The following is a 288358-nucleotide window of genomic DNA, read 5'->3' on the forward strand; positions in this document are numbered from 1 at the left end:
CACAGTGTTGTTTATGATCATACTATACTCCAGAGGAAAAAATTGTTTTGCTTTTATCTTCTCTTTTAACTCTAAAAGATAATGTGTTGGAAGTGCCCCAAATGCCCATCAGTAGATGAGTGGGTAAAAAAGCTGTGGCACATTTACACAATAAAAAAGAGGGAAAGCTGACCTTTTGTGACAGCATGGATGGGCCTGGAGAATATTATGCTAAGTGAAATAAGCCAGTCAGAGAAAGACAAGACCATATGATTTCACTTATATGTGGAATCTAATGAACAAAATAAACTAACAAACAAAATAGAAACAGACTTAAGGATACAGACAGCAGATTGACAACTGTCACAGGAGAGGAAAATTGAGGGCTGGGTGAAAAAGTGAAGGGATTAATCAAACAAAAGTGTGATGATTATAGGAGAGAAAAAGAGGTAGGGGGAGATACAAGAGGGTAAAGGGGGAGTAATTGGTAATGAAAGGAGACTTGGCTTTGAATGGTGGCTACACAATAGAATATACAGATGATCTTTTATAGAATTGCACGCTTGAAACCTATATAATCTTATTAACCAATGTTACCCCAATAAATTCAATGATTTTTAAAAAAAACTAATGTGTTACACAAAAATAACTAACATGATGTGCCTTTAATCTACTTTTCAACCTTGGAAAGTAATTAATAATTTCAAAATTGAAGATGTTTTCTCTTTGCCTTTTCTGTGTAACCTTTCTCTGTTCTGCTCTGGGTTGTTGCTGAGGTAACAATAACATATTAATTAATTGATTTATAGTTCTGAATTAAAATGTGAAGTTCCTGAGTAAAATATGTTGAAATCTCTTCCTGAGGATAAGCTGTTTGATAAAATGTAAAAAGAAAGTAGACTTCCTTTGTAATATTTTGATTTAAAACTTTTCTTGTTTCTCTCAAGGGCAGGTTTTGTCTTTAGACTATGTGACTTGTATTGAATATGAGAGCTGTCATAATTGCATAAACCTTTAATTGTAGATTTTGGATAGCTCTCACAAGGAAGAAAAATGTCCCGTTAATTATCTTTGGCTAATTATCTCTGCATTGATGGCCTGACTGCTTCTATTCATCATATGGGTAGCATAAACAGAGGGTAACAGCTGAGAATGGTCCTAGACAAGGTCTTTCCTCACCACTGTCTAAGAGATTCATTGTTCCTGTTATGGGTCCTGAAAGGCCCAATAATTCTTAGGAGTTTGGACAGGACTTCTGACTCTCCATTATATATAGTGATTGTTTTAGTTATGGTTATTTTATTTATAAGTGGAAGATACCCACTCCAACTGTCTTAAGGGCGGAAAAAAGAAATTTATTGGTTTACATGATGGAAAAGTCCAGTGATAGAAAATGCTTTAGATATTGCTCAATACAGGAACTCTAAGTCTTCAGGAGTCATTCTCTATCTCTTGGCTCCTCTTTTTTTTCTCTCTGTTGGCTTCACTGAGGTGATCTCTTCTCACAAAGAAAAAAAGGGTCTTAGCAACTCTTATCCTCTGTTACCCCATCAAAAGATCATTTCCCTTTCTGGAAATCCCAATAGTAGTCCCAGTTTAATTTCAGACTTATTTGGACCATATGCCTTTTATAAACTAATTAATGAGGCCAGAACAAAACCTATTGATTCCATGGGATTACATCAGATTCCCTCTTCTAGATCTCATCCCACACCAAACAAGGATTGAGAGAAGCAAAGAACTGAATGCTCTGAAAAATCAGAGTGCTATTCCTGTAAAAAGAGGGTATGGCTATGTGGTTGACAAAAAAAATAAGAAGGTGCCTTAGTCATACAGTTGTCAAACATGTGATAGTGTATCCAACCTCAAGTAATGAACAAAGGTCTATAAGGTGAACAAATGGTTGTAGGAGGTAAAGGAGTGGGCATTGGAGGAAAAAGTGCAGACAGACATGGGGAATGTAAAAGAGTATCATAGTTCAGAGAAATGGGTGTAGGTTGTTGTGGCTGCACTCATATTAACATCACTTCTGGCAGGGGCAGGGCACTAAAGACACTGGGCATTCCAAGTATAACACATTTAATAATTATAGTGTGGAATAGAAAAGTTAATGTCCAATAGTAACTGAGGATGGCTTGATCATTACTTCAAAATGGTTTATAAGGTGCCTATCAAGTGTGAGGCCTTGGAGAGTATAGAAAAACTAAGCAACAAACAATTTAGGCTGTCAAGGAACTATTAGCAGGACACTATAAAACATGTAAACTAATTATTATATACAGGGAAGGAAATACAGAGCTTGATTCTTATCCCACACACTTCCACCTATATGGTTCAAGAGAGCCCCAGAATTGTTTGTGCTCCTGGCAAGAGCTCTGCATCTCTCTAAACCCAGCACTCATCCTCACCACCTTTTTCTTCCTGGAATTGGCTCAAATCTTACTATGCTATGTCCCTGTTTGCATTAGTTATAAGCACAAAACACCTATGACTCCCTGGTAATCCCAACAGAATTAAGCTTTCCTTCTCATGGGTATCTTTATATCCCCTCTTTGACTGGATCCAATCTCCCATTCATTTTTCCTCTGGGGTCAATCATAAAAATTTCATCATAGATGACACCTGAACCCAAGGATCCCAGAACACTTCCATCTCCTGCATTACAATGCAAACATGGTTCTTGCCTATTGCTTATCTCATTCCCTTCCCCTCTCCACCCAGTACACCACTTTCACCAAGCCCTCTGGAACTCACAGTCAGTTCTCAGCAGAATTTCTGATATTCTCTATCACTTCTCTTTTTACTCTGATGAAAGCTGATTTGCTCCTGAAGATACTTTTTCTTCTCTATCCTTCTCACGTAGTCGCTGTTTTATATCCATTCCCCTTATAAAACCCACCTGGCAGTTATATACATGTCCTCCTTCCTCTTTGTTGCTACTTCTGGACCATTATCCTTCCCTCCTTTATAGATTCTTCCAGCTTTAAATTCCATGTATACTACCCTGAATGCAACCATACACCAATTCCTGATCTCTCCCCCTCATTTTGTGATTTTGACACCTGGCTCACTGTCACTCCCTCAAGAGTATTGCCTTACTTTGTGTTGACTCAAAAAAAAAATTCACATGAAGTATATTTCCAATACTTTAACCACTCAATTTCTTGATGTCCTCCTCTCCAGGTGTCTTATCTTTAATCTATCCACTTCCTCCATTATCTTGCCTTTAATGTTATGAGACTGAATAATTTTAATTTCTTCATAATCTCAATTTCAATCACTTACTCTCTGTCTGTCATCTCCTACCTATCTAACCTACTTGATCTACTACCCTTATTTTAACAATATTTTGACCTTTCCAAGGTTTCCAATCTTTTGCTCCTACAACTTTACATTATTCATAAACTTCCTCATGTCCTTACTTCACTCCTTATGTGGTTTATATTTCACAGTCAATCAACATGATCATATCTTTACAGGCATTCTTTTTTTATTTATCTTTATTGTTGAAAGTATTGCAGATGTCCCCTTGTTTCCCATTGACCCCTCCTAGTCCACTCCTGCCCTCCCACCCCCACTTCCACCTAGGCCTTCACCAGACTATTGTCTGTGTCCATGCATATCCTATGCATAACCAATTTTTCCAACACCATTTATTAAAGAGACTATCTTGACTCCATTGTATGCCTTTGCCTCCTTTGTCACATATTAATTGAGTGTAATGGGTTGGGTTGATGTCTGGGGTCTCTGTTCTGTTCCATTGATCTATATGCCTGTTCTTGTGCCAGTACCAGGCATTCCTAATCCCCATCCTAGTTAAACCCATCTCTCCACCTATTTACCACCTGAATACATGCAGCCAAATGTGGTAAACACACACACACACACACACACATGCTGGCTGACCTCATAGCAATTTCATGACTGTTGTCCTTAAATAGACTCTTATTGCTCCCCAGAAATAATGTTACTTTGTCCAGGACCATTTACTTTTTTCCTATGTGATTATTTCATATCTGGCCGTTTTGTTTCAAATATCTATTATCCAACTCCTCTCCTCCCATTCTCATTCTAGATTGATTAGCTTGATTATTTTTTCCATTTAGAAAGCAATAGAAGAGAACCAGAAAGATAGTCCTCAAATTCCCAGCACTATGTCTACTCACCTACCAACTTCATTCCTGTTGCTCTGGAGTCTGTGCTATTTAAGGAAACCCTTACACCTATGCACTGGATTCAAGTCACACAAAGACATTCTTCCAGCGATTTTCTTCTTCTGTCCTGCAGCTTTAATTTTTCCTCTCTATCTGTCTATCTGCCCATATGCATCCAAATATGAGTGATGGAAAACATACATGAATGCTAACATTAAAAAAAAACACCTAAATCTTTATTCTTCCCCCTTCATTAAAACTGCTACTACTCCATTTTTCCACTTGCTTGGGCCAAAACTATGAATTTATCTTTAGCTCTTCCCATACTGTTATATTCTTATCTAATATGTCAGAAAATCGTGCCAGCTCAACTTTTTAAAATGCGTGGTGTGCAACCCCTTCTTACCACTCTTTTGCTAATGTGCTGATTCACATCTCCATCACCTCTCATTTAATTTACTGAAGTAGCCTCTCACTGCATTTTGTTCCCTTATATTTTACTAGAGGCCCGGTGCACGAATCCATGCACAGGTTGGGGAGGCCAAGATGCAATCAGCCCTCAGGGTGGGCAGTGGGATGCCCTTGCTGGCCCCAGATCTGGATCTGTCCCGCTGACATTCATGCAGGTTGTTGGGAGCCACCTGGCGGCCACTTTTATATTGTTTCCTCCTTGCAGAGTGTCTAGGCTAGGGAGGCGAAGCAGCCGCAGTGCCTGGGGCCAACTTCCAATAGGCCAGCAGCGCTGTCTGGATTGTGCCAGCAGCGCGGATACATTGGTGCTGGCCGGTTCTCTAGAGATTGGACCTGCAGGACTACTGAGGGAGTGAGTGGCCAACCTCTGGACTGGTGGGCCACTGGGATGGGTCGGTCAGCTGAGTTGAATGGGAATGTTGAGTGCATACATAGGAGCAGAAAATATTAAGTTGCTGAAACTCGGGTCAGTACGGAAATTAGAGTGCCTCAAATTCAGGGTAAAACAAACCAAACCAAATTTTATCTTGTAGGAATTGAGATGCCACAGAGTCTCTGAGAAATATTGATTTGGTGCTGGTGTACACAAGAGTTTGGAGAGGGGAGAATGGAGTCATTGAGGACAACTCAAAAGCTGTTATGAGAGGTAATGAGTCCTGAACCACAGTAGTGGTGACAGCATGGAGAGGAAGGCTGTAAGATGTATTGTCTTGTAAGAGTTTTATTGACCCATAGAGGAAAATATATATATATATATATATATATATATATATATATATATATATATATAATGCAGGGCATGTGAAAGAACTTTTCTCTTTTCTCTCTCTTTTTAAAAAATTTTCCATTTATTTTTGGCTAAGGTCAATGTCATTTTTTCAATATGAAAAAACACACAAACCAGCAAGTTCAATACCAAACAGAAATTGGAAGTGTAGGCTAGGACAAAACCAGTGGTAGAGGGAAAGGCAATAGCAAAAGAATAGGTGATATGTAGCCAAAAGAAAGAGGGTGTCCTGTCCTCTCTCCTATGGGGAATGACTCCAATATTTAGGTGACAGTACATACCTTTTCATACATTAGTTAGAGATTGATGGGCATAAAGAGAATGAGGTCTAGGTCTTTCTTCTGCTTCTGTAAGGTAAGTGTTGGGTGTTTCTTTACTGAAACTCACAGCTGCTTTCAGTCACACTCCATACAGATACTCCTGGTTTCTTTCTTTTGGGGGGCTTAGGATGGTGTTTCTAGCACACAGTCCCTAAATGGGATCTGGATGAGATTCAGCTTCTTGGAGAATTATCTTGTAAACAGAGAAGACAATATTAACTGGACAGATGAGAGGAATGGGCACCAGAAGGAAATACAAGGTTACCCCAAATGGCAGAAATAAGATTTCCCAGAGCGGAAAGAGAGAGATGACATTCAACAAACAATGAATATTTATTGAGTGCCTATTTTGTGCCAGGCACAGTTATAGAACACCCCTAAAAGAAAACAAGGACAGGCAGAGATGAAAATTCTGAGGGGGGTGGGACTGGCAGTGGAGAAAGAAGATTGAAGGAACTGGGAAACCTGGGTGACAGAGTATGGCCTCAGGCCTCCTCTTTAGACTCCTCACTGCCTCCTTTTCTGGGGTGGCATCCTAGTAACTCTGGTACTCAGAGATAAGGCTGTTCATGTTGCTCTCAGCGTCATGTGGACTCCATCACGTCCATGTACCAGTGGAGGAAGTCCTTCTGATGGAACACAACAGCCAGCTATTCTGAGATGCGCTTGAACACCTCCTGGAAAGCTGTGCTGTTGCTGGTGAAGGTGACTGCCATCTTCAGCAATAAGGTGGGATGTCACAGACAGCTGTCTTGACATTGTTGAGGATCCATTCCACCAAATAGCTGCTATCCTTATTTTGCACACTGAGCATCTGCTCTTCCACCTCCTTCACGAACATCTGCCCATGGAATACAGCAGCCATGGTGAGGTATCGGCCTTGGTGGGGTCACAGCCAGCTATAATGTTTTCGGCATCAAATACCTGCTGGGTGAGTTTGGGTACAGTGAGGGCCAGGTACTGCTGGCTTTCATGTCTAGTTAGACAGGAAAAGCAAGGCATGAAGAAGTGGAGGCATGGGAAGAGCACCATGTTGACTGGCAACTTGTGGAGGTCAGTATTGAGCTGGGCAGGGAAGCTAAGGCAGGTGGTGACACCACTCATGGTGGCTGAGAGAAGGTGGTTCAGATTCCCATGGGTTGGCATGGTCATCTTGAGGGTGCGGAAGCAGATGTCGTAAAGGGCCTCATTATCAATGCAGTAGGTATCATCAGAATTCTCTACCAATTGATGGACAGATTGGGTGGTGGTGTAGAGCTCACCCACAGTGTCAGACACTTGGGGTGAAGGTACCACACTGAAGGTGTTGATGATGAAGTCAGGATATTCTTCACAAATCTTGCTGATGAGCAAGGTGCCCATTCCAGAGCCTGTGCTCGTGGGTCAGCTGGAAGCCCTGCATGCAGTCACAGCTGTCAGCCTCCTTCTGCACCACATCCAGGACTGAGTCAAACAGCTAAACGCTCTCTGAATAGCAAATAGAGTCCATGGTCCTGGGTCCTAGATCCACCAAGATGACAGGAGGAGCATAGTTCCCACCTGTGGCTTCATTGTAATATACGGAGCTGCAATCCAGCTGCAGGTTTCTCTCCCCATGGTAGATGCTGGTGAGGTCCATGCCATGTTCATACTGATCACCTCCCAGAACTTGGTTGCCACACTCGTCCTGGACCTGCACCATTTTCCTCATGGTTCAAATTAAAGCATTTTGCTCAACTCAAAGTGTGTATGGGCAAGAAAATAGGTAATATTTTTCTCTGCTGCTGATCACAGGCTTCTAGAGTGGGACATGCTCCCGAAGCTAGAGCAGTGAGGTCTGAGTGCAGGGCAGGAAGGTTCTGAGAGGGAGAAAGGGGAGGGCTGAGCGAGGCATGGAGGGAAGGCAGGCAGAGTGGGGTGTGTGTGTGTGTGTGTGTGTGTGTGTGTGTGTGTGTGCCAGCTGGGGGTGGGAGAAGGGCCTGCACCAAGCTCTGGCAACTTGAAAGAACTTATCTCTCTCTGTGTGTCTCTCTGTGTCCTTGTCTCTCTCTGTGTGTCTCTGTCTCTCTCTCTTTCTATTTTTTCATTCTTTTTTTCTTTATTTTAATTTATGTTTTAAAATCACCATTTAACCCCCTATATTCTCTTCTACCTCCATACCCACCCCCTCCACCACTACCCCAATTCCCTTCCCAATCACTACACTGTTGTTGGTGTCCATGAGTTTTTTCTCTCTCCCTCTCTCTTTTTTTCTCAATCCTCCACCTCCATGATCAACCTCCCAAACACAGAACTGCCAGCCTGCTCTCTCTGAATCTGTCTCTGTTTGGTTTGTTAGTTCAGTCTGTTCATTGAATTCCACATATGAGTGAAATCATATGGTACTTGTCTTTGTCTGACTGGCTTATTTCACTTAACATAATGCACTCCAGATCCATCCATGCTGTCACAAAGGGTAAAGTTGTATTATTATTATTTTTTTTTACAGCAGAGTAGTATTCCATTCTATAAGTATATCATAGCTGTTTTATCCACTCATCTACTGATGGACACTTGAGCTGCTTCCAAATCTTGGCTATTGTAAATAATACTGCAATGAAAGAACTGATCTTTTAATTACCAACTGACCCTGATTCAGTACAGTACTTTATTTTTTCAATATCATTTGGATTTTGAAACAATAAACAGGTTTCCTTTTTTTCAGAACTCCTTAGCCCAAAATACTCTGTGGTACACTACAGGTAGAGAATGTTTATCACTGTTATTTTGTGTCTATTTAATAGCAAGCTCACAAACAGAACATCTGCCCATGAGCATGATGCTGATTCCAGCATCAGCTGTTATTGCAAATTGAGTGGAGCAGAAATGGGAGTGCTTAGTGTGAGGGTGGCAACTAGGCCAGGCATGGCACAGCTGGGGCTCTTTTCGCCCCTACTTAGTCATGGATCATCTGTCCTCAAGCAATGCCAAAGGCTAAATTTAGTGGTGCTGGGTGTGGTATTGGGAGCCCCAGGATTCAGTATTGGAATTCATTTTATGCAGTGTTGAGCAAGTTTAAAATGATGCTTTAAAATTATTGCATCTATAATGAAGGGGGGATGGAAGAAAGAAGCAAAGCTCTATTACTTTGTTCACATGCCATGATAATTTATTTAAGGGAGCATTAATAAAAAAAACAGTTGTGCGCTGGCCATAGTGCCAAGTGCTCAAATTAGAGATTCAATATATAGTTATCTGTCCATGGAAGCTTACAGAATATCAGGTATAAGAGATCTATAGAAATTTATAATTAAAAACAACAACCAGAAGTATAGTGACAAATACAAGTACATAGGAAGGAGTATCCAACTCTGCATGGGAAAGCTCCATAGCTTGAAAACATTTGAGCTGAATGTGAAGCATTGAAAGAGTTCTTAGGTTCTTAGGTGGAGGGGAAGAAGAGCAGGCATTCTAAGCATAAGTAACATTAGCAAAGGCATATAAGGCATAAAAGTATAGGGCATGTTCAGAAAATAGAGTGCTTATTGTTTATGTAGATTGAATTCTTGGAATTCTTAAGGACTTTGAAAGACATTTTGGAAGTAAGATCCATAACACTTGGCAAGCAATTGACTTAGAATGAGTGGGAGGAGAGATCTCTTAGATTTTTTTAAAATTTTGTGCAATTCCACCAGCATCTTATACAGTTATGAAGGATCAAATTCCCTAGACATCTGACTTTGGATTACTTCGAAGGGATCCTGAGTAGTACCTTGAAAAACACAGGAAAGTCTTGCTTTATTATTATTATACCAACTCCAAGAATGTAAGGAAAGAACATAGTGATTCTTAAATTGTATTGATGGGGAAGCTGTGGTACAATTAGTGCTTTACTCAAGGTCTCATAACAAAAGAATTAGAGTTTGGATTAGAACTCAGATATCTTAACTCCAGAGATTTTGTATGTAATTCCAAAACCAGGCTCCATTACTTATTTATTTACTTGGCATGATGAAATACATGGGTATCTATTACAATAGGAAGGTTGCTTGGGATTTGTATGGATAAAATATAAAGGCATAAAACCTAAGAAGGTAAGTGTAATATACAAAATAGTGAGCTTGGAAATTGAGACTCAAATTGGTTTAGAGAAAATAAAGGCACCAGAGTTCAACTATGAACAAGCTTTGTGTAAGCTTAATGCATCTTCTCACAGCTACTGGCCCCTGACAGTGACAGAAAACAGATACGGGAGAACAGAAGTTAGCTGTTAGCTCTAGAAGTGAGAAATGCATGTTACAAGAACTAGGTATAAACAAACAAAAGCATCGCTTATGAGTCCGGAGTAGAAGTATTGCACCTTTTAGAAGTTCTTCCTATGTTCCTAGAATCTGGATGTTGGTGTGTATCTGAGTGGAAGGGCAAAAATGAACCAAAGAGGAATAGAATTATAATAAATAGAATTATAACATCTTACAGAATTTTTAGTTCAACTCTATCCATTTTGAGGTCTCAGAAGTCTGAGATGTCCAGGAGAAATGACTTGATGATTAAATTATAACCACTAGAGGCTCGGTGCACAAAATTTGTGACTCCAGAGAAAGCAGTTGCCTATTCATCCTTTCTCTCACAGTAGCAATTTTTTGAAATTAAACAGACACTTCCAATCTCTTTATAGGTGAGCCCAGAATAAAAGTTCTATTTCAATATTCAACCCCCAGAACAGAAGTGTGGCTGTCCAGCTCGATTTATCCCATCCATTTGCAGTTTTCAGACCTGTTTGCCCCATTTGCTCAGTATAACAGGATGAGGGGAGCAGGGAGTAGGAGGGGAATTAAAAGAGAAACAGACACAGACAGAGAGATTCTAGGATTGTGGATGATGTAATACTTTGTAATTCTATAATCTTTCACCAGGAAGAAGACATTTCTAGCCAAAACAAGACAGTTAGCTCTCCTTTGAGTTGTGGTGCCACTGTAGCAAGTTAGCTTACCAGGTTAGAGATGAAGTTAGGAAGGTTAAGAACCACTTACTTTCTTTTCTGGACCTCAGTTTATTCAACTAAAAAATACAGTTGTCCCTCTGTATCCGAGGGAGATAAGTTCCAGAACCCCTGCAGATAATGAAATCCACAGATGCTCAAGTCCCTTATATAAAATGGTGTAGTATTTGCATATAAACTATGCACATCTTCCTGTATACTTTAAATCATTTCTGGACTTCTTATATTATCTAATACAATGTAAATGCTATGTAAATAGTTGTTATACTGTATTGTTTATGGAATAATGACAGGGAAATAAATCTGTACATGATCAATACAGACATAACCATCATAGGCCTAACTGCATAGTACACATCATCAATGCAGCTTTACTTTCCTCTGAATGTTTTCTATGACAGTTGATTGAATCTGTGGATGAAGAACCTGCAGATATGGAGGGCCTACTGTAACTGGCTGTCTATGTTACAGTGCTGGCTTTAAAGGGTGTCCACAAATTATTTGCTACTTCTCCATTCAAAATATAGAGCCAACCATCCAATAGAATATTGCACAAGTAATGATATGTGACTTTGGAGACTAGGCTATAGAGGGCATGGAGGCTTCCATTTCTCTCTCTCTCTCTCTCTCTCTCCTGCTCTTGGAAGAGACAACTAATATATTATGAGATACTCAAGTAGCCCTATTGATAGATCTATACGAAAAGGGATTGAGAGTTCCTACCAACCGCCAGGTGCCTGCACATGGAATGGATCCTATAGGCCCAGTCAAGCCTTCAGATAACTGTAGCCCTGGCCAACAGTTTGATAGCAACCCCAAGAGTAACTCTAAACCAGAACTACCCAACTAAGTCTCTTCCAAATTTCTGATTCACAGAAAATGTGAAGTATTCAGTGCTTGTTTTAAGCTGCTATGGGGTAATTTGTTATATGGCAATACAAAACAAAAACAGTTATTTTTCTACTTTTTACTCTTTCAGAATATATGATTTTATTTTAATCTTTAGCCTTTGGAGTCATATGAAATTGTATTGTTTATTTCTTAATGTTTAGGTTATAAAAAATTGCAGTTAGATCAGATGATCTAGAAATTATTACCTCATTAAGCTAAGGTATTTCTCTTGGTCCTCATCTTTCCCCTCTGGCTTTCTTTGATAAAATAAAAATAATATTAATGATACCACTGCCAAACATTTAATTTACAGATTTTATAGTTTCACATTTATTATATAATTTTACCCTTATAACAAACCAATGAGGTAGATATTATATTATTCCTATTTTATAGATGAAGAAATTGAGAACTTGAGAGCAAAAATGTCTGATTGAAAGTTACACAGTAAATAAAAGAACTGATACTCCAATTCAGGTCTTCTGGCCCTAATATAATATTTTCTCACTATATTAAGAGTCTTTATAATAGAAAGAATCATACTATTTTATTCCCAAACTCTGGCACTCACCCACATTTTAGCTGTACAGTCTAATATTTGAGAATTTTTACACGCCTTCTTTCTCTTTTACATTACTGAGGTTTGTAAATTAGTAAATGGGCTTTTTTTATTCTCCTTTTTTTTTCTTTTGGATCTTCTAAAAAATCATCTAATTGTCTTTGTGTACAGCCAAATTGTTATACCTTTAACACTTTATCCTATTTTAAATGACTGATAACATGGATATAATAAATACTATGGTTGTAGTATCCTTTGGCTAGCCAACTGAGTAACTACATTATTTTTATAATATTACTATCTGTATTTTGTTTTTATCATATACTAGAGGCCCGCTGTATAAAATTTATGCATGGGGAGGGGTTTCCCTCAGCCTGGCCTACACCCTCTTGCAATCCGCGAACCCTTGGGCAGGCAGGCAGGCAAAGTGTTAGGGGCGATCAAGCAGGCAGGCTCCTTCCTCCCAACAGTGGATTCTGTGAGGAATAGGGCTCCCTCTTCCCTCTTGTCATGGTCCAGTTTGAAGGCTGGCCACACCCCCGAAAGCGCGAGACCCAAGGTTCTGCAGCACCCTGGCGGCCCGGGACCCACAGGCCCTTCTTGCCACTACACCCCAGCGGCCCAGAGCCCACAGATCTCTCCCGCTGCCACGCATCAAAGGCCCAGAGCCCACAGACCCTTCCCACCTGCATGCCTCAGTGGCCCGAGGTTAAAGACCCTTCTCGCCGCAGCCGCTGCCACCACCACCACCACCACCACCACCACCACCACCACCACCACCACACCTCAAACGCCCAGAGCCCACAAACCCTTTCCGCCTGCATGCCTTGGCGGCCAGGGGCCCACTGTTCGGTAGTCCGTCCTGGTCATGACAGCCCTAAGCTATTATTTGTATAGATTAAATAATTTTATAATAAGATGTAAAAATAAAGAACTCAAATCCCAGTATTTGACAATGAGTTTTAAGTTTTTCACTTTATAAGAAAAGTCTAGAACTTGTTTTTACTTTTTCCCTCCAAATTTACAATGTCATCTTTGATTTTTCATTGAAGCATTTGCAAATATTATAAGGGTACTTAAGGCAGTTATTCTTTACAAGATTACACATCTGAATCATTTGGGGAGATTTAATAATCTGGAGTGTGCCCCAAATATGTACATTTTAAAAGATGATGTCCAATTCTGGTTAAGAACAACTTGTGAAAGATGTTTCAAAACATGGTACTAAATTATAAATTAATTGCAAGTATGTGGCACAGTTTTTGGCAATAGAAAATCAATAAGTTGTTATGAATATCTTTGTGTCTTAAACGAAAAATAAATAAACACATATCATACTTGATTTTGTTGTTTTTTCTTCCAATAAAACAATGGAATATTGAAATTCCTATCACCTTTAACAGATAAAAGTAGCTCACTATCTGAGTTCAGTTTATCTGTAATCTTCCTGATTTTTTACCAGTAGTCCATTTCAAAGAGTTGGTCTTCCCATTTAAATATTTTTCAATGTTTTGAGTGGCTGAAGGTAAAAACTTTGTAAATTAGTCTCTAGAGAATTTTGAGTGTGTTAATTATCTCATCGCTACATTAGGAATAACATTTTTTCTTTGTTTAGCATTAAAACTTATTAACATAGATCATGGTTCCGTAAGCACCGATCTTCACCAACCCAAAGAGAGTTTTTCTTCATGATCAAATTATACTGCACAACATTTAAGAAGTCATACAAAAACTCAAATCTTTAATATAAACATAGAATTCAAATAATAAAGAGAGCAGATGCATAGATAGCAGTGGACTTCATAATACCCACACCAGCACTCGTCTTGTTCTTCATCTGACTTTTAGCATGTTCAGGTTGAGTTTCCTATTTAGCTCTTCAGATAAATGGATCAAGTGATACTTTCTAATGAGTGTGTTACATGCTCTGCTGTGTTCTAAATGTCTATAATTCTTCTGAGGCTCCCTGGATATTCAAAAATAAAATGGCTCATTGGCAGATAGTTTGAGCATCACTTTTCTTAGAGAACTAACTACAGTAACTGATTGGAAATGAACTGAATATAGAAACATTCTAATTTTTAAAAATGCTTCCTCTTAACCAGAAACTGTTATTATTAGTATGCATTTTTTTCAACAACTTTTCTTTAGGGAATATTTATATACAAGGTCTACTCTTCTCTGTACACTCTTTTTATTCTTCTTCCTCAACTATATAATTTGAGACTTTTGGCAAACTTTTGGGTTGTTGGCAGCAAAGTTCTTCTATATCTTTATTATCAAAGTAGAGGCCCAGTGCACGAAATTCGTGCATGGGGCTGGGAGTGTGTGTCCCTCAGCCCATCCTGCACCCTCTCCAATCTGGGACCCCTTGAGGGATGTCCAACTGCCCAGTGGAATCTGGCCTAAACAGGCAGTAAGATATCCTTCTCACAATCCAGGATAGCTGGCTCCCAACTGCTCGCCTGCCTGCCTGCCTGATCACCCCTAAATGCTTCTGCCTGCCATCCTGATCACCCCCTAACTACTCCCCTGCCAGCCTGATTGACACCTAACTGCTCCCCTGCCGACCCAATTGCCCCTAACTGCCCTCCCTTACCAGCCTCTTCTCCCCTAACTGCACTCCCCTGCAGGCCTGGTTGCCCCCAACTGCCCTCCCCTGTAGTCCTGATTGCCCACAACTGCCCTCTCCTGCTGGCCATCTTGTGGCGGCCATCTTTAACCACATGGGGGTGGCCATCTTGTGTGTTGGAGTGATGGTCAATTTGCATATTACCTCTTTATTATATAGGATATGTGACATATCTCTGTTTGAATGTCTCTTGCCACTTTAGGAAATCTTAATATATTATTCTTAGAAAAAGACAATTCTGTGTATTGCAAGTTCTAGTTCAATTTTCTCTTCCTAGCAGCATAGGAAAGCTGCATTTTCCAGCTTTCTCTATGACTAGATTAGTACTCATAGATGGTTTTGGGCAATGAATTAATTGCAAGTGAGACTAATAAGTGTAATATTTAGGTTGAAGCAAAGAATAGCAGGAAGCCACACATTTCAGATGGCAAAGCTACAGAAAAGTAATCCCCATATGCTGGACATGTAGCATAAAAACAAATGTTTTGTTATATGTAGCTACTGAAATATTGGGGTTCTTTGTTAGTATAAGATAGCTTATCTGATTCTGAGTAATACATATGATGATTATAATTCTACCAGGTTCCAGAATTCAGTGTTTGATGTTCCATATATTAAAAATACACTCTATTAAGCACTCTTTATCCAACTGTCTCCTTGTGCTGAAGCAATTCCAAGGGCTACATATGCCCTACATTTTCATCTATTGCCTGTAAAAACCTTGTTAAAGGGATGATTCGTAGTCCTCCTTGGCTGGAGAAAATCAGAGCCTACAAGGGTAAAAGAGGAGTTAAAGAGAAATAAAAATTAATGGTTCTTACACTTTTTATGCATTAGAATCACCTGGGAAGTTAATTTCTAGTGCAAATCTGCCCCACTCTAGAGATTATCATTTAGTTAATCTTTCATGGAGTGAATAAATATGCATTTCAGTATAAGCCCAAAATGGATATGATGTGGATGCATAATGGAATACACTTTAAGAAGCCTTGGACCAGACTCAAATAAAGCATTTATTCTCTTATAATGTGAATAATAATATTTTAAAAAGGGAGAAAAGTTTGAAAGACTTCTCAGAAGTAGAAGTGTGACCCATGGAATACCTTATCTAAATTATCAAGCACATAATATTAAATTCGGACTTCTAGACAATCTCCAGTAACTAATAAATCAGCCCTTCTGAGAGAGAGGCTTGCCCTGGGGTCTTCATTGTAAGATACCCCCAAATGATTCTTAGACACATGAAAGTTTGAAACCATTGCCAAAGGGATTATTTGTCCTTCTGTGCATAGTTTTATGATTAGTCCAATTTATTATTCCTGAGTTTGGCATGAACATTAGTTCAGGAACATTAGTTTTATCAACTTCTTCAACTCTTCACACTGGAAAAGGATATATTATTACTATAATTTTTACTAGTTGTAAGAGAAGATAACTGAAACTCACAGGGTAAATCACAGTTGCTAAAATATTAAATTTGCTTTTCAAGGAAAATGGTGAACATATTTTTATTTTCCCTTAAGAGAAATACAAATTATTTATTTTGGGATAAAAGTGATATAGCATGATCATAGATCCCAGAAGATACACACACAAAAAAATAACTCTACTTTTAAATTGTTTAAACAAATGTTACAATCTTTAAAAATTGAATTATAGAAAACCTAATATGACAGGGCCAGATAACACATCAGAAAATTAATATGACATTTTGTGTGTGGGTTTACATTAACTGCCATTTTAATCTGAATGCATAATAGTTCGGATTAACTAGTTCTAATTAGGTGACTTTGTAATAGAAATACTTCCATTTGAATCTTACAGGAATAATTCTAGAATTAGCACCAGATGAGGTGTAATATGCTTAGATTAGAAGACCAACCCTGTCACTTATTGGCTGTCATTAGAAAAATCACTTAACTTGGATAATAAGTTCCTGTTTTGTACTGATTTTGTGCATTTTGTTAGAGTAAAAGAATAGTGATGCATGTAAAATTAATTTTTAAGCCATAAATTATCATGCAAAGGTAAGTTTATGCAGCCATGAAGGTGTTTTTACTAGGGGTATAGGCCAATACTTACTGAGCAATTACAATGTGCCAGGTAATGTGCTAAGCACTTACATGCATTATATTTTAATGCCCACAAATCCCAGTAAGGTTAACAATATTATCTTCTTTTTAACTAGCAGGAGATTAAGGTCCAGATAGCCCATGGTCAAACTGTTAGGAGAGAAGCAGAACTCACATTCATCTCTACTTGACTGAAAACTTGTGCTCCTAAATAGGTAATATTTCTATGTAAATAATATCCATTTAATTTACAATCTTATTTCAATTATGAATATACATGACCAATGAGGAAATTTTATTTTATTACCATTTGCCTCACTGAAATATATGGCACTGAATATTCCACTCAATTGTAGAATGTTGGGTCAGGTACTAATAACATAACCTTCTGGCCTTTGTTTATGCAATAAAAGTATGGTCTATTATCTTTTTGATCCCTGTATAGTTAATGCCAAAAAGCATGACTTTATACTGCTTACACTGTACTTATACTGAGAACACCACAATTATCTCACTACTTGGTCATAAGAGCTCATGTTTCATTTTCATACCTCTGTCAAGAGTCCTTTCATTTATTTTTCTTCACTAAAAAATAATCCTATATAATAAAAGCATAGTATGCAATTTGTCCCTATGACCAGAAGTTCATCCAGGAGTTCAACCAGGGGTCAGGGCCAGCCGGGGGAAGGGAGGAAGGCCCCGGCCTGCAGCTGGCAGATGTTAAGGACGCTACCAGTGCACAAATTTCGTGTACTGGGTCTCTAGTTCAGGAATAAGACTGATTATGGATAAAACATTCTCTTCCTTCTTAGGATATGGAGTGACTTTCATTACCCACTATTACCAGATTTGGAGAGAAACTGCTGCCTTCCAAGTGAAGATCCTTGAACACACATCAAAGATGGATTAATCTCTTCAAGAAGGAATACAACATGGGATGTGCTTCAGTCATTTCCTGCTGGGTATTTAGGTAGAGTGACCTGTCATTTTTCATTAGAAGTTCCATGATTAGTAACATTTACTCTGGAGGGTCCTTATTATTTCATCTTTTTTGTTTGTTTGTTTGTTTTAACAGGAAAAGGACCTAACAGTTTTTTGTTTCATCAGAGAAGGGATATGCTTTTCTCTCTAAGAGAAGTATGGAGATAAAACTTGCGGGGTTTTTCTCCACCCCTCATTCACAATAAGAGATTGGGAAGGCCTGACACTTATTGGGCCATAGCTCACTAGTAGCTTAGACTAATATATTGATGACTCCTGTGTGGTATAGTTTTAGCTCTTTCTAGTCTGTTTCTGTTCTGGAGGGGTAGATTGTGCTTCTAATTTCCTTACGGTAGACCCACCAGACAGGAAACCTCTACAGGGTAAATGGAAGGCACACTATTTTCAGAGGACTGTTAGGTTGGATCAGTCCTATTGTGAGGTTTCAGATATTTTCAATTTAGAAAGGGAATAAACACCTCTTATTATTTGCTTCTCTTTTCTCTTATCTAGGATTACCAGGGACATTTGAATCTGCATTTGGACTTACATTCTTTGGGTAGTTATTGTAGTTCTAAACGTACAAGCTAGTGGACCTCAGGCTGAATATATGTTTGTGTATTTTTGCTTTCTTTCTTTTTCTTTTTTTTTAAGTTTAAACCATCTAATAAATAAAAAATTATATAAAATCTGAATTTTTAGATTTTTCTTCCAGTCCATTTTTTTTAAAATATATTTTATTGATTTTTTACAGAGAGGAAAGGAGAGAGATAGAGAGTCAGAAACATCTTTGAGAGAGAAACATCGATCAGCTGCCTCCTGCACATCTCCCACTGGGGATGTGCCCGCAACCCAGGTACATGCCCTTGACCGGAATCGAACCTGGGACCTTCCAGTCCGCAGGCCGACGCTCTATCCACTGAGCCAAACCGGTTTCGGCAGATTTTTCTTAATAACAACTATGTGCCAACAATGTGGCTAAATCAATGATAAAATGAAGATGGAGCTTAGTAGAGGCCACTTCCTTTTTAAAGAAACAAATACTCTTCAATTACCTATATACCCAATAATCTATATTACCTCCCTGACTGGCAGGTCAACTACTATATACCTCCTACAATTGTTTTAAAGTGTTTAGAGTGAATAAGCACCTAACTGTATTTATGTTTCTCTATATATGGGCCCTTCCTGGAGAGTATGTATATTATGCTTATATATGGCCCCCTTTTTTCTTTTTCTTACCTTCTGATTCTTGTAGGCACTTAAGTTGATGATCCCTTCTCAGAATCCTGAATGGGAAGAAGGGATTCATGCACAAAACTCTACACTAAACCCCTAACAATACTGAATTTTTCTGCTATCAGTTCTAAAAATACAATGAGATTTTTGTGTAAACTTCTATTTCATTTGAAACATTTTCTCACTTTATTTTGGTCCTTTCTCAGATATCTCCTAATATATACTAGAAAGAAACTGAAGATATATCTCAGCTTTCCTAACATCTAAACCAAAGCTTGATTTCCTGAAATGGAATAAATACTCTTCACATATGAATTCGAAAGCCATAAAAAGTAGAGAAGAGAGAAAGAAGGGTAAAAATTTCTTAGTACAAATGAAATCACATAAAAATATAACTTTATTGATGCTAACAACTTTAGGCAGTTTAGAGAACACTAGTTTACAGTGAGACAGAGAACACCATGCATCCCTGTGTGGGTATGTTTGGTTCTCCCAGGGAAAATGTGTTGTAGGTTTTCTGTTGCCCTTAGTCCTACAGCTTCCACTAGAATAAACTCCTTTCCATAATGTTCCTTTGGATATATAGACCTTGTAAGTGCCATGGCCCACGTACACCTGACTGACTCATAACATGAGAGGTTGATCAACAAGCTCAAAGAAAACATTTAAATTCTTTGCTCATTTTTAAACCATTGGGGAAGACAGGGGTGACTTTAGGTGACTTGCATATACTGACCTTCTAGGGGCCAAGAAGAGTGTGCTCTTCTGAGGCCATTAGAGGCAATAATTCTGGACGCAGGTTCTTCAGGTCTTTTGTCTCCTAGAAATAAATAGTTTATAAAATCAATAAAGGGGGAAGACAATCTGCTTGTCCATTAATTGATAAAAATGTCAATTATTCCCATGGTTTCATGATACAAAAAGAGCTGGTAGAGGCAACAGCTACCACCCACCACATCGTAATTATAAGATATAAAAGTCATTGTTATTAGACAAATCCGTGAATTGGTGAAGAGCAAGGGCTGAGATCTGGGGAACAGGGGTTTCCAATCTGGTACCATTTCGTATCCATTGAGTTTCTGACTCTTGGGGAGCAGGCTTACAGAGGTGTGTCTCCCATTGTGGCTGTGTGTGGATCTCTGCCCGGCTCTTGCTCCTAAGTTGACTCTCTCCTTCACAGTAGGTGACACAGCAGCGACAGGCTGCAGAAGGTTTTCCTCTGTGTTTAGACATTGTGCCCGAAGCAGGAGCAGCACCTGCAGCCCTCCCTGAGCTCTGGAGTTCTGGGGGCTCTTTCAAACGACTTCTCCGCCTTTGAACATGGTCCAGACTGATGTCAGACTGAGAAGAACAGCTCTCATTCCAGCCAGAGCTGGCACTCAGACTTCTCAGGGGAAGAGCTAACCGCAATGCCTTCCAGAATTTAGAGCCAGAATGTTTGGATTTTTCTCCTTTCCAGCTCACAAAAGACACAGACTCCTTCAGCTGTAGGATGCCTGGGTGTGGATGCTCAAGGGGACGATACTCAACCACAATGAGCTTGGTGGCAATGGAGTTCTGGCACATGACACCCAGTTTAAATTCCAGCATGCTGATGCTCTTTTCTGTGACATAGTCTGGGCTCAGGACAACAATCATCCTTCGGCTCCTCTGAATGAAGTCAAAGACTGCTTCCACCGTATCTACAGGGAAATGGAAGGATAGGACAATGCCTAGTGAAAACATATACAGATTTCAGCTCATCGTTGTCTCTCCTACAAAGGACAGGCAACGAATAAATCTTCAAACATGAGAAATTAACCACTTCTGAAACTAGCAACTCATTTCAGCTCTGTTTGTAAAATATTTCCTGGTTTGAAATATTCTTCTCTATCACTTTTATCTGGTGGCACTAGCTCAACATCCTTAAATATTTGAAATATTGCAACTATTGTGATCTCACTGTATTTTATTCTCATATCTAGGTTAAATAACTTCAGGATTTTTACCTTATTACTCATTCGACATGGTAGCAAGTCTGATCCCTACTTTTAGCATTTGCCTGTGTATAATATTCAGTTTATGTATGTGTTTCTTAAGAATAGTATCTTGAACAGGACTGAGCACAATGCTCCAGACATAGTCTGATCCTTAAAGAGCAAAGGGATTTACCATCTTCTAAGATCCACACAGTTATATATCTCAATACTTAATATTTTTTGGATACAACATCAGAGAGTTTATAGTACTGACCTTGTTGTCAACCCAAATTCCTTTTTTAAAATTTGTGTGTGTGTGTGTGTGGTTTAACAATAACTTAAACGGGCAAGAGCATTGAAAATAGGCAAGAATCAGTCAGTTAATTAAGACTTCTGGCAAAGCATTCAATTCTATTAGTTACTGAGGTGGATTTGAACAGATCCCAATAGGAAAGTTCTCAAGATAAAAGCAGTGCTTAACTCGCTGTTAGATTTAACAGCTTAAACAATGTTATTTTCTGAAGGAAAAGAATTCCAAATGTATAAATCACAGCCATTGAAACTCTGAAAACAGGTACTACAGACATACCATGAGGTTGAGTGCATATGCTTTATGGGCCAGTGGTGAAACAGTCATCGAGAGACATTTTAGCTTGTTAGGACAAATCGAAAGTTTGCAGTGAAATTGATCATGATGAATTTGACAGGAATGAAGGAACTATGTTCCTTACCAGACCAGTTCTTTTCAATTAGTGAATTTAACGTGATTTTGAAGGGAAATTGGAAGAGCAATTTTTAAGAACTTTGAACTGGATTTATCAAGAGAGCAGTGTTTTGAGAATTCTTGTTTCAATCTTGTGAGAAAAATCTATCACTTATCTTCAAAGGCCATGTGCACGTGCAAGCATGTTTTGTAAATTCTTTTGTTCTGTCGAGTTCTGCTCAGAATCTTATGTAGCCCGCCTTTCATAAACCTGAGACTGTGAGAATAGGATGTCTACTGCTTCTTCCATCTCTTGATAAATACGATATACCCTTAAAACAACACGGATAGTTTTTCATCACAAAGAACTTGTGATGTGTGTGTGTGTGTGTGTGTGTGTGTGTGTTACACTTCAAAGTAGCCCCTGGAAATCCAACTGTTGAAAACAAAACAGTATCATAAATCCTCTAAAAAAGAGAGAATGTAGCTTTTAAAAAAAATTATTAGTATTAATTGAAAAGTGTTGGGTTTCCATTTGAAAGAGGGAAATGCTAAAGAAATAGATACGTATGGTTAAATTCCAGACTTTGATGAGTGGATGTAGGAGATGCTTCTCAGGTGTGTGGGGGGGTATCTGTACCTAGGCGTCTCACAAGGTACTCCCAAAGAAGCTATATCCTTTATGGCATATTTTAAAATCTTACAGATTGTCAATACTTCCCATCTGAGGATGCAAATTATTTTGATTTTAATGCTGAACATTATTGGAGAGGAAGTTGCAAATTAGGTCTTTATCCCGTTTGGATCAAAAAATGAGGTGTGGCTGTAGGATGATGAGATTGGCTTTTTGTGTAATAGTAAATTGGTTTTCAAATCATTTTTCTGGACTAGAATTCTTCAAGGAAGAAGATTCTTGTTGTTAAAATTTATAGCCTCTCTGAAATTCCCCTACAATTAAACTAGGCCTGCAATTTTGTTCTTTGGCTAGGTTATTGGTGTATGAAACAGTAAGAAGCTTCTCTCTCTCTCTCTCTCTCTCTCTCTCTTTATTAAAACTTGAAGTGTAATGAAATATGGGGGGCCACCTAATTTGGAAGATAGATCTGAATTTAAATATTGATCTCTCCAATTATCTGTTTTTATCTTAATATCTTTAATTATGAATTTATCCATCTATAAAATATATAAAGTATGTCCAAATTTGGAAGGTTGTTAAACAAATTAGAGATACCTAAAGGTAAATGTCTAGCAAAAACAATCATCTTAGTATGTGAATTTATGAATTATAAGTTTTAAAAATTCTTCCTTTCAGTTCAAAATACATGTGGATAAAGAATGTTATTGAAACACTTAGTCTCCTAGACCCGTGGTCGGCAAACTACAGCTCTCGAGCCACATGTGGCTCTTTGGCCCCTTGAGTGTGGCTCTTCCTAAGCCTTAGGAGTTCCCTAATTAAGCTAATAACAATGTACCTACTTATATAGTTTAAGTTTAAAAAATTTGGCTCTCAAAAGAAATTTAAATCATTGTACTGTTGATATTTGGCTCTGTTGACTAATGAGTTTGCCGACCACTGTGACCTAGACCATTGTTAAAAATACTTTTTATCTCTTGGGTAGAAATAGAGAAATAAGACAAGCTAGTTGTTGAATAGTATCATATCGTGACTTTACTTGTGTCAAAGACCTAGTGACATCAGTGAATAACTGAAGAAAATACTTGAGTGTTTTTAACAAGGTCAGGAATAGCTAGGTAGCCACAATAACCAAATTACTGATACAGACACTGTTGTTATTGAAACTAAATAGTCACCACAATGTTCTAGGAGGTCATTTAATATGTCCACGGTTGGAAGAAACTTCAGACCCGTCATCACTTATCTAATGAGGAAAGCCCATTTGCAAAATCTTAATATGATTCATTAAGTCTCTGCTTGTACATCTCTAGTAATGGGGCCCCAGCATCTCCAAAGATAATGAAATACATTATTGTTCAAGTCTGCTGTTTAGTCATTTCCTAATTGAGAAGAAGTCTGTTTCCATATAATCCCCATCCATTGATCCTAAGTCTACTCTTTGGAGATAGCCTTGAAAGTGAAAACTTTTTCAGTAGGAAAATTTTTACTCATCTAACCAGTTTAGTTATAAGAACTTAATAAATATCCTTAGAGTAAGTGAATAGGAAAAGAATTTTAAGCAAGAAGGCTTCCTTGTTTTTATGAATTTAATATTATTAACTCAAAAGAAAATCATTTCCAAATATTTATCTGATTTACTTGAAATGTGATATAAATGAATTTTTGATTCATTCATGCAAATTATACTCTATTAACTAAAAGCATAATATTAATTAACTTATTTCATTTCAAAACAACTGCCCTGGGGTTGCAATAAAGCCTATAAAATGTAAGATATTTCTATAAACTACCCAAGTTCCAAGTTGAACAAAAAATAACAGACTGTGTTTTTGTTTTGAAAGAACTTCTCTCTCCCTCCTGCCTCTCCCTCTCTTGCCTCTTTCTCCCTGTCTCTCTGGCTATCTAAACACACACATACACACACACACACACACACACACACACACACATACACACACACCTAGAATGTTAGAGTCATGAATTTTACTTAAATGACTCCTTTACTCACATGTAAAAAATTTTTCTTGAGATGAAGTTCCCATTTTTTTCAGATTTCTCAAAAGAGAAACCTAATTAGTGCAATTTATATTTTTTACATGTATCATTATTTTTATTCTTATTTATTATGCCCAAACATGAAAATAAAGACATAAAACACATGCACAAAATAAAATTCAAAGCTGAAAATAAATGGTTTATTTTTAAAATAAACAAATTTACAAATCAAATAAAAAATGGAAAATACAAAAGTTTATGAATAAAATAAAAAGATAATCTTAAATATTAAAACCTATGAAAAGAAAATGTATAATTAACAAGTGGAGTGATGCTTTGTTCCCCAACACAATGAAATGCTTGTTTATTAGAATCCTGGAGAATCATCTAAGTTATAATACAGAAAAAAATTAAATAAATTTTATATTATTGTGTAATTAGACATTCTATATCATGGTCCTTTGTTAACTTGGGTGCAGAAGGTCTTTATATCCCATATCTGAAACCTTTAAGGTTTTTTTTAACCTTAGAGACGTGTTTTTTTGTTTTGTTTTTAACATGAGAAAGAAAATTCTTCCTGCTTTCTAAATTATGTTTCCCCATCTCCTTCAAATATTCAGTATTAGGCATCTTCTGGGACATAAAAAACAAACAGAAAGTCTTGAAAAATTATCTTAGAATGAGACACACCATGGAAATTTGAGATGCTTTTGATTTTAGCATTTAGAAAAGCTCAGTACCAAAGACAAGGATATAAATAGGGGGAAAATGTCAAGATGTTTCTAGGGGCACAGAACAGCCTTTAGGATAAATAGTAAATTCAAAAGTGCAAAAGGAATGCAGTATTGGCAAGAAAATGGACCCTTGGTGATGGGACGCTCCCCCCCCCCCCCCCCATTTACCTAAAGCTAATGGAAGAATTTGAAATACAAAGCTAATCTGGAGTCAAGTCTCTCCTGGTCTTGTGAATGAAGGATTGATAGGAGGAGTAATTGTGGTTTGTAGCAAGGAAAAGCATTAATCAGGCTAAAAATGTTAGGTTCCAGAATGACTTCTAGAACAGTTTTATAGTCATGCTTTTATTACTAAAATAAGCAATAACTCCTCTATAAAAAAGTCTGCTGAAGGACTTTTAACTGTAAAAGATAGTTTTAGAAGTGCTTAACAACATTCATACTACTGAATAAGGATTTCCTAAAATTATGAATAACGGTGTTTCATAGGATACTCAGGCTCATTTATAGACTTTTTCTCTTCTTTTTTATTACTCAATAGTCCAAATAGAGATTTATTTCTCCAGTAGTTGAGCACTGAGATTCACATAGCTTAGTTGTTAAGTATATGTGCCTCAAACATAGATGATCAAATAATGCCAGAGGACTGGCTATGCTTAGCAGTGACTATGGAAGATCTGTGCACAACAGATTCCACTGAACCCAGATCAGCTCTAGCAGTAGTAAATTATTCACACTAATTTAGGAAAGGCAAGAACTAACAACAGCTACCACTATGACCTGTGAAATCACAAATAATGTTAATGTGTAGAAAACACTAACACAAAAGCATTACAGTAAAGACAATCTAAAGATTGGACAAGAGTTCCAGTGGCTTGTAGTACTGTGCTAATGACTAAAGTAATATGCATATATATGTATATATGTGTATATTGTATATATGTATGCATACATGCAAATATAATTCATGTATGTATATATGTGTGTATGTATGTATATAATTCATGTGTATCTATATGCAATTTAGATACACATATGTATATAATTTTGTGTGTATATATAAATATATACACATGTATATGTATTTATATTTCACTCTGTAAACTCTAGACTAAGTTTTCACTTTTCCAAGTCTTAGGAACAGTGAAACTTTACTAAAAAACAAACTAAAACAAGTTACATTGACAGTGACCTTTCAGCTGACTTGTGTGGAGTGAGTAAATAAAATAGGGACAATACTAGGGGTTCAGTTAATCCTTTTGGAGTATTAATGCTAAAAGCAGCTCTCAAGGTCACTGAGTTTAACTTCCACACTTTAAAATGAGAAGAGAGAAACAAGCGAAGAGAAATCGTTTTCCTAATATTCACATTAATGAGGCTGAGATTAAAAGACAAATGGCCAAACACTCTGCTCTGCTCTTTCATCACAAGCCAGAAAATACCCTCAAAGAAATTTGCCATTATCTCACTCTATTAGCACCATTAGGATAAACTTCCTATCAGACTGAACCAAGTGTGGAGCCACGTGTAAACTCCGAGTGGCTGACATAAGTAAGTTACAATAGAGAGGGAAGATGGAATGATAAACATGGGCTGACCTACAGATAGTCAGAAGTTTACTAGAATAAAAAATTGTATATTTCAAGTTGAAAAATATGCCATCATTTACCTGAGATAGACGGCACATGGGGATATAATAGGAGAAAATTCAGGCAATTATAAGAATCTTTAAATCAATTATTATAAGAATAATTTTTAGTAATACTGCTTTGAATTGTCCAAGGGGGTGTCAATCTTACTGTGATGGCTTGTGATACAGCAGAATGGGCAAAAGAGCTCCTTATCCAGCTAAAGTATATTCAGACCCTGATTATCTTTTTAATAGATGAGTAATAATAAAAGAAGAAGAAAACTATACTTGGAAACTCATAATGACCCTATTAACAGATGACTTATCTTTACAGGGTCTTTCAAACCATAGGCAAAGGCAGCCCTATAATGTTAACAAGAGAGAAGAAAGAGAGAAAGAGAGAGAGAGAGAGAGAGAGAGAGAGAGAGAAAGAGAGAGAGAGAGAAATATGTAAGAACAGTAATAGAGAAGATGCAGAAGAAAAAATTCACATCATCCAAGTCTTTACCTGCAAAGAACATAGTGACATTGAACACTGGTAACAGACTGGTGGCATGATCATTCTAAATCTTAGTATTGCCTGAGGAAACACAACCAGTCACCCTGAATTTAACCCTATGGGGAGGCTTCCATAGAATTGTTTTCTGTCCATGAAACAATACATTGGGTATCAAGAAGGTTTCTTCCTTCCTGGGGTACCCAGGGCTCTGTTTACCCCTTTCATTGTCCCTTTCATACATTTTTCAAAGATGAGTAGGAGAGACCCTGCTCTCCACTTCTAGACCACCTGGAACTTTTCTTCACTGGCATGGCCACCTGCAGCTGCTTCCAGAACCTGCCCTGTGGATACTTGGATTTTTCCCCTTTCCATTTAATGACCGTGAGCACCGTCTTAGCCCTCTTCAGCTCTTTCACCTTCGTCTCCTTTACAGCTTTGTACTGTACTAAAATGACGTTGATGTTTCCCCGAGAGGCCATGTTTTCTAGGCCAGCCTTGAGCTCCAGGAGGGCTTGGGTTCCCTGGAGCACGTAGTTGGGGCTTAGAACAACCAGGAGGCGTCTGCTTTTCTGAATGAAGCTCAAGGTCTCATCTGTGACAACTGGGAAAGAAAACACCATGGGGATTAGTGTTGGCCAAGATCTCCCCAAAAAGCATGGGGACTGAGGAGCAAGTGTTGGAAACTTAGGGCATCAGCCTGAGAGTTGAGGTGCAACTTCTGACCAAGAACACTTTGAACAACCTCATCCTTAGATCCCTTCACACTTCTCACTAAATGCCACTCTCCTCAGGAAGAATAGAAACTATATGCACACATTCCAACCCAAAAAGAATTCCACACAGAACTGAAGCCAAACATGCTTCCATGACATTGGTCTTTAAAAGCGTGAGTTGGGACATCAAGGAATATAAGGGTGTTACTGAAATATTTTTTTTTTCAAACCATGTGGCATGTTGGGTCCCATCCAAAGAGGCTCCTGAGCCTTCTTCTCCCCACAGATACCCATGTATCAACTCCTCAGGACCCATGAGCATTTAGTAATATATATACCAGAGAGTAAAAAATCATAGAAATTCATTTTCACAGATACAGAACAGCAAGAGAAAGAATCTTCATTTTTTTTCAAGTCCTTCTCTATTACCAAACATGCCCCAACTAGAATGTCATTTGAATAAGAACTTTAAAAAACATCTAGCCAATGTAATGGCATTTTGGCTGGCATCACATCCTCAGCTCAGCTTTCTATTCTACTCTCTGCTCAGGGACTAAATTAATCCCTGGATTTTTCTGTTTAAACTCCTATCATTAAGAGGAAGCCATGTGTTTCAGCAGCTGCTGGCTGATCTGTCTGCCTTCACTATCAGGCAAATGCTTTCTTCAGGTCAGAAAAGAAGGGAGAGCAAGAAAATGGAAATGCACCTTTAATTTTATTTTGTTGTCAGGGACTTTGAGTAGTTCCTGCCACTACATTCTTGGGAATAATCCATCTTGAGCTTGCTTACCAAGGATGGTATAACTCTTTACCTGGGGTTTAGATAGGAGTCAACTCCAGGGAAGGCACTAGTGTTGTGGAAAACTATTTCATGACTTACCATACTTTCCTAAGCCATCATTTTATATCTTAATCTTCATAGAAAGAGGCAGTGGGGGGAAACTTTCTATTAAAATAGCATGAGCAGCCTGGGAGGTGAATCCAGGAATAAGAAATTGTCTACTCCAAGTAGTGTTTCTGGAGGCTGACCATGTGTAGGCATGGAAAGAGACCCACAGGCAAAGAGGTCTCAATAACAAGAGCAGGGAAAACATGAATGATCACAAGGATCAACCATCAAAGCAGGATGCAAGAGTAATTATGTAGAACTTGAATTCTTCAAAGAATTATCAACCCCTGTTGGAGGGTCTTACATTGTTGTTATACTGTTAATCTTTATATAATTTTTTTACACAATAGATCAATATTTGTTGAACAGCTGTATAAATGAACAAATGGATGAGTAAATGATTTAGAATTTCAAGTCTTAAAATGAGTGGAATTTATCCTGTAACTATATAATCAAGCCCTCATTTCCTGGGAAAATTATACTAGAAGAGATGTCCACTGCAGAACACAAGCAAGATGGATTTTTGGATGATGACTGGGGAGATAAGTGATCCAGCTATTTCAACATGAGAATAAACCAGTGTATTCTGTAGGAGGCTTAAATTGAGACTATTCACAATTATTCATATGACATTTAAGAAAAAAAACAACATGTGATGTGATTAGTGATTAATGTAAACAGTATTTTAGGGGGAGAAAATTAGTTTGTTGTGCTGAAGGTTAGAGACACTGCATACATTTTAACAGTACAAAGATTAATAGTGGGCTTATGGATACTATTATGTATTTATAAAACAGACTCAATGTTACTGGATGGACCTGAAAATTAGAGATGTACTTTTATGTTAAAACATTCAGCAATTGAAGTTTCTTTCTTTTTAACCTACTAGAATACATCAGACTTTTGTAAAATTTTAAACTATATCTGAGACATGTAAGCTGATGAAAAGGAAGAAACTGACCCAAGGGAAAGGAGAATTTGAGTGGCTTTGATTTGCTGGAAAACAAAAGTGAGGAGAGGGAAATTAGCAAATGCCAAAGGGAAATATTCTAATTATTATCAGTGAGGAATATAAAGAAAAATTCCACACACTCTATTCTGCAACTCATTTTTTGTAAAATTGGGTAAACCTCAGTCTTTGTAAAATTGTTTAAACTCAATCTTTGTAGAAACATTCTGGGAAAATTTGATGCAGATTAGCTAAAACTTCTAAAAATCTAAATGTGAGTAAAAAGGATGTTTAAATCTATGACATTTTATAGAGCTCTAATCCACTGTGCATCCAAACTTTTCTGAAATTAAGTTTTTAAAACTTAGAAGAGGGAATATTGTATACCATAAACTGCATTTGAATAGTCTACACCTTACGATGAAGTTAATTCCTAGAGATTCTCTGTCTATTGTATGACACGATTGGACATTAAAAGTCCAAACTGCCAACATAGAGTTCATAATGGCAAAATTCTCATCCAGACTATATAGCTAATGATCCCCTTTGCCTTGCAGGGTAGCATCACTTGTACTCATCTGAATACCTACTTCCCCCAGGCAGACTGTCTCTGTCAAAGATGCACAGCTTATATCCAAATTCATTCTCCAAAACTCCACGGAGGGTCAGCAATACAAATTCTTCTTCTTCAGCATTCCTTGCATAGGATACATAAATATCATATTCCTTCCCATCTAGAAAAAAGAACATGGATCCAATAAAAATTAGGAAAGTTTTCTTAAATCAAACTTTTTCAAATTAGACATTCTCATTTTTTACAAGTACAAATTATCTGACAGATTTTAGTGTGATTTTTCCAGGTAAAATGGCTATTTTAAGGTGTAATTACAAGTTTGATCTGATGTGTCTTCTACTCTCCTCTTACCGAGTTCAGTTTCTATGGTGGGCAATCAATGAGGCTTGGCTCATTCAATTATGAGTTAACAGAACCAGGAAGTAAATAGTCAATCACAGGTGCTGACAATTAATACCATGCAGAATATGTCTACTGTACTATTATGTCACTCACTAATATGTTAGAATTATAAATTCAGCAAACCTTTTAGAAATGGTCTAATTATACCTGAAAATAACTATAATTAAAAATATATGTAGATTCAGTAAACCCTTTCCCAATGTTGCCTAATTATAAAAATCATCTCTCATTAAAAACATAGGTTCTGTGACCCCGCCACAAACCTACTGTCACCAGAAAATTACACACTAGAACAGTACTGCTTGAACTTCAACGAGTGCATGAACAACTTAGGAATATTATTAAAATATAGATTCTAATTCAGAGTAAGGGTTTGGTTTAAGATACTGCTTTCAATAAGTTCTCATGTGATTCTGATGCTTCTGGTGCATGAATCAACCCTGAGTACAGAGTGTGGACCTGCACTATCCAGGACAGTAGCCACAGCCAAAGCAGATATTGAGCACTTGAAATGAAGCTGGTCTGAACTGAGATACACTGTAAGGGTAAGATTCAATACATACTGAAGTTTGAAGATTTTTAGTACCTAAAACATCTCTATTAACTTAATTACAAGCTAAAATGTTAATATTTTGAACACCTTAAATTAAAAAGATACATTATTAAAATCTTCACTTTCCCTTTCCTAATATGACAACTAAATAATTTCAATGACATTTGTGACTTGAATTATAGTTCTCTGTGGACAGTGCCAATCTAGACTATGTTCCATATTGAAAAACTAATATGTATTCAAAAGATTTTCAAAAGGTAGTCTGATTTAATGTTCCAGGAAAATCTAGATTTTATCGAGCCAACATGTTTTGTAAAGATGACACTAGAAGAGATTTACATCAAACTCCCATTACTCACCTAAAATGGTTTCATCTGTTCCAAAGTGAGCTCGGTAAAACAGGACCATCTCCAGCCAGTAAACATGGTAAACAACAATGAGAATCACCACGAGCAGGACTGTGACTCCAAAACCACAGGCCAGTTCCACTGTGTATCTTGGAGCAATCACTGGAGTAAACAACAAAGAAACAATTGATGTCCACGTGGTGATCAGAGCAACCCAACATCCTGCAAATAGTTGGATAAGCCAAGCAGCTGAGCCAGGCACCTGATCTGTGTGTGTGTGTGACAAGCAGAGATAATATGGTAGGGGTCAGCCACTATGTTTTAATGCTAGATGTGTAATATTTCTTTTTGTTTCCAGTTAATTGGCATAGAATGCATTTTTTAACCATTAGATGATTCCAATAGAATGATGATATACAAATTAAAACAGAATCTTTGCATTGGGAAGGATGTAGAAGGTCATCTGATTCAATTTACAATTGGATGCCTGACTGTGTTTTTATTTATTTTTAGAGAGAGAGAGGAAGGGAGAGTGGCAGAGAGATAGCAACATCTATGAGAGAGAAACATCCATAGGCTGCCTCCTACACATCCCCTATTGGGGATCGAGCCCACAACAAGGAATTTGAACTAGTGACCTCTTGGTTCATGAGTCAATGCTAAACCACTGGGCCACACCAGCCAGACTCAAAAATATTTTTGAAAAGTGCAATTCCATCCTCTGCTTTTTCCTTCTCTTGGGTTAAAAATATTTATTATTACCTGGATCAGCCCATGATACTGGTAGAGTTTTAATTGTTGGAGCAGTTAAATGGAACAAAATCTTCTTGTGTTTCCTCCATTTGTCTTAATTTTATCTTCTTGTCCAATGGCATATGGAAGAAATTTAATTCCCTCTCCTTTATATTTGGAAATAGGCCTCAAAAATTTAATTTTCATTGGGCAGAAACAGAGGCTATCCACCAAATGCTCAGTCAGTGTGTTTGGCTCTGAAAGTATCTCTTAGGTCTACAGTTCTAGGATACACAGTCCAAAGACTGACTTGCAATATTGAGATATGGGCAGATTTTTTTAAAATATATTTTTTATTGACTTCAGAGAGGGAGAGGGAGAGAGAGAGAGAGATAGAAACATCAATGATGAGAGCGAATCATTGATTGGCTGCCTCCTGCATGCCCCCTACTGGAGATCAAGCCTGCAACTGGGCATGTGCCCTTGACTGGAATTGAACCTGGGACCCTTCAGTACACAGGCCAATGCTCTATGCACTGAGCCAAGCCAGCTAGGACAGGACAGATTTCATTATATTGCAATTTGTGTACAAGCTTGCTTTTCTACTCTCTCCCAGTCCCCACTAAACTACCTATTTACAGTCATCTAGTTACAACTTCACAATAGTATTGTACAAAGATCTCTGGAATTTGCAGTCAAGTAGCCTCAATACTTCCAGCTGTGAACAAAATTCTATTATATCTTGTCTCAGCAAACACCACTTATAATGTTTAATTGCTCAAAGATGACTGATCTTACCATCCTGCTTAATAATCCTCTCCTTCACAGCTGGACTTACTGAGGCTCCCTGACTTCAAATTCCAGAGATCTTTGCACAACACTACTTGAAGTTCAATTAGTGGTCATACACTAGTGGAAAGGTCTCTTTTAAAATAGGTATCTTATCTTAAGGGGAAATGAAAAGCAGCCTGCAGCTCAGCCTAAAGTTCTCTAATTAAAGGGCAAATCATAGTTTTAAGTTCATTATCCTAAACTCAGCATACTAATCTTGTGGCAGATATAGCTTGGGACTCAGCAAGTGCAGAATTATTATGGAGTACGTTTGTATGCATTCCATGAATAATGGTGCTTTAAAGTAAGAAAACTCCATTATAAATGCCAGACGCTATGTCAGTGCAGTTGTTGAGAATTTACTAAGTTCAATTTGGATAGCTGGCATGAAAATTGCTGTGTCCTAGGTATTTCTGAGTACATGTTATGTTAACAGCACACCGGGGTAATTCCCACTGTCATCTTCATTATTTGCTCAGTTATTTTGGCTGCCACTGGGCCGACATTTTATAATAGGAAGAAGAAAAAAAAGGGGTCAGTGGATGTAGTTACCTGAAATGGGTTTTTTCAAACATTAATAGATATCGACCCTGGCTGGGTAGCTCAGTTGGTTAGAGTGTTGTCTAGATATTCCAAGGTTGAGGGTTCAATACCAGGTCAGGGTCCATACAAGAATTAACCAATGAATACACAAACAAGTGGAAAAACAAATCCATGTTTCTCTTTCTCTTCCTCCTCTCTCTCTCTCTCTCAAATCAATCAATAATTTAAAAAAAATTAAATGTCAATAGATACCTTGCTTAATGATCAAGAGTTCAAGTACCCTCAGACATTTCCCTCTGCTATCTTCACTTTGTTACTGCCTATTTTATTTCTAGTAGGGCCTTTTAATTTTACTTTGTACCATATAATTACATGTGCTGTATGTACAGATTGTATTTTGTAGGGTCATTTGATGATATTAGGAAGTTCTTAATGCTATTTTACTAACTGGATTCTTAAAATAAATAATCCACAGCCTAAATTACTAAGTGGATTAAATCACATGCAGAAAGTGTTCTAAAAAAGTTTCCCCTAAAGCTTTGCTGGCTTGCAGGGATGGGTGATCCTCAGCCCACATTTCCTGTCTGCCCCAGATGTACTGTTTGATGCTTTGGCATAAAGATTTTACTCTGATGTAATCCCAGACTAAAGGGTTTCCAATTAGGAAGGGGTGATGCATTTTGATCAGATTGGGCTCTGAAACTGCCTCTCTCTTTGGTCTCACTCATAATCCGGTTCAAGATGTCACCAAATTTAGCCACTTGCTCTGCTGTTACTCCCTGGATCAGCATTCCCTCCATCCCTTTTGCATTTCTACAGTAAAAACTAGCTCCAAAGCCTAAATTTTTAGCTAACTACCCTTGATGAAACCAGTCCAACATAATAACTCTAGTCTTTTTTCCTGTTCCAAGTTATTGGTCTACACGCTTGTTTCTCCTTGGAAACCTAGGCTACTCTCATCATCTTCATTATCGTAGTTGGGACCATGTTGTCCCCTTGAGTCTCCCAACCAAAATGCCAGCTGCTTGGACTACCTAGTATTCCCTCTCTATTCTTTACTAAATTGCTTGGACTTCTCAATACTTTTGGAGCTGCAGCGATGATCATTTTACCGAATTACAAAGAGAATGCTTTATTTAAATGATAGTAACCAGAAACCTATGACTGAATGGCCCTGCAGACCTGATTTGTTCACTACCATAGTGCATTACAACTTGCACATTCTGGACCTCTTCTTATCTTAGAGGAGTAAGTGGTACTGGAGTAGCCTTCTCTCCATTAAATCCAAAATAACTGGTAGAACATGAGTGTGATCTGCGAGAGAAAGGGCACACAAAGGGTGAGCCCCACACTCACCCTGGCTAAATACCTCAAGGCACTTTTTGGACTGCGGCACAGAAGGGGGAAAACAAAAGTACATTAGTCATGCTGAGCTGAGGCGACCGGAAGTAGAGTTTAGGATGTTGAACATGTAGGCCTGGGTCCTGAAGGTAAGAAAACTGTGTAGAAACGGAGCTTTAGAAATCCATAAGCTCTTGGAAAAATACAAAGTTTTGCATATTAAGGGTGACTCCTTCCCAAGGTCAGACAAAGAATAGCTACCAGTGAAGGGAAAATGATCAGGGAAGATACAGCCATAGAGAGATGGGAACTGAACAATTCTAGGAGCACATGCAGGGGTGGGACACATTTGAGTTAAGATCACTCAAGTATTAAGTAGAAATATCAGTTAGGTTAATAGGTCCAATCCTGCCTCAGAGAAAAGGCTATTTTAGACCTACTCTAGCAATGATAAGCAAGATGCTTCAGAAAATAAGCACGCTATTATATAAGTAAATTAAACAACTACTAGAACAAAACACAAATTCAGACATTCAATAATGTAATATGTATAATGTCAAACATACATTTAAAAATAATGTAGGCAGAATAAAAAGCAAAAAAAGAAAAAAGACCCATAATTAGAAAAAAAAATAGCCAATATAAACAGAACCAGAGTTGATAAAGCTGATGGAACTAGCAGATAAATGCTTCAAGATTAGTATTGTAACAAGAGAGGTGATGAGCACAGAGGGAGTTATTGCAGCCTCCCCACCCCTCCTAAAAGGCTAGACCCCGGGGTCCCCCTGGCTTGCCTGCCTGCCATGGCCAACAAGAAAGCAACCTTTGATAACACAGTGGAAGAACATGTCAATAAAATGTACAAAATATGGAAAAAGAACACTATTTGGTGAAGACCCATGCCTGGAGTGGCCCAGCCTAACTGCATAGTGGCTTCCAGATGTAACCAGACCAGAAGGGAAAAATTTCAGCATTCAGTAACTTGTCTAGGGACACACAGGTTGGATAAACAAAACCACCTTGTGATAGTCAATGTGCAGCTCCCTAACGATGATGCTCAGTTTGATGCTTCAACCTATAACAGCAAGAAAGGAGAACTTGGAGGTTTGGGCTCTATAAGAGTAAAAGTTGAAATAGAAATCAAGATCAACCATGAAGGAGAAATAAAAGGGCATGTTATAGGCCCCAGAAATCTTGCATCATTGCAACAAAGACTCCATCCAATGATGTTCTTGTTTTCACTATACAAAATAGCCTTTTAAACCAGTTCCTTCTGGAGAGTGCAACTCAGACATGTGTCTCCATGGACATGAGAAGGAAGGCTATGGCTTTCTTGAAATGCAAATTTCAGTGGGCACTCACTTAGCTGACCACAGCACTTGCCTGTGGGACATCAGTGCTGTACCAAAGGAAGGAAAAGTCGTGGATGTGAAGACCACCTTTACAGGTTATGCAGCAGTAGATGTTTCCTGGCATCTGCTCCATGAGTCTCTGTTGGGGTCAGTTGCTGATGATCAGAAACTTATGATCTGGGATATTTGACCAAACAATACTTTCAAATCAAGCCACTCAGTTGATGCTCACATTGCTGAAGTGAACTGCCTTTCTTTCAGTCCGTATAGTGAGTTCATTCTTGCCACCAGGATCATCTGATAAGACCATTGCCTTGTGGGATCTGATAAATCTGAAACTTCAGTTGTATTTTTTTGAACCACATAAGGATGAAATATTCCAGGTTCAGTGGTCACCTCACAAGGAGACTATTTTGGCTTCCGGAGATACTGATTGTAGACTGAATGCCTGGGATTTAAATAAAATTGGAGAGGAACATACTCCAGAAGATGCAGAAGAGAAGATGGGCCACTGGAGTTGTTGTTTACATGGTGGTCACACTGCTGAGATATCTGATTTCTCCTAGAATGCCAATGAACTTTGGGTGATTGTTTTGTCAGAAGCCACTGTCATGCAAGTGCAGCAAATAGCAGAGAACACTTATAATGATGAGGACCCTCAAGGACGCGTGGATCTAGGACAGTGGTCTTAGATACATCTGCCTTTCTTGTGATTTTAGTCCCCCCCCCCCCCCTTTTTTTTTTTTTCTCAATCCTGAGATTGATTTAGCATTGGTTTTGAGACACAGGCTTTGGTCAGCTATCCCTCTATAATAGTTACCATCAATAATGCTATTAGCCCAAACTGAGGGTGTTTTCTAAATATTAACTTGAAACAGCAAAGCCACAGACTTATATATAAATTTTCCTGAGGAATTTTCTAGTAACAAAGATCTAAAGTAGCCACCAAAAAGGGAATATTGTGTGTGATTTTTTTTCTTATCCTATAACCCCAAGTTTTTCAGACTTATTTAAGTAAAGCTTAGAAGTGAGTGAGGAATAAAAAGAAGTGAGGCAGGTGTCTGAGCCATGAAATACAAGTACTGAAAGATGTTGTTTTTATTCAGAAACTATGGGAGATTAAAGTCATATAAATTTGGACTCTGAAATCTTCACACTTGTATTTCCAGGATGCACATGTTCCTGTGTAGACCACTCTCCTCTCAGTTTTGTGAGTTAAATCAAAACTGCCTGATTATTTTTCCCCACACATTTTGGTTGTTAGTGTACTTCTTGAGCTACTTTAATGTTATTTGTTTCCTTTCTATAAAATTAAAAAAAAAAACTTGGGACCACCAAGTTGTAAAGATATATGTTCTCACTTGACAGGAACACTATCCAATTCTGTTTGTTTGTTTTTGTTTTGTTTTGTTTTCAGCAGTTAGTCCTTGACCACTAGTTTGATACCATCATATCTGTTTTGGGTGCACCACATGATCTCACTCATTCATGGATAATAAAGACCATTACAAACTTTTGATCAATAATAGATACAGAGGCAGAGCTGCCTCAAACTGATTGTCAAACTGCAGTGGGAAGGCCAGGGAGGGTTGGGGGACAGGAGGGAGGGGAGTAAGAGATCAACCAAAGGACTTGTATGCATCTATATAAGCATAACTAATGGACATAAGACACTGGGGGGTATGGGAGGGCAGGGGTTTGTCAAGGGTGGGGGGTATAAAAAGGGCATTTATGTAATACCCTTTGTAATACTTTTAGCAAAAATAAAAAAAAAATAAAAAAATAAAAAAACCATTTACCCTTTGTGACAACATGGATAGACCTGGAGAACATTATGCTAAGTGTAATAAGCCAGTTAGAGAAAGACAAGTAACATATGATTTCACTTATATGTGGAATTTAATTAACAAACTAAATAAGTAGGCTAACATATTTGGTGTGTGTGTGCTGGGGGGGAGGGGGGGAGTGGAAAGGGTATTCCGGAGGTGGAGGGATTGAGCAAAAAGAAAAAAAAAAAGGAGAGAAAGAACTCATGAACATGGTGCTTGTGGGAGGAGGAGAGTGGGTGGAGGTGGAAGAGGGTATGTGGGGATAAGTGGTGATGGGAAGGGAAATAAATAAATTAAAATAAAGGGAAAAAAGAAAACAGCTAACTTCTTTTCAAATTAAATTAAAAAATGTACTCACTAAACCAGGAAATTTAAAGAACCCTAAGTAAGATACATACAAATAGAAATTCCTCAGGGATATAATAATGTGATTTTGAAAATCAATGACGAATAGAAAATCTGTTCTATTGGATGCAGTTATCACTTCACATGCCTGAGGCCATTCATACTAAACCATCTAGCACACGCTTCTGTGAAAGGGGAGCTACTCAACTAGCTCTGCTGGATAGACTTCTGCATAACTCCTAGACTCAATATTATTTTAATTGACCGCATTGATCTTATCCAGCTGACAATACATTATTAATTTATGCCAACCTCCATAATTGTTTCTCAAAACACATGCCTCTGAAGACAAGTCCCACAAAATGTTCCATGCTTAGGGAATCTGGAGTCAAATATATTTGAAAATAAATCCTTCCTACTATTTCCAACCCCCTGCAGATATTCATACCAAATGGTAGTATGCTAAAGATGCTAAGGAGCCCTGAACTAAAGTAATTTGATCAATTTTGTTTAACCTATACTTTAATGATACTGACTTGACTATGTAAGCCTTTGTCCAATAACACCTATGAAAATCTGTGGAAATAATAAGAGCTAACATTTATTATGAATTTAATGTATGTGTATATATGCCAGTAACTGTGCTCAGTACTTAAAAGCAACCTTATGAGGTAGTGGTATTATTTTGCCTACTCTAAATATAAAGACATGGAAGCTCAGAGAGGTGAAGTGTCCCTTCCAAAGTCACAGAGTTGGGATGCATAATAACCACTCTCTGAACATAGGCCATCTGAGTCTAGAGTCTTAGGACTGTTCTTAGGAAGAAACTTTGGGAAATACTGTCCTGAACATATGGTAGACTATTTTCTCTTTACATTGACATCTGAGTAACAGAGGCAATTAATTAACCAGAACCGACCTACTAAAACTCCTTAAGAGGCATATACACTTTCAACCTTCGCTCTTTAATTTCAAAATTGTAATAAAACTGTTACAGTGAAACTTTTTTTTCCACCAGCTTTAAAAAAGGTCTAAAATGTAACAATTTTGAATTAACTTTTTTTAAACTTTTGATATAAATGTTATGGGCACTAACAAGGGGATCCGAAATAATTCTGAATGACTTGGTTGCAGGTGTGATAAATCATCATTATCTGCCTCCAGATTATTGAAAAAACATTCTTGAAGGTATTAATTGTCTGTTATTATGAAAGAACCAAAAATATTTTAAACATGTTCTGTTTCAGGAGCAACAGCTCACACAAGAAAGCTTCATAATTTTCATTTATTGTAGAAAAATATAGTATATCAACATAGAAATCATTTTACATCATTTTAAGTCATAGTTTAAATAATTTTGTGTTAGCAATTGTGGCTAATGGTATATTATAAACTCACTTGAATACTGATATATAGTGTTTAAAGTGATTATTTTAAAATTATATTTCCAATTATAAATATTTTACATTTCACTTTACTTGCATAAAATTAGTAGTAGATGGTTGCTACTTATGTTTCATTATTATAGCTAATGCTAAGAATATTGATTGGGGCCATAATTTTTTGTGTTATTTATTCATGAAAAATTCCAAAAATATTAAGTCATAGAATATGATCATTTTTATGACTCTTGAACTCTGCCAGCAATGATTTCTAAAAGGGTTTTTACAATTCACTAACAACATGTGACTCTTTTATTATATCTTTGGTAGCCTTGAATATTTCCTTTATTTTTCATTTTCATAATTATATAGATAGGAAATCATGCCTCATTATCATAAGCATAGATTTTTTTTAGCCACATTCAGGCATTAATTACTAAAATTATTTTGAATATATTTGCATAGATGGAAATTTCCCTCAAGATTTTTCATTCAACTTTGATTCATGACTATGTGGTAGATATGTGGTAAGTGCTGGTGCCCAGGTTTTCAATTTCTTCTCCTTTCCTTTGTCACCATAACGTTACGTCAGAGTTCCCAGATTCCTCCACTGAGGCCATGCATCCGTTACCTTTCTGTTTCACCTTAGCTGGCTGCTCAACCTCCCCTTTGCCATTTCTAGCATGACAAACATAGTTGCGTTTGAGATCTTCAGCACTAACTTTCTTGATGCTCAGAGTCACAAGTCTTGTTTCATCGTCCAGATCAGCCACATACACCCTGAAAAGACGGGAAAGAAAATTAGAACATTAGTGAGACTCAAGGGCCTTGTGCTGTGTGTAAATCAGTCAAGCAGACAACAGAGAGCCACTAGGTGAGGGCAGATAGAATGGCCATAAACTGCATTGCCTTGGAATCCAGTGGATGCAAAAGCTTCTGGATTACAGTACTAATCCTTACCATCTATACTAGACACAATCCCAACACCTAGATCAACTCCCAGTGTTGGCATCACACTACAGATGTAGCTCTAACTCTTTCAAAGCAAAATGTCTCCTTCCCTAAAACTTCCAAGGCAGAATGCTATCTATATTGACTTAGAGTTTCTGATGCTAGACCCATTTGGGTTTTGATCCAGGCTTTGCCACTTATTGGCTGAATCCATTTGGCAGAGTAACTACAGTGGGGCCTTGACTTACAAGTGTCCCTACTAACGAGTTTTTCGAGATACGAGCCATCTCTCGGCCGATGTTTTGCTTTGAGTTGCGAGCTAAAATTGGGGTTATGAGCCAGCTTCAGACACCCCACCACTAGTTGGCCAAGCTAACGTCACAGTGAATGCCACAACATTAGCCCAGCACCACGTGTCTCACTCGTTCACTTTTTGATTTGACATACAAGTAATTTGAGTTATGAGCTCTGTCATGGAATGAATTAAACTCGTAAGTCAAGGCCCCACTGTAATTTCTCCACGTTTTGAGATGGTCATTTGTAAAAGAGGAAAGTGGCAATGCATACAAAGTGCATTAGATTCATTAAGTTAAGAAATCTGAGGGTTGAGTATATTAATGTGCAAGTATTAGAACAATACTTAATAAATATTCATATTATTCATATAGGCTATTATGATCCCTCAGTAATAACTTACACATTTCATTGATCACCAAAGCTTTGATTTTTAATCCAAGCAGACTATTACAGTCAAAATGCCAAAATCTCCTGGTTAAATCATCTATACTAATAAAAGGGTAATATGCTAATTAGACTGGATAGACTGGACGTCTTCCATACGTCATTCTGGACGTTCTTCCTGACAAAGCCAGGCCTGGGTGGCACCGCCCAGGGTTCTGGGTGCCTGAGGCTGACTGGAGGAGGGAAGCCTGGGTCCTGGGTGCAGGAGCCAAGACAGAGATGGTTATGGGCAATCAGACAGGCAGGCAAGCAGTTAGGGGCATCAGCCAGGCCGGCAGAGTGGTTAGGGGCGATCAGCCAGGCAGAGGGGTTAGGGGCAGTCAGCAGGCAGGCGAGTGGTTAGGAGCCAGCAGTCCCGGATTGCGAGAGGGATGTCCGACTGCCAGTTTAGGACCAATCCCGCAGGGGCAGTCGGGCATCCCCGAGGGATCCTGGATTGCGAGGGGGTGAAGGCTGGGCTAGGGACACCCCCCCGCCACCATGCCAAATTTCATGCTCCAGGAGAGGCCTGGAGCATGAAATTTGTGCATGGTGGGGGAGGGGGGTGTCCCTCAGCCCAGCCTTCACCCTATTCAATCTGGGACATCCCTCTCACAACCCAGGACTGCTGGCTCCCAACCACTCATCTGCCTGCCTGCTTGATTGCCCCTAACTGCTTCTGCCTGCTAGCCTAACCACCACCTAACCACTCCCCTGCCAGCCTGATAGATGCCTAACTGCTCCCCTGCCAGCCCGATTGCCCCCAACTGCCCTCCCCTGCCAGCCTGGTTGCCCCTAAACTGCCTTCCCCTGCTGGCCCAATTGCTTCTAACTGCCCTCCCCTGCAAGCCTGGTCACCCCCAACTGTCCTCCGCTGCAGGCCTAGTCACCCCTAACTGTCCTCAGCTGCCAGCCATCTTGTGGTGGCTATCTTTAACCACATGGGGGTGGTCATCTTGTGTGTTGGAGTGATGGTCAATTTGCCTATTACCTCTTTATTATATAGGATATATATATGAAACTACTGAGTAAGTAAACCTTGTGAGCATAAATATATCTAAATCTAAGCAAGTCAGAGATCAAGTACTTTGGGTCTAAGACCAAGATTTAAAATCCCTTTGAACTACTTTTTCAAAAAGGAAAAAAAAAAAAGCTATTAAAGCTGACCAACAGCCAGGTTCTCCTTCTGAAAATGTTTAGTGTCAGTCATGGGAACTTGGTTAAAAACTATAGTGGGTTTAGCCCAAGTTTAATGCACTGCTCAACTGTAAACAGTGAGCTGTGTTTTAATAGCAGCAAGGAGGAACGCCATGACTTTCATTATTATTCAATCATTATGACAAAAGCACAATCCTCAGAATTCCTCATGTGATCAGTAATTCTCCCTCTATACTTCTAGCCATGTTTTTCACCCATTCCTTCTGCCAACACTGCTCCCATCTCAGCAAGCTCCTTCAGCACCTTTAAATGTGTTCTGCTGCTCTCACCACCAGGTATTTGCACATGATGTTCCTTTTACCAGGAACATTCTTTAGATGTCTTTATCTAGTTTATTTCTACTCATTTTTCAAGTATTTTTTTCGGTACGGTGAGATCTGAGAAGCATTACCTAATCCCTCAAAATAGATTGGACTCCCCAACTCAATCCTCCCATACCATGTAATACCTCCCAGCCACTGCATGTATCAGATTAAAGTATTGAACTTTCTGCTCTATCATTGTTACTCCTATAGAATCTACTCAGGTACCTGAGGCAATGAAAGCATTTTATAATATCTGTACAAAGTCTAAGTTTACTAGTAGGAAAAAAATATTTTGAATTCTAGAAGTTTTAGTAGCCTAAGATGTAGTTACACATTGATGATAAGGCTTATGGTCTTAGAACTACTTTGTCTTGTAGTTGGTTTGCTACTAGTTTTTATTCAGTGTTGCAGTGAACCAATTGCTCTCTTGTAGTTGTATACTTCATTATGGGGGGATACTTTGTCTTCAAAGACCCTTATTTTCCTCCTTGCCAACCCAGCTCCCTTTTTAAAAAGTCCTTTTATTTTGAAACAAAGTGACCCAGCATGTTATTTTAAGAGTGAAGTATATATTGCCACCCCATCTACTTTAAAAATAAAATCTAGAGATCATGAATGTATTGAGTCAATATGAAAAAAATCACTATCAATGATAAATTGACATATGTGTTATGTGAATTAAGAAAGAGAACAAGAAAGAGAGAAATACATGCTTACTGCAAGACTAGAAATGAACACAATGATCTCAGGCACAAATGCTTACAGGCCCAAACTCCAGACTTTGAGAAAGAGAACAGGGCCACAATGACAGGATTCTATCTATAATCTTATATTGTGACCTTTTCACTCATATAGGATATGCATTCTAGCTACTTTCAAGTAGGTATCATAAATGTGTGATCATCAGATGGCACCTGGGCTTCCAATTACAAGTTGAGGAATCCTGCCTTGTGATGCAGTCAAAATCTTGCTGATTTTTGTTAGTGAGAGGCAAAAATTAAAATTTTTATTCTCATTGATTAGTACACAGCAGAGCGCATTAGATTGAGGGACAGCGTTAGTCACCCCCTTGCCTCCACCAGTGATACCTTTCTTCAACAGTTACGTCAATAGTGGTGTCGTCTGTCTTTTTCCCATCAATGGTCCACCAAACCTCATTGCGAGAGTCTTTCAGGTAAGTGAAATAGACTTTACAGGGAATGAGCAGCTTCTCTCCTAAAACAAACAAACAAGTAAACCCTTTAGTTTGTAACCTTCACATAGCTATACTGGTTCTACTCTGACTAATCAGAAGCTACAAATGTTACATGTATCTATAACCCTACTTCTCACTAATTCTCTAGTGGCTACCATAAGGTGATGTACCATACTTCACTGTAAAACAAACAAACCAAGAAAAGAAGCAAAGCAGCTTTTATAAAATTATGAGAATGGCCATCTTTTAATACAATCTAAATATGTTTTAAAATGTATTTGTTCAAAAGGCTCTGACAACATTCTTTTTAGCCCCAACTCTCTATGGGCTACTCTCCTTTGTTAAATCACTCAGAAGCAAAGGATGACTAAGAAAAGGTTCTCCAGCCCTAACCGGTTTGGCTCAGTGGATAGAGCGTCGGCCTGCGGACTGAAGGGTCCCAGGTTCGATTCCGGTCAAGGGCATGTACCCTGGTTGTGGGCACATCCTCAGTAGGGAGTGTGCAGGAGGCGGCTGATCGATGTTTCTCTCTCATCGATGTTTCTAACTCTCTATCCCTCTCCCTTCCTCTCTGTAAAAAAATCAATAAAATATATTTTAAAAAAGAGAAAAAAAAGAAAAGGTTCTCCAGATCTTTGGTCCTTGGCCCAGAGGCGATGGGATGGTGCCGAGGCTGAGAGGACTGTCTGGACAGGTCTCACCGGGACATGCTTCAGTTATCTGGGTGCAGCCAATAAGTCTGAAGACAATTTACATGTAGAAATTCTACATTATCCTTCTGAGGTGGAATATGAGGTTGGGGGATTTCTAGGCAGAAATGGTAGTAGAAGTAATAATAATAAAAATAATAATAAGCAGCACACTCACTGAGAATTTTTTATAATTTACTAGGCTAAATAGTTTTACTTATTAATGTTATCATTTAATTTTAACAAACTACTAGGAGGCATTTTTTATTTATTTTAATTAATTAATTAATTAATTTTCCAGAAGGCAGCATACACTATTTTTAACTATCAACCAGGCCCCCTCAGGGACCAATTCCCAGAGCTCCAGGCCCCCACCCACTTCCTGAGCAGATGGGCCTTAGTGTTGGAGTTGGCCTGGAAAAATGGACAGGGGATGCTTCTTGAATTCTCTCAGGCCTCCCCCACTTGGCACCCAGGTGATCTCCTAGAGGTAGGCAACCTTCAGGTGAGTCAATGGCAGCCTGAGACCAAGCCCTTTGCTCTCTCAGGTTTTTAGAGATACCCAGGTAGCTGTAGCCACTGTGGGTGGGGTTGGGTCCCAGACTGCAGGAGGCCCCTAGCAGGCAGCAAACTTGCACTGGATGCACTTGTACCAAAGCAATTCCTGCTCACTGACGGAGGGCTCCAGGCAGGCAGGCAGCGGCCTGCAGCACGTCCTCCAAGGTGAGCAGCAGTGCTGAGCTCCTGGGCTCCAGCCCTTTAGGAGGCATTTTTAAAATGCATGTTTTACGGATGTGAAAACTGAAGCTTCAACATGTCAAATGCCATGCCTCAATCAAATTGTTAATAAGTAGCAGACCGGAATTTGACCTAGAATGACCTTCTATTCCTAGATGCCCAGGATAGGTCTGCTGTATGCTTGCTTTCCTAGTTAATAATATCAACTGCTTTCACTATCAGAAGGTGTCCAGGTTGAAATGATAAATTATATTATCATCCTGATTTGAACCCAGGTTTGTCTCCCTTAGTGCTCATACTCCGTCCTCTCTTCCAATGTGTGGTTTTATGCCTTCCTCTCCAGTTTTCTATATCAATATAGTATAGAAGATAGTCACATTGGATTCAGGCATGCTTTTGCAACCATAACGTGATGAGTATATGGAATATATCTAGATAATTAATAAGTGTTTACCCCGATTGCAGGAAAAATGTTTATATTACTACATAAAGCTAGTACTAAATCAAGAAAATTTGGTCCATTTGGGGCTATGTTCTTTGTGTTTTTCCAAGGCACACCGCTATTTGAAACCTTATCTTTATATTGGGGGGTACTGTGTTCTCTACTTATGTTGGTCACTGCCTCTATTAACTTTAGTATGTTTTAAACAAATGTTCTTTTATAGCTCTCACTGGGTGTTTGTTTTGAATTTTCGTAAAAGATAGAATTCAGAAAATGTTAAAAATTTTCTGCAGTTTCCAGCTTACCTGTGGGAGGCTCTGAGTCAGACGAGTAATAAATAAATCATACCTTATTTGATCAGTTACAAGTGATATTTTCCTGGAATGAAAAAAAATCTGAAAACTAAAAAGAGACCCAGATGACCATAGCAAATATTCCGTAGTGTTCTGAATCAGGACTTATTGGTTGTATCAGATGTTACCTATTATATTCACAGTCCTGACTCCAAGCTTTAACCCTGCCCCTTTGTAGTGGAACAGAAGCTTGTGCTCATGCTGCAGGCATGGCAAACCAAAACCCTATGCAAACTCCAGTTTGCATCAAAGAGAAATCCCTCCTCAGGCGGGGAAACCTGCCTGCAGAGAAGAAGACAGCAGCAGCTGCTGAGAGAGAAGCAGAGAATCCCTGAGCTCCTCATGAGATCCAGGAGGTAGCTAATGCTCAGAACTACCATGGTTTCTGACAACATCAATTTCAGTGCCTGCGGTTTTTTGTTTGTTTGTTTGTTGTTGTTTTTTGTTTTGTTTTTTTTTACAATAGCCCTCTCTTCTCTTGTGTTAACTTCTGTGGCATTTTATTCCTTATAATTAAGATAATCTAATTGAAATTCAGAGTCCACAGCTGTAATTACCTGGTTCTTTCTCATAGACCACAAGATCATTGGGAGAGTGGATCTGGGGGGGCATTGCAGAGTTTGGAGAACCTGTAAGAGAGCAAAGAACAATGGGAGATGGTGTTAAATCATGAAGTCTTTATCCCTGTTAACCCATTTCAAAAATATTATCTTCTGTGAAGCCTTGCCCAATCTTCTGGCGTGGTTTGTCAATTCTTCTTGAGAAGAATTGCAGTCAGTAAGTATGAAGCCAATTTACACGTAGAAATTCTACATTATGCATCTGAGATGGAATATATTCACTATAGAGTGGATTATAACATTTTAGTCATACAAAACAAGCAAAGAAACAAACATAATATGTTGATTATCCTCCATATTCAGAATAGAATGCTTAACCAGTGTTTTCACTTTCCAAAGCTTACATGAGATATAGTTTTGTCAGACTACATCATAATTAATTGCTCTCCTGTTTTTGCTCAATTGTTTCTTTTCTACATATTTCTCTTCAACATTCCCAGAGTGTCTAGTATAAGACCTAATTAAATAAGTATTAATGAATGAATGAGTATATGGAAAATCCAAAATCACAATGATGAGTCCAGCCCCTAAATGTACCTGATGTCCAGTTATCAGTTAAAGGTTCATTCATAGGATCAATGTTCTTTATAACATTCAGTATTCCTAAATTGAATGAAAAATATCCTGAAGGAGATTTATATTGTATTATTTAAGAGTAGAGGTTTCAAAGATTTGATGACCAATAGGTGTTCTAATCCCAACTTGGTCATTTACTAACCACATGACCATTTTTTAATAAATCTTTGAAAAGCTAATTTTCCTCCTCTCTAAAATGAGAGTAATTAAACTCATTTTAAAGGTTCATTATAAGAATTAAATTAAGTTAAATTATCTTAATTTGGGGGGTATTGTTGTGCTGCATATTAATTAAGTGATGCATATTAAAGCACCCACTGCATTTAAATATATATATTAGGAACAACTGCCAACATGAATATAAGGTTAGATTATTCATTTGACTTTTAAAGTCCATTCTTGTTAGGCTCTAAATTTAGTCTGATTTTTCTTCTGAATTAGTTCCCAACTCAGCACTATTCAGAAAGTAAGCAGAGAAAGAAAGTGGTTACAAAAGTGTTTTATTTGAATTTTATTTGCACTATGTTAAATTTGTTTTAAAGAAATACATAAGCTGAATCTGGTGTCAGACTGGTAGAAAAAGCCTTAAACAAAAAGTAAAAAAACCTGGGCTTTAGAATCACTTCTTCTACCAATGCACTGAACATCCCTAACTAAGCAGGTTGCTTTCTGTTGTTGGGCCTCAATGTTTCCATCTATTAAAAGATAGGATTTTCATCCCCTGCCCCCCAAAAATGTGCAAATACCTTATACCAATGATTTACAGAAATTTAAAAAAGATAATAAATTGCCTTTTTCTTTAAAAAAATGGGGTTTCGCCGAAACTGGTTTGGCTCAGTGGATGGAGCATCGGCCTGCGGACTGAAGGGTCCCGGGTTCGATTCTGGTCAGGGGCATGTACCTGGGTTGCGGGCACATCCCCAGTGGGAGATGTGCGGGAGGCAGCTGATCGATGTTTCTCTCTCATCGATGTTTCTAACTCTCTATCTCTCTCCCTTCCACTCTGTGAAAAATCAATAAAATATATTTAAAAAAAAAATGGGGTTTCATAAAATCTCACTCTGATATTCTCTAATTTTAATACAGTGGGCACAATGGTATTTAGGGTTCTGCTGTAAATACCACATATCCTGACACTGGTTCTCTTGGTTTGTGTTTCACAAGAGTCTGTAGACATTGTCCGGTCACTTCCCCAGTTTCCCATCCCCTCTTCTTTCAGTTTCAACCAGTGGTTGAACACTGCATGCAAATACCTTGAGCATTAACTACAACAGCAGTACATAGAAATTCATAGTTTAATTAATTCTATTAAAAACAGATTGTGGACAATAATATCCATTACTATTCATTACTATTCAGCCTCCACTGTTTGCCTGTATATTATGTCTAATATTCTCAGCTATCCTGAATGTTAGGTAATCTAAGTCCCAAAATACAGATGAGGAGACTGAGACTTTGAGCAAAATCATATTGCTCTTCAATGGCAGTAGCCTAGTTTGGGCACAGATCTGTCTGGTATTCCTTTCACTGCCTTTACTTCACTTATTCACATAGTCACTCAATAGACCAATAGTTACCAAATGCCCACTATGTATGTGGAAATGCTAGAGGTTCTGGGGAGAGTGCAATAAACAAACAAGAAAAAAAATAAGCTCTTTTTTTCTCAGATTTTACACGCTTGTTTTTAATAAACTATTAACAGAAAAAAAAAACACAAGATGATTTCATTTTTATCCTGTACACATAATACAAATCATGCTTACCTACCACCTTTACAGCCAGAGTCCTGGTGAGATTGAATGCCCGTCCATTTTCTGGATATGTAACAACGCATGTGTAATTTCCATTATTTGAAAACAAGGCTAAGAGAAAACTCAAGTTCATGCCTTCAGGTACCACATTATGAAAGTCCTGTACTTTATGACATCCCTGTAAGAAGTAAAAGAAAAGATGTTTTCTATTTAGATACATGCATAGAAAACATACAAGCACATGCACATAGGTAATTTTGCACAAAATATACAAATATCTTTGCTGGCTGCACTTTTTACTAAGCTGTTCTGCTCAACTATTTGACAATGTCTCTACAAAGATTAAGTTCCGTTATCTTTTCTGCAAAAGAAAATTAAAGTTCTGAACTGAGATATAAATTCAAGAGCACCAGCTTCCTGTCTCAGCATCCAGTATTGGGATTCTGGGAATCTCATATTAACAGTGAAGCAAGGTTAAAGTATTGAAAAACAATGAAGGTAACTTAACTGCTTGCTCTACTATTTAAAAGAACACACAATTATTTTTCATTTTTTCTACATTTCTTCACTGTTTATAGTAACTCAGGAATCCAGTCACTCTGCTTGAAAACTAGGCTTAATTTAGATGTCTGATTTTGGCATTCTTGATCACTCTGTTGCAGCACTATATTGGTCATGTACAAAAATTTTGGTATTTTTCTTCTATTTTTCCTATGTGCTGAAATTGGATATTACAGACTCCAGATCTAAAAACAAAATGTATTTTTTATGAGTCTTACCGATAATTCAGCCCAACCGGCATGGCTCAGTGCTTGAGCATTGACCTATGAACCAGGAGATCATGTTTCGATTCCCTGATCAGGGTACATGCTGGGATTGCGGGCTCCATCCCCAGTGTGGGACATGCAGCCGATCAATAATTCTCTCTCATTATTGATTGTTTCTATCTCTCTCTCCCTCTCCCTTCCTCTCTGAAATCAATAAAAATATATATTAAAAATAATTCAAATATGACAAAAAGGATTAAATATCTCTAAGTTCCCTTAGATCTTTAAAATTATGTGAGTCTGTTACTGGCTTGTACTCTCAACTTCCTATATTCACATACTTAACTTTAATTCTCGTATACATAAGGTTTTCTTGCTTCAATTCCTGGAGCATGTGTTTTGAAATATGACAGTTACACAAAGAGGTACATTTTGTAATTCTTTGTAACAGGAAATATGTCTTTTAAGAATAGCACTAAAAAGATGATTCATGTGGGTTATCATCACAAGGAAGCTGATATATGCTCAGTTAAGTGATTTTCTAAATACAATTTATCCTGTTTTGATAAAAGTGCTTCTAGACACTTGTCACATCAGCCAATGGTTTCAATACTCTTAGGTTATCACAAAGTATAAGGCCACAAGGACTGTATTCATAATGAATTTATGTCAGATTTGGTTTAAATCAAGTTTAGACTATCTTTAGAATTCTATTTGAGTTTTGTGATACCTTCTATTTAAACAGTTCAAAGCTATTTCTCTCATTTGTTAGCTTTTCTTAAATCCTTGTTAAGTAGACAAATCAGACTAAATATGTAATAGTTTTACAAGTAGAAAAAAATGAGATAGAAAAATAAAGAGATATTCCAGATAACACAGTGCAGAGCTAAAACTCAGTTTTTTAGATAGCTCAGTAAAGGTCTTTAACTAACTTCTTATTTTTTTATTATTATTACTAGAGGCCTGGTGCATGAAAATTCTGCCCTGGGGTAGGGGGGGTCCCACTGCAGGCTCGATCCCAAGTAGGGGTTGGGCTGGAGGGTAGCTGATCAATGATTCTCTCATTGATGTTTCCATCTCTCTATTCTTTTCCCTTCCACGCTGAAATCAATAAAAAATATATTAAAAAAATAAAAAATAATCCTATATAATCTATATAATAGAGAGCCAGGGTCATAACGACTGTTACCACCGAAGGCTCAACCAGACCGGAAGTCAGTGCTGGGTTGCTGTGGTGACCCAGCACTGACTGGGGCCGCTGCAGGCACCCCGACCCAGCATGTGCCCTTGGCCAGAATTGAACCTGGGACCTTTCAGTCCACAGACTGATGTTCTATCCATTGAGCCAAAGCTTTAACTAGCTTCTTAATTAAGAATAAACACCTCTGCTCAGCAGTTAGTTGAGGCTGGAAAAATTATATGAGACATACAGTTACACATACCACATCATCTCGTCTGGCGTGACCTTTATTAATAAGATCATATAGCTTTGAAGTGTACATTTCCATGATATATGATCTGTACATTGAGTTGTATATCCACCACCCAAAGTCAAGTCATCTTTAATCACCAAATATTTGGCCCCCATAACTAGTTTTAACCAAAAGAAATTAAAAAGTCTATTTCAAAGCTATCAGACCTATATAGCATACAAGAAAAGGAAATGAAGAAAATATTTTACATTCTGAGCTTTGTGGTGGGGTGGCTTTAGGGCACTGCTGAACCATTAACTTTGGCCTGTAGTGTGTGATGAGCTCTCTCTGTTTCTTATAAGCAGATATATCTCTAGGCCCTTCAGCACATAGACCTGAGACATATGGAATATTTTAAACATAATAAACTATTCCTGAAAATGAAGCCTGAACATTTTCTTATAATTTCAACATCATTTCTTTGGAATCCAGAAAAAATTGGAACAAAGATCTGGATACCAAAAGAATAAAAAAAAATATTTCCAAATGCAAGAAATCACTTAGCAGTAAGTGGATTTCCACTATGAAGCACACACTTGTCTGACTAGAAGACAAATTATCCACTTAGTTGATCTATCAGTTCCTCATTCTGAATTCAAAAGAGAGAAGTTAAGCAGGAGAGCAACGTTTCAATGGCATAATGGTAGTCATGGCAACCTATCATGACATATAGGTAAAGAGCGAGAGGAAATACATCATGTGGTGAGATGTGGGGTGTGATTGGGGGGATGTCTTGACTAACTAAGGATGAGTATGTCCATCCCATACCAGTGGTCGGCAAACTCATTACTCAACAGAGTCAAATATCAACAGTACAATGATTCAAATTTCTTTTGAGAGCCAAATTTTTTAAACTTAAACTATATAGATAGGTACATTGTTATTAACTTAATTAGGGTACTCCTAAGGCTTAGGAAGAGCCACACTCAAGGGGCCAAAGAGCCGCATGTGGCTCGCGAGCTGCAGTTTGCCGACCATGGCCATACACCATTCAAGAACTGTGTGAGGGCACGGAAAATGGAAAGGACACAACTCCTAATCTATAGGTGTGTACAGTCTCCTGGTGAATTGCAACAAATACTATGAAAGGCATATCAGGGCCAGGGAAGATCAAATGGGGGAAGATCAAACAGAAAACATTCATAAAAACTTCACAGAGAAGAAAGATTTGAGCACAATCTTAAAGGATAAGTAGAAATATTAACAGATTTTTAGCTAGGAGGGGAGACAGTGGGGAGCGGCACTTGAGGCACAGGAAAAAGTTGTAACTTTCCTGAACTCTAATAGCATTTTGCTTTCTGTGTCAGAACTTAACTAACTTTATATTATTTTTATGTTGTAGATTTTTTTCAATTGCAGTTTATATTCAATATTATTTCTGTTAGTTTCAGGTGCACAGCCTAGTGATGAGACCATCAAATACTTTACAAAGTGCTCCCCCCGCCCCCAGTATTTTCAGCACCCACCTCGCACCATACATAGTTATTACAATACAGTGGGGCCTTGACTTACGAGTGTCCCTACTAACAAGTTTTTCAAGATAAGAGCCGTCTCTCAGCCGATTTTTTGCTTTGAGTTGCGAGCTAAAATTTGGGTTATGAGCCAGCTTCAGATACCCCACCGCTAGTTGGCGAAGCGAACGTCACAGTGCATGCCACAACATCAGCCCAGCATCACGTGTCTCACTCGTTCACTTTTTGATTTGACATACGAATAATTTGAGTTACGAGCTCCATCACGGAATGAATTAAACTCGTAAGTCAAGGCCCCACTGTATTATTAACTATATTTCCTATGCTGTACTTTATACTTAACTAACTTTATTATAATAAACTTTTCTCATGTTTGTCTCTTCCTCTAGAAAATTTACACCTGTGAGGGCAAGAGGTGAGGGTGAATGAGTACTGTACTTCATGGCCGGCAGCTGGCAAAATACTTGACACATGGTAAATGCCCTGTGCATTTGTGCTGCCTGATCAAAAATATGAATGAGAGAAGCAAAGACAGAAGACAGAGTTGACAGCTCATGCAGTATGATAACAAGAAGATGACTATTCAAAATATAAGATGTGATATATGAGTGAGTTGTAGGATGGAGGGAAGAGTGAGAGTAAGGATATAAAAAGTTTAATGGAGATATAAGGTTAGAACAGTTAGGAATATCTATTGAAACTTTTGCACCAAAGATTATGTTAGCATAAAATAATCATACTTATTTACAAAGTCTCTTAAGAACTCTTACCAGTCACTTTTGATGCACAAAACTAAAGGCATTTCAATGTTTAAGCAACTAATATTTACAAAATCTCTTCTACATGGCAGGCACTGTGTTAGGGGCTTGGCATAGAGCAGGCATTAAACACAGAAATGGCCCTATTCCCATGGAATTTTCCAGTCCAGTCCAATTCATTCAATTATTTAATCAATTCCTAAATACAAAGTTCATTGGCTTAGCTTTATGCTGTGTGCTTGGTATTCAAGGGAAAGAAAAAAGAGAGGTCACTATCTAGTACAGAAGAAAGAAGTGCAATCATTATAGTAACAAAAATGAGAGATAAGTTAAGTGCTATCAAAATAGAGAGTGGATGACTCATTCAGCCTAACTAAGGCTTGAGGCCTCACAGACATTTGAACTGGGTTTAAGTTTAGAGGATGGATCTTGGGTCCTCAGAAGCCCTGAAACTATATGTCAAATCATGATGATAAATAGATAGATAGATAGATAGATAGATAGATAGATAGATAAATATACTAGAGGCCCAGTGCATGAAATTTGTGCATGGGAGGTGGGGGTCCCTCAGCCTGGCCTGCATCCTCTTCAATCTGGGATCGCTGGCTCCTAACTGCTCACCTGCCTGCCTGCCTGATCACCCCTAACCCCTCTGCCTGCCTGCCTGATCACCTCTAACTGCTCTCCCCTGCTAGCCTGATCTACCCTAACTGCCTTCTCCTGCCAGCCTGATCGCCCCCTAACTGCACTGCTGGCCTGATTGCCCCTAACTGCCCTCCCCTGCTGGCCTGATTGCCCCTAACTGCCCTCCCCTGATGGCTTGATCGCCCCTAACTGCCTCTGCCTCAGCCCCTGCCACTATGGCTTTGTCCAGAAGGAAGGCAGGATGACCAGAAGATGTCCGGTCGACCCAGTCTAATTAGCATATTATCTTTTTATTAGTATAGATATGGAATTCAATGTGTATAGTTTGAAAGAATATATGGTATATATTTCCTTCCTACCAGAGATGAAAAATCATGATAGAGAAACTATAGGGAAAGGAAAGAGATAAAGGAGCAACCAAACAGTTGGGCTCAAACTAAAAGAAGCACTTTGAAAATAAAGTCTATTACGTAGACCTTGGACTAACTTGTCTACAATACTAGTATGTGCTATGCCGGTAAACACCAAGCCTGGCAGTCAGAAATGTGCTTTCCTGGTGGCACTTTGTCAGAAAAAAGCAAAGTTTCCCATTTTCTGAGAGAGATTTATAAACAGTATCTGACCAATTCTGATTAACTTTACAATGAAATTTAGAGGTGAAGGTAATTTTAATGATTATACTAAGTATAAGGACAACCAGCTTTTCACAGATTGGTCTCCAGAATGATATCCATTCTCCTAAATATCATTTAGGGCTTTCAGCAGCTGGTATAAATGTAATATTCAAAACACCTAATAAAACTGTTCCTCTGATCCTCAGTAAAAAAGAAAAAAGGGGGGGGATAATTTCCTTTGTTTTTATAAGTATCTCGATATGGAAAAATCAAATACCCAATTACAATGAAGAGGAAGATAAATAATCCAGTAATATGAAAGTTGGGATGGCTTGCTATAATTTAAAGCCCACATCTCTAAGTAAATGTAATAATAATAATAGTAAAAACAATAACAAAATTACACCTGTGTCTTTACTGCTATCTATTCCCATATTCCTACGTGAATAAACAGGCAACCTCCAATTTATACACATGTCATTTCCAATTTATACATGTGGCTATTTGATATTCAGTAAATGACAAACCATGGTGTGCTCTCCAGGCTTGTTACAAAACCTGGCTCATTCAACAAAAATTTACTGAACATCAATTTAACTCACATGATTGTTGAATTAGAGCACTATGAATTCTGGGTCCTGAATGAGGAAGAGCCTGCCATGCAAATGAGAGGAGGAAAGACAGAAGACATGCCAAGGAGGAAAATGCAATCCTGCCCCATTTCCCTTGCAGTTCTGGAACAATTTTTTTTTTTTTTAAATTTCTGTTCCTTCTAATCTGAGTTTGTCTAAGCCCCCTCTGATTTCCCAGGGCCCTCCATCCATGGGCTTCCTTGTGTTCCACAGTTCAGCTTACAACCCAACCTGTGTTCAAAGACTACCCCACCCTTCCAAGTGTCTTAAGCTTCAGAAGTAAAGACTGACCACCCTCTCAGTGTCATTTCTGAAGAGTATAACCTTGAAACCAAAACAGAACTAGCCTGAAATCCCAGATTCTCCACTATCAGCTAGATTGCTTTTGAGTAAGTGATATACCACAGTGTAAAAGTATGGACTCGATATAAGGTTGAATCTTGGCTCTTAGCTCTGTGACCTTAAGCAAATATCTCAGTTGCTCTATCTTAACTACAAAATGGAGAGCACAAGATAACTTACCTCATGTTAAGAAAATTAAGTTAATAATCTTGTGCTCTATTATTTGCCTCTCTGAGACTTGGCTTCATAATCTGTGAAAGGATGACATCTACCTTGAAGGATGGTGATGAGTATTACACATAACATATAAAGTACCTAGCATAATGTATTTTACAAGCAAAATGCAAGAACTGTTAGTTTCCTTTTCTGTCTTTCAATTTATCAGTTTTCATCATTCGGCTAAGAGGAAGAAAATTGCTGAAAAAAATTAATGTGTCTTTTAACTCTCACACGGTTATGTGTATTAGAAAAAGAGACTGTTTTTACAAAGTCAAGGCAGAGAATTCAGTTTATAATAATTGAAAGAGTCTACTCTATGAGGTCCAAGGGAGTTTCTCTAGAAGGTAGAAAATAGAAAGCAACATCATCATTGCTATACAGTGATAGGAGAATCCAACTACCAAGAACTCAGATTTTGTACCCAGGATGGCAGAACTCTTAGGATTTATGATTTCAGTCAAATACCCAAGTATAGAGAAATAAAAGAGGTATGCCACAGATCAAGAGTGACTTCTTATAGACTAGAAAAGATGGCTGGTCACCTTCTTCTTAGCCACCTGAACATTGTTGGTTATCTGCCATGGAGATGGTTTGACCACTATGACTTTTTTTCTCATTCTTCTTTCCAGGCTTTCTGTTTTCATTCACCCCAGGAACATTCTCTGTGGATTTTGATCTTAGTCTTTAAGGGCTCCAACTATCATATAGACGCATCCAATTCTCTGACTCCAACTTTGACATTTGTTCTAAGCTCCAGATTCACACATATGTGCCACTACCTACTGGCCACTGCTACCTAGATGTCTCACAGACACCTCTAACTCAATATGACATTATCTAAATCTTTCACTTGCTCCCCAAACCTGCTCCTCCTCTGCTATTTCATATCTTGGTTAATATCGCTGACATCCTTCCAACCAGGAAAAAAAAAAGAAATCTGGGAATCATTGAAAATACAGAGATAAGTATGGCATAATTTTGCCCTCAAGAAAAAGTCAATTTCATAAAGTCGATGCATGTAAATTTCTCCCTGTTTTTAAAACAAACAATAAATTCTCTTTGGAACTTATAATTCTGCTTTTCAATAAGAATGCAAATTATTCTTATTTATAAACTTGTCAATTAAATTGTGAGATCCTTTGGTAAGAAAATAAGATTAATTTTTTTCAGACTATTGAGTATTCAAAATATAAAAAAGTGAATAGAACTAGAGATAAGAGACCTTGATAACTAGATGAACACATTTAAAAAAATTGAAGGTATTCTTATTGATGTAAAGTCTTTATATATAAAAGCCTGAATGACCGAATGACCAGTTGACCGGTTGCTATGACATGCACTGACCACCAGAGGGCAGACGCTCAATGCAGGAGCTACCCCCTGGTGGTCAGTGCACTCCCACAGCCAACCTCCTGCAGCTGGCCAACCTCCCCTGGCTGCTGACTGACCTCCCATGGTCCCTCCCCTCAGCTGGCCAACCTCCCTCGGCTCCTTCCCCCAGCTGGCTGACCCCCTCCCATCGGCCCACTCACCGGCCAGGCTGAGGGACCCCACCTATGCACGAATTCATGCCCTGGGCCTCTAGGTGTTAATATTACTCTTTAAATTATTTTTACAATGAAAAATGACAATCATGGAAAAAAATACACAATGATCCCCTGGACCCAAACCTAGTCTCAAAAGTAGCAATTTAGGCTATGTCTTATTTCATCTACACCCACTCACTGCAGCCCAAGATATTTTAAAGCAAATCACAGATATTGCATAATTTCATTTGTAAGTATTTCTATGTATCTCTAAATGACAAGACTCCTTCTGCAAGCATAACTATAGTGCTGTTATCACAGTTTAAAACAGTAATAATAATTCATTGCTATCATTAATATTCTGTTCAGATTTTCCTGATTTTCTCATAACTTGTTTTATAGTTTATTTGAACAAAGCATGATCTAAGGTTCTTATACTGCAATTGATCTTAAATCTCTCTTGCTCATTTTCTTTGTTTCCTTCTTTCTCTCTCTTTTTCTTAGCTGTTTTATTATAAAATACAATACACAAAAACTTGAAACTTATGAGTTAATGAATTATTATAAAGCAAACACCACTCAGGTTCAGGAGTAGAATGTGGCCAGTTATTTTCCAAATGTCCTATGTCAATCCCAGCTCTTTTGCAACCTCCTGAAGTAGCACTACCTATATATTTTTATAGTAAAATCACTTCCTTGTTTTCTTCTTTAATTGTATCTTCTATAGTACATCCTTAGACACTGTAGACACATCCATTTTCAAATTTTCATATATGTTTCTTTTTAATCAATATGTTCCCACAATATGCTTTTGTTTTTTCTTGCAGAATTTCTGTTGAATAACCCAAGGCATTTGGCATATAGTTTTCCACAGTCCGGATTTTGACTACAAACTCAAGGTACAGATCAATATATTCTTCTGTTCTCTATATTTCCAGCAAAATGGCAGCAGTATCCAAAATCCACTTGGCACAATTATAGTTAATACTGTTCTTTCATCAGAAGGAATATGCCTGGTTGTTACCTCTCTTGTGATGGTAGCTGTCATTGATGCTTAATGCTTAGATTTATTGTCATTGTGGTTTCAAACTGATTATACAATTTTATAAAAACATACTTCTATGCACCATTTCATAACTAAATGTACATTTCTTACGGGAAAGGCAGAATAAATACTTGACTTTCCCCCTTTATTTACTAGTCTACTTTATATGATTTTGGTATGTACATTTTACCCTTCTTATTTTTATTCAGCATTTAAGTGTGATTTAATATTTTTCTCCAAATTTCTGTTAATCTGAAGGCATTATCTAGTGTATTCATTTGGTGTTATGTTCCCCTTAGTTTAGCTTCATTTCTAAAATGACTTTCTTCTAAGCTGTTACTGAGTTTTATAACTTCTGAACTTTTATAATTCAAATTTATTTGTTATTCTTCTCATCTTGTAGCATTTCTTAATTTTTTGGCTCATTTTTTAAATAGTGGGTTACAATATGTCCTTCTGGTATGCTGTTTTTTTTTTTGTTTTTTTTTTAGAATGTTATTCTGCTTCTTATTCTCCTTTTCTTATAATTTTGAATGGGAGCTTTACCTTATTGTTCATTTTCATGGGAAACTAGTTTGTTTTGTTTTTCCTGAGTTTTACAATCTGGCAGGATTTTCTAACTTCAGAGAGATTCCTCTTCAAAAGTATGGTCTTGAGATTTCCTGACTGTTCTGCTCCCATTCTTCTCTTCCCTTCATCTCTACAGGATGGGCAAAAGTAGGTGTACAATTGTTCATATGAAAAATAATGCAATATTTAAGAAATAAGAATACAAGAATAAACTCTGTGTTTCCCATACTCACAACTGTACACTTACTTTTGCCCCTGCATTATCCTGATGTTGTCTACTTATGATTCTACTTCCAGCCATTTCTCCTCACTGTGAGTAGTTGTTTTGCAGAGTTCCAAGGCGCTAAAACAATTCCAAACCCTTCAGAATTTCCTACTATAGGCATCTTGGACCCACCCTTTCCAATTTCAGCTGATGTTCCTAAGTTGGCTCACCATACTTTCCAGTGAGTATCCATGGGCTTTTGACCCCTCAAGTCTGCCCCGTACCACCCTACTTCCACCTACTCCTTTTCCCTATAGACACTAATTTTACATAAGATTGTGGCTTGACTCACTTGTTTTATTGAAAGTGATTCTTATGGATAACTTAATATTGAGTTTTGTTTTAAATGTTGTTCAGGAGTTTGGCTTTGGCTTATGGGGATATTTGAAGAGGTTAAAAAATTAGGCAGCTAGCCCAGCTGGCATGGCTCAGTGATTGAGCATCAACCTATGAACCAGGAGTTCACGGTTCAATTCCCAGTCAGGGCACATGCCCATGTTGCAGGCTCAAACCCTAGTAGGGGTATGCAGGAGGCAGTGGATCAATGGTTTCCTCTCATCATTGATGTTTCTATCTCTCTCCCTCTCCCTTTCTCTCTGAAATCAATAAAAATGTATTTTTAAAAAAACAATAACTATGTAGCTTTTGTCACACATGCCACCTTCTAACACTATAATTTTTTATTAAACACTTCCCAAATCCCTGAGATGTGAAAGAGACCACAGGTGGACTGTGTCTATAAAGGAGGGCAAACATGAAATACATACAAGCAACAAAATGCTGACTAGTTTAGGAGTTGAAATTCACCAGATGAATTAGCAGCTCCCAACCTCACTGAGCAGAGTGGAAGTCGGCAACATTTCTCAAATTGTATTTCAGAGGAAGTTAATAGGACCAAGGTAGTTATAGCAGTCCAGTGAACATAATTTAAGGAATGCTGGCTTGAGGCAATGTGTCCTCCAGCACTTCCTTTAAAATGTCATAAAGTGAGGAAGCAGTGAAAAAATTGTCAAGGGTGGGGGGGAAAAAAGGACACATATGTAATACCCTTTGTAATGCTTTAAGCAATAAAAAAAATAAAAAATAAAAAATAAATTGTATAAAGTCACTAAAGAATACATTGAAAATCTGATTAGAAAATTTTCAGTTTCTACATTAACTCAACAAATAATTGTTGCCATTTAGAGAGGGTAAAGTGCCCTCCAGTTTGCTTACCATATACCAAGTGATGGCTGGTTTGACACTGGAAGGAAAGTATCCATCTATATCTGGACAAGTGATCTTCTGAACACCATATTCTATATACAGTCTATGCACTGGGATTTTCATGGGAGAATTGAAGCAGCTAGTTTTTTGGACAACTTCCAGAGGAAATGCAACTTTGCTGCAATATGTGGTATTCCTGAAAAGAGAAATATGCAATAAATGGGCAGACTCATTTGCATTTGTTTTAATGCAGTAAATACACTAAAGTAAGCTAAGTGAACTAATACTATGTATTGAGACTTTATATGTGCAAGTTCATGTAAGAATTAAATATGTGTGGAAGTATTTCTATATAAATTGACATCATAGAACAAAAATAGACACAGTTAATTACTATTGATATATTAAAATAGTTATATTTTAGATATGTTTCTAAACATGTTATGTGTTTGTATGTACATATATATGTATGTATATGTATATTTAACTTTACCCTTAAAACATTATTAATAATATTCTGTGCTGGTAAGGCAAAGGTGAGTATACCATTAACTCATGGCTGATAATCATATAAACAACCTTTAGAAAATAAATATGGTTCTAAAACTATTCTTAAAAAGGCCTTAGTTTTTGCCCTAGTAATGTTATTTCTGGGACATTTTTCACATGGTAGAATTATGGAAAATGGTTATAGAGAGAGCACATGATCAAAAATGGCCATCCAGTGCTATATCAGCAAAGAAAACATTGGTATATATAGAAAAATCTTCTTTTTTTGAAAAGTGCAATGAAATTATGGTACAACCATTCAAAGTTCTTTTACATAGCTATAAAAATGTCAAGCATGAAGAAAAAAGTAACAAACACATAAAGCTTCCGACTCTTGTTATCCCATCACCTCATTTTTCATAAAGAGGTATTATATGTGACCCTCTATGCACCGCAAATTAGCTCTCTAATTCTCTGAGCATGTCGGACATTTCCTTGTGTTCATTTGCTATTAAGTTCCTCTTAGTTTATCATAGTTCAAACAAGGGTACGACCATGAATATTTTCTTATAGTCTCTAGTACAGTGTCTAAACTTTCAGTAAATGCTGAATACATATTTATTAAAATGAATGAGACAGAGCCCTAGCCATTTTGGCTCAATGTTTAGAGCATCATCCTGTGGACTGAAGGGTCCCAGGTTCCATTCAGGTCAAAAGCCCAGGTTGCGGGCTCTATCCCCAGTAGGGGGAGTGCAGAAGGCAGCTGATCAATGATTCTCTCTCATCATTGATGTTTCTATCTCTCTCTCCCTCTCTCTCCCTTCCTCTCTGAAATCAATAAAAAATATATTTTGAAAAATTAAAGAGATAGATATAAAACTTGTGTGTGTATACAGGAAAGCAATAGTGAAGCATTAATAATAAAAATAACTGATTTTTTTAAGGTGATGACTAAATGGGCCCACACTTTTAATAATTTCTATTTAAGGTTTCAAACACATATTAGATCCTCAATGACTCATGAATTAAGTCTAAATACAATGGAAGGTGTGGAGGTATTCATTCCCCTCACCAACATGAAAGGAGATATTGTTTAAAGATAACTTGTAACAAAGGTAATATGGTGAAAAAGGAGAGTGGCAGGCATAATCTCTATCAAAAATAACAAATTGTCTACCAGATAAAAGTATTCTATGGGTGGAAATTATAAAAGGTAAATTTTAGTTTAATTAGATACATTTTCTGATTTTTTAAAAAAGGTGATGAACAGTGATTGGGCTGACTTTTATAGCTCCAAAAGTCAAATCTCGATGTCATCTTAATAAGGTATTAAAGAAAGAATAGGAGACAGAAGATGGTGGCTGACGGGACGCAGGCTACAAGATAGTGTGTGAGTGAGAGAGTGAAAGGAGAGCATGCAGGGAGTGTCTGTATTTTTGAGTGAGGGACATCTATATTCCACAGGACTTTTGGAGACTGACTGGCCTCCCCTGGCCAGGCAGCCTCTACTACTGCTGAAATCTCTCTCGGAGTGGCTGGGTCTGCTGCAGAGACTGCACCATTTTGAAGGGGAGAGCAACTGTTATCAGAAGCTCACCCTTACCTTCAACTGGGGAGACCTCGGATATCTCCCGGGATCCTACAACCACAATGCCCAGGGACCAGCTGCCTCAGCTGCAAACCCATTAACACCGAGACTCCAGCCTCCCTGGCCACAGGTGCCTAAAAAGTTTGTCCAGGGGGAAAACAAAGTAGTGGCAAATACAGGTGGGCCCTGTGCCTTCTCACAGAGGAGATAGAAGGAACAGCTGACTTCAATAACATCCACCTGAAATTGGCAAATTAAACACAGCTGGTGAGGCAACCTGTGGACAGAAAGGTCAAAGATTGCCAGGAGAAAGTCAACGCAGGAGAGAGAGAGCTACATACCAGACACCCGGAGAGGAGCGAACATGGGGAGACAAAGAAACAGCCCCCCTAGGAAAGAAAAGCAGTAATCACAGGATAAGGAAGTAAATGAAATGGAGGCAAGCAATATGTCAGAGAAAGAATTCAGAGCAATGGTCATAAGGACATTGAAAAGGATGGAAGACAAATTCAATAATATGTGTAAGAACCAAAAAGAAATGAAAAATGAAATCACTGCAATAAAGAACACAATATAAAGCATCAACAGTACACTACAAGAAGCGGAGGACCACATCATGAACAAGAAGACAAGGTAGGAAAAAACACCCAAGCTGAGCAGCAACTGGAAAAAAAATCTTAAAAAACAGGAGGAGAGCCTAAGGGAACTGTGGGACAACATGAAACGAAACAACATCTGCATAATATGGGTCCCAGAAGGAGAGGAAATTGAGCAAGGAATAGAAAACCTATTTGAAGAAATAATGACAGAAAAATTCCCTGATATTGGGAAGAAGAAAACACATAAGTCCAAGAAGCTCACAGAGTCTCAAACAAGATGAACCCAAAAAGACCGATACCAAGACACATTATAATTAAATTAGCAAACACCAATGACAAAGTAAGAATCTTAAAGGCTGCCAGAGAGAGACATAAAGTTACCTACAAGGGATCTCCTATCAGACTATTGACTGAATTCTTGACAGAAACACAGCAGGCCAGAAGGGAATGGAATGAAATACACAAAGTCATGCAAAGGAAGGGTCTGAATCCAAGAATACGGTACCCAGCAAGGCTATCAATCAAATTTGAGGGTGAGATTAGGAGTTTCACAGATGAAAAAGGACTAATGGAATTTATTACCAACAAACCAGCAATGCAAGAAATGCTAAAGGGACTGTTGTAAAAATAAGAAATAGGAAGGGAAGACGGAATACAGGCATAAAGAACAAAAATGGCAACAAACAAGTGCCTATCAATAATAACTTTAAATGTAAATGGTTTACCTGCTCCAATCAAAAGACATAGGGTAGCTGAGTGGATAAGAAAACATGACCTACATCTCTACTGTCTACAGGAGACCCACCTCAGAACAAAGGACTCACACAGACTGATGGTGAAGGGATAGCAAAAGGTTTTTCAGGTGAATGGAAAAGAAAAAAAAGCTGGGGTAGCAATACTTCTATCTGACAAATTAGACGTCAAAGTGAAGGCCATAACAAGAGAACAGGAAGGCCACTTCATAATACTAAAGGGAGAAATTCAACAAGAAGATATAACTCTGGTAAACATATATGCACCCAACACAGGAACACCCAAATATATATATAAAAAAAAAAAACTTCTGGAGGATATCAAGGGACAGATCAACAACAATACAGTCATAGTAGGGGACTTTAACACCCAACTAACAACACTGGATACAACCTCTAAACAAAAAATCATCAAAGAAACATCAATCCTAATTGACTCACTAGATCAGATGGAATTAATGGACATCTTCAGAACATTTCACCCCAAAGCCACAGAATATATATTCTTCTCAAGCGCACAGGGGTCATTTTCAAAGATAGACCACATATTCGGACACAAGCAAAGTCTCTTCAAATTCAAGAAGATAGAAATCATATCAAGCATCTTCTCAGATCACAATGGTATAAAATTAGAAATCAACTACAATAAAAACAATGAAAAAATCAAACACCTGGCGGCTAAATAGCATGCTATTAAACAATGATTGGGTTACCAAAGAGATCAAAGAAGAAATAAAAAGCATCATGGCAACAATTGACAATGAAAACACAACAATCTAAAATCTATGGGACGCACTGAAAGCAGTCTTGAGAGGGAAGTTCATAGTTCTACAGGCCTGCCTCTAAAAACAAGAAAAAATGGTAATAAATTATCTAATTCTCCAACTCAAAGAGTTAGAAAGAGAGCAACAAGAAAAGCCAAGAGTAAGCAGAAGCAATGAATGATAAAGATCAGAGTGGAAATAAATGACAAAGAAACCAAAAAAAAAAAAAAACAATACAAAAGATCAACAAAACCAAGAGCTGGTTCTTTGAAAGGATAAATAAGATTGATGAACCTCTAGTCAGGATCACTAAGAAGCAAAGTGAGAGGACCGAAATAAAATCAGAAATGAAAGAGTTGAAGTAACAACTGATCCTACAGAAACACAAAGGATTATAAAAAAAAAATACTATGAACAACTCCATTCCAACAAAATGGACAAGCTAGATGAAATGGACCTATTCTTAGAAAAAATAAGCTCCCAAAACTCAATCAGGAAGATAATAAAACCTGAATAGGCTGACAAGTACCAGAGAAATTGAAGCAGCAATCAAAAATCTTCCAGTAATCAAAAGCCCTGGTCTGACGGCTTTACAGGGGAGTTCTACCAAGCATTCAAAGAAGAACTAAAACCTATCCTCCTCAGACTAGTCCAAAAAATTTAAGAGGTAGGCATACTTGCAAGCTCTTCCTATAAAGACAGCATTACCCTAATACCAAAACCAGATAAAGACACCACGAAAAAAGAGAATTACAGGCCAATATCTTTGATGAACATAGATGCTAAAATCCTCAACAAAATTCTAGCAAATTGGATCCAGCATTACATTAGAAAGATCATATACCATGACCAAGTGGGATTTATTCTGGGGATGCAAGGATGGTACAATATCCGCAAATCAATAAATGTGACACATCACATAAACAAATTGAGAGACAAAAATCACATAATCATATCAATCAATGCAGAAAAAGCATTTGACAAAATCCAACACCATTTCTTGATAAAAACTCTCAATAAAGTGGGAATAGAGGGGTCCTACCTCAACATAATAAAAGCCTTATATGACAAACCTACAGCCAACATCATACTCAATGGGAGAAACTAAACTCGTTTTCCCTGAGAATGGGAATAAGACAGAGATGCCCACTTTCACCACTCCTGTTCGATATAGTACTGGAAGTGCTAGTCATAGTGATAGAACAAGAAGAATAAATAAAAGGTATCCAAATTGGAAAAAAAGAAGTAAAACTGTCCTTATTCACAGATGACATGAGACTATACATAGAAAACCCCAAATACTCCATCAAAAAACTACTAGACCTAATAAATGAATTTGGCAATGTAGCAGGATACAAAATTAACACCCAGAATTCTATGGCATTTTTATACACCAATAATAAACTCACAGAAAGAGAAACAAGAAACAAACAAAAAAAACAATCCCATTTATCATTGCACCAAAAAAATTAAGATACTTAGGAATAAACTTAACTAAGGAGGTAAAAGACTTGTACTCGAAAAACTATAGGACATTGAAAAAAAGAGATAGAGGAAGACATAAACAAATGGAAGAACATACCATGTTCATAGATTGGTAGAATCAACATCATTAAAATGTCCATACTACCCAAAGCAATCTACAGATTCAATGCAATCCCCATTAAAATACCAACAGCATACTTCAAAGATAGAAAACAAACACTTCAAAAATGTTTCTGGAATAAAAAAAAGATGCTGAATAGCCACAGTAATCCTGAGAAAGAAGAAAAAAATTGGAGGGATCACAATACCAGATATTAAGCTATCTTACCAAGCCATAGTTCTCAAAACTGCCTGGTACTGGCACAAGAATGGACATATAGATCAATGGAACAGAACAGAGAACCCAGAAATCGATCCAAGCCATTATGCTCAATTAATATTTGACAAAGGAAGCAAGAAAATACAATGGAGTCAAGACAGTCTCTTCAATAAACGGTGCTGGGAAATTTAGTTAGGTACATATGCAGAAATGAAACTAGATAACCAACTTACACCATACACAAAAACAAACTCAAAATGGCTAAAGAACTTTAACGAAGATGAGGAACCATAAAAATCCTACAAGACTCTATAGGCAACAAAATAACAGACATATTTCATAGCAATATCTTTACAGACACAGCTCCTAGGGCAATGGAGACTAAGGAGAAAATAAACAAATGGGACTACATCAAAATAAAAAGTTCTGCACAGCAAAAGAAACCATCAACAAAACAATAAGAAAGCCCACTGCATGGGAGAACATATTTGCCAATGCTATTTCAGATAAGGGTTTAATCTTCAAAATTTACAGAGAACTCATACAACTTAACAAAAGGAAGATAAACAATCCAATCAAAAAATGGGCAAAAGATCTAAATAGACACTTTTCAAAATAGGACATACAGAAGACAAAGAGACATATGAAAACATGCTCAATGTCACTAATCATCTGAGAAATGCAAATCAAAACAACAATGAGATACCATGTCACACCTGTCAGAACGGCTATCATCAACAAATCAACCTAAGACAAGTGCTGGAGAGGATGCGGAGAAAAAGGAACCCTTGTGCACTACTGGTGGGAATGCAGACTGGTGCAGCCACTGTGAAAGATAGTATGGCGTTTCCTCAAAATTTAAAAATGGAACTCCCATTTGACCCAGTAATCCCACTTCTAGGACTATATCCCAAGAAACCAGAAACACCAATCAGAAAGGATATATGCACCCTTATTTTCATAGCAGAACAATTTACAATAGGTAAGATTTGGAAGCAGCCTAAGTGCCCATCATCAGATGAGTGGATTAAAAAACAGTGATGCATCTACACAATGGAATACTAGGCCGCTATAAAAAAGAAGGAATTCTTACCATTTGAACAGCATGGATGGAACTGGAGAGCATTATACTAAGCAAAATAAGCCAGTCGGAGAAAGATAAATATCACATGATCTCACTCATATGTGGGATATAATGATCAACATAATTTCATGAACAAGAATAGATCCAGAGACAAATGGCAGGGGAGGTGAGGGTGGGGGGAGTTAGAGAGCAACCAAAGGACTTGTATGCATGCATATTAGCACAACCAGTGGAAACAAGCACTGGGGCTGTGGTGGCTTGCCAGGGGTGGGAATGGCTGGGGGGTGAGGGTCAAGTGAGGAAAAAGGAGACATGTGTAAAACTTTAGACCATAAATAAATACAATTAAATTTAAAAAGAAAAAATAAAACCTGGCTCGTGTGGCTCAATGTTTGAGCATCGACCTATGAATCAGGAGGTCAGGGTTTGATTCCCAGTTAGGGCATATGCCTGGCTGGGATGTGCAAGAGGCGGACGATCAATGATTCTCTCTCATCATTGATGTTTCTCTCTCTCTGTCTCTCTCTCCCTTCTTCTCCCTCCCTCTCCCTTCCTGTCTGAAATCAATAATAGTTTTTTAAGAGAAACTATACAAGCAGTAGAATCCTATAAATTGAATCTTATCCTGATGGCCTAAAGACATCAGGCTATGATTTCAGTGGTTTAGTTTGTCATTCTCAGTTTAGGAATCACCTTAGGACAATGAGAAGCTTCTGGTGCCACCACCAGGCAAGTATAATTTTATATTTTTCTTTAGAGACATAGAAAATAGACATGTAAACTAAAGAGACAATCTGAAAATGAATACATAACATTAAAGGTATACTTAGGCCTTAACTGCCATGTATCTCTGCTCATATAATGTCAGGGAAGGCTAGAAAAGTTTGGGGACGAGCTCTAGCCCATGGTTGGCAAAATGTGGCTTGTGAGCCACATGAGGCTCTTTGGCCCCTTGAATTTGGCTCTTTCTAAGCCTTAGGAGTACCCTAATTAAGTTAATAACAATGTACCTACCTATATAGTTTAAGTTTAAAAAATCTGGCTCTCAAAAGAAATTTCAATCATTGTACTGTTGATATTTGGCTCTGTTGACTAATGAGTTTGCCGACCACTGCTCTAGACCATTAGAAGGTTGATTAGGAAAAAGAAATAGATACTGAAGCACTAGAATGTATTGTATAGTAGAAACCAAGGTCACTCAGAAAGTGATTGATGACCCCTTCCCAGGTAATTGCTAATGTCCATGTGGGAATATTAACGATTAACAATTGTCAAAAATGGAAAGGAGCTCAAAGAGCAGTTAGGCTGACTTTCTTCTGCAAATATCAGACATGTATTGACTTGGTTATGGTCACCAGCTAAGTAGTGGCAGAGCTGGGATGGTAATCTAGGTTTCTGTCTTCTCATTTAGTACTCTTTCCACTAATAACTTTTCTAACCTTTCCTACAAAGTACTAGGATATAATGTACGCATGACTATTTGAGTCTCCTTGAAGCCCATGCACCAGTTTAGAGTCCATTCCAATAAAATTAAACAGTCGTGTGAAAGCCTCAGAAAGTCCTTCAGCGTTTCTAGGGACTCCCAAGGCCCCAGTGATTAAAATGTGTTTCTGTGATAGAAATTAGGTCCTTCTTCACTTAATCATTACACGCTTTAAATCTATCCAACACAGTCCTAGTTATCTATCAGAGAACAGTTAACACCTCTGAGTGACAGGGGGCATCAGAAGAAGGTCTGGGGTTACCTATTGTTATGTTATTCTAAATTGTTCCATTGTTATAGGCCCTGAATAGTGTCCTCCCAAAATTCATATGAGGAAGACCTAACTCCCAGTACCTCATAATATGACTGTATTTGGAGATAACTTTTGAAAAGGATAATTAAGGTCAAATGAGGTCATATAGGTAGACCCTAATCCAATATGATTAATGTTTTTAGAAGAGATTAGGACACAGAAGACACGGGGGCGGGGGGGAGGGGGGAGGATGAGGGGGGTAGGCAGAGGGGACCATGTGAAGACATGGAGAGAATATAGTCATCTACAAATCAAGAAGAGATGAAATGAAACCAACCCTGTCAACATCTTGATCTTGGAATTCTAGTCTCCAGAACTGTGAGAAAATAAAATTTTTATTGTTTAAACCACTCAGTCCATGGTATTTTGTTATGGCAGCCCTAGAAAACCAATGCACTCATTAAATAGTAGGAAACAATGTAAAAAAGTAATTCCATAACACAGATGGGAGTTTAAAAGACAAAGTAAAGCCTGGAAGCCAAAAGGAACTTTGGGGAAAAAAGTAGCCAAAGAACTAAGTTTTAAAATGATTATTCTTTAGAGAGGCCTCAGTTTAACTTTTCCCCCTCAGAGCAAAAACATTAATTAGTAGTAAAAGAAATATAGGTATATTGTGGAGTAACATGCAAATTTACATGAACTTCCAAGAAAAAAGTGAATCTGAAAGAAATTTTGCATACTGATAGAGTGCTTTGCATTATATTCTTAGATCCCCAGGGATATGGTGCCCATTTGCTTCTTAGGGGAATTTTGGTAGGAAAATTGAAAAGCACTGTTCTAAATATATCTGATGCCTCCCAGATAGTCTTCCTTCTATAAAAGGCATCTCCATGTTTTATTCCATGCGAAGCACTTTGAAAGATGACAATAGCAGATACAAATAGGTTCTACTCCCTGCCCTGCTTATTGTCTAGTGCAGTGGTTCTCAACCTTCCTAATGCCGTGACCCTTCAGTACAGCTCCTCATGTTGTGGTGAACCCCAACCATAAAATTACTTTTGTTGCTACTTCATAACTGTAATTTTGCCACTGTTATGAATCATATTGTAAATATCTAATATGCAGGATGTATTTTCATTGTTACAAATTGAACATAATTAAAACATAGTGATTAATCACAAAAACAATATGTAATTATATATGTGTTTTCTGATGGTCTTAGGTGACCCCTGTGAAAGGGTCGTTTGACCCCCAAAGGGGTCGCGACTCACAGGTTGAGAACCGCTGGTCTAGAGGAATTGATGCTTCCAGGTGGGACAGAAGTGTAGGCAGCTTCCAATGTCAGGGAAAGGGGACAAATAAACAAGGCTCTCCCTTTAGACAACCTTAACTTGATATATGTCAGGGTTTGAAAAGGAACCACCTACGAAGAATGTTCTCAGGAGCACAACCATTTTCTCCTCACACATCTTTTAGCCAAACTTAGCTGAGCCACTGAGGTGAAGTGTTAAATGCTTCCTTCCCTCTCCAGATTCATGGCACATGCATCATCTGGATAAAGGCCTGGGGACTAAATGCAAAAGAGCATGTCACCACCAAAAGTCAGACTACCTTAGCATGCAGGTATAGTTGCCCGTGTCATTGAGGTGGGTGGGCCGGAACCAGAGCACATCTTTCTCCTTACTAATGCGGTTCTCCGGGAGGCGGAAGTTAATCGGTTCCTCAAGGTCCCGGTCCTGCCTAGTCCAATACCAGATCAGAGTAAGGCCAGCTGAATGGGCTGTGCTGTAGTTAAATTTCATGATCTTATCCAAGAGTGGGCACTTGATGCGAACTGGCTCATCTTCAAACACTTGGATCTGCCTCATGGTATCTAGTCCCCAGTCATCGCAGCGTTCTGGAACAATCAAAAAGAAAAGGCAGATGAGTCACCTCACACTTTCTCTCCAGATACCCAATCTTTCCCAGGAACTTCCTTCTCTAGTCATCTTCATTCACCTCTCTTTAATAACTGCATATAACAGGCCCCTGTGAAGTGAAGAAATGACTTTCCTTTTATTCCTTTACCATTTTATGATTATCTCTTGGCTAACAATTGGATTTAATAGTTTGATCCCACTGAACTCTGAAAGATATGGGGGAGAATCTCACCTGAAAAATAAGTCATGTAGGGATCTCATGGGGCAGGGATCTCAGCTGTTACATCACACTCCCTTCTCTTTTGGAAATTGAGACATGACATTGTATACAAGAAGGATCATTTATTCTTTAATTGAGGGTTTAATAAATGTCTACCATGTCCCCCTTAGCTTAGTTAAGCCTGTAAGTACAATAGTGAGCAAAAGCAGACATGGTTCCTGACCTTGTTGGACTTACAGTCTAGTGAGTAAGTACTTAGGTAAGTACTACTTTACAACTGTGATAAGTGCTAAGAAGTGCATGGTGTTATGAGAGCATATATTTTGTAATAATTGGAAATTTGTGCTGGTGTTGCTCAGCCATGAAATAAGTAAAATGTTACACAAATGGTAAAAAGCTCTCCATTGGCAATAAAACCTGAGCCACATTTGTAATTTCAGATATCCTAGTTGCCACATTAAAACGTTTTAAAAAGCAGGTAAAATTATTTTTGCATATTTTGTTAAACTCGATATATCCCAAACACTCTTAATACACTAATGAGCTGTTTTATATTTGCATTCTTTTTTTGGTACTAAGTCTTCAGAATCCGATGTGCTTAACACCTACAGTGCATCTCATTTTTAGCTAGTCCTGTGTGTCTACTGGACACCAGGTTAGAGAGCAGACCTTAAGAAGTCAAGAGGTTTCAGTGACACTCATTAGGGAACAAAGGTGCTATAATTTCAATGACTCATAGTCAAATACATCCATAATGACTTTTATAATTTATTTTTATAATGAAAAGTAATCACTTGTACATACTGGAAAATGATAATAAATGACCTTTTTTATGATATATGGATGGAGAGTTTTAGATCTCATCATATGGAGACAAGAACAGAGAAGCCAGGGGTGATAGAGTATTAAAAGGCCCAAAGCAATCACCTTAAAACAGTTTTCTTTTTTCCTCACAACACTTACATACTTACATACATTCACATGCATGTGCGTATGTGTGTATGCATTTTTAACTATGTAATATTCCCGACATTTCAGCTGACATTAAAACTTTTCATCCTAAGTATAAACATTAAAAATAATATACCCTAATGTTATATTTTAAGTAATGATCTTTTAAAATAGTTACACCACTTTTTAAATTACAGTCAATCAAATAGTGATTTGCACCCTAACCGGTTTGGCTCAGTGGATAGAGCGTTGGCCTGTGGATTGAAGGTTCCCAGGTTCGATTCCAGTCAAGGGCATGTACCTTGGTTGCGGGCACATACCCAGTAGGGAGTGTGCAGGAGGCAGCTGAATCGATGTTTCTCTCTCATCAATGTTTCTAACTCTCTATCCCTCTCCCTTCCTCTCTGCAAAAAAATCAATAAAATATATTTTAAAAAAAACAAATAGTGATTTGCCATACACCAATATCCACCTAAAATATGTAAATAAGCTTTATTTTAACCATTGGTAATTCTATTCTGTTCCTTTTTCTCCTTGATCTTATATTAATTCCACTATCTTCATACATTATCTTATTTTAATAAAATAGATTTCTGGTGTTTCTTTTTACGTTTTATTTCTTTACTTTTCTGTGCAATATATAATGCTCTTTGTTGAAAAGTTAAATTTTATTATGATTATAATATATACAACTTAAATAATATATAGTATTTTCAACTTTATAAGTATTTAGTAAATATAAAATTATATTGGAAATCATCTCTTGATAATAATCAGGATGGGCTACTTTTGAATGAAAGGGGTTAGGCATTACTTGAAAATGTTTTATGTATATGTAAGCATTGAGAAAAACTGTCCATAGCCAAGAACAAAAGGAGTTTACTTCTAGCAAGGTTATTCAGTCTTTAAACTCCTTTGGAGTTTTATGCCCCATTTATACTTTTATCATAACAAATTATTTTAATGACCTATCACTTGACATCTCTGGAAGATAAAGTTTGAGTAAACAGACCTAATTCACATTCCTTCCTATATCCACATCCTCCGCTCTCCTCTTCCTCTCTCTCTCTCTCTCTCTCTCTATATCTCTCTCTTTCTCTCTCCCACGTGAGGACAAAGTGAGAAGGAAGCCCTTTGCAAACTGGGGGAAAAGTTCTCACCAGACAACTAATCTGTCAGTGCCTTGATCTTGGAATTCTCAGCCTCCTGAGCTGTAATACATGTGTGTTGTTTAAACCACCAATCTGTGGTATTCTTTTACAGCAGCCAGAATTGACTAAGATACCCAGGAAAACCTGAATGAGAGACCACCAGCACCTTCACCAGCACACTGTCTGGCCTTTCATGGCTGACCAGAGATGCAAGAGCAAGCCACGCTTCTGTTAGCAGAACTGCCCAGGCAGCCTACAGATCCTGAGAAAAATATATGTGTAACACACAAAATGAAGTTTGTCACTAAAATTTATGGTTGTTAGGCAATATTTTGGGGAGGGCAGATAATGGATAGAACAACTAAATTAGTGGCTACTTTAAGTTTGATAAAAGCAAAGGATTTGAAGCTTTACGACTTGCAAAGGGATTTGTAAGTAATAAATCTCTAAGTAAATATTATATCTGGAAAGTTTAACAAACTGACTTTTCTAAGACTCAACAAATTGCTTCTACTTATAATTGCTTTCATTTAGAAACACCTTTTGAAAGCCAATATACAGAGAAAGAATTGTGAGATCAAAATGATGTTCACATCAATACAAACTTGATACTAAAATATTTTATAAAACATCTACCTTATCGCATTCTTTAAATTATTTTCAGTAAAACTGCAAAATTGCAGAATTAGCTCATTCAATTTATAGAAAAAGATAACCATAGTTTTTTTTTTTAGGTAGCTATGTCAGACTATATACATGCATCCAATTTCATTCCTTTCTTGAAACTCCACAAAAACTAAAATTACTTTTCAAGACATAACCCCAAGTAACAGCAAGGATGGGAGAAAAGGTAACAGCAACATCAAAATGAACAAGTGGTAACAAGCTTAGCCTATTTAGAATGAAAAACCCTGCCAGCAGAGAAAAACTGGAGAACAAACCAATCAGCAATGCACAATACAGAAAAGACCCAGGAGGAGCTATCAGTAGCAACATAAAAAACCATCAGTGCTGTTCACCAGTATTCCTGGGTTTGCTTCTACACATAGTGTAAGATTACTAGTATACTTGCATTCCCTCTAAAGTAAGGGCCAGCCACTTAAAGGGCCATGCTTCCTTTCCTGCTGGGTTGGCAAATATGAAAGTACGGAGAATGAGACTCTCTTAGCTTAGATCCCTTGATATGGATTATATATAGCAGAGCTTTGTTATGCTAAGTCATAGAAAATATAGACTTGCTTTTTACCAATATGAATAATCTATTCTATCCTGGCAAATGCAATCAGTTACCTCAAAACTGAGGACACAGCAGAGGGTGGTGAAATGGGGACAATCAGATAAAAGCTATGCCAAACGTGACAGCCTTTGTTCTAACCCCACTCTCCTAGCACTCAGTAACCTTTCCCACTCCGCTCCAAGGAGGAAGTGGCGATACCTTTACCCACCAGGCAAAAGAATGAATGAATCTTCTACGGAAAATGTGGCTAGCTTCAGAAAAAAAATGTAGCACTCTTAACCTCAGTGGTTCATTAACAAATTGCACTGCCACACCATCCAACAGAAAAGCTCAAGGTTAACAAGCCTCACATTCATATTTAAAATTTTTTAAATTTAATTTTTCAATTACATTTATATTCAATATTATTTTGTATTAGTTTTGTGGACAGCACACAGTTGTTCGATGATTGTGTAATTTACAGAATGGTCCCCTAGCTATTTCAAGTATCCACCTGGCACCATACATAGTTATGACAATATTAATGACTATATTCCCTAGGCTGTACTTTACATCCCCATGACTGTTTTGTAACTATCAATGTGTAGTTCTTAATTCCTTAGCCTTTTTCAGCCACCTCTCCAACCCCTTCACATATGGCAACCATCATTTTGTTCTCGTTATCTATGAGTGTGTTTTTATTTTTTGTTCATTTATTTTGTTCTTTAGATTCCATATATAAGTGAAATTATATGGCATTTGTCTTTTTTTTTGTCTGACTTATTTCACTTAGCTTAATACTCTCTAGGTTCTCCATACTGTTACAAATGGTAAAATTTCATACTTTATTACAGACTAGTAATATTCCATTGTATAAATCACTACTTATTTTTTATCTATTTGTCTACTGATGGGCTCTTGGGTTGCTTCCATATCTTGAATATCATAAATAAAGTTGCAGTGAACAAAGGGATGCATATATTCTTTTGAATTAGTGTTTTGGGTTTTTTCAGATACATTCCCAAAAGCAAATCCCTATTTTCTGTGACTTAGTATAACAAAGCTCTGCTATATATCACGCATATCAAAGGATCTAAGCTAAAGGAATCTCATTCTCTGTACTTTCATATTTGCCAACGCAGAAGGAAAGGGAACATGGTGAAATTGCTGGGTCATATGGCAGTTCCATTATAATCTTTTTAGGAAACTCCATACTATTTTTCATAGTGGCTGTAATAATTTATAATCCCACCAATACTACATGAAGGTTCCCTTTTCTCCACATCCTCGCAAACACTTGTTGTTTGATTTATTACAGCCATTCTGACAGGTATGAGGTGGTAATTTGTGGTTTTAATTTGCATTTCTCTGATGGTTAGTGACTTTAAGCATCCTTTCATATGTTGACTGGCCATCCTTAAGTCTTTGGAGAAATGTCTCTTCAGGTCTTTCACCCACTTTTTAATTGGATTGTTTTTTGTTTTTGTTTTTTGGCATTGTGTTGTATGAGTTATTTATAAATTTTGGATATTAACCCCTTATCAGATGTATCATTGGTGAATAGCTTCCACCATTCTGTAGGATGTCTTTTTCTTTTGTTGATGGTTTAATTGCTGGGCAAACAGTTTTTAGTTAGATGTAGCTCCATTTGTTTATTTTTCTTTTTCCCTTGTCCAAGATGATATATCAGAAAAAAATCTTGCTAAGAGAAATGTTAGAGTATATTGTTTATGTTTTCTTGTAGGAGTTTTATAGTTTTGTGTCTTATATTTAAGTATTTAATTCATTTTTTAGTTTATTCTTGTATATGGTATAAGAAGGTGATCTAGTTTAAATTTTTGCATGTATCTGTCCATTTTTTTTCCAACATAATTTTTAAAAGTTCTTCCATTTATTTATTTAGTTAGTTATTTATGTGCTTATTTATTTATTTATGTTTAAATATTTTAAAGTGTGTTTCTTATTGGCTGCATTTGTTTGGGTCTTGCTTTTTAAAATCAATTTGAAAATTTCTACCTTTTAATCAGTGTGCTTAATACACTTACATTCAAAGTGATTATTGACATGGTCAGTTTTAAATTTGTCATCTTTAATTTTTTTATTATTTTTTTTCTCATCACCATTTATCCCCCTTATGCCCTCTTCCACCTCCACCCACCACTTTCCTCCCAGCAATCACCATACTGTTGTCCATGTCCATGAGTTCTTTCTGTCCCCCGCCCCCCCCTCCCCCCGGCCCACATTTTTGCTCAATCCCACCCTCCCTGCAACCAGAGCTGAACAGTCTGCCTGCTCTCTATCTATGAGTCTGTCTCTATTTTTATTTTTTTGGTTAATACTCACCTGAAGATTTTTTTTAAATATACTTTTATTGATTTCAGAGATAAAGGAGATAAAGGGAGAGAGGGAGAGAGGAGAGTGCGAGAGAGAAACATTAATGATGAGAGAGAATCATTGATAGTCTGCCTCCTATATGCCCCCTATTGGGGATTGAGCCCACAACCTGAACATGAGCCCTAACCAGGAATCAAAACATGACCTCCTGGTTCATAGATTGACACTCAATCACTGAGCCACACCAGCTTGGCATGAGTATATTTTTTTGTTTGATTTTTAGAGAGAGTGGAAGGGAGGGGGAGAGATATAGAGAGAGAAACATTGATGTGAGAGAGACACAATGATTGGTTGCCTCTCACACAGACCCCAACCTGGGTGGGGATTGAGCCTACAGACGAAATATGTGCCCTTGACCAGAATGAAACCCTTGACCTTTCAGACTCTGGGCCAATACTCTATCCAGTGAGCCAAACAGGCTAGGGTTATTTTTTAAAATATATTTTTTGAAATTGAATTTTAGAGAGAAAGGGAGAAGGAAAGAGAGAGGGAGAGAGAAACATTGATGTGAGAGTGAAACATTGGTAGGCTGCCTCCTGCACACCCCTCCCTCCAGGGATCCAGCCTGCAATCTGGGCATGTGCCCTGACTGGGAATTGAACTGGCAACCTTTCAGTGCACAGGGCAATGCCCAACCAGTTGAGCAACACCAGCCAAGGTAAATAGACTGTCTTTACCCCATTGTATGTGGTTGCCTTCTCTGTCATCTATTAATTGCCCATATAGGGGTAGGTGTGTAGCCTTAATTCTATTCCATTGATCTATGTATCTGTTTTTATGCCAGTACCATGCTGTTTTTAGTACTATAGCCTTGTAGTATAGTTTGATATCAAGTGGCCTTATACCACTAACTTTGTTCTTCTTTCTCAATATTACTGTGGCTATCCCAGTCTTTTGTGATTCCATATAAATTTTTTGGATTATTAGTTCTAGTTCTATGAAAAATGCCATTGGTATTTTAATAGGAATTGTATTGAATCCATAGATTGCTTTGGGTAGATGGACATTTTAATTATGTTAATTCTTCCTAACCAAGAGCACAATAATATTTCCATTTATTTGTATCTTCTGCAAACTCTTTATACATTGTCTTATAATTTTCTAAATACAGTTTTTTACTTCATTGACTAAATTTATTCTTGGTATTTTTGATGCAATTGTAAATAGAAGTTTTTTTATTTCTTTTTCTGATAATTTATTATTGGTATATAAAAATGCAACCAATTTCTGAATATTTATTTGGTATCCTGATAAATTTATGAATTCATTGATCATTTCTAGCAATTTTTGGTGGTTCTATATATCTTTAGGGTTCTCTATAATCTTTAGTGTTCTCTAGAATTTTTAGGCTCTCTATATTTAGTATCATGTCATCTGTAAATAATGACAGTTTTACTTCTGCCTTTTTAATTGAGATGGGGTATAAAATGATCATATAGCATTTTCAAATGGGATTTATTCTTCGGATGCAAGTTTGGTTCAATAATCATATATTAATTAATATAAAACACTGCATATACAAAATGAAGGATAAAAATCATATGACTATGTCAATAAATGTAGAAAAAGTGTTTGACAAAGTCCAGCATTATTTATGATAAAAACTTACAGCAAAGTGGAAATAGAAGGAACTGTATGATAATTTTAATGTATCGTTACATTTGGTTTGCTAATATTTTTGTTAAGAATTTTTGCATCTATGTTCAATAAGAATATTAGCCTATAATTTTCTTTCTTTGTAATGTCTTTATCTGGTTTTGAAATCAGAGAATGCTGACCTTGTAAAGTGCTTAGGAGTTTTCCCTCCTCTTGAAATTTTTGGAATAGCTTGAGAAGGATAGGTGTTAGTTCTTTTTTGAATGTTTAGTAAAATTCATTGTGGATTTTTTAATTGGGAATTTTTTTTATTATTGCTTTGATTTCATTGGTTGTAATCTGTCTGTCCAGGTTTTCTGTTTCTTCTTGATTCATTCTTGGAAAATCACATTTAGAATTATTAGTCAGCTTTTTAATCACTTCTCATAAATGAACAGATAGCCCCAGAACACATCCGAGACAAATCTTGACCAGAAAGGTAACATCCAAATGAACAATGTAAAAGAAACTTTGAGAAAGCCAAAATTATTCAAAGAAAAAAATCTTTAGAAAGCAACCATCACTAACATCCTCTAAAAAATAAGGGAACTGCTACATTAATGAAGCAAGAACAGGATGTTATAACAAAGAAATATTCAGAGAAAAGCAAAGCTCATTAAAATTAAAAATATGATTGCAGACTGTTAAAAAGTAATAAATGGGTTGTTTGAAAGTTCAAGTTGAGAATTTCTTAAAAAGAAGAGCAAAAATAAAAAAGACAAGAAAATAAGAAAACCAGTCCAGGAGTCTCATCATCTCAATGATAGGAAACCCAAAGGAAAATAAATCTAAAAAAAAGAAAACTCTCAATTAACTAATTCAAATTAATTCCAGAACTAAAATATATAACCTTCCAAGATAAGAGGACCTGTCATTCCCATTGCACAGTAGATAAAAACAGACTTACACCACAAAAATATTTTTAAACTAGATAAAAGTTATACAATCCACCAGATAGAAAGAGGTGGAAAATGGTTATATACAAAAGACCACATATCAGAACAGCTTTGGAACATCACAAACAAGACTGGACAGAAATGAAGCAATTCACCTAAAAGAAAATTATTTCTGATCTCCACCTAAACCCAACAAAACCATCAAGTGTGAAGGTAACATTTTCAGACACATAAAGACCAAGTAATTTGATAGTTCATGTGCTCTTTATCAGGAAGCTTCTGGGGGATGTATACCACCAAAACGAGATAAAAAATGAAGAAAGAGGAAACAGTATGATCATGGAATAGGGATCTAATTCAAGAGAGAGAAGAAGGACCCCTGAAGAATAGTGAAGGAGAACCCAGGATAACAGCTATGCAGCAGGGCTTGGTGATAGATCGGTGTAAGTAGGAAGAAATGGAAAGGTCCAAAAAAAGAATAATTTGTAAATGATAGATTGCCTAGTTAGATTAGCAATGTGGAAAATTATGCTGAAAGACAATTGAAAATTATGAAAACTATTACTAAAATATACAAATTAAAGCAAGCATATGAAATCAAGGCCATTAATGACTTCAAAACCAAAGTTAACAGTTCATTAATATATGAAGACATATTAATTAAATAATTATTAATTCAACCAAATATTGTTATGCTATTATAGAGAGAGGGATGAGGAGGGAAAATAGAAGGAATGGCAGTGTAAGAGAGAGAATTATACATATTGTGTAATTCAAAAAGTGAAGAAATAATGCTGAAATTAAAAATAAAAATTTACACAAATTGGTTCGTAAAATATAGATCAGAATCATTAGATGAAATATATAAAATAATAAAAAAGTGGTTGCCTCTGAGGAAGACAACTAATGGGAGAAAAATGTCAAAGTATGAAGAATACAATTATATTGTTTTTTAAATATATTAGCTTTAAAAAACATCTCTGTGTATGATTTGCTTTAAAAATAATTAAAATGTTAATAAAGAAAGGAAAGGATGAAAGAAAGAAGAAAGGAAGAGAGGGAATATCCAGTATGTCATACAATTGGCAAAGCCATTCTCTGTGTCAAACCATCCTAAGTATACCTACTTTCTGTTAGAAAAAAAAAAATGTCAATTTCATTTTTAATTCCAAAATTGTATTAGTACGTGTTGGTATGACAGTCATTCACTTTTGAATTATTGTGTACTAAAGACCCGGCACACAAAATTCTTGTACTGGTAGGGTCCCTAGGCCTGGCCTGTGATCAGGGCTGATCTTCCCCAGCTGCTGGCAGCTAGCCCCGCTCCCCCCCCACCCCCCGGTTCCCCATTCCCCATTGGGCAATCAAAGCCTGCCGACTGGGGGGAGGGACTGAGAGATTGGACATTCCTGCCGTTCACCAGCCCTGCCCTATGCCGCTGGTTGCCCTCTGTGTGAGGGCGACCAGCTGGGTGATTGGGGCCCGCTCACTCACACTCACCTTGGCCTGCACTGCCTGCATCCACTGCCACCCCCCCCACCCCCCCACCCCCCCCCACCCCCCCCACCCCCGTTCCCGTTCCCCATCAGGCGATTGGAGCCTGCTGGCGGGGGGGAGGGACCTAGAGGTTGGTCAGCAGGCCCCAATCTGGTGATGGAGGACTACGGGCTGGGGGCAGCTCCTGCATTGAGCGTCTGCACCCTGGTGGTCAGTGTGCATCATAGCAACCAGTCGTTCAGCCGTCCGGTTGATTTGCATATTTACACTTTTATATATATAGAAAATTTAAAAGAGAGAGAGATACACAATTGGACAGCTGATAGATTTGGAACTTCACCATATTAAGTTTGTTTTCTGGGTGTAATAAGATACTACTGCCTTCTATATTTCATAAAATATATTCTTTATGTAGTTCCTAAAGGCATCTCTCTCAAGAGCTCTATAGTATTTGTTCAAATTTGGATGATGATAGAGGCAACCCCACTCTGCAATATCTCTCAGTTCAGATCACCCCAACTGACAGTTCTGATTTCATGACTCATTCTTCTTCTTCATTTTTTTTTTTTGTTTTTTTGTTAATCCTCACCCAAGAATATTTTTCCATTGATTTTTTTTAGAGATAGAGGGAGAGGGAGAGACAGAGAGAGAAACATCAATGTGAGAGAGACACATACATTGGTTGCTTCCCACACAGGCCCCAACCAAGGCCATGGATTGAGCCTGCAACCAAGATATATGCCCTTGACTGGAATCGAACCCAGTACCCTTCAGTCTGCAGTCTAATAGGGCACATGACTCATTCTTAAAGGGAACACTGGTAAATTGGAGAGGAAGAGGAAGCCATTCTGGAGGTTAATGGTATCATAATTAATGGAGACTTTCTGACACTAATATTACAAATTGTCACTTTGTTTGGTCTTGGAGGTCTTTATAGCACTGGACAATAATTAAGGGTAAGATAGATGATAAGTGATAAGTGAATTTTGTTTTTTTGTAAAGTAGGAGAATGCTGATTATAAAATGAAAGATGGAAAATGAGAGACCTAGTACAATATTTCAACCACAATTATATACTCAGACTAATTTAGGAAGAAGTATGAAATGGGATTTTGGTGATCACTAGGGCAGACTGTGGCAGAGACTGGCTAAATGTACATTAATCCTGTTTTCTCTTTCTTGGCCCTTATGAAAACTACATATCCTTAGCAATTGGGTTGGGGCCTTGTGATTTAGTTCTAGCCAATGGGTGTGGCAAGAAATTCTATACCACCTCTAACTCCAAGCATAATCTTTGCTGATTTCTCTTTCCTTTACATGAGACCTTGAAGGCTGAAATTTCTGAAAAGGATAGCACCAAAAGATGGAAGGAGCCTGGATCCCTGCCATTTCTCAAAGCAGAGATATTCAGGAATGTCATCTCACTTTCAAAGGGTTGCAATTGAGTGAAAAATAAATCTCTATAGTGTTAAGCCACTGTGATTTGGGGGGATATTTGTTACAGCAGCTAGTAGTGCCTATATCTTGACTAATGCAGTACTTTTATTTCAATAAAATAATTTCATATATCAAAAGCAGACACGTTTTCAAATGGCATTTGTAAAAGGCCTCTGCAAACTTAAATACTGATCAGTAACCAAGATTTTTGGCCAATACCAAAGGCTTAATATCTTTTCAACCAAATTAAATGTAATATGGTTTAAAGGAGAAAAGAAATTACATTCTAGATATCTCCTTTTTGGAATGTTTCATGGACCAAATGAATACATCTATAAAGTGAGCCAGACACCTTTACAGCAGGGACTAAAAACACATGTATTAGTATTCATAAATGTTAGCAAAAATGGTATTATTATTGAGCTTCCTCTTCAGGGTATTTTCCCATTTGAAATTAGTTCTGTGAGCTTTTAAGTTTCTCTAGCCAGCCACCTGAGGGCATTGTGTCAGAGCTTTTTAAATTATTCAATATACAAATAAATATAAAATTAATGGCATCAAGTTAGAGTGTCATGTAATTCCAAATTAATTATATGATTCTCTGCAGGCACCAGCAGAAACAAAGACTGTAGACGGGCTGTTATGCAAACACATTTGCCGCCAATAACAGCAAAGGGGTAATGAATTATTGGCACAGTGAATTACTTTTTGGTTTAGAATGTCCCTTCTTATCCAGTCTACTCCCCGGTAGAAGGCCTCTCTGAATTGGCCCCTGAAAATGGGGAACTACAGTGTCATCGTTTCCCTCAGCCAAAGGATTTCTTAAGGCGGAGGCTTGATAGCACAGAGGACTAATGGAAATGTGCAAAGCCTTGCAAAGCCAAGTCACTGGAAAATCCAACCCACGCTCCTGACAGCAATTAGCATTTATATAACAGGGTATACATTTTAACTAATTAATCTCACAACACCCTCTTGAGCTTTCATGCCCATTCCCACATTACATGCCAGAAAACAGAGACAGAGAGATTAATTGACTTACTTTTGCCTGAGTGGTGGCACAAATAAAAGCTGCCTGAATATAGATCTAGGATGCTTGTCCTCCATCTATGTTCACACATTCCAATCAAGATGTTTCCCACAGAAAAGCCATTCATATATTTTTATTTATTAAATATTTACTGAGAACCTGCTGTGAGCAAGGCATTGTGCTGGATGCTGAGGCAGATATAAAAAATCAGGAAGCTCGGGTACAGAAAAAAGAAAAAGTTTAAATATCAGAAGACCTCATGTGGAATTAATTTCTATATGTAATTATTTGCCCTGTGCTATATACTTGTCATGTCATCCTGGGCAAAATACTTCCTCTCTCAGACTCAGGTTCTGCATGTATAACATGCCTATTTTATAGTGTTGTATACGAATTCAAAGACCTGGCATATGAAAGAAGCTCCGTACATATTAGTTGTATCTACCTGATAAATCTGAATGGGTCCTTGACCACCAAGAAGTTAATTCTATATAATAAAGGGTAATATGCAAATTGACCTTCACTCCATCATGCCATCACAAGATGGCTGCACCCACAGCGGAGGTAGGGTTCCTGTAACATAAGATGGCTGCAACCACAGTGGAGGTGGGGTTCCCATAATCAGCCATAACAAACGATCAGCAGGCCTGAGGCTGCATGGTGTCAGGCCAGGGCGGGGGACCGGAGGCTGCGCCCCCCACCTACTGAGGCTTGACGGAGGACCTCAGACCACAACCCCCACCCTGGCGTTAGGCCAGGGGACCTCAGGCCATACCCCCTGACCTGGTGCCAGGCCAGGGTACCTGAGGCCATGACCTTGGCCCAGCAGGCCTTGACAAGGGACCGCAGGCCATGCCCCCAGCCCGGCAGGAATTAACGGGGGACTCTGGCTGAGCCCCCCACCCTGTGGGGCTTGACGGAGGATGTCAGGCCACACCCCTTGCCCTGGCACCAGTCCAGGGTACCTGAGGCTGTGCCCCCGCCCAGCGGGGCTTGATGGGGAACCTGAGGCTGCATCCCTGCCCAGTGCCAGTCCGGGGGACCTGAGGCTGCACCCCCCGCCTGGTGGGGCTTGACGGAGGTGGGGCTGGATGGGTCTGGATCTTGCCCAATGCGGGTGGGGCTGGCCGGGTCTGGGTATCGTGGGATTTCAAGGTGCATGCGGTCGGCAGGGACTTGACTCTGGGTGCCACTGCGTGCCCCAGACTCTGACAGGAGGAAGATTTTCATATACATTTTATCAATTTTCTTTCATCTCTGACACTTCTATTATATAAAAAGGAAAAATAGCAATATTAAAATATTTCCTCTAATTCCCTTTTAATGTGCACGAATTTTGTGCACTGGGCCACTAATCCTATCTAATAAAAGAGTAATATGCAAATTAACCATCACTTCGCAATAAAGATGGCGGCGCCCACAGCCAATAAGAAGGGAATATTCTGCCAAAACCGGTTTGGCTCAGTGGATAGAGCGTCGGCTTGTGGACTGAAAGGTCCCAGGTTCGATTCCGGTCAAGGGCATGTACCTGGGTTGCGGGCACATCCCCAGTAGGAGATGTGCAGGAGGCAGCTGATCGATGTTTCTCTCTCATCGATGTTTCTAACTATCTCTCTCCCTTCCTCTCTGTAAAAAATCAATAATATATATATTTTTTTTAAAAAAAGAAGGGAATATTCAAATTTATGTGACAAAGTTGGCAGTGCCAGCTGGAGCCACGGACCCGGCCAGAGAGCTGGGTTGCCCCAGCTACCCAGGAATGGGGCTAGGAGCGATCAGTCCAGGAGGGGAGGGCAGTTGGGGGTGATCAGACTGGTGGTGGAGGAAGTTGGGGGCGAGCAGGCTGGCGGGGGGCGGGGGGCAGTTGGGAGCAATCAGGCTGCCAGGGAGGGCAGTTGGGGTGAGCAGGCCAGCAGGAGGGTGTCATTTGGGGCCAAGCAAGCTGCGGGGGCAGTAAGGGGTGAGCAGGGGGGGCCAGTTGGAGGCGAGCAGGCCAGCAGTGTGGGGCAGTTGGAGGCAAGCAGGTCGGTGGGGGGGGGGGGGCAGTTGGGGCTGAGCAGGTTGGAGGGGGGGATTAGGGGGTGAGCAGGCCAGCAGGGAGGGCAGTAGGCAGCAAACACGCCAGGGAGGGCAGTTGGAGGCGAACAGGCCAGCAGGGGGGTACAGTTGGGGGCGAACAGGCCAACAGAGGGGCAGTTGGGGGCGAGCAGGCTGGTGTGGGGGGCAGTTGGGGTGATCAGGCTGGCAGGCAAAGTGGTTAGGGGTGATCAGGCAGGCAGGCAGGTGAGCGGTAAGGATACAGCAGTTCCGGATTGCGAGAAGGATGTCCGACTGCCGGTTTAGACATCAGACATCCCCCAAGGGGTCCCAGATTGGATAGGGTGCAGGCCGGGCTGAGGGACACCTTTCCCCCCCGCCCCGTGCACGAATTTCGTGCACCATGCCACTAGTAATCTTATAAAAAAAGAAGAGATAGACACAAAATTAAATAAATGAAAATATCTGGTGGAATGATCCAATGGTTAGAATGGGATTTTAGTCAGGACCATAGTAACTATCTTACCTAATAATAGACAAACATGTAAATTGACTGTACCTTCGCTACACTAACCAGCCAATCAGGAGAGTATGCAAATTAACCCAACAAACATGGCAGTTAATTTGCATATGTAAGCTCCAAGCAGCGGAGTGAAGCCTGACAGTCCCGGGGCCAGAACAGCAAAGCCTGATGGCCCCGGGGTCAGGGCAGCAAAGCCTGATGGCTCCAGGGACGGCTCCGTCCGGAGCCCCACTAGAGCGAAGGCCTGGGTCCCAGGTGCTGGAGGAAATCCGGTGTCAGCAGCCAGGGGAAGGAAAGGACTATTGCACGAATCTCTTCGTGCAACGGGCCTCTAGTATAATATAATAATATAATATAACTAGAGGCCCAGTGCACAAAAATTTGTGCATTAGGCGGGTGGTCCCTCAGCCCAGCCTGTGCCCTCTCTCAGTCTGAGACCCCGCTGGGATGGGGTCAGTAGTGGACCTGCTGGCTGAGGCCTGCTCCCCGGGGGATTGGGCCTAAGATGGCAATCAGACATCCCTCTGGCAGCCTGGCAGCCCTGGGGGGATGTCCACTTTCCAGCGGGGAGCAGACCTAAGCTGCAGTCGGACATCCTTAGCGCTGCTGAGGAGGCAGGAGAGGCTCCCACCACCACCGCTGTACTGGCAGCCATCAGCCTGGCTTGTGGCTGAGCAGACCTCCCCCTGTGGGAGCGCACTGACCACGAGGGGGCAGCTCCTGCATTGAGCGTCTGCTCCCTGGTGGTCAGTGTGTGTCATAGTGATCAGTCATTCCCAGTCGCTCTGCTGTTAGGGTCATTTTTCATATTACCCTTTTACTATATAGGATAGAAGCCTCTTGCACGAGTGGGGGCAGGCTGGTTTGCCCTGAAGGGTGTCCCAGATCAGGGTGGGGGTCCCGCTGGGGTGCCTGGCCAGCCTGGGTGAGGGGCTGATGGCTGTTTGCATATAGTTGCAACCCCTTCAGGGTGGGGGTCCCCACTGGGGTGCCTGGCCAGTCTGGGTGAGGGGCTGAGTGCCGTTTTCAGGCTAGCGGGTGACTGAAGCTCCCAACCTCTCCTTTTTTTCTTTTTTTTTTTTTATTCTGGGGTTTATTTACCTTTTATAGCTGTCACTGGAACTGAGAGCCGGCTTTAGCTCGGGGGCTCGGCTCCAGCTCTGAGACCTCGGCTGCTGAAAGCAGGTATCTGGGTTTGTTTGGCTTCTATAATTGAAACACTGTTGCAGCTCCAGCTCCGAGGCCGGCTGGCTGAAAGCAGGTTTCTGGGGTTTGTGTAGCTTCTATAATTGCAACATTGTTTCTTACTTAGAGTGCAGCTCAGAGGCCAGCAGCAGCAGGCGGGGAACCTTGGCTTCCTCCATCACTGGAGCAAGCAAGCCTCCTGTTTGCTTCAGCTGCCTGGCTGCCGGCTGCCAACTTGGTTGGCAGTTAATTTGCATATCTCGCTGATTAGCCAATGGGAAGGGTAGCGAAGTTATGGTTAATTACCATGTTTGTCTATTATTAGATAGGAGAGTACTAGAGGCCCATTGCATGAAGAGATTCGTGCAATAGTCCTTCCCTTCTCTGGCTGCTGGCACCGGTTTTCCTCTGGCACCCGGGACCCAGGCCTTCTCTCTGGCCGGAGCCTTCAGTCTTCGCTCCGCCGCTTAGCCCCTATGTATGCAAATTAACCACCATCTTTGTTGGGTTAATTTGCATACTCTCCTGATAGGCTGGTGAGAGAAGCGGAGCAACAGTCAGTTTACGCGTTTCTCTATTATTAGGTAAGACTAGAGGCCCAGTGCACAAAATTCATGCAGGGGGTTCTCTCAGCCCAGCCTTCACCCTCTCCAATCTGGGACCCCTCAGCGGATGTCCGACTGCCTCTCAAAATCCAGGACTGCTGGCTTCTAACTGCTCGCCTGCCTGTCTGCCTGTTCAGCCCTAACCCCTCTGCCTGCCTGCCTGATCTCCCCTAACCACCTCTGCCTGCCTGGTTCCCCCTAACCACCTCTGCTTGCCTGCCTAATTGCCCCTAACTGCTCCCCTGCTGGCCTAATCACCCCTAATCACCTCTGCCTCACCCCACACCCGGGACCCAGGATTCCCTCCTCTGGCTGGTCACAAGCACCTGGGACTCAGGCTTCCCTCCTTCTGGCCGGCTGCAGGCACCCAGAACTCAGGCCGGCCACAGCCGCAGAGGACTGGGCAGGTGGCTTTGCCTGGGCCACAGCCACAGGCACCTGGGACTGCAGGGTGGGCAGCTTTTCTCTCTCCCGGGCCACAGCCTGGCTGGTCCCCATTCCTCTCTCACAAGCTCATTTGTGCCTGGCTGTTCCCCATTCCTCTCTCCCCAGTGTTGAGTGTCTGAGACTTTAATGTGTGATGGTGTGACGGTGTGATGGCGTGATGGCATGATGACCATTTGCATATTAGCTCTTTATTATATAGGATTATACTAGGGTCCCTAGCAGCTGCTGGCTGCCAGCCAGGGCTTCCCTTCCCCTGGCTGCCTGCCACTACCACCACCTGGTGGTCAGCACACGTCTAATTTCTGGTTGGTTGAACTCCCACCCATGGGGACAATTTGCATATTAGCCTTTTATTATATAGAATTATATTATATTATATATATATTAATTATATTAATTACATTAATTACTTATATTATATTATATCATATTATATTATATTAATTATTATATTATTTCAGGGTGGGGGTGGAGATAGAGGTCCTTAGATTGGTTTGAGAACAGAACCAGTCCCTTTTAATGTTGCACACTGAAACCCCATGTGAATGAGGCCACTTTAAAAACTGTCCTTTCATTCTAGTTGCCCTATCTAAGCCTGAAGGCAGAGACTAAGTCTAATAGAAGTGAAGGTTTTATATCCATCCTTGTAGTTTTGATTAATTTTGTTTTTCTAGCAGTACACAGGGCTCCTTAGGAAATGTTAGCCTGGCACTGTGCTTCAGAAAGAATCCAAGATGTGAGCAAACTGGTTAGGCTGGCAATTTTGAATGAGTGGCATGAAAACAATAAATCAACACATTAAGTGTAGGCAAGTTTCTGAGGAAAAATTTTAAAGTGCCAGACACTAAGCCTTAGGGATGGAGATAACAGGCATAATTAAAAGAAGCTTTGACATGCCCTGGCTTTATTAATTCATTTAAAAAGTATGTACTGAACGACTTATCATGTGTCAACTACTAAAGTTGGTGCTCTGGACACATTTGTGAGCAAAACACAAGTCTCATGGAGCTCACCTTCTAACACAGGGAGACTGACAATAAACAGTCAAAATGCTAAATAAGAAAAGTATAGAGCCTATTGGAATGTGGTAAGTCAATGGCACAAAGCAAAACATAGAACCTGTTAACAGGGTTCGGGAAAAAGGGATTGGGGGAGAGAGGGGAGCGTCTGGAGTATGCTATTTTAATAAAGGTAGTCAGGGTATGTCCCTCAACTATTATAAATCTCCATTTCCACATTCAAAAAATGAAGCTTGTACTAATACAGAGCAGTAGTGAAAACAGAATATGCCTAGGATATAAAGTACCATCGAAACTGAAGTTCTATGCACATATTAGTAACAAGTAAATTATGAACTGCCATATCTATGGGAAAATTATTTCCTCTCCCCAGGTCTACAGTAGAGACTGCTAGCCATTGCCCATTTATGATGTCCCTATACTCCCCTTTTTCTAGACTATGGGAATTTTCAGTTGGGCACATGGCCATTCAGGATAAAGGCCGCCTTTCCCAGCTTTCCTCTCACTTGTAGGTGGTCAGCTAAGTTCTAGCCAACCCATGTTTGAAATCATAATGTGATCGATTCCAGAAACCTTCCCTAAAAGACACTGGCATGTTCCTGTGTTTTCTAGGCTCCTGCTCCATCTCATTTCTTCCATCTTGCTACTACACACATGGATATGACAGTGGGAGTTGCACTGTGGATCATAAGAATGAGGGACACAACCCTAAAGATTGTGGAATATGAAAGTGAATAAAGAATGGAGCTGCCTTACCAACCCTGAACTTTCTGCCTGTAGGTTTTACATGAGAAATAACTTTTTTTTTATCTCCTTACTACTCAAAGGGTAGCCCATGGGCCTTTATCATCATTATCATCATCATCATCCCCTGGGAGCTTGTCAGAATTATAGACTTTCAGGCCCCACCTAAACCTTCTGAATCAGAATCTACCGTTTAACAAAATGCACAGGTGATTTCTATGAATAGTCACATTGGAGAAATATTAGTTTAAAACCATGATTTTGAGTCTTCTTATCCAAAGCTGATCATCATCCTTACTGATAAAAATATCCTATTTCATCTGTTATAAGTGAGTTGTTGAATTATTTCTGACATTTTATCCACCCCAAGAGTCTATGTCTTTTTGGTTATTATTTACATTTTAAAATATATTTCTTTTTGTTCCTCAGTAGGAAAAAAAGTATTTAAAATATCTTAATATTTTTAAAGCAGTGTCTTAATAATAAATCACCAGTTTTCAAAAACATCTACAAACCACATCTCCTAGAGTATGATTTAATATGGAAATAATATTCAGAGGAGAGCTACTCAAACAAAGGTTTAGAAAATGTTGCTGAAATTTGATAGTTGTCAACTAAGTCATCAAAATGAGAGAAGTTAGGGGTGAGTGAGGGAAGCTGGATTAGACATTCTCATGTTGCTTGTACTGTTCAACAACACTGAGTTAATAACTCAACAGATGGACCAGATAATTAGACATACCTTACTCCCACCAAAAAAAGGGAGTTTTCTTGATTGAGTAATTTGAAGAAAATAAGAAACCCTGAGTGGTTGATAGGATTTGCTAGATATGGAAAAAAATATCAAATTCAGAAAACAGGCTGGGGAAGGGGGAATCCAGAGCTACAGCTTCTGTTCTGCAGGGGTTGTCAGTGTTTGTTCCTAAAACACTTTTTATTCCCAATAGTGTTCTCCTCCCTCCTTCAACTCAGAGCATGTATCTTTACATCATCCTAAAGCAGTGATGGCGAACCTTTTGAGCTTGGCGTGTCAGCATTTAAAAAAACCCTAACTTAACTCTGGTGCCGTGTCACATATAGAAATTTTTTGATATTTGCAACCACAGTAAAACAAAGACTTATATTTTTGATATTTATTTTATATATTTAAATGCCATTTAACAAAGAAAAATCAACCAAAAACATGAGTTCGCGTGTCACCTCTGACACGCGTATCATAGGTTCGCCATCACTGTCCTAAAGACTGCTATTTTATATCAATTAAAAATTATATGCCTGGCTAGTTAAAAAAAAATAAAAATAATGTAGAGAAAGTCATTACCAGGCAAATGTGAAAACAAAAAAAATAAAAAGAAAGAGGTGGAAAAGAAAAATTAATCCTAACATGAAAACAACCTCACCTACAAAGTTTGAATTCAGAACATATACTATAGTGGGTAATACATAAAGTTATAAAGTCAAATTATCCAGAGGATGACTTAGAGTTGGGGTCTTTCAGAACCTAATTACAGGACCTAATTACAGGACCAGGACTCTAGGATTTCGGAACAATTTTGTTTTCATTCAATACCTGCCATGTGGAGTTCCTCTCTTAGCTTGTGAACATGAATGTCACTTTCTTTTTTAAAAATATGTTTTTATTGATTTCAGAGAGGAAGGGAGAGGGAGATAGAAACATCAATGATGAGAGAGAAGCATTGATCGGTTGCCTCCTGCATGCCCCACACTGAGGATCAAGCCTGCAACTTAGGCATGTGCCCTGACCGGGAATGGAACTGTGACCTTCGTGGTTCATAGGTCGACTCTCAACCACTGAGCCACACCAGGCATGAGTGTCACTTTCTACAAAGTTTCCCTTGTGGCAGAGGAGTTGAGAAAAATCAATGAGCTCTCTAGAGAATTTTACAGTTCCCAGGTCGAGAGGGGTTTCTGAAGTTCTGCAGGCTCTTTCTTGGTCCCCATCAAACCATTTCACAATGGGTTACTGGAGATCCAATAAAAAGACCTATAATCATCATGCATTAACGTCCAAGAAGGGTCCAACAGAAACCTTCCCACTGCTGTGCATAATATGAAAGAACATGGAATAGCATCATCTAGTAGCCGCCTAGAACAAACTCTGCGTTTCTCATCCTAGTGGCAGTGGGGGTTAGCAGGCTGCAGAATGGATGCTGGATGTGCTGCCTCTGTACCAGGGTTTCATTATTTTATTTTTTTAAAAAATCACTATAATGAACTTCCTGGCACAGCTGAAGGGAGTGATTTTCTTTGCAGGATTGTTGTGACAATAAATAATTGGGCTTGTGTCCAGTGGGGCACAGTACATTGGAGAAACTACGCAGCTATTAGCTGCTTTTTATGAGTTTTTTTTTTCTTTTCCCCAACCAATGTTTTCTAATCCATGGTTGAGATGTAAAGATCTATACTATTCTCATATAATAATCAGTAGCTATTGCTCTCTCTATTAATAAATACATAAATTTATTCAGGGTCCTATGAATACTAGGAGCTACACATAACACACAGACAAAAACCTGTTCTCCATTTTGAGTTTCCACTCAAGAGACAGATTTTCAGTGTTGAAGATAAAGGTATTTGCCACATTGGCATAGGTATAGGTAGATCTGGTTGCAACCTCTAGCTCCAGTATGATAGCTCCATTCCACAGATGAGGGGAATGAAGCTAAGAAAGGATAAAAGGGAGGTCTGAGAGATGGGCCAACAATACAGGGTTGGACAAAAGTAGGTTAAATTATCAGCCATCATACCCTAAAAGATAAATCATAAGTAAGTATATGAAATAATAACTGACAATAAGAAAAATACAATATAAATAAAATAATACAATAATTAATTAATAATAATACAAGAATAAGCTCGGTATTTCATATACTGTAAAACCTACTTTTGCCTCACTCCTGTATATGATCGAGATGGGAGAGTCCAAACCAAGCCTTTTATCCTGAAATCCCTTTCCCTAAGGAGTACACAGTAGCTAGTGTCTGGAGTCTGACAATCCAAGTTCAAGACTTCATTCTGACACCTTTTAGCCATGTAAGTATGTGCAAATGAATTAAATATTCCTGTATCTCAGAGAAGACTGGTTTGAAAATTAAAGAAGACAACACTTCAAAAGTGTTTAGAAGAAAGCTGTTCAGTAGTTTTCACTATTATTATTACACTAGAGGCCTGATGCACGAAATTTGTGCAAGGGGCTCGGCCTCTGCCCCCTCTGCCTCATCTGCCTCGGCTCCCACCCACCATGGCTTCGTCCAGAGGACGTCTGGTCTAATTAGCATATTATGCTTTTATTATTATAGATTGATCTCTTTCTTAATTCCAAACTAGGTATGGACAATTTCAAAACTGAACATGAGCCAACACATGTTGATAACATTTAACCCATGGGGACTCACCTCGAACAAAATGTTTGAGAGTGTTAGGCTACAAGCAAGTTTTGAAAACATTTAGAGCAACCATCTCATTTTACACATGAGGTAACTAAGTCCATAGAGGTAACATGATGGATGACTCAGAGCTCACAAATGGCAAGCGCAGAATCACTTCTTTTCAATCCAAATGTCTACTACATCATCCAGTAAAATATATATGTTCTAAATACATATCTGCACAAACATTCCCTGTTATTTTGGAAATGGAAATAGTGCAATAGTATATATATTCCTTTTCAAAGCATAGGCTGAAATAGGCAAAAAACAAACATATTCAGGAAGATTGGAACAGATAACATTAATAATGGGCAATAGGAGATAACTTTGCATGCATTCAATGTGAAGAAGCCATGCAATTACTCTTTCCTCTCTCTGATTTTATAGGCCAAGAAGCTGCTATGGGTCTTGTCCTTGAGACTAAAAATAAAGTAGGTGGTGATGCTGTCCATAGTGTGGCATCTGGAAAAGAAGGATCTTAGACTTTAGTGTTCTCATTGGTAACAGTACATAAAGCCAAATACGAAGCTAATAAAAGTACCTATCCCATAAAACTGTAGAAAGTGGTAAAAAAAAAAAAAATCATACACAAAAATACCACATGCTCATCCTAGCTGGTTTGGCTCAGTGAATAAAGTGTTGGCCTGTGGACTGAAGGGTCCCAGGTTTGATTCCAGTCAAGGGCACGTGCCCAGGTTGCTGGCTCGATCCCCAGTGTGGGGCATGCAGGAGGCAGCCAATCAATGATTCTCTCTCATCATTGATGTTTCTATCTCCTTTTCCTTCTCCCTTCCTCTCTAAAATAATAAAAATATATTTTAAAAAAACACCACATGCTTGGTACCATAGTAAGAACTTAATAAATTTTAGCTATAATAATTATGTTGATTTTTACAGATGAGGAAATGAAGACATAGAAAGATTGCAGGGGAGGTGAATTATTGTATAAATTTGTTTTTGGTGTGTGGTTTTATTGTTGTTGTTGTTGTTTGTTTTGTTTTGTTTTGTTTTTGCATTTTACCAGAGCCAAGGGCAGAAAATCCAAAATTAAGATTTGAGTCCTAAAATGTAGAAAGCAGACTAGGTGTGAACTGACTCTATCAGCAAAGGTAGTTCAAGCAATTGCTTTCCTTTCAATAGCATGAAGGGGATTTAAAAGCCCCCCAGGTACTCAGTGGTTCTTTATACCCTGCATCCCCACATCTCATTTCCCAATTGGAGGGTCAGGGAGGTTAGTTCAGTGACAGTACATCAGAGGCTTTCAACTTTCAGTTAGGAGTTCTGTGCTGTGATTGCCCCAAATCAGAATTTTAGCCATCTTCTATGCACAACTACAAAGTCAAAAGAGCATCTTGTGAGCCCTGCCAGCAACCTCCCCAGCAATTCTCAGGAAATTACCTGGAGTGAAAGGGTGTCTGAGATCTTCATCACCTGCCAGAGAAAGAGATGAAGGCTACACTCCTGCCACTGCATTTAAGAGAGGCATCGCCTGTGATATGCCAGCACAGTCTCGTTCAATTTTAATAATGTGTCAAGCATGTAGATTTTTCTTGAAGGCTAGTAATGACAAGCAGGAAACAAAAGACTCCAAGAGAAAATTGGGTGAAGCAAGCATCAAAAGCTGAGAGCATGAGAAATGGGCTTTGGGGGAATGTCTGGCAGTGAATGCAGAAAGGGGCCTTACAACAAATCACCAAGTTCCATGGCACTTTATACAGATAAGGCTCTGAGACCAGGAGGCTGAAGGAAGGCTTGAGTGAAAGACTGGGTTAGTAGCAGAGGCAGAATGAAACCTTCCAGATTCTTGATAATTTGTTCCGTATCACACACAACTTCTGCCTATGAAGCCAACTACAAAAGAGAGTTTACACTACACTGACGTCAGGCTTTGGTTTTCTTTTCTCCTGGTTCATCAGAGGTTGGATTTTTAGACCTATATTTACATTCATCATCTTGACTCCCTATAGTCTTGAGGTTGAGAACATCTGCCTCTTACATATCTATTGCTGAAGAGAAATCAGAAGCATGGAGCCCACTTTTCTGAACTCCAGAGCTCTAAAATATAGGAAGCAAAACAGGAGAAGGAACTTTCCACATATGAACCACCATTATTATTATTATAACTACCACCACCACTATTGCATACTTTCCATATGCCAGATATTAAGTGTTCTACATTTAATATCTCTTTTAACTCTCAGAACAACTTTTTCATATGGTTTTATTATTGTCCCCATTTAAGAAATGAGAAACAGGAACCATTGATAAGTTAAAGATTACCCACACAATCACACGATGCTAAATTAACTGAACAAGGAGCCCATTAGACTGAGGTAGGTCTAATAAATAAGCAGCCTACCTAAGCATACCAAAACCTAAGCCTATATGTAAAGCCTCAAGGTCAAGAAATGGAAACCCAAGAAAACAATCACAAACAGCCAACTAGGCAAACACTTAAGCTATAGCCAATCAAGTAATTTCCTTGCTTTGCTTCCCCTTGTTTATAAAAGTGTTGCCCTGAATTACTGTCAGTGGAGCACTCCACACCACTTCCAGTTTGGTGCTTCCCAATTAGAATCAATCTGTGCTCAAATACACTCTTAAATTTGTAAGACACCTCAGTTTCTCTTTTAACAACAGCAAGTAAGTGGGAGAGAAGGATTCTAAGGCAGACCTGCCTCATTTCAAAGTCTGACATTTAAAACTGACTGTGGCTGAGTAACTTCCTTTTTTTTAGATTCAGTTTTCTCATATATAAGAAGATAAAACCAGATGATCTCTAACCCCTTCCATCCCTATACTATGATGGGTTTATAACCAATGCTGATGTCACGAGTATTTTTCTAGTCTGAATCGTCAAAATGTAAAATCAAGCCAGTTCTACGGGACAAAGAGTGGGGGTGGTTTGGGTGAGGGATAGATAATAGAAACGGGAAGAAACTGAGTGAGTCTCTTTAATGAGGAGCATAACACCCTTGCTTAGCGGTTCCAAGCATCAGAAGGCACATGTGACAGCCAAGAAGCAGCGGGGCAGATCACATCTGTCTAAATTAGAGAGTGTCATTATCTAGTCTTGTTTCCAATGGAGACTCTGAAGCTTTCTTCATGCTCAACGTTCCCTCACAACACCCACTTTTAAAAAGCAGAGGAGTCAGAAATGTCAGCTTGTCCTCAAAGGCAGCTCCCCCCAGGTATTAGCTGCCTCTGTCTTATTAAGTATAGTCAGGCATGACTCAGCTCCTCCATCAACTGTCTGGGAAGGAGAACATTTCATGCTGGTAGAAAATCACCTTAAGCAGAACAATGGAAGGCATTTAAGGTAGACAGTTAGAGCTGGGTTGCTTACTCCAAATCAAATCACCCTTTGCCTATCTTAGACAGAAGAGTATAATCACAGCCAATAGGGAAACAAGGCTGCATATGTTTAGAACACATCAGATCACCCTGTCACCTCCAGTAACAACTATCAGCCTCTCAGACACCTCTTCTGTCTGGGTCACAAAGCAAGGTGAACTGTGGGTTATGTCATATCCTTCAATCAATAAACCTTCAGTGTGAACTACTGCATGCAACAGTTTATAACAGGCTCCATTGCAGAAGAATAAAGATACAAGGAAGGCATGAACTCTGCTTTCAAAGATCTTACTATCTAGAAAACATGGACAGACAGACAAACAATCACAATGCAAAGCAAAATAAAGTAAATGCTATCAAGAAGAAGCATGTCATACGAGGCAAAAGGAACTCGATTCTGTGAGGGAAATGTGTATATATATTGGGGGAGAGGAGTTTCAATGAAGCCTTCACAAAAGAGATGGCATCTGATTTAAGCCTGAAAAAATGAATAGAGTGTGAAATGACAGATACAAGGGAAGGAGTCCAGGCTGATGGAGCATTGTAAGTAAAGGCAGAAAGGGTGAGGGAGTTGTGCCCAGTCCATCAATCAGCTGGGGCTGGATTACAGGGTGTGCTGTGATTTATTAGAGCATGAGAATGGGAGAATAAGGTTCTACAGGGTAAGAAATTCATATTTTATCTTGGTAGAAACCAAGAGTCACTGATGTACTTGAAGAATGAAATGATGCATGGCAATGATAACTATGGAAGAAATAAAGACTGGATTGGGAAATGTGATTGGGCCCTGAGGATGTCTGATGGATCACACATACCTGCAACTCCACACTGTTAAGAATGGCATATTTTATCCATTTGTCATGTCTGCTTTTACTTACATACTAGTACAGTATTCCCTAGCCATCTTAGTTCTAGGTACTTACCCAAGAGAAATGAGAACTCATGTTCAGGCAAATGCCTATACACAGATGTTTAGTGCAGCCTTAATTATAAATGCCAGAACCCTGAAGCAACCAAAATGAACTTCAACTAGTGAATGAACAAACAAACTGTGCTTTATCTGTATGGTGGAAACTTCTTGGCATTAGGAATAAACTTTTAATACACTTGACAATATGGTTGTATCTCAAATGCATTATGCTAAATGAAAGAAGCACTTAGTTCCATATGATTCCATCTATGTAACATTCTGGAAAAGACAGCATTATAGGAACAGAAAAGAGATTAGTAATTGCTAGGGATTTGGGGTGAAAAAAAGGTTGACTGAACAGCTGCAGCATGAATTACATCTGAGTGGTGATTGGGGGGGGGGGGGTGTTAATGTAATTTCTCACCATCCTATAGTGGTTGCTACATGGCTTGCAGCTGCCAAAATTCACAGACTCAGTATACCAAAAACAATTTTACTACATGCAAATAAGAGTTAATAAAAAATAAATTTTAAAAGGTCAAAGGTTGTACAAATTAAAAATCAAGACAAGTAATTCCAACCTCTTATATAGGTATTTGTGTCTAGTTGTAGCCACTGGCAAGGAGCAAGCTTTCAGTTCTGGAACCACTCTGCAATGCCCTTTTCCACCCACCTCCACAGGGTCAAATTTGCACAAATCCTCCAAGACATACCTTGGATACTAGTCTTCTAGATATAGCAGGCTGCTCTCAGTTTAAAACAATTTCCCTCACTTCTAAACCATGACAGCAGTTTCTCTGGACTCCCTGTGACACTAACCACTTTCCTTGCATCATTATTAGATCCCCTGCCAGATTCTGAGCCCAAAGAGAAGGCTTGGGTCCTGGTCACCCCGCACAGTGCCTAGCACATACAGTTTGGTGGATATTTGTTCCTATGGGGTAGAATGAGGTAGCTCACTGCACAAACAGATCAATAACTGCATAAACATAAAAAGTCTTTGCTTCAGAACTCCCTATATATACTCTATGCTCTCCATGCAAAATAATCTCATAGCTTGTGCAAAGAATGAAATTTTAGACATTTATTATATCTATTTATTCATAAGTTCAAAGCCTCCTGCTAGGCACTGAAGATTCAGAGGTGTGTGTTTTTCCATGGAATTTTCATTCCAGAGAAGGTGACAAATATTATATAACTAGATAACTAGGTAATTAAATAAGTAATTACATAATTAATAACTAAGCCGCTATTGGAATAAGTACCATGAAAAAGAAGTACAGGGTAACATAAAAGTACATATAACAGAGATCATATTGAGCCTGAGTGCTTGGAGGTGTGGGGGCGATATTCCCTGAAGAACTGGTTTTCAAGCCCAGTGCTGTAGAATAAGGGTATGAGGGGCAAAGGTGAGAGGAGAGTGTGTGAAGGCCTTAGATTAGAAAATAAAACAAACAAAAAAAAACTGTATGTGAATGTCTGAAAGGATCTCAGGGAGCTGAATTGGCAGAATCAAGAAAGAGGAATACAAAGAGGCTAAAGCAATAGGTAGAAACCCGAACATAGGGCAATATAGGCCAGGGCGAGAAATTGAAATTTTATTCTAAGAATAATGGGAAATACTTTCAGAATTTTTATCAAAGGAGATACAAAATTTAATTTACCACTTTAAATAGATAATGCTGGTTGCCATGTGAAGAATGGGTTGGAGAGAAGAAGAGTGGAGGCGGAATAGCCAGCTATGCAGGTACTAAAGAAAAGCCCAAGAGTGAGATGGTGTGTCTTGGAAAGGTGGTAGTTAATATGGAGAGCAGGGACAGTGCCACATGCAAAACTGATATAAAGTGCAAAGGAAAAGAAAGGCAACTTGGTTCAGAGGCTCTTGAACCTCAGACTTACAACTGCAATTAAGGAATCCTCCAGGGCTAGAATCAGAAAGAAGTAAACAGTTTTACAGATGAGAAAACAGATTTGGAAAGGTTAAGTAGCTTGCTCACAGTCACCCAGCATATTAGCAACAGAGTTGAACCCACTGTATCAAGATCTTTTATGTTCTTTGTGTTATTTCTCATTTATAGTTTTTAGAGCCTAAATTTGACCTCTATTCTTCATATTTAAAGCAAATAAAATAATGGTTCCATCCACTGGTGATGGTGAATCACAGGGACCTCAAAACATTTACAGAAAAAGCACAGGAGGTGGTAAGTAGCATAAAGATAGAAACAGGACCTCTTTTGTTCATCATTGTATTCCAAAGCCCAGCTCATTAAAATATCTCAATAAATCACTGCTCAATGAAGGAATCTATTTTCTTTTGCAATTATATTGAAATATAATACAAATCTCAATTAATTTAGAGAATCAAAGCCAAAGTATGTGTCAGAGAATCATGAGACCACAGACGGGTTTCCAAGCAACTGGTTTTGAAGAATATATGAAATCTGCCTTTGAATTCTTAGAAAGTCGAGAAGTAAATAAACATCTGCAGTAAATAAAAACCCTTCTGGGCAAGGGCTTGATTGCATTTGGAAATGTGGATTCTTGTGTGTTAACACCCACCTTTGGAAGAAAAAAATCTCAATCGTAATCTCACAGAGAACCAGTTGGTCCACATGCCAAGTACTAGGTGTCAGTTTTCAGTCTCATTCCACAGCATCTGCTTCCTTACTTGCTTTGCTGGTTACAGAAAAACTTCAAAATTTATTATTTGGTTTCCATAACAACTTTGTGAGGTATGTAGGGCCACTATTATCATCTTCATTTTATAGATAAGGACAGAGTCACATGGAATCAAGATTTGACTTGAGTCCAGGGTTTGGTTTGGTTTTTGTCTCTACATTATACATGTATTGTGAATTATTGGGGACATTTTCTGACCCAGGACCTTTTCTGAACTCCCATGTCACTGAGATTTAAATGTGTCACACTAACACAAAGAAAATGCTCAAATGTTCCTCTCCTGAATCAGAGATTAAGGGGCTGAGTCCTGGTAAGACCTCTGAATTCACCATGATTACTTCTTTTTTTGATGCAGTATGTTTTGCCTTAAAAAACCATTCTGGAATGTGGCTGTGGTATTGTACCCAACCTGAGACTCATCTGCTTTACAATACTTCGAAACTACTTCTACAGTGGTGCAGCCACTTTAGAAGAGAATTTAGCAGTTTTTTACAATGCTAAACAGTTACCATATGACCCAGAAATTCCACTTATAGGTCAATACCCAAGGAAAATAAAAACATGTTCACACAAAAACTTGTACACAAATATTTACAGCATCATTATTCATGATAGACAAAAAGTGAAAAAAAATCTAAATGTCCAAGAATGATTAATGGATAAACAATGGAATATTACTGATTAATAAAAGATAATGAAGTACAGATATTTACATGCTACAACATGAATGCACCTTAAAAGTGATAAATGAAAACATTATGCTGAACCAGTTGCAAAAAGCCACATATAATATGATTCCATTCCTATGAACAACATCCAGAATAGGCAAATCTATAGAGACAGAGAGTAGATTCCTGGTTTCCAGGGGCTAAGGGAATTGGGGAGAGGGAATCTGTATCGGCAGCTAATTAATACAGAGTTTCTTTTTCCAGTGATGTATATGTTCTTAACTTGGTTTGTAACATGACTGGTTTCTATTGCTTTCAACACATGGACCCTTTAGAAAAAACAAAACAAAACATAAAATAAATGATGTCCTTAGTAGTGAAAGAGTTGGGATAAGTAGGTCTACCAGGAAAAAAGAACAATGGGTTGGGGACTAGAAGACAAAGATTTTAGTCCTGATTCTTCCGTTTATTATCTTCATGATTATGGCTAAGTCACCCAACCTCTCCAAGTTTCTGCTTCCTGATCTGTGAAATGGGAATAATAATATAAATTTACTAATGGCCTGGTGCACGAAATTTGTGCACGGGGCGGGGGGAGGGAGTTCCCTCAGCCCAGCCTGCACCCTCTCCAATCAGGGACCACTTGGGAGATGTCCAACTGCAAGTTTGGGCCCAATCCCACAGGGACATCCCTCTCACAATCTGGGACCACTGGCTCCTAACCGCTCACCTGCCTGCCTGCCTGCCCGATCACCCCTAACTGCCTCTGCCTGCCTGATTGCCCCTAACTCCTCTGCCTGCCTGCCTGCCTGATCGCCCCTAACTGCCTCTGCCTGCCTGCCTAATTGCCCCTAACTGCCCTCCCCTTCTGGCCTGATCTCGCCCCAACAGCCCTCCCCTGCAGACCTGATCTCACCCCCAACATCCCTCTCTGTCTCAGCCCCCACCACCTTGGCTTTGTCCAAAAGGAAGTTAGATGTCTGGAAGATGGCCGGTCAACCTGGTCTAATTAGCATATAACCCTTTTAGTAGTATAGATAGATTATATAGGATGGGATTGCTTAAATGGGGGGGGGGGGGGAGGCATTTTTCAGCAGGAGGAGATGCTCTTGGCAGACAAAAACACATAATACCTATATCTGGACTGATAGCCAGCCATCTTCTTATGCCATACACAAGAATAAACTCAAAATGGATTAAATACTTAAATATTAGGTTCAAAACCATAAAAATCCTAGAAGACAATATAAGCAGTAAAAACTAGGACATTTCTCATGCAAGTATCTTTTTCTGATATAATTCCTCAGGGAAGGGAAAGAAAAGAAAAAATAAACAAATGGAAATATATCAAACTAAAAAGTTTTTTGCATAGCAAAGAAAATCATCAACAAAATGAAAAGACAACCCACTGAATGGGAGAACATATTTGCCAATGATACATCTGATAAGGGATTAATATCCAAAATTTATAAAGAACTTATATAACTCAACACCAAAAACACAATCCAATTAAAAAATGGGGAAAGGATCTGAATAGACATTTCTCTAAGGAGGGTATCCTATATAATAAAAGGCTAATATGCAAATTGTCCCCTTGGGAGTTTGATGACCAGAATTTGACTGCTCGCTATGACATGTGCTGACCACCAGGGAACAAAGGAAGGCCCTGGCTGGCAGCCAGCAGCTGGGGGAAGGAAGGCCCAGATTGGCCTGGGGCGCCAGCCAGGCCTAGGGACCCTACCTGTGAAGGAATTTTGTGCACTGAGCCTCTAGTATGTGTGTGTGTGTGTGTGTGTGTGTGTGTGTGTGTGTATACTAGAGGCCCGGTGCACAAAAATTTGTGCACTCGGGGGGGAAGGGGAGGCCCCTCAGCCCAGCCTGTGCCCTCTCGCAGTCTGGGACCCCTCGGGAGATAATGACATGCTGGCTTAGGCCTGCTCCTGGGTGGCAGAGGGCAGGCCCAATCCCTAGGTGCAGCCCCTGGTCGGGCTCAGAGCAGGGCTGATTGGGGAGTTGGGGCACCGCCCCCTGTCATGCACAGAGCAGGGCGGATTGGGAGGTTGTGATGCCACCCTCAGTCACGCTCAGGGTAGGGCTGATTGGGGGGTTGAGGCACCGCCCCCTATCACACTCAAGGCAGGGTCAATGGGGAGGTTGCGGCACCACCCCCTGTCACGCACAGAGCAGGGCCAATCAGGGGGTTGGGGCGCTGTGCCCTGTCACTCACAGAGCAGGGCCAATCAGGGGGTTGGAGCACTACCCCCCCCCCCCCCCCCCCGTCACGCACAGAGCAGGGCCCATCAGGGGGTTGGGGGAGCTCCCCCCTCTCATGCACAGAGCAGGGCCCATCAGGGGGTTGGGGAGCTCCCCCGTCACGCACAGAGTAGGGCCGATAGTGGAGTTAGGGCACCGCCTCCTGTCACACACAGAGCAGGGCGGATCAGGGGGTTGGGGCGCCACCACTGTCACACTCAGGGCAGGGCCAATGGGGAGGTTATGGCTCTACCCTGTCACACACAGAGCAGGGCCCGTGGTGGGGGGGGTTGGGGTGCCGCCCTCTATCACCCACAGAGCAGGGCCAATCAGGGGCTTGGGGCACTGCACCCTGTCACACACAGAGCCGCAGGGCGATCAGGGGGTTTGGGCGCTGCACCCTGTCATGCTGATCCGGTGCCAGGAGGCCTTGCGGCTCTGCTGATCCCGGTGCTGGGAGGCATATTACCCTTTTACTATATAGGATAGAGGCCTGGGGGCCGGCTGGTTTGCCCTGAAGGGTGTCCTGGATCAGGGTGGGGGTCCCCACTGGGGTGCCTGGCCAGCCTGGGTGAGGGGATGATGGCTGTTTGCAGCTGGTCACACCCCCTTCAGGGTGGGGGTCCCCACTGGGGTGCCTGGTCAGTCTGGGTGAGGGGCTGAGGGCTGCTTTCAGGCTGACTGAAGCTCCCAACCGCTCCTTTTTTTCTTTTTCTTTTTTTTCTTCTGGGCCAGCTTTAGCTCTGGCTCTAGCTCTGAGGCTTCCGCTGCTGGTTTGTTTCGGTTCTATAATCGAAACAATGTATAACTTCAGCTCTGAGATCCCGGCCTTCTATATTTGTTAGAATGTTTCAAACTGCCAGCTCAGAGGTCGGCAAGTCAAGTCAGGCGGGGAACGTTGCAGTCTGCAGTCCCTGGAGCAAGCAAGCCTCATGCTCGCTTCCAGCTGCATGGCTGCCGGCCGCCATCTTGGCTGACAGTTAATTTGCATAAGGATACGCTGATTAGCCAATGGGAAGGGTAGCGGTCGTACGCCAATTACCATTTTTCTCTTTTATTAGTGTAGATATATATATATATATATATATATATATATATATAATCAAGTTATGAAAAGATGCTCAAAGTCACAGAACATCAGAGAAATGGAAATTTAACCACAATGAGATACCACCTAACACCTTGTCAGAATGGCTACCTATATATATACTAGAGGCCCAATGCATGAAATTCGTGCAAGGGGGGCTCAGTCCCCACCTGCAGTGGTAGCTGCAGGCCTCTGCCTTTGTCCCTGCCCACCTTGGCTTCGTCCAGAAGGAAGGATGTCCAGTCTAATTAGCATATTATATTTTTATTATTATAGATAAGCTAAGTGACCAGAACAACAGAACAACCAGAATGAGTGAAACAACTGGTTGCTATGACATGCACTGTGGCGGTTGCCTGATTGGGGCCCCGATTGGCCCTCTCCAACCTCCCGCAACTCCTCCCCCCTGCCGACCCAGCCCTGATCGGTCCCCATGGGGTATGCTGGCCGGAACCCACCTGTGCACAAATTCATGCACCGGACCTCTAGTCATCAATAAGTCAACAAACAACAAGTGTTGATGAAGACATGGAGAAAAGGGAAATATTGTATACTGTTGGTGTGATTGTAGATTGGTGCAGCCATGGTGGAAAATAATGTGGAGTTACCTCAAAAAATTAAAAATGGAAATGCCATATGACCCAGCAATTAAACATCTGGGAATATACCTGAAGAAACCTGAAACACTAACTCAAACTTCTTTAATGATGCCTACCTCTGATGATATATCTGGAAAGACCTTCTCCATCCAAACATTACAGTAGTGTGTACATATATTTTCTTCTAGTACTTTTAGGTTTATTTTTTTACATTAAAAAATTTAATTAAATCAAGAATTGTTTGGGGGTAAGACATAAGATAAAATATTATTTTATTTGTAAAGAAATTATCCCTGTCTTGTTCCTGTTCTTAAAAGAAATGAAGTTAGTGTTTGCCAATGAGAATGATGTTGGCTGTAGGTTTGTCATATATGGCCTTTATTATGTTGCGGTATGACCCTCCTATTCCCTCTTTGCTGAGAGTTTTTATCAAAAATTGATGTTGGGTTTTTGAATGCTTTTTCTGAATCTATTGATATGATCATGTGATTTATGTCTTACACTTTGTTTATGTGATATATCATGTTTATTGATTTACGAATATTGTACCAGCCTTACATCCCTGGAATAAATTCCACTTGATCATGGTGTATGATCTTTATAATATATTGCTGGATCTGATTTGTTAATATTTTGTTGAGGTTTTTAGCATCTATGTTCATCAGGGATATTGCCCTGTAATTCTTTCTTTGTAGTGTCTTTATCTGGTTTTGGAATTAGGATATTCCTGGCCTCAAAAAAAAGCTTAGAAGTATTCTTTCCTCTTGGATATTTTGGAGTAATTTGAGGAGGATCGCTGTTAGTTCTTTGAAAGTTTTGTAAAATTCCCCTGAGAAGCCATCCAGATGGGGGCTTTTGCCTAAGAATAGGAACAAGGCAGGGATGTCCGCTTTCACAACTCTTATTCAACATAGTACTGTAAGTCTTAGCCACAGTGATCAGAGAAGAAGAAAACATATAAGGCATCTAAATTGGAAAGGAGGAAGTAAAACTGTCATTATTCATGGATGACATGATATTGTACATAGAAAACCCTAAAGAATCCACCAAAAAACTACTAGATTTAAAAAAATGATTTCGGCAATGTAGCAGAATACAAAATTAACACCCAGAAATTTATGGCATTATTATACACCAATAATGAATTCTCAGAAAGAGAAATTTAAGAAGCAATCCTATTTACCATGCAACAACAAAAAAAAATTAAGATACTTAGGCATAAATTTAACCAAGGAGGTAAAATACCTGTACTCAGAAAACTATAAGACATTGACAAAAGAGATAGAGGAAGATATAAACAAGTAGAAGAATATACCATATTCATAGATAGGTAGAAGTAACATCATTAAAATGTCCATACTACCCAAAGCAATCTAGAGATGTGATGCAATCCCTATTAAAATAGCAAGAGCATATATCACAAATCTAGAACAAATACTCCAAAAATTTATATGGAACCAAAAAAGACCCTAAATAGCCACAGTAATCTTGAGAAAGAAGAACAAAGTTGGAGGGATGACAATACCAGATATCAAGTTATGCTACAAAGCCACTGTACTCAAAACAGCCTGGTAATGACACAAGAACAGGCATACAAATCAATGGAACAGAACAGAGACTCCGGAAATAGACCCAAACCATTATGCTCAATTTACATTTGAGTAAGGAGGCAAGAGCATACAATGGAGAAAAGGTAATCTCTTCCATAAATGGTGTTGGGCACAGTTGGCGTGTCTCAGTGGTTGAGCTTGGACCTATGGTCAAGGCATATGTCTTGGTGGTGGGCTCAATCCCCAGTGTGAGGCTTGCAGGAGGCAGCTGACCAATGATTCTCTCTCATCATTGATGTTTCTATCTCTCCCTCTCCCTTCCTCTCTGAAATCAATAAAAATATATATGAAAAAAAATAAATGATTTTGGGATAATTGGATAGGTAAATGCAAAAAAAAATAATGAAACTAGATTAACAACTTACACAATACACAAGAATAAACTCAAATAAATAAAAGACTTACATGTAAGTCCTGAAACCATAAAAATCCCAGAAAAAAACATAGCCAGCAAAATCTCAGACATCTCTCATAGCAATATGTTTGCCTATATATCTCCTAGGGCAAAGGAGACAGAGGATGAAATAAACAAATGGGACTACATCAAAATAAAAAGCTTCTCACAGCAAAAGAAACCATCAACAAAAGAAAAAGGGAGCCCACTGTATGGGAGAACATATTTGCCAATGTTACATATGATAAAGGGTTAATATCCAAAATATATAAGAAAATCATACAACCTAACAAAAGGAAAATAAAAATCCAATTGAAAATGGAAAAAGGACCTAAATAGATACTTCTCCAAAGTGCACATACAGATTGGCCAAGAGACATATGGAAAAATGCTCAAAGTCAATAATCATCAGAGAGATGCAAATTAAAATGACATTGAAGTATCACCTCTCACCTGTGATAATGGCTACCATCAATAAATGAACAAATGACAAGTGCTGGCAAGGATGTGGAGAAAAGAGAACCCTGGTACACTTCTGGGGGGAATGTAGACTGGTGTAGCCACTGTGAAAAACAGTATGGAGTTTCCTCAAAAAATTAAATATGGAACTGCCATTTGATCCAGTAATCCCATTTCTAGGAATATATCAGAAGAAACCTGAAACACCAATCAGAAAGAGTATATGAATCCCTGCATTCATAGTAGCTCAATTTGCAATAGCTAAAATCTGGAAATAGCCCAAGTGCTCATCAGCAGGAGAGTGGACAAAAAAGCTGTGGAATACTATGCAGCTATAAAAAAAGAAGGATCTCTTACCCTTTGAGACAGCATGGAGGAACCTGGAGAGTATTATGCTAAGTGAAATAAGCCAGTCGGAGAAAGACAAGTATCACATGATCGCACTCATATGTGGATTCTAAAGAACAAAATGGATCCAGAGACACAGAAACATGGAACAGTCTGATGAATCATAGAGGGAAGGCGGGGGTGGATGGGAAGGAAGAGATTAACCAAAAAACGTATATATGTGTGTGTGTGTGTGTGTGTATATATATATATATATACACACACACACACATACACATACATACATAACTTATGGACACAGACAATAGTATGGTAAAGGCCTGGGGCAGGGAGTGAGTGTGGGCTAGAAAGGGTCAATCGGGAAAAAATGGGACATCTGTAATATTTCAACAATAAAGATAAATAAAAAAAGAAATTATCCAAATGTCCTAGCATTTAAAAACATCTTTTCCCACTGACTCTGGATGCTACCTTGGGCAGCTGCCAACTACAGAGCTGGCTTATTTTCTTTTTTGAATTCCAGTTTTACTTCAATTTGATTCTCTAAGGATTTCTTACCAACACAGCAATTCATTTTAAATGACATTTATTTTTAAATTCATCATTTCTAGCTGCTTTACAGCAAAAGGGTCATTTAAGAGACCTTGTCCACCATACTGAGAGAAACTGAAATCTTCTCCAATCTATTTCCCACATGGGAACTAGTAGGAACATTTAATAAAGAGATAATGTCAGGGTCCTGGATCAATCCTTTCAATGACTTTTTGTCGCAGTGAAGATCAATGTAACACCCTTAATAGGCACTGGACCCTGCCCACCTCTCCCTTTTCATCTCCCCTCCCCCATTTCTTGCAGGTCCAGCAACATTGGCAGCGTGGTCATTATACCTCACACATACCATCCCATTGCCTTCTGTCTACTTTGAATATAGATGGCTCTTTTTCATCCTTCAATGGGATATATTGTCTAATTGCTTTCCATCAAAATAATGTCCCATAACCTTCACTTCTTAAAACTTTTAAGAATCTGCTTATGTGCTTCTTTTATTCTGTCCTGAAGCTTCCATAATGTTACAATTTCCATAAGGGGAGAGATCATTTCTGTCTTATTTACCAATAGGTATAGGCAAGCACAGTGTCTCTAGCATATATCCTATAAATGAATGAATGAATGAATGCAAAGTAGCTTACTCCTTTTTACATTCCTGTAGTACAAAGATTTGTACATACAGGTGCCCAGAAAACATCTGCTGAGCTCGATTTCAGGTCTCATCATAAATAACCAGATTCCACACATGTGGAAGTTTTATAGATCTTTGACCTGTTTCTTCTCAATCATAAAGGTGCATCCTCAAATTACAGGAAAATATCATCCTTCTGTGATAAAAATGATTCATGCCTTAAAATGGATAATCGTCTATGAAAACACTGATTTACCTGGGACTGAAAGGGATTTGTGCATTAATCCTGAACCAATGTTCAGGTTTTCAATTCTGGAGAGTCTACAGTGAGTGAAGTAACATACCTATCTATGCACGGAGTGGTGGCAATGCCCCAGCTCTATCCTACGTGCAGTTGCTGAATGTACATGACAGTTTTTCTAGTTGTTCTGTTGCCACACACATACACAAATGTGACAGCTTCTGTGAAAGAGAAAACATTCCAGCTCTATCCAGAACAAAATGGAACTTGGAGTGAAACCACCATCAAATTTCAAAATATATACTCAATCACTCCCAAAGTCTAGCAGAGAAAAAACTGGTATCTTTAAACTGAAAATAATTTTTTAGAGCTATACACTAAAAAACAACAACAAATAAACAAACAAAAAATCTGAACCACATGAAAGCATCATTTACTAATAAAGTCTGTAAACACTTAGGAGGAGGACTAAGAGGAGGAACTGAGCCTGCTATACCTTGGTAAGAATGAAAGATGTGAAGTTACAGTTAGCATCTCTGAGTTAGCCACAGGGGAAGCCAAATAACAAATGCCAAAACAACCTTGCAGCATACTAAAGTTAATAGCTTCTTACTCCACTCAAACATACTGTTTCTGTACTGAACCATCTTTGCTTTATCCATCTGTCATCTTATATAGAACTGTTTCCCTTTAGGAAATTGTGTATGACCTTGGAAAAATGTATACCACCTGAATAGATACAAGTGAAGTGCACTGTATATGTTTCAGGAAGCGTGGAGTAAATCAACTAGAAGTAGTATTTGCAACATGAAAAATCACATCCTATGTTCTGTTGTTTTGGGGTTTTTTTTTCTAAATTGGTTGAATGTTTCCTTTCAATTGTATGTGTTCATATAATCAATAATTGACAGACAGCTTGGTCTGACATATTTAAAATGTGGAATGTTTTAATTATAAGAATTCACTGGCAACATGATATAGTGCTGGTAGCATGCATTTTATAGTCAAACAGGTATACAAGTTTTACCACTTCATACTTATAGTAAACTATTAAGTTAATTTAAGTTTTTAATTCAGTTTTCTGAATCTTGACTTTCTTGCTGGTAAAGACAGACTAATATCTATTTCTATCTTATAGGACTGTTCAGAAATGTCCCCCCAAAATATATACACACTTTAACAGCTGATTGCTCAATTGATATTTCTTTCTGTTCAGATTTAACCCATTGGAATTAATAATTATTCAAAGTATGTATACATTTTGGGGGGACACACCTGAAAGGGCTGTGGCCAGCCTGCAAACAGCCATCAGCCCCTCACCCAGGCTGGCCACACCCTCATGGGGTAAAAGTCCCCTCTGGGTGGCTTGGCCAGCCTGCAAACAGCCATCAGCCTCTCACCCAGGCTGGCCAGGCACCTCAGTGGGTGGCCAGGCACCTCTCACCCAGGCTGGCCAGGCACCCAGGGAGTGGGCCTAAGTCAGCAGGTGGTCATCTTCCAAGTGGTCCCAGACTGCAAGAGGACACAGACCGGGCTGAGGGACCCTCCCGAGTGCACAAATTTTTGTGCACTGGGCCTCTAGTCCTATATAATAAAAGTCTAATGTGCAAATTGACCGAGCAGTAAAATGATTGGTCACTATGACGTGCACTGGCCACCAGGGGGCAGATGCTCAATGCAGGAGCTGCCCCCTAGTGGTCAGTGTGCTGCCACAGCGGTAGCGCCGCTCAGCCAGAAGCCAGGCTCACAACTGGTGAGTGCAGTGGCAGTGGCAGGTGGTAAGGAGCAAGGGGTCCCAGATTGCGAGAGGGCACAGGCCGGTCTGGGGGACACCCCCCCACGCGTGCATGAATTTCGTGCACTGGGCCTCTAGTATATAATAGTTCAATTAATGTTATTTCCCTCACATCCTTTATCTTCTATTACACACTCACTAAATAATTATTACCAATTTACAGAGAATTAGAGTAAAAGAGATTTAAAGCCATGCTTAGCTTAGCATGATCTTCCTTTAGTAATTAAAAAAAGAGTCAATACTGCATAATGCTTCATGGCTATTATTGCAGTCATCAATTATCTCCACATTGTAGATGAGAGGAAGGACCTTTTTAGTAACAGAATATTTATAGCAATAAAGGTGAGATCACCGAAGAGTTTTCTCTAACAAAGAAAGCAGGAACAGCTCGACCAGCATGGCTTAGTGGTTGAGCATCAACCTATGAACCAGGTCACAGTTTAATTCTGGTCAGGGTTGCAGGCTCAATCCCCAGTGTGGGGTGTGCAGGAGACAGCCATTCAATGGTTCTCTCTCATCATTGATGTTTCTCTCTCTCCCTCTCCTTTCATCTCTGAAATCAATAAAAATATATTTTAACAAAAGAAAGCAGGAACAGCCCTGGACAGTGTTATCCACAGTGGTTGGAGCACCAACCCAAGGATCAAAGGGTCATGGGTTCAATTTCCAGTCAAGGGCATATACTTCGGTTTTGGGTTTGATCCCCAGCCCTGGTCCAGGCACAGTTGGGGACCCTGTAAGAGGCAACCAATGGATCTCTCTCTATATATCTCTCCCCCTCCTCCCTCTCGTCTACTCTCTCTAAAAATCAATGGGAAAATGTCCTCAGGTGAGGATTAACAGAAAAAGAAGAAGAAACCAGGAACAAACACCTTATCTCATTTTCTTCCTGAAATCCTCCTTAGCGTCTCACCAAGAACATTGAAAGTAGTGGGAGAGACATTTTCATTGACTAATTGCTCTAGTCACATTTCCATGATTTCATTTTTTCTCCAGACAAGCATACACTCTCTTTCTAGACCTGAATACAAGCTGGGTTTCTACTGAGCCTCAAGACTACTTTGCTACTGAGTTATAAATATAACTCAGTGTCAATTACAAACAATAGCAGATTGTTTCTACCTTAGACTTTATGAATGCAAAGTGCTAAAGGAGATTCAGAGTCCTATCTTCTTGCTAGCTCCTCTTCCTTCATTATCATGAAGGCCATGCACAACTCTTTGCCTCCACCACCTGTGTCTTACACTTCCTTCAGAATATAAGTATTCAGGTTGACAAAGCCATATCCTTGGAGAAGCTGCTGGCTCTCATGGCTGGAGGTGCATTAGACTTAAGAAAACCTCTATAATATTCAAGGATTCTATTTGCTTTTATCATTTTAATATACCAGGAAGGAGGTAAAGAATCAGAATATCAAAAATACTAGAAAAAATGAACTGTTCAATAAGGATACCGTCCACTGAAAAGCTCAGAAAAATGGGGAACCACTTAAGTTTAGTACTTTAAAAAAAGTTATTTTGTGATCTGAAACAGTATATAGCTGGGTTTGCATCAAATTCAACAAGCCCCTCTGTGAAAACAGTAATAGAGTCTTATATTTCAACTATAGTTCTACTGAAAGTTTAAGTAATTAGGAATCAAATAAGACCCATGACATTTATTAATAAAGAGCTGTACTGATGTAGAGAAACCACTAGTGACTGATGGATGTGCTCTCTTTCTGTGCTTTTTTTCTTCTTCTTTTGAGTGTCTACACTTATGATGTAGATGATACTGATTCCAATGAGGAAACAATAGTTGGCAAATACTCCTCACTTGGTCCATCTCATTGGTATGGCAAGCCCAAAATTTAAAGGGAACACAATGGTCTCTTAAATAAGTGAACAAAAAGTGCAAACATCAGTACCTCAGTATACATATAAAAATGCACCCTCCTGCCTATCTCAAGAGACACTTCAAAAAATATGAAAGTATCTCAGAAGGAAAAACAAAAATCAATGGGCTGCCCTGGCTGGTGTAGCTCAGTTGTTTGGCGTAGTCTCATGCGCAAAAAGGTTGCTGGTTTGATTCCCAGTCAGGGCACATGCCCAGGTTGCAGACTCGATCCCCAGGATGGGGTTGTAGGAGGCAGCCCATTAATGATTCACTCTCATTGATATTTGTCTCTCCCTCTCCCTTCCTTTCTCTCTAAAAATCAATACAATTATTTTTAAATGGACTGACTGACTAGCAGAGAGCTTTAAACTATTATTTGAGAACCTGCAAACACTGTAGGAAAGTGATATTTATTCCCCAATAATGTACAGCCATAACAAGAGTTTTGATTCAGATGGCAGAAGGAGAAATGAAATTCATGAAAACAACAGAACTCAGCCAAGTCTAGGTTACTGAGGGTGGGATTATTTTATTGCTTTTCTCTCATTTTCTCAGCATCTTGTATTTTCATTGTTTCTACTTGACTCTAAAATAAGAAAGGACAAAAGAAGGCATTCTGTGTATTAGCTTTTATGTTTTTGGATGACCAGTCCTTGAAGTTGTTGACTGAGGTTCCCAGATTATTTGTAAAAGGCATCCATTTTTTTTCTCTGTCCCTCAAAAATAAATGAGTAGCAGCACCAAGAGGATTTTAAAATAAAAGAATCATTGCATTGTTATGTTGAGGGTGGATATACACTTTATTTTCTAAACACATTATCAGCAAAATAGGCAAAAAAATTAAAAACAGTGAAATGAAAATGGGTGATAACTGGCTTGGTGTGATTCATTGTTAATCAAGATGGTGATTGGATCTCAAGATAGCAGAGACAAATGTTCTGTGGGGAGTGGGGGTGGGGATGCAGAGACAAAGGTGATGTAAAGGGCAGAATAAATTCCTATAAATCAGACATTGCCACCTATAGTCATATACAACCATTTATTACCTATAAAAATATTGGTTTCTCTTAACAGCCACGTAACGGATGGGTCAAGTCATTTTTCTAAACAAAGAACTAACCCTGTGGAAGCAAAAAGCTGTTCTGAAGCAAAAAGCTGTTTTATATTTGCAAAGTCAGCATCAGGCCAATAAACTGTGTTGCATAGATCTCTTTTCTATCAGGCTCCTGACCCTCAGGAAGTATAAGTAACTTAAAAATAAACATCAGTATGTTTCAAAATACAAATGCAGCTAAAAAAAAAGGAAAAAATAAAAGAGAAAAGATACCTGCTCCCAAGATGCAGTATTTAAAATACAAGAGGGTGTGTTATATTTCTGATGACCTTTAGGTCTAAGAAAAAAAAATGAAATGGTATTCTTCAAACATTCCTCAAACGTTTGGACTAAATTGCATAGAAAGGAAGAGTGTTCAGGATGACCAGCCATGAGCACCAGACAGACTGAATGTCACAGGTACATCCAAGTATGGAGGTTTTCAAAAAACACATTCAAGTAATATGAGGCCGCTGGGCCTGGCAATAAATGGAATCCTCTTCAAAGCTGAAAGAACCATTACATAGCATTGAAGATATTAGATGTCCTCACAAAAGTAAGACACAATTAAAAATAAAAACGAACTAACCAACTCTACCTAGAATACATTCAACACAAATATTCTCTTTCCCTGAAGGGATTCCTGTCATCCACAATCTGTTCCCAACCTACCTTTCCAGCTTGGCTTCTAAATTGCCTTCACACCATCCCTTTATTGCACTGCACTGTTCTGTTCCCAAATAACAGATGTATTTTTTTCTTGACAAGAACAATTGTTCTTTGATTGAGAAGTCTTCCCTGATAGGTTCCTACAGAACTAGTAACATTATTGGCTCTCTCAGGGTATTTTATTGGGTGTTTCATTTTGCTTCTTTCTTTTAGACTTTACTGTAAGATGCTTACAGTAAGAACCTTCTCGTATGCGCCCTAGACTCTTTAATATCAAATGATCAAACACATGATCTTTAGAATAAGGTGAAATCTGTAAGATAAACACTTGTCATTAGAAACCACCTAAATGGGAAGAGCATACACTGTGTTGTGTGCATGATGTAAAATAACAGCCCTTATCCTCTTTAATACAAAAGCAAGAAGGCAGCATTGGTTGGGGCTTTGCTGTTGTTGGTTGGTTGGTTGGTTTGGTTGATTGATAAGGATGCCATGACACGAAGTGATTAAAAGACATCTTCCTGTCATTAAAAACTCACAAAATCAAACAGTCAGAACTTAAACCAAAGTCTCTTGACTCCTGGTGAAACAGTGTTTTTTAGGTATTTGTTTATTTTGCATTGTGTAACTCACTCTCAAGCCAAAAGATTATTTCCACTCTCTGCAAATTTCTTACACAGAACAGAAAAGAAATCCGGGGATTTTACCTGCATTAGCAGAGCAACGTCCTGAAGGAAGGGAATGTGATATAAAGGAAAGAGCTCTGCCTTTGAGTAGCAGCAGCCTTCAAGGTCAGCTCTAGTAGGTGCCCCATGAGCACTGTTTCCTTAGGCCACCTCCCTGGTTCTTCATTTCCTAAACTGTAAAATGGGCGTGGGATTTTCCAGCTCCACACCTCCACAGTGTTTTCTGCGGCATTAGTGATAATGTGTGTGAAATCTAGCCCTGCACCTGGCACATAGTCAACTGTTTGCTCACTTTTAAATAAAAAGCTAGGTTCAAATGTGTGTGTGTGTGTGTGTGTGTGTGTGTGTAGAAGAAGATGCACTGCTAACATTTTTGGAGAAGAAAGTGCATCGCTATCATTTTTAGGTGGTCTGTGCAGCAAATAATTTTGATATGGCAATATTTTTAAAATTCGCCATACTATCTGGGGTGCTGTTTTCACTATCTTTCCAACTTGAAATCACAAGTTCCAAATATTTATTTCTACTCTGAAGACAGCTTTTATACTTTGACTTTCTAACATGCTGCCAATGAAACGCCAAAAGAGAAATGTGTGACAAGTCAAAGTTTGCTTGCTTTTGGAATTGTTGCAAAGGAGAACTTCTTAGAGTTTAATATTGGAAATGCTTAATATGGTAATAAGTAAAAAATGGGAATACTGAGTTTTGAGCATATATTACAGTGATTTTCATCCTTAAAAATAATATATTAAATAATAATAATGATATATTAAGGAGGTCTGGGGTGAGATACTCCTTATCTAAAGAGCACCGAAACCTATGACTGAGTGGTTCTTTAACAGTGAGCAAAACCTGTGACACCTCAGAACATAATCTTCTTCCTAAACTGTATGCTAGTGGAGTCTAAGGGGAGTATATTTAGTAAGAAAAGCATGCATCTTGGGAACTGAGGAACTCGTTAAAATCACAGTTTTGCTAAGTATTAGCTGTGGGACTTTACGTAATTCACTTACCCACTGTGATCTTTTTTTCTTATAAATAAATGGAGTTTGACTATCCTATCCTGCTTTAGTTTTCTCATAACACTCATTATATCTTAACATTGCCTGACTATTCCATGGTCTGGGTGTGAGAGTCAAATGGCATAGAATATGTAAAATGCAAAGTGCTTTTTTAGCAAAAGGAGTTCATTATCACTGTACCTAACTACCACATCATAATTACATTATCACTATTATAATTATCCACACTTTAGTTCCTTAAAAGAAAGTAAATGCTTTTGATTATTTGCTTTTATCACCACCTGAAATGAAGATGATGCTCCCATGTTTCTGAGCAAATAAGGAAATCCCACACAGAACTGCTAACAGAAAGACCATGTTCTAAAGTCAGAATCATGTGGCTTAAAGTCCAACTCACTGCTCTTGAAACACATTGCATGGAACTCAGGTTCTGATGTTCTTATAATTCATTTTTATAAATATGAGGCTTCCCTAAAGAGGAGGAGCCACATGGAAGGGTCCAGAACAACAAGATAAAACTCTTACTAATATCATATACATTTACAGTACTCTAGGGTTTTCAGTCTATCTTTCCTCTGTTACATACATATTTTGTTGCTCCATTCAAAGGGGTACCTGACACAGAAAGAGCTGCATTGTAATTGGGCGACCTGCAGAGACGACCACCAGGGACTCAGATCAAAATTTAGGAGCCTTTATTAAGCTGGCCAGCGACTGCAGTTCAGCCTCTGCTTCGGCAGGGTGCTGTAATTGTAGTCGCTGGCCAGCTTAATAAAGGCTCCTAAATTTTTATCTGAGTCCCTGGTGGTCGTCTCTGCAGGTCGCCCCATTACAGCATGAAAGACCAACAAGTCTGCTGACATATATATCATCATAAGAGGTGGCACCTTGCCCTAACTGTTTTGGCTCAGTGGATAGAATGTCGGCCTGAGGTCTGAAGGGTCCCAAGTTTGATTCTGGTCAAGGGCATGTACCTCGGTTGCAGGCACATCCCAAGTAGGGAGTGTGCAGGAGGCAGCTGATCAATGTTTCTAACTCTGTATCCCTCTCCCTGTATCTCTGTAAAAAATAAATAAAATATATTTAAAAAAAGAGGTGGCACCTTGATGCGTGAGAGGTTTGTTGATCCCCCATTCTGTGCAGTAATTCCCCCACCCCCATAGCCCAGAGCCAGTTTCCTCTTTTATTTTTGTCAACAACACTTTCTTTTTGTTCCTCTCCTCCAACTAGGAAGTACATCACTGACACAGACACAATATACCTTTTCATAAGGAAGCAAATGAATATGTGCCAGATGGGCTGAGGGGATTACAACATGTTTCCTGCTCCCATGGTGACTCAATGGAGCTTGTATGAGAACTTATCTCATTTGAGAAGTCAGCCTCCCCAGCAGAATTATGAGTCACAGTTTCTGGGTAGAAAGCTCACTTTCCAAAGGAATTTGGGGTGGGGGAGCTCTTTGGAAGAATTACAGTAAAGGTCATTCAGATAAGCAACACTGCCAAGACCACTGGGGAAGCACCAGCACCCACCAACTTCTGGGACTTCACTGTTCTCCCAGCAGAAATAATACAGTCACTTCTCTCTTTCCCTTCAAGGTGAGGCAGCATATCAAGCCACATTGATGGATTGCTGGTATGAATCCAAACAAGAAGTTCCATTATAAAATTGGCCAATTTGCCTAAAAACTAGATGTCAACAGAATGTATATAAGAGAGAGAGAGGGAGAGAGGAAGAAGAAAGAAGGAAGAAGAAGAAGAAAAAGAAGAAGAAGAAGAAGAAGAAGGAGGAGGAGGAGGAGGAGGAGGAGGAGGAGGAAAAGGAGGAGGGGAAGAGGAAGGAAGGAAGGAAGGAAGGAAGGAAGGAAGGAAGGAAGGAAGGAAGGAAGTAGGATGGAGATTGGGGGAAGAAAAAAGAGAAGTAGGAAAAGGAGAGGGAGTAGGAGAGAACAGAATGAGTTAATACATCAATGAGTTATGAGAAAACTAAAGTAGGATAGGATAGATAGTGATTGGCAGGGCTATTTTAGTGAAGATGGTTAAGGAAGGCCTCTGTAAGCATAGAATTAAATCAAATAAGAACAAACTATGATCAGGGTTTATATTCAGCATATTTAAAAATCAGGACATCGTGACACTGACCATCAAATGGAGCACTCACTAAAGCGGGATATATGCCAGTCTAAAAAGCTAGTAGAGCTATATAGTCATGTATCCCACCTGAATATCAGCCCTGTATAATATACACTTTCATCTGTGAAGACCCCAGGGGCCAACGAGATTGAAAGTTATCTCTCCTTCTCTCAGCTTTGAGCTATACTCTGTCCTAGTTATACCTCTCCTTTAGTGTTTTTGTTTTCTAATAAAATGCTTTAAGTGTCATAGCAAAACTAAAAAACACCCAGAAAATATCATCAGGATGGTAGGAGGACTCAAATCTATGTCATGTGAAGAACATCTGAAGGCATTTATTAGAGAGCATGGTCATGATTATATGATCACTGTTGTAACATTTGTGGAGGTTTTTCACATAAAAGAGGACATAAAAAATGGTATTCAAAGTATGGCCAAGATTTTTAGGGGAATTATACATTAAAAGCTTTTTAAAATTAAGATATCTAGGTTCCTTGCATTAAAATTAGAAAACCATTGGATTATGCATTTTCTATTTAAATCAATAAGTTGAACCAAAGAAATGTATGGAAATGACATATAGACAAATTTCAGTTATATGTACTAAAATCTAAAATTTTATCAGTCCAAAGATATAACTGGTTAAAATTAGTTAATCACTACTTAGAGATACCAGAAAATAGTTCTGAATAGTAATTCTGGAGAAGAGAGGAGACCTGAAAAGATAAACTTTCAAGTCCCTTGTAAGTCTGATTTCATTTGATCCAGGTCCATGATGGTTGAGTTCGGTAATTCAAACTCAATAAAGGCTTTGGATGGCTCCTCTTATGGAGCAACACCCAAAGAAAGATTGAGCCTGACTGGTCTTTCTTTCCTATATAGAAGCAGCATGACAGAAACCTGTCATTATTTATTTGTTTTTATAACGTCTCAATTGACTATTACCACCAAGGCCTTCTCCACCACTGGCTCAAGTTTGAAAAACAATGCTACTATCACTGTCATTTCTTTTCCCATAGGACCTGATGTAAGGAAAAGAAGCAGGCTTCTAGTTGGTTTGGAACTGAAGGTGATGGAAAAGTCCCACATTTTTACACACCAGATCACTAACCTAATTGCACTGTGTACTGTGAAGACTAGAGATGTCAATGGTTCCTCCTACCATCAAAATTCTCTGATTCTGTCAAATTTATGATTCTGTGCTACCACAGAAGACAATGGAAATGAACAATATTATCTTCTCTTAGTTCATTTTCATAAAGACCTGAGATAATACACTATGCATGACTTACATTTCAATTGATTGTCAAAAGCCATTCACTTACCCGAGGCATCACTTTGCAAGATCCCATATAAGTAGAGACTCATTACACACCACAGAAGTCCCATCTTGTCCATCTAAATACAAAGGTAAGGGAGAGGACTCATTACTCTCAGTGTTTACATAATATTTAGTGTATATGCATACTGACTATTGATCAGGAACTATTCTGACAATTTTATAATATTAACACATTTAATTGTCAGAACCAACCAATAAGATAGGTTTTTAAAAATCACTGTTACAGATAAAGAAACTGGGACAAGTTTAAAGCACATAACCAAGATCCTTTGGGTAGAAAGTGGTAGAGTAATAATCAAATTCTAACAGCTTGGCTCTAGAACCCTTCCTTCTTTTCTTCTTTTCTTCTGACATTGATCAACATGAATATGTAGATTTCTGTATATTGCACGTGTGCCCACTACCCAAAGTCAAATTTTCTCCTGTCACCTTATATTAGGACCCCTTTCTCCCATCACCTCCTTCCCTCTGGCAACCACTACATTGCTGTTTGTGTTCATAAGTTTCATTTTTATATACCACATATGAGTGAAATCAAATGGTTATTAGCTTTTTCTGACTGACTTATTTCACTTAGCATAATGTTCTCAAGGTCCATCCATGCTGTTGCAACATGGCTGAGTAGTATTCCATTTGTATATGTACCACATCTCCTTTGTCAGTTCTCTATCTCGGGACACTTTGGTTGTTTCTATTACTTGTCCATGGTGAATAATGCTGCAATGAACATAGGGGTGCATATATCTTTGCAAATACATAATTTCAAGTTTTTCAGGTATATACCCAGGAGTGGGGTTGCTGAGTCATATGGTAGCTCTATTCCTAATTTTTTGAGGAAGACTGCTTTCCATAGTGGTTGTACCATCAGCAATGGATGAGGTAGATCCATTTATTAATCTGATATATACACTGAACTATAAATACCTATTTAAAAAAACACTCTGGATTTTTTTCATTAGAGTCACATTCCAGCAGATGTTTGATCTTCTTCCCTTCTTTACATTCCTTTGGTCTATTCCCAACTGGAAGTATTTTATAATCCAGGCAATTTTCCTTCTTCGTGATAAATAGGAAATCTAGAAATCCTGAAATCTGACCTGGTCAGCATTCCACCACACTATGAATTTATAGTAAAGGGAAATATATAAACCACATGCCCTGTTGTGGCTGCTTTCCTCTTCTCACTTGAAAAAATAAATGATGAGTCTTAAATCCAATTTCTGTGATCTTGAGCCTCTCTATTGATAACCAGCTGAAACAGTCAGCCAGCAAGAACCATGCCCTTACTCTTGGTTGTGTGATCGTTAATGCAGAAGGCCTGAAGATTTAACAACTCTGTGAAATATTTATTTCCCTAATGCCCTAGACATATCTGGCCCCTGGTTATAAATACTGAAATATTTACATTACTGAAAAATTTCATACTGTAGATCTCCCTTTTCACTTTTGAACCCAACAGTCATATGTAAGGGTGCTTATCAGAGGTCTTGGATATGTGTCCAGATCATATTTTTAGTAAGTGACAGAGATGAGTTTTATACCCATATCTGGCTAACTATAAGACTATTATTATTCCAAACATTAGCATATATCATAAGCTTTACAACCACAGGGACCCACCAGTCTTAAAAGGTCAAAGAGTTACTTGATTAATAGGGTGACCATGTAACAGCATTTAAATGGGACAATTTTAAGAGTATTATACTGAAACAATAGGTGTAAACTGACATTGTCCAAGCAATCCACACAGTATGTAGTCACTTTAAAAGGCAATGCAATTTTCCAACTCCTATCACCTCTCTTGACCACACATCATCAGAAATCTCTGCTTCATACTGTGCTTCCTCCTTTAGCATGACCATACACAAATCAGGTGAGTTAATTATATCTTAATAACTGTTTTATTTCAAAGATTAAATGTCTCTTTCTTATCACCACCATTCCCTTCCTATTCATATACTATTACCTTAGGGAACTCTTCTCTCCATCATTCCTTTGTTCAATAAAACATATATTGAAGACTTTCTGCTTATACGTCTCTTTGATATAACTGTTGGGGCCTCTAGTAAGTTAGATGCATGGCCTCCTCTAAGGACACTTCTTCCCAGTAGAAGAAATAAACCACATGTAAACCACTTCAATGTCATCAGCTATGAGCAACACACATGCAGAAGCTCTATAGGGTATGTAAAGATTTAGCAGGCAGACATTCTAGCACCAGGCAGAGTTTAGCAGAGCCTTAAAATGTGTACACAAAATAACTGCAGTACAGAGTAAATAGTGATAAAATAGTCAGAGAGGAACAGATAAGTGTAATTGAAGATTAGCAAAAGACAGAGATGACTCTAGCTAAGGCAATCAAAGAAGACTAAATGTAAGAGGTAGCTTTTGAACTAGCAAGGACTGGTTTGGAAATTTAAAAGTGAGGCAGAATGAAAGTCTGTGGAAAGGAAGCTCAATGGAGAATAATGCTCAAAGATAGGGAGAAATGGACCATAAATAGGAAATAGTCTATAAATAATTCAGTTTGGCTCAAGCACAGGGTATTAGGAAAAGTACTATATAGAAGATTTTGTTGGAAAGCAGGAAGAGTTAGGATTACAATATAACATGGACTTGAGTAGCAGCTTAAGAACTTGGGATTTAATTTTAACAGCAAATAGGGGAATCATTGAAGGATTCTGATTAGAGGAGTGATATTAACATCCAGTTCTGCCTAATGGAGATCATTCTTCCAGGCACGTATTAGATGGATTGCCACTAAATTCTGTCTTGAAATCATTTTGGCTCCCTAGTCTGTCATCCCAGTAATTGTTATCCTCCTAGCTTTGTGTCATCTATAAACTTGATCAGCATGCCACCTAGGTCCTCATCCAAGTCATTAATTAAATTAATTAATAATTCTGCATTAATCCTTGTCAGTGGAGAGCAACTAGATATTTCATTTCAGATTCAGGGCACAGTACTTTCAACCCTAATACTATTCCTAAAGCAACACTTAGAAGACATTCTAATTAGGGTGATTGAGGACCTTAATTGATATTCTCATGAGTAACTGGATTATGCCAGAGGCAGCAAGAAGTCAGGTCACCAAGGTAAAGCTAATCAAAAGATAACTTGTGTGCAAAGACAAGTCCAGGGTCAGTCTGGCCCTGTGATGAATTAGAATAAAGCAGACTGAAAAGAAAATGTGATTGTGTCGGCTGTTTTTGACAGACTAAAGGTACCGAGGTTAGTGGGAGGAGGTTGGCTGGTCTGCGACCTCTCTAAGAAGGCAGGTTCATTTAACATCATCTTACATTCTGCCTAAGAATTTTATTATTGTGACTAGTAATACACTTTTTAAAAAATAGGGAGTATTTATTGATTTTGAGAGAGAGAGAGAGAGAGAGAGAGATTTGTTCTTTCACTTATTTAGGTATTCACTGGTTGCTTCTTGTATATGCCCTGACCAGAGATTGAACCTGCAGCCTTGGCATATCAGGCCAATGCTCTAACCCACTGAGTAATACACTTTGGTTCTTGTTTCTTGGGGGGAGGGGGCACTGGGTATTTGCAGAGATGGAGAAACTGTCAGAAAGGAAAGAAACCTGCCTAATGATACATGGTTTCTCATGGTCTGAATTACAGTCTAGCTTTAGATTACTGTGGTAGACTTAACAGACTCTACTCTTGCTTCCGATGATTGAAACTTTTATATAATAAATTTCCAGTTAGCCTCTCTTGCATTATCCATTTTATTTACTATATGATCATGTTTATACTTCCTTTCTGAGGTATTGGTACTTCTCTCATAGTCAATAACATTGTTTCCTGGTATATCAACTTGGATGCCTATATCACCTAGCGAGAAGTTTCAAATATGTACTTAGGTCTACGTTATCAACAACAATGTTAATAATGACAGCTAACAGGCGCTCAGAACTTTAACATCGACTCCTGAATATGAAGCTTTCTATTTTCTGCATTCTCTAGGCTCAATAAGCACTAGGATCTCATCTCTGAGTTAGCCCTGGATTCTCTCACTGAGCAGCGGGTAACAGGCTAAAACTAGTTTTGCTTCCCCAAGGATGGTAATTTTTCTAACTGACCACTTGCTCAGCCTTTGTTCTGCACATCAGCATTTCAATAGTCCACAGGACTGATTTCTCCCTCAGTTTCCTGATTCCACTTATAGCTCTATATTCAGATCATGGCTACACTTTAAAGCCCATGAACCTGGTTGGGGCTTGGACCTTCAACCTGGTGTTTTTCAGAACTTTTCCAGGAGCCTGCACCCTGTGCCCTGTAAGGTCTTCTCTGAACTGGATAAGCCTCTTGTAACCATGAAGCTGCTATCACTTGCTTCATTCCTGGCCAACAGATGCCCTTTGCTATGACCTGCCTACTGAAAACGTGGCCACTAAGGCACAAACCTGGAAAGTCATCCCTGTGTAAGGTTAGCCCTGCAGCCATATCTCTTGCTCGAGTCCTGATCCCACCCAGATCCTTCTTTTTCCCTTCTCTAACTTACTGAGCAGGTCTTGCACAGCTATGACAAATAAGTCTTTGAAGGACATAGGCCAGATTATTAATTATCCCATTTTTATAGAAAAGGAGATAGCATTTACTTAAAAATCAGAGTTATTTTCATCATCATTTTTTAATCTGTTTTCTAGTCTTTTGACCCATAGAAGGGTCCTTGTGCAGAATATTCCAGAATCTAGTATTTATCAATGAAAACGTTTCAGCAAAGTAACATGAAAGGCTCTGATTCTGGGTCAAACAAAGCAAGCAAACTCCACCGTCATTATCAATGAATTGCAGTTGTAAACTTAGGAATAATACGTGGAGCAACTATTTGAGGACTCTAAAAGTTAAAGAATGGCACATTATTTTCAAGTACATATGAGCCTCCTCATGCACCAGAAAACACACCTTAACACATTTAAAAGAATTAAAGTCAATCTTCTCTCTACATAATTAAACAAGAAATCAATAAAAGAAAAATAACAGCCCTGACCAGTTTGGTTCAGTGGATAGAGCGTCGGCCTGTGGACTCAAGGGTCCCGGGTTCGATTCCGGTCAAGGGCATGTACCTCGATTGCGGCCACATCCCCAGTAGGGGATGTGCAGGAGGCAGCTGATCGATGTTTCTCTCTCATCGATGTTTCTAACTCTCTATCCCTCTCTCTTCCTCTCTGTGAAAAATCAATAAAATATATTTTTTAAAAAAGAAGAAAAAAAAGAAAAATAACAGGGTAATCTCCAAACACTTCAAAATTAAGAAATATAACTTTAAATAATCCATGGATCAAACAGGGAAATTAGAAAATATTTTGAACTGAACAAAAGTGAAAGAAACAGCATATCAAAATAAGTGGGATGCAGTTGAAGAAGTGTGTACAGGATAATCCAAGAAACTGCAGGCCTACATTAAAAAAGAAGAACGACTTCAAGCCTACAATCTAATCTCCCATCTTAAGAACTTGGAAAGAGAAGAGAAAAATAAACCAACCAATCAAAAATGAAGAAAATAATAAAGAGTAGATACCCAAAATCTTAAGACAGAAAAAAATAATAAAACCAGAAGTTGGTACTTTGAAAAGAACAATACAATTGCTATACCTCTAGCTAGGTGAACCAAGAACAAAAATAAAGCACATATCCCTAATATCAGGAATGAAAGATGATATCACTACTGGTTACATTGGCATTAAAATGGTAATAAGGCAATGTTCAAATCCTTAGGCACATAAATTCCACAATTTAAATGAAATGGACAGACATCTTAAAAACCACAAACTACCCAAGCTCATTCAAAATAAAATAGATCCTTTCATTGATCCTTTTATTAAAAGAAATTGAATTTGCAGTTAGTAACCTTCCAAAAAATAAATTCCCAAGCTTCAGATGATTTCACTGGTGAATTCAATCAAACATTTAAAAAATAAATAACATCAATTCTACATAATCTCTTCCAGAAAATAGATGACAAGACAGTTACCAATTCACTTTATGAGACATTATTCTGATTCTAAAACCTGCCACAGACAGCACACAGAAAAGAAATCTATAGATATCCCATAACCAAGCAGAGTTTATTCCAGAATGCAAGGCTAGTTTCAGTATTTGAAAAATCTAAGAAAGAAAGATCTCATGATCATATCAATTGAGGCAGGAAGAGCATTTGACAAAATTCCACATCATTCATAATAGAAAGAAAACCTCTCAGCAATCTAAAATTAGAAGGGAACTTCCTGAAACCAATAAAGAGCATCTGCAAAAAACCTACAGCGAACATTGCATCATATGTTGAAATTGAATGCTTTTCCACTAAGATCAGGAGCAAGGCAAGGATGTTCATTCTTTGTACTTCATTCCCAAAGTCTTAATCAGTGCAATAAGACTATTCACAGATGACATAATTTTCAACATAAAAAAATCTTAATGAACCTATTAAAAATAGAAATGAATAAGTAAGGTCACAGAATATGTAGTCAACACACAAAAGTTAAACATATTAGTATATACTGGCAATGGGAAACAGAAACCACTTTTAATAAGGATGGTTATAATAATTAAAACAAAAATGAAATATTTAGCTTAAAGTCTAACCAAACCTGTACACGATCTGTATGCTGATATTTATAAAACATTGATAAAAGAAATCAAAGAAGACCTAAATAAATGGAATTATGTGGTTGGCAGAGTGGCCCCGTGCCTTAGATCCCTGGAATCTATTATGCTATCTTACTTAACCAAAGGGATGTTATAAATATAATTAAAGCTATGAATATTAACGTAGGAAGGTTATACTGAATTATTCGAGTGAGCCCAATCTATCACATGAGCCCTTAAATGCAAATAACTTTCTCTGGTTAAAGTCAGAGAGATGCAGCAAAAGGACAAAGCAGAGAAAAGCAAAGCAAGAAAAGAACTCAAAAGCCAATGAGATTTAAAGACAGATGTAGCAACATGTCAAGGAATACAGGTGGCCTTACAGAGCTGACAGTCAGTAGGAAACTTCAGTCCCACAACCACAGAAAATAGAATTCTGCCAACAACTCTGGAAGTGCATTCTTCCCCAGAGAGTGCAGAAAGGAGCCCAACCTTGCTGACACTTCGACTTTAGCCTTGTAAAACCCTAAACAAAGACCAGATAAGCCACACTGTACCTGGATTTCTGACCAACAGAAATTGTGATATAAAAAGAGTTGTTTTAAGACACTAAGTTCTGTTAATTTGTTACAGTAGTAACAAACAATAATACAATAAACATAGCATATTCATGAACTAAAAGTCTCCACATAGAAAAGATGTCAATTTCCCCCCAAAATTAATTGACAGATTTAATGAAATTCCAACAAAATATCCTAACAATATTTTGCTTACAGATAAAGTCAAGCAGATTATGAAATTTATATGGAAAGAGAAATGCCTTAAATATTAAAAACCATTTGAAAAAGAAGAATGAAGTTGTAGGAATCACACTAAACACAACCCAATTTTAAAATGTCAAAAATCTTAAAGAGATCCTTTACCTAATAGGATACAGCTGATCCCCCTTATCTGTGATTTCACATTCCATGGTTTCAGTTACTGACAGTCAACCATGGTCCAAAAATATTAAATGGAAAATTCCAGAAATAAACAATTCATAATTTCAAATAGTACACCATTCCGAGTAACTTAAGGAAATCTCTCACTGTCCCACTCCATCCTGCCCACGATGTGAATCCTCTCCTTGCCTGCGTATCCTGCCTGTTGGTCACCTAGTGGCCCAGTGCTTGTTTTCAAGTAACCCATATTTTACTTAGTAATAGGCCCAAGCACAGGAGTAGTGATGCTATACTAGTAAAGTAACGAAGCCGTAAAGTGCTTCCTTTAAGTGAAAATGTATGTATGTATCCTACAGAGAAAAGAAAACATATGATATTTAGGTTTTGGTACTATCCATGATTTCAGGCATGCACTGGGCTTCTTGGAACATATCCCCCTTGAGTACAGGGAGACTTATTCTATTCAGAAGGAAAACTGACCCATGAAAAGATATTCAAGTCATTAGCCATAAGGAAAATGCAAATGAAACCCTCAAAAATAGATAGGACTACACGAAATACCAGTGCTAAAGAGAATACGGAGCAACTGGAACTCCCTACTGCTGAAACTACCAAATGGTACAGCCCCTCTGGAAAATGATTTGGCAACTTCTTACAAAGTTATACATAGTCTTCCCATAGGGTCTAGTAATCCCGCTCCTCGGGATTTATCCAAGAGAAGTGGAAACTTGTGTTCACACAAAAACCTATACACAAATGTTCACTGCAGTTCTATTATTAATTTACCAAACCTGGAAACAATCCAAACATCCTTCAACAGGCAAATGGATAAATAAACTCTGGTGCATCTAAAAAATAGACTACTTTTCAGCAATACAAAGTGATGAGCTGTTGATAACAACAACTTGGATGAATCACAAAAGCATTATGCTAAGTGAAAAAAGCCTGTCTATATAGATTACTATCTGTCTAATTCCATTTAAATTACATTCCCAAAAGGACAAAACTAGAGTGATAGAGAACAGATCAGGGACTAGAGGTAATATGAGGGTGTGACTATACAGGGATAGATAGCACAAAAGAGTTATTTGGGGAATAGAGCAGTTCCATATCCTGATTGGGGCAGTGATTAAATGAATTGATACATGAGTTATTATTCATAGAGCTGTAATTCAAAAAAGTCTATTTTATTGTATGTTGATTAAAATATATTTTTAAGTGACATGATCTTTCTTTTAAAAAATATCCACAAATGATTTGTGAACTCCTCTAGTTTAAATAAAGCTGTTTTAACCTAAATATGGTTTCTATTTTCAACATTTACTTTAAAAATAATAGAGTCCTGTCATTAAGTACTGAATGTTCCAGAAAAGTTTAGCAGTCCAGGAACATAGAGAGATCAATGAATTATCCCAACTTTCAGCATATCAAGCCAAAGTTGTTAACCTTGATACAACCAGCAGAGTCCAAGTTCACACCAGAAAACATTAGCTATTGCCTCTCCCTTTCTTTCTAAATACCTTCAAAGTCTTTGAAAATCTGAGGAGACATATATAACATAACATACCACCTGCAGTCTTTCAAAGTTTGGAATAGGATATAAGCAGATTGATTCCCTTTTGTTCTTTAATATTCTGAATAGCACCATGTCCTGTGGAGTGAGGGAAGAAATATCACAAAGAGAAATAGAACTAGTTTTTCAGTGAGATGAAAGTGAAAGAGAACTGAACTTGAAGTTTTAAGTTTAACTGTTTGATCTTGGACAGCCTCAGAGAAGAAGAAAAGAATATTCACAGCAACCACTTAGATAGATAAAGTGTATTTCCTGGTCACTGCATTGATGACTAATTTAAGATAGACAAGCTAAGCATTCATGTACCCTTTTCAAGGAGGACAAGAAGAGTATTTCAGTGTACCCTTTTCTTAGTGGGTGGAAAATTTGATGATTAAGTTTTCTGTACTTTGAGATACTGAAGCAGGAGTTTTGACCACTTAGAAAAGGCATCACTTCAGCAAGTGGGGGCGATAGAGACTAATACTTGCCTCATCAGTTGTTTTGGGAGGAGTGTACTTGATAATTCCCGTGGAGTGATTAGCACTGTCCATGAACATAGTATCTCTCAGTAAAGGCTGGGTATCATTAACTCTTAGTAAATGAGATAGTACAATTGAGAAACTGTGAAACAGCAGACAAATGTGAGCTACCATTAATATTATTTACAAAGAAGAACACAAGTTAATTTTTTTTAGTTGACTATTGACCATTGGGAAAAACTTGCCATATCCTACACTTTGTTTTCTATCCTAGGTCCAAATTTAATGCTCTGTTCCCCAAATACTTCAGAGAAGACAGGTATAGTTATAAGTCAGGCCTCTCTAACTTACAGGAAAGCCACAATTGTTATAATATGCTCTACAATAAAATTGTTTACTTTTCAGTTAAGGATGTACAACATTGTGATTACACATTCATATACCTTATGTAGTGTTCACCCTGATAAGTCTAGTACCTATATAACATAATATAACTTGAACATGGAGAAATCGTGGTCAAGAAGGTTTCTCTTCTCTATTCTCAAATACTTCTTTTTCTTTTTAATGGAAGTAAAAACTTCTGCCCAGACTATCTCCTAGACTGTTGTGAAGGACCAAATGATGTGACATGTGAAAGAAGACTTTGTAATTATAAAGTGCTATAATTACACAATAATATAAGGTGTTATGACATTATAAAATACCCTGGGATTTTTTGTTTTGTTTCATTTAAATTTGAAAGAATCCAAAGTAGTGGAGACTTTAAAATCAAAAGGAAAATATGCTATAAATTGCTTACTTTATAACTTAATTTAATTGCTGGATTGCTTTTGGAGATATTGGTAGGCAGTCGTAAGATTGAAGTTTCTAAGGTCTGGTCATGTTCTATTTCTTAGTGTGATGATGGTTGCATGATGATGCATTTGTAAAAGTTCATCCATCTGTATGCTTAGTATTTATATACTTTACCATTAATATGTCATGCTTGCATAAAAAGTCTGGAAAAACTTTTGCTTGATTGAATTTAAAGGATGGTTTAAAACAACAGGGAAAGGTTAGTAAAAGGCACTGGACAACATTATGTACAATCTTTTAAATAAAAAAAAAAGCAGCTTAAAATCCAACACAGAATGTGGTAGAGAGTCATCGCAGAACTTCAAGACTGGGGGAGGGACTGGATATTTATGGTGAATATATATAACATTTCTTCTAATTCGAACAACATATATTTCTCAAGCTCTGGGCAAAAAGGAGGGAATAAAAATGTCCCTGTCCTCCTGGAACTGTTGGACCCACAGCAAGGGAGCAGCATTGCAGCAGACCTCTCTGCTCTCCGGGGAACTGCGTTGTCAGGGGAAGTTCAAGTAGAGAGCTGGGTGGTATTATAACCCACCACTGACACAAACCAGTCACATCACCTTCTCAACCAAGATCTAGTCTCCTCCAGGTTAGGAAAGTCATCACTTTTCCCAGCATAGAGTAGCTTCTTAGCCTGAGGTTTTCTTCCTTTACGTTTCATATAACAACATCGACACCAATAACCTCTCTGATTCAAAGGAATGGTCTGAAGATCACGATCCTGTCTGTGAGGCTCTCCAGAGAAAGACACCATCTGCAGACTGTTAGAGAGGCCACAGGCAACAAAACTGTGGTCGAGCTTTCATGGATTTCTCCATAAAAACTGTGCACTCCAGCTTCTGCATTTACAGAATCAAATTTTGTTCAAATCAAGAAGTATTTATTGGGTCTTTCTTTCATACACTTTAACAGAAACTGCAGTTTAAAGAAATGAACACAATGGTTTTTATAATCACGGATCACACCGTTTAGGAGCAAAATCAGACTTATAAATACAAAAGGAAAAAGTAGAGAAAAGAACAAATCGATGATCAAGTACACTATAATCACACTGAAGTGTTTGATGGAAATGGCCATATCCCGTAGTGTGCACTCTGCCAAAGGACCAAGTGGCCAAATTGAATTTGAAAAGTAACATGTCACATATCTCTGTCTTGAATACTCACAGTACACATTAGCCTTTAAAAAGCTCTGGTAATCTACCAAGTAAATATCGTGGTTGACTTGTTTTAACACTGCATTTACCATGCTATTTGACCATGAACCCCTCTTTCATGCATTAAACCTCTCAAGGTTTCATTGGGAATACTGATAGAGTGAAAGCTCTAATGAGAGAAGGGAGAACCCAGGCTCTAATTCCCAGATCAATTCTCAATCTATAAGATGCAGATGCTTTTCAAAATCATTCAACTCTACTTGAGACGAAACTGGCAACCAGAGAAAGGAAATGAATGCTAACCTTCCCACAGCTGCCCTTCCCCTCTGCATCCTTTCCCAGTTCTCTTTATCTTGCCGCTGGCTGAAGTACAAACTGCCTTTTCTAAAAACTGGGCAGGTATCTGTTTCTCCTTTAGAGCCCTGAGGAATTTCTGTGCTGATCTGTTTTATTTAGGTTTTTCCCTTTTCCCACCCCTTTCTGGACTAGGACTCCAAGTTTGTGTCCACAGTACACAGCCCAATGCTTTTGTACAATAAACACATAACTGCGGGGTAATAGGGGAAAAAACAACACCCACCACCTCCTAGGACACAGTCCACCTCTGTTTAGTTTGCTGTTGGTCACTCTTGAACTGTGTGCCCTTGGATAATTTACTTAACCCCTGTGGACCCTGGCATCCTTATCAGTGAAATAGTATAACAAATATTTGCTTCATGAGCTGCTTTAAAGATCAAATTAGATTTGATGGAAAAGCTTCATAAACAGTGAAGAATGATGCAGATATGAGGTGTTGATGCTTTATTTTTTTAATATATTTTATTGATTTTTTTTTTTTTTACAGAGACGAAGGGAGAGGGATAGAGAGTTAAAAACATCGATGAGAGAGAAACATCGATCAGCTGCCTCCTGCACACCTCCTACTGGGAATGTGCCTGCAACCAAGGTACATGCCTTTGACCGGAATCGAACCTGGAATCTTTCAGTCCACAGGCCAATGCTCTATCCACTGAGCCAAACCAGTTAGGGTGTTGATGCTTTATTTTATACAGGTAATCACATGCACATGAGATTCCTGAGCTGGGCTAATGGTCATCCACAGGATACAGTCTTCTCCAGGGATGGCTGTAAACAGATGTGACTTCTCATCAAGATCCACTGCCTGAAAAGTGAGCCTGCCTTAGACATTGGACTGGACTGGATCTAAGCCATTCTTGATCTCACAACACAGTCGGTTATCCTTTTACAGGAGCATATCCCCATGTCATCTTCCTGCTTCTGTCAGGAGAAAAAAGGTTGGCTTGCCAGGGATCATCTATCAGACCAGAGCATCACACATCACATGCCCACCTGCTCAGGGACCTGGAAGCATCAGCAGCTTCAGCTACTCAAGCAGCCCCAAGGGCTCCTCCTTATCAATTACACAGACAAACAGAGCAGGGAGGGGGGCGAGTCTGGGTCTCAGTACTGACTTTTGTATTAACTGCCTGTGTGACTTTGCCTCTGCACTTAATTATCCCGGTGCCTCTGTTTCCACAACTAGTTTGATTAAGAAGAGTTAAAGTCAGCCCTAGCTGGTTTGGCTCCGTGGATAGAGCGTCGCCTGGGGACTGAAGGGTCCCAGGTTCAATTTCAGTCAAGGGCACATGCCTGGGTTACAGGCTCAATCCCCAGGAGGGGGTGTGCAGGAGGCAGCCAATCAATGATTCTTTCATCATTGATGTTTCTCTCTTTCCCTTTGTCTCTGAAATCAATAAAAATATATTGTTTTAAAAAAAGAGTTAAAGGCAAATGTTACATTAGAACTTTCACGGAAGTCTCACCACATACCAGACCGACACTGTGCCAACTGTGGGAAAACCCCGGGACCTCAGGACAGCCTCTGCCTTCAGGCTTTCTGTCTGCTGGAGAGCAAGGCCCACCAGGTATCCTCCCATCCCCAACCCCAATTGTCCCTGAAATGCAAATACAATACTCCAAGTCTTCCTGGGAACACATAAGCCCAAAGTAGAGAGCTTTAAAAAAAATCCCATCTCTCTGTATCTAAAGTGTTAAAGAAAATCCCCTCTGAACTAACACTGAGGAGTTCTGTGTGAGTCTGTGGCCCTGCTGAGAAAATTCTATGGCTTCTTTCACTGATTTTTGGACACCAGGATCACCCTGACAGATGGCAATGGGCACCCACCAGTCCTGTAGTCTGGGATGTGACCTCAGTCCACCGAATCGCTCTGGATGGAGGGACAGGGTGGGGGCTCTGGTGCACAGATCTTTACATACGCATTTGACATTTGGTGACTTTATTGCACATAAAGCAAGAGCATGCAATTGCCCTTTCAGCAGAATGAGAAATCCTGGGAATTTTATAGGGCTATTATGTATTGATCCATAAAGTATTGAAAATTCAAGTGACCCTAATTTCAACAAGTATGCCTTATCTTCACCATACAGCCACTTGGAAAAACAGTACCCTTCCAGAGAGGTGCTCAAGCAGTGTGCAGTGGGAGCTTTGAAAATGCTTTGACAAGAAAATTAAGCAAGAGGGTGAAACATATACTAAAAATATATGTATACTGACAGTACAAATGAGGCATTTTGTGGATGCCCCATAAACTTTTCAGGAGCTTTCTCCCCCCTCCCAATGCAAAGCTAATGAACAGTCACTGAATACCTACTATGTGGACCCTCTGTGCTAAATGCTAAAGGATGAAACAGATTTTAACATGCCCCAGGCATCCAGGAACTCACAACCTAGTAGGGATCTCCAGCATGCATGTTGCTAATTATAACAGTGTAGTTAAAAGCTGAATTCTTTGAGTTCAATGCTCCAATCCCCGCCTCTGCCACTTAGTATCTGTGGAATATTTAGCAAGTTACTTATTCTGTCTGTGCCTTAATTTCCTCAACTGTAAAATAGAGAGAATAACAGTGCCTACTTATCTGTTTGTTGACAGAATTATATGTGTTAACATTATATAAAATGCCTAAAAGAATATCTGCTGTTATTTCTTTAACTGTACAAAGCAGTTTAGCTGTATTTGCTATTATTAAGTACTAGAGGCCCAGTGCACAAATTCGTGCACCAGTGGGGTCCCTTGGCCTGCCCTACGGGATCAGGCCAAAACCGGCTCTCTGACATCCCCTAGGGATCCTGGATTTTGAAAGGGTGCAGGCCAGGCTGAGAGACCCCACCAGTGCATGATCAGGGCCTAGGAGGGACGCAGGAAGTTGGCCAGCCAGGGAGGGACCGCGGGAAGGTTCCAGGACATGCCCAGCCTGTCTTGCTCAGTCCTGATCAGCTGGACCCCAGCAGCAAGCTAACCTACTAGTCAGAGCATCTGCCTTCTGGTGGTCAGTGCACATCATAGCGAGCAGTTGAACGGCCTTAGCATATCATTAGCATATTATGCTTTGATTGGTTGAACGGCTGACTGGATGACCTGGCACTTAGCATATTAGGCTTTTATTATATAGGATATAGGATACAAATGAGTCCAAGCATCTTGCTCTAAGAAAGGAATCACTAGCATTTTAATATGGAGAACAGAATTATGAAGGTATGGAGGAGAGGGGACCTCTTTGAACAAGATGAGCTTTACTGCTGCACTCTGAAGATGGGTAACACTCCAAAATGTATCCATGCAGTAAGAAATGCATTTTGGGCAAAATTAAAATAAAGTAAGCCTTACTGTTTCCACTGAGCATAGAACAGGAAGAAAAAGTTGTTGAAAAATTCTAATTAGATGGGTATTATCTTGCAGTTATGAAGTCCCTAACACCATGGACCAAGCATAGCAATTAGAAAAGGGAATTTTATTCTGCACATCATTTCAAGGGCATACACTCCTTGAAGCTGCTAATCATATCAATGCATGGTGACCACATTCTGCCCTAGGTAGCAGCACCAGCCATTAGAGGAGTCAACAGGACATTACCCAAGCAACTGGGCCATAACTGGCATGTTTGATTATGCTGACTCTGCCAGATGAAGAATGGAAGCCTTTCTCATTAGCACAAAAACTACATTTAAAACACTTTGCCATTCACAAAGTTGTTGTCCCCCCCTCCCCCGACACACACACACACACACACACACACACATTCATTTAAACCTCAGAAGACTGCCAGCAGTTTGGCATTTAATAGTAATCTCATTTTACAGGAAAGAGGACTGATTTCCCCAAAGTGGCACAGAGAATAAATGGTGAAACCGGTGTTCAAACTCAGATTTCTTGACACAAAATCTCATGATCTTTCTGCTCTGTGCTCCCTCTCTGCTCCTGCTGTCATTACTTTAAACGTTTGTGTTAGAGATATGGGGGCCCAGAAACACTATTTTCAGAAAACACTATTTACAGAAAAAGTAGTGATTTCCCCGAAGTGGCCCAGATAATAAATCGTGAAACCAGTGTTCAAACTCAGACATCCTGACACCAAATCTCATGATCTTCCTGCTATACGCATCCTCTCTGCTCTTGCTGTCATTACTTTAAACGTTTGTGTTGGAGACATTGGGCCCCAGAAACACTGCTTCCTACTGGAGTCCCAGTGTCTGTCTTCTGCTTAGCAAACAATCTCAGCATCTGTCATGTCCTAAAGAAAACCCCCTGTTGCTCCATGCCATTGATCTGTAGCTGTCGCCAACAACAGGACCTGAATGCCTGCCGTGGCCCTGGGAATTTTAAATAAGAAATCAATGAGAGATGCTGGTAAGTGGTTCTGTAATTGTCTAGGGGCGGATAAAACCGTGGTGGAATAATAATCATATCAAAATGCTGGCTACATGAATGATCCTGCAATGAATTACAACAGGGGACTTCAACTCCAAAGCCTCGGGTGGCACATCTGCATAATTAATCTTACTCTGCAATAACCCCACAGGGTCAGCGAGATCTGCATTCTGCAGCCGAAATTACTGTCTTATTATTTCAGTCCCCTCTGGTGTTTCTTCGGATTTAGGAAAATAATATAAGATGTAGCAGCTCTGTTGATACAGACAGGGTTTAAAGGATCGCCAAGTTACAAAGAAATCCTCACATTAATCTTGTTTGGTAGACAAATGATGAATTCAATACATCTGTCTAAATGCAAGGCTATTGATATTTTTTTGAATTGCATTCTTGGATTAAGTTAGACCCTCTGAAGGCCACATATTGATCATATTGTCCAGCTTGGGCTTCTATAGAATGCTTTTAAAAATATACAGTCGGTCCTCAGGTTATGTAGGAGATCCATTCCTATGGCGCGACGTAATGCGATGCGCACCTTTAAGTCGGAACCCACCTACGTAAGCACCTACATCACGCACATGGAGCACATACACAGCAGTAATGAAGTGAAACAGTAAAAATAAATAAATAAATAATAATTAAAAGAAAGATAACTCCTGACCTTTATTTGTGGTAAATAAATGATAAAAAAAAAAACATAAAGCACATATGTACATATGTCGAAATGACGGAACTTTTTTTTTATAAATAAATGGGAGATGGCGATGTAACCACAAAATGACCTACATCGAGTCCAACGTAACCCGAGGACTGTCTGCATACGTTTTAGTATTGTGCCCTCATTTTAGAGAAACATTGGGTGATTAATATTAGGTGAAAATGAGGTTAAAGTTATCTTTTTCTACAGGATTTCTGGGGGTCTTTAGAATGCTAATGTACGCTGTGAAACTAAATTACTTAGGAATCATTTACCGTGTTCCTCAAACTTAATTGACTTTATGAATCTCTGTTTAGAATATCTCTAAGCACTAGGATTCTTGGCAGAGTTTAGAAATGCTGACTGAGGTTCTTTCAGAAAAATAAGGGGTTTCATCTGTATAAGGCAACAGACCACGCTGGAGAAATTCCTGTAAATTCTCTCATGGGGCATATTAGAAAAAAACTCCTAGTGAGATAAGGGTCATGAATTCTTAATTGGGGGGAGAAAGTGGGAAATTCGAATCAATTTTCTAATTTGCTGAGCTATCCCTGTGGCAAGCTGATGTAGAAAAAATATCATAATGGTTACCAAAAATGAGACATAAGACATGCTGCTGAATTTAAGTATAGTGATGTTATGCTCGGTCAGTATAGCTAATTGTAGTTACTTATGATTTCACTTCTAGCATTTTGGATGTGTGAAGCCTGTCGCAAAATCAGAACATTAGATGCCATAAAGAAAGAAAAGGAAAACAGGGGGGAGCTATTATTTCTCCAATTATAGAAGGAAACAGTACAGATGACGAGACCCAGTAAATAACCCCTTTCCCTCTGTGACCTTAATATATGCTAAAAAAAATTAGAAGAGCTATTATTTTTAATTGTCTGCCCTTTTCTGAAAAGAGAGAAAGATGAGGAAATGAATGGGTTCATTAGGCTGACCTAAAAACCAGTAGTAGTTTTTTTTGCACATATATACCCTTTCCTTTCACTGATGCTTGAAAACAGACTAAAATATCATTCTCCAAAGTTGCTCCCCAAAAAAGTTTACCCACATCACAAACAAGAAGGTGGTAAAAGCCTCAGGAAAGTTTTCAGGGCTGCGAGGACACTTGTAAAGGCTGACTGATGACAAGGACCAAATCGATTTTCCCACACAGCTCATCTTAATTCTTTTCCCCTGATAGCCTTCGTTCGCCATTCTGGATTTGGTGGCAAACTCCCCTATCCAACCCTTTCTGCTCCACTCCTCATATAACCTGGACTCTGGCCACAGGTGCACATAGAGATAGTGCTATAAATCACCCCTTTCCCCCTTCCCTCTTAATCATCCCTCTGCCTGGAATGCCCTGCATGCTCGTCTTCACATATACAGACACTGCCCATCCTTTAAGATCTATTTCCAAAGCCATTTCCTTCATGGTACCTCCCTTCTTCTCTTGGCCAGATGTAATGTATCCTCCCTACAACTTTCCCTTTGGTCCCATTAATGTCATTTTTTATTCTGTACTGCAATTAAATGTGTATGTCTTCTTTCTCGAGACCCTTACCTCTGATGGATGCTTGGCTCAGGGGCCAAGCCTGAAGCCGGGCACACGGAGAGTGCTCAGCGCTGTGCACTGAATGATTGCCAGCTTCTGTATGGAGTAGCAGATCATCTGCCCGCGGCAGGGTGTTCCTATAGGCTGCTCCCCAGTCTTGGAAAATACCATCACTCTTTCCATTGTTTTCCACACCTCCGGTCTCTCAACACTTATCTTCTTCTCCAGATCATCTTCAGGGAGGTGTGTTCTCACCGAAATCTGTCAGTTTACAAGAATACCCTGCGATTGCCATCTGCTTTGTCAGTGTAAGACTTCGTTATGCCTTATAATACACACATTTGCACTTATCCTGTGCTTGATGATGACATTGAACAAGAGAAGACCCCCAGTGACTCCTGCCCAGTGTCCACATAGGGGACTCCTGGGACTAGCCCTGGAATATTGTTGACTTTGAATTGGTGTCTGATTCAACATTACTGCTGCTCATTATTTTTTTGGCCAGCATGAAATTTCCTGTGCATGCTGCTGCTGGGGAAAAAGGAAAGTCCCTTCTTCCTACTGGATATTTTCCAGGAGATGACTGTATTTCTAACTAACCGCTCCAAAGCTCTGAGGAAGCAGCTAGACTTAGAAAGTAAGAGCCAACGAGAGAACATAACAAACATGCCTTTGGACCCTTTCTATCTCTCCCCAAAATGTGAACTCTAGAGATGTTTTAAATATATATTTTTATTGATTTCAGAGAGAAAGCGAGAGGGAGAGAGAAATAGAAACATACATGATGAGAGAGACTTGTTAATTGGCTGCTTCCCGCATGCCCCCTCCAGGGGATCAAGCTAGAAACCCAGGCAAGTGTCCTGAACAGAAATTGAACCATGACCTCCTGGTTCATGGGTAGATGCTCAACCACTGAGCAACACCAGCTAAACATCTCTAGTTATTTTAAACCTGGAGCAGGATGTGATCAGGAACCAGAGCAAAACAGACAGTGGAGGTTATCAGGCAGGCCAGGAGTATGTGTGGGGAGGAGAGAACCCTCAGAAATTTCACTTTGAGAACAATATCTGTTCATTCAACACATATTTTCCAATTCCCTGCCAGGTACCTTATTCAACAGAAATAATCCACACTTTGACAGTATACCCAGTGCTTCTTTTCAGGTCTTATGTTATTTGATATTCACAACACTTATTCAGAAAGGAATATGATTTTCCTGTTTTACAAGATGAAGAAATTAGGTGCAAAAAGGTGAAGTGTCTTACTCAAGCTATCATAGCAATCAAATAGTAAAGCTGGGTTTTAAATAAGGTTCTCTGATTGCAGCAGATTGTCAGCACCGATGCTTTTACATCTTTCTCCCCAGTGCCCCTGGTTGGCTAGAAGCAAAACAGGGGAAGGAACTGCTCCTCATTTAGTTTGCTGTGTATCACAAAATACAGCAAAAGATCAATTAAGAAAGATAAAAGATTCACTAAAGCAATGGTAGTAGAAAATGTCAATCTACATAAGTAAAGTCCCAGAATTATAAGCAATAATATTTTACTAAAAAAGCAGTTTTTATTACTTTGGAAATAAATGAAGTGACACAAATGAGACATTTCTGGGCACAGACTTAGATTATTTATAACTAATGTACCATCTCATGAATATAGGGGGCACCACATTCAACATTTTTTTTGTTTGTTTTTTATTGTTTAAAGTTTGCATATGTCTCCTTTTTCCCTGCTTGACCCTCCCCTTGCTCCCTCCCCCCGCCCCCACAACATTCAATGGCTGTAATGTGGTTTTCCCCCGTCAGTTTCCCATGAAAATACCTTTGTATTTCAAATCCTGGGCAAACAGAATTCTTCTTCCCTCTCTATGCAGTTTCCTTTTTATTCAATTTATTGGAGTGACATTGGTTAATAAGATCATATAGGTTTCAAGTGTACAATCCTATGATACATAATCTGTATATTGCATTGTGTGCCCACCACCCACAGTCAAATCATCTTCCATCACCATATATTGGTCCCTTTTACCCCTTATTACCTCCCCTCCCTGATTGCCTCTGAAAGCCACCATACTGCTGTCTGAGTCTGTGAGGTTTTTTGTTTGTTTGTTTTCTTGTTTGTTCATTTGCTGCTTTCAGTTTTAAATCCCACATATGAGTGAAGTCATATAGTTTTCAACTTTTTCTACCTGACTTATTTCACTTAGCATGATATTCTCAAGGTCCATCCATGTTGTTGCAAATCACCGTGGTGGCCCCTGATCTCATCCGAGCAGTTTTTAACAGGTAGATTAAAATGCTAATGGTGGCCTTTGCCAGGGGCGGAGGGAACAGAGAGTTAGTGTCTAAAAAAGGGTACAGTTTCTGTTGAAATTTGGGAAGATGTAAAAGTTCTGGAAATGGATGGCCATGACAGTTGAACAGCAATGTGAATGCACTTAATTTAAAATGGTTAAAATGGTAAGTTTTATGTATATTTTGCCACAGTAAAAAAAAATGTAGAAATGTGAATGAATTTTTAAATCAGATTCCAACAGGAAGGTATATAAGTTGTTACACAAGACCAAAGACAAACCTCAGCTGAATCTCTGGTTGATCATAAACTCAGAAAAAAACAGACTAAAATTCTGAATTGCATTAGTTAAACACATGAAAATAAGTTCTAGGCTCTGTAAGAGCAAATACAAATTAAAAATATGAGGCTTCATTTTTCTTGTTGAAAATAAAGGAAATGATTTCCCGCTGCTCCTTTTTGTCAGAGCATTTGTTTTAGAAAAATACTAATTATTGGGTACTTTCTCATCTCTTTCGATAAATCCTTTTGAAGACTAGATAAGTCTCTTGTCAGCTTTGTGCCATAGAAATGTCTTTCTCAGAGACCTGGGGATCATCTTTTTGAAATGTAAGCATCAAGATAGGGGTGATACCTCCCAGTCTCCATGAGAAGGTAAGAACCTAAATTCAGTGGTGCACCTTTCTCCAAGTTATAGAGTCAGACCCAGCAACCCCATTTCTGAGTGTTTATCCAAAAACATTAAAATCAGGATCTTGAAGTCACATTACTCCATATTTATTGAAGCACTATTAACAAAAGCCAAGATGTGGAAAAAGCCTGTGCGCATCCACAAATGAATGGACAAAGAAAATGTTGTAATACTATGCAGCCTTAGAAATGAAAGGAATTCTTCAATATGCCACAAGAAGCATAAACTTTGAGGATATTATAGTAAGTGGAATAATCCAGTAACAGAATTAGAAATGCTGCATGATTCCACTTATATGAGTAACATAAAATAGTCAAATTCATAGACTCAAAGAGTGGAATGGTGGTTACCTAGGACTGGGGGAGGGGGAGATGGAAGCTAAATGAACTCGTACATTATACCTACAGTAAAAAATAATGCATTGTAGACTTAAAATTTTGTTAAAAGTGTATATCTTATATTAAGTATTATCACAACAAAATACAGTTAAAAAATAAAGATATGAGAAGTTTTTGTTTTTTTCTTTTGGATAAAGCCAATTAAATAACATAGGTAGTTATCCCCATTACCAAGTAAAGTCAGGATGGACTATGTGCTACAAATGATGCTACCAAGTCCTCTAACTTGAAGACATGTTATTGGTCATCTTGAAAACTCATGTGCAATAGGCTGCGTGGCTTTATAAAAGGGTGACATTTCTTTCTGTCTTTGCAGTCTCTTAGTGGCTTGCCTGTGATATGCATCACATCTGGTTTAATGCTTATTCAAAAATAAAGGTGTTTTCTTTCCCTCATATCATTGTGGAGAGGATTTGGGGGTTGAGAAGTTTTGTTTTTAATTATATTTTCCCAATACCTCCTAAGCCTATAATAAGTATAAAATTTACTACAATAAATTTTAGGGGGAAAAATAACTAAAACACAGACACACATGAGAATGAAGACTAATTCTTGTTATTGCAAGCTAGCAGCAAAACAAGAAGAAATGGTCAAATAAATTTCTGGAAGAAAAAAAATAATAAATTTTAAAATAATGAGTTAGTATTGAGATATTGAAGACCAATAAATGGTTCATTGTATATCCAGGACAGGAAGAAATTTCCCTACAGACAATCTCATAGGGAAGGTTTATAAAATGCCTTCCAAACAGAATTCTGTGCTTTTTGAGGCTTTTGGTTTCAGAATCAAAATCACACAAACATTAGTCCACCAAAGACAAAAAAAAAAAAAAAAAAAAAAAACAAAGGAAGGACAAAAGGGAAAAAGAGGCCTTGTGATGGAGGAAGGTAGCGAGTGAGATGGAGAGAAAAAGAGAGAGGATGAGAATATGACAGTGAACAACAGTAACCAGTATTCATAGAAACTAGTCCTTCAATGAATGCTCTAGTAAACTTCCTGCCATTTCTGCACATCCAGTACCTCCTGGATTCCTGTGAACAAAAACTCAATGATAACTGTGTTGCATGTGTGTTAGTACGTATCCTCTTTTACCTTGTGTTGCATCTACTGTCTATTTCATGTGAGCATCTTAGTCTTGAAGGGCAAACTAGTTGTGTTTTACTTTTATAATTCATTTTTTTGCATCCACTGAAATGCCACACGGAGAACACAGAACTAGAGAGTATCTTCTAAATAAATAATAGAAATAAAAGTATTCAAACAATTTTATAATTTTTTAAAAAAATATATATGTTTTTATTGATTTTAGAGAGGGGAAGGGAGAGGTATAGAGAGATAGAAACATCAATGAAAGAGAAACATCAATCGGCTGCCTTCTTCATGCCCCCTACTGGGGATCTAGCCTGCAACCTGGGCATATCCCCTCAGGGAATTGAGCTGAATCATGTGTTGATGCTCAACCACTGAGCCACACCAACTGGGCCAATTTCACAATCTTAACAAAATGGATGAAAATAGAATTACATATTCAACTTTATTTTTACTAATAGGAAGAAAATCACAAGATCCACTGGACTTGTTCTTATGTAGGTTAAATCATCATCTGGTTACTTATTTTATTTATAATGATATTATTTATACTTATATTTATTTTACTTATTTTATTATTATGTTTATTATATTTATTTCATTTAATTCTTTAATTTATTTTTATATTCATATTATGTTTATTATAATTTTACTAATTAATTACACTCAGCTGTTTGTGAAGGATCATAAAAATCACATTTTGTAATACAGTGTTGATAATAGGAATAAGGAGTGGAATAAATAAGAAAACTGTAAAACTAGAAGAGAAGACAGAAGTGACAGACAAGAAAAGCCATCATGCCAGGGAAAGTAGGAAAGATGAGGATGGGGGAGAGAATCTATAAGGGGAGATCAAAAAAGCCCTTTTGAAATTATGGACCTTCTCCCTTTCCAAGTTTTCAAAAAGCAAATATAATCAACTAAACAATATTATTTTCCTAAGATCAGATGTATCAAAATAGGATTCTAGACCTTATTCTCACCTTGTGATTAGTCTTCCAATTCTAGAAACAAACAATAATGCCAGTTGTACAACTATAACCTTATTCATAAAATATCAATACAATGTTTCCCTGTGCCTTAAATATATGTCCTTGGACAGTAAATTCACATAAGCTTCGAAAAGCTTAAACACCCCATATCACTGTGGCACTTGTCAAAGAAGTGAGAGGAGAAAACAGGTTTGATAATGGGGTGAGCCCTTTTATACCAGGGTCTATAAAATGTAACCACAGCAATGACAGAAGTGAGACAATTTGAAAGCTTTCTTGCTGACAAGAATCATGAACATATCCTACATTCCTGTATTTCCCTCACATTCCCCTCCTCATTGAAAGCTCAGGCTTGCATTCAAAAACACACACAGAAGAGCCTCAGCTGTGTGCAGAGCCATCCACCGTGCCCTGCAGATGAAAGATGAAGACAGCCCCCATCACAAGGCAGTCTGTCAGAATCCACTGCCACAAAAGCAATCAAGTGAGAGGCAAAGTTGGGTATCTGTTCTAAGATAGTGCTTCTCAAATAGTAATGTAAACAAGGGTGGTCTTGAGATCTTGGTGAAATTCAATAGGTCTAGGTCGGGACTCAAGAGTCTACATTTTCAGTCAACCCCCAGAGGCTGATGTGCTATTGAGTCACACACCATAGACTGAGGAGCAACCTTTTAAGTGATAAAGTTTAAATAATGTGTTACAGAAATGCTAACAAAGGAATGATTGTTTCTAGTGGATAGGTCTAGAGATGAAGACTCTGCATTTAAACAAGTTAAACAGGTAGAGAAGTGTGTGTGTGTGTAGGTGGGAGGGTACCAGACAGACCACAGAAGAAAGTGGAGGAATGAAGAAAGAAAAAGAGGGAGGAGAATAAATTATAAAAAGATAAAACAAGTTGAACAACGTTCTAAAAGCAGATATTTATCAGAAACCAAGGTATCTGGTAAGACTAGAATGTGATCTGCAGGGAAGCCGACAAGGAATTATGGGGAGTAGGCCTAGAATGATAAGCCAGCAGAGAAATGATGGGCAACTTATATATATTTGATCCTGTGTGGGGAGGGGGAAAAGGACATCTAGTCACCAAAATGGAAGGCAAGGTCCAGCTGTAAAATAAATTATGTAGAATGAAACATCCTAGAATTTAGGTTTGGCATAAAGTTACTCATATTCCACATTTTGATATTTATAACTAAGTACCAAATCATTATTTCTTTTCAATACAATTGCCTCTCTGCAAATCACAGTGCATCTTCAACTGAATACCCTTTCTCCAAATGAGATTATGTAGGACCAAAACAAACTATGGTCTGTCCCAAGTTCCTTAGAGTGTCTGATAATCAGAACCCTAAAATCAAGCAGTGGCTCAAAGAAATCACAAATCATTTATATTTATTCTCAAAACTCGATAATTTCTAGAAACAGGTCATAATGTAATATCCTGAGAAAGGAAGCTAAATGAGACTATAAGAGTGTATAGGGTTTGCAAAGCTAACTAGGGGGACCTAGAAAAGCAGAGTACAGAGTCAGTGCAAGGTAGCAGGGGATGGAGACTCGCATGATGCCTAGGAAATTCAAGTAGTTGCCAAACCCTAATGGACAAGTTCATTGCTGCCTTTACCAACATTATTAAGAGAGAGAGAGAGAGAGAGAGAGAGAGAGAGAATATATGATATCTATAATATCTATGATATCTAAGGTAAATACATCTAATAAATTCTCAATCAATATGTCTATCAATATCAGTAAAATCTGTATGTATGGTGTTATGACTCTTTGCTACAGGCTATGTGTCTCTTTTACAAGAGGCTCCAGGTTCTTTCCGTAAATAAGTCTGAAAATACTGAAAAACATAAAAATGTAAAAATCACCCATAGATTCAAAAATGAACAGATATGTAATAGGGCAAGTATTATATAAAGCTAGTAGTAGAAACTAGGCAGTGGTTATAAGGGCACTTACTGTCACATATTTTCAACTTTGCTGTATGCTTTAAAATTTTCATAGTAAAATATTGGGAGAAAGCATCTAGAATCTTATTATCCCCTTTAAAAATTTTTATATTAAATAGGAGAAGAAGAAAATCAGAAGATGGCGGCGATATAGGCAGACGCGTCCCAGGTCTTGTCCCGGAGCAAACGGAGTAAGCAGCTGAAACTAATAACACCCACCCCGAATTGGCAAATTTACTCAGCTGGTGAGACGGCTTGCAGCCTGGAAGGGCAGACCTCCCCTGGAAAGGTTAAAAACCAGGGATCTGGGCAGGAAAGTCTGCCAGACCTGAGCCCAGAGGGTCGGAGGGAGACCGCATGGCAGACAGCCGCGTCTCTTGGGACAGACACAGACCCTGACCAGGGTAAGGAGTTCCGCGGGTTTGCTGGCGCCAGGAGATTTGAGATTTGGATTTTGTGACTGCGGAGAACTGAGACTAAAGGGGGCATCCTGAGGAACTGATCAGACCATGCAGTGCCCATAAGAGAGGAGCGTTTCCCAGACCGTGCCTGGTACGTTGTGCCTTGCTCTGTTGTATTTTGTGCCTTTAAATCAACGCAGCAGATCCAAGCAACAGCAGCCCCCTGAGCACCGCAGCCTCCTGATCACCACAGCCTCCTGATCACCACACCCTCTGTCTGTGGAACAGCAACTGTACTTGAAGCCTCCCCCTACCAGCCAGAAGAGCCAACACAGCTGTGAACAACACCCACCAGAGGAGCTGCTGCCAACTGGAAAGCAGCTGCTACCGCAACCATCTGAGCAGCAACCACAACCCAAGGAGCCCCTGCCACCCAGGGAGCAGCCACTGAACATCTCAACATCTACATATGTCAGCGAGATCAAACATGGGTAGGCAAAGAAACCCCCAAAGGAAAGAAAAGGAGGACTCCCCAGAAAAGCAGCTAAGTGAGACAGAGATATGCAACATGACGGAAAAAGAATTCAGAATAAGGTTCCTAGAGTACATGCACCACATGTTCAAGAAGCAAGAAGAAACAGATGAAAAACTCAACTACTTATGCAAGAAGCTAGAAGAAACAGATGAAAAAATCAACAACTTAAGTAAGTCCCAAGAAGAAATGAAGAGTGACATAGCTTCAATAAAAAACTCCATTGAAAGTATCAACAGTAGACTGGGAGAAGCGGAGGACCGAATTAGTGAATTAGAAGACAAGGAAGCAAAACACACTCAAACTGTACGGCAAATGGAGAAAAAAATTAAAAGACAGGAGGAGAGCCTAAGGGAGCTTTGGGACAACATGAAACGAAACAACATACGAATAATAGGGGTGCCAGAACAACAGAAAGACGAACATGGATTAGAAAACCTATTCGAAGAAATAATATCAGAAAACTTCCCTGAGGTGGGGAAGAAAAAAGTCACACAAGCCCAGAGAGTTCCAAACAAGGTGAACCCGAAAAGACCCACACCAAGACACATCATAATTACCATGGCAAATGTTCAGGATAAAGAGAGAATCTTACAGGCTGCAAGAGAGAGACGGAAAGTAACATACAAGGGATCTCCCATTAGATTATCAAATGATTTCTCAACAGAAACACATCAGGCCAGAAAAGAATGGACGGAAATCTACAAAGTGATGCAAAGCAAAGGACTGAATCCAAGAATACTCTATCCAGCAAGGCTATCATTCAAAATTGAAAGGGAAATAAGAAGCTTCACAGACAAAAAAGGGCTAAGGGAGTTTATCACCACCAAGCCAGCCATGCAAGAAATGCTAAAGGGACTGGTGTAAAAAGAAGAAATATCAAGCTCAGAAAGAAAACAGCCACATACACACACACAAAAAAGAAATGGCTACAAACAAATACCTTTCAATAATAACTTTAAATGTAAATGGACTAAATGCTCCAACCAAAAGACATCGAGTGGCTGAATGGATAAAAAAACATGACCCATACATCTGCTGTCTACAAGAGACCCACCTCATTAGAAGGGACTCACACAGACTGAAAGTGAAGGGATGGAAAAATATCTTTCACGCAAATGGAAAGGAAAAGAAAGCTGGGGTAGCAATACTTATATCTGACAAAATACATCTCAAAGTGAAGGCCATAACCAGAGATAAGGAAGGCCACTTCATAATACTAAAGGGATCAATACAACAAGAAGATATAACCCTGGTAAACATATATGCACCCAATGCAGGAGCACCCACATACATAAGAAAACTTCTGGAAGATATCAGGGGAGAGATCGACAACAATACAATCATAGTAGGGGACTTTAATACACCACTGACATCACTGGATAAATCCACTAGACAAAAACTCAGCAAAGAAACAGCAATCCTAAATGACTCACTAGATCAGATGGACTTAATTGACATCTTCAGAACACTTCACCCCACAGCTGCGGAATATACATTCCTCTCAGGTGCTCATGGGACATATTCAAAAATAGACCACATATTGGGTCACAAGCAAAGTCTCCACAAATTCAAGAAGATTGAAATCATAAAAAGCTTCTTCTCAGACCACGATGGCATAATGTTAGAAATAAACTACAATAAAACCAACCCAAAATACTCAAACACTTGGAAGCTGAATAGCATGTTATTAAATATTGATTGGGTTACCGATGACATCAAAGAAGAAATTAAAAACATCCTGGACACTAATGACAATGAAAACACAACAATCCAAAACCTCTGGGACACAATGAAAGCAGTCCTGAGAGGAAAGTTTATAGCTCTACAGGCCTATCTCAAAAAACAAGAAAAAATGGTAGTCAATCATCTAACTCTACAACTCAAAGAATTAGAAAGAGAGCAACAAGAAAACCCCAGAGTGAGCAGAAGGAAGGAGATAATAAAGATTAGAGCAGAAATCAATGAAATAGAGACCAAAAAAACAATACAGAAAATCAATGAAACCAAGAGCTGGTTCTTTGAAAGGATAAACAAGATTGACAAACCCCTAGCCAGGCTCACCAAGAAGCAAAGAGAGAGGTCCCAAATAAACCAAATCAGAAATGATAGAGGCGAAATAACAACAGACCCCACAGAAATACAAATGATTGTTAAACAATACTACGAGCAACTCTACTCCAACAAACTGGACAACCTGGAGGAAATGGACAAATTCCTAGAAAAATACAACATTCCAAAACTCAATCAGGAAGAATCTAAAAACCTCAATAGGCCAATAACTATGGAAGAAATTGAAGCAGTCATCAGAAAGCTTCCAGCAAACAAAAGCCCAGGGCCAGACGGCTTCACAGGGGAGTTCTACCAAACATTCAAGGAAGAACTAAAACCTACCCTCCTCAGACTACTACAAAAAATTCAAGAGGAAGGAACGCTTCCAAGCTCATTCTATGAAGCCAGCATCACCCTAATACCAAAACCAGGTAAAGACATCACAATGAAAGAGAATTACAGGCCAATATCCCTCATGAACATAGATGCCAAAATCCTCAACAAAATCTTAGCAAATCGGATCCAGCAGTACATCAGAAGGATCATACACCATGACCAAGTAGGATTCATCCCAGAGATGCAAGGATGGTACAACATCCGTAAATCAATAAATGTGATACATCACATAAACAAATTGAAAGAAAAAAACCACATGGTCATATCAATTGATGCAGAAAAAGCATTCGACAAAATCCAACACCCATTTTTGATAAAAACTCTCAGAAAGGTGGGAATAGAAGGATCATACCTCAACATAATAAAAGCCATATATGACAGGCCCACAGCCAACATCATACTCAATGGACAAAAACTAACACCATTTCCCCTAAGAACAGGAACAAGACAGGGATGCCCACTCTCACCACTCCTGTTCAACATAGTACTGGAAGTATTAGCCATTGCAATTCGGCAAGAAGAAGGAATAAAAGGCATCCAAATTGGAAAAGAGGAAGTAAAACTGTCCTTATTTGCAGATGACATGATATTATACATACAAAACCCTAGAGACTCCATCAAAAAGCTACTAGACTTAATACATGAATTTGGCAATGTAGCAGGATACAAAATTAACCCCAAGAAATCTGAGGCATTTCTATACACCAATAGTGAACTTTCAGAAAGGGAGATCAGAAAAACAATCCCATTTACCATCGCACCAAAAAAATTAAGATACCTAGGAATAAACTTAACTAAAGAGGTTAAAAACCTCTACTCAGAAAACTACAGGACGTTGAAAAAAGAGATAGAGGAAGACATAAACAGATGGAAGAACATACCATGTTCTTGGATTGGTAGAATCAACATCATTAAAATGTCCATACTACCCAAAGCAATCTATACATTCAACGCACTTCCCATTAAAATACCAATGGCCTTCTTCACAGATCTAGAACGAACTCTCCAAAAATTCATCTGGAATAAAAAAAGACCCAGAATAGCTGCAACGATCCTGAGAAAGAACAAAGTAGGTGGGATCTCAATGCCAGATATCAAGCTGTATTACAAAGCCACTGTTCTCAAAACTGCCTGGTACTGGCACAAGAACAGGCATATAGATCAGTGGAATAGAATAGAGAGTCCAGAAATTAGCCCGAACCAATATGCTCAATTAATTTTTGACAAAGGAGGCATGAACATACAATGGAGCCAAGATAGTCTCTTCAATAAATGGTGTTGGGAAAATTGGACAGACATATGCAAGAAAATGAAACTAGACCACCAACTTACACCATACACAAGAATAAACTCAAAATGGATAAAGGACTTAAATGTACGACAGGAAACCATAAAAATTCTAGAAGAATACAAAGGCAGCAAAATCTCAGACATATGCCAAAACAATTTCTTCACTGATACAGCTCCTAGGGCAGTTGAAACTAAAGAGAAACTGAACAAATGGGACTACATCAAAATAAAAAGCTTCTGCACAGCAAAAGAAACCATCAACAAAACAACAAGAAAACCCACCTCGTGGGAAAACATATTTGCCAACGTCATATCTGATAAGGGCTTAATCTCCAAAATTTATAGGGAACTCATACAACTTAACAAAAAGAAGATAAACAATCCAATCAAAAAATGGGCAAAGGATCTAAATAGACACCTTTCAAAAGAGGACATTCAGAAAGCCAAGAGACATATGAAAACATGCTCAAAGTCACTAATCATCCGAGAGATGCAAATCAAAACAACAATGAGGTACCATCTCACACCTGTCAGAATGGCCATCATCAACAAATCAACAAACGACAAGTGCTGGAGAGGATGTGGAGAAAAAGGAACACTTGTGCACTGCTGGTGGGAATGCAGACTGGTGCAGCCACTATGGAAGGCAGTATGGAGGTTCCTCAAAAAATTGGAAATGGAACTCCCATTTGAACCTGTGATCCCACTCCTAGGAATATATCCCAAGAAACCAGAAACACCAATCAGAAAGGATATATGCACCCAGATGTTCATAGCAGCACAATTCACCATAGCTAAGATCTGGAAACAGCCTAAGTGCCCATCAGTAGATGAATGGATTAGAAAGCTGTGGTACATCTACACGATGGAATACTATGCTGCTGTTAAAAAGAAGGAACTCCTACCATTTGCAACATCATGGATGGAACTGGAGAGCATTATGCTAAGTGAAACAAGCCAGTCAATGAAGGAAAAATACCACATGATCTCACTCATTCATGGATAATAAAGACCATTACAAACTTTTGAACAATAATAGATACAGAGGCAGAGCTGCCTCAAACTGATTGTCAAACTGCAGTGGGAAGGCCAGAGAGAGTTGGGGGACAGGAGGGAGGGGAGTAAGAGATCAACCGAAGGACTTGTATGCATGCATATAAGCATAACTAATGGACATAAGACACTGGGGGGTAAGGGAGGGTAGGGGTATGTCAAGGGGGCGGGGGGAAAGGATACTTATGTAATACCCTTTGTAATACTTTAAGAGAAAAATTAAAAAAAAAAAAAATATGCTAAAATTAATAGCAGAAAAAAAAAAAAAAAAAAAAAATAGGAGAAGAAAACATTATGTCCCCTTCTCTCTTTTCAGTATTCATAAATCCCACTCCTAACATAATTGCACGTAACTCCTAGATTCAGATTTTCCTATCTTTTCATATTCTTTTCTTTATCATGTTTTAGAAAAATTGAAACATATGTGAGTTTTCAAGCGGCTCTTTTTATATAACAATGCATCATTCACATTTTTCCAGATCAGTTCATATAATAGACTTCATTCCTTTAAATAGCTAAATACAATTACATTGTCCAGTTATATCATAGTGTATTCAACCGTTTCCCTACTGATGACATTTTGATTTTTTTTTAATTTGCTCTTTTTGGCCCTGGCCAGTGTGGCTCAGTTGGTTGAGCATTGTCACTGGTTCTATTCCCAGTCAGGCACATGCACATGTTGTGGGCTTGATTCCGGCAAGGGGGTGAGCAGGAGGCAACCAATTGATGTTTCACTCTCTCATTAATGTTTCTCTCCATCTTCCTTCCTCTATCTCTAAAATCAATAAAACATTTTTTAAAATTTATTCCTTTCATACTCATGATTTATGCTGATTTTCCTTTAGCATTAATAAAAAAAAAAGGCCATTGAGTTCCTAGCATCTACTCAGAAGACCACAGTAATAACCTAATATGATTCCGATGTCTAAGAAGCTTAATTGCTAATAAAGGTGGGAGTTGCAAAACAGAATAAAAGGCATATAGTTATACCTCAACAACTAGTAACTCAATTACTAGTCAGTGTTATAGCGTCAATTATCAATCAAATACCCAGTAGACAACTATGCAAACCAGTGCTCTAAATGCAACCAGAATGAATTCTTCCTCAATCTAAAAAAATAAAATAAAATAATGAACCAATGTTACTTATAGGACAAAGCCTTAGATCCTCATCCAAGCTCTCATGCCAAAGCAGAAAAGAGTGCATGATTTGGATGGGAGGAAAATACTTTTATAAATAAGTATTTAGGTTGATGTCAGGGAAAAAGTTGAGCTATTAGAAACAAAGAAATAAACCCTAGTAATCTCAGGGTCTGAGGCCATTTAGTGTTAGAGTCTTACATAGCTCCTAGGGACAACATTATGCATAGTAAAAAATAATTGACGTTTAAAATCATTGCCGCAAATTACTAATTAAAACTACAATTTCTCAGGATACTCATTATAAAACAGCTGTGTGCTATGGAATACACTTCAGAGACACATGCTATTAAAGCAGTCACAAGATCCTTGATCATCGAAGATGTCAGGAAGGCTTTGGGCCAAACATCTTTCTTAACAAAACAGAAGCACAAAGATAACATGATTGATCCAAAATCAGTTGGTTGTTGGATATAATCATATCTATAACCAGAGTAAGTAAACCTTAAACTACTGTGTTGGTGGCTACCCCGTGATTATGAAAACTTAACTTTTCATAATACTCTATACCAGGGGTCCTCAAACTTTTTAAACAGGGGGCCAGTTCACTGTCACTGTCCCTCAGATGGTTAGAGGGCCGGACTATAGTTTAAAAAAAAACTATGAACAAATTCCTATGCATACTGCACATATCTTATTTTGAAGTAAAAAAACAAAACGGGAACAAATACAATATTTGTATTTGCATGTGGCCCTCGGGCCATAGTTTGAGGACCCCTGCTCTATACAGTGGTTCTCAACCTTGGCTGCACATTAGAATCACCTGGGAATCTTTTTAAAATCCTGATTTCTGGGCCTCATCCTCCCGAAATTCTGTTTCTTTGTTACTAATGTTGTGGCCCCACCCCATAACAAAGAAACAGAATTTCCAGGGGATGAGGCCCAGAAATCAGAATTTTAAAAAGATTCCTAGGTGATTCTAATGTGCAGCCAAGGTTGAGAACCACTGCTCTATGACCTAAAATGCACCTAACACTGAGTATTTTCAGAGAGCTGAGGTTTTACCTTAGGAATGACTCTGATGAGAAATGTGAAGGTGAGTGGCCCTGGTGGGGACCCAAGAATGAGTTTTAAGGAATAGTTTCACTTGGAGAAGGTGGACCTCAAAAACCTATAAGAAAGAAAGGCATTGTTGTCCAGGAACAAAGGTGCACAAAAGGGAACTCATGCCCAATACGTTTATCTGAGGAATATAAACGATATATATATGTTGGGGTCCAGCCCCAGCAAGTCCAGGGGTTCCCAAAGGTGTGGATGGAGGCGGCGAAGAATGAAGGACACAGAGGCAGCATTCAGTTGATCAGCATAGCAAGGTTCTTTTTTTATTCTCCTATTACATCTGTATTTATACCAGTTGATTTTAATCCTATCCATTCTATTCCAAAGGTTAGGGCATTTGTTATCTCCATTCCAAGGTCACTACTCTATTGTTCCGTTAAACTACAAGGAAGTAACTGAAGGAGATTATCCTAAGTAAAGATTATGTAGCTTAAGCATGATTGTTCGTAGTTGAAGTGATTAATTACCCGCCTGGCACTTAGTTAAGGGGTTTTATTCCCTTCCTTAGTCCTGTTAATCCCCAACTCCAGGAAAAAATCCCTACCTGGGGAAACAACCTTTCTCAGAGAGGTGACCTTGGTTAAAACACATAGCACTAAGAAGGGGAGCAAACATACTAAGAACAGTATGCCATATATGCCAGGTCCCTTGAAACATATGCTGAGCAGATGTTTCTTCCCTGCAGCGACTGTGTCAAGCAGCAAGGATGGACTGGCTTCCGGCAAATTCTCCCTTTTATTTTTTAAATGATAGCTCGTGTAAATCAGCGGCCACCTCTCGGATTGGGTTGTTTAAGACTCGGAAGACCTGTTTGTGACTTTGCCAACAGGTCAGTCTGAGGCTTAACCCTATATCAGAGATTATATATATATATATATACACATACACACACACACACACACACACACACACACACACACACACACGCACACTAGAGGCCCGGTGCATGAAAATTCATGCACTGGAGGGGGGGGATCCCTCAGCCCAGACTTCCCCCTCTCACAGTCCAGGAGCCCTCAGGGGTGGAAGGCGACCCAGCTATCAGGGGAAGGTGACGCTGCCACTGCCAACAGCACAAGCATCAGCCGGCCCTGGTTACCTGAGCCTCAGGCGGCCTTGGGTGGCTGGGCAGCCACCATCCGAGGTTTTCCTGCACCTCGGGCCGGCCCTGGGAGGCTGGGGGACTGAGGGGACTGGGGAACTCCGGAGGCAGGTGCCCCGGCAGGGCTGAAGGGAATGGGTGCCACCATCTTGTGGCTGTGGGCACTGCCATTTTTGAGAGCGGGGCAGTCGATTAGCATATTCCCTCCTTATTGGCTGTGCGTGCTGCCATCTTTGGGACAGCGTGGGGGTTAATTAGCATATTCCCTCTTTATTAGATAGGATAATGAAGAGTTAATATGCTAATTAGACCAGACAGCAGAATGGCCTTACAGGGGGGAGGCAGGGCCGAGGGCTAAGAGGCAGCCGGGGCTGCGAGGGCCTACCCTTGCAGAATTTCATGCATTGGGCCTCTAACATATATGTACATATATATATATGTAAAATCTCCATGCAAGCATGTTTTACTGGTTACCCAAATCTCTTGACTCAATCAACTTTGAGAATCTAGCCTGATTCTTTTGCTAAAGACTCATCATTGCTAAGTAAATTGAACAGGCTATATATACCAAAATGAATTGCATAAGGAGTCAGGAGATTTGAATTCAAGGGTCTGTGGGACTCTGAACGAGTGCCTTTGGGACATTATGGGGAAAATGAGTGAATTGAACCTGATGATCTTTACCAGTATGCTTCTTCCTGGACATGATTCATGGTTCTAGTCAGATCTTAGCAAATAGAAATGAGGCACATAGGGGAAACCCAAATACTACCCTATGGTATGGAACACAAAGTTTCATATATTTGCCACAAAGACTTTTGTAACAAGGCATTTCTGAGTTCTATCTCAGAGGGAAGGGGTGAGCGGGTGGGAAGAGATTAACCAAAGAACTTATATACATATATGCATTACCTATGGGACACAGACAATAAGGTGATGAAGGTTTGGTGTGGGGAGGGAACCTGGTGGAGAGAGGCAATGGGGGGAAAAATGGGGAGCATCTGTAATACTCTCAACAATAAATTTTAAAAAATAGATTACTTATTTTCCCAAACTCTTCCCTCCACTTGGCTGGTTTTCAATTCTCTCCCCCTTTATCTATCTTCTTATCAAGACAACCTCTAGAAAATCAGAAAGGGACTTGGAAGTCAAATAATGTTATTTGGGAAATAGGAGCCCAGGAAGGAGAGGGGACTTTCGTGGGTTAATAGCTCACTTGTGAAAACGTGAAACGCTTTTGATTCCCAGTTCAAGCCTTTCTCTAAGGGACCTATGCTGCCTCCCATCTCTGAAAAACTACTAGAAAATATAACTTTCTCCTTAAAGTAACACAGCACTTACCCTATACCCCAGGAAAGAGTCATGTCTAAACAGGCAATGACCCTGTGTCAACAAAAGACAGCTACTTGGGCCCAGGAGCAATGAGCAGGCTGCTCAGGGCGCAGCTGCTGTTCTTTTCCCATTGCTTTGCGAAGATGTACAGTGTACATGGGAAATCTTGGCCAAACTACCTCCAGGCAGTGTGAAAGCAGATCCCTAAGGAGTTCTTGTAGGTATAAAGTTTTTATCATGTTTATTTGCTGGAGACAGTGAGTTTATCTGACCTCAGATGGCTGTGAGTTCCCCAAGCTTCCTTGTAAAAGAGAAGACTTCACAGTTTAACGTATCCAAACATGATAGATTTCAGCAAATCATACTTAGCTACCACATTCTATTGAAATACATATATATTTAAGCAGGTTGGAGATTGGTAAAGTCTTTGTAAGTCCTGAACAGGGAAAAATCACTGTATTTAATTGAAAAGAGTTGTCCATTTTTAGTTGCAGCACAGGCCAGCATGCCCGGCTGCCAGTTGGGGTATCTCTCTTTTTATTCTTTCAAATCAAAGCTGCTAATCAACTGTTGAACACTTTCTTTCATTGTAATACTGGCTCCTTCAAGAACTGAGGAATTGTCTCAACTCTGACATTAAATCAAAGAATTATCATTTTTGAACAGCACGGCTTTCAGATTAGTAGTAAGCCAATTTAAAATGGAAAAAGAAAATAGGGAGTACAAAAAAAGGAGCTTTGCATTGCTGATGCCCTGGCTTGCAAGCAGCTCTCCTTTGAAACAGCAAGAAGAAACTGCTCTCAAAGACCTATTCTCACATGCTGCCAACTGCAGAGGGAACATTTTTCAGGTGATGCTTGTCTGGTCCAACTCGAACTTGTCCTAGGGTGTGTCTTCATTCCTCCAAGAGGTCTGCCCTGGGCAGGATTGAAAAAAAAAAAATCCAGAGCGGCAGCCAGTGGGAGGTTTTTCTCCACGGATGTGTACCTCCCATGTGCTCTGGTCACAGACACGACTGGGCTGGTAAGAGGGCCCAACGGATCCGTGCCAGGCCCAGCACAAGTCTCCCATTCTGACACAGAGCACTGCCAAGAGGGAAGGAACCACATCCTTCCTTGTCCTAAGGTCCCTTATTAAATCGAGTGGTTGTTCAGACAGGGGAAGCACGGGGCGGGGGGGGGGGGGGGGGGGGAGGCGACATCACTCGTTGGTGTTAATTATAACAAGGAGAAACCTTTATTCCCAATATGAACTTTCTAAGTGAATTCATGACAGAATCCCAAGACCGGAAAGACCCTCAAATGTCATTTAGATTCAAACTTCTTTTTCCAATGTTCAAATCTGCCTGTAACACCTTTGCCAAGTGAATATCTAGGCCCTCTTTAAATATCTTTAATGATGTTGAACTCATTACCAACTTAGTTTTCATAGGACCCGAACTGTAATGTGTATCTTGTTATATTGAGTTGGACTCTGAGCCCCTGGAATCTCTACCTGTTTGTCCTGGTTGAGGTCTCTGGTGCCAGGTCAGGAAAGTGCCTCTCGCTTCTAAGGAACTTTTGGGAATCTGAATGCGGCATTTCCGTGGCTCCACAGGTCTGTTTTGAAAATGGGAGCTTAGAAATTTTGAAAAGCGCTTTTTCCCCTACTCGCCTATCCAAACCTTAAAGTCAGAAAAGCATGCTGAGGAAATAAAAATGCTTTCAAAATAAGAGAAAGTAGCTGAAAAAAAAAGAGAAAAGGGAGTAATAAGAGACCAGAAACCAATGACTGGTGCGCTGCCTCACCCACGCTGGTTTCTGGGAACTGTCAGACAGATCAGTGTAGTAACTAAACATCTGTTACAAGATGCCCATGTACATGTCAGCAGATTAGACAGAAGCAAAGCACGAGGTTTCAGCCTGGCTTTTGAGTCACGCAGGCCAGGGCTTAAATCCTCCATAGCTGTGCAAGAGTCTTAACCAAGTTGAGACTCGGTGTCCTTATTGGTGGAAGGGTCCATCAAGCACCTCCTAGAATTGGGTATGAGGACTACAGGAAATAATTTCATAAAGGGTCTGACACATAGTTAGCACTAAAATTTGTTATTGTTTTATTACTAGAAGGCTAGCCTGTGATTCTCCCAAGCTTTTCCCTGCATACAAATTCAAGGAAGCAGGAAACCCGTAAGTCTGGCAGGGAGAAAGAGGCCAGTTCTCCTGTGAGAGAACCAGCAGGAGAGGCAGCATACTACAGTGAAATGTGATTGCACTTGTGCTCCTAAGGCCAGTGGCAGACAGGTTGGGCTGGCTCTAAACTAGGCACATCCCTCTCGGGCTTCTTTGCCAACACCGGTTTAGCCTTTTAACCCTAACAATCTACTAGTCCCCGAGAACTGGGGGCTCTGCTCAACGGCAGCTGGAAAAACTTGAGTTCTCTTGCTCCTCCTGAGCCATGGCTCTACATCGGCGGTTCTCAACCTGTGGGTCGCGACCCCTTTGGGGGTCGAACGACCCTTTCACAGGAGTCGCCTAAGACCATCGGAAAACACACATATAATTACATATTGTTTTTGTGATTCATCACTATGCTTTAATTATGTTCAATTTGTAACCATGAAATTGGGGGTCACCACAACATGAGGAACTGTATTAAAGGGTCGCGGCATTAGGAAGGTTGAGAACCACTGCTCTACATCAATAACTGCAACAATCCCAGATGCCCCAACGCACAGCCCCTGAGGTTGTCACCCCAGTCTGACAGGCCATAGGGATCCCTCTAGGGCAGTGGTTCCCAACCTTTTTTCCGCCATGCCCCACCTAAGCATCTCTAAAATCCTGATGCCCCCCCGTGACATATAATTCTTATTATTCAAAAAGTGAACTCCTATTCACATGGAGGAAGCCTAAAAGGCCATTAACTTGGTCTAAACAAACTTCCAAAGAACATAGCATCCATGAAAGAGAAAAGCAAAAGAATGAATTTGAATTACTGATGAAGAAATCACTAATTGTTAGTAATTGAAATAAAAATGCCTTTACAACAGGAGAAAATAGCTGAAAAAGGAGAAAAGGAAGTAATAAGAGATCAGAAACTCCAATGACTAGTGCGCTAGCTCACCTAAACTGGTTTCTGGGAACTATCAGACAGATTAGTGTAGTAACTAAACATCTGTTACAAGATGCCCATGTACTAGTATGTGTCATAATAATGATATGAAGTGATATAAAAAATAGCAAATAAAATTTCAAAACATATAATAAAGAACTGAAATGTATAAATATGTCACAATATCTATTTATACTAGAGGCCTGGTGCACGAAATTCATGCACTGTGGGGTGGGGTTCCCTCAGCCCAGCCTGCCCTTCAGTCCAGGAGCCCTCAGTGGATGTCCTACTGATGGCCACAGTCTGGCAGCAGAGGCTCAGAGCAGGCGTCCTGTGTGTGTGTGTGTGTGTGTGTGTGTGTCCCCACTGGGGGTCTGCCCCCAGCCACATTGGAGGCTCAGAGTAGGCAGTGTGTGTGTGTGTGTGTGTGTGTGTGTGTCCACACCGTGGAGGCTTGGAGCAGGCGCCCCTCTCTGTTGACCTCTCACGCTCCTGGCCTCCACTGCATGTTGTACTCTCCCTTGAGCTGTGGCCAGGGTGGGGCCGCCCTTTTCTGCTCTGGGATTGCCACGGCGACCCAGCAGCAGGCACACATGGGGGCTTCTCAGGTCTTCGATCCACGGGCAGAGGGGGCCAGGGAAGAGGTCAGCGCCAGCGCCGGCCTCTTCCCTGCCCCACTCTGGCTTCTCCAATCACTGGCTGGGGGGCGGGCAAAGGTGGCCCTGGTTCTCTGATCCAGTGCCGGGGGGCAGGGCAAAGGCGGTCCTCAGGGCCGCCTTTGCCCTGCCTCCTGGCTCTTGCCTGCCACCTGGGTTTCCAATCACCTTCCTTCCCCTTTCACCTCCCAACATTGTGCCTACATATGCAAATCAACTGCCATCTTTGTTGGTGGTTAACCGCCATCTTTCTTGGCAGTTAATTTGCATATCACCCTGATTAGCCAATGGGAAGTGTAGCGAAGGTATGGTCAATTACCCTTTTTGTCTTTTATTAGATAGGATACTATATATGAGGTCCCTAGAACTATAAGGAATGCAAACAATTCACTGTTAATAACTCACTCTTGAATTGCCCCTCTTAAAAATCAAATTGCCCTCCTGTGGGGCATGTGCCCCACATTGGGAACCACTGCTCTAGGGGATAGAGCACTGCAGGGGTGCTCTGAGTGAAGGATAAGGCATTTGCATTTACTTGTTGGCTACTGAACTCAGAGGTGATATAGCACCCGGTGTAAGTGTGTGTTTTAAATAAGTCAAGACAAGTGAATGAGTTTCGCTGTGTTTTGACAGGTGAGGAGCCAGAGATGTGTTTTTTAAACATCTAGGAGTATTTGCTTGAAAGCGCTGACAGAGAAGACTTATGGAATGACCGAGTTCAAAGATGTGCGACTCTCCTGGGGATGTTAAGATACCTGCTCAGGTATGCTATTTTGAAGGCTTTCCTCTTTACCCTGTCTTTCAATGAAAGGCAGTAAAAAATCCTGCAAGGAGGTGAGAAATCAGGCAACTATATAACACCTTGGTTATGAGGAGTCTGCTTTCTGGGTGAAAAGAGATCTTAAAGGTAATGAAGCCCAAAAATCTAAGCACAGACTGAGAACAGGACACAGCATAACCAGTTACGTGTCCCAAGAAGATTATCAGGCAATGATGCATACAGTGAAATGGAGGGACAAACATTAGGAAGGTGTCCATCGAATCTATGGAACTGCAGTGAGTGCTCTTGAGTCATCAAGGGCCAAGTGCTTCAGTTTTCTCACTTACACAAATTCAAACCAAACTCACCTTGCAGAGTCATTGTCAAATCAAATGAGATAATGGACATGTGAGTAGTGTGCAAATTGGACAGACATAAGGGACTACTATTACCATTCAGTAAAGCCAAAAGCCATTATGTTACTAAGTGAAATAAGTCATATTTATTCGTAAAACATCTTCCTCTCAAAATGATACCTACATGGTTGCATAAGCCAATTTCATTACAGTTGATGTTCCAATTACATATATACCCTCTCTTGCTCTTCCTATAGTGGAGGCAGAATCATCAGGGAATTTTAAAGAACAGTTATCTAGATGTGCCTTAATTCTCTATAATAATAAAAGCGTAATATGCTAATTAGACCGGACAGCTGAACGACCTTCCAGACGTCATTCTGGATGTCCTTCCAGAGGAAGCCACAGAGGCGGAGGCAGAGGCAGAGGCAGTTAGGGGTGATCAAGCAGGCAGGCGAGCAGTTAGGGCCGATCAGCCAGGAAGGCAGAGTGGTTAGGGGCGAGCAGGCAGGCAGGCAGGCAAGCGGTTAGGAGCCAGTGGTCCCAGATTGTGAGATTTTCGACACAGTCGAACATCCCCTGAAGGGGTCCCAGATTGTGAAAGGGTGCAGGCCGGCCTGAAGGACACCCCTCCCCCCCCCCCCCCCCCGCCACATGAATTTTGTGCACTGGGCTTCTAGTCTAAATAATAATAAAAGGGTAATATGCTAATTAGACCAGACGTCTTCCAGGTATCATTCTGGACATCCTTCCTGACGAAGCTGGGGCCCGAGGGAAGCCAGCCAATGTCCTGGTGCCTGTGGGTGGCCAGAGGAGGGAAGTAACCAGATCCTGGGTGCCTGTCAGTGGCTGGAGGAGGGAAGCTTGGGTCCCAGGGGGCTGGAGGGAAGCCAGTGCTGGCAGCTGGAGGAAGGAAGGCCTACTCTTGCACGAATTTTTGTGCATCAGGCCTCTAGTCCTATATAATAAAAGGGTAATATGCAAATAGACCAAACAGCAGAACAACCGAACAACCAATCAAAGTGTAATATGCTAATGATATGCTAAGGCTGCTCAACCACTCACTATGACATGCACTGACCACCAGAGGGCAGATGCTCTGACCAATAAGTTAGCTTGCTGCTGGGGTCTGGCTGATCGGGACTGAGTGAGATGGCCAGACATGCCCTGGAGCCCCCCTGTGGTCCCTCCCCAGCCCGATCGTGCACTGGGGTCCCTCAGCCTGGCCTGAGCCCTCTCGCAATCCAGGACCCCTCGGGGGATGTCGGAGAGCCAGTTTGAGCCCAATCCCACAGGCTACTCCCTTTGGGAGAGTGCCAGATGCAGGGCTCATGGCTGGTGAGCATTGCTGCGGCAGCACGAGCCTCTCCCGATCGATCGGGACTGATTGGGCGTGAGCCCACGGCAGGCACAGTGGGACCAGGATGAGCAGGAGTGGCAGGTAGGAGCTGCAGGTGGGGTTGGACTGTGAGTTTTGGCTTGATCCCTGCAGGCCACCCAGAGGGACCCCACCCATGCATAAATTCATGCACCAGGCCTCTAGTATATAATAAAAACCTAATATGCAAATAGACCAACTGGTGGAATGACCCATCGCTATGACATTCACTGACCACCAGGGTGCAGATGCTCAATGCAGGAGCTGCTGCCAGCCGGCAGACCCCAGGCCAGCCAAGGTGGATGCCAGTGGGGGACCCTGATCATCCTGCCAGTCGCCCGGCAGAGGAAGGCAACTGGTGATGGTGGCAGGGCAATTGGGGAACAGGGACGGTTGGCGAGCAGGCTGGCACTGCCCCCCGATCGCCCTGCAGGTTGCCTCCAAGATGGGTGCCAGCAGGGGCCCCCCGATCACCCTGCTGGTCCCTGGAGAGGGAGGCAACTGCAGCGGTAGTGGGGGTTGGGGCCGGCGAGCAGGTGGCGGCAGGCCAGCCAAGGCAGATGCCAGCAGGGGCCCCCCAACTGCCCCTCCGATTGCCCCACCGATGGGCCCTGATTGCTGGCCAGGCCTAGGGACCCTACCCATGCATGATTTTCATGCACCGGGCCTCTAGTGACATTATAGTTGACAATATTAGCCATAGATAAAATCACCTTGGCTTGCAATGCACACCAAAGACCCTTCATTCCCAGGATAATCCTGAACAACCTCTTATGATGACTCTGAGCCACCTCCTTTGGTGGGAGCAGAAGAGAGCTCTGGGATGCAAATTTTATTACCTGGATTATTACAACAGAATCATGATTAATTGCCCCACCTATCCCCTTTCTGAGTTCCAATGCTATGACTTCCATTGCCAGAGCTGTCTAAAACAGGGATCTGGTAATGCCTCTCTTGCTTAAGAATACTCTCTGCCTTGCCTTATAGGATTAAGTACAAATTCCTCAACAGGGCATTTAAGATTCTCAACAATACAGGCTCAGCTCACTTTTTGAAAGTCTGACCTTCAGTGACCCCATTGAGCATATACCATCTCCCAGTTCAACTGGCTTTCCCTCCTTCAATTTATGTTTCACTCCATTTCCTATAGTTGGGGTATCACGTGTGGTTTTTAACTGTGTCCACTTAAACTGGAATTATGTTTTCCAGAATTTCCTTTCTGGTATGGTTCCTTGTTTGGGTTTCCCACAGGGAAATCTGCATGAGAGATGGATGGGATAAGCAAAGCGGTAACCAATGCTTTAGGCAGGTCCTTCTAGTTCTCACACACATTATTGCTGACCTGGAGGCTCACCTCCTAGATGGGGGCAGCAGTCACACTCACACTCCTTCATCTCCCTTCAACTTCTCCAAGTCCAAGGCCAGGCAGGTGTGAAGCTCCATGGCTACGTGCACCAGCTTTCGGCCAGGTACCACAGATCAGGGGTTAGCTACAGTGAGAGACAGTTCAGGGTTTCAGTTTGTCCTCTTGGGTTCCAGGTTACTCTCTTCTACTTCACATCCAGCTTTTCTTGCTTACTGTCTGCCTACCACAGACAGAGCAACAGTCTCCCCCAGACTTCTTTACCAGCTCCCTCTCAGAGTCCTTGGTTAGTAACTTTTATCTGTTTCCCAACTGTCCCTTTTGGGGGCTTTAATTGCCCCCAAAGCTTCTCCCACATTTGAAGATCTAATTCCTATGATAAATTCCATATTCCATAACATTAATCCATTTTATTTCTGCTCCTCTGGTCTGACCCTAACTCATTCTCCACTCTTCCCCACTAATCTCTGTCTAAAACCTATCATCACTTTAAGATTCATTTTAAATACCACTTCCTCATGAACCCCTTCCTGAGTGACACAGTGTTTTCCTCTGAAACATCAGGATGCTTTACTGTATATCTTTTACTGGCCATATACTCTCACCCTGTTCCAAATATGACACAAGTTATACTATAAACTCCTGTGCATATCTTATTTTCATAAGGATTTATAAATTCTGATTCTTCAGGGGCTGTGTTTGTGTGACTGTATGTTAATCTCCAAAACTTGCCAGCGTCTTGCCTACAGGAGGTTTTCAGAAAATGCTTATTGTCCAAAAGAGTAAGCGAATTGTCCATGCCACTACTCCCTTTTGAATAACACAGGTAACTGAAACCCAGGGCCACCGTATACGTACGTGTGGTATACCTCACTATAGCAGACTATTTCTATAGTCACTTTACCTTTCCATTCCCTTCCCTCAGAGAAGAGACAATCTAGTCCAAATTCAACACTGTTTATTCTTGTCATACAGACAGTTCTAACCAAACTTGTTAGCAACTCCCTAGTCAATAGTAAAGCAGAAACAGCTAATTGAATAGGGAATGGAGAGAAAATTGCTAGAGCAAGACATGCTGAAAGCAAGAAGAAATAGCAGACAATGAAAGAGAAAGGGCAGGAAATTTATGAGAATCAGATTACACAAATTTAAAAGTATACCAGTCAGGGACCATTTAGTATAGGGGGCCCCAAAATATGTATACTCATACTTTGAATAATTATTAAAATACATTTCATTTTCAAAATTGAGCTACCAGTTATTAAAGTGTGTTTTCATTTTTGAGGGACACCTTGTATGTGTAAAGGATCTCACCTCAATAAATTCTAAAGGAATTACAATTTATTCCAATAAGCTGTCCTGAATCACTAAGATCAACACCACATATTTTAGAATAATTTCCTTCTTAAATTATTTTTAAAACAAAACTTTTAAAAGAAAGTTACATATTGAAATTTACCATTTAAAAAAAATCTCACAGCAGCTCCGATTCTCAGAAAAAAAAAAGAGATTTTAAAAATATTTGTCATGCATGTATCCAACAAATATGCAGTGGGTATTAGCCATATAATTCAGTCACTGTTTGCGTGTGTGTGTGTGTGTGTGTGTGTGTGTATTGCATACATCTTTCTTCAAAGGAAATAAATCATCAAATTTGGGAGATGTGGGAGGATCAAAGTTAAACCTTTTAAATACCCCATAAAGAAAAGAAAAAAAGAAGAAGAAGAAGAAGGGCATTGCAAATTGACACAATATTAGTTTCTTACAAAGAAGCAAACACATGCAGCTAACAAATTGGACTCAGTTCATTGTTACTAGCTTCTTCTAGGGTAAAATAAACATTAGAATGACGTTTCTTGCCTTCTCCACACAACCTTTATCTTATTTCTCTGCCTAACATCCCATCACTGCAGGGAAGTTCCCTGGAGCCTCCAAAGGTGTCGCAACCCTGCACCACTTGCTTTGGAAGAAAAATGAGGCAAAACACTGCTAAGAAATAGTTGATTTTTCTCATCAGAGTCCCCCCATACACACATGGAGGCAACTATGGTACTCTTCAATTTTTAGTTTACAACTAAAATTTAAAATTCACATAAGGTTGCAATAATGATTGAATGAGACCATGAATTTAAAGCACTCAACCCAGCCCCTGGCACACATGAAAACTGGATCATTATTGGTGGTTATGATTAGCAAGAGGTCCTAGACGTCCAGCAAGCTCTGTAAAGTAGCTGTATTAAGTGTTATCCAGGGGAAATGTGAGTCCTCTATTGTTTTTCTCTTGTCACTCAGAATGTCCTGTGGCCGTTGCTGGACTGCAAAACAACTTTCCAGCAAGCCAGGCAGACTGGAAGAAGGATGGGCAGCGTTGGCAGGCTGCCTGCAGGTAGGTCCGAGGAGAGACGGGGCTGTCCTCCAGCACCTTTGCTCCCAGGTGTGTTCCACAGGACCGGCCCTTCAACCTAGAGGAGTGCCCTGCTGAAGGCAAGGTGCCAAAATGGGTCCTGGAACAAAATTAACATCACAACTGGAAAACTGCCCGAGTATGTGAGTATAAGCATATTTGGGGAGGTTATTTTATTTTAAAAAACAGCTCAATAGACTGCGCACTAATTATGTTGCAGGCACTGTGTTAAGCACTATAGGTATATATTTAATCCTAACATCAGTTTTAGCCTTGTGCCAACAATACAGATAAAGAAACAAGTTTAGAGATGTTGAGTAATTTTACCGTAGCACAGAGGTAATACTAGTAATAGCATTACCCTGTCCAGGCTGCCTCAATTTAAAAACCACATTTTTACCACTATATGCTCATGCAATGATACAATTTGAAATAGGGCATACAGTCATTCACTGATTCAGTGCATTTATTAAACTATTCTTCCGTATGAGGCATCATAAAAGGGGACAAATAGACATGAATAAAATATTCATTGGTTTAAATTGCCAAAGTTCAAATACTAACTCTACCAATGACTAACTCTATGACCTTGGGCCTCAGTTTTCTCTTTAGAAAAATGTTGATTGTAAATGTTGAGTCCCTCTGTCTAATAAAGTTATTCTGAGGTTTCAATAAGCTAATATTTGTAAAGCACTTGAAGGTTTCCTGGCCAACATTATCAAACTACTTTTAGCTCATATTAAGAGGTATGCATGAGACTACATATGCTAATGTCAGTAAAGACTTCATGGAGGAGTTCTAATTTGTTAAAAAAATATATGTTTTTATTGATTTGAGAAAGAGAGGAAGGGAGAGGGAGGGAGAGATAGAAACATCGATGAGAGAGGAACATCTATCAGCAGCATCCTGCTTGCCCCTACTTAGGATGAAGTCCACAACCTGGGGGGACTCAAACCTATGACCTCTTGGTGTTTGGGTGGATGCTCAACCATTGAGCAACACTGGCTGGGCAAGGAGTTCTACTTCTTGAAGAGTTAGGAGCCAATTAGACTGGTAGAGCCAGAAAGAAGAAATTGATCTTATGTAAAATTGCATTTGCATTTTACACGCTCACTATTTAGTACAGCAGATTTCAAAAACTGGTGCCTACAAATCTTACAAGGAAATAGCTCTAGGTCCAATATTTTGGGGGACTGATTATATAAAACTCCTACACAAGAGCTGTAGAATTTCCAGCTGAACTGAAATGAGCAGTAGTGATTGTATACATTTCCATCCATTACTTAGTACATTTGGAAATAAGAATGATATCATTTTTAAAAAGGCAAAATAATCTGGTTTTACCTCTTTTAGTACTTTTCAAGACAGTCTACTGGGAAAGAAAGACTATGAATGACACATAAATGCAACCAAATTGTCTTCCTTGACTATTCTTAGGAGCCTATATGAGATCAGAGTAGTTTATCACATCTTATAAATAAATTCTATTTTTCTTCTCTCTCCGTTTAGCTCCAAATATGTCAAACCTACTCACCATCCTGCTTGAGTCCTTTCAGAGACTTCCTGCTGCTTTTTGCACAAAATCCCAACTCCTTACCATGGCCAGCAAGACCAGTCTGCTCTAGCCCCTGTTTACCTCAGAACCTTATTTCCAGCCTTTCTCTCCCTCTCACCTGGCTCCAGCCAGCTCAGCCCTGACCCCAGACCTATTCTGGTTCCTTCTCAGGCTTTTTCCTCAGTTCAAATGTCACCTGCCCAGAGGTGCCACCCCTGACTCCCCTATTTAAAAATGTGCTTCCTCCCTCCAATGCTGTTGTTCTCATTACTGTTTTAGTCTCAGTACCTTATTTCTTATCCTGAAATCACTTGTAATCCTTTTGTTTACTTGTTTGTTGTCTGTTACTCATGTTTTTCTTGTGTTCTCTCTCCCAAACTACCCTTATAGTAATGCTAATAGCAAGGACTCACTTCCACACACACACACACGCACACACACACACACACACGCACACACACATTTTTAGTTCAATATTCTAAATATATATTCAAAATTCTAAATACATATGCACGTATATGCATATATGTGTGTATAAGTATATATGTGTGCAAAACATATTTTTATTTCCTATATATATATATATAATATATATAATTTTTCTTGTCCAATTCTATCTACTTCATTCTACTCCTTGCGAATATATAATACTAACATCTATATATTTATTTATTCCTCATTTACTCATGATTTAGGCAACTGCTATTCACTAGGCTCTATTCTAGGCACCTGGGATACAGTAGTGAGCAAAACAAAGGGCCCTGCCCAAGTGGATTTTACATTCTAGCACAGTGGTTCTCAACCTTAGCTGCACATTAGAATCACCTGGGAATCTTTTTAAAATCCTGACTTCTGGGCCTCATCCTCTGTAATCTAGCAGGATGGAGTAAGCAATAAACAATTGACAGGCTACAGAAATTAATTAATTAGTATGTGGAAACTAATAAGGTGGCAACTGCTATGGCAAAAGAAAAAGTAGAGCAGGGGAGGGAGGTCAGGAATGGCAGGGGTGGCGATGGGAAGCAGGATGTGGGACAATTTTGTACAGAGCAATCAAAGCAGCCTGCACTGAACACATTGAGCAAAGGCTTCCAGGAGATGTAGGAGTTAGCCAGGCCCTTACGTGGTTGATTGAGACAGAGAGGAAACAATGCACCAGAGGAGGCCTTGAAAGGCATTTTAAAGACTGGTTTGTGCATGGAGTGAAATAACATGTTGCTACTTGTGCCAGTCACTGCATGGGCATTTCATATGTATTAACTAACTTAGTTCTCACAACAACCCAATAAGTTATCTCATTTTATACAGAGAAGTTAAATAACTTGCCCAGGATTCCACAGATGGAGCCAGAATTTGAACCTTTGTAAAAACACTCTAGACCCTTACAATATATACTACCTCTCAGGTTAGAAAATCCTAATCCAGAGATTCTCATAGTTCAGTGCAGAGATCCCAGATACCTGTTTCTTTAACCAACTCTCCAAATGATTCGGACGCAGGTGGTCCACGCACCAGAATTTTATCACTGGTCTAATTCCTCCCCCACTGGAAAGCTTTCCTGATGTTTTAATATAAATATCACATTGACTCCCTATCCTTTACCACCCACAGTGTTTGCCAAACTGGGACAGATTTCTTTAGACCAGCTAAGGCATCTACTCAATATATTCCCCCTCTCCATCTGATTTGCATCAAATGGGTGTCTTTGGGGTCAAAAGAAGCACTGAATGAAGAAGTGTGTGCCTTTTAGGTAGCAGGTATTAAGTGCTATGGACTTAATACATTTTATCTTACTTTAACCTTTCCAAAGAATAGGTAGATAATCAATAGATATAGACAGATATAGATATATGTCTATCTTTCTAGGACATAGCTAGTGCGTGCTTATTACCATTTCACAGATGAGGAAACCAAGTCTGGACCAGCTAAGCAAGCCTTATCTAGGATTCAAACCTACTCTGACTTCAAAGCCAACCACCTTTCCCCTACCCACTCTATCCATTCAGTCCCTAACCCTCACCATTATCTCTCTCTGAAAGTGAAAAGCTGAAGTCTAATTTTCCAGAAAAGTGCTATTTAGTGTGTATTACCACTCTCAAATATCCATCATTTCTGTAAGTTAAAAGGACTCCTCATATTTATTTCAACAAGAGCTAAGCTTTTTCCATGGGCACTAAATTAGCTCAAAAACAAAACAGAAAAGATGCACTCATAATGCTAAAATCGAAATGAAAGCCAAATATTCTATCCCTTTATTTCTTTGTAGAAGATTATGGTGATACAGAGCTTGCTTTATATAAAAAGGCTCTCTTTTCACTTCCCAAACAGTAAATGTCAGTGTGTCTCATCCAGCCGTCTATTTTCTCTCCACACCCCCAAACCTGGAGCCTAAGGGGCACACAGTTGGCAGGTCATGGGAATGTGGCCGAATCACATCTTAAGGACATAAAAGGTGTCTGTGGTCCTGACTCCTAGTGAAGGGCTCAGTTGTGATTCTCCCTGAGGCCAAGGAGGTTGCTGGCTATCTGGGACTTATGTCCCCATGCTATTCCAAGCAGATGACGCTCTGGAAGGAAGAGTATAGCTCTCCACTTAGCTCTTCATGGCATCTCCTAAATCATTACTCTGCAGGCACAAATTCCTAGAACACTGTACTTAGAGAGCACCTTGTCCGAATTCCTCATGTTAGAGGTAAGAAAAAGGACTCAGAGAATGAAAGTAACTAGCCCAGTACCAGGGCCGATGGACTGAGTGGTTTAAAGGGGACAAAAAAACATAACCTTGAAGTTAGAAAGCTAGGGTCCAAGTCCCAGCTCCACTATTTACTGGCTGTGTGACCCCAGAAAATATTTAGCCTCTCAGACTCAGGATATAAAATGCTGTTGGCAACATTTGCCTTGCTTAGCTCAGAGTCATTGCAAATGTGTGTGTGTGTGTGTGTGTGTGTGTGTGTGTGTGTGTGTGTGATAACAAGAATTTTTAGGGCCTACACTTTTATATGAATAAAAATTAAAAACTTATTACAGTGGGGCCTTGACTTACAAGTGTCCCGACTAATGAGTTTTTCGAGATACCAGCCATCTCTCGGCCAACTTTTTGCTTTGAGTTGCGAGCTAAAATTCGGGTTACGAGCCAGCTTCAGATATCCCACCACTAGTTGGCGCAGCGAACGTCACAGTGAACGCCACAACATCAGCCCAGCATCACGTGTCTCACTCGTTCACTTTTTGATTTGACATATGAGTAATTTGAGTTATGAGCTCCGTCACGGAACGAATTAAACTCGTAAGTCAAGACCCCACTGCATTTGAATCTAGGTCTCCCACTTTCCAATCCAGTATGATTTGGGCATGTAGCCGAATATCACTGCAGCTGTTGATCATAGTGAAGGTTAAAATCCCCTGCACCAGGCTCTTAACAAGGTTGTGGCATATGATCGACACCTACCAAAAGCATGATAAAATGGTTTCATTCTCCCCTTTTCACAGATGGTGAAAATAAAGCAGACCTAGACCAAGTAACTTGTCCAAACTCAAACCAGGGAGGTGTACTCTGATACCAAAGCTCAGGATGTTACACAGCCGTAATTTTAAGTGACCACGGCATGTAACCATAACTGGCTTATGAAACTGGGTTATCTAGGAAAAGAACATGTTCAGGTATCAAAATTTATAAAACAACTGGCCCTCTTGCCTGTTGCCTTTAGCATTGATTGAGAAAGAAGGAAGCCAGTGTAATTATAAGGACTTACCTTCCAGACAGGTAGAAACCACAGGCATCTCCTGGATATAAACTAGATATAAAAGGTCATCGTCCTTATGTCCAGTTATATCCAATAATAGCTGGACTGGTCTGAATTCTTCACTGCTTTTAGAAATCTTGAGATCGAAGCTCATTGCAGCTTCCTACTTCCCTGAAAACTTCCTACTTTCGCTCAGGTAATTCATTTATGACACTTGACACTGGTCTTGCTGTCAATACCTGCAAGCATGCACTTCAGTGTCATCCTTCACTGAGTTTGCTGCAAAACTCCCTTTATAATTAGGATAGAAATGTCTTTTTTTCACCACTAAGCCAGTGATGTCCAACCTTGTTAGAGTCTATGACTCCTTAGCATTTTTCTGATTTTGTGACCACAAAATTAAAGGAAGTTGAAGTTACATTATTAGTCTGTAGAGACAGCCTTTCAGATAATGATATGAGAAAATCTGAGAAAACTAGAAATCAAGGCTGGGCCTACCTGGCATAGTAGGAATCCATCACCCATTTCAGCTGGCACCTGTTATATACAGGCACTGTGCTAGACATGGGGCAGGATAACTTGTGCCCTCAGTGGTTTAGGTGATAATCGGGGACTTGGAGAACACAAAGGGACATATGACTGGCCCACAGTGGGGAAAAATTCATAATAGAGATAGAAGATGTTATCAGGTCCCATAGACCGGGAAGAACCAAGAAAGAATTTGGGCAGCATTTTGAGAATGGAACAGGGGCAGAGGAGAAGAGCAGCGGAGAGGTGTGATATGAGGATCCAGGAGGAGACATTTATGAATCTAGCTGGAGAAGTCCTCAGATTGAATGGTGTAAATGTCTAGTAAACGTCATCTAGTAGACCAAAAGGCTTTGTGCTCAGGCACACACTGGTTCTAATTCTTACTAATTGGATAACCTTGGGGAAGTCTGCAAACCTGTCTGAGCTTCGGTTCTTTCATCTGTAAAAGGCAGGCCACATGCCTGTGCGAGAGTCATTTTTATGTTTAAATGAAATGACAGAAGTGCATGCACCAATGAATGTTATTTGCCTTGCCCTCCGCTTTTTGACCAGAAAATAGATCTCTTGAGGTAAAACAATAAGGACATTTCCTTTTATCCTTCTTTCCCCTTTTAGCTTTGACTTTCACAAAGAGAAAGGGTGATAGAATTTGAATTGGAAGGAATCTTAAAGAAAAATAGCTTATCAGACCAGAAGACCCTTAGAGATCATCTAGCCCAGCTCCCTCACATTTTAGGCACGAAGGTAAAGAGACTTACTTCTCAATCTCAGGTAAGGCAATAGGAGGATCAGAATGGGAGGATAGGGATTGTGGGGATTGGGGGGGGGGGGGGGGGCGGGCAGAACAGGTGGTAGTCAGTCCTCATCCAAGTCCTCAATTTTAGGTCTTTCCCAGTTCTAAACTGAAATGCATGGATGAGTGTCAGCATTGGTACTGGCCCTCGAGCTGTCTCAGAAAACACATAGGATTATTGCAAAGAATGAATGAGACGACATATATATAACATTGGTACAAACCATGCTGGAATTCAGTAAAGGGTAGCTATTAAACTTTGATTAACACAATTTAACAGACTAATACATTAAATGAGTTGGTGGCAGAAGAAGGCAGTTTGCTTACTAAATAGTTCCTTTGAATAAGGTGCTGACATAGGAACTGAAGCTTCTAAGTAGGCATCTGTGTTCCTGTTTCCTAGCTAGGAAGCCGAGGTTCAACTCAATACAATAACTTGCCTCAGGTACCTGCCAGACTCCAGGACTCCACCCTGCTCCAGCTGCTCGAGCTGGTCAGAATAAAGCCAGGCTAGGAGATGGTCTCCTAACAACCCCAACAGTGTAAACCATGCATTCGCATTTTCAAAAAAGGAGGAAAAAAAAAAGAACTTAGCAACAGTAGCTAACCTAAATTAATCCCCCAAAATATCAGATACCAAATGTTCTGTAGCCTTCCTGTTCTTTGGGGTTTTTGTTTCTCCCACAGAACAACTTCCAAAATGGGCAAAGAGCACAGTAGGTGGCTCTCTTTAATATTTCACGGGCAAGGCGACAGTGTCTCACCAGATCCTACATCTGTGTCACCAGCAAAAGCCTCAGAAAGTTGAGCAACAAATGAAATTGTATGTTATGTTGAATATAACCTGTTTTGTTTTTGTTTTTGTTTTGTGTGTGTGTGTGTGTGTGTGTGTGTTTGTTTTGTTTTGTTTTAACTTCTGCATCCTCTGCTGGCTTCCTCCAGCCACATTCTGCTTTTTTAACTGTGCCAGGTAAGATGATGCTAACTGCCTACCTTTAAGCAAAAGCAAACATGCTCCCAAATGCCAAAAGCAAGGAGCAAAGCATTTCTCACAGAAATGCATTTGCAAGCTTGTCTGCTTGCTGCAAAGCAGAGAAACCCGATGGCCTGTAGGGAGTCTCAATGGATAAATGGCCCCATTGCCTGGACGGGAAACGGATCTGTTCATTTTCCTACATAAGCCTGCAGCCATCCGTTTCCACGGAGAGGACCGAAACTCCAGACCAGTGATCAGCGCCACCAGCAAGCAGTGGTGTTTTCTGCAAAAGCTGCCTCTGCTTGCTGATCTCTAGATTCTAACTTTACCCACAGAATCGGAGAAAGAAGTGAAAAAAGCTAGGAGTGCTACCGTCTCTCATGACATCTGTTCCTCAATCTTCTTACCACCCTTCGAATTAGCACAACGAAGTCATAGGGATGAAACAACCCAAAACAGGAAGGAAATCGTGACGTAATTCTGAACTTTATGTCTTCATAGTACCGTACCTCCTAGGAATTGAAGGTGCATTACATCAACACAGGAGAGTAGGAAGCTGCCTTAGAGATCGTGGCTTTGAAACTTCCTCTCTTGAGAGCTGGCCCTGCTAAACTCAACAGAGCATGTTTAAGGATTGTTCCCTTAGCAAGGAAATATCCTCTTTGAGACAAAAAGGATACCATGCAATCTCCAGCCAAATAAGGTCCACCTACCAACTGAAGTAAATTACTGAATATCTCACTGAAGAGGCGACAGGGTGTGACAAGAAAAGCCTTTAACTAGAAATCAAAATGTGTAAACCATATTCTCTGCGCTAAAGCTTAATAACCATGTGATCCTTGGCAACCTCTCATTTCTCTGAATCTCATTTCAGTTTCCGTCTCAACAAATTGAGACCAGTGAAGAAGGGACATCATTTAATGAGCACCTACTCACCACATGTACTTTATTTACATCATCCCACTTAATTCAATCCTTACACAAATCCTTTTGGGGGTCAGCTTATTTCCTCCTCCCATTTTGGGACTGGATAAAGCAGACACTCTAAATGGTGAAATAAATTGCTCAGTATTACCTACCTGCATAGAAATTAGAACTGAAATTTGATATGACCACAAAACCTGAGCTCCTTCCACTATTAATATTCCTGCCATGTCCTTCCTTCTCTCAGGGCTATTGCAAGTAACAAGGAAGATAATATATAGGGAGCACATTGTGAAAATGTTAGATATATGTATGATTTAGGTAACAAATAACATGGATAAGAAAGAAAGGTATAACTGGGTATCTTTATTTTAAAGAACCGGAACCAAAAGGAATTAGCTTCCAGTCTGCCTTCCATCCCCTTGTTCTGACCTTACTTTGAATATTTTCCTTTCCCCCACAAGTCCCTGGTCTCTCAGGCACGCGTTCAGATGTATCCTGGCCAGCTCATCACAATGCACGCACACGGAACAGGCTGCCGGAAGGGAGCGATCCCACCTCTGCCAATGCTTGGTGCAGGAGGTACCTATAAAGGGGCACCGCCAAGCTCTTGCCTTCCCTCAATATGGATCGCACCCCCTCCCATGCACTCATCAATGCCACATGCAAATGCAAGGGACTGTGAAGCAGCCAACTATAAACGCTGGATGCTCAATTCAGGCACTTATGGCATAGCCGAGAGAGAAGTCAATCACTGTATGAAGTCAATCGGTATAAAATCAATTGTCACCAGCAGGTAGGGATATAGGTGGAACACTATTTCATTTTAAAATATAATAATAAATTTAAAAAAGAAGACTAGGGAAGGTATGTCTGGGTGTGTGTAAATAAGGTGAGCCTGTGTCTGGAATTTAGCAGCATCACTAAATAATCCAAAAGACATACATGGTAATTTTGTTGCTGTTTTCCTAGACTAACAAACAATATAAAGTTGCTTAACAGGAATAAAAGGCTTACATGAGTCTGTCACAAGAAGGAACTTTCAACTTCTCTTGCCTTCCTGTCTCTCACCAAATTCAAGACTCTTTTTGCCAATAAAGAATCCCCCAGATCAGAGCTTCACCAACCCGAGGGTCGGCCTGAAAACTAGGAGAGACTGGCATGACTGAAAACATTTACCAGTACATTCCAAGTCAAGCATTCACGATTGAAGGAACACGTAGAGAGCGTTCAGAGAGCACTCACCGTTCAAACTCCAAAGAAGAAAAAAACACAACATTCCAGATTTTTTTAAAAAGTCACTCTAAGGTAGTATGAAATCACTTTTCTGAAAACCCACGTTTTCCAGTGTTACCACATAACAATATTAACCACAGCTGCCATCAATCTCAACCTGACCAGGTGCCCTGGCCAGGCACTGAGCTAAACATGTTATTTGAATGATCCCCATGCCATCCTCCTAACTACCCTAAGGGCTCATCGTGACAATTATCATTTCCATCTTGCGGCTGGGGGAAAAACAAAAACAAACAAACAAACAAAAAAACAAAACCCCACACTTCGGTGTCAGAAAGATTGGATAACTTGCCCAAGTTCACACAGCTAATGCGAGGCAGAGCTGGAATCAAAACGAGGCAACTGTCCTCCTCCAGGGCTTCTAGCCGGAGGATCTGTGGAGCACAGCGGCAAATGCTTTGAGAGGCGCTGTGGTTCACAATTTCACAACCAAGGTTGGGGACTGGCTCTTAAATGGCAGAAGTTTGCTTTTATGCGTGCGATGTTTCTCTTGAGCTCAGCTTCCTTGCTCCCTCCCAGTACGCAGAAGTGAGAGGGGCTATGGCTCCTTAAAGCCAGCTGCTCTTCATCGAGGGGCATCCTATCCCCCACAGGACCCCCAGCCCAGCTTCCTCCCAGGGCTGGAGAGAAAAATGAGGACCATCGGAAGTTACCGGCGCCCGGGCGTCTTCACCTCTTCACCGACAGACACCCTCGGAAGGGGCATCTTTCTGAGAAAGCAGGTCAGGGGAGGAGGGAGAGAAGCTGCAAGGAGCCTTTCAACTGGCTGTCACAGCTCCAGGCTGGGAGCGATGTGAGGGAGGCTAGGACACACAGCTGTCTTCTATCCTAACCGCTCACAGCAGCAGCGCTCCGGAGGAACCGGACAAACCGAGGCGGGGTATACTAGGGGAGATGCCGTCAAGGGCTGGAAGTGGGGTGCGGAACCCCACAACTGCGTGACTTAAATCCCTACAAAGCAAAGATGGGGCTCTGGACAGTTGGGTTGGAGTCCCGACCACAGCACTAACTAGCTGTATAATGTATCCCAGCTGCTGCCTTGCTCTGTGCCTCAGTTTGCCCTCTGCGGGGGAAAGAGGGTTGAACGAGACGGTTTGTGAGAATCCTTCTACCGGAGATGAGGTGGCTGGGTGATTCCTCCGAGCCCTCATGGACAGCGCGAGACTCACCTTTCTTGGCAGACGCAGTGGGCGCAGCGAAAGCGGCGAGGATGGATGCAGAGTCGCCCAGCGCCGCTTCTTTCCGTGCGTCTGGCCAAAGCCCTAAGGACCCTGATCCGGACAGTCGTCCCCCAATGAGCCTCTTACTTTCCGCCGCACTTTCTTTTTTCCCCCTTTGGGGCTCCTCCCTCGCCGCGGCACGATTGGCCGCTGCCAGCGGCTCTGGCTCCACCCGCCGCCTGGGTTCGCCAGCCACCCGCGCTCTGGGCTTCCCGGAGCTGCGGCCGCGGGGCGTCAGCGAGGGCGGCCCCGCCGGCAGCGAGGAGGAGCCGCGCGGGGCGGGTCTGCGGGCGGAAGCGAGGCTGAGCTCGGCCTCGTTCCCTCTGGCGCCCTGCCACCGCCTGGGCTGGCTTGAGCGTGCAAGGAAAGGAGAAGGTTGGTCCCGCAGCTTGGTCCTGTGCCAGGCGCTCTGGGAAGATATGCCCCCACCCTACACTTAGATGCACACAAGCGCTCACTGCGAGATTGTGGTCTCACAGGTAAGAGAGATGCCACCCGGCCTTTTCTTCCCCGCTCTGTGCATTTAGTTATGCCGCACCAAGGCTGTGGATCAATATAGGCTACAGAATTTGAGCGCCTACCATGGGGCAAGCACAGAGCTCCACAGGAAGTAACAGAGTCAATCTGGGTGGTCCTGAGCACTTACTCTCCTACAAGTGACAGTCCTGGGAACAAACAACTGGTCAGGACATCAGGACTGAATCCTGTATTTTCCACTGATTTTTACCCAGTGCCTACCTAGCACAGTGCCTGGCGCAAAGAAGGCACTCGGTAAATTTATATATATATATATATATATATATATATATATATATATATCTTTTGAGATTAATTCCTTCCACCACAATTATTTTGTTCATATACTGAATGAATGAATGAAAAAATAATTGTGGTGGAAGGAATTAATCTCAAAAGAATTATTTCCCTTTTATTCATTCTCATTTGTCCAGGTTTCTACAAGAGCCCTCAGGCGCCCTCTCCCACTCTAGAGATGGTAGTCTGTATGATCATCCTGAGAAGCTTTATAATGGCTTTCATTAAGTCAACTCCTTTATTCAAGAACCTGTGGTTGCTTCCTGGTGGTAGTCCTGTCTGTCAAGGCCCACGAGTCCTCATTTCTGAAATCCCTAACAAAGGCAATCTACCAAGATGACTTGTCTCTTTACACATGCCTTGCCCACCACCACCTCCTTGATTTTCCTTTTGCTCTTAGAGTTACCTAATTGAACCTTATTAATTTATGTATCAAAAAAATAGATCCAGAGAAAGTAATTAAGGAGAAGGAGAAAAAAACATGAAAGGGGGGGGGGAAAGCATCTGGGAAGTAGCAGGTGGCAGTCTCTATGTACCTGCTGATGATGGATAGCCATGCAGAAGTCAGACACTGACCCTGGCATCAGGGAGCTTAACTCTCCAGGGCAAATCACAGTATAATCAAAGCTGTAGAAATATGTGTTATTTCCTTTATTTATATCACTTATGAAAATCAATCCCAATAAAGTATTTGTCTCTGGATACCTTGTACATACTTGTCACAACATTGTTACTGAACCCAAAACAAAATATCCAAAAGAATTTTAGAAGTTACCTTTGTAAAGCAAAAATAAAACTGTTCTTTGATTTATTATTCATTCATTAAATGTATTCAGGGCATTGATTTTTTTTTCTTATATAAAATACCAAGGAGTTATATAAAATGTGCTTACAATGGTATGGGCACTCTGCATATATTAGCTCATTGAATTCTCTCAATAATCAATAAGGTACTATTATTATCTCCAATTTATAGATGAGATATAGAGAAGTTATATTTTGCCCAAGGCCACAAGTCTACAAGCGGAAAATGCAAAATGAGAACTGAACTGAGGCTGTAGGTCTTTTTACTTTTCACCACTTCGCTATATGGTGTCATGTGCTTCCTAAAAGTCATTCTGAGAAGGAAAGGGGAGGGGGGGAAGGGTGTCCTAATATATGGTGATAAGAGAATATTTGACTTTGGGTGGTAGGGACACAGTGCAATATGCAGATCTTGTAACATAGAAACCTACACCAGAAACCTCTATGTTCATGTTGACCAATGTCACCCCAATCAATTTAATTAATATATATTTTTTTAAAAAGTGACTCTGTCCCAGGTACATGCTGGTGATTCAGAACTGAAATAGATGTGGCCCTGGACTCCCAGAGGCTACTCATAGCTTAATAAGGATGAAAAGCATAGAGACAAATAATCATAGTATTATATATTATAATTTGGAGACAACATAAATAGTTGGGAATAAAAATAATTAAATAGCCATGCTGTGTACTCATACAATAAAGTATTTGCTGTCGTAATCAACACATTATAAAAACATATCTACAAAAGAAACGGCTTATAATATAATTAATAAGACTATATAAAATTATGGAAACATATGGACAGTAATTGAAATTATTGTATTAAGATTATGGGAATATAGAAATACTTTTTTCTTTTTTTAAATTTGCTTAATATCAAAATGTTAAAGTAACAAATAAGAAAAATATTTTAAAACTCACCTAATAGTGTTGGATGTGTAGAAGATGTCCAATAAAATATTTTGAAGTTGTTTGAAGTATTTGAAAAAGCATTATTATTCTCTTTTATCCTCTGTAACTATCCTCCACATCTTTTTTTTCAAGTTATTTTTCATCATTTTGCCATAGCTATAAAGGGGGCTTCAGAATTTTTCTAGTTTCTTGAACCCAGTCCAATCATGCTTTTGTCCCTAACACTCCATAGTCAAGGCATCAAATTTCTTCTACTTTGCCAAATTTAATGGTCTATTCTTGGTCACCATCTTGACTTACCAGCAGCATAAGACAAAGTTGATGAATTTCCCCTTCAAACTTCCTTCTTTGACTCCTTGTTTGTCATTCATTTAATCTTCAGCTCCTGTTTTGTTGAGTCCTTCCCCTCTTCATAATCTCTGAGGGTTAGAATGTTCTACCACTCATTCCTTGTCATGTTCATATTCCCTTCCTGGGGAATCTCATCCAGACACATAGCTTTCGTAAATAGCCACATGATAATGACCTACAAATTTAAAGCTACAGTCCAAACTCCAGAATATTGCCTCCTTTATATCTCTTCTTAGATGTTTCATATGTATTTCAAAGTTTACATTTTCAAAACAAAATCTTTATTTCTATCCCTCACCAAACCACCTCCTTCCCCAGTTTTCCCAACTTTTTAACAAACACCATCTTTTCCCCAGTTCCTTAAGCCTAAAAGTTGGATTCATGATCAAGTCCTCTCTTGCTCATATACAATCCATCAGCAAATCTTCTGTTTCCTCTAAATTCACAATGCATCTCAAATCTGACCACTATTTCTCTCCTCCACCATATCCACCATAGTCCAGTCACTGTCCTCTCTACCCTCCCTGGTATCCCTGCTTAAATTATTGCCTCCAGAGTTTAAGTCTTTCCTCACACTTCAGAGTAATCCTTATAAATAGAATTAATAATAAATACAGACTAGTGGTAAAAGGTAAAGAACTTGGAACAAGACTGCCAGGTTCAAGGTCAAATTCTATAGCATAGTAATATGATACACTTAAGTTACTTAACTATGTTGTGCTTCTGTAAAATAATAATAATAGTAATAGATAAAATTAAATGGAGTAAATATAAGTAAAACACTTGGAACAGAGACTGTCACATTTCCATTGAAGCCTTACCATATCAAATACTGCTCTTTATATTTTTCTACCTTAATTATGTTATTCTTTAATTTATTTGTTCATTGAATATCTCTTTCCTAGAATGTAAGCTCCATAAGGGTAACATAATGATTCTATATCAAATAGATAGTACTTTGCACATAGCACTCATTCAATAAATATTTGTTGAATTATAAATTCAATCCAAAACTCTCATGGTTAAACTAAGACCCAAAGATGGTGACTAATTTCTTGCTCTCATCCTTTGATTTACATTTTTTTGCAAGGCCAGAATAATATAATTGGAAGAGAAGTAAAACAATAAATAGCTTTTTTTTTTTTTTTTTTTTTTTGGCTGGGAGCAGGGTAAAGAAAGTACAGTACAGAGACATTATACTTTACGTTTTTGGAAGGAAGGTGAAGAGCAGGACTGAGCCAAAAGCAAAAATGTGAAAAAGGGAAAAAGCAATTAAGCCACCTTCTGTATCCTTTCACATTTCCACCTTTTACACTTCTTAGCCATTTTTTTCCCATCCTCACTCAAGTGCCATAGAGTTTCTCTAGAGGATTATGGGCATCTCCCCCAGGTTTGCCCCATGTTTCCAATTCATCTCTCCCTCTCCCTTCAGTTTGTCTGGCTAGGTTTGGGACAACAAACAGATCAAACAAAGTCATGTTAAAGTGGAAATCCACCTGTCTTGTCACAGGTACATGCTCATGTACCCAAACACATATATCTAACTATTGAAATGTAAATAGCTTGAAAAAGAAATTTAGCTATGCAGTGGGAGATTTTCTTCATTCATCTCCCTAGCAGGCTGTGCTACATGCAGCCTCGGAAGAAGAGAGACAAAGGAGAACTCCTGGATCCCGTCCAGAACTCTGTGTGCATGGGGGAAGAGGTGAGCCCATGAATGAGCATTTCTTCCACATAGAGGTGTCAAAGATAAACACAGCTGGACATTAGTTAAAGCTGTGGAAACAGATTTTATTCAGTAACTACTGACAGTAAGTGAAAGAGCTGAGCTCCATTCCAATTTGTGCAGAAGAGATTTGGGCATTTTAAAAGGAGAGTGTAAAAAAATAAAATAAAATAAAATAAAAGGAGAGTGAGGAAGGGGGAATGGTAGGGGTTCGATAGAGTCATGAATTAAAAAGTGCAAAGGGCTGGTCAATGTGTCTGCTGGTTGGCTGTTATTGAAGTTAGGAGTCTATCCTTTCACAGAGACTGGGAGTCAGAGGCCCTCTCCTTCCTGACAATTGTATCTCACAGGGATGGCTCTTGGGTCCTTGAGAAAAAATACTTCTGCATTGTAAGAGATGCATATTCACAATTGTAAGCACTTTTTAGTAAATGCTCTAAGAAAGGGGGGGTCAGAGACCTACCATCAGACCTTGGCTAGAACAAATAGCAAATTTTCCTGGCAGCCTTGAGCTTCCTGAGGCAAGCATTTGAATGAGGGGAGAGGAGGTGGGGTCATCATAAGCAGCCTCATGCTACTAGAAGCCAACTTAAAGTTCGGTCAAGTCTCTTAGAGCAAGGCTCTGGATGGAGTTGTTCTGTGCTGAGAGTTCTGCAGTTCTCAGAGGTCACCTGTCATGAGAGAATCAGCATCCCATTCTACCAGTTGCTTCTCCTTTCAAACTGGCATCTCTTCCTTTGAAATGCTGGTCCTCACGGTGATGCTCCTCTAGCATCATCACCACAGGAGTATAGCTAGATGAGTGACAGGGTGGCAGGCAAAAACATGGTTTCCCTAAGACAGCTGGTGCCAGGGACCAATTCCAGCATGTCATAATTTCAAGAGTTTCATCAAAAGGTTGATGAGAAATTGGGGACTCAACAGGGTTGAATCACACATGTAGTCACCTATTGGGAATGGCTAAAGGCAATTCCCCAAACCTGAATAGGAAACTGATTGCGGCTGCCAGACAGTTAAAGGGCATCTTAATCTACATGTTATTGCCTCCTACTGGCCAAACACCTGAACAGCCATAGGCTATTCCCCCATTCTGACAATGGACTCTGTACCCTTTGAAACCTTACCCTTTGAAGTGTATTATCTCCACCTTGCCTTAGGACAAATTGTGTTAATAAAAGCAAGGGTCCTCGACAAGGAGGGGCCTCCAGTTCCTTTAGCTGAAGGTCCTCTGACTCCCAATGACTTTCAAAATTACATCTCATCTCCAGACTCTTTATTAGTCTCTGGATTCCTATGTCATCTACGCACAGCCTTTTCTAGATTCCTGAACCCTTCTTGAGAGCTTGTTTGGAGGTTCTAGCAGGGGAGCGCAGCTACCTGTATACCCTTGACCGAAGACCGGTCCTCTCCTGGAGGGGGCGGGGGGGGGGGGGGGGGGGGAGGGGAAGGTCGTCCTCTTCAAAGGAGTGCGCAGCTGCAGCTTCTGGAGGGACGCACATGGATCGGTGAGGGAGGAGGGGGACACCCGCCTAGTCAGCCAGATCAGCCGAATCAACCCTGGCGATCAATGGGGTGATAGATGTCTCAGCCAGATCACCCTCACATCCCTGAATCCTTCTTGATGCTGGGACAAGAACCCTGGCAAGCTGGGGTTTCTTGGCCTATGGTCTCAAGCTTCTGAAGACTATTAGAAAACACCTAATTTTCTTTCCTTGCCTTCCTCCTTCCAAACAGAAGCTTTGAAGCAAAGGTCGGGATTTTAATAAAGTCTTGGAGGATGGTTATTATGCAATGTTGACACTTCACTACAGCAGGAAATTTAGAGACAAGAAATTGGCGTGCGGAAAGAAGCAACTTACCTTTATGGTTCTAACGTAGCCTGGCGAGTAGCAAACAACACCTTTACCAGCTTCCAGCCTCCAAATCTAATCTAAGTTGAAGGCATGCCCTTCATATTGATACCATCACCTGTGTTGTCCCATAAGCCAAACCACTGCAATAAATCAGTGCAGACTCAGTCTAAATTGCTCACCATCTGGTGAATAACAACAAGTCAGTGTCAGTTAAAATCATGCTAATATTTGCTTGTTCATACATCTATATGAGGGGGCTGTGCCAGTCAGCCTTCTGTTTCTAAGAGGCAACAGGAAGGTCAAAGGATCCCCTAGCAGGCAGGCACGTGTTATATTATTCATCTCTAGGGAAGGATTTTCAAATAGTCTTCTGGGATTCAGAGACTTTGTGTAAGATTCTCTCTCTGCCACCAGCATTGAAAATCTTGTTTTATGTTTTATTCATTCATTTATTTAAACAGGTGTTGAACATTTCCTCTACATGGGCACTGTGAGATATGCCAAGATAGGGTAGACGTGGCTTTTTCATTATTGAAAATGACACAATGTCTACATAGATTAGAAAATACAAAGTTGAAATAGCTCCTCTTCAATGAACAACTATTATGTGTCATGCCCTTCAAACATACATTATTTCTAAAGCTTACAATAGTCTTTAAAAATAGATATAGTTTTCCCTACTTAAAATAAAAACAAAATCTAAGAAGCTTATTTGGCTAAGGCCACAATGATAGTTAATGTTGAGCCCAAAGGCAAACCCCAGATTTAACTGATTGGAAAGATCATACTTTCTCATGCTACACTGGGGTCCATAAAAAAAAGTTAAAATAAAGTACTCTTGGAGTATTGAGGAAGAAAAATTGCTTGTATTTGGAGGGGATCAAGGGAAGAGATAGAGAGGGTGTCACTAACAGGGACTGGAAGGAGAGGTGGAATTAAGATTGATGGTGACAGACAGAAGGAATGAGATACTACAGGACAAGGGAAGAGCATTCATTCATTCATCCTTCCAAGAATTATTCAATATATAAGTAAAAGAACTGCAACTTGATGTGATAAGTTTGGAAAGATAACTTGGTAGTCCATGTAAGCCTAGAAGGAGGTATTTGAACTGAGAGGTGGGGAAGGGGAGGCAGGGGAATTATCTGACTCAAGAAGAGAGCTTGCAGGAGGTAGTGGGAGAAAAGATTAAAAACTCTACTTTAATCAGACATTGGAAGAAAAGAAGGGGAAACATTATTGAAATTACACATTAGAGAGCAAGAGCTATTACTTAGCCTTTACCAGTATATCCCAGAATGGTGCTTGAGATAACAAATGTTTGAACAAATGAATAAGGTACTGACACCTACTGAGGGCCAGGTGCTCTCTCTCTACGCCTGATGATTTTACAAATATTACTTCTACTATCATCAAAGTATTTCCATAAGGTAGGTATTTATTTTCCCTATAGAAGAGGTATGAAAAATTCTGAGGGCAGGGAGGTCATTTGACTTACCTAACATCACAGAGCTCAGAATATATAGAGTCAGGTTACAAAGTTTTCCCCACTCTCTGTCCTACTCTAAGTATCAGTTGAAGGCAGTGATGTTTTGTTAATATTTTTGTTATTATTTCAAATATAAACATTTTAGGGAAGCATAATATGAATACATAAAATTATACTAATCATTTGTATACAGCATGGTGAATTTTAACAAGGTAAACACAACCACATAACTGGCATCCAGAAAATCACGTTGCTACAGGCATGAGTTTGACTTAACATGGTAGTACATACCTTCACTTCTGTCAGGGCAAAATAGTAGCACATGCACTATTCATGGGAATTCATGAGCTATTTCCTGCCTGGAAAGTAAGTTAATCAGTAAATGACAGCTTCTCTTTGGGGAGCATGCGCATCCCCTCATGTCAGAGTTTACCTCTATTAAGTATGCCTTAGGCTTATTGGACCTGGGGCAAAACTGGCTGCCTCTGAATCCCAAGCAGCAAAAAAAGCAAAGCAGCCATGAGACTTCTGCATCCCAGTTAAAAAATGATCTATCATTATCATGCTGATTTGTTGTATTTCTACAATTGTAACCTGTACAAGTTAAATAGTCTGAGAGTAAACCTGGATGTAGAAAAACCTTGAAAAATATAAGGAAGAGTGGTAATGTCAGAGGTGGCCTGGGGATCACTCTAGGTTTGGCTGCTCATTCACTGTGTAATATGGACACATCACCTCTGTGTTTGTTACTGGACTAAAGGGTTCCATTTGCTTGTACACATCAAAAACCCAGTAAGACACACACAGGAGCTTGCAGCAAAGTTAAGGGTCTATTAGTTGAGGAAATGCTGAACTAATGCTCAAAGACGAATGTCTTCCTGTTGGCTTTCTGGGGATGGGTTATATAGGGGACTAAGGGAGTTAGGGTCATGTTAGGGGCATGGTTTCTACTGATAGGCCCAGCACTAAGGTAGGGGGTAGCTGATCACTACATCTGGTCTTGAACTCAGCCATGGCATCATGTCATCTGGTTTGGACACTTTTCTGGGTCTGAACCTAAAACACAACTGAGGCTTAGATGTTATGTTTAGTTTGATTGAAATTCTGTCTCTGTGATCAATAGACCTAAAGCTTTGTCTCTGTGATTATTTGGTGCCAGACAAAACCTCATTGTCCTGAGGGCTTACTGATTAAGGGAGTAAACCTGCAAGGAAAAAAGCAGTCAGGTGAGTGAGGCTAGATGAGGCCAGTTTGAATCAAAAGGAAAGAAAGGAGAAAGCGGCATATTAAAGAAATGAAGTTTCTGCAGTTACATTTTCTGATTCTTACTTCTAAAATGGTCACCAACTTGCAGTAATAAACAGTGGTTATAGCCCTTACTAGGCATCTATAATCACATATAGCTTTTTATTTTGTTTTATTGTTTCTGATATGGCTTATTTTGTATTTAATAGTTAGAAATACCCAGTCCTAATGCTAACCTGTGGGTTGTGGGATTTACGTGAAATTAATCACCTCACAACAGAAGTGATTCTAAAAATTGAAATTTGACATAGAGAACAACTAGACTTGCTAATTCTTCAGTTATTTTCCAGGGCTATATTTCTAAGATCATGTATTGGTTTAAATATATATTTGTAAAAGTTCACAAAAGGTCTCTTAACCTAATTACAAAAGAAAATGCCTATTTAAAATGTATTTATCTGAGAGAATGACTCCACAATTTCTATCACAAGAGATAATTAAATTTAAAATACATTTGGTAAAATTTGCATATTTTTAGAGGTTGAATATCACATAAAGTCCACAGGAAGGAAGAACAATTAAGAGACTATGTGACTGTTTGTATATGCTAATTAACTCAAATGAACTATAAGTAGCAAATGCTTGTTTAAGACCTGCTTTGCTATTTAGAAGGGTTATCACATGAAAATAAACATTAAAACAATTCAAAGATTTAAACAATTAGTAAATGTAAGATCCGATATTGTGTTCCATAGAAAATGCACAGTAACCTTAGAAGAATGAATTTCTAGTATAAAAGCTATGACAGCCATATACACTCACAGTCATGCTATGGAATACAAGATGACTTCCAGCTGGGACATTAAGGAAGGTTTTATGGAAATGGTTTTCCAGATCAGGCTTGAAAGATGGATAAGATTTGTCAAGAGAGGGCTGTAGGAGGCACTTAGGCATTAGAAACAGCAGGGACAGAAGCATAGCAGCATGAACTTGCATAGCAAGAAGACTAGAAATAGACTATAACATCTATCGCTGGAAGTAGGTATAGATAAAGTGGGGAAGGCTAGCTAGAGACTAGTCTTGGTAGACCTAGCTCTTGTTAAGGCATCATTTTCTGAAACCCTGGGAAGTCCTTGAAAGTTGATGAGTAAGGGAGTGAGCTGCTTAAGGTCACACAGGCAATAAGAGTTAGAGGAGATGGACTGGATTTCAGATAGTCTGATTTGAAGTCTAAAGATTTTTTCTACTGTCCTCAACTACTGAAATGGATTGGTAGAGTCGTTGGAGAATACCCATACCAAATACACCATTCTTAAAGACCTGCAAACTTTTCTATAACAGCCTAAGTGTTTAGAAGTAGAATTCTTTAGATATGGAAGATAGGAATGACATTTATAATGACTTTCCCCCTGGGGGCTACAAGGCCTTCTCCAGGATAGAGGGCACCAGTTAGTTATCAATGCAGAGCAGCAGCATTCGGCCGGTAGGCATTAGGAATCACAGAAGGGCATTGCATTAGAAACTGCAGAGGGAATTTAAAATTGACTGAATGCAATTACCCAACTTGGAATTTGGCCAAGGTGTCAAGATTTAATATCACCATTTATCCTGGGTCCTTGTAAAGACCCCTTGTGGTCAGAGACCTTAATTTTATTGTTCCCATAAAATTCATGGAACAGCATTTCTCAACCTTTCCCCCCTCCCCAACCAGAATTCTTTATTTTCTTGGCCATGGTGCTTCCAATATGACTTTGATTGTTGCTGCTGACACCAAGACACTTTCATTGCCCCTGAAGGCCATTTGATTTATTGGTGTTATGTTTCCAAAAGATGCGTTTTCTTTCACCAATATGTTTAGCTGGCCACATAATAGCATAGGCTGACATTTTGGTCACCACTCAGGAGAACAGTAGATTGTGTAAATTCTACAGCTCTGCATGTCAATTGTGAGGTATCTTGAAAAAATGAGTACAGGTTCACCTTGCTTTTAAAAAATAACAGAAAATATGTAATCACAGGAAATATAGTAGGAAGTAGACACTAGTATCACATTTCAAAAGTCAGAATGATTTAATAAACTATTATGCATACAGATATAACTTTCAACCAATAAAAACTAAAGCATAACTAAACTATGTATAGAGACAATACTGCAGAATATTTCAAAAGTCATAAGATGAATATTCAAATTCCAATAGTTAAAAAGGAAAATATATGATCAAACTATTAATAAATGAGGGAATGTAGTTATACCAAAAACATATGGCACAGTATTCAACTTAATTAGTAATCAAAGAAATGTAGGGTAAACAATAAGGAACATTTTTATATTTATTATTTTTAAAAAATGTAAACTAATTTGCTAATGAAATTTTGAGATTACTAGTACACTGCTACATTTCCATGTGGCTAAAGTTCATAGACACAACTCTTCAAAGAAGCAATTTGGAAATTAAAGAAAGTCAAGATCTTAAAAATGTTATATTCATCAAGCCAAAGATATTAATACTGGAAACTTACCTAAAGAAAGAACACATAATACAATATACATATGATGTATTATAAATTGTACACCTTAAACCTATATGATTTTATTAACCAATGTCACCCCAATAAATTAATAAAAAAGAAACAATTCAAACAAAGAGGAAACTGCATTCACATAGATATTCATTGAAAATTACAACAGTAACCTGAAGTTAATATCCAGAATACACAAAGAACTCCTACTCAACAACAAGAATAATAATTTTTTCTAATTGTGTAAATAAAGTAAGAGAACTGAACTCTTCTATAATAATAAAATATTCTGTGAGGACAAGTGAAATCATGTAAAACCACCATATATGAAACTATTAAGATTTAAATGAAGAGTTCATTATGAAGTAGGCTAATGAAGAAAGAGAGACAAAGAGATCGAGAGGTAGAAGAGAGAGACAGAAATAAGTAGAAAGAAAGAGAGTGTCTAGTATGTTTCTCAAAATGTTCTGTGAACTCATGAAAGTGGAACCACAGAAAAGAAGGAAGGAAATTTCACTCCCGTCATGCCCCACTCTACTGTCCAGCCTTTCTTATTATTTGTCCAAGGTCCCGCTTGGGTTGGATTTCCAACTTTCTGACTGATTGCTGGTGAGTTCTTGAACACGTTATCTGACTTCTGTATGCCTCTGTGTTTACGTATGAGAAATGAAGGTTTTAAAAACTTCTACCTCAAAAGAAAAGTTCCTGTGAGGATTAAATTATGTCTGGTACATAACATGTAAACAGAACATGAAAATTCTTGTCCTCACCCCTGACTTCAAATACATTCTAAGCTGGCTGTTGTCCACAAAAAAAAAACTTAAAGGGAACTATAGCTGATACTAATTCTTATTCTCGCCAAAGTCTAACACAATTCCTCACATGTGATAGGTACTTGATATACATTTATTGATTAACACAAGCATTCAATAAACACTTTTTGCTCGATCAACATTGCAGCAGGAGATATATGGTTTTAAATGCTTTCCTGATTTATTGTGAGGAATCCAAGGTACTAAATGAAAAGTGGCTACGGAATCAGCTCCTATATTAGTATTTAAGAAGAAGGGAGCCCTGGCTGGTATGGCTCAGTTGGTTGGAGCATCGTCCCCACACTGAAAGGTCACAGATTTGATTCCAGTCAGGGCATATACCTGGGTTGGGGGTTCGGTCCCTGGTTGGGGCATATATGAGATGCAACAAGTTGATGTTTCTTCCTCACATTGATGTTTCTCTTTAACCCTCTCTTCCTTCCTTTCTCTAAAGTCAATGAACATGTCCTCGGGTGAGGAAAGAAAGAAAGAAAGAAAGAAAGAAAGAAAGAAAGAAAGAAAGAAAGAAAGAAAGAAAGAAAGGAAGGAAGGAAGGAAGGAAGGAAGGAAGGAAGGAAGGAAGAAAGAAAGAAAGAAAGAAAGAAAGAAAGAAAGAAAGAAAGAAAGAAAGAAAGAAAGAAAGAAAGAGGGAGGGAGGGAGGGAGGGAGGGAGAGAGAGAAGGAAGGAAGGAAGGAAGGAAGGAAGGAAGGAAGGAAGGAAGGAAGGAAGGGGAAGGGAACGATCCTTCTTGGAATCATAATAATTACAGTTCTTTAAAGTGATGCACTTCAATACATCTTACAAAGCATTATCAGCTATAACTTTTTAAAAATTTATTTTTTTATTGATTTCAAAAAGGAAGGGAGATAGAAACATCATTGATGAGGGTGAATCACATATCAGCTGCCTTTGGCATGCCCCCTACTGGGGACTGAACCCTGAACCCGGGCATGTGTCAACCACTGAGCAATACCTGGCGGGCATCAGCTATAACTTGATACTCAAAACAATATGTAAGAAAACTATGAATTAGGAATTATTCCTGTTTTAACATGAGGCTCAAATTGGGTGATGTGACTTGCAAATATAGTTTAGTAAATGTCAGCCAGGGGACCTGAATCCAGCTCTACCACACCATGTTCTCCGAACGCTGCTGCCATGGTGTAGGCTTGTTCTGCCCCAAGTCCTCACATAACCTTGCAGTCCTGGCTTTATTATTTGCCTCCATCCATGAAAACACAGAGCTTGTCAGTTTCCTCTTCACTAAGCTTCAGAGTGTTTAGCTCTGAGTATCCTTATTGCATTGAGGTTGCATGATATAGTTGACTTCTTCTCAAGAAAGACAATTATTTATTTATTAAAATTACTCTAATCATCATTATTATTTCATATGGGCTACTCCAGGAATGCTTCCACACTCCATTTATGTTAAATGATCATCACTTTCTGAAGTTCTTTACCTTTGAAGGTTCACAACTCAGAGCTGAGGTTTTGAAAAGAACTTCAGTGTAAAATGAGTGGGTAAAATTTGTGCAAACTAATTAAATGAAGTTGGCATCTCAGGAGGGAGACTGCCAGCATATTTCCCAGGCATCATTGACAGCAGCTGTCTGACATGAGAACAAATGCCATGTGATTTGGTTTCATCAAGCCAGCCTGGCTGATAAAACAAGAAGATACCTTGTCACTTAAGAGGCCCTGGTGTATTGGGCAATATTAGGACATGTGGCTGCCTTTCTCATCCCATTTAAAAGTCTTACACTAAGGTATGCAGAGCAAAAAGTAATTCTCTTAAATTGATTGAGAACACAATGCAAATATACAGAAATCACACACTATAGTCCATGTGCTCTTAATATAGCCCTGTATTCCTTCTCATGTCTGCAGCCAATCAATCAGTTTACCATGTACCTACTATGTATAAGGTACAGTGCAAGGAATTATGGAGGAGGATGTTCTGAATCAGATCCATCCTCAACAAGTTTTTGGAATTTCACACAATGTAAGAGTACACAAATAGATATCGCAGAAAGAAGATGGGATGAAAGATATAGACAGTTACAGAGTGCAAGGAGTTCAGAGAAGTTTAAAAAGAATCACCCCAATTGGTTCCATCTGGCAAACTGTCTCCTCCATGTATATTCATTGGTTTTAAACAATTCTGTTAAGACCTAACGTCCCACATCCTCACTTTGTAATCCTATGTCAGTTCTTCCTGAATTAATCACCATCACAAAATAAAGATCTTCTTTTTGCCTCTCCTACTCCTACTCTTGGATTTAGAAATAAAGGTGTTAGTAGTGCTCACTAAATGGTTTTAAATATTATCTTTTATTTTCTGCTGATGGAGGTGTTGTCATCCATCAGCAGAAAATTTCAAAAGAGACAGAAGAGGGGGATTTGTCCAGTTGTCTGAACTCAAGCTCATGACTTCTGATTTAGTACCATCCATTACAAAGGGCATGGAGCAGAGATACCATCTTACAGCAAAGCGTGAATCCCATTAGAAAGGGTTTTAAAGGTTAGACTGCAAGTGACCTGCTCTTATATGTGAATTTCATGATGACTAAGAACAAATGTTCTGAAGAAATTAGCTGGATAAAACGACTATTATAAACTCACTGTTTATGTATGTCAGGACAAATAGAGCAGCTTGCAAGTATTTTTCTGAATTTCTTTGAAGTATGACAGAGAAAATTAATTTGAGACTAGAGAATAGGAAGGGAGAGTTATAAATTTGGAATTTGACAAATAAGGCATGCTTATACAATGTGCCAAGTCTGAAATAAAAATATGAGCTTATTAGAAAATCCCTAGTCTTTGTAAAGAAAAGTCTCTTCTCTTAAATATTTTTAGCCAGGCAGGATTATTTCTATTTTTCCTGTTTTTGTTGTTATTGTTATTTTTACTCCATCTCCCATATCTTGAATCATGATCAGATCATCACCATTATCAACTTCATGAAAAAAATACATAAAGAGTTATATAACTTTTTGTTGAGTTCTGCACAAACTAGTACATAAACACTTTAAACTCTGCTGTAAGCTTTAGGTCCCAGGGGGGAAAGCATAAGTAACCTACTAAAATTAACCAATAGTATTTATATACATCTATTTACATACATATGATATGTATATAGGGCAGGCATAAATTTATGATGATGATTTTTATATGCACATATACACCAATGCACACACACATCCCACACACACCAGACAGGACTCTTACTATATATATGCATGTGTACACACAAACACACATGTACAACACTTTATATAGCATTTTGTCCATCTGTGTAAGAACTTTCCATATATGCCTTTCAATTATAGTTGAATGTGAGCATGTGTTTCCCATTTAGAATTCAGCGAATCTATCTCTTTATTTCTGCTCTGCACATGATATATATATATAGTGCCAAAATATTGTTTTAAGTAAATTGGATTGAAGGGTAAACACTACAAATGATGAATTAAAGCAATACACCACGGATATGATATATAACATACGTTCAACAATACTTGGTTAAAATCTATAATCAGAATAGTTGAAGTCCTGGAGTTTGGAAGGATCAAGGTATGGTGAAAAGGGATTATCCAGACATGAAAGTCACAGAATCTAAGTGAGAATTTCAGCTCTACTACTAAGTATCTGTGTGACTGGGGATGATTTGTTTAATATCTCATAAGAGCACTTGCCTTGTTGAGTATGACACATTAAAATAAATAGCACATACAGGCAACAACTTGTATATGGTAACTACTTGATATATGTTGCTTTTTTTCTTCTCTGTTTGACCAATTTTAGCTGTTTAATGTTTGAAAATAATAGCTTTACCTTCTGAGAATTTTAAATGTACACTCCCTCTCCTACTTAATAGAATAGTAAAAATTAGTTCAGTTGTGCTGGTATTTTATCCAGCAAATATGTATTTTCCAGTGGAATAGGTAACTGTGAAGTATCCAGTTTTATGCTAATATAGGTGGACACCTTCCTGGTAGAGCAATGATAAGGTGGGCATGGCAGTTAGAAGACTGAGGTCCAAAAAAGGAAAAAAAAGGAGACTAAGGTCTAGCTTTCAGGCCCATGTGACCATGGAAAAATCATTCCTTCATTCTCTGCACCAAAATTCCTCTATCTTTAAAACGAATGAGTTATAGCATATATGTCTAAGGGTTATCTTAATAATAATGATGTGACTCTTGTCTGGCTGATGTGGCTCAGTGGTTGAGTGGCAACCTGTGAATCAGGAGGACACAATTCAATTCCCAGTCAGGGCACATGCCTGGGTTGCGGCTGGATTCCCAGTAGGGTGCATGCAGGATGCAGCCAATCAATGATTCTCTCTCATCATTGATATTTCTATCTCTCTCTTTCCCCCTTCCTCTCTGAAATCAATAAAAATTATTAAGAAGAATAAAACAGTCAATCTTATTGTCATAGTCTCTTTTTGTGCAGCCCATCTACTATAATCGCTTGCCAAGAGTTTCCTGTCTCAGCTGCCCTGGTGCTATGGGCACTGCACACAATAAGACATGGTTCCTGTTGTCAAGCTGTTCATAGCCTACTGAGTGACTGAAGGAGGGGCAAGACAATGAAGGAAAAATAAAATAACTTCTCTAATTAGGGCATGAGTAGGTGGGGAGTATTGAGGAAAGAATGATTAATTCTGACGGAAGAAAGCAATGCTCAGTAATTTAAAGTAAATGAATTATACATTTTTATACACCTTTCTCAGGAAGATCCTTTTAAAAAAATAGCATTTGAAAATGAAGTAAATGTAGGTCCTGCAATACTGCCCATAGGTTTTATGCCAAGTGGCTGGATCCCACTTGCCTTAATGAGAGAAGAGTCCAAAATGGGGAAGGCATTCTGACCTAAACTGCCATATATCTTAATCTTGCTTCCAATTCATTTATTTAACAAATATTTATGGAGCCATTCCTCTGTGCCAAGTACTGTTCTGGGTGCTGGGGATATAGAAATTATTAAACTGATAAAAATTCACCTCTGTTCCTTGGGACTAGGGCAGGAAATAGACAAGATGAGCCTGGATCTTCTTCTCCAATATCCATTGCCTCAGTATAATCATGAGAATAACATCAGAAAATTTCCAGTAGAGGAGCATTCTACAATATTTCAGATCAGTACTCTTCAAAACTGTTAAGGTCATCAAAACAAGGCAAGTCTGAGAAACTACCCTAGCTAATTAGCCAAAAGAGACATAACAACGTAATGTGATATGGTATCCTGGATGGGATCCTGGATTAGAAAAAGAACATTCCTGAAAAATCAAAGGAAGTCTGAATAAACTATGGACTTTTAATAATAATAATGTTTCAACATCAGTTAATTAACTGTGACTAGTGTAGCACACTAAAATAAGGTGTTAATGATAACGGAAACTGGGTGCTAGGTATACGGGAACTCTCTGTATTATTACCTACTCAATTTTTCTGAAGACATGAAGCTGTTTTAAAAATTGAAGTCCATTTTTAAAATGTCACCACTTAATGGGGCTTAATAATTTATATAAAATACATTGTAATATATACAGCATGTTAGATAAATTAATTATCTGGAGAAGTATAAAGCAGAAAAAGAATAGAGAGTGCTAGGGGGAATATAATTTTATCTAGAGCCATCAGAGAAGGTCTACTGGAGAAGGTGACATTTGAACAAAGACTTGAGAAGTGAGGCAGTGAATCACATCGGTAACTGGAGAAAGAGTTCTAAGAAGAAGAAATAGCAAGTGCAAAGGCTCTGAGGTAGGAACAAGCTTTGCATAATTTCAGAAATAGCCAGGAGGCCAGTGTGGCTATAATATAGTAAAAAGCGAAGGAAGAGATATAGTTGTTGGCCAGGTCACATAGTCTTTTAACCATCATAAGGTATTTACCTCTTACTCAGTGTGTGATGGGAAGCTGCTGGTGGATTTTGAGTAGAGGATTAGGATGATTTGATCTATTTTAATGGGATTTCTCTGAGTGTGTGCAGATCATACACTGCAGGAGGAAAGGCAGAAAAAGGCAAGACTATTGCAATAATCTAGGTGAGAGATGATGGTAACTTAGGTTAGGTATTGGGAGGTGGTTGATTCAGGATACACTCTCATTGTAGAATCAACAGATTGCTGTGTGTTCAAATAAAAGGTGACAGACTCCAGGGAATAACAAGGATGGAGTGACCGTTAAATATATCTGGGAACAATGTGAAAGGAGCAGGTTTATGATAAAAGACCAAAAGCTCATCACAAAGTTTCTTTTCTTCTCTTTTCTATATATATTTCAGGTTTGCCTTTTTGCTGTTTGTACCACCATCCCTTCCATTAAATGTCTATCATTCTTTCTCCTGGTCCTTTGCCATCATCTCCTAAGTGGACTTCCTGTTTCATTCTGGTCCTCCTACTGCAAGTTCCCCTCCTGAAAATGAAAATGATTTTTTTAAATGTAGGTGGATCATATCATTCATGGCATGAAGCCTTCCTAACAATTTCCATTCACTCACTGTAGCTGAAATCCAAATTCCTGTCTGCAACTTCAACCTCCTCTTCTTAGTTACAAAATTCCACTCCCCTTGATATTTTTTCAGGTCCTGGTGGTAAGCTCTTTCCTTCCCTGTCCCACTCTCCACTTCTTTCTGCCCTCTGACCTGACATGGCTGTGTCTCCAACGACATTTGCACAAACTGTTCTTTCTGCCTGGAATACATTCCACATAATTGGGGCCTTCTTCAACTCTGCACGTGGGCCTCAGAAAGCCCCTCTCTGTGCTCTCTATTTAAAACAGGGGTGTGGAACATCCGACCCCTGAGCCACAGAAGACCTGTGAAATCATTTTGTCTGGACTTCCAAAGCATTAGGAGTGAGTTAATTAAATATTTGACCAAATATAGTAGGCTGATTTTTAAGTTGGTAATTTTGTATGGCCCATGAATGATGTTATAAATATTCAAATGGCTTTTGGCAGAAAAAGGTTCTCTCCCACACTGATTTAAAACAAACTCCCTCTCTTTTTGTTATGCTGTCTCTGCAACGTGTGTGTGTGTGTGTGTGTGTGTGTGTGTGTGTGTGTGTTTAATCACAATTTGTCATTTCAGTGCTTTTGTTAGTCTGTCTCTCTCCATCTGATTCATAAACTCTATGAAATCAGGGACCAAATCCGTTTCGCTCAATAATGTATTCCAAATGCTTAATACAGACCCATAAACCATATTAAGAGCTCAATAAATACTTGATGAATTAATATATTTATGATTTCTTAAAAAAAAAATCCTTGGGAAGCTCCTTGGTCTCAGTTTTATACCCTCATCGTGGATAACTGTGGAGTCCTTAGAGTTCATAGAGAAACACCAGTAAGTGTTTAACCTGCAAACCCTGCTTAGTAGCTAGCCTAAGTGAGAGCATCTCACCGAGTGGGCCTCTATTCTGCTGGAGTGGAGTAAAAATAGGCACTGCTTAGCAACCAGCATTTTGTACTGAGCTCTCTCCTCTGAGAAAGGCAGAGCAATGCTAGGGCTAACACAGTGAGGGGATTTAAGAACTGGAAGCATATGAAACTATGAGGGAAAAGTGCCTTTCAGAAAAGGCTCCACTCAGTTTCTCCTGAAAGAACCTGAACATGATGCAAGGACCTCTTCCTCTTTAGAGGAAACCTTTGCATCTCCTAAATTAGAGAATATACTCAGGTCAGATTACAGAAGGTTCTGCACATAGAAAACAAAATAAACCTAACTTGATTCATTGCTCTTATTATTGCACTCACTAATCATGGAAATAAAGGTAAAACCAAATTTAAAAATGGGTTTTGTTTGTTAGTTTGGGGTTTGGTTTTGGTTTTGATTTTTAATCCTAACCTTCCAGCTGGTATAGCCCCAGAAGCAACTATTAGCATCCAATTTATTAAAAATTCAAAAGTCATAAAGTAAATTAAATGCATTTATATATTCAGTATTAGGCACTCTCAGTTATATATCTCATTTAGTTCTCCCGACAATCCTTTGAGGAAGGCTGTATGCATACTTTACAGACAAAAAAGTAAAGCTCAGGAAGCAAACTGTATCGCCCCAACTCACATAAATGTAACTGAGAAATCTTAACGATGTTAGTATTTTAATCCCGGTGGTCTGATTCTTAAGTATAAAGAACTATTTCCTGTATCATAGCTGAGTTACAATAAAATTATAGAAGAAAATTAGCAACTTATTGTTTTTCTGCCCCAAATGCATCCTTTAATGCATTGCATGCTGTGATCAATAATGAAATTTCTATAACCATTTCTCCTTAAAAGTGAGCACCAAGTTTTCTCAGTAGAGGGTGCTGGAGGGACATTGGAGAAGGAAGAGTCTTTCTGTGCAGACTGGAGGTCAACACAATGTGGGTGCGAGAACAACTGATAGCGCCTGCCCCAGACATGGGCCCAGAATGCAGTCTCTAGGACCGTGCACCTTCTGCCTGGTGATGACCTTCCCGCACCATCTGTCTAGATGCTGAGTGAGTACAAACTGACCAGTGGCCTAGAGGGTCACACACCCATCAGTGGTTTCATCTGCAAGCATCCTCCACACCCCCAGCCTGCCTCACTCTGAAGCCCTCTGCCCTATTGATGCCAGGAATCCCACTCCTCTTCTACACCACAGGTTGCTGACCACCTGCAGTTCACCTGCAATTAAAGAATTACCTATTGTTTGCCCTGCAACTCCAGACCATTTTTGGCCATTTCTGCTACCCTGTGGCTGAACCCCACCTCTTCAATGAAGTCTGAACCACCTCTAGGTTTGTGCTTTCTTGGGCACTCCATCAGCCTCGGGGTCCTTTATAAAGTATTCTTATATCTTACAATTACTCTTTTATCTTGTTTACAATTGTTTACATTCATCTTCTTCTGTTTAATCTAGGTGGTTTCTATCTCATGACTAGGTCCAGACTGCTATATCAATGGAATTAAATTTGGGACATATTTCAACAGAGTAAGAGAAAGGGTAAAGCTCTTAATCACTATAGAGAATAACATGAATTTCACATTGTGGAAAAGATAACTTTCAATAATTTGATCTCAGGGTCATCCTAATTGACTTACTGGAGCAAGGAGGGGAGATTGTCAAAGACAGTTATAGCAACCAACCCTAAGGAAGGACTGAGAAACAATTTGAGTCATTGAAAAATACATATTCAATTTTGGTTCCAAATGTCTGTCCTTTTGCCCCCTCTTTTTAATACTGTGAAATCCTTTCAAAAAATGTTTTTAAAGGAAGTAAATAATACACCTGAGAGTGAAATTAACTACTTATGCTCCTTAGAAAGTCTTGTTTGGACAGTTCTATCCTTTAGGAGTTTGCAGAGTATCCATCTCAACTTGGGGGGAAGACTCTAGTGAAGTGACACAGGAACCCAACTTGTGTCTAATCTGGTTCAATGTTTCTGCAATTGGTAGAGACAAAGGGGAAGATTTATTAAACTTTGCAAAAACAGATGCTGAGAGGAGAAACAAATGCATAGATATAAAATAAAGAACCATGGAGATCTGTATAGAGACACTTTATAATTTAACAAAGCTAAATGAAAGTTGAGTCTTCAATAGATTTATATTTTAAGACAAGTTCCTAAAATGTTACAACTCTCCCCAAAGGAGAGGAAGTTTACTATTTTTTCAGTAAGAAATTATGTGCATTGCCTGTCTCTGCTGATTTCTCTTGGTGAAAGTGAAATCCTTGATGAATTTTCAGAAAGATTCATAAATATAGAGAATTCACTCTCTCGATCTTGTTTTAACAGTGCCTAAGGATCAGACATGGGCTCTGCCTACACAATACCATAAATCTGGTCAATTCAGGTTGAAAAGCAAAGCAAGTCAAATGAGTGAGAAATAAATCAAGGAGATGTAAGCTACAAAGCAACTCTTCGAATGATTCAGTTTTTCAGTTTCCATGGCCACATGAGTCTCTCATGCAGTACACATAACCACAGACAATTTAAGGTGGATTTATGGAAGCTATAAGCAGACATTATCAGTCCATAACTGAAAATGAGCTATCACATATATGCAACTTAGACAAAGCCACCTTACAAAATTTATAATAATCAACAATAGCACAATAATAAAAATACCTCATAATTATTGAGAGCATCCTCTTTTCCAGATACTATAATAGGCCCTTTAATGGTCTTAGCAATTTAGCAGCTTACTAAATTCATACAGCTGGAAAATTCAAGATGTTGTGTTTAAATCCTGCTCTGTTTGACTCCTAAGCCATTTTTTTCCCACTGCCAGAAAGAAGCCGGGAGATCACTTAACCCACACCCTGTTTGGGGGAGAAAAAGTCTTGAGAGGAGAAATTAAGTGTGTAATACACATTTACAGAATCAGCACTAAACCTGAGTCTCCATGTCTGCTATGTTTTCCATCACACAAAGCTCATAAGGAATATCAGTGCTGCAGACTGTGTGTTTCTGAGCCTGTATGTATAGAAGGGAAGGTATGGCAAAGGGACAGCTGGAAGAGAGGCACTAGTTGAATGAATTTAACTCAGCATAGGGATTTTGAAATTTTCAGATATGCAAAATCAGTGAAATACATATTTTTGATTATTGCTTTGGCACAGTTACCATGCCAGGTGCTATAGAAGAGCAATAAATCAACCAGATATAAATCTTCCCCTCAAAAGAATTATAGTATAGTAGAGGAAAAATATGTCTATAAAATAGTTTAATATAAGGCAAAAATATATACTAATTTTTTAAGTCTAAAAAATAAATACTAATATATATATATATATATTAGGATTTAATAAAGTTTTAAAATGTGGAGTAGGATAATCTATTTAACTTAAAATTCTGTCTTATTCTCAGTTATAAGAAATGTATAAAAATTACAAGTCATTACATTTTTTTCTTTTTTCACCATTTTAAGTGGATAGATAAGACTTTGTACCCTAAAATATGGAACAAAAATTACCACGTTGCAGCCTGTGGGCAAAATTTGGCCACAGGTTCTTTTGACTGTTCCATGAAAGTGTTCTAGACATTTAAAATTATTTGTTAACCTTTAAAAATCAAGAAAGTATGCATTTAAAAATAGCATTTTCTGTATCTCTACTCCTGGTAGAAACAGTCTTGGAAAACTGAAGTCCAGAGACTATTTCCAAGTTTTCTGGATTGCATCAATCTTCCAGAGTCTATATGATCCTGAGATAAATTTTCCTGCCAATCCTCCTCGTAGAGGCAAATCCAGATATATTTGATTTAGGATGATAAAGAAATATGAGTTTGGGGGCATATGAACCAAAATAATATCTTTCCACAAATACATAAGAGTAGTAAGGAGCATTCTTAGTTGAGTGACAAGGCAACAACTCAAAGTGTGTTTAGGGAAGGTATGTAAGTGAAAGAAAAATTATGTGGGGTGGGATAAGTTGATGGTAAAAGTAGGCAGGAATGGGGAATTTGGAAAGGTAGGAAGGTTGTGATCACATCATAACAGTGTTTGAATGCCAAACTAAGGAGTTTCTATTAAACTTGTTTTCCCCCTCATTCTTTTTTGAGAAAATTTTTAAAAATGTGTGAAACACATGTAATAATCTAAACAATTTTTTTAAAAAAATACATAGAATAATAATCTCATCAAATGGGCATGGCTTCTTTTCCCACCATTTCCCCCTTAAGTTCTCCTCCATTATGTATCATAGTCACTAAATATTTTCTAAAATATAACTATAATAGGAATGCAGTTGTTAAAAGTAATTTGCTCCCATAATCACCTATCGGTCAAATAGTGTTTCAGTGCTTGTTTTCACCAAGTGTTACCATATACATTATGATTCAAATACCATGACAACCCAGCAGTAGGTGAAATTATGTTTTCTACTAGATGGAGCCCAATCCCATATTGTCTGCCTTCAGATTCATGTTCTTTACAATATTCCTCAATCTCCACTGTGGTTAATTTGGTCTTGGTGCTCTAGGCTCTATGGACACAAAAAGGTTATTCTCTGTATTACAGAGTTAATGAGGACAGGCTGACCTAAAACCAGGTGTGTTAACCAAAATGAAGCAGGTATTGAGTAGGGTAGTGAGTGACCAGCCTGCAAGTGCAAGCCCTGTATTCTAGGAGGTGAGAATGGAACATGAGTGAGAGATGTTCAGAGTCCCAGGAGGAAGAAAAGAGAGACAACTCTGGCGGGTGCCAGGAAACTACTGAGCAGAACTATAGTCTATGTAGAAAGAATCTGCAAAGATCAAGGAAAGGTCTAAAGCCACAGCCCCCTGGACTTGTTAGGAAGATAGGGATTTAGGAATTGTAATGACGATTGCAGGATAAAGCTTGAGTCAGAGTATTATAAGGGCAATACTTTTTAAACTTTCAAGTGCATTTAAATCACTGAGGGATTTTTTTTTTTAATGCAGATTCTGATTGAGTAGGTCTGAGGTAGGACCTGAGATTCTGCATCTTTAACAAGCTTTCAGTTATCATAGATACTGCTGGTCCTTTGCTGAATAGCAAAGGTTTAAAGCAAATACAAAAAGTCAGGGCATATGAGCTGCCAGTGGTCCTAGAACTGTTTTAGGTGAGGATCCATCCTCACCTGAATTAGCCCATAGGGCTCACTCAACCTCTGATATGCAGAATGGGAGACTGAAAGAGCTCAACACAAGGCTAAATTTGCCACTCCTCCCCAGGTTCAAGGGAGAAGACTCCTGATTCAGTAAGCAAGAACTCCTTCAAGACCTATAAGCCATGCAGGGCCATTTTGAAGCAATAATTTGATATATGAATACTTTTTAAACAGGCTTTAAAATCGTTGCAGAAAAATTGGAGCTAGTCATTTTAGATCCTTCCCTAGGTCAGTGGGAAATAATAGGTACTAGATTTTTGTTTTAAAATTGGCAGTAAATGTGGGAGCATGGCTCAGCTTTGTAGCTCGACCATGAGAGCTGAAAATAGGACTCACAAGCAGGGAATGTCATCTGCTGTGTTTGAGATGGAAACAAAAGCCAGATGGGCCCCAAAGACAGAAGATGAGGTGGGGCAGATGGGATTGCCTATCATGGGCTATATAAAATGCAGGATGAGAAACTTGCGTGTATTTTACCCTTTGAACCAAAAGGATGTTAGAGAAATATTCACCTTAAAATGAAGAGAGCAGCTATTTAATGTCAAAGTTAAAGCTGGACACTATTTAAAGTGGTAAGGACAGTCCAGCAAGAACTAAATTCAACTTGGATTTGTACAGAGGTGATTGGGCAGTTAAAGGGAGAAGGGGGAATAAGAAAATCAATGAGCAAGGGCTCAGTAGAGTAAAGGAAGTGAAAAATTACAAAAAAACTAAGAAGCGGGGAGGGTTGGTCTCTGTGAAATTCATCTGAGTTTGTTAACTGGCACTTAATCAAAGTTAGGCTCCTGGTTTCCCACAAAGGCTGGGAGATAAGCACCCTATCTTCAGTTGTTAGCTGGGACAAACAATACATTCTTTTGGAAGCCTTGAGCTTTCTCAGGCAGGTTCCTATGACAGAGTAGGGCCATCCTAGTGATGCAGCCTTAAGCTGTTAGAAACAATATCAGAGTTTGTTCAAGTCTTTATAGGCTAAAGGTAGGCCTAGGCAAAAAGAGGACTCAGCTGAGAAAAATCTTTGTCTCTAAGCAGTGTAACCTTAAAGTTTCTAGATGGCTCTACCTTCGGAAAATTCTGGACGCCGAAAAACATGCCCACAGATTCAGCCCTTGGATATAATGTATCACAGCAGTAAGGATATCACTTTTTTAAGTTATCAGCCATATTGATGATAGCAAAACAAATCCACTAATGATTAGTGTGAGAAGGACTTAAAGAGTTCATCTAGACAACCCCATCCTCACCATCCCTGACTCTCGTCCATTTCATAAATGTGGACAAAGTCATTCAAAAAAAGGTAAGTGTCTTTCCCCAAGATCATGTTTAGTTAGGGAAAGAGTCAGATATATGTTGTAGGCAAGTAAAAAAGAAGTTGCTGAAGCAATGTGAGGAATTGGATTTCACAAATATTGGGATTCTCCCCTCCTAAGTGAGGCTGGCAATGCCTTTCAACTTTCCCCACACCCACATCCATGCCCCTTTTTCTGCAGCATCTATTGCCTCAGGTAGAGTGGGAGGGAGTGAGTCCTGATGCCATCTGTGCTGCTAGGATGCCCTGGTATTTCCATCCTCCGCCTACTACATCTCATCTTCACCCCTATATTTTTTTTGCAGAAAAATCCACTCAAGCAGCATAGAACTGTTTGATCTCATCGCTTCACACCCCTCTCTCCTCAACACATATAAATTCACATTTCTCCGTTGAGTCAGTTTGTCAAACTTTTTGTTATTTAGCCTTTAGTGTCAAAAATAAGTCTAGTCTTGCCAACATTAACCACACTGCAGTATTATTTATATAGCAGCAATTGCTTCCCGCATCTGTGATTATAACCTGGGGGAAAGAACTAGAGCACTGGCTGGCCTTTCAAAGTGTTTCCTTTATGCTTTAGTCATTAATGTTTCAACCAACAGTTGGTGCAGGTTTTCTGCCATGGACTTTATCTAATGTTACATTATATGATAAATTATGCTATAAAATGAAGAACCCCAGCTAAGGGATTAATGTTAGGTGCCCTTTAAGAAGGATTTGGATTGTGTATGTTTAATGTATTTGTTATGAGATTCCTTGAGCATTTCAATAATGCACTGGCTTTAAACCCTTGCATTCTGTTGTCTGTTTAAACAATGTCAGATCAAATCTTGCTTCATAGACACCAAAGATAAGTCTTCTCATTAAATGAAGCCCTTTTGGTCCTACCCTGATAGAAACCCATGATAAGCAAATGATCAAGCAGCTTCTCTGAATGCATTATCATTCATTCGGTCTGTCGGCTGCCTTTGTCTTCCTGATCTCTTCTTTTTTCTTTCCCTCCACAAGAAACACCCAGCTTTTTCACACCCATTAGTGAAGCCATGCTCTACCCTCCTACCTTACACAGATGACTTAGCAGAGGATAAAATCCTCATTGCTAAGAACTCTGCAATGCAGTCTTCTCCCTAAAAGGGGGACATTTTATGTTATCATTTAATTATTCCAGGCCACTTAAAGGTTAGTTAATAAAAAACTCAAACATTTTCCCACTTTTACCATAGGTAGAGTTATTTAATTTTACATTTGTAAGAAGCTCTTAAACTAAAACTCTCTCAACCAGTCCCCCAAGTATCATCTCTTAAAGTCATTGCATCATAAGACATATGTGCTATGAAGATCATTACATTTCCATTAGCCAGAATACTGACACTAAATTATTCCTTAATGTCACCTTTAGTAAATAGATCTTTTTCCCTTAGATCTTTAATCTTATGTCAGTATCCTATCTTCTTTTACTAACACTCAAAAACACTTAGGATAATGGATGACGTAGGTATAAAAGGCATCATAGCAACCAGAAGAAGCTATAATTATTCTACACTGCTATCAATTTGGCTTTGCAGGGAGTTATGTTGTAAAAGAAGAAGGAGAAGGAAGAAGAAGAAGAAGAAGAAGAAGAAGAAGAAGAAGAAGAAGAAGAAGAAGAAGAGAGGAGGAGGAGGAGGAGGAGGAGGAGGAGGAGGAGGAGGAGGAGGAGGAGGAGGAGGAGGAGGAGGAGAGGGAATGCACTTCCTTTTCAAGTTAAGGCAATTAGAAGTTTGTGTAGACTGACCATTACCTGAAACCTTCAAGAGCACATCTGAGCCCTGTTACTCAACTGCTTATTTGCACTCCAGATAAATGTAGAGTGGTGGAAGGAAAAGTGGGAAACTCAGGAAATTGCAGTGCTAATTCAAGCCAAAATGCCTTGGGGGATTTCTTTGTGTCTTTCATTTTATCACTAAAGTTCTAAGAACTAAAAGTCTTCTCAAACTTATCAAGTTTTCTTACTTCTCTAGTTCCCATTCTTTTCTTCTTTTTTTTTTTCATTAAAATTGATTTACAAGGGATAGTTGCTGTGTCTTTGAACACATTTAGAAACAAAATAAAACCAATTGGGTTTTTAAAAATCAAAGCTCAAAAGTAAACCATAGTGATAATTCAACCGTCACTTCTGTAAATAGCTAATCAGTAAAATCAGTTTCTTATATTAAAGATCCCAACTTGAGAACACACTTAATAAGTAGGAATACACAACATTGATAAGTCTGAGCTTGGATCTATGTAGATGACCATTTTTAATTTCCTATCACTCATTAATCACCAATATCATGTTTTAGTTTATTACTATCTAAAACCAAAAAGCTCTCAACTCGAAGTAAATCTGTATAAACAATTACTTTGACCTAGTTTTTTATTTTCTATTTTTAAAAATATTTTTATAACTATCTCCATTCCCCCTCCTTTTCCATTTCCTACTTTAAATGACATTTAAGAGCCCCTTAATTATATAAATGATATCACAGCATTAAGATATAGCACTTCAGTCTAGCTGGCATGGCTCAGTGGTTGAGTGTTGACCTATGAACCAGGAGGTTACAGTTGGATTACAGGTCAGGGCACATGCCTGGGTTTCAGGCTCGATCCCCAGTGGGGGACGTGCAGGAGGCAGATAGTCAATGATTCTCTCATCACTGGTGTTTCTATCTATCACTCCCTCTCTGAAATCAATAAAAATATATTTTTAAATGATATAACACTTTATACTATGAAATCTATGTTCTAGCTAACCTATTGTCTTTCAGGATTTTTGTTTGCAGTCTGCTGAGCTAGTTTTGGTTAGATCACTTGATCCAGAGGTCAGATGCACTAAACATCACATGCATCTATAGAGCTTTGCTCAGTTCTGCTGGAATAGATAAGCCATAGATAGAAATAGTGGAGAAGTAAAGGGAACACAGATGAAAAACTTAGTATATATAGTTCTAAATTATAATAAGGGAACTTAGGAAAGATTACTTATTCTATCAATAGTCACCTTTCTCCCCACTGTTACTTAACTCTTATCTAGAATATTCTAATAACATGTCCTGGTCTAATTTCTCCTTTGCATACATCCCACAAAATGAAACAAGATATTATTACAGTAATTCCCTACTTTAACAAATCTCTATTAAAGTTTTTCAAGTTGTAGTCCATGAACATTCTGATTCTGAATCCCTAGGGAAACCTACAAACAAGGTAGATTTCTAGTGTCCTTCCCAATCTAGTGAGTCAGAACCTCTGAAATCTTTTAGCAAGACCCCTTGGTAATTCTTAAACCATTAGTCTAAATATATACATTACAGTCTACAATACCCAGCTTGTTCCAAGAGGTACTCTAAAAGGTAGACTAATTTCTCACTAGATTAGCCAGGTTCTTTTGGTTCAAGAACCAGAAACTCCCTCCAGGCTGCTTAGGATGGCTTGTAGAAAGGGCACAAAGACTGATGTAACTTTGGGGACAACCCCCCTGGTTTCTCTACATGGAGTTTCTTTCTCCTCTAGATTTCAATTTGCATGAACCAGAAAAATCTTACAGTTTTTCTCTATATGTCTTATCTTTCAGCTTTATTTTCCACTTAAATTATGTGTTTTTAAGTTCAAATCATCAAGGGAGGGTGTGTGATTGGCCTCATTCATCTGCTGGCCAAGACTATTTGTTTGTTTTTTTGTTTGTTTGTTTGTTTGTTTTTGATGAGCCTGTCCAGGAGCTGACCTCTAATCCAACGAGCATTTAGAGACCAGTTCACATGGCAATGATTATGGCCACCTAAGAGAAAGTCCTGAGTGACAGCAGGACACACGGGTGGTCTCAAAGAAGAGGTTGTATCTGGGAAAACATTGCAATCAGTAAGTCAATTGTATCTTCTCTCCCTACCCTAAATGCACACAACCAGTTTCCTAAAATGCACTCTAGACTTTCCCACCTCTCTGCCTTTTTGTGTATATTTCCTTCAATCTGAAATGACCTACTTTCTCAATCTACACACTAAAGTCTTATTATTCCTGCAAGGTCCTTTCTCAATTTAATTTCATGAAGGTTTCCCAAACTCTCTAAACAGAATTAAACTCTCCATAACCTATTCTCTCAATGCCCCTTTAAGATGCCTTTTTTTTCCTTTGCCTATAATTAATCTCATTTGGATGACTGAACCACTGGAGGTCAGGAACCTTGTTGAATTCATTTATGGTTCTTCTACAGAGTTAAGTACAGTGTCTGTAAGAATAAAGCATCCAAACAGTGTTTTTGGATTGTTTTAATAATGTGGCTAATCCAAAACTATAAACTTCAAATCATTACTTTGGGCTTTGGCTATGACTTAGGGTGGTATCGCATTCATTGTTGTTGCATCAATTATATAATGTTAAAATATTTAAATATTGTTATGTGACAAGAAAGAGTAATAAAACAATATATATGATATATGTTTCTTCGAACAAAAACATGGAGATTCTGAAAGATATTATGTCTTATAGTTTATCTGATAAATAAATTTATAACATAAATATCAAGCATTATTACTTTAGCTACTCTGGGTCTTACTTTCCAATTTATATAACAAAGGGGTTATATAAATACCTCCCAGCTCTCACATCTTGTAATCTTAGGGGCTTTGTGTATCACTCACATTCCCTGTCATTCCTCTTCTCCTCTTATTCGCTCCTCCATTAAAGCATTTTTTGCACTACTTCTCTTCCTAATCCCCTAAGATTTATTTCAGGCCTCCAAATTCATTGCCTGTGCATTAGTCAGACTCTACTTGCTCTCTACCTTCCTTGGGTTTATAATGAGACTTTCACACTGACCCTATTACCTTCCATTTCAAACTACATTGAAAGAAGTGCTCCACACCTCAGATCTGTTTCAGTTTAATTTCCTTCCATCTAACTTAATTAAGATGTTTTGGATAGTTTGAGTAAGTACACAATCTAATTGTCACGACAAAATGCACAGGGACTTCCAGCAAGTTTGTTGGAGCACATACACAGGGATTCTCTCCCTCTTGCTTCTCCTCAGGGAGCCCCAGCTAGTGAGTCAGGGCTGAGCTGGCAGAACCCTGGAAAGATCCTGGAAAATAAAATTCTTGAGAAGAGCAGATTCTTTTTCTCTGTGGAAAAATACCAGGTTGTAGAAACAGAGGCTGGATGATGGAATTTATGGCAGTAATTATCTCAGAATGATAATTAACTATTTTCTCTAAGTTTTCAGATATTTAAATGCCTTCTACTTTGCTGTGACTGTATCTGAGGTACTATGAGTATGGTTGGATCTTTTGTTTGGATTCCAGGGAATGACTGAAAACTTGTTTTCTTTCTCCTTACCAGGATTATTTCACTTGGTCTCATAGCTTATAATGGGAACTACTTTTGGGTAAATAGGTTTTTATTTGTTTGTTTAATTTAAATGACCATGTGTGAAGTGTCCATTTTTAGACTTTAGCATTAACATAATTTTTTTTAACGAACTCTGACAGCTAAGGTATCAAGCTTTTGTGCATCAGATGGATTTGAGTCTAGTCTGGCCTCTGCCTCATGGTGGTGTACAAATCGTGGGGTGTTGAGAAAGGCCTATCCCAGGTGCAGGCAATAAGAGAGTGCACTGTTGGCAGAGATTTTATAAACAATGATAAAACAGATTACAGTAATAAAACTGATTAAAAGTCTACATGATTTTATTATAACCATGTGCAGGCACTTATAAGAAATGTCAGTAATACTTCTTTTTGAAAAAAAATCACTTTTGGTTAAAATTCTAAACCATTGTTTCTGCAAGTATACTTTGACTTAAGACTACTGAGGGTACTAGAGATCGTCTTCAGGGGGCTGTGAGGTCAAAACAATTTTTATAATAATACTAAAATGTTATTTGCCTTTTCCTCTCATATCCCACTGAGTGTACAGTAAAGTTTCCAGAAGCTATAATGTGGTAGTACAACACATTAGATGATAAAGCAAATAAGATATTTTACTTTAGCTAAAATGTAAAGCAGCGCACTTTCACGCAAATTTTAATGCATTTTTCATTAAAATATTTTATGTTAACAGGAAATATGGCTACCATTATTATTTAAAAATAGTTATAAGCTTGTATTCACACTGATCAGATTTTAAATGTAGGAGGAATATTTTATATAATAATTTTGTGTATAGGAGCTTTATTAAATTCTAATGACACAGTGGTAAATGCACAATGATCAAACATAAAATCAGTTTTTCAAAACAAAATAGTAGAAAAAGATAAATAAGCAGAGAAAATAAGTATCACTGGAACTAACACAAATAATTTTTTAAACTAAAAAAACCTTCATATAAAAAAATCAACACTCTAACAGAGACCTCAGAGAGATTAGAGAAAGTATTTCATAAATAAAACAAAAACACAATGCCATGGAAAAGGTACAAACGAGTACAAGGGACAGCTCTTAGAATTTCAAATAATTGCCCAAATAAATAATTCAGGAGAACCATTGAAAGATGAGTTCAAGTAAATCACCCACTTTTATGAAAACCTAATGAAGTTCTCAACTTTGAAAGGAAAGAATTCTGTTAGTGTTATATCTCTATGTCTTGCATTTTGTTTTTTAGTTCTAATTTACCTACCCAAACTAGTCAAAACAACTTCTCGATATTGAAAGGGTGAGGGCTATGCGCTCCCCCTCATCTTGCCTGTATCCTCCATGTTGGGGCCACGTGTAGCCTTCTTCCCGGAAGCCCAGGCCTCTGCTGGCCGCGCCCGGGATTTTAAACTAACCAATGACAATCAAGGGAAGTGCGCGCCATAGATATGACCACATCCTGTGTAACAAGACCCGGCTCACGCCTGGCCAATCGGCAGGGCCCACAATCCCCTTGCGTCACCCCCTATTTAAGCCGGATTTTCCCATGGGAGGGCACTCTCTCTTCCTGTCGCCAGGCCGGCCGGGAGCAGGGCCGGGCCGGCCGGGAACGGGGGTCGGTCTAGCTAGCCCAAAAATAAAAGGTTCTTCTGCTGTTGCATCGAACTGGCTCCCAGTGTGGAATTTTTGGGGATCTTGGAATCTGGGCATAACAGATATTATTGTAGACCAAATAGTTCTGGTTTGTTTTAATTTATTATGTAAAATCTTCATAACTTTTACAAACTAAATTGAACTTAGCTCTCCCAAGCAATTTATGGTGTACAAAAAACATTAATTGTTTGCTTGTTATTCACTGAGATGGTACATTTTATATGTCAACCTTACTGGACCACAGAGTGTCCTGAAGTGGACAAATATTATTCTGGGTGTGTCTGTGAGGGCTTTTCAGGGTGAAATTAACATTTGAATCCTGAGACTGAGTAAAGCAGTTTGCCACCCGCGCCTCCACCCCCCTCCCCACCCCCCCCCCCCCACCCCCCGCCCCAATGAAAGCAGGCCTCATCAATCAGTGGAAAACCTGAACAGAGCAGAAAGGCTGACTAAGAGGGAATCCTTCTACCTATTGCTTGATCTGGAGCAGCAATTCTTTGGTACTTTTCCTGCCTTCAGATTCTAAAGGACTCATCTGTCTGAATCTGGAGCTTTAGGACTGAACTACACCATCAGCACTCCTGGGTCTCCAGCTTGCCAATTGCAGATCTTGGACCTTGTTGGCCTCCATAATTGACTCAATTCCTCTCTGTGTGTGTGTGTGTGTGTGTGTGTGTGTGTGTGTGTGTGTGTTTTCTCTGTGTTAAGCAGAACCTTATTGGTTCTGTTTCTCTGTAGAACCCTGACTAGTACACTGACTAAATTACAAAGAGTGCAAAATGGCCATCCCATGTCTCCATAATGTGGTGAAAATAGGCTGCTCCTTGAACATTAAGTAAAGCAGAGCAATGTATCATTATAGAAAAAAAAATGAACAGACAGAAATCAGGAGAACTGGGTCCTAGGTCAATCTCTGCCAGGATCTCGCCAGACACTGCAAATTACTTCAATTATCTAGAACTCAGTTTCCAATATCTATAAAATGTGGGGTTTGAGAAAATGAACACTAAAATCATTTTCTACTTTGCAATTCTATGACTTTTCAGAAACTGAATTCTAGATAAGTGAAGTGATTTACAGTGTCTGGAGGGGTCCTGGCAGAGACTGGCCTGGGACTCAGTTCTCTTGATTCCTGTCTCTTTATTCTTTCTATAATGAAACATTGCCCTACTTTACCTAATGTTCAGGGAGCAGACTATTTTCATCAAATTATACAGACATGGGATAGCTATTTCTCACTACTTGTAATTTAGCCAGAACAAATAAAACCACCATGAGATATCATCTCACACCTGTCAGAATGACTATCATTAAAAAATCAACAAACAACTGTTGGTGAGAATGTAGAGAAAAGGGAATCCTCTTGCACTGTTGGTGGGAATACAGACTGGTGCAGCCACTGTGGAGATCGGTATGGAGTTACCTCAAAAAATTAAAAATGGAACTGCCATATAACCCAGTGATTCCATTTCTGGGAACATATTAGAAGAAACCTAGAACACTAATTTGAAGGAATATATGCACCCCTATATTAATTGCAGCATTATTTACAGTAGCCAAATTTGGAAGCAGCCAAATGCCCATCAGTAGATAAAGTGGATAAAAAAAGCTGTGGTAAAAAAAAAGAGAAAGAAATCTTATCTTTTGTGACAGCATGGATGGACCTGGACAGTATTTTGCAAAGTGAAATAAGCCAGTCAAAGAAAGACAAATACCATACAATTTCACTTATGTGTGGGATCAAAAGAACAATATAAACTAACAACAACAACAACAACAACAACAAATAGAGACAGGCTCATATAGAGAACAGACTGAGAGTTGTCACAAGGAGGGTATAGAGGACCGGGTGAGAAGGGTGAAGGAATTAAGCAAAGAAGTAAAAAGAGAGACTTATGGACACAGACAACAGCATGGTGATTTCCAGAGTGGGGGTGGGGGAGGTAGAAAAACATAAAGGGGATAAATGGTGATGGGAGGAAACTTGACTTGGGGTGGTAAATACACAATATAATATACATACAATGTATTGTAAAATTGTATACCTGAGACCTATATAACTTAATTAACCAATATTACCCCAATAAATTCAAAATAAATAAATAAAACAAAAATAAATAAAATCTAAATAATTACTCAATTTATTGTTTTTATTAGATTTGTTATCAAAGTGCTAGAATAGAATCATTTATTCCTTTACCACAATTCGCATCATTCATTTCTCTGTTTTTTTACTTGTTGAAGTGCTTTTCCTTCTTCAAATTCACTGCCCTTTCGTAAGTAAAGCTTTCTCCTCTAAGCAGAATTTGCCTCAGCTTATTTTGGCTTTCCACTGAATAATTTTCCCTCATATTTTTGTTTAAGTACATAGTGTACTGCATTATAAATTATTTATATATCTCTTCCCTCATATTTTGTTTTAAGTACATAGTGCATTGTATTATAAATCATCTATTTATACATCTCTTTCACTATTAAGCTAGGAATTCCTAGAGGATAAAGACTATCTACTTAGACTCTTTCACACAAAATTTGATGAGAGCACCCAACACTAAGGACTTATGTTGAATAAAAATTCAGTTTAACAAATGTTGACTTAGTATGTAGCAGACACAACACTATATATTATATGGACTCCAAGGTGACTGAGACTCAATCCATGATACATTGTACAGGAAGTAAAGAAGGTAAAAATAAATCAAATAAATATACAGCAAACTAAACAACCTCAGCACTGTTGACATTTTAGGTCAAATAATTTTTTTATTATGGGCTGTAATATGCATTGCAGGATTTTTAATATCATTTCTGTCCTCTACACACTACAACCCCTCCCCAAATTGTGACAACCAGACATTGTCAAATGTCCACTAGAGGGCAAAATCCTCTCTGAGAACCACCAAGTGGCTCCATCTCTGGATGGCATAAAGTAATTCTCAACAGAGTGCTTTGGAGATGCAAAATAGGGATAAACATAACTAGTTGTGAAAATCAGAAAATTTTTCATTAAAAAGTTGTTTCAGCCCTGGCTGGTTTGGCTCAGTGGATAGAGCATCAGCCTGCGAACTGAAAGGTCCAGGGTTTGATTCCAATCAAGAGCACTTGCCTGGGTTGAGGGCTCCTTGCAGGAGGCAGTCGATCCATGATTCTCTCTCATCATGGATGTTTCTATCTCTCTCTCCCTTTTCCTTCCTCTCTGAAATCAATGCAAATATATATATATTTTAAAGTTGTTTCAGATGTGCTATTATTAGCACTATACCCAAGGCATGTTTGAAATTTAGGTAAAATGTTCATTTCTTGAGCTCTAAACAATATTGATTTGTAAGTTTTGAGCATGAGTGTTAGCATAGTGCATTTGTACAGCTAGAAGAAAACTGTGCTGTGAATATTTTCTAATATATAAATATCAAGGTGAAACTACTATTTTTGCTAATTCTTTATATATTTCCAAACAATTCTTTAGATTTGCACTTTTTTGGTTTTATCTTAAAAATGTAATTTAATAGCATTGTTTATTTTCTTGGAGAATTATTCCCATGTCATCATATAACGACCTTCTTAAACCCAAATAAGACTTTTTTGTCTTGATGTCTATTTTGTCTGTTATTAATATAGATAAACTAAGCATTCTTTGATTAGATGTTACTTGGTATCTTTTCCCACCCTTCTACTTTCATTATTAATCAGTTTATTATTTATTATGTCAGGCTTTTCTCTTGTAAATAGAATAATATGTTGTTGCTGTTCTAGTACTTCATTCTGAGAGTCTTTTCATAGGCAATATCATACTATTTACATTTAACTGGAAAGTTTACATCATTTACATTTACTATAATTACCAAAAATATATATTTATTTCACCAACTTAATTTTATATGTAGAAAAATTATAGTGGTAAGAGAATGGACTCAAATCAGATTCTCTGAGTTCTACTACTTACTATCTATAGGAGTTTTGTGCAAACTAATTAAATAACTTGCATGCCAATTGCATACTTTTTAATGGCACACTAATGATGCTAATTGCAACATCATTGTAAGGATTAAATGAGAAAAGACATCTAATACATTTATAATGCTGCCTTATCTATCTATCTATCTATCTATCTATCTATCTATCTATCTATCATCTATCTATCTATCTATCTATCTATCATCTATCTATCTATCATCTATCTAAAAGGCTAAGTGTCCATCCAACCAGTACCTATGATGTGCACTTGCGGGAAGCCACCGCTTTCCAATACTATGATGAGAGTACAACAAGGAACGCGAAGGCCAATGGACTTTGAGCATTAGCAGGGCTGACACTAAACACCAACTGTTCATGCTGAGATAAGTGGTGGCTCAAAGCAATTTCTTGATCTGATAGCCTCCAAGTAAATGTTTACTGAACCTTACTAATCTTTACTGATCTTTACTGACCTTATAGACGGACTGTCTGCTACCTGTTTGCCATGCTTTACTGAGGGCAAGATGTGTATCTAAAACTGAATAAAAGCAGACGGGACCCAGTTTCAGTGTGTCTCTTTAAGAAAGAGGCTCCACCTGGCCTCCAATGCCTTCTAAATTCATATTTCTTGTATACCATTTTCATTTGTGCATCAGCCCCTCCCTTCAGATCCTGAACCCCTCCATGCAGGTCATGGCATGCACTGACCACCAGGGGGCAGACACTCTACTCAGGAGCTGCCATGACGCCCACTGGCCATCTACACTAATAAAAGAGAAACATGGTAATTAGCGTACGACCGCTACCCTTTTCATTGGCTAATCAGTGAGTATATGCAAATTAACTGTCAGCCAAGATGGCGGCCGACAGCTAGGCACTGAAGCGAGCATGAGGCTTGCTTGCTGCGGACTCCAACATTCCCCGCCTCACTTGCCGGCCTCTCAGCTGCAACTCTAAGCAACTATGTACTATGTTGCAAATAAGAAGCTAAACAAAACCCCAGAAACCAGCCTGCCTGAAATCCAGCCAGACCGAAACATTGTATCGATGTTTTCAGCAGCGAGGCCTCAGAGCTAAAGCTGGCCCAGAATAAAAAAAAAAAAAAAAGAAAAGAAAACAAGGAGCGGTTGGAAGCTTTAGTCACTCGCCAGCCAGAAAACAGCCCTTAGCCCCTCACCCAGACTGGCCAGGCACCCCAGTGGGGACCCCCATCCTGATCCAGGACACCCTTCAGGGCAAACCAGCCAGCCCCTACCCATGCACCAGGCCTCTATTCTATAAAGTAAAAGGATAATATGCCTCCCAGCACCTGGATCAGCGGAGCAGCGAGGCTCCCGACACCGGGTTCAGTGTGACAGGGGGCAGCGCACAAACCCCCTAATCGCCCTGCAGCTCTGTGTGTGACAGGGGGCGGGGCCACAACCTCCCTATCCGCCCTGCTCTGTTCGTGACAGGGGAAGGCACCCCAACCCCCTGATCAGCCCTGCTCTGTGCCTGATAGGGGGGAGCTCCCCAATCCCCTGATTGCCCTGCGGCTCTGTGTTTGACAGGGGGGAGCTCCTCAACCCCCTGATGGATCCTGCTCTGTGCGTGACAGGGGGGAGCTTCCCAACCCTCTGATCGACCCTGCTCTGTGTGTGACAGGGGGCAGCGCCCCAACCCCCTGATTGGCCCTGCTCTGTGTGTGACAGGGTGCAGTGCCCCAACACCCTGATCAGCCCTGCTCTGTGCGTGACGAGGTGGCGCCGCAACCTCCCCATCGACCCTGCCTTGAGTGTGACAGGGGGAGGTGCCTCAACCCCCCAATCAGCCCGACCCTGAGCGTGACTGAGGGTGGCATCGCAACCTCCCTATCCGTCCTGCTCTGTGCATGACAGGGGGCGGCGCCCCAATTCCCCAATCAGCCCTGCTCTGAGCCTGACCAGGGGCTGCACCTAGGGATTGGACCTGCCCTCTGCCACCGGGGAGCAGGCCTAAGCCAGCAGGTCGTTATCTCCCGAGGGGTCCCAGACTGTGAGAGGGCACAGGCCGGGCTGGGGGACCCCTCCTCCCCGAGTGCACTAATTTTTGTGCACCGGGCCTCTAGTTTAAAAATAAAAGGCACCACAGAGCTGATGCTAACAAACCAACACTTGGCTTCCCCCAAGTGGGACACAGGCCCTGCCACCACCCTGTAGCCACGGCCCACCAAATCGCAGCCAATGATGCCAAGACCCATGGTGCAAAATGCGGCCCACAGCCCAGCCCTGCCCGGAAATGGTCACTGTGGGCGCCAGGTAATGACATCACATAGCAACACCTGGCTTCTTCTCCCCAGCGACTAGCCTCTTTGGAGTTTCTTCAGCCCAGGAACCTAACTTGCTTTATAGCCAGGTGCGAACATTTTACAGTTTAACCAAATGTCTGTGAAGCATTTTCACATGCCTCATCTCATTTGATCCTCACAGAAGTCCTGGAGTAGGTAAATAGGAGACTCAGTAGAATCCCATTTTCTTTTCATTAAATGAAAAACAGAGATTTAGAAAGTTTAGAAACTTGACCCGACTGAAAAGAAGTAAGAAATGGTGGAAATTGGAAATGACTTCAGGTTTTCTCACTGTGCAGAATATAGTCAAACACTGCTACAGTTAAATATTTTACCCTTTGTTCTCCTTGCATGATCTACAATAATAATCTGCTTTGTGTTGATATTTACTGTTGTGTGCTGACAATTACCTGAAAGAGAAGTTGGGGTGCTTCCCTGGGCTGGAAAAAGTTTAGCTAATCAGAAAGCAGGTCTAATTAATTAAGTTTATTCTATATATATTAAAGGCTAACTTGACTCGCGCATGCTCGATACATATAAAACTCTTGCTGGCGCCAATCACATGTGTGGGTGTTTTGATCTGTCATTGTCGATCATGAATTTGGTTGACACTTCTATTATAGAGAAAAGGCAAATAGTGATATTAAAATATTTCTTCTAATTAATTTCCTTTCAATGTGCACGAATCCATGTATCGGGACACTAGTTTTACTATAAGTACTCAATAACTATTTGTATATATAATTTCATATCTCCATACTATGCTTTCTTCTTTGTTCTTTTTTTTTCTTTTCTCTTCTTCCAGTAGATTAAATTTAGTGTTTACTACTTTCAAGGTTTTACATTTTCATTTATATCCTTTTCGTGCCTACTTTTAATTTCCATATTTGACTTGAAATTTAATCAATATTTTTATCTTTCCACACAAACAACACAAAGATTATAAGAATACTTTACCTTTACTCACATAACTCCCATTATTTTACTCCTATGGTTTCTTGAATCCCAATTCTTCCAGGACTTAAAATTCTTCTTCCTGAAGGAGTAGCCTGTAAGGGGAAAACTCTCTCAGTCTTTGTTTACCTGAAATTTTCTTTATATGACCCTCATTCTTTGTTTAAATTTAATTTAATTTTATTGTTGATAGTATAACAGATGTCCCCCAATTTCTTTGTCTTTACTCCCCTCCTCCCAGCTCCTATCCCACTCCAGGCCTTCACCACATTATTTTCTGTGACCATTGGTTATGCATATATGCATATAAATTCTTTGGTTAATCTCTTCCCATCTCTCCTGCCTCCAGTCTGTGATATGTCAGTCTGTTCTGTCCCTCCATGTCCCTGGACCTATTTTGTTCATCAGTTCGTTATGTTTATTAGATTCCACTTATAAGTGAGATCATGTGATATGTGTCTTTCCCTGATTGGACTATTTCACTCAGCATAAAACTCTTCAGGTTTCTCCATGCTGTCTCAAAGGGTAAGAGATCCTTCTTTTTTACAGCTGCATAGTATTCATGGTGTAAATGTACCACAGCTTTTGTACCCACTCATCCACTAATGGGCACTTGGGCTATTCCCAGATCTTAGCTATTGTAAATAACACTGCTAGGACAGCCTGGTACCTGCACAAGAACAGGCATATAGATCAACTGAACAGAACAGAAACCCCAGAAATTGACCCACATCCATATACTATTTGACAAAGAAGGAAAGAGCATACACTGGAGTAAAGACAGTCTCTTCAATAAATTGCATTGGGAAAATTGGACAGGTACATGCAAAAAAAAAAAAAAATGAAACTAGATTACCAACTTATACTATACATAAAAATAAACTCAAAATGGACTAAAGACAAATGTAAGTCACAAAACCATAAAAATCCTAGAAGAAAACAAAGAAAGCAAAATCTCAGATATCACATATAAAATAATTTTCACCAATACATCTCCTAGGGCAAGAGAAACAAAGGAAAAAATAAATAAATGGGACTAAATCAAAATAAAAAACTTCTACACAGCAAAATAAATGATCACCAAAATGAAGAGGGAACCCACTGTGTATGAAAACATATTTTCCAATAATACATCTGATATATAAATATATAAAGAACTCATACAGCTCAATAAAAGAAAGACAAATAACCCAATTTTAAAAATGGGAGCAGGACCTGAAAAGGCACTTCTCCAAAGAGGTTCACTGATGGCCAAGAGATACATAAAAAGATGCTTAATGTCACTAATCATCAGAGAGATGCAAATTAAACTAGTAGAAGATATTACCTCATAACTTCCAGAATGGCTATCATCCATAAATCAACAAACAAGTGCTGAAGAGGATGTGGAGAAAAGGGAACCCTAGTACACTGCTGGTGGGAATGCAGATTGGTACAGTCACTATGACCCTCATTCTTGATATATTAGCTGGGCAGAGAATTATAGTTAACAGTTCATTTCTTTCCACACTACGAAGATATTCATAATCATGATTTCCATTGTTTTTGTTGAGCTTTCTATAGTCTATCTAATTACAGTTATTTTGTATCTAATCTTTCTTTGCTATTTAGTTGTATATTATACTAGAGGCCTGGTGCAAAAATTCGTGCATGGATGGGGTCCAGTCAGCCCGCCCCGATGGGGGCCCATAGGGCAGGGCTGGTGGGGGGGAGGAGGCACAGGATATTGGCCAGCTAACCCCACCCCTGATTAAGGTATTGGGGGCCAATTAGGGTCGGGGCCGGCTGGGGGGGAGGAGCCACAGGCAGTTGGTTGGCCGGCCCCACCTGCTATTGGGGTGGGGAGCCAATCAGGGGCAGGGAACGCTGGCTGGGGGGAGGGGCCAGGGGCAATCAGTGCCCGGATCAGGCTGGTTAGCTGCTGCAGTGCATGTCATAGGCACCGATCGTTCTGGTGGTTCTAGTCATTCTGCTGTTCTGGTTGCTGAGCTTTTATATATATAGACTAGAGGTCTCATGCACAAAATTCTTGCACTGGGGGGTGTCCCTCAGCCCAGTCTGCACCCTCTCACAAACTGGGACTGCTGGCTCCTAACCACTCGCCTGCCTGCCTGCCTGAATGCCCCAAACTGCTTCTGCCTGCCAGCCTGATCGCTCCCTAACCACTCCCCTGCCAGACTGATTGATGCCTAACTGCTCCCCTGCCAGTCTGGTCACACCCAACTACCCTCCCCTGCTGGCCTGATCACCCTCAACTGCCCTCCCCTGCTGACTATCTTGTGGTGGCCATCTTGTGATGATGTAGGGGCAGCCATCTTGTGATGACATAGGGGTGGCCATCTTGTGACAACATGGGGGCGGCCATCTTGTGATGACGTGAGGGCATCATGTGAGGACACGAGGGCCACCTAGTCTTTTAGTAGTATAGATAATTGCTTTGATTTGACGTACTGATGTTTCATTAAAATATGTCTAAGTGTGGAATTATTTACTCTTTTTTTTCAAATGTATTTTTATTGATTTCATAGAAGAAAGGAGAGGGATAGGGAGATGGAAACATCAATGATGAGAGAGAATCATTGACCAGCTGCCTCTTCCATGGCCCACACTGGTGACTTAGCCTGCAACCTGGGAATGTGCCCTGACTGGGGCTATAACTGTGACCTCCTAGTTCATAGGTTGAAGCTCAACCACTGAACCACGCCAGCCAGGCAAATGATTTATTTTTTATAAAACTTATGTCTCTTGAAACATTAAAAATTTAATTCTGAAAATTCTCAATCATATTGTTTAAATATAGATGTTCTTATTTGGTATATTTTCTTCTGAAAAGCCTATCAAACATATGTGAGGTATTCTTACTCTATTTTCTCTGTCTGTAAACCTGTCTTCCATGTTTCTATCTCTTTTCTCTCGGCTGAATTATAGATGATTTTCTTCAATTAATCTTTTTGTTCTCTAACATTCTTCACTTCTTAACTAATCTCCTGTAACATATTTTTATTGTGATATCATTTCAATAGGCTTTCTTCTGTGAGATTTTTTCATGAACCTGGGTTGTGGAATGTCTGTTTAAAAATGTTTTATATTTGCTTTTGTTGGATACACATTGCTTTGGAACCTATATTTATCTTAATTATTGAGGTGGAGGTTTCATTGACAATTTAGACTCTAATATTAAAAGGTGTGGGTCCAGGTGTACATGTTCTTCTTCTTCTTCTTTTTTTTTTAATCCAGAGTGTAAGCAGAGAAATTTATTGCTATGTATCTTCTTCCTAAGTTAGAATATATGTTTTATTTAAGTTTACCCTTTTACTGAGGTTTCAGTTCACTTTATGTGCATCAGTCTCTTTTCCAACTTCTTCCAAAAGTGAGGTTATTGAAATCCAAGTGCTGAACATACTGAGTCTGATACTCAGTATGTTTACCATGCTTTATGTTTTTCAAAGATTCAGCCCATGAAGTGACCATTTTTTATTTTTACCACCTAAGGATTCTCATTCAATCTTGTTAGTTTAGCCACATATTTTATACTAGAGGCCCAGCACACGAAATTCGTGCACAGGGAAAGGGGGTGTCCCTTAGCCTGGCCTGCACCCTCTCCAATCTGGGACCCCTCGGGGGATGTCCAACTGCTGTTTTAAACAGAGTTGGACATCCCTCTCATAATCCGGGACTGCTGACCCCCTAACCACTCCCCTGCCAGCCTGATTGACATCTAACTGCTCCCCTGCCATCCCAACTGCCCTCAACTCTGCTCCTCTGCTGCCCTGTTCGTCTCCAACTGCCCTCCCCGACCTGATTGCCCACAACTGCCCTCCCTGGCCGGCCATCTTGTGGCGGCCATCTTGTGATGACGTGAGGACATCGCGCGAGGGTGCGAGGACCACCTAGGCTTTCATTAGTATAGACTAGAGGCCTGGTGCACAAAAATTTGTGCACTTGGAGGGGGGTCCCCCAGCCTGGCCTGCGCCCATTTCCAGTCCAGGACCCCTTGGGGGATGTCCACCTGTCGACTAAGGCCCACTCCCCAGGGGATCAGGCCTAAGCTTTTGCAGTCAGACATCCTTCTGGCAGCCAGGGAGCCCTCGGGGGATGTCCGACTAAAGGCTTAGGCCCCCAAGGGAGCTGTGATGAGGAAGCTGGGGTGACCGAAGAGCCACACTGTCCTGCCCTGCCGCCCTGGGTTGGGTCACAAATGGGATGCCTGCTGCCCTGGGTGGCAGATTGCAGACCCAGATGGCGGCAGGGCAGGCGGGATGGCACTGTCCCGCCCCACCTTTCCAGGTGGCAAAGCAGGCCCGAATGGCGGTGGGGCAGGCGGGATGGCGCTGACCTGCCCTGCCTGCAGTATGCAAATTAGCCGCCATCTTTGTTGGTGGTTAATTTGCATATCATGCTGATTAGCCAATGGGAGGTGTAGCAAAGGTACAGTCAATTACCATGTTTGTCTATTATTAGATAGGAATAGATATTGTTGCACTAACTATAATATCTGTAGTTATTCACAGTGGGAGAAATATTACACTATGTTAGTCTACACTATTTTACCAAATCAGCTGGACTAGTACTGTGTATCAATATCAATTCTTTATATGTTGAAAGCTCCCCAAGCACTAAGACATCATAGGGAGATAAGACAACACTTTTCAATTATTAGCTTTTAATTCAACTTCTGTTATGGTAATGGCAAAAAGATTTCTCCATTTGTAAGTGGTAGAAAACCAAAGGATTATTTGGTTTGTCATAAAATATTTAGCAAAACTTAGAACTGATACACACAAACTTCTAGCTTTACTTATAAGATCTTCCTATATATTACACACCTTAAAAGAGCAGAAATTAATATCCAGGTCATAATAATACAACAAATTACATGGTTCCAGAGTTGTTACTAATAAAATAATAATGAGTAAAAGTTAACAATGGTTGAATTATATTAAAGTGAGAATTATGGGCAAGTTCTTCAAAAATCTGAAATAAAAAAGAAAATAAATTATTCATAGCCATTTGAATTTAGAGGTTCTCAATAATCATTTTTGGTATTTATCATGCTGCATTCATACATACCACTCGAATGTGAAATTTCAAGTACTGTGTGCATGAATTAGGTGAGAAAATACCTTAAAGCAGAATATATTTCAATAGTCATTGCTAAAAGAATGAAGCATTATCAAGGAAATTGACTTGAATATGCCTTCTAAAAAGTACCAGCTATTATCATGTAATTTCTAAGTCCAGCCTAAAACTGTATCAGTATTTCAAAAATTAAATTAAAAATACAACTTTTATATTTTAAAAGTCATTTACTTGCTTCCTGTCCTTTCCTTCCCAGGATTACATGAAATCTAAGGCTTGAAATCCCAAATAAATTATTTTATCATAGTTTTTTTTGTCTATTTGCTAGTTACAAGTGATATCTGGATACAAATTCTTATGAACAAATGGGTTTGTTGTGAGGAGGCAGAAATAAAAATAACTGCATGAATGATCAAATGTAATTTAAAAATTACTTCTCTTTCAATGACTGAAGAGTAAAAAAGCTTATTTAAATAAAAAAAAATTATAGTCACAGTGTTTTAAGTCTTAAATCCTTAAATTTCAGATGTATCTTATTCCGTACTATTTTTTAAGTGATGAGGATCATAAGGAGATTTCAGACTCTTACTGTAGGTTCATCATATTCTTAATTGTTTTTTTATCAAATGAAACTATAGGTTAATAAGCAGATAGGATAATTTCTAATTTAGAGCTCTTATTCTAGGCAAAGAAAAACATGCTTAGAAGATAATGATGGTTCAGCAAACAATGATCTTTTCCACCTCAACTAAGGGGGTGGCAACTATGTAGATTAACTCAAAGATCTAAACCTAAACTCTGTATGCTTCTTAATTTTCTTTTTTACTTTGGTAAAATGGGTGCATTAATGTTGAAATGCCTCTTATTAACCAAACATACTAAACAAAGTTTCCTATTAAGATGACTAGATCAGGATTCTGAGTACAACAACCTCTTATTTTCTGTAGGATTATGGAGTTTATAAAATAATCTCTACATAGAGGTCTGGTAATATATCCTTAGGTAAACTAATGTTCAGAGAAGCATATAGACTTTCCCAAGCACAAACAACTAATTAATTTTAGATAGGCATAAAACTCAGTCATTCTTTCCTCTAGAGCAAGAACCTCATCATACACTAGAGGAGAAGGGTAAATAATTGAATAACCCATCTTTGTCACAACCTTTCCTCCTTCCCTATAATCTACGTATAATTTCCTCTGGAATATATGACAAAAATTGGAATAGAACACTCTTCAAAGAAGCAGTGTGAGTTTTAATCCGTGTATGATTATGTGATCCCCCAATGACCCAACCCTTCTGCTAACAACTATAAACTCTAAACAAAATATAAAGAAGACAGCTACTATTTATTTACTAGGGAGAGTAAACAAATGTAAACAGACTATGGAAAGAGTCAAGCATGAAAAGGCAACAACATGGGGGTGAGTTTTCAGGTTTTATCGCCCCTGCCTTGGCAGAATTTGACCTTGAACCACAGCTGCAGAGTCACACACAGTGTGAGCAGCTCAAGTTCCAACAGCTAAACCTTTTTTTGGGCCACAGGGAACAAGGAAAGGAACATGGGTGGGCTGGGGGTGAGGGCAGGTAGCAGAAAGCTAGGGAAAGAAGCCTTAATTCTGGGGATGAACTCACACAAGTCTCAGCCTAACTGCATTTATAAGAATGAAAATGAAGTGATGTTTTAAGGAACTGGACCAAAACTTGAGCCACTATTCTCAGAAGGTGAGATTAAATTTATAATTTACATATAACTGGATTGATTGATTGCTAAAAGAAAAATGAGAATATTTTCACAGAATCCATAACTTAATAATAAATCATTCACAATGCCCCTGCATGATCCCAAATTAACTGACATACAAAGAATTAGGAAAGGGAGCCATTCTTTCCGAGGGAAAAGACAATTAACAGATGCCAACCCAAGGTGATGTAGCTATTGAAATAATCAGACAGAACTTTAGAGTAGCTTTTATACTATGATCCATGGGGTAATTTATATATATTACCCTAATATGTATATTATAATAAATAGAAAATCTCAGCAAAAACATAGAGAACAGCAAAGAAATTTTAGAACTAAAAATCACAATATCTGAAATTTTAAAATGTACTGATGGACTCAGTAGCAGAATGGATGTGATAGAGAAAAATGTCAGTGAACTTGAATATAAATCAATAAAAATTACCAATCTGACAGAAAAAAAAGAAACAAAAAATAAGAAGGTTTAAAAAATGAATAGATAGATCCTAAGAGAGCTTTGAAACAATATAAATAGGCTTAACATGTACAATTGTTGCCCCAGAAAGAAGAGAAAAAGAGGTAGGGACAGGAAAATAAAAAGCCCTAGCCAGTTTTGCTCAGTGGATAGAGCATTGGCCTTCAGACTGAAGGGTCCCGGGTTTGATTCTATCAATGTACATACCTCAGTTGCAGGCTTGATCCCCTACCTGGGGCTCCTGCTGGAGGCAACCAAGACACATTGACATTTCTCTGTCTCTCTCCCTCCCTTCCACTCTCTCTAAAACTCAATAGAAAAATATATCCTCAGGTGAGGAGAAAGAAAGAAAGAAAGAAAGAAAGAAAGAAAGAAAGAAAGAAAGAAAGAAAGAAAGAAAGAAAGAAAGAAGAAAGAAAGAACTAAAAACCTTAAAATTTTTAAAACAAGGTATACATTTACAGATTCAAAAAGGTAAGTAATTCTCAAAAAGGATAAATAAAATAAACCAAAAAACCATGTTTATACAAATTGACATCTTACATAGAAGAGAAAATTTTAAATGATTGCAGAATTATTAGTACTATACACAAATTAATTCAAAAAGGATCAAAGACCAAAGTGTAAGGGATAAACTAGAAAACTCTTAGAGAAATATGTAAGCATAAATCTTTATACATTGGATTAGGCAATGGTATTTGAGAGATGGCAACTAAAACAAAAAACACCTAAATAAATAAATATATTGGACTTCATCAAAATTGAAAATTATTGTGCTTTAAAGGACACTATAAAGAACCTGAAAATACAACTATCAAAATGGAAGACTATGCTAGCAAGTCACATATCTAATAGGAAACTAATACTAGAACATATAAAAGGGCTATTTAATTCAATAGTAATTAAAGAACCAATTTTTTTAAATAGGTAAAGGATTTGAATGGACATTTCTCCCAAGAAGATATACAATTGGAAAATAAGCACAAGAAGAGATGCTAAAAGAAAATGCTCATTAAAACCATAATGTGATATCGCTTCACAGCCACTAGGATGGCTAGAGTCAAAAGGTCAGATAATAACACATGTTAACAACTATGTGGAGAAGTCAGAACCCTGGAGGGCATGTAAAATGTTACAGTCACTTTGGAAAACAGGCTGGCAGTTCCTCAAAATGCTAAATATAAAGTTAGCATTTGACCCATAAATTCTAATTCTATATAAAAATACTCAACAAAAATTGAAATATGTCCACAAGAATGTGTACAAAAATGTTGAGAGGTAGGAAGAAAGCCAGAGAAGAGGGATGTTACAGAATACCAGGGAGGAAAATTATCAGAAAGATGCAGGGTCAATATTTTCAAATTCCAATTTTTGTTTACAACATTTCAGATGAGGCAACTGAAGGATTCAATCCAGAGGAGGTAAAACCACAAGATAGCAGCAGAAATAAAGTTTTCTAATATTTGGAGACTAATTATATATAAAAGAACAGATTTTTTTTGTGTGTGGATTCAAAAGCCAGAAATAGACTAATGTGTAGAAGGTCCAGAAAAAAAGAATTTAGCTCAACTTATGGAAGAGAAATTCTGTATTTTGTCAGAATTATCCACAGACAAATGAGCTGCCCCAGTGAAAGTTGCTAATACTAGCCTGATGGGTCACATGTCAGAGGTCAGAGGACGAGGGTCCATATACCTATCAGCATCATCTAGAAGTCCTTAATAAGTAGTGGGTTTAATAAAATGTAATTGCCAATATTTAGCCATTTTAACCAATACAAATGGCAATGTTATATGATTCAATCTAGTATTTATTGAATGAAAAATCTAATGAAAAAATAATGAATTAATATGGGTCTAGGAAGTCCTCTCAATTTTCAGTGAATAAAAATATAGTTACTTTTTAAAAAATCAGTTCTAAAAGAACTAAGGGAAACAACAACACAAGTTGACTACAGAGTTTGCCAGAAGAAAAAATGTTTCCTTCTACCTGCAAGTGAAAAATTTTGAGTGAGTCCAAAGGCCAAAATTATAGTTATGTTTTATGTATATATTTAGTTACCTGAGTAAATTTACTCAGAGATGTTGCATTGAAAATCTATTGTAAGTTTTATAAATTCAAAAGCAAAATTATTATTATTAATAACATTTTAAAAGTGTTACCTCATAAATATATGTCTGGGTCTGGAAATCAAAGCAAAACACATTTTTTTAAAATTTAAAAGTAAAAGATCTTATTTACCAAGTCAGCCTAATATAATTTAATTTAATATCCATTAGCTTTTTTCATTCATTTATAAGAGTCTTAAAACTACTCAGAAGGAAAGAAATTGCTAGTTGTTAGTTTTTTTTAATGATTCCAGGTTACTCTGAGTATAATTTTCTCATGCTGTTGCCTGGGAGTCATAAATGTCACTACAAGTGCAATTTTTTGTTCTTATTTTGATTTCTATTGAATAAGCCTTTCCCTTTTCAGCCACTTAGTGTCACTCTATTGCAACCCAAATTATAGTCTAAATTACAAAGACAAAGCACTCCTTTCCTCAGCCACAGTGAATTTGGACTTCCTGGAGCATAAATTGTCCCCTAGGGCATGTAAGAGTCAATCTTTCATTTTCTTTCACATTCCTCATTCAAGAGAATTTCTGGCAAAATTATGCAATGGGAAAAGAAATATTTTGCTTCTTCAACGTTTCGTTACAATTATACTCTAAGTTATTTTCATCATTCTGTTAAGAATCCAATTAATGATTAGTATGTCTAACATCTGAATAAAAAGCAAACACATGAGTATTAATAATATGCTGAAGTACCTGTAGCCATTTTCTGGATCTAGATATTAACCACTTCAAACACTGTACTTGGCATTTTCTCCAGCCAGTCATCTCTAGATGAGCTACTGATTATCTAGATGTCATTTTGTTCAAAAATCTCCTAAGCAGTTTTATTTCCTGATGGGAAGACTAGTTCAGTCTCTTTATTCTGATGCATATTTCAAGCCCTCACAATCTGGTCCTACATCCTTGCTTCTAGCCACAATTGTAGCTCTGGTTGCCATTTTCCAACTGTGTCCCACATAATCATGACTCTGTATCTTTGTTAGCTCTGTAATTTACACCTGAGATGCCCTTGCACTTCAATTTACCTCTCTGCATCCTTCAGGATTCATCTCCAATATTGTTCCTCCAGGAAACCTGTTATGAAATAAACATAACATTTTAAACACACAACATCCAATGTCAGAAATATGTCATCATTCTCCAGTTAATGCTAGTATTTTCTAAGTGTGGAGAAATGTTTTCTGTAATCCATGTTCCCCACAACTTATTTCCTCTTATGTCTCATCCTATCTAATAAAGCGGGGAATATGCTAATTGACCCTCACACCATTGCAAAGATGACGGTGCCCACAGCCAATAAGGAGGGAATATGCTAATTGACTGCACCACCCTCAAAGATGGCGGCACCCACAGCCACAAGATGGTGGTGCCCAGTTCCCTCGGCCCTGCCAGGGCAGCAGGCGTGCAGCAAGGCCGGGTCTGCCCCCAGGCAGGCCCAGCCTTGCCGCACACCTGCCTTCGGAGTCCCCCTCAACTCCCCAGCTGCCCAGAGTCACCTTGGATGGCAGCTGCCTAGCCTCTCAGGGCTGCCCGAGGCTCAGGTAACCAGGGTCGGCCGAGGTTTGCGTGGCCGGCAGTGGCAGCAGCAGAGGTGTGATGGGGGCATTGCTTTCCTCTGATTGCCGGGTCGCCTCCTGCCCCTGAGGGCTCCCGGACTGTGAGAGGGGGCAGGCTGGGCCTAGGGACTCCCATCCAGTGCATGAATTTTCATGCACCAGGCCTCTAGTTGTCTATAAGGGAGTCACTGGTCCAAATGGGAAGGCGATCACTGGACAGGTTAAAAGTAAAAATGTCATATCATGGGTCATGTATCATGACTAAACCAATTATTAACAAAGTAAATTAAAGGGCAACACAATGGTTGAGCCACTCATGGGGATGGAAGAAGAATACGTAGTTCAACAAAACCAGTGTTAAAAGAAGGGAGGGGTAGATTTTGAATAGACAATCATTGTTTTCAGCTCTTTATGATGCAAAATTAACTGCTTTTTAAAAATTTCAATTACATTTTCTTTCCACAGTTATCAAAGAAAACCCATCCCAGTCAGGTTGTATTAGCAATGAGGAACAGACCTGAGATTTCATCTCTGTATCCCCAGCATCTGTCACACATTAGATACCAGCAAAGATCTGTGGAGGAAGCAAATTCTGTTTGAGTGACATCACTGACATACTGCAATAACAGAATGATGACTCTAGCCCATGTCTGGAAGGCAGTAAAGGGGAAGTTAAAGGGAGAAAAACATTTGTGTATGCATACTGCTGGCAATCACTGTCATTGTTTCTAATTTCAACTATAACTTCTTAGCCACATGAGCTTTGGCAAGTTACATAGGTTTCATAGCTTCACTTTTTCCATCTGTAAAATGGAATGGCTTTGCAAGAAATTAAAATATGGTAAGGCTTATGTGGATGTTTGTATATTGCTTAGCCCAATATACAGAGATTTAGTAATTAGTAGGTACAGTTAGTATAATCTTCTTGGATTAGAAAGCCAGGGCTGTTCGATTAGTGCAGGGTATGAAAATAAAGTAAGCTTTCTGGAGCATATATTCTTTCCACAAACCAAACAAAGCCAGTTCCGTACTGATACATGGGCCTAGCAAGACTCATTTGCCTTTTATTAACTGTCATGGCAACAAAGTTAGCAAAAGTGATAAATTCTGAATTCTCCTATTTCCTCTTCTGGATTTAAAACAGCAAAATACTTAAAAATATTTTTTGACTATTTGTTTTAAAGAAACATAAAATCTAATTTTTATGCAAAAAAAAAGGAAAAGACAAGACACCCCAAAATGAAAATACAGCAGGAAGTAATGTGAGATGTGAAGGGAAAACTATGTATTTATTTCTTCATGCATCCAAAAAGGTTTGAATAATGTTTTATAAAACCAAATTTGGAAGTTAGAATCCTAAAATTTTCATATTTGACAAGAAAAATTCCACTGAAATTTGTGAAAGGAACTAAGGCATAGATTTTAATACCTATCACATTATATTTAACAGAGCAATAAACTCAGCTCTTTAGCAACTGCAATGTTTATCCAACGGTTTTCAAAACACAACCAGAATTTGCAACTTTTAGCAGTTCAATAACGTTACCAGTTAATAAAACAACTCTATTCTTACTCACATCTAACCTAAGCATGCTTTGTCAATTATTACCATAAGCAGTAGCACTTACAGCAAATGTTTAACTCCAAGTTATGTCAAAGCACTCTTCGGAGTGATATAATTTGTGTTAATCTGAAAAGGACTACATTTAATGGTCCATTTCAGACATGGCCTCTTAGTTGCTGGTACAATCTAGTAATGAATGTAGAACAAACCAATGTCAAGTTTTTTTCCATTCAAAATGCCTTAGAGACACCCTCTCCCCAACCTGATCTAGGTTTGTCTAAATATTGTGCCTTTATAACAACCCTGATCCCTTTCTTTCTTCAGCGTTCTTTTTCTGATTGAAACTGTCTTATATACTTGTAACATGTTGGTCAGTAAAATTCCAGCAAAAAATAACCTAAAATTTTACTTATTTTTCCCCTTTCACAATAGCTAGAAAATGCCTTCACTATAGAAGAGTGTCTAGTCTCCAGTTCCCACAGCAGCTTTCTCTCTAGTCAGCCAGCTGCTTGTGATGCTCTTTAGCCATCAGCTCATTCACTTATTATTAATTAACCAATTAGTTCATCTATTCAACAAATATTTACTGGGGGCTTCTAGTATGTGAAAGGCACTCTTCTAGGTACTGGAGTTACATGGTGAACACAAGAGGCAAAATTCCCTTTCCTCACTAAGTTTTCATTCCAGAGGAGAAGAACAATCAATAATGATCATAAATGTAACATGAGAAATAGGAATTTCCCAAAATTCTCGGGAAAACGTAAGTTACAGAAAGAGGATAGCAAGTGTTGGCCAAGGAAGAGGTTGTTGTAAGACCATGTATGGTAGTCAGGGAAAGCCTGTCTGAGAATGTGGCATTTGAGCATTTGAGTACAGGTGAGGGAGTAAGCCATGTGGACAAATGAGTAGGTGCCCTGCAGATGGAAGGAACAGCAAATGCAAAGACCCAGGAGAATACCTGGGAATTTCTAGGAAAAGCAAGGAGGCCAGTGTACCTGGAACAGAATGATTCAAGAGGAGACCAGTAGAACATGAGGCTGGAAAGAAAAGAGAGGACAGACCTTGTGAGGTTTTGTAAGCCACTTCAGGGACTTCCCTTTTTCACGAAGGGAAATATGAAACCACTTGAGTTTTGTGCAAAAGAGTGACAGGATCTAACTTATAGAGGAGAACATCTCTGTGGTTGCTATGTTAAGAGTAGATTGTAAGCAGGCAAGGTAAAGCAGAAAGACTTGCTAGGAAGCTATTGAACTAATTCAGGTGACAGATGATGGTGATTGGTGAGTAGTTCCGGTGAAGAGTTTCTGGCGAAGGTAATAAAAAGTGGCGGGGATTGTATATATCTTGAAAGTAGAAACTACAGAATTGGCTGGTTGATTGTAGATTACCATCTCTCTCTATGAAAGAGAGAGTTCAAAAATGTTTACAAATATTTTGAGCCTGAAAACCAAAGCAAAAGATTTACTGATATAGGAAATATCTATGGGAATAAACAGGGAGAGGGGAGATGGGAAAATCAGAAGCTAGATTTGAGGCAAGTTTACTTGCAGAAGTTTAATAGATGCATCCAAATGGTGACATAGAGTTGGCAGTTGGTTAAAGAAATTCAGGAAAGCGATCTGGACTGGAAATATGCATTTTGGAGCTGTTAATCTATAGATGAAAATCTATGAGACTGAATAAAATTCCCCAAAATGTGAAAGTATATAGAAAAGAAAGAAGTCAAAGTTCAGTCTTAGGGTAGCCCTAACATATTAAGTCTAAAGAGATGAGGGAAAATAGGAGAAAACAGTCAATGAAGTGGGAGAGAAATCAGTAAATGTATTCTTCTGGAAGCCAGGTGAAGAAAGTAAAGGAGAAGTGAGTACCCATGTCAAATGCTGGCAATTAGGTCAAGTAAGATGAAGACTAAACATTGACCATTAGTTTAGCAATATAATCAATATTTCTTCTCACTGGGGAGAAGCAAATTATTAAACCAACAACCAGACAAGCTGCCTTACTTAAAGTGCTCCTTGCATATCCTGGCTCCCATCCTTTTCATGAACTAATCTGATTTTTGAATTCTTTATCTTTTTTTATTATGCTACAGTAATCAATTACTTATGTCTGTGCCTTGCCTGATTTTATGTTAATATTTTCAAGTTGACTTTTACAAAAATTTTGTGAGGGAAATAAGCAAATGTTATTATCATTGTTTTGTAGAACATAGTTTGTAGAGAAGATCAATTCAGCAAAGGCCTTCTGACTACTAGAACCTTACCCTGTTCCTTTAATTCCCATAAAAAGAGGGACTGATACTCCTTTTATTTTAAATTTCAGAGAGGAAGGGACAAGGAGAGAGAGATAGAAACATCAATGATGAGAGAGAATCATTGATTGGCTGCCTCCTGCACACCCCATACTGGGGAATCGAACCTGCAACCTGGGCATGTGCCCTTGACCAGAATTGAACCCGGGACCCTTCAGTCCTCAGGCCGAACTCTAGCCACTGAGCAAACTGGCTAGGGCTGATGCTTCCTTTCTTGTTCTTTGGACCTTTCTTGATGCATTGCTCACTTCTTTTCATACCTTCTATTTATTCTTACTTAATCCCTTGAATTTTGGTCCCCGGATTTTTTTGAACAGCTGCACACCATGACCTTTAAGGACAAATATCAGTATGACTTTAGAGCTTCATGGAATTTAGACTTCTGCCAGGCTCCAAATCCAGAGGCTAGTTTTTATATCCCCTCATCTCCAGTCTTTCCTACAGGATTTACTTCCTCCTAGCATAGGAGAAAAGCTGGGTAAATGATCAGCACTGTACCATTAAACATGCATCTACCATTCTCTATTACAAAGATGAGAATTACAGGGTCCAACATCCAAGCACCCAATAAATCTTGTGATTGTAATCTCATATATTATCACAGTATAAGTCCTCTTTCTTCTTCTCCTTGATTCTTTCTAAGAGTTTTGCTTCCTTCCACCCTTATATTCAAACATCAGAAATCCATATACTACTAGTGAGGAGATCATATTGTTATGGATAGCCATCATCCATGTTCAGGTTGACAGCCCAGTGATGGTAACTCGCTACCATAAGTTTATGCACATAAGCATGCATGGGTACAATTATTGGCTCAATCACAAATTTTAAATGATAAAATATAAGTTACAAAAATCATGCAGGCAGTGGATGTATCACTGCCAAATTTATGGTTGTCATATTGTACATTAATTAAGCAATTAATTAAGTTTCTATTGGGGACAACTGGGTGAAGAATATAGGATACCTCTGTATTTTTTTTAAACTGCATGTGAATCTAAAATTACATCAAAATAAAATGTTTTAAAATTTATGCAGGTAATAAGACATTCATGGGCAGATTTCTTTTATGGAGACCATGGGAAAGGAATGCACTAGGGAAACTACTGTCTTAGGCAGGATCTACAGTGCTGGCCTTTCAGAGTGGAGTGAGAAAGTCACAGAGGTAAACAGTTACACAGCAATCAGAGAAGAGAAAGGTGGTAATATATATATAATATATATATATTATATATATATTAATTTTAGCACCAAATATAGTAGTGTTGTTTGCAGTATTACTGTGACTATAGACCCACCTTCCATCAGCTGCCACACTCCCAGTCAGCCATCTGCTTTGGGACCATTTATTTTTTCATAAGAATTATTTAATCTATGTATCTAGTTGGTCATAGTTTCAGCTTTTAAAGCTAAACCAAACATGCTGCCCTTGTTTCCATTCCATTCTTTTTAGTCATCTGACCTTCCCTTCCTTCCCTAGGAATCCGAAAGATCATTGACTCCACCTACGGAAGTGAGGCTTCTGACCCACCGCCTAATAAATAAGTTCACGAGTGAAAAGCCCATTTTTTCATTCTATTTAATTACAGGCTTCAGAGACACTCAGAATGAAGGGTGTCTTAGGGACAAATAATACTGTAGGCTTGGTTTACTTATCTCCTATTGGCATTGGCACCAAGCCCTTCCTGTGCTTTGAAATTCATGGCTGTGTCTGTGGCTGCATACTAAACAGACCGAGGCCGCCACAGCCTGCTTAGTGTCCAGATGCAGCTCGGCTAATCCATATACCTTAATGGCCAGTTCAGAATGGTAGTTTGGATAACTAACATGGCTGGTTTGTTTCTAGAGCAATCTACGTATGTGATCATAAATAAATTAATATATAGTCATCTGAATTAGATTCAGTGAACTCTATGGGGCTTGAACTACAACATGCTTGTTCTGAATTCTAGATGACTTGAATTTGCCTATAGAAATTTCTGTATAAAATGAGTAGATTACATATAGAGAATTCTTTTAAAATTAAACATACAAGAAACTAACAGTGAAAAGTAAATTTACCTTCTACTCTTGTTTCCTGACTCTCCCTTTTATTTTTTATATACATTTTTATTGATTTCAGAGAGGAAGGGAGAGATAGAAACATCAATAATGAGAGAGAATCATGCACACCTCCCCCACTGGGGATTGAACCAGCAACCCAGGCATGTGCCCTGACTGGGAATAGAACCGTGACCTCCTGGTTCATAGATCAATGCTCAACCACCGAGCCATGCTGGCCTGGTTCAGACTCTCTCTTTTACAGTTTAATAGTTTCAAGCAGAGAGAGTCTATGTATATAGGAGTATATATGTTTAAGTTTTATATGGTAAAAAAACCAGTCTAGCTATATTTGTTTATTTATTACATAAAAGGTAGCATGATTGTAGAACACAATGTTCTACATTTTATTTCCTTTAATTAATAACTCATGGAAGCCTTTTCACAACAGCATCTGTGATCTTCCATTACCTTTTTAAACAGCAGCCTAGTATTCTGTTGAGTGGATATAATCATTTTGTATTTAATCAGTCGCATTTTGATGGAGACTGGCTGTTTCCAATATGTTGTTATTAGCAACAATGCTTCAGTGAACATCATTGCTTGTAATTATTTGTGCCACATGTAATAATATCTGTAAGACACATTCCTGAAAGGAGAATTCATGGCCAAAGGATATATTCAGTTTTTAGATTAAGAAATATTGCCTAATTGCCTTCCAGTGAGGCTATACAATTTTCCCAACCATGTGTGAGAAGGCTTGCCTCCCCACATCTATCTCCTCTCACTGTATTATCAATTTTTTAAACTTGCCAATGTGATTATACTTGTAAGTTATATTTCTCTAATTGTGAATGTGCTTAGGCATTTGAAGATTCTTTCCATCTAACCACTCAGTTGTTCATCATTCCCTAAATAACATCTATTCCACACTGCTTTGAAATGGCAGTAAAAATAAATCTCTATGTTTATTCTCATTTATTTCTAAACTATCCTTGTACAATAATCTTATTGTTTATGTGCAACAGTACCATTTTTTGTACATTTTTCTACTACTATAATATCTTAATATATAGTAGTTTATGCCTCTTCATTGTTCTTTTTCAGAATTCCCCTAAGTATTTTGGCAAACATTTTTGTTGGCAGCTGTGTTGGAGTTGTTTTATTAAAATAAGCATTGAAATATGACCTGTTTAAAAATAAGGTGTGATCATTATGAGGCAGGAAAAGCTTTATGCCCAAGGTTAGGTAAGATCTGGGACTAAAAACGATGTGTAGGAAAAGAAGAGCAAAAAGGACCAACAAAGGGGAGAAAGCCAAGTAAATGTTCCAAGTACAAAAAGATTTTATATAAAACCCAGAAATACCCTGGAATAAAACATGCACTTGAATATCCTAAGTTCTTTAAGCAGCCAGCCAGTGTTGCAGATCAGCAGGTATAACCCTGGCTTTTAAGGGCTTGACAAACAGTACCAAGGTTCTGACCTTAACCTGAAATTCCTTGAACTCTCCGTACCTGTGACCACACACCCAACATTCCTACCCCCAGCACCCACTTTACCAGTCACAAGGAGCCATCGTTAATGAGTGCTCTGGTAAGAAGCATAATTTATAGAGAAGCTAGCAAGTTCCGAGGAAGAGGGAAATTAACACGGACAGCAAACCACTATCTTTGAGCAGCTTGTCCTTTAAGCATGTCGAGATCCAGTCCTTTTAGTTTCACTTCAGTGATCTCCAAAACGGGAACCGGGAGTTTGCCACTATTCCAGGTAACATCTCTCTTTCTGGGAAAAGATTTTCAGAGGTACTCTAAGGACCTGATTGGTTATTGATTTGTTATTTGGGGAAACTTAACTCATACATTTCAAAGATTTCCTTTAAGGAAGTGTTACCAGGATTGTATTACTACTTACATTTATTGGTCAAAGCTACAGAAAACAAAATGACCTACGCTATTAGTCTTATTTCTACTCTATTTAGTTCTATTGCTATTGAAGAAAGATGATGCAATGTAATCTTTGCTATGCTGTAAAACATTTTTTTTTAGAATAAAAAATGCCATTGACATAGCAAAATGCTATGATTGGGCTAATTTGAGACATATTTGTTTACTCTTGCCTGCAGCCACACTTGATGCTTGAGAGTTTCCCGTTGCTGAACAATGTAGACAGAACCATGGTAGTTTACTTTGTTTCCTCTACCCTAGCATCTCACTCAAGAGTAATACCTGCATCTCTGCATATGTGTTACTTGAATGCAAAGTATCTGAATGATTTAGTTCTGAAATATATTAAGATTTTGCTCCCCATTTCCTGACAACCCGGAGTCTGACAGCTACTGCCTTGGCTGAGGGGTGTATAGCACACCAGAAGATTAGGAAATGACTTCAAAGTGAAATGCTGGCTTTACTTGTTTATCTGTTCAACTGGATCCCAAATGATTTCATCTAGTCATACATAAACTCTCTTTATGGACAAAATTTGAATGTTCATTTTCCTCCCAGTTAGTAGCCAAATCTATTTTCAGCATTCTAGCAAAAGAGAGTACAAGTCATGTTCTGTGCTTATAAATTGTTCATTACCACGCTCTCTGACGGCCAATTCATGGCTCCATCTGTGACTCCACAAATCTCTTTGCCCAGATAAACCTGGTGGAGTAAATATAAGGTGCTGACAAAGATGCGTTTGAGATTAATAATAAGAAAAAAAAAAGACATCTCCCACAAAATTCCTATGTGTATCATTTTAAATTTTTGTAACTACTTACTTGGTTTTATACTTCTGTGTTATAGACCAGGAAAAGTCATACTTCACTAACCTCACCAACCCATATTTAGGACTATTTATAAAGGACATTTAAAGATGTTTCTGTTGTACACAGGAGGAGTCTCAAGTCAAGGGAAAAACAAACAAAACCTTAAGAAAGCAGCACTTTATTTCCTCTGTGATGTGAGTTACTGTAAACTGTAAGGCTCAACACACAGAACTAAGATAATTGCGTAGGATTGCTTATGCTTTGGGTCTTTTAAAACAAAGCCATGAAGACTATTACTTTTCCCTTCTTCTTTGATAAAGAGAGAAATGTAAATCTCAACAAGAATGTCATGTGCTCTTAAATTGACCTTTGCCTTAAAGCAGGTTAAAGTCACTCCTTCAAGCATATATTTAATACCCAATAATGCTAATGGCATGGACTTCTGTTTTATGTAGAGAACTTGATGTCTGTGTGTGAAAATAATTAACCTCCTCCATGTAGCTAAAATTTGAAAACAAAGAAAAAAAGCAAGGTGCATAAAGGCTTTTTAGAGCAAGCAAAATCTGCCTATAGAAAAAAACAAAAAGATTTTTTCATCTATCTATAATTATGTGTAGGATAGAAATCTGGTTTACAATACATATCTCCTGTCACTGCTGAGCTGGAAAATCTACCCAGAGATTGTTTTTTTTGTTTTGTTTTTTCAATTAAAATTCTGTTCGCCTGACAATAGCCGAGTCGGCTGTGAGCATTACTTACAGAAACAAAATTATAAAAACCCACATTGTCTCTAAGTGCTGTTGTATTAAAGGATTAGACTGATGAGATGTTTGGATTTTATTTGTTCTAAACATGTGTTTCAGTTGGTGCTCTCGGACCCACCATGTGAAGAAAATGAAATGTAAGTAAATAGCAAGAGACATTTTCAAAATTGAAAGAATAAAAAAAGGGCTCAAATTTTAAGAAACCCCAAATGAGTTCCAAATGACCATTATAACCATGCAAGAAAAATAAAGGTAAATTGTTTTAAATGCAAATGGCTTGATTTTTCTAAAAGCAGGGAAAAATGCACTTTTATTATGATCAGCTTTGTTAAATAAATAAGAGGCCTAGTTAATTTGTAGGTATTTTTGCTCACAGCATTCTCCACCTTTGAGGTTTCAGGGTACTTTACATTCATGAAAGAATTATTACATCCTATATGGCTGCATACATACCCATAAATCACATTGGTGATGGAGGGTAGCTTTCTGGATAAATCAGTTTCAAATATAAACAGACTAATGAAATTTCTAACCTGTATTATGTGTAACTTTCAAAGTGCAGATATACAGTTGTGGGGGCTAAAAATTTATAATAATAAAAGTGTAATATGTTAATTGGACCGGAAGGCTGAATAGTGGAACGACTGTCCAGACAACCTTCCAGACGACCTTCGGGATGAAGCCAAGGCTGTGAGGGCCGAGCCCCTTGCACGAATTTCATGCATCAGGCCTCTAGTATATATAATACTTTTCCTCCCATCTTCTATGTTTTTCTGAAAGGGCTAACAATTAAATTAATAAAGAAAGATTGATAGAAGAAAACCAGAATTTTAATACATGTCCATGGGAAATTCACATAAGCATGAAAATTCCAAATATAATTGGGCAAAATTGGGTGTCAATGTCATTTTTGCAAAGGAGAAAGAAGGGGACTGGATCTTAGATTGCAAAAGTGAGACTGGGCCATTTTCGGGTAACTGAGGCAAGGAAGAGTAGAACGTACAAGGCAGGTAAGTATTTGCTGGGAAACTCAGAAACAATGGAACACAGGGTATCTAGCTAATTGGACTTTGACTGAAGCCCTCTTATTTATCCTACTTAACTTAAATTAAACTAAGGTTAATATCCTAAGGTCCCCTTCCTTGAGTAGGCCTTCCCATCTGAATCTCTTAGAAAGGGAAAAAGTCTAAGGTTGATTCTGAATCTTTTGTTTTCTAAAAAATAGCTTAAAATGAATATCCCAAAAGGCAAAAGTTTGGTTCCCTTCACAGTCATGTGTCACTTAATGACTGGGATACATTCTGAGTTCTTAAATTCATCAAAGTAATGAGTTTGTAGTTCATCGTAGGTCCACAGATTATCAGCAGTGAGAACAGTAATAAAGATCAGTTCTCACTTTTCCCAGATTTCTTTTTTTTTGCCATCATTATTTCAATTTCACCAAGCATATATAAATATCTGAGCAATAACTTTATCTTAAAAAATGTAACTTTTACTACACTGAAAATCTTACATCTAAAATTTGAGTAATTGGAATATTGTCACAGTTTGGATATTTTTTTAATAACACAAAGAATTTCTGTTTAAAAATTGAACTTGAGAAAGACACAGAAATAATGATGTAGAAGAAAGTACACCAAGTCTGAAGACCCATATTGTAGTTTAAGTTTTTGGGCAGCTAGTGACCTCCCCAATTATTTTTCCACTCTGGGTCTCAGTGGTAAAGTATATAAAATCCTAAGGGCGAAATAAATTATCCCAAAGGTTCCTGTAGTTCCTAAATTATGTGATCACTTTGCATTTCTTCAGTTAACTGCTTCTAGACCATTTTGTTACATATCAGAAAATCCATCAGTAGGTTCACAGATTCAGACAGAGAAAGTGAAATAAGTCAGTTTGCAAAACTGTTAGCACTGGAAAAAATATTGAGTGACTAAAAAAATTAAGCCTAGGAAATAAAATGAGGTAGTTAAATTTAGAATCTATAATAATTAAAGCATAATATGCAAATCGACCGAATGGCCAAACAGTGGAACGACCATCTGAGTGACCATCCGGACAACCATGCTATGACACCTACTGGTGCCAGGCCAGCCAAGACGGGTGTGATGTGATTGGTTGGGGGCTTGGCTATTGCCCCATGATCACCCTGCAGAGGGAGGCCCAGGCCACTGACCAGCGAGCTGTGGCAGGTGGGCAGGGCCTCCCTCTGTGGGGGTAATCGATCACAGGGCTCCCAGACTGTGAGAGGGCACAGGCCAGGCTGAGGGATCCCCTCCCCCCCAGTACATGAATTTCATGCACCGGGCCTCTGGTTGACAGTATAATAAGTCAATTTTTAATTTATAATATAGTCTATTTTTAAATGTAAAGAAAAGAAGCAGAGATTTATATATGGAGGGAAATGAAACAATCCACATTCCTGATCATGAGCTTAGATTTCAAGACTCAAAAACAAGAACCTTCTGTTACTTTATTTGGCTAAATCACCAAGAAAAGTTTCCTGCATCCATCTCTAAAGTAGGATACTACATTTTAAAAATTTATATATTTCAATGTGATATTTAAATTTTTTATGACTACAAAAGTGATGTATGTACATTATAAAAATTTAACCAGTATAAAAATATTGAAAAGATAAAGTGCCTCATGACATCCATCTTCAAGTGAAGCAAATATTGTTAGTAATTTTATGTATGTGTATATATAACTATATAATACTTATTTTGTGAAATCATTATATTTATATTAAAAATGTATACAAAGTAGGAATGATGCTCTTTATTATTTTACTTATCAAGGCTTTTAACTATAAATATAAATCTACATTTTTGATGAATATATAATATTTCTTTAAAAGGAAGTACCATTAATTATTTTTAAAATCCTCTATTGATGATCACTTGTCTTAGGATGCTTTTTTAAAAAGTCACACTTCAGCTGTCATTTTTCCTAGCCATCTATACCTGTGCATTTGGCTAAATTCTCTAGGTGCAAAACAAACAAACACCCCTAAAAACTTATTCTCTGGATGATTGAGTTTTGTCTTAAATATTTGGGGTAAAATTTTTAAGTTGACAATCACATATGTTAAAAAGTCATTTCTGAAGAGTAGTGTGATAAACAGGACACACTTTCTCCTTAGGGAGGCTGTGAGCAATAAATTAGCTGACATTTATGAAAGCTTTCAAGCTGAAAAGTGCCGAGTGTTATTTTAACAAAGGCTGAAGAAAACGTGATTAAGTGCAGCGCCATCTCAGAAGCTTATCAGGCTGTGATGAACAGCCTTCAACTCGTTAATCCCGGAATACTGTAACAGCAGCCCATCTACCGAGGTTGAAAAATGTCCATCAGCAAACATACATTCAAAGCACTGTGTGTGGCATAGCAAGGGACTCTGGAATGAACAGCACATGTGTCTAAACTTGGGGAGTTATTCCTCCTAAAAATCACACTGTGAACCAAAATGTGATCTTTTTCTGTGTGATCTTTTTAAACTTATCTTAAGAACAATTAAGTTATGCCGAAGCACATAAATGGTTTGGCCATCCTGACTAACAGATCAACTTCTAACTCCTTGGTACACGGTGTGTATGGCCACACTCATTCATTTTCCTTTTGTCCTAATTTATTTTCCAACCAGAATTGTGGGGCTCCTATTCTCTACCAAGACATCCAAGGTTAATAGGCACTATGACCTTCCCTGGATAATTTGCATTTTAAAGGACTCCAGGTCTCTGAATAAACAGAATAGTGGAATGGTTATCTACTAATACCTATCACATGGTAGTCCTGAAAAGTTAGTCACTATCTTCTCAATGTACTACAGTATTTTTAACTCTGGCATCAAACCTATTACTATGCAATTATCTGTTTTTAAGTATCTGACAGTTTCCACTCACATGACGTGGATATATGGGAAACATTTACCAATTGTGTTGGGGGCCTTGCAGTGAGTAAATTATTGTTGGGGAAACAGGTGTAATCAGAAAAAAATATTATGGTGCAAAAGAATAGGTTTGGGCCATTTAGAGGTCCAACACTAATTGTTCTTTCTTTGTCACCAGGTACATAAGCTATAAAAATCAATACCCAAATGATTGGTATATCTGGTAAGGACATCTTCACTTCTATATATATAAAAGCCTAAGGGACTATTATGATCGAATGACCAGAACAACCAGAATGACCAGTCGACCAGTTTCTATGATGCACACTAACCACAAGGGGGCAGACACTCAATGCAGGAGTTGCCCTCTGGTGGTCAGTGTGCTCCCACAGCCAATCTCCCATGGCCCCTCTCCCCCAGCCAGCTTGCCCCCGTGACAGGCTGGCCAACCTCTCGGGGCCCCTTCCCCTGGCCGGCTGGCCCCCTTATAGATCTTGATCACCAGCCAGGCCAAGGGACCCCACCCATGCACAAATTCATGCACCAGACATCTAGTTGTTTTATAAAAATCTTTGGTAGTATATACATATTCCTTTTACTAAATAACTGATATGGCACATGAAATCATACCTACTAAGAAAATAATAGAGGTCATGTGAATCAATATATGTAGAAACATTACTTTCAGGTTGTTGTCCAGTGTTTACTTAAGTGTTTTCTATAAGAGGGAACTTACTATTTCTAAGAATAATAATAATTTACTCCCTGGTTGAAAATCTTTAAAAGTAAAATTATTCTTCCTTCTCTTGATATCTTCTGAAATGCCTCTTCCACTGATTTTAGTTCTGGCCTTAAAAATCACTCAAAATAAAACTGCTGCCACTTTTATGAGCTAGACTTTTGGAAATTTTAAAAGTTATTATACCATCCTAAATGTTGACTTTTGTATTTTCCAAATTAAACATTACCAACTTTCTCATTTAGATAGCTCCTCAAAGACAGAAAGCCCCCCAGCTGGGGATTGAGCTCACAACCCAAGCATGTGCCCAGACCGTGAATCTGAACTGTAACCTCCTGGTTCATAGCTCAATACTCAACCACCTAGCCAAGGCCAGCCAGACTTATCTTGTCAACCTTTGAATCCCCAACCCCAACATCTAAAGCAGGGGTCCTCAAACTTTTTAAACAGGGGACCAGTTCACTGTCCCTCAGACCGTTGAAGGGCCGGACTATAGTTTAAAAAAAAAACTACGAACAAATTCCTATGCACACTGCACATATCTTATTTTGAAATAAAAAAAACAAAAAGGGAACAAATACAATATTTGTATTTGCATGTGGCCCACGGGCAGTAGTTTGAGGACCCCTGAAAAGGCTGTTCAGTTGTTTAAATCCTGGTGGAATGAATGGATTTATGGTTGAATGAAAGGAAAAAGGGGTAAGTGAATTGAAGAATCAAGACACTGCTCCCGAGAACAACCTTCCAAATTTCAAAGAGAAAATAATTATAATCACCTGGCAAGATCAACCCACTCTGAGCTCAGCTTATATTCCAGGTTCAGTGAAAATGTGCAAATGGTGGTGGTGGTGTGGGGAGGGGTTGCTTAAGGAATTCAGCCTCTCACATTGCTTGCAGCCAGTCTTGCTGAGTTCTTGCCCCCTTTTCAGGGTGTAATAGAGTCTTAAGTTTCCTCCGTGCTCCACCTCAATCCTCTCCTGATTCTTCTGGCACCAGGTTCTTGCTCCTAATTTTCCTGGTGGCTCTGCTATGCGGAGCAGTGCTCTTCTGCCTTCCCTGCTGGCTGAGGAGATGCGGGATCGGTTCCTCAAGACGCACCGTGGCTGTTTTTGCTGTCGGCGACTTGGACCCTGTTTATGGTAGGCTCTCTGCACATTTCTGGGCTTGGTCTTTGAAACCTTATGATTTTGTGGTGAATTAGAAATCTAATCTCTGAAAATCAGATTTGTAAATTTACAACAAGGCATAGTTTATCGAAGATTGAAAGGCATGCATTGAGGAGAGAGTATAAGTGAGAAAACTTCAGAAGAAGGGAGATCCCAATAGAAAAAAACACGTGTCTTAGGAAAATGATTTATAGTTAAATATGGGGATAGAACCTAAATATTTTGCTCAGTTGACATGAACTTAGCTATATAAGGTTGGTCACTTCAAGTGAGTGTAGGGTTTAAGGTGCAGAGAAGTATTTCTGAGTTTTTTATCAGTCGATACTACCCTGTGTTCATAGTCTCATTTACTAAACTCTCTATACCTCACTTACCTACAGTAACATTGAACCACACTTTTCAGATTGCTGTCAATGCAGAATCTGAAAATTTGGAATTGGCAGGGAAGTATAAATATTCATATTTTTTCTTCCCAGACACATTGGCAGCATCCTGATCCTGCCTTCTTCCACCCCTGCCCCTCAAACCATACCCTTCCTATTATTGTCTAGTCTTCAGTAGGAGGTAAGGAATGGAGAAAACTGAGGTCGTACAGTCATTGTTAATTCCAGGCCTTGTCCTCACCCAGAATATCTGTTCTGAGACTTTCCCTCTAAGTCACTGCACTGTATGCCACAGTTGCCTCTAGGGTGCTTAGTAGAGATTGACAACTGCACTTCAGAAACTTGGGCCACATAAGATTTCCCATAGAGAGTGTAGGGCATGTCCTGGAAAAACTAAAAGCAAAATAAAAAGTGGGATGTGAATAAAATAAAATATTTTAATATCAAAATTCATTACTGTAAGGTTTGGTGATTATATTCACTATTGACTTTTTTTAAGTCATTATTTACCCAGGGAAACAGTGTCAATCTGAGAAATGGGTGTTTGGAGAAATAATTAAAATCTCCAATGAAAATAGTTCTTTCTCCTAAACTTAAAATTACTGTCCTCTGAACACAGAGGGAAATAGGGTCACTGACCTTTTAACAAAATACATGAATCAAAGGGGTCAACACAGTCATTTTGGTCTCATTTTCTTTATTTAACTAGAGGTATTCAATAAACAAATACAGTTATGTTCCTTTCAACTTACTTGAGTTTCTAAAGAGGAGAATTCCCCCTGGTCCTCTTAGCCCTACTGTTACTCTAAGGAAGACTTTTCTAGACTTCCTGGAATCTTTAAACATATATATATATTCCATAAGTGGGTAACTTACTCAAATTAAACATATAAGTTACACACTTATACTGTTATAATTTTAAGACAATCTGTGTGCCACGGTTATATCCCAATTTATCTAATGTTTTCATATTTCCTGGATGGTGATTCATATGCATGCTTTTGAATTTACCTGAACTTGTCTGAGCAGGTATGACTGAGAGAAGGGATCAAGGCTGATATGCTTCTTCAGAAATCTGCATGTAATAGCACTGAGTGCAGGGCATTAGCATCACATTCTCTATAGTATCCTGAAGTCATTATGGACAGGAAAGAAAATACTTGGGGAAAATTGTTTTGTTTTCTTTAAATAACATAGTCCCAATTTAATTCACATCTACCAAGTGTTAGGCAGTAGGTCAGGGACTTCTCAGAGATTATCTCTAGTTCCTAAAAACGGCTTGGAAAAGTGGCTATTACTTCTCTCAGAGGATGTTATCTACTTTTCTCACTCTATTGAATAAATGCACCACATAGATCTTTGCTGTAAGTCAACTAATTGACTTCAAGTTACCCAGAATTAAGGTTAGGAATCTAAACAAAATATAGGCAGGAATTCATGGTTTACCAAGCTACATTAAGTACAACCTATATCCTGTGTCTCCAGATGTTTCCATATTGCAATTCCTTAATGATAGAGATTGCTCTCCAGAGTCCTCATTCCCTTCCTTATTCTCTCTATTCCTCATTAATTCCACAGGTATAGCTCTGCATCTTACTTTGATCAGGAACAATTAATCTCTCCTCAGCTTAATCTGCATTACAAAGTTCACTTTTATTGATTTCCATCTTAGGAGACCACAGTTTCAGTTGCCCCTCCCTATTAATTCTTTTCTTCACCTACACTAGGTTGGGTGTTAGGTTGTTCCATCCATTGACCATCTCCCATCCTATCCCCTGGATGCTCAGCAGGTCTGTACAGGCCATAAACAGTCATTCACTTAGCCTTTGATGTGGATGTGACTCCCAGAGTTGTGCTTCTTGGCCTTTTTAGTTCTCCTTTCTAAAACAAAATATAAAAGAGTAATTTAGGAAGTGGTATTCTCTGTGATCTCTAGTCACTTCTTCTTAAGTAGCAATTTTCAGAAGTAAATTCCAGGGAGTCCATATTTTAAGGTAGTCTGAAACCCAGACTCACACTGGATTCCCTTTCCCTACTGTATCCTCACTATGCTTTCACTTCTCTAAACAAATGATTCTTCCTACCTAGTATTTCCACAAAAGGAGCTGTTTTCCAAAAGGGAAGTGAGGAAACCACTACCAGGATCTTTGTATGGTTAAAGAGGGAGGGAAGGGCCCAAACCACAGCCTCTACCTCCACAACCCACACAAACTATGTGCTCACAGCTTGGAGTTGAGTGCCATTACTGTTGGTTTTATATGCTCACTCTGCAGGATATGGGGTGCACTTCTGATTCTTCCTCATAGCCTCTGTTCAGAATTGGGGTGGAATGAGAACTCATTGGAGGACACTGGTGACATGTTAGAATATGAAATAAGGGTGTCTGGACTTCCTGTCACCCCTGGAGCACAAAGGGCATAATAGATTGTTCCCTTTGACTACAGAATGTAGAAAGTGGGTCATTTAAAACATCTTAATGGAGAGACTAGATTTGCTATATTCACCTTGCATTTCTCCTAGACCTTTATTTTATTTTCCAGAACTCATTTCATGTTATTACCACTATTTGCTGAATATATTAGTTGAAATAGCTCTGCTCTTCTGACCTGTGATTGAGAGGTTTGACTCTCAGGATCCCATGGAAGTTGCCTCAACTGAATAGAGCCAAGAGGATAATTTTGACTGATTATTAGAGGCTGGAGTGGACTGAACTTTACTGATTTAAGTACATAAAATAGGAATGTTCTCTCGCTAGCAGTTCCTGACAATATTACATGGCTCAGGTTGCCAATTATCTTGATTAGAAATATTAAAGACAGAGAGGAAAACACTTGGTTTGGGAACCTCATCAAAGGTGTTTAAGGAAGGCCTTATAGCCCAGCCCATCTGAATGTCGGATGAGGTTTTTGTCTGGCGAAAGGTCCTTAGAAATCTCAGCAAACACCCTGCCCCCAATAGCATCTCCTAGGCCAATAGTCATATATTTTCACAGTTCTCTGCTGATCTGGTGCTCAGATCTCTCTGTTTTTCTTCCCCTCTCATAGGGTCTATGTTTCCAAGTCTGTAATATGTAATGACTAAGCTCATTATGCCCCAATAAGGGAAAATTAATCTATCTGATACCCGAGGGTAAGAAGAAAAAGGAAGCATTGTTAGAGAAAGAAGAGGAAGAGAAAGACCAGAAGAAAGAGAAGGAGAAGAGAAAGATGAAAAGTAACCCATAGTTTGAAGTTGAAGATATTTTAAGGACTGACATGAAAACTTGTTTATTTTATGTAATCCCTAAAATCATGTTTTTTTGCTCTGCTTCAGGCCCAACTCTTCTTCCTGACGTGGCCCCAGCATCTCCTAGTTAGAACTTTTCCCCCTATTAGCCTTCCTCCACCCCCAACACCTCTGATCCTGTTTTCTGTTCCCACTCTCTTATAATCTCAGAACGGACCCATTCACTGCCCTTATGTCTTCTTGAATGACGTAAATCCATGCAGTAATCTGAGATCTTCTTGTTCTCCTCTTTCAACCATCAGAGACTAACAATTCAAGTATAATTCAGGTTTGTGATTTTAAGCACCTGTGTCAGCAGTAAAAATAATGTAGTGTTTCACTGTTGTTGTTTTGTAATCTCATTATTTTACCTATGTTAATGAAGCTTCTGGAATCCCTCCTTTCTGATAATTCAACAGAATACACAGATTTACAACCCATTGTTGCCCCCACACCTCTCCTCAAGTGTGTAAATCTAGAGTGAGAACTCATATTGGGCCATGGAAAGTGATTTTTTTTAGGAATGTATCAATTTAGTAAAGGTGGAGATACAAGAAGAGAAAATTAAAATTCTCACACAACCCTTTCTATCCCAAATTTCTATCATTTGTGATCAATACTCCCCACTTTGTAAGACCAAGGACTATATAACAAGGAGAATAGGTAGAGTTCTGGGGGCACCTAAGTGGGGGGAAAAAGAAAACAAAAATGTTTTGGGTTTCTTAGATTAATTGTTTGGTTTATTTTTAAAATTCATGTTTTAAAAAATAACTAATGACAAAAAAGTCATTAAAAGGAGTTTTAAAATTTATTATAAACAAGTGTTTTCAGAATTCACTGAAAATGTGAATAATAGTATGTTTCCATTTAAAATAAGGTTATGAAGTTGCATAAAAGCCCTTATTTATAAAGTAATGCTGCCGCCAACTGGGTACATGAGTAGGGGGTGCCCTCCGATGTTTGTGGAGCTCTGGGGGCACAGCTGAAATAAGCGTTTTTAGAAGCCCTCACGAGATAAGAGGTGGAAGAAGATTTTAGTCGTGTAGTTACATCCCTTGGTTTGCAATGTCCCACTTCCCTCAAGCCAGTCCTGAAAGAGAGGTAGCTGGGGGTTCAGCAGAGCCAGTGCCCAGATTTTCTGTTCCATGTTGCAGCCAGGTGTGATTCAGCATTCAGGCCAGATTAAATTTAGTTCATGTGTAAAGCCTAACATGCATGACTATGCACCGTTTGAGCGCAAGGGAGCACAGCTCCTTCCTCCTCCTCTCCCCCCCCCCCGCCCCCCCTAGCATGAGTCCCTAAAGGGGAGGCATGAGAGAGAGAGAGAGTGACTTTCCTTTTTTTGGAAGTGTATATATTTAGATTTTGCAAGCTTGCTGTGGCCACCACCATCCTGGCCAATTACCTATTTCTAGGAGTGATTGATGGGCAAGTATTTTATTAGGTCCCTCAGACCTTTACTGGGCTTGTGGCTAAACTGCCTTTGTCTAGTCCAGGTGTGGGCAACCTTTTTGTGAGTGCGTGCCAAAACCAGCAAAATCTCTCACTCAAAATTCTTCTGCGTGCCAACCCTAATTTTTTGAGAACATGTTACGCCTACTTAATATCTCTTAAGGTGTACGTATGTGAAGAACCTTGAAGAAATAATAAAATTCATTCGAGCGACAAAAACAGTATATGATGATGAAAAATACATTTATTTTTTAATGTATACATGTACACTGATAGTTTGACAGAAAACTTTATGACTCCGTTTGATATTATCAGTGGGACTTTTGCTGCTGCATCCCTGATGACAGAGATTTTATATCAGGTTTATATTTCATGACCTTCAGAGATATGCACGAGCTACTACTTTCATCCGTCAGGCTACTCCTATTATGAGACTTAACAAAATTCATCACTGAGAACAAAGATTCACAAGCGTATGTGGATGAAACCAAAACACTGGTCGGATCTAGGAAAGCAGGGAGAGTTAAGGCAGAGGCAGAGAAATTGCTTTTCCCCTCTCTCGGTAATCCATGTCTATGGTCTTTAAGATAACTTGTTATGTAAAATTATTTATCTAAGATGCACCTACACTGAATTTATCTGAAAAATAAAAAGGTCGATATTAAGAAAAAAATTGTAAATGGAAGCTTATAAGAGACGGTTTCGCGTGCCAGCAAAAGTTACTGGCGTGCCATGTTTGGCACACGTGCCAGGGGTTGCCCACCCCTGGTCTTGTCCCTTCCCCTATGGATCAGACTTAGTGTTAAATGTAGCTTTTAACAATGCTGCATAAATGGCATGCCTATATCTAGTCTTCCCTTTTACTCCTTTTTCTGTTAAATGATAACCAGGTTATTACAATGGTATCAGTAAGTCAGTTAAAGATAATAAAGAGAACAAAATGTGGGGTTTGGGAGGTGAGAGAGGGATGAAGAGTATGAGGCAGAAAAACAATCTAAATGTTCATTAGAAAAGAGAATTTGAGAGACTAAGAGAAGGCTCCCTGCCATTATCTTTCTATATTTTTAAACAAAAAATAATAAGTCACTATAAAATCTGCATTGAACTATTTCTATTTCATGTGTATTCAGAGCTGGGTCCTTCAGCCCTGACAGCAGCAAGCAGGTCCCCTGTCTTCCTGAGAAGACCTGGAGGTGAGAACCTTCTGAGACCCCTACTGGGGACACTCATTTTGGCTTAGCTTCTCAGATCTGATTTCCCTGATGATGCTTTCAACTATCCAATTACCCTGACCCCATTTCTTCTGCTATTTCAGAGATAATCTTTCCTTTTTCTTATTTCAAGGCAAATAGAAATACCAGTCTTCCAGCAGCCATTAAATGTGAATGCTTCAAGTTGAGGAGGGGAAGGAGGATAGGGGAGAGACAGAAAAAAGCAGGTCTTACACTGTGCTCCCTTCTTTCCCCATCACACCCAGGATTCCATCTTGTGTTAGGATCCTTTTTTAAAATGTCACTTCCCTATACTTTATGCTCTACATGTAAATATTCTGTGACTCCTTTAGGTAAGGAAAGAGAGTATTTTATTTACACTTTCATGGACAGGCATGATAATAGTTACCGCTCACATTTATTGAGCATTTACCATGTGTCATGCTCTGTGGTAACACCTGATATCTCCAATTTCATTTCTTTCCTCCTGTACCTCTATGAGGGGCTCACTATCATGCTGAACCTTCTAAAGATGATAGAACAAAGGTGCTTAGAGATTAAGTAACACAGTAGATGAAAGAACTGTGACTGGAATTCAGGCATTCTTAGCTACCCCCTTATAAAAGAACAGGATGAGATAGAGAAGGGAAAAGATTAAAAAAAAAAAGAGGTCAGAAGGGCACATTAATGTAAGCCAAGTTCAAGGGAGTGATTATTAATTATGTGGGAAATCTGAAATCTGCCTATAAAAACTCAGCAGTAAGTGTATTGATTTACACACTTAAACAACAGACTCTAATACCTTCACCAACAGTTCTGTTAAAACCATAGGATTTTTAACTTTTTAAAAATCCTCACCAGATACTATTTTTTCCATTTATTTTTTTAGAGAAAGTAGAAGGGAGGGAAGAGGGGGAGAGTGAGAGAGAGAGAGAGAGAGGAGAGAAACATTATGTGAGAGAGACACATGGATTGGTTGCCTCCTTCACACGCCCAGACCGGATGCAGGGATTGAACCTGCAACCGAGGAACATGCCTTTAACCAGGAACTGAACCCACAAGCCTGCGGTCCGCGGACAGATTCTCTAACCACTGAGCAACCTGCCTGGCAGGAATTTTTAACTTTTAACTCAGATTCTTAATTTGTCCAAAGATAAAAATAATGTCTGCTCCCCTCCCAATCGTGATTTTATACATAAACATGACATGAAACAAATTGAAAATGGATATATGTTTGACTTTATGAAAGCTCTGAACACATTGTCTTATTTGTTTATTAATTGTTTATCAAATGACTGTCTTGTGGCTTTCATAGCAAATTTGAGAGCAACAGACAAATCTGTAGTAAAGAGGTAACAGTAAAACAGGGCAATGGTCGATATCCTGTTACCTGGAGCCCAGTATTGATAATGGCAGTGATGGAAACCCATTTGAGCTGATAATTGTGTCAGGTCAGTCTGATTGAGGCCTCCAGCAGAACGATAGCTAAGTTACCATTGACTTTGTATTGAACACTCCAGGAGCATTCACCTGGAGAATGGGCTGGGCTCAGTACAAGTATCCACAATGGAGGGAAGTGCTGGGGCAAGTGCACTTTATCAATGTTAACTGTTTTATCAAGTCCCTCAGACTTAGCTGACATCACCCTAAACTTCCTAACTGCAAAAGACTAATGCCACAAAATTTTTCATTGAATAATTTCTGTTATAATGTTAATAATGATAATGATTAAAACATTATTTGACCATTAAAATAGGATAGATTGGAAAATGATATTGTAAATAAAAGAAAATATGCACATTTGTAACATAGTATAGTTCTTAATGTGTGCTAATAATATTAGTATTTATACTAATAGGAATGATAATTAAACATTAATGAGTAATTACTGTGCTCCAGGCTTTGTTTTATATACTTTACACTTATTTAGCCTTGCTTTTATAGATGTAAATACCATCATGATTCTTTTACTACATAAAAGAAAACTGAGAAACAGAAAGATTATATAATCATCTAGAAGTAGATTATTCTTAAATAAATAACTCATTTAAAAGAGTGCTGAACCAGGAGGTAAGACATATTCTAAATATAACTCTACCTTTACATATTGTATTAATATTTGAGTTTTTATGCTTTGCTCTGCAAACCAGTGAGATACAAAATAAAGCAAATATAAATATATGAAGATCCATGATTCTAAATAAATGTTATTCATTACAAAATAGTAATTTTGAGCAATCTATTCATTGATTCCTATGATGCAGCTATTGCCTAATATATAACTACTCTAAATTGTTTTCATGATAGTGGCATGGCAAAAGGAATCTCCTCCATGGCATCAAATCTTAATCCTTTAAGGAAGAGGTCAGCAAACACAATTAAGGGCCAAATAGGAGCTATGTCTGACTTTGAAGACCATAGAGTTTCTGTGGGACTATTTACCTCTGCCACTATGATGCAAAAAACAGCCACAGAGAAGCTATAAATGAATGGGTATGGCTGTAACACAATTAAATTTAATTTACAAAAGCAGGCAAAGAATTTGACTGTTTAGGTTAAGAGCATAGTTTCTTCTTTAAAGGTGAATTTAAAGGTTGTTACTATTGTTTGGGGGAGAAGCAATCAAATCACTCCCAGACAGGTAAAGGCCCATGTGAAAAAATAAAAGGAAAGAATATGAAGAAAGAAATGGTTATAAGATATCACTATTGATTTCCTGTGGCTCCAAAAGTCTTTCAGGAAAATACTAATAGAAGATTTGCTAAAAAGCTATTCATAAGTGCATGATCTCTTGAGGTGATCAGTTTGGGGATGAAAATGCTTGTTTTTGCTATATAATAGCGCTGTAGTATGTATAACCTAAAAGTGAAGAACTTTGACTTCAAAATTTAAAATGTAAGAATGCCTCTTCCTCATTGTGTGGTATACTGTAATTGCAGACTTTTCACAACTTAACATTTTTACTATTTATCATAAAGAAAATTTAAAAGTAATTATACTAGTTGTGATTTTCAGAACTTAAATATAAAATAATGAAGTTTAGATGTAATATTTTAATGTTTCTAGTGAGATTTGTGTTTCCCATGATGGAAGCGTTAGCTAAAATGCCATTACCAGATGGAGGCATCTTGTCTTCTGTTCCATCAAAAATGGAATTTCTTCTAGTTTCAGCTGCTGAATTGTAAACGCTTCTTGCTGAATTGTAAACACTTCTTGTAAGTAGTCCCCTCTTATCTGCAAGGGTGACTAAGACCCCCAGTCGATGTCAGAAGCTGTGGATAGTACCTAATATATATACTATCTATCCTATGTTTTTCCATATACATACATACCTATGATAAAGTTTAATGTATAAATTAGACACAGAAAGAGATTAACAATAATAATAAAATAAAACAATTATAACATTATACTCTAATAAAAGTTATGTGGATGGCTTTTGGGACAGAATTGAGTGAAATAAGAATTATTTGAGCAGAAGCACTGCAATACCTCAACAGCATGATAAGCAAGAAGGCTACTTGGTGGCTAATGGGCAGGTAGCATATATAACAAGAATACGCTGGACAAAGAGAAGCTTTATATCTGGGTGGGACTGAGCAAAGATTTCAAGATGGCTCAAGATTTCATCACTTTGCTCAGAACAGCATGCAATTTAAAATGTGTGAATAATTTGTTTCTGAAATTCTTCATTTAATAGGTTTGGACCATGGTTGACCTCAGGAAACTGAAACTGCAGAAAACAAAACCACCAGAAAGGGGCAGCTACTGTCATCAGTTCCTGAGAGCACATTTTCTCACTATAGTGACTCAGATGATTGCATATTTCCCCCCAAGTGTACAAATAATTTTCTGCTGCTCCAGTGATTCAAGAAATGTCAGATTTTACTAGGCACTTCATGTACATCTGTTTTATGCTGAGTAGAAAACTTACAAATCCCCATCTTTCTCTTTCCAGGGACGGAAGCAGCTGTGAATCCAGCTGTTGGAATTCACCTTCCAACTCAAAACCCTGAACTGTATCATGTTTCAGGTTTCAACACTTCAGGAGCACCTCCTCCATATGAAGAAATTCTGAAATCAAGCCAACTTTAGCCATGGATCATCAATTGAAAAGATTAGAAATATTTTTAAGAGAAAAACATCAAAATTAGGGATAATTTTTCTCATTTAGTGGGAATTCCCAGAGATCAATTAATATAGCCTTGGAAAGGACAAGTAGACAAAACAATGAATGTAGAGGGAAAATTTTGGTCAGGATCATACTTTAGTAGTATATTAGTGGACTCAATGGATAACTGCTGTTACATTTTTTTGCTATACATCTAAATTAATGTTTCTCCATTAATACTCATAGACAGTAATTGATACGCAGTGATCTCAATTAAGTTTAGGATTCCATTCTAGTACACATTACAGCTTTCTCTGCCTAAATATTTCTGTTTTAATCTGATCTCTCTCCTAGTATGGAGCCAATAAAAATTGTCATAATTTAACAATGACTCAAACAGATATTCAGACACATCCAGAGACAGAATCAGGGAAAAACAAAAAGTTGGAATAAATCCTCAAAAAATGGTTAAGCTATGAATAATACAAATGATTAATATTGAGTTTTAAAATGGGTGTTATTCATATTCACAATCTAGGCAGAGGGAAAAATGTGTGAAGGAAGGTTCCTGAAAATAATGAGAAAGCTAAATCCTAACCTCCAATGGTGGGAAGTCAATGAATAATATCTAAAATTAAAACAAAAATCAAGAAATAATGAAAAGTACATCATTTGGAAATTATATTGCAAATATCTGAAGCAAAACACTCAAAAGTTGAGAATAACTCCCTGAAGAAATCAGCTTTAGAGATAATGTTATGCGGGATTAGGTGGAGCAGAATAATGCTGTGTGTGTGTGTGTGTGTGTGTGTGTTTATAATAAGCCTATAGTACTATTTGACTTTTAAAACTAAATGCATGCATTACTTTAATTAAAAAGAAATATAAAATTAAACAAATAAATTTTGACAAAGTGATAGCTTACAATTGAAGACAAACAGGAAATCATGATATATGGAAGAATACAATGTTAAATGTAAATGTGTTTAAGTAGGGGGACTACAAGTGATTTAATATTTTATTTATTTTCCAAATTTTTGTTCATATCCTATAAGCTGTGTATGTTAAAATCCATTTCAGAACAGTTTAGCGTTATAATTAACACCTATAAAAGTGTAAGCACATCTGTAAATGGAACTAATGATTCAGCAGCTGGAATTGTCAGAAGTTAGTGCAAGTCCTGGTTGAAGTGACCGGAATTTAGTTTTAAGACAGCTGCATTTACGTGTCAGAGCAAGTCTAAGCAAACTACATGCTTGGCCTCTGTGGCTTGGTGTATTTATCCAGGTGAGGAAGGAAGTGTGGGGACAGGGTTTAAGCAGGTGGATAGGGCTGGTAGCAAAAAGACTTTGCTTTCATAGAAACTTTTTTGACAAAGATCTCTTATTAACTACCACAGGTTACATTTATTTTTTAAATATATTTTTATTGATTTCAGAGAGGAAGGAAGAGGGAGAGAGAGATAGAAACATCAATGATGAGAGAGAATCATTGATTGGCTGCCTCCTGCAAGCCCCGCACTGGGGATCGACCCCACAACCCAGGCATGTTCCCTTGACTGGAATCGAACCCGGGACTTTTCAGTTCGCAGGCCAACACTCTATTCACTGAGCCAAACCGGCTAGGGCTAAATTTTCATTTATTATCTAAGAAATACTGAATGACTATTATATGTTAATTATTGTACAAGGTCTGAATTTTTCCCCCAACATATTTAGTATTTTAAAAAAATATTTTTATTGATTTCAGAGAGAAAGGAAGAGGGAAAGAGAGAGAGAGAGAAACATGAATAATGAGAGAGAACCATCTATTGGCTGCCTTCTGCATGCCCCACACTGGAGATAGAGCCCACAATCCGGGCAAGTACCCTGTCTGGGAATCAAATGGAATGATAGGTTGACGCTCAACCATTGAGCCACGCCAGCTGGGCTTGTATTATTTTTAATGGTACTACAGTTTTCATCACTTGGCTTTTACTTCCAGACAGAGACTTGCAAGTTCTGTAGCCAATGCTCTTTATGGTCCACTAAAAACTACTGCAAACAATACAATAATAACACTAATATAGATTATAGGATTATCATGACGATAAAAGAATTCTGTCATCTCAACCAACCTTTGCCTGCATTGTAGTTCATCAATAAATTGTTAATATTCTATTTAACCCAGTGTCTCTGATTTTAATTCTGACAGGACTAGATTTTTTTCCCTCCCATGTTAAAGAGCATTCCTTTTTTTCCAACTGAGGTTTTCTTACTACTAAAGGTGTAGCATTTTTTTGAACATCCAGCAGAGGGCATGCAAGCCTATCTGTGATTCTAGCCCATTAGCTAGATTTGATGTAGTGGTTAAATGAAACTATGAAGCTGGATTACTATTGGTGTCAGATTTTTGACAGAACCTAGAAGAATAGATTAATCATGAGCTTCAAATTTTCAAGAAGAATGTAGGGCTTTAGCTCATATTGCTCACAAAGAAACTGAGCACCAGGAGAGATGCCTGTCATCAGAGAGTCTAGTAAATTTGAAATATACTCCCCCTTCTAAGGATGACACTTATGAGTTAAAGGTGCCTGTAAAGGCAGGGTAATTTGTATTTAAATGTTCACATGGTATGTGATCTCTATAGCACTGACCCTATATGTCTAGCCTATTTCTTTCTTACCTGACCAAAAGTTCCTATTTAATTTTCAGTTTTGTAGTTCCATTTTTTTTTCCTTTGTGTGAGGAGCATAACTGTTATAAAAGACAACTTTAAAATTCAGTATCTTGCACAAGAATGAAATAGAACTGGGATAGGACTGAAAAGCATTCATATGGACAATGAAATGAAACACAGCCAGAATATTATACTTAAGGCAGAAAGACAATGAACATGTGTTGGCTATGAGACCTCACTTTCAATAGAGAATATTCTTTAAATCAGAACAGAGGAAATAGAATATACATTCCAAATTAATTTTGCTTTGTGATTTAAACAAAATATAATATATATATACATTTTTATTAATACTGGATCCTGAAAAATAGTATAGTTATTTTGTTATTTTAATAAATATAGTTCTGAGAAAATGGAATGTAAAATGAAATAGTTTGGTAATAAACAAAATCCTATATAATAAAAGGCTAATATACAAATTGACCGAACAGTGGAACGACCGATCGCTATGACATGCACTGACCACCGGGGGCAGACACTCAATGCAGGAGCTGCCCCCTGGTAGTCAGTGTGCTCACACAGGGGGAGCGCCACTCAGCCAGAAGCAGGGCTCATGGCTGGTGAGCGCGGCGGTGGTGGCGGGAGCATCTCCCATCTCTGCAGCAGCGCTAAGGATGTCCAAGGACTACCAGACTGTGAGAGGGCGCAGGCCAGGCTGAGGGACCCCCCGCCTCCCCGAGTGCACGGATGTCATGCACGGGGCCTCTAGTTTATTTCTATTTGTGTATTTAGAAAATAATTGTTTTTTATGCTAAAATTTATGCCAGTCTACACTGACTGACTCATGAAGCAAATAATGAATATCAATCAAGATGTCATATTTTATATGAATAAATTGAAAAATGGTATTGCTCAGAAGCAGTGAAATTATCAATGTCTGCAGGTTGAAATTATCAATGAATACAAGTTTCTTAAGTTTATTATCTTGTTTATTGAGTGAGGGTTTTCTCATTAGAAAATCAGCTTAAAGGATACAATAAGCAAATTAAGAGAATTTCCCTTTCTCTAGCACTTAATTTAATTAATTTAATTTTATTAAATATCTCAATATTTAATAAATAGTCAGGGTTTTTTTCCATCACATATGAAAACTGAAGTCATGTGTCAATTCAAATCATCCTTCCTTGGGTGTCTAAATCTGGATAAATTTGTAATGGTAAAGAGTCTTAGGTTCCACTGACTAATTTCCTTCCAGAGTTAGAAGCATGAGAGCGATTATTTTATTAAAGAATATTGATACACAGATAAGGAAGCCTAGGGATTACTTCTAAGCAATCAGAGGACAAGTGCATCTTACCTGATATCATATGAAATAGTTGTCACCTGTGATAAAGTCAACAAAATAGGTGAGTGCTATATGAGGAGAGTAGGACTAATGAATGGAATATCAGTATCTTAGGTATAGCAAAAACATTACTGGGGTGCTAAGGTCTTTCTGCAGATGTAAAGATTTTTTTTTAATTTTTTTAAAGAGAGTATGTGGTTGTAAGAGATGCTTTGATAAGCTGCTAAAAATAAGAGCCACCTATGGGACACACTCAATAACAATAGATGGTCATTAAAAAGAGTGATTCTGACATGACCCATCTTGATCAATGGTTAGAGCATTGACCTGTGTACCCAAGGATCAAGGGTTCAATTCCCCTGTCAAGGATATGTACCTGGGTTGTGGTTTTTCCTCCCTTCCTCCTAATCAGGGCAAGTGTGGGAAGCAACCTCTCTCTCTCTCTTTCTTTCTTTCTCTCTCTCTCCCCCCTTTCCCTCTTTGGAAAAAATATCCTCTAGTGAGGATTAACCAACATAAAAATAAATAAATAAATAAATGAAGGAGGAGGAGGAGAAGCGAGGAGAGGAGAGAAGAGGAGAGGAGAGGAGAGGAAAGAGGAGGGGAGGGGAGGGGAGGGGAGGGGAGGGGAGGGGAGGGGAGGGGAGGGGAGGGGAGGGGAGGGGAGGGGAGGAGAGGAGAGGAGAGGAGAGGAGAGGAGAGGAGAGGAGAGGAGAGGAGAGGAGAGGAGAGGAGAGGAGAGGAGAGGAGAGGAGAGGAGAGGAGAGGAGAGGAGAGGAGAGGAGAGGAGAGGAGAGGAGAGGAGAGGAGAGAAAAGAGAAAAGGTGTTTCTGTATAACTGAAGGTCTTTGGTTTTACTGTTTGAGGTACATGTTTGGGACCAGAAGTAAACTGCTTAATGCTTTAGGGGAGAGTTGTTTATAAATACATTTTTTTACTATAATTTTATTAGCATATGAAGAGGATTTCATTGAGAAGGCAACAAGAACTGGCACCCACTCAGAACAGCTATTACTGGAACATTAACTCCATGAGATCCAGCGACCACTGTGTGTGTAGGTCCTGATTTCCATTCTCCAATAATGCATTTTCTTCTTAATTTTACTCCTTTCTATTTTGTCTGTTTTTGACAAGATTTTCTGACTGCTTCACTTTCTGCTGTATTGACCAAATACTTTATTTTGCTTTTGATTCCTAAATTTCAGGCTTTTTCTTTGTCCAATAAAATAGAGTCCCTCTAATCAATACATCCCATTCATTAGCTTCACAAAGGCATTGTGTAACATTTGTTTTAATTTAGTAAAAAGAAAACTATGGTTTGCAATCAGAGCATCTCTCAACTTATTCCCCTAATTCTCTAGGCTAATTTGCATTAAAACAACTTAATTTAGAAAATATCAGGAAAGTTTGATAATTTCAACTACCCTCCTCTGTTTCCCACCTACATTCAGTCCCTCCTCCAGCAAACTCAGGAAGACCCTTTAAGAGCCAGGTCTTGGCTTCATTTCTCTTTACCTGTACAAAGGCTACTTCACAAAAGCATTTCCTTTTCTTCTTTTAAACTTCCATTTTCTTTTTCAACTCCACTTTTCCTTCCTCCCCACCCCCCTTGTATTTTCAACAAACATTTAACCTGTCAGTTTTATAAAAGCAGTCGAGTTTTTACAAAGGAAACCTTGAAGTACATTTTTTAAGTCTCCTAAACACTGATTCAAATAGAGATTATAGAAATTAAAATTACAGTATTTTATTTAAGAGTTACTCTGCCACAAAGTGTAGATCATTTGGGATCTTCAATTTGGGACCCAATTAAAAAGGACATTTTTCAGACAATTGGAACAAAACAGACATTGGGAAAATTGATATTAAGAAATTGTTCATTGTAGCCCAGCTGGTGTGGCTCAGTGGTTGAGCATCCATCTATAAACCTGGAGGTCACTGTTCAATTCCAGGTTAGGGCACATGCCAGGGTTGTGAGCTCAATCCCCAGTGTGGGGTGTGCAGGAGGTAGCCAATCAATGATTCTTATCATTGATATTTCTATCTCTTCCTCTCCCTTCCTCTCTGAAATCAATAAAAAATATTAAAAAAAAGAAATTGTTCATTGTAAATGTTATCTGTGGTTATATTGTTTAAAATTTCTTATTTGTTATACATACATAATGAAGTATTTATGAGTGAAATGATGTGATGTCTGAGATCTGTTTTATATGACCAAATAAATAAATAAAAATAGTCTTGTTTGCTTGTTTTGGGGCTCTGGAGAAAGCCTATATGTTGAATTCGACAATAAGTCCATTTTTTTTACTTACTCTAATACTAGTTTAAGGTTCTGTTTGTTGTTATTGTTGCTTAGAGTATATTTTATTTAAAGAATACTACCTTGATTAACTCATTGTATACCAAAGTTCAACCACTCAAATATGGGCTTTCTCATTTCTAAAATAGCTAAAAAGCATTTTTTACTTATTTTTATTTAATGTACTTTTAAATCAACTCAGCTTCAAACTTAAGGTGTATTTTAAACAAAAACTTTAAATTCTATCAGAGTGGAAAACTGGTGCTTTTCTAAATTCACATGAAAACAAATGTGTCTATAAAATAAAATTATTTAATGTATGGCCAAAAAAATATCTTAAATACTATTAGCAGTAAGTATAACACATTCTGAGAAGCTCATTAATATGTGCTTTGAAACTGGGGATACACAATATCATGGGAATTTTTAAAAAACTTACACTTTTCATCTGCAGAAAGAAATATTCAAGCAATTAGTGATTATGTATAAAGTTGATTAACTATGCTGGATCTAATTAAATAAATGCATCAATATACCAATATAATATCATTTTTACCCATAAGATAGTAACAATATTAAAAATTGTTAATTTCTGGAGTTGAGAAGAATCTGGGGAAACAAATAGTTTTATACACTTCTTATGGAAATGCGACATTACTATAACATTTCTTGGGAGCTCAATTTAGTAGCCATATATTTTGAAACTGAGGGTTCTTATAACTTTGATTAAATTTAATTTTAAATCCTGTATTTGTAATCACCTCTCTCTCTCTCTCTCTCTCTCTCTCTCTCCCTCCCTCCCTCCCTCTATCTCTTCTAAAGACCTAGTCTTTTTCTAGGTAGTCAGTAACCCCTGAGCCCCTGAGGTAGCAGGAGACAGTGGCTTAGATCTGCCTAATGGTCACAGGGTCTGGCAGGCTAAAGATAATGCATTGGCCTAAGTTATGTTTCAGTTCCTGAGCCCTAAGGTGGAAGGACCCCATGGCTGCTTTCCAATGAAACCAGACAGGAGGACACTGGAAAACACATCAGAGTTGTTCTCAAGACCTGAATAAATGATTTGTTACCTTTACCTCACCTCTGACCAATCAGCTCCCAGCAGGACTGTGAAAACCTAACCTACTATGTCTTGTGATTCTGCCCTGTATAATCTGTAACCTACACACTACTGAGGAGTTAGGGGTTTTGAACATTAGCTTCCCATTCTCCTGGGTGGTTCTATTCATAATAAAATAGCTAATTTTTCTCCACTGCAATTCTTGGTGTCTAGTGTTTGACTCTACTTGAGCCTAGTGGATGAATTCTTTCTGTTCTGTGACAGTATCAAAATATTAATATATGTATATTTACAGAGATTCAGCATTTCTACTTTAAGACACAGTTAGAAAGCAATTCTATAGTTATAATTCTACAGAAAGGCAAACACATTTTTAAAAGAAACATTTATTCCAATATTGTTTATAGTAGCAAACCCAGAAACAATGGAAATGTTTAAGGGAACAAATTCGAAAAATAAGGGTACATTTGACCAATGAACTATGCAGCCATTAAAAAAGAATGAACTGACATGGAAAACTGCCAACAAATATATTTAATCATTAATTTTATTTTTAAAGGAAAGGCATCATATAACACTATGTTGTATACATTTTCAACGGATCTATATATGCTATATATTTCAATAGTTTTTTTTTGAAAGGATACAAGAAATATTAAATAGGTACATCTGTTGGGAGAGAGAGAGTGGGTGAAGACCATAGACATGGGTAAGAGCAACATTGTGTAATATTTACATTTCTGTAAATTAAAAAAAATTTAAAAAGGTATGTGTCTATAATATTTTTCTGACTCCAGAGATTCTCTGGGTGCTGAGATAATTGGTGTTTTGTTTGTTTGTTTGCTTTGCTTTGCTTTCCTCCTTATCCTTTTCTGCTTTAGGCAAATAGAGATTATTTCAATACAGATTTTACATGACAAATTACCAGCTTTTTGAATGGAAACACAGGTTAATCGATATTGTAGTGTGCATTATATTGTATTCCAATTAATTACTGCACATCAGAAGCCAACATTATTCACTTGAGAACTATTATTTCTGAGCTCAAAAGCTGCAGAATCTGCTCCAGGAATCACTTTTTTCTAATTGTCAGTGTAGTCCCTTAAATTGAGACAGGAAGTGCTCTCTCCAGCATGAGAATGTTGACATAAAAAAATGAAACCAAAAAGGCAAAATAATTGACTTAAAAGATTAAAGTGTAAAGGAGAGAATATGGCAGGAGGATTAGTTTGGGAATCAGAATGATTTTGGTGATGGTGAAGATGGCTTGATAGGAGTTTGCTACATCTATGATGCCTCAAAGAGGCGACTGGAGAAGGGAAACCAGAACAGTAACTGGGCAGAATAAAACTAGCACTATATAAACCTGGATGGTATTCCTAATGGTGGCATTGAGGACCGTATAGCATGCATCTTCATCTCAATTTTCCTACCTTGGAAAGTGTTATCTTGTCATGGTTTTCACTTTAAAGTAATTTGTGAGTATTAAAAACTCCTTCCACCCAGTTATACTCTGGGGACAGGGAGCTGCTTGTAATTTTTAGCACATTATTTGCCATCTCTTAGTTCTTTCTTTGTGCATGATGTCTTTGTATAGAATTCATTCTCCTAACTTGTTTTCTATCATCATTCTTTACTCAACTGAAAATTTCCTCCTCGGTGAAGTCTTCCCTGACTCTACCAGCAGATGTAGAGATTGATTTTCTTATGGGATTTCCTCTATACCCATGATATAGCAATTATTTTATTGCACTCTAAACTTTTTTTATGTCTGTGTGCCCCCTATACCTTAGGCTGCTTCAAACCACAGATATGGCCTTTCAATAAAACTGCCCAAATGTATGCATAAATAAGGGAAGGAATAATATAGTGAACAAATAAATCTCACACAATGAATTTTCCTGGCCAGGGTATTACCACCATTCATTCACTCATTTATTCAAAAATATGTATTGAGGGCTTATTATGCATCAGGCATTGTGCAGATACTGGGAATAGAGCAATACACAGAGTAGAAAACATGTAGCCCTCTTAAAGCTTGTAATCTTTTTTTTTTTTAATCCTCACCTGAGGATATTTTTTCCATTGATTTCTAGAGAGAGTGGAAGGGAGGGAGTAGGGGGGGAGAGATAAAGAGACATCAATGTGCAAGAGACACATAGATTTGTTGCCTCCCACACCAGTTCCTACTGGGGCTGGAGAACCTGCAACCGAGTTATGTTGCCCTTGACTGAGAGTCAAACCCAAGACCCTTCGGTCTGCAGGCCAGCATTCTAACCACTGAGCAACTGGCCAAGGCGAGAGCTTGAAATCTTTACGAGAAATTGAAGTATGGAACAAGAAAACATATTCATAAGTGAAGTGCATTGGGGACAATGAAAGGAGAGCCCTTTGCACTAAAAGAGTGACCACACCTTGCTTTCCCATGGAAGTCCTGACTTAATCACTAAATGTCACCTCCTTTTACTCTAAAATTGTCTGTTCAATTATAAATTATATATTATCCCACTAATAAATCAGCTTTTTATTTTGTACTAGTGAATTGGAAAAGAAAAATAATTGAGCATTTATCATGCTTCTTCAGGTTAACTAAGCAGATTTTGATGAATAGTCTAGGACTTATTTTTCAGAAAAATTGTCCACTACAGATGTACATAAAATAGAATTAAAAAATGATTTTTCTATAAACTCTAACTAATGTATTCACTTAGAAAAGGATCAATTGTTAAAAGTATTGTTTTAAAACTATTATTAAGGTAATTGGAGGATGGGATATCCTTATAGTTTCAAAAATAATACCACAATAATCACTAAAGGATTATTATTTTTGTCACCAAGGGGAAAACATATATAACTGAAGAATGGAAGGGTCAGATTGTCATCACCCTAATCCAGTGAATGATGTGAATGATTTTAGCATAATTAAGGCCAATCAACCAGATATTAGGTTTCTGGATATTCTATCACATCACCTATGGTGTATCCTAAAAATTATTTAACATGATTCCATCAAGCCTTTAGATTCAAATTTTAATGTACTAGAAATACAGATATAAGGAAACAACTAAGTTACAGCACCAGACAAATCCAGAAGCTGGAATAAACTGTAGGAAAACTGGTTCAGCTTTCTTTTGTTGTTAATTCTCACTCAAGGATATTTTTTTTCCATTGATTTTTAGAAAGGGTGGAAGGGAGGGAGGGAAAGAGGGGGAGAGAGAGACAGAGAGAGAGAGAGAAACATCAATGTGAGACATCAATGTGAGACAGACACATTGATTGGTTGCCTCCCACCCTGACTCTGACTGGGGCCGGGATCAAACCTGCAATCCAAGTAGTGCCCTTGACTGAGGATCGAATCCAAGACCTTTTGGGTCCTGCGGGCCCTCTAACCCCTGAGCTATGCCAGCCATGGCAGTGTGTTTTTTATTGTTTTTTAACAAGTTAGAGTCTGTGACAAAATGTAGCTTGATTAAAGAAGACTTAAGACGCATAACAGCCAAACCGGTTTGGCTCAGTGGATAGAGCGTCGGCCTGCGGACTGAAGGGTCCCGGGTTCGATTCCGGTCAGGGGCATGTGCCTTGGTTGCGGGCACATCCCCAGTGGGAGGTGTGCAGGAGGTAGCTGGTCGATGTTTCTCTCTCATCGATGTTTCTGGCTCTCTGTCTCTCTCCCTTCCACTCTGTAAAAAAATCAATAAAATATATATTTAAAAAAAAAAAAAAAGACGCATAACAACCAGAGGAAATATAGAATCTGGTTTGGACAAGCCAACTGTATTAGTACATTTTAAGAAACTTGGGTAATTTAAATATGGATCAGTTATAACATAAGTTGAAAATGTATTGCTAGGAAAGGCAGAGATAGTTAAAGGGGAAAAAGTTGATTATAAGCAACACATACAGAATGATCTCAAAAAAAGAAATATATGTGTATGTGTATAAGTACATAATATCTGGAAGGATACACAGATGTTCAATAAGATTAAGGAGTAGCAATGTTCTAGGTACAGAGAATATGGTGCCAAGTCATTTAAATAAGATGCATTTTTGCCTTGCTAGTTTGGCTCAGTGGATAGAGCATTCACTCTTGGACTCAAGGGTCCCGGGTAAGATTCTGGTCAAGGGCACATATCTCCATTGCAGGCCCAATCTCAGGCCCTGGTTGGGGCTCATGTAGGAGGCAACCAATTGATGTGTCTCTCTCACATCAACGTTTCTCTCTCTGTGTCTCTTCCTCGCCCTTCCACTCTCTCTAAAAATGAATGGAAGAATATCCTCAGGTGAGGATTAACATTAAAAAATAAATAAGATATATTTTTGTTGTTGTGTTTTCCCACTGTCTACAATGCACACATATAACTTTTATAATAACAAACATCTAATTTTTATTTAAAATGTGATACTAGAATCATCTTATATAATAAAAGCCTAATATGCTAAGTGTTTGGTCTTCCATTCAACCAATCAAAGCATAATATGCTAATGATATGCTAAGGCACTCAACCGCTTGCTATGATGTGCATGGACCACCAGGGGGCAGATGCTCCAACCAGTAGGTTAGCTTGCTATTGGGGTCCAGCTGATCGGACTGTGTGAGACATGCTGGACACACCCTGGAGCCCTCACACATCCCTCCCCGGCCCCGATCATGCACTGGTGGGGTTCCTTGGTCTGGCCTGCACCCTCTTGCAATCTGGGCTGAGGGAGCTCCCCTCCCAGTGCAGAATTTTGTGCATTGGGCCTCTAGTAGTTAATAAAGGGATAGGTAAATAAAATTGTCCAATTTTATAAATTTTACTTTTTCTTATTGTAATTAACTGGATTTGACTAAATTAGAGTACCCAGAATATAGTGAGTTATTTTAATGTTTTAACCTAATAATCTTATGTATGTACACTTTGACGTATATTATTTTTTCTTTCTAATCAGGCTGAGCTATCACCATGTCAGTGATTACTTCTTCACTATTTAATATTTGTTTTGTTGTTCACTAGTTGCTATACAAAATATATCAAAATATATTCTTTACTGGGCTTTATTTGGGGATACTTTATTAAGTTATAGGGAATTAGAAATAAACATTTCCAAGTTAATTAAAGAAAAAAAACAAATACTAATATTCCTCCCATAATCTTTAAAATGTTTTTATGAGAAAAAATTCAAAACTATCATAGATGTCCATTATTACCACAGCCTTTTAAAATATTTTCTCATACAAATGAAATTTAAGGAGGAAAAAAATTGTATCTCTAATATTTAATGAGCTAACTTAATTAATTTTTACCCTGCCTTTCCCCAGAAGTATTCAAGAGATATATTAGAATATATAAAAGATAACAGACAATGTTATCATAAAATTAAAGTAAAAATAAAAAATTTTAAAAATAAGGTTGAGAAAAAGGAACAAGAATAAGTTTTTAAGTGCATAGAATAATATCCATATAACTAGGAAATGTGGTCTACAAAGTGAGTCAATTGCTCTGATTTATAAGATTAGATTAGAATTTCTCCTGAGAATACTGGTAAAGAAATGCCTTTTTAAATCATGAACACCATTCTCAAAAACATTAAAATATGTAGTAGGCTTTCATCATCTCATTTTCACATTATTTTTAGTGTTTTGTTTTTTTTTTAATTTGAAGTGTTTCTTTTGGAGTCTTCAGAAATTCACAACTAAATTTCCATTTCCAAAGAACTAATTTCCAGTTTAGTTGATAGTTCATTAAGGGACTGCAAGAGGATTGATGCTATTCATGTGAATTACAAGGAATTGGGGAGGCTGAGATTAAATTTTATAAACATTTTTAAAACTTTACCTTTTAAAAAATGCAAGATGATTACATTATGAATATGAATGAATTCCATTAGCAATCATTCATTGATTTAAGTGTCTACAGAATTCCTTTTTTTTCTAAAAAGCACTTATTTTATGAGGAAATTTGATTATTTAAGTAAAGAGTTGTGAGGCTTTATTTATTTCAATCAATCAACAAATATTTGTTAATACCATATGTTGGATATTTTGCGAGGGGTTAAGGATCTAGTTGTGAGAGGACACCTGAGTTAGTGAATGCTAACATGGTGCATTCATAAAATATATTTGGATGTCCAATCAATAAATGAGTGAACTCCTTGTTTAACTATTACTGCTGTAGTCTAATAATTTGGCAATATATAGGCAAATGGGGAGTGGTGATAATAATACACAGATCTCTTATAATGTGAATGAAGAAGGAAGTCACCACTGACTCCGGCATTATTTTAGCATCTGCTTTTGACATTTGGAGTGTGAAGGGGAAACTTCTTACCTTTAACTTCTACCAGTAGCTGGCACATAAAGCTACTTTTTTTTTCTTCAGTTTTAACAGAATCAGAGCAATAGTAGGTGCTAACATTTAGAATGAATTTAAAAGAACCATCTTTTTCAAAGTTATCAAATAACTAAGTTGAGAATACAAAAAGTGAACTGAAACCCAGGGAAAGAGCTAAGAGTTTGTTAATCCCTTCAAAGATGAGAATCTCCGGCATCTTTTGAAGGTTGCTTTCTATTCTTAAAGTGTCACTTTATTTTGATATCACCATGTCACAATCTCTAATAGCAATATAGAACTCACAAACATTTTTTATATTCTAGCAAACTCAACTTGAAATATAGGGAAAGTGTGTGTGTGTGTGTGTGAGAGAGAGAGAGAGAGAGAGGAGAAAGAATGAGGAAGAATATGAGAATAATAGCAAAGAAGTGACAAACTTTTTTTTTTTATTAAGTTGCACAATTAATTTAGTTGAACATGAAGTTTAAATAACTGTTCCTTGGTTTACCTGCTATTTTATTCACCTGAAATTATTGATTAATTAAATAACATACAAACACAGAATGATATGCATCACTCTATACCCTTGTGTCCACAGCATACATTTTGGCAGTCTCTGTCCGAGGGGCCACGTATGACTTGGCCATGGAAACAGCTGCATTCGAATAGGCCTTCCTCATGGAATAAGGATAGTTCCTTTCAGGTCCCACATCTGTTTAGGAGAGGTAATTGTAGGAATATCAACATATTGTGGCTGAGTAAACTTTGGGAAATAAAGTAATGTCAATTTACATATTCTTCTCCAAAAGTGACAAGAATATACTAGTACATATTCTAAGAAAGAATCATCTAGAAAACCTCTAGAAGACAATATAAATTTTTATCCTGTAAGTTAATTTTAGATTCAAAATTGAGCCAGGTATTTTCTTTATTTTTTTCTTGATAAAGAGAGGAGTTCTTTTTGTTTTTAAGTGGTATTTTTAGAAACCAAATTGCAGTTTTTAACAACAAATATTTGGTTTGCCTTTCAGTCTACTTCTCTAACTCTAGATAAATGTAATAGATTGGGTGAAGTGAGAGATATAAGATTATGATACATCAAATTAATCATTATATGTTTGGATATTAGACAGTTGTAGCTATGGGACTTTTTTAAATAAATGTGCCACTAACAGGGTAATAGGTTTGAATATTAGAAATGAGTTGTCCTTGAACAACTGAAATTTTTAATGGCAGTGAATAGAGATCAAGGGAATAACATTATTTTGAGGTGGTGAGATGTGTTTCCATTGGGTTGGGGAAAATTATACTGGAGACAGGGAAGTGTGCTAGTTTATTTTGTTCTTACCTTTGAAGATGTATAAGCAGCATGTGAGGATACCCCCAGCCAAAAAGCAACCCAGAGACCCAGCCATTCCAAGCCAACAGGACCAACCAAATTTATATTGGATGCCAAGAAATATATTGTGCAAAACCAGAGTAGAACGTTCCACATAAACATCAACAGCATACCACACAGAACCAATAATTCCTGGGGCACCTAAAAGAAATGGAAGATGTAAAAAAAAATAAATGCAGGTCTTTTCTAAATTTAAATCCTGCTTCTCAAAACAGATAGCATCATGCAAGGAATAATAAATGATACTGTGGATTCATGAACAACTCAAATTGTGTTCACCTCTTTTATCTATTCCTGTGGCTGCCTATCTTGTATTTCTTCCAAATTACATCTCAGAAATACAAAAATAGAAGAGTGCAGTGCTCATCTGTTTTTGTAAATCTAAAATGGTCGCTATGGTTTTCTTTAATTTTTCTCTTTCCAATGTTATTTTAGTGTTGTAGAAAGAAAACTATTAAAACAAAAGAAAAATCTAAAGAGAAAGAACACAGAATTTGAGACAAATAATGAAGAACATATGTTCTTTCTATATCAATATTTTAATTGAAAGTAGATGTCTTTAAGAACACTCTATTGCTCCCCATCTTCACCACCCAGACCCACGGTTAAAGCCATGTCAGCTACATAACACACACTCATATGGAAATTAATGTTTTTAAAGTCATTCATTTTAGTGTGCTGGCATGAAAAACTAGTAACTGAAGTAAAAATTGTCTTCAATTTAAAACAAATTCTTACCTATCACCCCCACATATAAGAATAAACAGAGAAAATTTATTCCTTGTAAATAGAATTTATCCCTTATAAATAAAATGTATTCCTTTTAAATTAGTCTATCTCACAAATGACTGGCTTGAAGTGATGCCACTAAAGTCCTCTTGTTTTAAAGGAATAAATTGCATGTCAGAGCCTAGATGCAAAAAACAATGGGGGCCCGGAGGGTAAAAGACTACGTGAAAAGGGTATTTCTGAAATTTGTAGTGTCCAAAATGTTTTTTCACGTTTTTTTTCTAGGGAGTTTATGATATCTATTTAAACCACCATTTCATTGCATTCTTCTCCCAATTATTTAATACAGTTTTTAAGAAGAACCAGATCATAAACATACAATCTTTAGATAATAGGGTATACATTCTCATGCCTTTTCTATAATACTATAACCAACGGGTTTAGAATGGAAATTCCTTTTGCTATAACTTAGAATCTATGTAAATACTAATACTGAATGATGGTTCCAAGTCTTTGGCCATGTCTGGCAATTTAAATGTAGTCCTTTTTTTCTTCAGCCATTCCCACTGGGGTTTTCTCTATAGACGTGGTTTTCTTTAAATTTAGCTTATTCTGTTGTTTTATTTTTTTAAAATGGAGTATCTAGTGATATCTCAAAAAGTATTCTGTAACAAAACGTATACCATTAAATGATGTTAAATTTGTTAAATAAAACACATTGTTACATACAAAAGCTTTATGGAGTCACTAGGCTGGATATGGGAATACATGTCTTAAAAAGGAAAAATAGCTAAATCTTGTAACTTTGTAATACAATCTAAGGATCATCAGGGCCTTGACTCAATGTTTGCATGTGAAAAAATCAGGGAGAACCCGGTTTTGAGTTGGAGATAGGTTAGGCTCTCTGCTATGAGCTTGCTCTGCATACATTGGATCTTCACAAGAGCAATTCAAAGTAGATATCATTGCCAGGGCTTCAGTCTATTCTGCAGATCAGAAAATGAAGACAGGTTAAGTAACTTGTCTAATAAGACCATAATATGCTAATTAGACTGGACAGCCAAACGACCTTCCGGATGAAGCTGGGGCTGCGAGGGCACAATCTCTATCCATTCACTACCTAGAGTGCCTGGTCAGGTTCTCACTTACATTTGCTTTGCTAACTTTTTGCTTCTAGCATAAAAGAAGACAGTTTTCTCACTGGAGGATATTTCTGTTGGTTTCTTCAACAGGATGCTTCCTCCAAACTTGCATCAAGATTCAAAGATGACATCATGTTGTGGTAGAGAAAGACTAAGCTTTGAAGTTGACAACAGACCTGAGTAAAATATTAATTGTGCTGTTTCACAAATAAACATCATGTGAAGTGTTTCTTGACTTATGGTTTATTAGTCATGTTTGATTTATTAGTCTTCAGAACTCTATTTATTCATCTGCGTCTTAAGTAAAGAGGATAATATTATCTGCTTATTGTTTAGTTTATGATCAAATGGGTTGGCACATGAGAAAAGTCTATCATAGGTCTTGGCACAATTTAATTCATTGCTAAAAAGAATCGGTGGGGGTGGACGTAAGGAGGTAAGGAGGCTTAATTTGGGGCTTAACTGAGAATTTAACTTCAGGAATAATCACATTAGAAATTATTTTTTAAATTAAAGCATTATACAGCTTTTTTAGAAGGTTGAAAAATAATTTGAGAACTTTGATAAATCTTTACCTGCCATATTAACAAAAAAAGATTAATTATCTGATTCCAAAGCAAAAGAAAGTAGGACTGGTGAATGTGCCTTTTATTCATTCAATTTAGAAAAGGAAGTCACACAAGATCCTAAAATGACCACTTCAGAACATCACCCTTCTCCTTCACCTCAAGAACCCTGAAACACGAATCAGAAAGAATATATGCACACCTATAGTCATAGCAATGTTACCTACAATAGCTAAGATCTGAAAACAGCCCAAGTGCCTATCAGTGGATGAATGGATAAAAAAGTTGTGGTGCATTTACACCATGGAATACTATACAGCTGGAAAAAAGAAGGATTTTTTACCCTTTGCAATAGCATGGACAACCTGGAGAATATTATACTGAGTGAACTAAGCCATCAGAGAAAGACAAATATCATATGATCTCACTTATATGTGGAATTTAATGAATATAATAAATTGGTGAACAAAACAGGCCCAGAGGAGGCATGGATGCATGGAATAAGCTGACATATCTCAGAGGTATGTATGTGTGTGTGTGTTGGGGCTGGGGGGGAGGGAGGGGCGGGAAATACAGGAAGAGATTAACCAAAGGAATTGTATACATGTATGCATAACCATTGACACAGACAATAGTGTGGTGAAGGCCTTGGGTGGGGCAGGGTTGGGGGACTAATGATAAGAAATTGGGGAACATCTGTAATACTGTCAATAATAACAAATTTTAAAAAAAGGATCTTAGATGCGTATATCTACCCCTACCACTAGTCCAGACCAGTACCTGCTATTAATAATGTGGTCCCAGCCACAAAGCAGATGCGCACTTTGATGTATGGCTCATCAGGGAGGAATTTCACGCAGTGGAGACCCAGGAGCAGGGTAATAAATCCGAACCCAGCTAGAATATCTGCAGTAATCATCAACGCCCGAGTCAGCACCAGCTTCACTGCAAGATCGGGCAGGTGGTTACAGCATAGTCAGAGGAAGGAAACATACTAACTCACAGAAGTGCATAAAAAACAGGCGACCTGAAAGTGGTACACTTAAATTTGCATGAGTTTAGAAATGAGTTCCTTTATATTTTTCATAAAACAAAAATATTATGAGACTACTGACATTATTATTTGTTTAAGCACTGATTATTACTTAGTCTTGTTGCCTCCTATAAAAATGCCTGATAATATAGTGGGGACTAAATAAATGTTTCTCTTTTGCTTCCTGTTCTGGACTGAATCCTGTTCACAAGTATGATAACTGAACACTGAATTCATAGTAGAATATCTGTTATGCAGAAGTTACTCAATGAATATTCAATAACAAATGACCACTATATTTGTTTAAACTTTTATTGTAAAAAATTAAAAATAATTTGTTAAAGTTTGATATAGGGGAGCAAAATTAATTTTAAGACGTCTCTTGCGACTTTAAGCAGGTGGGAGAACCGTAATAGACTATTTCTGAAAGACAGATTATATTCTCTTTCACATTCCTTCAAGCCTCATCCGTTCATGGCCAAGACATCATATTAACCCTTTCATTTGCATTGTCAACTGAGCATATTTTAAAGCACAGCCAGTGAGAATAAACAGTAGAAGGCACAGCTAAGAGAAGATAAGGAAACTAGAAGTGGAAGAGTAGCAATCACCTCCTGCAGTGAAAGCATCTTCCACTGGGAAAGCCTCCTGAATGAGTGATGGTTATGCTAATTTGACAATAGGAAGACTTCATTACATTGTGTGGAGGGTTAATTACCGGAAGTCAGAGCTACTAGTCTTTTAGCTGACTAATAGAGAGGAGTAATAAAATTTATTCCTTTAATGATATAGTAATTAGGTTTTATATTCATAGTGATTTGGGGTTCCCTTGCATTATAAATAATTTCCCCCAATGATGAGATAACTTTAGGGCCTATTTAGTAATAGGTTGCTTGCAAAAATGTGGCCAATTTTTCTTATTTAAAACAAAAAAAATATTTTTATGATCTATGTAAGAGAAAATCAATGCATAAAATCAGCTTCTACATTATTAATAGGTATATATATTATAAGCAATTATTGTGTTATTAAAATGTGAGTATATATTCATTTCTAGAATGGAATTTTTAAGGTCTCAAAATTTAGCATTATTTTTAAAAAACTAGGCTCAAATTTCAAATTTAGGCTAAACCTAAGGTTGACTTTTCTCAAAATTGAGGAAAGAAAATAATATGTAACTCATTAGGTAATATTAGTTTTTATATTTCAACAGATACTCCTGATCATCAAATGATATACACAAGCGGGACTCCTGTTCAACACCCCAAACCAAGGGGCCCCACACTTTGGAGTGCCTCCCCTGAAATTTTCTATGAGCCTTTTTGGAACCTGGGACGACCCAGTAACAGGAGCACCATCTGGATTGGGTGCCCTGAAATCATTGTGGGTCCTGGTCTTTTTCCTTCTTTGACCCTCAATCCCACCCAGAGCATTATTGGGATGCTCTGCAGAACTTCAGGACTCATGCTTATGAGGTCATCCGGGTGCTTCATGCCTAGGCCAATTCCAAGAATGTAGCACTGCAAGCAGGTTGCTAATGCAGTTTAGCCAGGAACTTTCTTTTGAAGATTGTGTGAGATTTGGCTGCCAGAATAATATTAAATATATTCTAATTCATGGGAGGGGGGTTCAAATGAACAATATCAACACGAACCCTAAAAAAAAAGTATTTGTCTGGGTCTTCATACTTCAGTTTACAGGATAATGGAAAAGGTTATCTTTGGTTGACTATAGTTGTGTAAAAGATATCAAAGACTAAAAATAAAATCCTACTCTCTTATAAGTAACGCCCTAAGACAGAGGGAATAGTTATAATATTTTCTAGAATACATTTTCATCTCCATTGTCTTTAAGTATATGGTAGAGATTTTTAAAGAAAATTAATGCATCTTTTCAATGTTATTTGCAACTAATTGGTAAGACTAAATAAAGGGAAAATGTGAGATAGTGTAAGCAAAAGATACAAAAGGAACATTAAAATATAAAGTGATTTTTCTCTTGTGCAGTGTGCTCATGAGTGATTTTATTTTCCTCTTGCATAAGTGTTTAATATGTTGAAAGATTTCATTTTTTTCTCAGCTGTATCCATACCTCTATATTTCTAGAATAGCTTAGTGACCACATGAATTTATATTCCTATTGACCAAATCATGCTTCTTTGTAGGTAGAACTAGGTTAGTGCAAAGAGGGGAAAGTGGGAAAGAATTAAGAGGTCTTTTTAAAAAAAAGATGAAATAAAGTCTTTATGAATTATGTTAAAAATGTTCCAGGCACTCAAATCCCAAATGCCAGGGGAAGATATTTACAGCACTGAAATCCTTTTAGGTTCTTTGCTCTGGATGAATAGCTTTCCGGGGAGAAGTCACATTCCAAGATTTGCTTTTCATTTATCTTGAGAAAAGAAGTTACCTTGTGGTACCATCACCTGTCAATTACTTTGAAAAAAACTAAAACCGATTTGCTTTAATCTGTCTCTTTCTGTCTCTGTCCTTCTATCTCCAATTCTCTTTTTATAGCAAATCTTCCATTGAAATGCTATAAACTTCTTATTTGAACAGTCATAGTTAAAAGATATCTCTGAAATACTTTTCATCTAGCCTGTCAATTCTAATCATAAAATCAAAGCATCCTGAAGAATCCGTTTCAATTTCAAAAATGTTTACTATAAGCCTACTGTGTATAAGGCACTATGCCAGGTCTTTTGGGGAAAAGCAGAAATGAGTAAGATAATATTTTTACTCTAAAGAATTTACAAACACATTGGAAAAGATAAAATACTCTAAAATGTTTCAACTCACATTTCAGAAATAAACTTAATGTCTAATCAAAATATTTAAAACTGGAAAGAACCTTAATACAGTACTGTAGAACAAAAAAACCACATGACAGAAACCTGAGTTCAATTTTCTTTGGTATTTCCTCTCTGTGAGGGGAATGTCTAAGGTATACATACAGGGATGTTCGGCCAGAATAGAATCGTACTCATCGCAGGTGCGAATTCCATCAAAAGCATTTGTGACACACTCCCACCAGAGGCCTCGGCATTTTGTGCTCACCTAGACATGGGAGAAGACAGGGTGTGAAACAATTCATGCAGACACACTTTAGTTCCCCTTGATCAAAGGAAGAGCTCGGCTGTTGTGAGTTTGATAGCAAAGTACAGTGGTTACGAGCATGATCAGAATTTCACTTACAATAAACACAATGCATTTTGCAGTATTTTTCCTTAAACACTAAGAATTAAAGGCTTTCCCCTCCAGGAAGTGAATTCACTTTCTGAATAGGGGTGGGAGGGATAAGTCATGCCTCAGCTGGATAAAAATCAAAATTAAGCATATGCAGATGCCTGTGGTGGTTCCACCATCCATAGTTTATCATGGAGATAATTCATTTCACTCTCCTGTGCTGCCATTTACTCACCCCTTCACCCAAAATCAATATAACATTAGATAATAACTGTTGACATCTTGAGTCTATTAATAATGATCATTCATTTGTCTTCATCATGGACACTGGGTTCCATGAAGAAAAGTGTTATTATAAATGAGGTTCATAAATTTAAAGTAATTGCCACAGAAAGCTATATATTAAAACACAAATAAGTGAACTATAAAGACCTCACCATTTCTTCCTCCCTGCTCCACTGACAGACTACAATTGCTTACACTATGATATGGATGCAAACAAACTAGCATTAATTTTATACAATCTGACAGCCGTAAACCACTCTTAGTTAGAAATGCTGTGCAGATAATTCTTGGTCTACTTAGAGCGAAAAGCTACCAGTGCTCTGAGCCTGCCCATACTTTATCTCTAAATTGTAAGTCACAATAGATTTCTTAGATTTGTAAACATGCCAGCGGAAAATAGTTCCCAGTATTCTTGACAGAGTTCATGCATATGAAACAGAGCTAATAAGATTGTTTCTGTTGACTCAATTACTGACTCAATTACCTTGGCAATCTGAAATAAGTAAGATTTAGCAAGGGTTATCTTGGAAAATGAAAACTTAATTTTGTCCTTAAAGAAAGAATAAGTAACAGAGCAGAGTGAGGAGAGAAATACAAAGGCTCAGGGATTACAATTGATGTGAAGAAGAAAGGAAGGAACACAAAACACTTTGACTTAGACTTACAAAAGAAAATTCTAACGGGTAATATTTGCACTTGGACACTCTCTGGCCTGTGTTCTGCTTTAAAGCCGTGCTGTGTGCCAAATAAAACTACCGAACTCTGCTGCTGGCTACTCCACCACAATTTCAAATGTAGTATGTCTTTGATCACTTTCTATGTGAAATACTTCTAACTGATAATAATTAATACTTCTTTTTTATTTAAATTCTTTATTGTTTAAAGTATTACATGTCTCCGTTTAGTCCCATTGACCTCCCCCTGGCGCTCCCACCCCCCAGCACATGTCCCTCTATTGTCTGTGCGCATTGGTTATACTTATATGAATGCATACAAATCCTTTGGTTGATCTCCTACTCCCCTCCCACCTTCCCCTGCCTTCCCTCTGAGGTTTGACCGTCTGTCTGTTCAATGCTTCTTTGTGTCTAGATCTATTTTTGCTCATTAGTTTATGTTGTTCATTATATTCCACAAATGAGTGAGATCATGTAATATTTATCTTTCTCTGACTGGCTTATTTCACTTAGCATAATGCTCTCCAGGTCCATCCATGCTGTTGTGAAAGGTAAGAGTTCTTTCTTTTTTACAGCAGCATAGTATTCCATTGTGTAGATATACTACAGGTTTTTAATCTACTCATCTGCTAATGGGCACTTAGGCTATTTCCAAATCTTAGCTATTGTAAATCGTGCTATGAACATAGGGGTGCATGTGATCTTTCTGATTGGTGTTTCTGATTTCTTGGGATATATTACTAGAAGTGGGATTACTGGGTCAAATAATTAATACTTCTATATTGATTTTGTACTACACGGCAGTTGCTGTTTAAGCATATTATTATTTCATTTATTCTTTAAAGGACCCTATGAGACATGATTATAATTGTCTATTTTATAAATAAGGAAAATAAGGCACAGGAAAGGTAAGTGATTAACCTCAAGAAAGTATCTTATATAATAAAGAGGGAGTATGCTAATTGACCATTACACCCTCACAAGATGGCGGTGCCCACAGCTAATAAAGCAGGAATATATTAATTGACTGCCACACCCTCACAAGATGGCGGCACCTATAGCCACAAGATGGCAGAACCAAGTCCCCTCAGCCTCATCTCACCCAGCTGGAGTCCCCCAATCCCCTCAGCCCTGCCTCATCCAGCCTCAGTCCACCAGTCCCCCAGTCCCCTCAACCTTGCCTCATCCAGCCTCAGACCCCCAGTCCCCTCAGCTCACCTCATCCAGCCAGAGTCCCCCAGTCCCCTCAACCCCACAGGGGAATACAGTTGGGGGCAATTGGGCCAGCAGGGGAAGGCAGTTGGGGATGATCATGCTGGCAGGGGAGCAGTTAGACATCAATCAGGCCAGCAGGGGAGCAGTTAGGGGGCTAGCAGGCTAGCAGGAAAAGTGGTTAGGGGAAATCAGGCAGGCAGGCAGGTGAGTGGTTAGGAGCCAGCAGTACTAGATTGTGAGAGGGATGTCCAACTGCTGGTTTAGGCCCAATTCCTATAAACCGGCAGTCGGACATCCCCCAAGGGGCCCCAGATTGGAGAGGGTGCAGGCTTGGCTGAGGGCCCGCCTTTCCCATGCATGAATTCCATTCACTGGGCCTCTAGTTGTTAATAAATGGAGAAGATAGGATTCAAACACTAAAGCTGTGCATATGGCCTTAAGCATTGAGTATGCTTAACACCCATTTTTTAAATTCCAAATACATTCGGACTAAATTACTCTATTAATGGAAACTAAAAGACAGCTTTGGGTGAAGCAGTAAGCCCAAAATTTATTCTCATCCTAAAGGCCATTATTCTATAAAACTTCACTTTGGCCTGCTCTTTTAAGGTAAAATCTGAAAGTGATATTCTGAAATTTATGGAGTATTATTTCAGGAAAATGAGGAATCACAAGACAAAAAATTTAATGAAGAAAATCTATCTTGTGAAATTTAACACATCAATTTCTAATTTCTAAAAAACATGTGAACATGTAAATTTAAGCTATAGTTGAAAACATAGAGACTTTAAGTATAAATTGACATTTATTAGTCTTGTTGTATCTTGAGCAAAATCTTACCTTTTTTCAGCCTCTATCTCTTTATCTGCATAACGAGATAATGCTAAAAAGATTATAAGAATTAAAAAGTGCACACACACACAATTTCTCAGTAAATGATAATATTAATAAATAGCTTAAACATCATAATAACCTGAGTAGTGACTTTGTTCAGCTTTCCTGACTAACCATAATGACAGTAGAGAAAGGTAGATGTCAGGAGCTGAATGGTGGTCACCAAAAAGATACATCCTTATCTTAATCCCCAGAACCTGTGAATTTGGGAAAAAAAAAAAAAAAAGATTTACACATGTAATTAAGTTTAGGATCTTGAAATAAAAAGACGGTCTTAGATTACCAGGCTAGACCATAAATCTAGTGGTGTATCCTCACAGGAGACAGATGAGAGACACAGACAGAAGAGAAGGAGGAAATGTGAGCATGGAGGCAGGGACACAGGTCGAGGAATGCCCACAGCCACTAGAAGCTGGGAGAGGTAAGGAATATATTCTCCCCTAGAATCTCCAGGGACAGTGAAGTCCTGCCAACACCTAGATTTCAAATTGCTGGCCGCTAGAACTGTGAGATAATGAATTTATCTGTGTGAATGTGGACCAAAAACAGGGGGCTCTGTAAATAAATCTAGCAATTCTAGTGACTGAAAGTAACCTCACAGGGTGATCTGATCATAAATGCACAATTAGGCAGCTTATGGTGAGTAGTCACACCCCAGGCATATAACTTTTTTTTAATAATTGCCTTTCTGTTATTTTTTATTATTATCATTATTATTTTATTGACTTCAGAGAGGAAGGGAGAAAGAGAGAGATATAGAAATAGCAATGATGAGAGAGTCATTGATTGGCTTTCTTCTGCACACTTCCCACCAGGGATTGAACCCACAACCTGGGCATATGCCCTGACTAGAAATGGAACCGTGACCTCCTGGTTCATAGTTCAATGTTCAACCACTGAGCTACACAGGCTGGGCCATATAACTTTCTTAGTAGAAGGTTTATCTCTGCCTCCAGCAAGCACTGTCCATTGTTTTAGTGCATCCAGGTAAACACACTTTTGGAAAGCTCTTTTTCAGAGCTCTGAGAAGTATAACCACCCTCAAGAGAACACACATAACTGTGTTAACAATCCTGTAATCTAACCCCTGACTTGCTTTCTCCCACCTCCATGTCATCTTTATGTTCCCTCCTTAATTCCAAATGTACAAAAGAAACCACAAACAGTCATTCTCTGGAGCATTTCAGATATTGCTTCCCAGCAATTGTTGTCAGGTTGGCTCAAATAAATTCTTATAAAATACTCTGAAGGTTTGGACATTTTTACATCAACATTAAGCTACCAGATTTGTGGTAATTTGTTATGACAACCCTAGGAAACAAATACAATAAATATTATTTTTACTCAGCCATTATACCATAACAAAAAGATGCTACAATTATTATCCTATATAATGAAGAGCTAATATGCTAATTAGACCAGACAGCCAAATGTCCTTCCAGATGTCCTTCTGGACATCCTTCCAGATAAAGCCAGGGCTGCAAGGGCTGAGGCAAGAATGACCTTTCTGATCGACCAGTGGCAGGGGGTGGGACCAGTGAGCCTGTGCCTCCAGGCCAGCCATGGCAGTCCCTGCACCTCTCCTTCCTCACAGGCAGCAGGAGAGGCGATGGCGCAGGTCTGGTCCTGGCACCCCCACTTCTGCAGAGGCAGCGGGAGAGGGGGCGGCGTGGTCCTGGCTCCTCCACAGAAGTGGGATGGGGTGTAACCACGATGCCTCAACCTCCCATTGCCCCTCCCCCAGCCTGGCCCCAATCGGCCCCCCCAACCAGTGGGTGGGAGGTGGTGCCAGTACTAAGGAACAGCAAGCCAGCTTCTGGTTGAGCGGCTCCCCCCCCCCCCCCCGCCACTCCCCCCACCGCTCAGCCAAAAGCCAGGCTCATGGCTGGCGAGCAGAGCAGCAGTGGTGGCAGCTTCTCCGCCCTCGCTATAGGCGGGTGGTAAGGAGCGAGGGGTCCTGTACTGCGAAAGCCCTGGACTGTGAGAGGGATATCTGAGTGCTGGCTTAGGCCTGGGGGGATGGGGCCTAAGCTGGCAGGTAGACTCCCCTGAGGGGTCCCGGACTGTGAGAGGGCACAGGCTGGGCTGAGGGTCCCACCACACACCCAGTGCATGAATTTCATGCTCCAGGCCTCTAGTACATACCATAACAGAAAACGGACTTTCTCATAGCCTACTGCCTGTCAGTCTTTCTATTAACAGAAACACACAGGATCCAATTTATTTCAAATTAAGCTAGGTTATGTGGATTTGAAGTCACTTCTTTATAATCAAAGAGTGATTGTCTACAATTTTCTTCTAACTCAGCTACTAAAACAACCCATCCAATCTACTATGACTATTCTTGTTATACATGACATTGTTTAGAAAGTCACCTGAGATATATGTATATGTGAGAATACTTATTTTTACATAAGGAATATTTCTTTCATGCCAACATAATCCAGTAGTGGTGTCATTTTTCAAGGCTATTGATCATTTACCTGCAATGACCATATTTAGAAAAGCAATGAGCTCATTAGAGGAAACAAGGAATCCAATTTCATTAGGTATTAATGCTCAGGGGCACACTATTAGATTGCTTGGTATTCACACTCAGTTAAGGTATGTGAGAATAGTGGCTGTAATTAACTAAACTTCTGTGTTAATATAGCACTTACTGGAGACACTCTTAAAGGTGCCTTTGTGCATAAAAGACAAGGTTAAAAGATTTTATGTTATTTGGCATATTTAAGAAATCCTTCATTGTCTACAACGTATATTGTTCACTTATCTCTGTATTGTACAATGGCTTATTAAGAATTTTCTAAAAGGCAAGCAGATCTAAGTTCTTGAAAGTTTTAAGACAAGGTTCTTAAAAAGCCAACCAATGCTTAGAATATATGCTTAACCTTTCTTTAAGGACAAAAATGCAAAATGTTAACTAATAATTTTTATCTCACAGGGTTGTCCAAAATAGGGGATCCCTAATCTAAGCTTTTTTTTCTTTTAATAAGTGATTTATATGTTAATAAATAATATACAAACCCATACTAGAGGAATTTGTATATTATTTCCATAAATAGCTATTGATCCTGAAGTTAGAGAAGGTATTATCTCCTAAGTTATGAGAAGTTTATCCAAGGTACAACAATAAAAGTACACAAGCACAAAGCCAGCAGAAATCTCTTAATATTAACTAGTTGCCAATAGTGAAACATAGAGATTTTACAGAACAGTCCATATTTCTGGCTTCCCTTGGAAACTTGGTCAGTCTAGCCACCTGAACTCCCTGGTTCAATGTAGCAACAATTACCATGAGGTAAGTAGTTGCTCCATTTAGGTGGCATTTGTGTTCACAGGGTCTACACTATTCCTACCAGTTTGAATGTTGGCTTCCTTGCTTCTGTAGGCATTTGAATTTTCCCTTGATAGTATATAACAATGAGAATAACTTCCCTTGAACTCAACCTGACAAATTTCTACCTATTATTCAAATCCTACTTCCAGGATGTCGCTTCTCCCAGGCTCTGAACTAGAATTAACCTCTTCCCAGATAAGAGTAACTGTCCATATTGTTCTCTAGCACTTACAATATTAAATTATCTTTTGTATGTGCATTTATGTACATTTGTCATTGTCATCTTTCACATTATATTCATTGAATGTCTGTCATGTTTCAGTCAATAAGCTAACTAAATGCTATGGATACAGCAATGACCAAGACAGGTATGATACCTTCCTCAAAGGAGCCTCCTCCTTTGAGACAGACCCTCCTCCTTGGTTACATAATAGATGCTCAATAAATATTTATTGGGGGGGGGGGGAATTAGTGAATCTATCTTCTACACACACAATAACTCTCATTTGATCTTTGGCATAGATAATGGTTACCGATACACTGTATGGACTGATGCTTAATATGTGCTTTCAACTTAACTGAATAGACTAGGACACCTGAATCCAAGAGCCAATTATTATTTACACCAGAGAGTTTATATAGATTTGGTGTCAGCCTGGATCTCATCTGCTCAACTGGCTAAAAAAAGTATTTACCACGATACTCAGCATGAACGGGATACCACTCAGAAAAAGCTTTTGGAAACCATATCGAGGATGACTCTGCCCAGTTAAGTTTCTAGTAGCATAAATTAGTTCCTTAATCCCGGAGTTTCTTATTCTGATCTCTTTACCAGTTTTCCATCAAGGTCTCTCTCCCCTAGTCTTTGCCAATTTCTCTTTCTTATTACTTTTGAAATACAAGTAGCCCAACACAATTGTGCCTGCCTTGTCTTATTCAGTGTAGTTTTGAGTGTGTTTGTCTTGCCTCCACATATTTTATATGTAGTATTAGAGAAACTTAAAAATACTTTAATTAATTGGCATTTATTTCTCATTCAGTTACATAGGAGATTTATACACAGTAAAATTTTTGGTTAACCATTATCAAATATAATTTTTCTTTGTCAATATTTATTAATATAAATGCATATGTACTTTGATTTGTGTGTAAATATACATAAGAAGAATGGACAAATCAAAAAATTAAATGTAAATGTATTTTTAAAACCACATTGAATACACATATTATAGGAAATACTAGTTTCAACAGCAATTTACTATCCTTATACTAACATACTTTACATTGAAGATTCAACATACCTGTTTCCAATATTTACCTAATTATATTTATCAATATGCAAATGCTTTTATTTTATTTTAATTTTAAATTAAATTAATTGGGTAACATTAGCTAATAAAATTACATAGGTTTTAAGTGTACAATTCTACAGTACATCAGCTATATATTACATTGTGTGTTGACCAAGTAAGATTGAATAATACTAAACAACATGTTTTACTTCTAAAACTTGAAACATTTTCAATTTTAACATAAAATACATTTGAATTTTTATCATAGGATTCTAAACTTTTTATTTTAATATTTGCTTTTATTTTTCTTACTCTCCCAGGGTCTAAAAGAACTCAAGACAAATATTTATGAGGATGAGGAAGCAAGATTAAAATAAACATAATGGACACCACCTTTCCTTTCTACTCCATTTATGTACCATGAGTTTATTTGCTAAAATATATTTGCTTTATCTCTGCCTGCTTATTAGTGGAGCACTGGCTAAAAGTATAAATAGTAAAAACAGGATAATACAAACATAGTAAGTAAAATATAATTCTTATTGTCTTCACAGTTAAATTACCTAATTTACATATCTGAACTATCTAAATATTTCAATGTTAGCATTTCTTGTTCAATTTAAGTCACACATTTAATAATTTTAGCATGCATATGAAAGTATGGTATCACAACTCTGCAATGATTTCTGCCCAATGACAGATCATAATTTATATTGAATAAATGATAATAAAATTAGTATTATCATTAAATTACTGATTCAGTATTTTAATAAATACTAATTTTATTATCACCTATTCAACTTAAATCATTACTTCTTGCTTCTCTTCTTCATTTCTTTCTCTCTTTGAAATACCAGGCAGAAAAGCTAAAGACTAGAATATACTCTTCATCAACTGTATTATGCATCCCAGGGGATTAGATCTTTGCCTATCTTATTAAAAAGAGAAACAAAATCCATATCTTGAGAAAATTGAAGTTGTACCAAGATAAAAGATTTTGCCTAAAAATAGTGTTTGTCTCCCTACAGAGATACTTCTCATTTAGGGCTCAATATGAGTTTCCAAAGATCACTTTATATTGTATTTCATTCACGTTCATTTATTCTTCCTTTTAATAGGCATGGCAAGTATCTTAATAGTTACCCAATCAATTCATGTTAGCAAATAAATCAGGAGTTTCTATTATTTGGAAGTCCCTGTTAGGTGCCATAGAAGATCATGAGATAGATAAAAGAATGTTTGTAGCCAATGAAGGAGTTTGAAATCAGTTGGAAAGTAAAATTAGTATATAAATAATCAGAGTACATGCTAGATAGATTTTTTAAAATATTTACTTTATGTCTGAAAAAATATAAATCCCAGGGGAGAACCTGGTGATGGAGCTAAAATAAATCCAAATGTGGGAAACATTCATTTGAGGTAATCAAATTTTAATTATAACAGTGCTTGGTGTATAGCAGGTTCTCGGTCAATAATTAACAAAAGATTAACTGAAAATGTAATAATCTTGTGAAAACATTTTTCCCTCTGGTAGTTGAGACCAGTAATCTTGTGAAGAAACTACTTTTCTATTTCAGTGTGGATAATGAATAATTACAATATCCATAATTTATTTTCTTTTAGAAATATATTTAATAGATAACTTATGCTATTTTGTCTTTCTTGTCTGCCTATTCCCCTAGTTAGACAAAAAAAAAAAATCATAAGTATAAAAATGGGCAAACCACAGCCCAGAGAAGTAAACAAAACTTCTCCAAGAAAATCAATAGCAAAAATAGGAATAGAACTTAAATGTCATATTTCACCTTTAAGTGAACATTATATAAAATGTCATCTCCTCCTCCAGAACAAAAACAAACCGATAAAAACTGCAAATAGACAGTAATATATCTAACGGTTATTGACTGACTTGTATCTGCCTGGTACTGTGGTACACAAGCTCATTTAATCCACACAAGACACTTATAATGTTCATATTTTAGTCTCCCTGTGCAGAAGAGGAAATGTAATTTATAGCAGCTTAGACACCTGTCAAAATTCACACAGCTACTACCTGGCAAAATGGGATTTAATCTCAGGTCCCTCTAACATCAAGTCCAACCTGTAGGCCTCCCCACCATACAGCATCATATTATCCCATCTTGAGGTGCTGTATAAGAATCTCAACAAGATAAAATAGTGGGGTGATTCAGGGACATTGCTGCTCGGTGACTTCTGCATAGAGACTAATTGTCCTCCATTTAAGCTCTAGGTGAGTGACTCCACCAGTCCTCCAAATTCCCCCAAACAGTAAAGGATTTCAACCTTGACTTCTCCCTCTTCATCAGCCTTCTTTCTCTACATGCAATCAATTACAAATTCCTTCAATTTAGAATTTCCCATATCTTCGCATGTCTCCTTTGCTGCCATCCTAACTCAGACCCCTGTTGCTTCCCTCCTGTTCTGCGGCAAAAGTCTCCTAATTTCTCTCCCGATACTTCATTTCACTGCTTCCCAGCATTCTCCACAAGCAGCCAAAATGATTGATCTTTCTAAAATACATGTATATGTTTGTTTACATTGAAACATGCTTTTCTATGGTATACCATCTATATTTTACATGATCTCAAAGTCCTTGAGATCTAGTCCCTATATTCTCTTAAATACACTGGAAACTCTAATCATGCTGAAATATATACAAAGCCACAAAAATACAGTGCTCTCATACCTGGATCTCTGCCCATACAATTTCCTGTGCTTGGGACACTCGACTTTTTCTTCACTCACCTATCCTTCAAATCCTTAGTTCAGATATTTCTTCTTCTAGGTAGACTTCATCGGTTATCTATAATTGAGTGAGCCAGCCACTCAGAATTATTTGCAAGAATATACTATAACTATCAATTCACTATTTTCCACAATATGCTGGGAGTAATTTAAGGAACATCCAGGTCTCATTCTACTTCATAATCTTGTACCCACAGTACCAGGTAGATAGTAGGTGTCAAAGAATATTTGTGAAATGCAGGAAGATAGAAACAAATGGAGAAAGGAAGGGAGAAATAAAGCAATAAAGGAGAAAGGGGGAGAAAAAGAAAAAAAAGTAGAGGAAGAGCATACATAAGGGACTTTAAGAAAAGGAGGAGGGGTGATAGAGGGAAGAAGAAGAAAAAGAGGGAAGGAAGAAAGGAAGAAGGAAGGGAGAAAGAAAAAAGGAAAGAAGGGAGAGTGAGTAGGAGAAAGAAAAGAGCCTATGAAGTTACAGAAAAATGGAGAATATTCACTCTAAACTACCAGTGGAAATTTCTAAGGAGGCTCTAAATGCCATCAGACATTGGGTGCCTGGCCATCTCTCTGGGATTGCAGACATGGTCATAACCAAGGAGTCCTGGTGTTAAAGAAAGTGAAGACTGAAAAGGCCCTTAAAATGACTGAGTTCAACTTCATCTTATGATTGAGCCAAAGAAAGGAGGCGTGGCTTGCTCAATCAGTAGAAAACAAATAAGATACAAGCACAGACTGGAATAATCTCAAAACCCAAGTTCTCTTCACCACAACTATCTTCCCAGAGACAAATGAGTCAATAAAGACAGGAGCAGTAT

General features: G+C 38.7%; 3 protein-coding genes and 2 pseudogenes across 8 annotated transcripts in view; 2 read left to right on the forward strand and 3 right to left on the reverse strand.

The window, feature by feature from the left end:
- Positions 1 to 6075: 6075 nt before the first annotated feature.
- On the reverse strand, positions 6076 to 7401 carry LOC139002654 (tubulin beta chain pseudogene; annotated as a pseudogene).
- An 11682-nt stretch (positions 7402 to 19083) lies between these two features.
- Positions 19084 to 178171, reverse strand: IL1RAP (interleukin 1 receptor accessory protein). 5 transcript variants are annotated; one of them, XR_011470315.1, is made up of 12 exons: positions 178015 to 178171; positions 120625 to 120697; positions 71502 to 71787; positions 61084 to 61270; positions 49554 to 49719; positions 47152 to 47223; positions 44266 to 44392; positions 40615 to 40763; positions 31641 to 31790; positions 30343 to 30486; positions 19782 to 20727; positions 19084 to 19095 (listed from the first exon to the last, which is right to left on the reverse strand). XR_011470315.1 is itself a non-coding variant. In XM_070406576.1 (12 exons), coding segments are annotated over exons 2-12 (1935 nt in total). In that variant the 5' UTR covers positions 178015 to 178171; the 3' UTR covers positions 19451 to 19863. The 5 variants fall into 5 exon arrangements, 4 of the variants coding, with proteins under 4 accessions (XP_070262677.1, XP_070262675.1, XP_070262676.1 ...); XM_070406576.1 differs by lacking the exon at positions 19084 to 19095 and having other exon boundaries at positions 19451 to 19865; positions 20149 to 20727; XM_070406574.1 differs by lacking the exon at positions 19084 to 19095 and having other exon boundaries at positions 19451 to 20727.
- LOC139003994 (histone-binding protein RBBP4 pseudogene) lies at positions 35879 to 37119 on the forward strand (annotated as a pseudogene).
- Positions 178172 to 237185: 59014 nt separating the features above from the next.
- Positions 237186 to 257517, forward strand: TMEM207 (transmembrane protein 207). 2 transcript variants are annotated; one of them, XM_070406580.1, is made up of 5 exons: positions 237186 to 237215; positions 239238 to 239275; positions 243206 to 243250; positions 244763 to 244905; positions 255201 to 257517. In XM_070406580.1, the coding sequence occupies exons 1-5, from the start codon at positions 237204 to 237206 to the stop codon at positions 255335 to 255337; spliced, it is 375 nt and encodes a 124-aa protein (XP_070262681.1). In that variant the 5' UTR covers positions 237186 to 237203; the 3' UTR covers positions 255338 to 257517. The 2 variants fall into 2 exon arrangements, with proteins under 2 accessions (XP_070262681.1, XP_070262680.1); XM_070406579.1 differs by lacking the exon at positions 237186 to 237215 and adding an exon at positions 237228 to 237389.
- An 11968-nt stretch (positions 257518 to 269485) lies between these two features.
- CLDN16 (claudin 16) overlaps positions 269486 to 288358 on the reverse strand; it is a 22144-nt gene continuing 3271 nt past the window's right edge. Inside the window, exons 2-5 of the mRNA XM_070403599.1 lie at positions 276846 to 276948; positions 273640 to 273804; positions 270372 to 270563; positions 269486 to 269735 (exon numbers count right to left, since the gene is read on the reverse strand). Coding sequence (XP_070259700.1) covers positions 269602 to 269735; positions 270372 to 270563; positions 273640 to 273804; positions 276846 to 276948 — 594 coding nt within the window. The 3' untranslated portion in view covers positions 269486 to 269601. The remainder of the gene's footprint in view (positions 269736 to 270371; positions 270564 to 273639; positions 273805 to 276845; positions 276949 to 288358) is intronic.

Source organism: Myotis yumanensis, unplaced genomic scaffold (genome assembly GCF_028538775.1).
Source record: "Myotis yumanensis isolate MYYU_CA2020_CCGP unplaced genomic scaffold, mMyoYum1.0.hap1 SCAF_2, whole genome shotgun sequence".
NCBI lineage: Eukaryota > Metazoa > Chordata > Mammalia > Chiroptera > Vespertilionidae > Myotis > Myotis yumanensis.

Coding starts and splice junctions, on each gene's coding strand:
- TMEM207 (XM_070406579.1), top strand. CDS start 237,315: ATGTCGAGATCCAGTCCTTTTAGTTTCACTTCAGTGATCTCCAAAACG. Junction 239,276..243,205: donor CCATGTGAAGAAAATGAAAT/GTAAGTAAATAG, acceptor CTTTGTCACCAG/GTACATAAGCTATAAAAATC. Junction 243,251..244,762: donor CCAAATGATTGGTATATCTG/GTAAGGACATCT, acceptor TTCTGGCACCAG/GTTCTTGCTCCTAATTTTCC.
- IL1RAP (XM_070406574.1), bottom strand. CDS start 120,697: ATGGACAAGATGGGACTTCTGTGGTGTGTAATGAGTCTCTACTTATAT. Junction 71,788..120,624: donor CTTGCAAAGTGATGCCTCGG/GTAAGTGAATGG, acceptor TGATTGTTCCAG/AACGCTGCGATGACTGGGGA. Junction 49,720..61,083: donor CAGCCATCACTTGGTATATG/GTAAGCAAACTG, acceptor TACTTCTTACAG/GGATGTCATAAAGTACAGGA.